At 39.7% G+C, this 288,358-nt stretch overlaps 9 protein-coding genes and 3 long non-coding RNA genes across 18 annotated transcripts in view; 9 read left to right on the top strand and 3 right to left on the bottom strand.

Moving 5' to 3' along the window:
* Window positions 1–12,500: 12,500 nt before the first annotated feature.
* Window positions 12,501–19,056, top strand: chchd1 (coiled-coil-helix-coiled-coil-helix domain containing 1). The gene is made up of 3 exons (XM_044373663.1): window positions 12,501–12,833; window positions 16,067–16,185; window positions 18,701–19,056. The coding sequence occupies exons 1-3, from the start codon at window positions 12,695–12,697 to the stop codon at window positions 18,809–18,811; spliced, it is 369 nt and encodes a 122-aa protein (XP_044229598.1). The 5' UTR covers window positions 12,501–12,694; the 3' UTR covers window positions 18,812–19,056.
* On the bottom strand, window positions 14,350–16,017 carry LOC122997498. Its single transcript, XR_006407222.1, has 3 exons — window positions 15,441–16,017; window positions 14,996–15,145; window positions 14,350–14,897 (listed from the first exon to the last, which is right to left on the bottom strand). It is a non-coding gene; the product is annotated as an uncharacterized LOC122997498 (long non-coding RNA).
* Window positions 19,057–29,638: 10,582 nt separating the features above from the next.
* LOC122997260 lies at window positions 29,639–33,973 on the bottom strand. Its single transcript, XR_006407192.1, has 4 exons — window positions 32,022–33,973; window positions 31,257–31,883; window positions 30,609–30,732; window positions 29,639–29,904 (listed from the first exon to the last, which is right to left on the bottom strand). It is a non-coding gene; the product is annotated as an uncharacterized LOC122997260 (long non-coding RNA).
* A 2,249-nt stretch (window positions 33,974–36,222) lies between these two features.
* On the top strand, window positions 36,223–69,194 carry LOC122997590 (neurotrypsin-like). Its single transcript, XM_044373842.1, has 14 exons — window positions 36,223–36,478; window positions 40,816–40,858; window positions 45,379–45,621; window positions 47,170–47,308; window positions 48,168–48,343; window positions 49,512–49,659; window positions 50,426–50,604; window positions 54,499–54,640; window positions 57,455–57,669; window positions 62,703–62,844; window positions 63,450–63,728; window positions 64,030–64,152; window positions 64,998–65,278; window positions 67,150–69,194. The coding sequence occupies exons 1-14, from the start codon at window positions 36,407–36,409 to the stop codon at window positions 67,467–67,469; spliced, it is 2,502 nt and encodes an 833-aa protein (XP_044229777.1). The 5' UTR covers window positions 36,223–36,406; the 3' UTR covers window positions 67,470–69,194.
* A 9,003-nt stretch (window positions 69,195–78,197) lies between these two features.
* On the top strand, window positions 78,198–84,448 carry LOC122997334 (neurotrypsin-like). Its single transcript, XM_044373415.1, has 6 exons — window positions 78,198–78,231; window positions 79,667–79,808; window positions 80,414–80,692; window positions 80,958–81,080; window positions 81,925–82,205; window positions 84,084–84,448. The coding sequence occupies exons 1-6, from the start codon at window positions 78,198–78,200 to the stop codon at window positions 84,401–84,403; spliced, it is 1,179 nt and encodes a 392-aa protein (XP_044229350.1). The 3' UTR covers window positions 84,404–84,448.
* An 8,857-nt stretch (window positions 84,449–93,305) lies between these two features.
* zswim8 (zinc finger, SWIM-type containing 8) lies at window positions 93,306–152,611 on the top strand. Of its 4 annotated transcripts, none has more exons than XM_044373857.1 (26): window positions 93,306–95,249; window positions 111,650–111,803; window positions 114,407–114,501; window positions 114,767–114,939; window positions 115,429–115,536; window positions 115,668–115,749; window positions 116,053–116,173; window positions 123,925–124,126; window positions 124,778–124,953; window positions 125,450–126,764; window positions 128,579–128,710; window positions 129,004–129,183; window positions 130,020–130,203; window positions 135,505–135,603; window positions 135,803–135,927; window positions 141,599–141,902; window positions 142,089–142,244; window positions 142,539–142,761; window positions 144,531–144,820; window positions 145,073–145,311; window positions 146,374–146,871; window positions 149,506–149,683; window positions 149,858–150,031; window positions 150,153–150,272; window positions 151,250–151,428; window positions 152,074–152,611. In XM_044373857.1, exons 1-26 carry the CDS (start codon window positions 95,072–95,074, stop codon window positions 152,275–152,277), a joined length of 5,889 nt encoding a protein of 1,962 aa, XP_044229792.1. In that variant the 5' UTR covers window positions 93,306–95,071; the 3' UTR covers window positions 152,278–152,611. The 4 variants fall into 4 exon arrangements, with proteins under 4 accessions (XP_044229792.1, XP_044229791.1, XP_044229794.1 ...); XM_044373856.1 differs by having other exon boundaries at window positions 135,496–135,603; XM_044373859.1 differs by having other exon boundaries at window positions 93,307–95,249; window positions 145,073–145,296.
* Window positions 152,612–165,146: 12,535 nt separating this feature from the next.
* ndst2a (N-deacetylase/N-sulfotransferase (heparan glucosaminyl) 2a) lies at window positions 165,147–208,991 on the top strand. Of its 4 annotated transcripts, none has more exons than XM_044372438.1 (18): window positions 165,147–165,312; window positions 179,711–179,771; window positions 182,893–182,959; window positions 186,266–186,327; window positions 191,573–191,622; window positions 191,874–193,538; window positions 195,157–195,244; window positions 196,141–196,295; window positions 196,660–196,845; window positions 199,121–199,249; window positions 199,700–199,882; window positions 201,176–201,272; window positions 201,351–201,474; window positions 203,052–203,226; window positions 203,368–203,538; window positions 205,148–205,257; window positions 205,436–205,538; window positions 206,845–208,991. In XM_044372438.1, exons 6-18 carry the CDS (start codon window positions 192,465–192,467, stop codon window positions 206,968–206,970), a joined length of 2,721 nt encoding a protein of 906 aa, XP_044228373.1. In that variant the 5' UTR covers window positions 165,147–165,312; window positions 179,711–179,771; window positions 182,893–182,959; window positions 186,266–186,327; window positions 191,573–191,622; window positions 191,874–192,464; the 3' UTR covers window positions 206,971–208,991. The 4 variants fall into 4 exon arrangements, with proteins under 4 accessions (XP_044228373.1, XP_044228371.1, XP_044228372.1 ...); XM_044372436.1 differs by having other exon boundaries at window positions 182,893–183,070; XM_044372437.1 differs by lacking the exon at window positions 179,711–179,771.
* An 8,597-nt stretch (window positions 208,992–217,588) lies between these two features.
* Window positions 217,589–224,367, top strand: si:dkey-191g9.7. Its single transcript, XM_044373239.1, has 2 exons — window positions 217,589–217,675; window positions 221,154–224,367. The coding sequence occupies exon 2, from the start codon at window positions 221,161–221,163 to the stop codon at window positions 222,730–222,732; it is 1,572 nt and encodes a 523-aa protein (XP_044229174.1). The 5' UTR covers window positions 217,589–217,675; window positions 221,154–221,160; the 3' UTR covers window positions 222,733–224,367.
* A 14,569-nt stretch (window positions 224,368–238,936) lies between these two features.
* polr1c (RNA polymerase I and III subunit C) lies at window positions 238,937–247,977 on the top strand. Its single transcript, XM_044373580.1, has 9 exons — window positions 238,937–239,047; window positions 239,377–239,448; window positions 240,089–240,196; window positions 240,432–240,564; window positions 241,647–241,778; window positions 241,987–242,139; window positions 242,611–242,760; window positions 244,610–244,726; window positions 246,639–247,977. Exons 1-9 carry the CDS (start codon window positions 238,976–238,978, stop codon window positions 246,755–246,757), a joined length of 1,056 nt encoding a protein of 351 aa, XP_044229515.1. The 5' UTR covers window positions 238,937–238,975; the 3' UTR covers window positions 246,758–247,977.
* A 1,751-nt stretch (window positions 247,978–249,728) lies between these two features.
* fbxo28 (F-box protein 28) lies at window positions 249,729–272,444 on the top strand. The gene is made up of 5 exons (XM_044372732.1): window positions 249,729–249,943; window positions 255,408–255,517; window positions 258,895–259,033; window positions 260,166–260,361; window positions 268,217–272,444. The coding sequence occupies exons 1-5, from the start codon at window positions 249,755–249,757 to the stop codon at window positions 268,726–268,728; spliced, it is 1,146 nt and encodes a 381-aa protein (XP_044228667.1). The 5' UTR covers window positions 249,729–249,754; the 3' UTR covers window positions 268,729–272,444.
* Window positions 269,882–276,450, bottom strand: LOC122996929. The gene is made up of 2 exons (XR_006407115.1): window positions 276,284–276,450; window positions 269,882–269,948 (listed from the first exon to the last, which is right to left on the bottom strand). It is a non-coding gene; the product is annotated as an uncharacterized LOC122996929 (long non-coding RNA).
* A 2,471-nt stretch (window positions 276,451–278,921) lies between these two features.
* degs1 (delta(4)-desaturase, sphingolipid 1) overlaps window positions 278,922–288,358 on the top strand; it is a 13,189-nt gene continuing 3,752 nt past the window's right edge. The window contains exons 1-2 of the mRNA XM_044372358.1: window positions 278,922–279,201; window positions 287,131–287,873. Coding sequence (XP_044228293.1) covers window positions 279,120–279,201; window positions 287,131–287,873 — 825 coding nt within the window. The 5' untranslated portion in view covers window positions 278,922–279,119. The remainder of the gene's footprint in view (window positions 279,202–287,130; window positions 287,874–288,358) is intronic.

Raw genomic sequence — 288,358 nt, 5'->3', positions numbered from 1 at the left:
ATAAACTTCAACGTGTCAACTAGTGAAACAATGCATTTAAGTGGTTTTATGAAATAGGTACAGGTTACAAAATTGATTTAAATACAGTCACTCCACTGTTACAATTGTCCCAGTGTACAGGGACAGTTGTAACATATGCCAGGGACGGTTGTAACATGTCAAAAATATACATAATTAATCAATCAAATACTCAAAATGAAAAAGATTATTTAACATTCATGTTATTGTGACCATTCATTTCTTTTTTAAAATAATGAATACCTTTTTTCACACTACATGACAAAAAAGAGCCATCAAATTAAAATGCAAGAAAATTATTTAATGGGTAGAACACACATCCTCAAAAAGTTTAAACATGAAATCAAAATGGATTACTTTGAGGACAACATTCAGTACAGGGTCACATGGCAAATGCCATATGATTTGGCCACTGTCCTGACTGATTTGTCCTGTTTTATGCCATCTGAAGCCCTCTCCAGCAAAGGAAGTGGGACTCCCCTGTTTATCTTCCTCTTTCTGATATTTAGCGTGCTATAAGCAAACACATTTGTTTCCACTGACTGTAAGCATGCAACTGATTATCATTAACTTAGCATTTAATTTTATGACATTTTATATTTAATGTGCTATCTTTCTATTGAACTATCTATCTATCCTTCCATCCATCCATCTGTCTAGTTTTTGTAGGCCTTATATAAATGTTGTAACAAGGTGTTACAACCGTCCCAGTATCACCAGCTATGTTTTCACTTCATGTGAACTAGCTTGACTGCTAGTTTGACACATGTTAGCCATTTCTATTTTTAGTTAACAAAACAGTGATTCTAATAATACTTGTTTGGATTCCTAGACATTTGATCTCAGGACAGTATCCAAAAAAAAATACATCTGATAAAAAAGTTTAATTTTCACCTCAAAAAAAGATTTTTGCTGGTTACTTTCTCTGGGAGTTTCAAATGTGGCTCCTTTTTTGTAAGCAAGAAGACACTCTAAGTGAGCACATGCAGAGTGAGTGTAATCACTGTAGCTTGTTTCTGATTGGAGGAATTCAACTGTCCCATGTTACAACTGTCCCTGGTCTCCCCTAGTTAAACAATAACTACAGTATAAGTAATTTGTAAGTTCCTAAATTGTTACCCCTTATTCCATAACTTAACATCTTGTTCCTCTGTACCTACATATATGTATTGGTACGTACTATACTGGTACACCGTTAGTACAAGAGATTACACCGTAATGTGGAGTAATTACACTGTACATTGCGGACTGTAATCTAAAGCGTTACCAAATAAATTCACATTCAGTCAGTAGTCAAGTATTTAGCAGTGCTTTACAGAGGAGGCCAAAATCTCAGCTGGGAAAACTAAAAGGGACGGATCCCAGTGGCAGGATTTCTGGTGTCTCTGCTCTCTAAACAGCAGGGGGAGTGCTCGTACCATTATCTTCTCTTGAAAGGCAGTCAACAGGATTGCTCCTCCACATGGTGGTCACCACAAGCCCCCACCCCACCCCAGGACTGGGCTTACATCCAGTTTCATCATCTGGAGATCAGCCTGATTCTATGGCATGACGTAACCCTGCAGGCCCTTTTAAATGGCCTGAGGAGGCTCCATGAGAGGTAGTGTATCAACAGATCAGCTGGTGAAGTCATCCAATGAAGTAATCCAACACATCTGATCTATTTCTAGATGCTGTGAACTGGTCATTTTAAAAGACTTTAAGCAGAAACAGCTTACAAGGCAAAAAAGTACTACTACAAGAAGGGTACAATAGAACTTCACTGGAGTAAAAAAAAAACAATTTATAAGTTTGGGTCATAATGTGACTTAATGACCTTTTAGAATCTCCTTGATTAACTTGGATGTCCTTAAATATTCTTAAACGTTTTATGTTAAAAATTATGCAGTGTTCATGTCATATTGGAATAATCATAATTATGGGTTTCCGACTTGTAAATAATGTTCATATCAACATCCTCAACCTGACTTTCTGAAAGCTCCAATATATCCGATGTGGCATGTAATAATACAAAAGTGCCTGAAAACCAAGCAAATATGGACACCTCCCACCAACCAAAGACTGTCGTTCAATTTCATTAAATCCTAATCCAAATTCAATTGTTATATTGTCAATGCACAGGATTTTAATCCTCACACAAACAACTCTGTAATCATACAACCCTCTTGCTATGAACACTCGCAAGTTGTGAACACTGGAATATATCCCATCCCTACCATCCATCCTATATGACGTGAAAGCAGCATAGACATCTGTTCAGGTTAAAGTTGGGTGGAGTTATGCTAGAATTATATCAAACCAAAAAGAATTGTGTGTCTGTAAATGTGTAAGGGTCTCAATCCCCATTCATTTTGTTCAGAAAGTAACAAATTCCATCTTTGATGTACAATGGGATAGCAGGCAAAGGTGAAGAAAAGTGGCACATTAACCAATCATACCTGACATCCATCAGACATTTATTGTAATAAACTATGACGCGTGACAAAGGAAAAACCAGTACAGGCGTGAATGCTTGACCCCTACAGTGAGGGGATCTGGTGGCTCTGTTATGCTGTGGGGGGCATTTTGCGGGCATGGTTTGCTGCACACTAAATTACAACATGTAGCAGTAGCAGTTGTCCACTTACCCATAGGCCTCACTCCAGAATTACACATTCAAGAATTTCTAAACAGTTTCAGTGTTTCTGGATGAAGAGCGTAGCACTAGAGTAGCAGTACAGTTGGCTTGTAAAAAGTGAACTTGGGTTGTGACTAACTATGTGCAGAGATGGATAATGTCATTAAATATTTAGTTGACAGTTAAGAACACTGTCTGATAACCTGATGCAACACAGTTGAGACATTTGTTCTATACCAAAGGGAGTTCACTCCCCTCAGGCTAACTCAATTACTGCCACAGACAATCTAATTGTGCTCACTTTCCATAAGTGGACTCCACTGGGTGAAGAGCTCCTTTGGCATATTACTTTACATTCCAGGTTGAGTAATCTAAAGCATATGATTTATTTTGTGGGGATGGTAGCAACTTTTGATCAATTTATCGAAACCTACTGAGACTTAAGTTGTCGTGATTCCTAGAGGAAGCAGTGTTGATTGGACACACCCCACAATAGAAGTCTGAGAACTTACAAGTAGCGGCTCCAAAGCAGAAAACATCAGGGGGTCATTAAAATGACCCTTTTAGGAGCATGAATGTGCCTAAAAAACCTCAACGCAATCAGTCTGGAAGATTTTGTAATTTATGTTCATTATGTAAGATAAATTGTTGTCCTTATGGTATCTAAATTAAAGCTAAGGGGGTCACCAACATCAGTAATAATGATCCTCTGGGAACCATAAATATCTACTGCACATTTCATGGCAGTCTGGTTGTATCTGTCTCTGGGTGAAATTGTTGCATGGAATAACACAATGATTTTTCATAATATCTCAAGTATTAAAAGCTGGAAAGTAGTAAAAAAGCAGGATGTCCCCCTAAAAGCACAAAATGTTTTTTTATGTACAAATTAACCAAATGAGACACAGTATGTTGATTAGAGAGCTTTAGATGTGGTAGGTGTTTTTGTTTTGTTTTTTGGACAGAGCCAAACAGACAGAGCCCCAAGTCTTGCTCTTATGCTAAGCTAGGCTAACCACATATTCCTATGACTCCCATATTCTATGACTCCAGATCCATACTTAACATGCAGATATGTGATTGAGACTGATCTTCTCATCTCACTCAAGAGTTTTTTTTTAAACAAAGCCAAAATGTTTTTCTCAGTGCCCGAGAAAAGCAATTTGACACATTACCTCCTACTGTGGTTCATCCAGTGTGCGTGCAAGGACTCATTTTAACAGGTAGTACATTAGTATTCAAGCAGTACTTGTCATACAGGAACATAATTCACACTAATGCACTGGTGCAACAGCTTTGCCATTCATTAACTGGACATCAAGGCAGATGTGAGAGTGAAATTGTTTTATTCTATGCACAATCACTCCATCTGTCTAAGAACATGTATTCCCTCATGACTGCTTATTCTCACTTCTGTCTACACATGAATGTGTATGGCTAATTTTGTCGCTCCTGTAAAAAACAGCAGTCATGCAGCAGTGTATTGGTGTGAGGAGGGAGGATGGTGATTTCTCTGAGGAAAACACCAGTATTCTCCAGACAGACCAGCGCTTCATTAGCTAATGGTCTTGTCAGGATAATCTATACAGTCTGTCAGACAGCCACAGACAGTCTGCTGCTTTCCCACCATGCTGTCCTTCACCTCCCTTTGGCTCCAACTCACTTCCCCAAAAGCACTGGCTGTGATTGTCTTTCCCTCTCTGTTTCTTGGCTTTTTTTTTCTTCTTCTTTCATTTGTGGTCTTTTTGTCATTCCTTGTTCTCAATTCAATTCAATTCAGGTCAGTTCCAGTCAATTTACTGAAAATTCATTTCAATTCACTGAAACTGCAGTAGAAGCAATATGCATTCCTGTTGAGTGTATAAGTTCATTCTTGACCTCGGAAGTAAAATTGTACTTGAGGTCAACTTACAAGCTTTTTCAGCCTCTTTCAACCACATCTTCATCAGCAGGTGGAGCTAACCACTATACTCCAGATGTGGTTGAAAGCTCCAGATAAATAATAAATGTTTGTTATTACTGCATATATGAACAGGCAGCTAGTTTGGCTAGCCAGAAACATGCAGATCCCTATGCAGTTAGCTGCAATAGTTAATCTAGAAGACTACTTCCTGTGTTTATGTTTGGTTAGACTCAGAATGAATATTTGAAATGATTTATGTAAAACTGAGGTCTATTTGGAAAGCTTTAAAAGATTCGTCCTGCTTGCCCTGATGATGTTTTACCACAACTGATTGTGATAAACTCAGACACTTATAAATTAACACACACTTTACACACAACTCCATTCACTCTGTCTGTAACTGACAGCTGTGGTTGTGGACCAGCAGTCAGCAGGGGGGAAGGGCAAGGTGAATCCCCCCCACCCCCCCAAGCCCCATATTGCATGCACACACACACACACACACACACACACACACACACACACACACACACACACACACACACACACACACACACACACACACACTTCCTCTTTGCCCTCTCCACACTATACCAGCTGTTGCTTTCCCCAGACCCTGTGCCCCCATCTATTATGCAATGCTAAAAGACAAGAACCCCTGCACACACACACAGGGACTTTTCTCATCATGCAGCATAGCTGAATCATAATGGAGAGAAGAAGACTGTGTGACGGTGTGTAGCATTAGAAGATGTTTGACAGCTCATATGCGTTGTTAACTGAAGTCAGTGTTAGGTGGCTGTAGATGTAGCCAGGTGCTGTTTGAACAAAAGCACATGCAGTATAAATAGAAATTGTCCAGAAATGTGTACCAGTTTACAAAATCTGTATATGTAGACCCTTTATACAGGGGTGTTAACACAATTACTATAACACAGTACAGTACATAGAAACACAGTAGAAACAAAGTACAGGGAAACTACATAGGCCTGGCAGTATGGTAACCCTAGCAGATCAAGATACCCACCACTCCATTTCTTATGCCAGAATAATAGTGTTCTCCTTATTTTGTAGAAGAGAAGCAATCCTCCCCAGATGTGTACTAACTTCTGTTATCACAGCAAACAATAATATACAATAGACACTTTTCATCAAAAGGATACAAACATACAAAGTAACCCTAAGGGAGCCCATCACCAAACAAAACTAAAACAGGAAAAATAACTTGGTATACAGTAAGAGACTGGAATAAAAGCCTTAATAATGATTTAAAGGGATATAAAAAGAAACTATGGTGTGATCCCATGGACACTACACCGCTCCTGCTTGCATGACTTGGTGATCTCATGCTGTCCATTCTGCCTTCTCCAGAAAGTCAGCTTGGTCATCATCTCATCAAGTGGACACAGAGCCCCCACCATGGTGAGTGTGGATGCCTCTCTGGTAAAAAAAAATCTGAACTCATTCTATGTACACTTTGACGTTAACACTGCCAACATTAGCATTAACTCATCTGCTGGTGCAGTTGGAATGAGTTCTGTGTTCTCACTGGAGGGTTCTGAAGCAGGTGAACATTAGGAAGGCAGGCGCGGATAACATTTCTAAGCATGTTCTTCTGATCTGCACTGACCTTCTACCTCCACTATTTTACCTGTACCCAAGAACTCTTCACCAGTCTGTCTGAATGACTACTGCCCATTAGCCCTCTAGGTGAGCACCCAGGACCCACAGTTTGCTTATCGAGCAAACAGACAGCTCTGGTATATCACACAACCCTCACCCACTTAGAAAACATGAGGGTGGAATGTGTGAGATGGCTGTCAGAGTTCAGTTTTTAATACCATAATCCCCACCAGACTGGCTGCTAAACTGGAGGACCTGGGACCAAACACCTTCCTCTATGCCTGGATCCTGGACTTGCTGACTGCCAGAGCCCAGTTGGTCAGGGTGGACAGTCACACATCAACCCCCCTTATCCTCAGCCCCAAGGTTGTGTACTTAGCCTCCTTCTGTACTTCCTGTACATGCATACCTGTGTGATCAGCTCCAATTCCATTGTCAATTTTGCTGATGACATCGATGTGATAGGCCACTGACAATGATGAGTAGGTCTACTTGGAAGAGATGAGGATTTGTCACTATGGTGCAAGCCTAATAACCTCTTACTAAGAGCCAGCAAAATCAATGAGCTCGTTGTTGATTTTGGGAGGAGGCAGCAGAGGACCTACTGTACACAATCCTGAGAATCGACAGGACACTTGTGGAGGGGATGAGTATCTTCAGGTACCTGTAGTCCACATCACCAAGGATCTGACATGGTCCACAAACACACACACACAGACATCATGGCCAGAAAGTCAAGAAAACAGTTTTATGACCCTAAACAGTTAAAGAAATTCAAATATCTCTGGGTCCTAAAGACCTTGTACTCTGGTGCCGTGCAGTCTTTTAATCTGGGAGCTTTTCTATAAGCAAAGAGAGGATGATTTAACATTGACTCTTTTAGCATACTATTAGAAGAACTATCCAATGTCTCAATATGATTTATTTAATTTGACTGGAACAATGATTGTAATTTGATGAAGCATACAGCACATCAAACTACTTTATAGTTTATTGTTTTGCTTCACTGCAGTATTGTGATACTTTATTATTCAATAATCTTGTTTTTACATCTTTATTTTTGCTGCACAGTTTGGCTGTGTGTTGTATTCACATTTTAGCCTAATAGGGAGACACTTTCTCCTCTTCACAAACATTAAGAGGGCCTGGACATCTTGATTTGTCCAACAAGCTTCTTTCTTAAAGTACTGGTCGTCCTGCTCCATACAGATACCGTAGTAAAATGGTGGTTACTGGTGCTGTGTTTGTTGTAGTCGTCCTTGTTATGATGTGATGTCACATCTGCTTGATCAATTATGATCTACTGCACTGCTTGCAATCTTTGAAAGTACGCGGAACTTGTATATAATATCTCCTGAGCAGTGCCCATATTTATTTCTAGGAATAAATTTGGAGGCAGAGAACAGGGGCAGACAGATCTTTTCTTCCGTCTGTAGTAGCTGAAGCTTTTCTAGCGTCTATAGGAGAAGTCAGTGCTAATAAAGAAGGAGTCACCCAGCCTGACCTCCCACACACAGCACTGGTAAATACATAGATCTGCTGAAAGCTTTCAGGGCTGAGTTATTCTGCAGCACTGAGAGCAAACAAGACAGAAAGGGTCAAAGGTCATGCTACAGCTTGAGAAGCAGAAACATAAACAAGACAAAGCTGAAATGCTGAAAGGCATCCTTCAATCTCCCAGCTCGGTCTGTTCTAAACATTAAACTGTTCCTGATCCAGAAGGTCTGGAGAAACATTTGGGGAGATAAGCTTGCATGATGTAAGCATGGGAAAATGTTCAAGAAATTGTTGGAAAAATGCTTTAATTAGACAGCAAGCTGTTACTACACTCTGTGTATCATTGTCATTTTACATTTTTATACTGATAGTACTATACCTCCAAATTAGTAAGTCTGCAAATATATGCATAGCCAATAAGAAATTGCTGCATATTGTGACCTCTTACTCACCATTTTATCCTGTTACCTTCCTCTAACTCTTTCTACATCACTAAGCTAATCACAGTTGTTTCCACACAGGTTCCCTGACTGGGACTTGAATCCTAGTCTCCCAGCTGCCAAACAGAGGTGTTTACAATTCCACTATCCTGACTAATTGTTGCACACAGTTGGCAGTATTAACATTTTATGCTAATTAACTTCATCTGTGTACAAAAGAAGCTACAAAATCTAAAGTGAGGTTTTAAAATTACTTCTAGCAGACAGGTTAACAGAGTAGTATGGAGTAGAGTTAAACTGAAGACTGAAGTCTTGTAAGCAAATACAGTGTAAAGCAACTGCATAATCAAACTCTTTGCATAAGTTTGCTGTATGTGTGTGCAGCATATGCCCTGATATAAATGTGCCTATCAGTCAACTGACAAAAATGTCCCTACCACAATGGATAATATAACAAGCTTTTGAAATACAATATATTGTTAAAGATGAAACCAGTGGTTTCCAACCTTTTTGGCTTTTGACATCTTTGACAAAAAGCAGTGTGTAGTCAGGTCACATTTCAGATGTCTATGGGTTGTTAACAGCTCCACCAAATAGTGATTTTTCCCTCTAAACTTCTCACATGCTTTCATTTCAACAAATGTTCAAATGATCCAATATTTCACCAAAAATAAAAGATCAGAGAAAAAGTCCAAAAACTGTAAACAGATTTGCGTATCAGAACTTTGTTTTTTCTTATTTCCTCTCCCATTAATCAGATTTATCTGGTGACCCTTTGGAGGGGCCCAATCCTTAGGTTGGCAACCACTTGACTAAACTAGCTAACTGTACATAAAGTAGTTCAAACTAGCTCCACCTCCAGCAGCTACAACAGTAACATGCTGCTCTAACACTGATGCTTCAGTATTAATGATGTAATGATCTCATATGACCAAACCGGTCTCATACAACTCAACCGGTCAAGGCAGATGGCGCCCACCCAGACCCAGGTTCTGCTTGAGGTTTCTTCCCATTCAAGGGGAGTTTTTCCTTGCTGCTGTCGCTAAGTGCTGCTCATGGGGGAATTGTTGGGTCTCTGTAAATTAGAGAGTATGGTCTCGACCTGCTCTATGTGAAAAGTGCCCAGAGATAACAGATATATACAGTATAATAATATATCAGTTATTGCAGAATGAGTACTTTTACTTTAATACTTTGAGTACATACTTTTACTTAAGTAGGATTTTTCATGCAGGACTTTTACTTGTAATGGAATATTTTTACATTGCTGTATTGGTACTTTCACTTAAACAAAGGATCTAAACACTTCTTCCACCACTAGCGGTAAGAGAGGAAGAATAGTTCTGTAGTGCAGGCACAATCATTTCCCCTGTTTACATGAAGATTATCAAAACTATGCCATAATTATACAGACATATCTGGACTGTGTTGGAACCTGACTCGGGAGCAACTCATTCAGTGTCTCAGTTCATAGCTGTGGAATGATAACCTTATATATAATGGTTTGGGGAAGATATGATATATTGATCATAAGGGCTGAAGTTGGATTTTTCAAAAGCTTTATTTGAGAGGACACTTAGATTTTTTGGGGGGGCATGTGAAAACTATAAATTGAACTAAAAAAATATGCTTGATATAGAAAAAAACCTCTGTACGCTATGGAGATGATTAAAAAAACCTAATGGTTTGACTTTGCACTGCATCTTTGCACTGTAATGTGTAAAACACAACTGTGTATTTGTCTGCTGCAGGTTTACAGGAAAGGGTCAACTGCTTTGTCAGCACATCGGAAAGAATGCTCAAACACTGTCACCATGATTTATCAGTCCACTTGACTCCTCACAAAAGAGTTTTCAGATCTTTTAGACTGCCCATTATTCTTATTTGTGTGTTTCTGTGTGTGTGTTAGTGTTTGAGGTCATGAAAGTTCAAAGTTCATCCCTGGTGTCTGTCCTCCCTTTTCCCCCATGGTTTCAAGCACAAGTTTTGGCTCAACTTGTAGCCTTGCTACATGCTTGTCCTTACCATGAGCTACATGAGCACCTCATGGTAAGGAAAAGCACATGGTAAAGAAAAGAAAAATTATAAGAAATGAAATTTGTGCGCTGGTTACAGGGTGTGAGGACTGAGACAGATCACTGTGGATGATCCTGGCACAGAATCAAGCCCATATTTCTCCCAGCACAGACAGCTGTGTGCAGCACATTTCCTGCAGGTGAAGAACGTGCAGAGACACAGAGAATACCAGACAGCTTCCAGTCAGAGAGGCGCAGGAATGTATCAGTGTGTTCACCTCTGGAAACCTGAGGAAAGAAGGTGAACACAAACAGTTTCCAAATGAGAGATATTATTCAAATTAGCATGTGTGTCTGTGTTTTGCTTCAGAGCACTTCTGAAAAATTAAATTTTTAATTTATTAATTACAATTGTAACTTTTTATCGTTGTAATTTCGCTGATGAATGTTTTGCATGTTACTTTTTGTTTTTTGTCAAAAACGGCAGAGTTTTTACATCTGAATATGGTATTGTGAGGTGTCTATCTGCTGCTCTGCAGGGGAAATTGCCGTGGACATCGTAGTGTCTGCTACAACAACAAAAAATCAATTACAATAAAATATATCAATTGCACATGCCCATCTACATTAGAAAAGTGCACTCATAGAGTATGATATCTAACAGTGATCAATGACAAGAAAGATAGCTATGGCATACACATATTTCATAGACATATTTGAGCTGATACTCAGGGTTGAGGACATGAGTTGGATCTGAGATTATTTTCAGGCCTGTCTGATCATGGTTTCTTCGAAAATACCCTGCAGACTGGGATGTTGTGGGACTCTGATGATTTTCATGGCTGACAGTATGAGTTAGATGATCTGGACCTCTAACTGTACTGTCAGGTTTGGTTAAAAGTGTGTCAGTTGTCAGGGAGATGAAAAGTTGGTTTGTTGCACACTTTTATTACGTTATTCTTAATTTTTGGGCCTTGGGAGGATATCAAGTCATTCCAAAAGGCTAAAGTCATTTTTGATTCAGTTAAGTCAAGTGTAACGTTATCAGCTTCATGAATATACTGTAGAGTCCTCTTCCACTAAAGGTAAGTTAGGGAAGGTAAGAAGTTCTGTGTGGTTACAAGAGTATATTTGATAGTCAATATAGTCTACGAGTCATGTGTAGCCGTTATTTTAAGTCGTCACACAATAAAAAAAAGTTGGGAAACACTGCTCCACAGTACTCAGCGTAAGAGAGGTTGTTTTTTTTTTTTACTCATTTGTGTACAACCAGACCTAAAACTAAGCTGACTTAATATTTAATCAATCCAGGTGTTCATTGCCTCTTCTCATGAGGTGAGTTTTTTACTTTGCATATTTGTTGGGAGAAGTTTGAAACGTGGGTAACACAGTGGCAGTGTGTGGGTGTGATGTTTCATCTGAAGGCTGGTGTTATAGAGTTGAACTTGATCTCATTTGACATGGTACCAACTGTAATAGCTGCTGACGCTGCATCCACTCTGAACATGCCCTCAGAAATAAGCTGATGTTAAGACTTGCCCTGCATTCTCCCTGAATGTCATGTAGCCATAGGCCAGGTGCCAGACGAACACAATGCAGAGGACTTTTACACTGGAAACTGTAGACAACCTGTCTTCATCAGTGAGCTGGCATCACAGACTAACACCATGCAACAACAGGAGTGATCTGAAACACATAATCAATGAGAACTGTTACCATCAGATGTTTATACATCTTCCTACTTCCGTTAATTTCATATTTAAGCAAACCTGGTTATATAGGCTATTTACTTTGCACTCCCATTTTTAAAAATTATTAGTTCATGTATATTTAAAGGCAAAAACAATAGCTTCTTCCTTTCTTTCTTTCACTCAGACTCTTGACTTGACTTGCTGGATTTCTATATTTAAAACCCATTTCTTATGCCATGTATGTGTTGTCAAATTGCTGAATGTGTTATTTTTTTTAAAAATTTGCAGTGTTTTTTTCCCCCTAAATTCTGCCAATGTTTTTATTTTCTTCCAATGTACAAAACAAAATAAAATTAAGGAAGGAGAGGGAATGCATTTCTTCTATTCTGTTGTTCACGTGGTATTCAAGAGAAAAAATGAATGCAAATGAAAACTAATAATAGTTTAGTTTGAACTGAGGTTAAAAAAAGGATAGCTAATAAATAGAATGTATAATGAATTCAATAGTGGAAGACTCGGTAGCGGTAGAAACAGTAGTAGAGAGGATAATAATAGCAGTAGTATACCCTGCTTTAATATGATATGATTTAATATTTATAAGTGCTTTTACCCTAGGATTTTCCATGCCGCGCACAACTAACACTGAGAGTTACGATAGCACGTGAATCTGGCATGGGTTGTATGCTTGCCTCGCCATGTGTTTTACGACATTACCTACCGTTTCACGGCAAAACATGGCGGTACACTGAGCAACGCGGTTAAGGAATAGGGCATTGAACGGAAGATAGTTTGTTTTTCCATCTCTTCTCGTTCACAGACAGTTCCGTACATCAGCGCACTGTGCTGGTGGTGACTGCTGACTTCCAGCAGAGTCAGTGGGCAGGTGAGCCATGGCAGCGCAAGGAGGCGTCCTGTTCCAGGAGAAGGTCAGCAGGCTGCTCAGCAAACACAACGGAAAACCTGTCATCAAACCCAACAGGACTCTGGCTCTGAGAGATGCGGTGGCCAACCGCAAACCCAAGAAAGGAGGTAAAAATAAAGACTGTTGGACTGCATGGTCTCGTGCACCTTTAGCATTTTCTCCTGAGTGACGTCATGACCACAAACTAAGTTAGTAGTGGTTCATAGATAAAATCATCAGATGGGAATATGTGTTGGTTGATCCAAAGAATATAAGAATACATATGAAGGTACTTTATCACATGAATGTAACCATCCTGTGAACAAAGCAACAGTGGCCTAATATTAACAGATACTGCGGTACATAAATGGCATGCCTACATCTCTAACTTGTCTTGCAGTTTATACCGTCATATTACAAAGCCCTGTTAGTTTACTTGAAAAGCTTAGGCCAATTCATCTCTTTACTAAGTCAGATTGACCTATGAATGAATGAATGAATGACCTACATTGCAGGCTGTATAAATGACGTTGGTCTGTTAGCAGGGCTGGGTGATAATTCAACATTAACAGAGGGGTACAAGTGTAGGACAACAAACAGCATACAAAGGAGAGAAGAGATTTTCTGACTTTTGAATGTCAGAAAACTCCCAAAATGTGTTTTTCACATGATACAGAAAATGTGGAACACATGAAAAACAAATTATTATTATATTGTATTTAGGCTTCAGCCTATGATAATTGTGACATAGATCGCCTTGAGGATGGCATTATCTGTATCATTGGACCCACATATTGGGTCTGTTCAGTCTGTTTCATTAAAGGTTCTGTACGTAGGAATCAGAAATTCCTTCTCATTAGCGACACTGCTGCTGGCTCCCCCAGCAGACAGTTGCGGAGGGAAAGACCTCGTCCAGCGGGCCAGTATCGCTGTTACCTACCCTGGGCATACACAAAATAAGGCATAGTAGTAATTTGGGTGAACTGCTCCTTTAAAGATCCAAAGAAAATCAGTATGTCCACCAGTTTTTGCATCCTGGAGAATAATCCTTCTGTTCTGAATCCTGGAGATTGCATAGGTCCACATACAAGCTCCCAAAATGTGCTGCATCATCCTGGCTAAAGGAAATGTTAACTGCTTATTATGTTTGTCAGTGGCAGTTAAAATAAGGACACGGGCTTATGATGATTTCATGTAGACAGCCCAATAGAGAGCTTGTATGAGCTAGTCAGTTATAAACAGTGCTGAGAGCTGTTTGAGCCCTGCAGTATAACAACCAGAGTTCATTTCCTCTGACTGGAGTTGTGTTGATTAGAAAAGGTAAATAGAGAGTCAAGCTGTGTGTTTAGAGCCACTTACTCATCTGACAGGCAGCACATAGTGATGGGAGATTTATTTGGGCTGAAGGTTGGTTTGAATTGATTATATATTTCTGTCTTGTTCCTTCTGAAGCTGAAAAGTTGAGAGTGGGAAGATTATTTTCCCCACTTTAAATTCCCATTTCAAAGTTTTCTTTTAATAATATCTAGGACCGAACCATCCATGGACAAAATCACATTTTTTGGATTAAATTGAGATTATTTTCTATAAACTCCAGACCTGTGCTCATAGTCTATGTAGTATGGAACAAGATACGATTGTATCAAGCATTAGAACACATTTATCTCTGTTATACTGTATGTTTACATGAATAGAATCACATGAAATAATATAGTCGCCTGTTGTTGGTTTGAGGTCCACATGACATGGAAGTAGGTGAAGTTATGTTAGAAATCCTCATTCTGTTGTTGAGGTCCTCCCACAGTTCCAATCAGTCAGTCAGAGAAAAGTAAAGTCAACTTGTTTTCTGTGGTGCAACTAACCAGTTTAGAAAGAAGTGAGGTTACCAGACCTATGTAGTTGTCACACGATAATGTGAGGTTCTTGGTGTACCAGCAATAAAAAGTGTTTTCACTGTTAAAAAATTCAACGCCACAAGAGAACTTTAAATGATTGAATAAAATACTATGGTAAAATACTGGATAAAATGATACAAAAGTAAAAAACAGAATTAACAACTTTTGTTTAAAATGGTGATGCCAAAGTCCAATACCACTAATGGGCAATAACAAATCAGAAAGTGGAGTCTACTTAAATTCCCAGGTGCAGCACGGTCCCACTGTCCCTCTTCCTTGTTGAAGCTGCTGCAGCTGCTGCAGAAAGTAAAAAAAAACACCTTCAGTTGTGGGTTTGCACAAACAGCGGCTCACACAACACACAGGAAGAGTTCACTTGGTTCACGTTTCTTTACTTATTGTGTAGTGGGCGTTGAACCAAGTCTTTCCACCTCCGCCCTGCTCGTCCACGGCTATCCGTCCAGTACCTTGTCTCGGGCCTTACTCTTGCTCCATCGCTCTGTATTTGGGCTGGTTGTGGCTCAGGAGGTAGAGCGGGTCATACACTAATCAGAAGATCAGAGGTTCAATTCCTGGCTCCTCCAGTCCACATGTTGAAGTGTGCTTGGGTAAGATACTGAACCCCAAATTGCTCCTGATGGCTGCGCCTCGTTTTGTGAACATGTGTGTGAATGATTAGTTTCTACTGATGCACAGGTTGGCAACTTGCATGGCAGCGCCTACCATCAGCGTATGAATGTGTTAGTGAAAGGGTAAATGTGGCTTGTACTGTAAAAGCACTTTGAGTGGTCAGAAGACTAGAAAGGCGCTAACTAAAAGTGCAGTCCATTTACCATTTACCATTTATTCCATCAGCAGACTTTCCCGGTGGAACACCTCAACTCTGTGGTCCAAACTCTGTCATGGGTGAAACTCTCCACTTCTCTGGACACACTTGTGTCTCACTCCTCTCTCCCTTGCTGTGCTCCTCTCACCTGTCCCAGATCAACTTAAAAAGCACACTGTCCTGTGTCAGCCAATCCTGTGCTATGGGGCTGTGGTTCAGTTAGTCACAGCTGTTTCTCATCACCTTTATCCTCACCTTTATCCTCAGTCCCAAACAACATCTATCTCTCTATATAAAGTAAGGATGCCTGAGACATCCAGCAAAAATCAGTTACAGTAAAAATATACAATATACAATACAGTCATTTACATATGACAATTCTTCTGAACCACATTAATGTTAACTTCACAGACTGACAGGACAGGACTGAATCCTGGACATCTCAATTCAATTCAGGGCTTTTAAGGTGATGATTTTGAAATGATGATTAACTTGAACAGTTGAGTAACAGAGGCAGTTATCATAATAGCAACATCTATGTTTCACCTTCCACAGCTTGTTCAGACAACTGTAACTTCTGAAATTGTTACATAAAATAAAATCAGTATTAAAGGGTAAACGTGAAGCTTTCTCTCCACAGAGGCTACCTGTATCACAGAGATGTCAGTCATGATGGCCTGTTGGAAGCAGAACAACTTTGTGGACGGTCTGTGCTCGAATGAGATTAACTCCTTCTACACCTGTGTTGAGAAGGCTCAGGTACGTTCACATATTTACATACAGACAACACAACTGACACCAGGATTTAGCAAACTGTTTTTTATCATCAACTCATCAGTGTTAATGAAGGCAGCTGTGTGCTATCAGATGATGTGCATGTCCAATTTAAAACAGGCTGAGTAGAGGAATGCACAAATATACAGAGCACAAAAACAAGTGAACACTGGGAAATAAGTTCATAGGAAGTACCAGATTATAAAATACACCAAATTATTTTTGTACACACTAAGGTAGGGCAATATGGTTGAAAGCAGTATTATTAATTATTATTTCTGATATTTGGCCATATGACAAATGCATACACAAAGGATAAGGATGATGATTTTCCATATTTTTCTTATTGTCAGTCACGCAGGAAAGCGGTTCTGTTTATAGCTTCGCTAGCTTGTTGTGCTACGTATCATGACCTTGTGCTACATGATAAATTTCCCAAAGAACTTCAACACAAAGTCATGTGATATGTAGCACAAAAAACTAGTGAAGGTCTGTAAATGGAACCACATTTCTACACATGAAATGTGGCATCTGCTGTACAGGAAAACTCTCTCCTGAGAGTGAAAATGTGATTGCCTCTTTGGAGCCATCTCTAAACAAACTTATGGTAAGCACTCTCTTCAGGGACAAAGCAACATGTCACCCAGTGCAGCAGTGTAACTCACTGACTTGTTTTTAATTGTTTTTGGACAACAATGAAGGTCTACAACACGGAGGAATACAATATATCATCAGTCATCATCAACATCAGTCTAGCTTAGATCCTTAGATCCTGAGGTCACATACTTGAATACACACTGGTTGTGATCACAGTGGCACAGCAGAATCCTTGTTTCCAGTTCAGCTGGCTGCAGCAGACTATAGAAAAAGATAATAATGGCAGCTCACAGACAGCAGGCTCTAGCTGTTTCCTGGGAGGAGGCACAACAAAATCTCCCCCTCTTCCTCTCTCACCCACAAGTGTACGATGCTGTTTGCTGCAGAATCTTACTTTTCCATCTCCACATCAAGTAATATGTCCATGTCAGAAAGTTGTGAAGTGAATCAGAACAACAGTTTTGATTTTGTCAATTCAAAGTTGCCCGCAGCTGTTCTGGAAACCAGGAAATGTTCATCAATCAGAGTGCACCATGCTCAAAAGACCACTCTATCCCTAAGCAGTGCACATCATGGTTGCAGAGAGCATTACAGTGATAGGGCCCATTTCCTGTTTGTGTCTTCAATATCAATTTTGTCAAATCCTCTGCAAATAATGACATTGAAATGACAAAAGTTCTATGTACCATAGATTGTGTTGAACTATGAACTAATACATTTTTGTGTTTTTGTTTGTTCTTAATATTTTTTGTTTAGGTTTACTTTTTACTTATTTTACTTTTTACTTTATTTCATCTGGATAAGTGTGGAAATCAACAAATGTATTTAAGACTCAAATTAATATGAACATAATCATGTTCTCCTGGCTGAATGTCAGATATCTCAGCTTCATTACAATGCTAATGTTTAGAAGGTGTTCACACAGTGCATTTCACAGTGCACAAAAACAATTTTTCCCTGCATGGAGGGAACATCAGATAACATGAAGTGTAGTTGAAATAGTTGAAGGGAGAATTGAACAGTGGAAAAGAAAGATGCCACAGAGTGCACACAGAGGGTATACAATATGTGCCTGTGTAGCAATATTATAGGAACTGTAAAATAATGTGGTCAGATGAGGCTGATTTTACACAGCTGAGTCATTACCTTTTATATTAATTCACATAATGGACTACATTTTATTTAGTTAAGTCATGTGAGTGGCTTTGTTTAAAGACTTTAGGCTAAAACTGTATTTGTAAATATAATTTTATGAGCTAATTTTGGCGTAATTGGCAAGTTTTTTACCTATACACATAAAACCTACACTTAAAAATTGTGCTATTATTCACTCTTTTCACTCACTTTTTTTTTTACCACAGTGTAATATTTCAAACCAGGACTGTCAGAGAACAACATCATGTCACCAGAGTTTCTACTTTATGGTTCCAACTGTCGTAAAACAGCAAAGTCACACTCTCCTTCTCTTTACTGAAAGTCAGTGTAGGACGCTTCATAAATGAGTCTCAGGTCCTACTCTGAGTTAGGAGTATTTTTAGTCCTAAACTTTCAGCAAGATTCCTGTTAGGGATTTTGAGAGGCCTGATAAATACGAGCCCTGGTTTCCCTGTTGCCATGTGCTAATCTTGGGAGGTCTTTCTACTGAGGAAGTGACAAAGTATGTTCTCAGTACAGAGAACGCTGGACACACCAAGAATGTCTACCTCTCCCTTAATCATTCACATCAGTCAAGAATGTCTACCTCTCCCTTAATCATTCACATCAGTCACTTTGACCTTAAGTTACAGAGTTTCTGTACACTACCAGTTTAGACTGCTAATGTGCTAAATGTACCTAGTTACACTTTATTAAACACATTACTTATTAAATAGCACTGGTAACAAATCATCTTCCACCCTCACAGGCTGCTATGAAGAACAAATCAGAACAGACCAGAATGCAAGGAGGACATCTGCACCCAAAACAAGCCACAACACTGCTGAAGAGATATCCCAACCTGCGTTCTGAGATCTAGAATGGATTTTTCAACGCACATTTTATATGGACTTGAGATGTGCAGGTTAAAAACAGGCCATTTGACTGAGTCTTGGGACTGGGTTTCATAATGTTAAGGTATTTTCCAGAGTGGTCTGATTTTAAGAAAGATCATCTCTTTAATAGTTAGATACAGTCATTACTTCATCTGTGTCAATTGTGTCAAATATTTCAGCAATGGTATATAATATACATTTGTGAAATAAATGACTTAAGGCAACATCACTGATGTGAGTGATTTCAACACAAACACACATTTTTTCAATATGTAACTTGTATGTAACTGGCTTCCAACGTTTATTCAATCATTTCATATAGCTAGGCAGTACTCTCTAATGTCCTAGGCTTTGTGTACACAACACACTGTGTTTAATGCTTCGAAAATATAATGTGACTCTCCCCTTGTGTCCTGAATTGGCTCTAATGGAAATGACTCAGTTTTTTCTCAATCCAATTTAGCAGAGTGGTCTCAGTGCAGAGATGTTATTAGCAGATGTGATGGAATTATTCTTCTTGGATTTCATGGCCTCTGGCCCAGAGCTTACGGTTATCACTGAATACTTAAATGCCTCATCATTCCTATGGAGGCTGAGATTGATGGTCAGTGGCACAGATGTTGGAATAAAATCAGTTTATCAGACTGATAGGGTTACATAGATAAACAAAGCTCAGTGTGGTTGACATTGATATTCCTGAATGGGTTGCATTTGATCAATTCATTTATCTGTTAAAGTAGTCATCATTTTCTGTCTTTCTCTGACTATATCCCAATTCCAAACTACACACTTATTCTTCAATGTTTGAGTCTGTTGTGTGTTCACACTGAAGAAGTGACACAATAAAGTGTACTTAAAACAACACTTAGTATGCAGACTAAAAAACTTAGATTTTTTGGGTGTGCTGTTCTCTCAGTGCATGAAGGAAATAGAGGAGCTGCAAAAAAGTAACTATTAAGCCTTTGGAAACATGTTTTGTTTTCTCTGTGTGACAATTAACTGACTGTGGCATTTCAAAGCACATTGAAAACAGTATCATGACAATACACTGAATATGCACTGAATACAATAAGTCTGTAGTATGGAAATGCGGCAAATGCATGGACATCTACCTATCACATTACATATCAACCATTTTCTAGTAAAAATTATGAATACTTAGTTGCAACAAGTAATCCATCACAGTCTGATAATATTTTTATCAAAGGTATGTAACAATACTGTATGTCTACCAATGTTAGATTATTTTGATAATGGGAAGCTCTGACATAGACCTGACACCAGAGCCAGACAGCAGACTTTACAAAGCAAGAAGCTTCCAATTTCACATCATCTTTATGTTTGCTTATAGTCTTGTCCTCTGGGTGTGACTAACATGACAGCTCTTTGAATAAAGAGCTGTCTTTAAAGGGGTACTCCACCAATTTAGTATGCCACGTCAATATGGTGGGAGACTTAACAACAGACTGATTAAACCAATGGACTAAATCAAAGCTGCAGAGGCTGAGGTTTCCATACTCTAGTATGGGTCAAACTCCATAAACACTGGACCTTATATTTCCCATAACGCAACTCATTAGTTTGTTTTGTTAGACAACTCTGCCTGCTGCCCATTTCTTTCAAACTTCAAAAAGTCCATGTTTACAGTTTGTAACTCAGGCCTTTGGTTAAAAATGAAGTTTCCAAGCCCAAGCAGAGATATAACTGATGACATCACATGACATCATCATGGTTATTTTCTCAGACCTGACAGCTGTCCTCGAGAGGCACGGAAGACTTTATACAATTGTTTTCACAGGCTGCATACTCCTCTCCTCATGACTTGTAAACTGATTAGGATATGTAAAATTGGTGGAGTGACCATTAAATTCAAAAAGCTTTTATAGTTCACTTTATCATTATTACAAGCATCAATCATGTTTGCCATGGAAATCAATAACCACTACTCCTTATTAATGACTACTACTTTTATGTGGAAATTTTACATTACATCCAGTCATCTTATAAAATATGTTGCACTATTATAGAATAAACTAATGAACAGTATATAAAATAGTTAGCATCAGCTCCACCTTGATGGGCTGCAATATTAAATCACTGCTTAAACCAGTAATTATAAGTGCCAGTCACATCCTAGCTGAATAGATTTGGCCTATTCTCATGTATTATAAGTCAGGAGTCTTTTCATTCACAAAAACTATATTTCAGAAGAGTTACACACTGTCTCAGGTGAATGTGATTCTGGAAACAGCAGCAACAAAGGTGCATCATTTCATTTAATCAGTCGTTTAGTTTATTATTTTATTAAGCTAACAGTATTATTCACCTTATTTATTACATAAGTTTCCTTATCACATGACAAAATGTAATATCCAGTGTAAACCACACAGCTTTGAAGTTGTTGGAAAGTGTTTTGTTTTTTATAAAGTTTTTGAAAGAGCCAGGCTATCATTTTCCCCGCTTCCAGTGTTTGTGCTAAGCAAGGCTAAACATAGCCTTGACATAAATTTACTGGACATAGCATACAGAAAAGTCATATCATTCCTCTCATTTGACGAGAAAAGCAAGCATGCAAAGCAAACATGTTAAATGCTGGACTGTTCCTTAAATGCGACATCCTTTTTTAACAAGCTCCCTCCCTTTTTCATTCTTTCCCACATTTCCTGATTTCTCTCTAATTTTCTGTTGTAATTAGTTAATTTCAGGCAGAAATATTCAATGATGTTGTAAGTGTGGATTTGGTTTCATGTTTTGTCTGAGGCACAGGAAGGATTTTGTGCTATGTTTGCACCCACCATTGTCAGGATGTGGTATTTTTGCTGTGTCCCTGTTTATCTGCCTGTTATTATACAGAACCATTTCCCCACCCTGCTTATCACTTCCTCCCAACTGTATGACTGCAGACAAAACTCCATCAGCCTTCAGCAACCCCTCACTCACTGTTACTCATGTCTTCAGGCTTCATATTCACTCCATACCAAATTGAACAGTTATTGATTTCTCCTAATTATCTTTGTAAACAATAAATTAGTAAAAGGTGGTCATTCAACTGATGTTCACCTCTCACGAAGCTAGAATTCTACCCACTCTAGCAGCCCCATGAAATGTGCTTTACACACCAGACAACAAAATTAGCTATTTTTAGATCCTTACCACTAGTGGGGCAAAAATGTACAATTTGGCCTGAGGTTGGTGCCATAGAGAATGCCATGTTCACCACAATCTTATCTTAAAACATTTGCTTTTTTGTACAAATTAACAACAAAACACATACTGTGCAAAAGTCTCCTATGCAACTTACAGTAATAAACCCTCCATCCCTCCATCCCATACACACACCACACCACTAAATAGCATACGGTACAAATCTTAGACAGCAAGAGTGGAAGTAAGAATGAGCGAAAGGGAGTTGTTAGAGTGCTGATATTGAGGAAGTACTTACTGTGGATTTAGCCACTTTGAGACATAACTAGCAAACAGTTTTAAAGCTGAAATTGTAACTTTGAGTGCAACAAAAATGTGTTTCTACAGTGAGCGCATGTACATGCACACTAGTATCCTGGTATTGATCATGTCAGATCCATATCCCAAATGTGTCTCCCTCCACCAAAATGATTTAAAACCTCACTGAAATCTGATGTTTTCTCTTATAAGCCTTCATCAAAACAACAGAAATATAAAACCCAAAGATTCTGACATGAAGTGCATCTACTAATCAGTTCCCCCATGTGAAGAGCAGACTGATACTGTGAGACTATATAACAGTTTAGACCATGGACAGCTCCTGGTGCTGAAAGGAGCTCTAATTAGTAAAACCACTTCCTCTCAATTAAAGAATGCTGTATGTCTTCAACTCAAACACACATCTAATTCCTCAGTAGTGTTTAACCAAAAGCCTCTTTCCAACACAAATGACCTGATTAAATGCCCTGAAAATCAGATTAGTGTTTTTGTGCCAAATAAACTATAGTTAGGGTTAGGCAACTAAAACACATGATTAAGGCTAGGTCAAGATCGTAGGTACAGTTTATAAAAACATGAATGTTAATTGCATGGCTGTAACTGAATGCAAACAGCATGAAAGTCGACTCCCTATCTCGCCTATCTACCACACCAACCTCTGCACCATTACTGTCCACCTCTTTGAAGGGCAAACTATTTCCTGCACTGGCACATGATGTATAGAATTGTCCAATATGTATACAATTCTTAGATATTGGCTGGATATGCTTCTCTTGTTCATTGTTCTCGTTTTTCACAAGTGTGACAGAGACATGCTGTCTTTTACTCTACTAAGAGTAGAGAAGAATGACAGAAAACCTAACTAATTTATCATTAGTTAGTTAATTAGTTAGAATACCTGAATGTTGTTAAAATACATCTGATCCCTCTGTGTATTAATGGGGCTCTCAACCAATTTGCAAGTCAATATCTTAGTCATGTGGTGTACTATTCAGCCTACGAAAGCAGTCTTCTGTGGCTGTGGAGCCACTTTGTCAACTTTGAGAAAATTGAGAAAAGTGACATCACTTTAGTCATTTCAGCTAGAGTTTTTTTTATAAATTATAAGAATTTGAAACCACTGGTCTGTTCTGTCCAACACTTTCATACAATAGGTTGTAATAAACGTTTTCAGGACTGTAGACATCTACTCCAAATGTTAACCTATGGAGCAGCACAAGATAGCAATCTATACCTGATGATTTACTACACCTGAATCTACATATCATATCTCTGCAGCTCAATTTTGACATTGCACTGAGGTACAGTCTCTGGATCATCAACTTGTTGTTCAGTATGAGTTTATTTGATTTCCTTGATAAAGACCTGCCAAACCAATCAGTGAACAAGACATGGAGGCCCTCCGTGACTGGATGCCTGGAGGTCCTTTCTGTTTTTGTTAGGCCTCCTGTTGATGCCTTATTGGAATTCAGTCACAGAAAATCCTCAGCTGTTTCAGTAGGATCTGTGAAAATGTTATCTTCTACATCCATCTCCTGGGACAAACAAACATCTCAGGGCCTTGCTCCAAAAGAGTTTTGATGATAGTATCAAGATCAAGCTTTATAATCATCTGCGTTTGTGAGAGGTTGCCAGGAAAAACAATCAGTGCCTTGAAAGTCGCCCATTGAAATCCAGCCTATCAGGCCTTTTTATTTGGGGACAAATCAAAGCCTTGCTCTGCTTATCTCCATCTGATCTTCTGAGTTCTTTGGCCAATGTTACAGTGACAGGATGTTGACTTCAGAGCCTCCATTGTTTCCCAGGTGTCAGATTGCCACTATTAGTGGGTGTAATTTCAGGTTGAACCTGTCCTGACAAAATATTACTTACCAAATTAGGACCAACCCCTACTTGATAAGAAACATCAGATTTTTAAAGGTCTCAATGTCCTTAAGCAGCAGTGAAAAGCAACTCCATCCTCTGAAATAATGAAAGTTACTTTATTTTGCAAACTGGTTCTTTATGGTTTTGGTAACTTTATACTTTACTGCTTTCTTCTAAAGAAATTGTCCCCAAAAACTGTCTCCAGTGTGTTCTGTGGATTATCCAGACTGACTGGGACACTGTTTCTGGAAAGAGATATTTTTAAAATGCTCTATAAATGCTTTCAGCACCACAAACTGCATTCTCCTCCATAGTATCAAAAGGAGGCTTTCTGTCTCCCGAATAAAAAAAACTAACCAAAACCGTCTGCAGTGAGAGGAAACACCAGACAGAAGTGGGGCACTGAGTCAGGTCCCAAGGTAAGACCAACAGGTCCCAAGTCAAGACCAACAGGTCCCAAGTCAAGTGTCAAGTCAAGACCAACCAGTCCCAAGTCAAGTCTCAGGTCAGGACCAACCAGACCCAAGTCTAGACCAACAGGTTCCAAGTCAAGTCTCAAGTCAAGACTAACCAGTACCAAGTCAAGTCTGTAGTCAAGACCAACCAGTCCCAAGTCAAGACCAACAGGTCCCAAGTCAAGTGTCAAGTCAAGACCAACCAGTCCCAAGTCAAGTGTCAAGTCAAGACCAACCAGTCCCAAGTCAAGCGTCAGGTCAAGACCAACCAGTCCCAAGTCAAGTGTCAAGTCAAGACCAACCAGTCGCAAGTCAAGTCTCAGGTCAAGACCAACCAGGCCCAAGTCTAGACCAACAGGTTCCAAGTCAAGTCTCAAGTCAAGACTAACCAGTACCAAGTCAAGTCTGTAGTCAAGACCAACCAGTCCCGAGTCAAGACCAACAGGTTCCAAGTCAAGTCTCAAGTCAAGACTAACCAGTACCAAGTCAAGTCTGTAGTCAAGACCAACCAGTCCCGAGTCAAGACCAACAGGTCCCAAGTCAAGTCTCAAGTCAAGACTAACCAGTACCAAGTCAAGTCTCAAGTTAAGACCAACAGGTTCCAAGTCAAGTCCCAAGTCAGGATCAACAAATACCAAGTCAAGACGAACAAGGCCCAAGTCAAGGCCAAGTGAAGACCAACAAGTCTCAAGTGAAGATCAACCAGTCCTAAGTCAAGGCCAAGTGACGTGCTGACATGCTACGGTAAGCGTATTGTGTCATTGCCGTTTGCCGACTGTGGTTACTGATAGTGTTTTTGCTGCTCCCAGCTCAGTTAACTTTGCTGTATTTCTCACTACTGTGGATAAATACCTGCTGTATATTTAAACCTGCGCTAGTTCTGCTCAAGCACTATTAGCTATCTCCTTCTTTTACCGACTTTTCTCGCTAATCCCACAGTTGTTAGTTATTTTTAGCTCAGCAGTTAGTTTAGCAGCTAAACCTAGCGAAACAGTTAGCGATGGCTTCTCTCTCTCCCTCTCGCTCTCCTGCTCTCTCTTGCTCAGTGTGTCAAATATTTAGTTATTCCTCTGCCTCCATTAGTGAAAACGGTACAGGTAATAAATGTAGTTTATTTGCAGTGTTGGAGGTGAGGCTCAGTGAATTCGAAGTGCGGCTCTGCACCATGGAAAACCAATCAGCAGCTAATGTGGTTAGCCAGCCCCCAGTATCTGGTGCAGGCCGACTTAGTGTAGCTCCTACTCCCCCGGTAGTTCCCAAGCAGCCAGGAAGCCAGGGTGGCTGGGTGACTATCTGACGGAAGTATGGCCCTAAGCAGAAGCCCATGGTTCACCACTAATCAGTTCATGTTTCTAACAGGTTCGCCCCACTCAGCAACACACCTGCTGAGAAACCAACTCTGATTTTTGGCAGCTCCATAGTCAGAAACGTGAAGTTAGCGACACCAGCAGCCATAGTTAAATGTATTCCTGGGGCCAGAGTGGGTGACATAGAATCAAACTGAAAACTGCTGGCTAAGGATAAATGTAAATATGGGACGATTGTTATTCACATCGGCGGGAATGACTCTCGATTATGCCAACCGGAAGTAACTAGAATTAATGTTGAGTCGGTGTGTACATATGCAAAAACAATGTCAGACTCTGTAGTTTTCTCTGGGCCCCTGTCAAACTTGACCAGTGATGACACGTATAGTCGCATGTCACAATTCAACCGCTGGCTGTCAAGGTGGTGTCCAGCAAACGATGGGGGCTTCATAGATAATTGGCAGACTTTCTGGGGAAGACCTGGTCTGATTAGGAGAGACGGCATACATCTCACTTTGGATGGAGCTGCTCTCATATCTAGAAATATGGCTGAGTTTATTAGTAGACCAAAATCATGACAACCCGGAGTTGAGACCAGGAGGAAGAGCTGCAGTCTTACATGCTTCTCTGCGCTTCCATCAGAGCAGTTACCCACTCAAAACCACATAGAAACTGTCTGTCCCCCGACCACTTAAATCAATTAAATCCAAGGTAAACAGAAGAGGATTCATTCGTAAAAATCTAATAAAAATTAAAACCACTACTGCAAGAAGTAGTACAACAAAATAAGAGAATTGAATGTGGACTCTTGAACGTTAGATCTCTGTCATCTAAAGCCGTAATAGTAAACGATTTAATCTCAGATCATCATATTGATTTATATTATCTAACTGAAACCTGGCTGTGTCATGAAGAATATGTCAGCCTAAATGAATCCACTCCCCCAGTCATATTAATACTCATATTCCTCGAGACACTGGCCGAGGAGGAGGAGTTTCAGCCATTTTCAACTCGAGCCTAATCATCAACCCTAGACCTAAATTTAATCATAACCCATTTGAAAGCCTTGTTCTTAGTCTCTCTCACCCAACCTGGAAAACTTTACAGCCAGTTATATTTGTTATAGTGTACTGTCCTCCTGGTCCATATTCTGAATTCCTATCTGAAGTCTCAGAGTTTTTATCAAACGTAGTCCTTAGTACAGATAAAATAATTATAGTAGGTAATTTTAACATTTATGTTGACGTCTATAATGATAGTCTTGGCACTGTGTTTATCTCATTATTAGATTCAAATGGCTTCTCTCAGTGTGTAAATAAACCCACTCACTGTCTTAACCACACCCTCGACCTTGTTCTAATTTATGGGATTGAAATTGAACATTTAATAATTTTTCCACAAAATCCTATTTTATCAGACCATTACTTAATAACTTTTGAATTCCTATTACTGGATTGCACGCCATTAGACAAAAACGTCTTCACTAGATGTCTATCTGATGGTGCTGTAGTTAAATTTAAGGAAGCAATTCCATCAGTACTGAATTCAATGTCATGTCTCAATACTACAGAGGACTCTTATGCTTATTTAGTCCCTCTCAAATTGATAATCTTGGTGATAGTGCCGTAGGGTCATTGCGAATAACACTTGACTCCATCGCCCCTTTAAAAAGGAAGATAATAAAACACAAGAGGTTAGCTCCATGGTATAACTCCCAAATCCGCAAATTAAAGCAAACATTGTGAAAATTTGAAAGGATCTGGCGTTCCACCAAAGTGGAAGAATCTTGCTTAGTCTGGCAAGATAGACTTAAAACATATAGGAAGGCCCTTTGTAATGCCAGAGCTGCCTATTACTCAGCATTAATAGAGGAAAATAAAAACAGCCCTAGGTTCCTTTTCAGCACTTTGGCCAGGCTGACAAAGAGTCATAACTCTATTGATCCATGTATTCCTATAGCTCTCAGTAGTAACAACTTTATGAGCTTCTTTAATGAAAAAAATCTAACTATTAGAGACAAAATTCACCACCTCCTGCCCTCAACAGGCACTGATTTATCCCCAAACACAGGAACCTTAGAAAAAGCTGTAAAACCTGACATATATTTGGACTGTTTTTCTCCAGTCGACTTTCCTGAACTAACTTCAATGATTTGTTCAGCTAAACCATCAACCTGTCTCTTAGACCCTATCCCAACTAAGTTGCTTAAGGAAGCCTTACCCTTAGTTTGCGCTTCTTTACTAGATATGATCAATCTGTCTTTAGTAACAGGCTATGTACAACAGTCTTTTAAAGTAGTTGTAATTAAACCTCTTAAGAAGCCTTCTCTTGATTCAGGCATTTTAGCCAACTATAGACCTATATCTAACCTTCCATTTCTCTCTAAGATCCTTGAGAAAGCAGTCTCTAATCAGTTATGTGACTTTCTACATAACAATAGTTTATTTGAGAATTTTCAGTGAGGATTTAGTGCACATCATAGCACAGAGACAGCACTGGTGAAAGTCACAAACAACCTCCTAACTGCATCGGAAAAAGGATTTCTCTCTATACTTGTCTTGTTAGATCTTAGTGCCACATTCGACACAACTGATCATCACATCTTATTATAGAGACTGGAACATTTAATTGGCATTAAAGGAACTGCATTAAGCTGGTTTAAATCTTATTTATCATTAGACACAGAGTTCCACAAGGTTCTGGGCATGTATATGCTTCCTTTAGGTAATATTATCAGGAAACACTCCATAAATTTTCATTGTTATGCAGATGATACCCAATTATATTAATCAATGAAGCCTGATGAAACCAATCAGTTAAACAAACTCCAAGCATGCCTTGTGGACATAAAGACCTGGATGACCTGCAATTTTCTACTACTAAACTCAAATAAAACTGAAGTTATTGTGCTTGGCCCTAAACACCTTAGAAACACATTATCTAATGATATAACTACTCTGGATGGCATTACCCTGGCCCCCAGCACCACCGTAAGGAATCTGGTAGTTATCTTTGATCAGGATATGTCCTTTAACTCCCACATAAATCAAATTTCAAGGACTGCCTTTTTTCACTTATATAATATTGCAAAAATCAGGCACATCCTGTCCCTAAAAGATGCAGAAAAATTAGTCCACACATTTGTTACTTTTAGGCTGGATTATTGCAATTCCTTATTATCAGGCTGCCCTAACAAGTCTCTAAAGATTTTCCAGCTGGTCCAGAATGCAGCTGCACAAAAACTAGAAAAAGAGATCATATTTCTCCCATTTTAGCTTTGCTACATTGGCTTCCTGTAAAATCTAGAATAGACTTTAAAATCCTTCTCCTAACTTACAAAGTCCTTAATGGTCAGGCACCATCATATCTTAAAGAGCTCATAGTACCCTACCACCCCACTAGAACACTGCACTCCCAGAATGTAGGCTTATTGGTGGTTCCTACAGTCTTTAAAAGTAGAATGGGAGACAGAGCCTTCAGCTATCAGGCTCCTCTCCTGCGGAACCATCTTCCAGATTCGGGCCGGGGGGCAGACACCCTCTCAACATTTAAGAGTAGGCTTAAAACTTTCCTTTTTGATAAAGCTTATAGTTAGGGCTGGCCAGGCTCGCCTTGGATCAGCCCTTAGTTATGCTGCTATAGGCCTAGACTGCCGGGAACTTCCCATGATGCACTGAGCTCCTCTCTCTCTGTATGTATTCATATACCATCAATGCATGTTACTAACTTGGCAAAACATGAAACTGTAACAAAACAGAAACAACTCCAGGCAATTATTAAAGGCTCCATTTTATACAAAAATGGGACATGGGAAAACATACTAAGACCTTTTTCCCCTGTGAATGCCTGAATGTTGTTAAAACTCAACACACTAACACCAACACCTAAAAGAGACAAATAAACCCTTTAAAAAACTTGTGTGTGACAGTGTGACAAGTTTTGGATCTCACATATCAGTTTCTGGTACTCCAGGTATGATGATCATTCCTGCGGAGAGGGAGGGAGATTTTGAAAAAAAAAAGTGAATAATGACATAGAATTGAATCCAGGAAACAGTGTTTTGTGGTCATATTTCAGACCTGTGAATGAAATGTGTGAGTGAATTTCATATTCAACCTATCTCCAGCAGACTCTCCTTCCCATAGTGCTGGGCTTTGAAGCCAATTTTGGTGGCCAAACTGTGTAATTACAACTTCCATCACGCTATTGGGCCCAAAAAGATTTTTTCCCATAGACTTACAACCAACCCCTGGGACTCGTTTCACTATCAGAATTTGATCCATTTGGTCCGATCACGCTTCGAAAGTCTAGAGGAGCTGCACAATTGAACCGTTTTATCACCATTCAAGTTAGCCGGAGGGCTAGACCAGAAGTTAGCAGTCATGGCTGTCAGAAGTCTCTAGTGACTATGCTCTATGGGCACACTGGGCCCATGGAGTGTGTGCAGTATATTTTCAGGAAGTGGCTTTTTTTGCTTCATGCACCACTGAACAACTTTCATAGGAATGAATGGGGCCACACCTCCAATGCTGTATTCAGTTCTTTTTATACATCCATGATCTGCATTCACACAAGCACACATACCCCAAACATTAATGCAAAATGTATAACATAAGGAATGGCAGCTGCCATGAGTACAAATAAGTCTTTTTGCTTGCCCTAACTGCTCTCACAAATAACAAACATGGTACCTTGATACTCAAGTCTGCAGCCTGCAGGGAGTCCTGATCCTTCTTGTTGCCACTGTCCATCTTTTTCACTTCTACCTGCTTGGTCCTCAGCTCAGTCTGGGTGTGCTTCAGGGTCATTTTGGGCCTAGGCAGAAAGAAGAAGGACAGAGACAAGATAAGACATATAAACTCTATTAGAAATCTATGATAAGACTATTACAAGACTATTATAATGACAGAGATCAAGTCTGTTAAAAGGAAACTCATCATTTCAGGTCTAAGTGACTAATGGGCATAGCTTCTCTGCACTGGCTTACTGTAAAATCCAGAATAGAATTTAAAATCGTTCTCCTCACCTACAAAGGCACCATCATATCTTAAAGAGCCCTTCTTTCTCTCTTAACCCAGCTGGTCAAGGCAGAAGGCTGCCCACCTAGAGCCTAGTGCTGCTTGAGGTCTCTTCTCATTTAAAGGGAGTTTTTCCTTGCTGCTGTCTCCAAGTGCTTGCTCATGGGGGAATCATTGGGTCTATCTAAATTAAAGAGTACGGTCTAGACCTGCTCTATGTGAAAAGTGCCCTGAGATAACTTTTGTTATGATTTGGTACTATATATATAAAATTGAATTGAATTGAATTACACTGTACTGACTCATTTCTTGAGTCAGTACCTGTACTACAGTGGTTGTCTGTTGAGTCTCCCATGTCATGGCTGTGGGCAAATAGGTTATCTTCTTCACTGTTGACTTTACTTGAGCTGTCTGCACTTCCATGACTCAAACGGTCAGTAGGGTTTCCACCAGTGTATTGCAAGACCAGTGGGCCGCTGGACCCCCCCCCGGGCCTAAACATTGGGGAATTAAAAAAAAAAAGCATTTTAAGATGTTTTCTAAACTAAAATGTGTTATACAAGTAGCGTAGCTCCTTTAAGGAATAGCTTAGTGCATAGCAAGTGTCAGTCGACAGAGAGAGTGCGTGTGTGACGGTGGCACACACAGACATGGGGACGAGCCAGAGGACGACCATTGCTTAGAATCAGATCCGGAGCAAGCTGCCTGCCATCCAGAGAGAGACACACAGAAAGCAGGCTGAGCAGGCAGAGAGCCGGAGAGTTTCTGCCAAAAACAAACACCGACACCTGGGGAGACATAAGAGCAGCTGCTCGCTAACAGCTACATGTGTTTACAGCAGAGAGCGTTGGGATGAACTCCAGCTTTCTTCATCTCAACTTGGACTCACACAGCCATAACAGGAAAGCCCCAAACACCACAGAGCTGCCTCACCACTCGGTAACACACCTGAAAGTCACAGAGAAGAAGAAAACATTGAACATTAATTAGTCTTGGATTTGAATATTAATAGTTCATTAAAAAAAGTACCATAAAGCCTGTACATGAAAATTATAATAAACCTTATATTTTTTAGTGTGACTGTACCTCATCCAGCACCTCCACCTCAGTGGTCCTCATCTTTTAGAGGACATTGTACACCTGTTGCATGGCTTGACTTTTAAATTCGGCCAGTTGCAAAGCTGCTGGCAGGCAGATGAACCACAGGCTGTAGCAGTGACTGAATAGGCAACAGGCCCACAGCATAGGATTGAAATAGAAACGCTTAGCCATCTTTTACGCTAGCTTGATTTCCCATCAGATAAAGCAGACATTTAAAGCAGTTTTACATAAGATGAAGAGAGTGATAAGTTCATTTTTGACACAGGTCTGGGTTCCAGCAACATCAAGTGTTCATTGTGTGTGAAACATGAGATCACACACACACACCACACACAAACATACCTGTAACTCCATGTCAACAAACAGAAAGGTGTGATGCAACCCAACAAAGAAACATTACATTTTCTGGCTGTCTCAACAACCATTCCATATGCCCTGCTTGATTAACTAACTTAGGTTTGATCTATCAAGTTATCCTAAGTGTGACTATTAGTTTACTCTAAGCCATAGTCAAAGTCTATCTTCGTAAAACCAACTCCAAATGGCAGTATGTGCAAAGCCGGCAGCAACAAGACAAAAGGTGGGGCAAATTAAGAATGAGCTATGCGGGTGGTTCCTTAACAAGCCATCTCAGTGTACTGATATCATGAACATCACAGTTTTACATAACGTAATCTATAAAATTTCAGTTCATTAGAGAGCCATCAGCCTCTAGAGAAACAAATATTTCCCTGCAGCTCATGACAGACATGTGAGGGGAAACGCTTGGTAATAAAAGGCTCAAACATGAAATTTATTATTTGTTATAAGCTCCATTCAAATTTCAATATACACACTAATGCACCTTAAGCTAAAGAGAATCCCTAACACATTCACATCAGAATCACCACACACAGGTTACCGCTGTGAAATCAGTGGCCATTAAGTTAAAGTTTTGTTAAGTCTGCACGAGGGCAATTCAACACAGCACAACACCACTACAAGTAAGGTAATGGTGAATGAACCTCTTTCTTAGCTAGTCACAATAACTACATGAATGACCAAATAAAATATGCTTTTCAATGGTAACACTTATTGCAGTGCATTACAACGTGAAGGAGGTTTTAGTATTTGTCACCCACAACACTGAATTTTGGTCATGATTACACATATTTCTAACTTTTATACAGTAATTAGACAATGAATTACAATTCATTTTTGATGAAAATTTTAACTTCTTTAGATGGCTTTGATTTACTTATCCAATAAGACTCAAAACCGTTAACAATGATCAGGATTCGAAAATGTATTGTAATGATGGGAGGATTAAAGCAGGGGGAAAAAAACTTAAAGTTACCCTACTAATCTGTGGCACTCTGGGGGAGAGATTTGTCTGTCATGAGGTAAAAAACAGAGCTGACTGAACCTGAAAGAGAGACAAGTTGTGCCGTCAAATGGTGCTGTTTCAGGCTAACAACAGTTAGCCTTAATGTTGGCCATTAGCTTTAATGTTACTGGCTACATTCCTGTGAGCTGCTAGCGTAACATTAGCAGATAGTAAGATGATGATGATAGTAAGATAAAAGGCAAATTGTGGGTAATGTTTGTTCTAAGATCTCTAACAACAAACACAGAGTTGTTTATGAATTATTCATGCTAGCTAACTTAGCTATCTAATCAGTTAGCTGACATTAGCACGGCTAAAAATTTAGCAGATGCCTATTTGATGGTATTAGCAAACTTAAATTGGGAAGTTAAAACCTTCTGAAATTATGTTAACAAGCATAAAACCACATTAACCACTGCTTGACCACAACATTGTCAGCTTTACTGTTATAAATTCTTTCCAAGGGCTGGATGAGAAGCTATCATCTAACTGCTGCGTCTGCCTGGTGCTTATCCCTGGTCTGGTCTAAACCTGAACAAAAAAAAAAGAAAAACAATTCGCACGCAAGATTAAATTGGGATTACATCCCCTATACATCAATTTTATGTCATTGTGACGTATAGGTTTTTATGTAAGGGATAATGTTCAGTGAGTGGGTCATTATTGCGAAATGAACCCCAAAATCCTGTCGGGGTCCATTTTGTCGTCATTTTTGTCTCTGACTGAACATTATCCCGCTTATTACAAGGCTATTTACTCATTAAACCAATAATCTGACACAAAATATTGATTTAAAAATGATAGTACGTTAGATCTTAAGATTAGCCTATTTAGCGTTATAATTCACATTAAACTGAACGTTTCCATTGATGGTGAAGTGAGACAAGGTTAATGGGTATTTAGGAATATTGATGTTGACGTTTCCTCATTCGTCTTTATGTTTCCTTTTTGTTGGGGCTTTGAAGTTGACACACCTGGAAATAATTGCTACTAACACTACAACTGGTAACGATATTACTGCTATCACTACTTATCACTTCAGTTAGTATGTAGCAATAGGCAACTAGGTGAGGCGCTCAACAGACCTGCTGCCGTTGCCTGGATTGGTGGACAGGATATTGCTCTATTTTTCCCTATCTGTAATGATTGGAGCCCAGTAGCTCCTCAGGCTGCCCTTACATCTGTGCCCAGTCACAGACATTATCTCCCTACTCTCAAGACCAGCCTGAGAGACACAGGCATTGTATTACGGTCACAGTGATAATGTCTAAGCCTACTCTAAGGTGTTGGACTTTTAAAACCAACCATAATCAAAACACAAAGGACCGTGGGTAACCTATTATGGCTTCTAATTCAGACTAGCCGTAATTTTTGTAATAGTGCAACGACCAACACAAGCAGCACACAGAGTTTTTTTCCTGACCTTGAAATTTGCTTTGCCTGTCTGTGTGGTATTGTGGTATCCAGCACTGCATGCACAGTGAACTGTCAGAAGGAGACACGCAAATAGGCAGCGTAAAGCGAGTTGTTGGTGTTTTTGTGGAACACGGGTCTTAGACATCTCAGAACCACATCACTCTGCTGCCACTTGGTAATTTTATCAACAAATACTGGAAACTAAATACTTGCTGTAAATGTGCTGCAATAACCGATTAATGCTTGAAATAATTAAGTAAGGGATAATCAATGAGTATGTGTGCAATAAATGGTTTTAAGGCACTTCATGTCATGCCTTAAAACCATTTAACACACACTTACTTGTAGATTATCTTTTACATAATACGTTCAGACTCTCAATAGATGACACTTCAAAATGGAGCACGATCAACTGTAGATGTCGCAATCTTGTGTGGACATTGCGGTGACGTACAGACAAATTAAAAGAAAAACTGGTACAGGTCTGAATGCTTGACCCCTACAGTGAGGGGATCTGGTGGTTCTGTTATGCTGTGGGCGACATTTTTCTGGGATGGTTTGGGTCCACTCATCCCCTTAGAGGGAAGGGTCACTGCAAATCAATACAAAGTTGTTCTGAGTCATCACTTTTATCCTATGATGAAACATTTCTATCCTGATGAGAGTGGTCTCCTCCAGGATGACAACGCCCCAATTCACAGGACATGAGGGGTCACTGAATGGTTTGATGAGTATTAAAATGATGGGAATCATATGCTATGGCCTTCACAGTCACCAGATCTCAACCTAATTAAACACCTATGGGAGATTTTGGATTGATGTGTTAGACAGTGCTCTCCACCAACATTATCAAAACACCAAATGAGGAAATATCTTTTTGAAGAATGGTGTTCCTCAGCCTTGGCATTGATTCTACAAGTCACTGGAACTCTTCTGGAGGGATGAACACCGTTCTTCAAAAAGATATTCCCTCATTTGGTGTTTTGATGATGGTGGTGGAGAGCTTCAAGTCTCAGGAGTTTCAAGTCTTTTTTGAATTTGTCAAGTCTGGTCTAAAGTCATCAGATTCATGACCACTTGAACTCCTTTCCTCTGGCTGTTTACAGCTCTACTCTGCTCTGCTGCTCTTCATGTGGTCTTCCTTTGCTGGTACCATAACCTGGACTGTTATGAAGCGTAAAGAAGAATTATTTACAGATGCTTTACGTCAGTCAGTGATATGAAGGCTAAGTATTGGGGCTTCACACCTTTGATTTCAAAAGGAATCATCTTGGAAATGTCGGAGCAACGCCTGAGTGAGTGAGTGTGTGTGTGTGTGTGTGTGTGTGTGAGAGAGAGAGAGAGAGAGAGAGAGAGAGAGAGAGAGAGGGAGAGGGAGAGGTATGTCTTTTCCTCGCCAACAGCGCGTCATTTTTAGCTCAAGAGAGGGTTGGATGTCTGGAGTTGAGTTCAGAGCAGACCACAGCCGGTGTGTGTCAGTGTGTTTTTCCGTCCATTTCTGATCAGTCGAAGAGCAGTGACTCTCAGAGGGCGGGTAGGTCTGTGACGGTGTGTGTGGAGGTGTGGAGGAGATGGTTCTTTCTGCAGGATGGACCGCAGGAAAATCGTGCCCGGGTTCGTCCCCTGTTGTCTGTTATTGGCCCTGTCTGTCTCTGCAGAGGTAAGCAAGCTGCTTCCAAAGACTCTCCACTTATATAAAGCTGATATTTATGATTTGCCATTCAGCCCGGACCAGGCTTTGTAACGTTTTTATGTCACGGAGCCCAGACAGACACTGCAGACGTCATCTGAGTTAGCTATTCATAATGAAATTTATTGTATGTGTCTGTCATTTACAAATCCTTTATGAAGACGTCTCTTGGAAATAACTTTGTAATCTCATCATTCGGAAAACAGAAATAAGCAGAGACAATTACTTTATTGTAGTTAACTGTGTTGAGGAATTTCCTTAAAAGTTTTTCTAAAATCATAATGACAGGAAAAACTGTCTGGGATCCCGTTAAATTCAAATAAATATTCATTTAGTCTGTCATTGGAAACTTTATTTTCCACACATGTAGAATTGCAAGCTCGCACCTTAAACCAAGTCTTCATCTCTAATAATGGCTCTAATTAGGCTACGTTATGGGGACTTGCTGTTTTGTACTCAAAAGAGAGGCGAGTCCCCACATGCGACAGTGTGAACATAATTTATGTCCCCGCAACATCCGCGATACCCACACACACTCATATATATAGCCTATACGAAAGCTGTAAACATACTGACTTCAGGGTAGGGGACAGTATGCATATATATATGTACACATGCGCACACACACACACACACACACAAACACACACACACACACACACACACACATATATATATATATATATATATATATATATATATATATATATATACACACACACACAAGTATAGGAAAAAACAGCACAGGTCTGAATGCTTGACCCCTACAGTGAGGGGATCTGGTGGCTCTGTTCTCTGTTATAGCGTGGGCAGTATTTTGCTGGCATGGTTTGGGTTCACTTGTCCCCTTGGAGGGAAGGGTCACTGCAAATCAATACAAAGTTGTTCTGAGTGATCACGTTTATACTATGATGAAACATTTCTATCCTGATGGAAGTGGTCTCTTCCAGAATGACAATGTCCCAATTCACAGGGCACAAGGGGTCACTGAATGGTTTGATGAGTATGAAAATGATGTGAATCATATGCTATGGCCTTCGCAGTCACCAGATCTAAACCCAGTTAAACATCTATGGGGGATTTTGGACTGATGTGTTAGACTGACTGATGTGTTTTTGAAGAATGATGTTCATCCCTCCACAAGAGTTTGAGAGACTTCTAGAATCAATGCTAAAGCTGTGAAGCTTCCTTTCATTTGTCACTGGTCTGTATACATACATATATATATATATATATATATATGTGTGTGTGTGTGTGTGTGTGTGTGTGTGTGTGTGTGTGTGTGTGTGTATACAGTACTGTGCAAAAGGTTTAGGCACCCTAGATATTTAGATTCTTATCCATTATGCAATACCATCAGGGAGGTGTCTGATCAGTCCCAAATTTATTCATGACATGACAATGACCCCAACCATGAAGCTAGAGTCATAAAGAACTATTTTCAGCATCAAGGAGAATGATGAGTCCTGAAACAGATAGTATGGTTTGGCCCCCACAGAGCCCTGATCTCAACATCATGGAATCAATCTTTGATTACATGAAGAAGCACCTGAGATGGCCTAAATAATAAATCCACAGAAGAACATTCTTTCTCCAGGATGGTTACAACAACCTACCCGCAAGTTATCATGAAAAACTGTGCTAACGTGTACCAAGGAGAAATGCTCCTGTTTTAAAGGCAAAGCTGCACACAGCAAATATTGATTTCATTTAAGTTTTAGGTTTCTGCTGTTTACTCAACTTTGTAAGAAGTTAATTGATAAATTAAAACAATCTATAGCAATATTTTTGTAAGCATTCTCACTTTACTTTTAGTGCCTAAAACTTGTGTACAGTACTGTATATATGCATGTATGTATATATATGTATATATATGTGTGTGTGTGTGTGTGTGTGTATTTTATATTCACAGTTGACATGACAGTAAAAAAAAAAAAACCTGCACTGTGTATAAACAAATAAAAATTTTAAATAAAGTTAGTGACACCCATACCCTGTATTCCCTGTATTAAGAATATAGAAAGAAGAACAGTAGACAATAGAAGAAAGGTGACACAATGAAATCAGTAAGGGGATGTAAACTAAGAGGATATTGTGCACTTTATTAAGTTAAATAGAATGTGTATAAATATATTCACTGGAAATACTACACATACAATGCAATTGCAGGAGTGATAAGTAAATATAAATGAATGACCTATAGTGCAAAAGTAAGATGTGTATAGTAGGTTTGTTAAGTTCTGTGTGTGTATAGACACAACATTAATGCATCAATTAGAGAATATGTTTTCCAGTTTGTGTGTGTTCAGTGCAGTCTATTAGTATTTTGAAGGGCTGACCTTTGGCTATAAGGTGTTTGACAGTGTTCACATCTATACTGATAATCTATAATATAATATATAATTATAATAGTACAGAGAAAACAGAACAAGAAATACGTATAGACTGTGTTGTATTTGTATATGTATATCTATATATCAGTCTATCTATTCTTTCAATTACTTTTTTCTCATTCTTTAATTGGTGGTTGGCCTGTTTGCTTCATATTATCAGAAGGTCAAAGTCTACTCCCTTTTTCATTTATATCACTTCACTGCAGATAAGTGTGAAAGTTACATGTCACAGTTTAACAGCCCTTTCCAATCAAGGTCAGTTCAAGTATTTCAGAGGGATTTAAAATGATTTTACAGTCTTTTTTTTAACAGATTATGAGGCATTACCTGTCAGCATTGTTCTCTGTATATGGAAGATGCAATTTTAGCCCCAAGAACACAAAATAGGCTAGTTAAATATTTAGAACAAAAATGAACAGAGGATTTTAATTTTCTGGTTTGGGGGCCATCTAGTAACTCTGGGGCCCCAAGCAGCTTCTTAGTTTGCTTATGCCCCAATCAGACCACCTAGTAATCTATCAGCATATGAAAGGCAGAATGTGTGCCAATAAAGTCATTGGAAGGAGACATATGGGCTTTTATTGCACTTAACACGCTGATACTAATCTGTACTTACTGATAAATTTGTAGTTGTTCCCATTTACTGAAACTGAACTTTAACAGCTCATGTATGCCATACTGTGTGTCATACGACATACTTAAGTGAATTCATCCATTCTTAAAAAGATATTCATGTCCATGCAGTCAACGTGTCCATGCTCTTGCAATTAAATGCATTATATCAACGTGAAGAAATTTTAATATCCTACTGAACTTTAGGTTTAATTTTGAGCAACATTCTGAAAACCCTGTCCAATCATGAATAGTTTATTCCATTTAACCCAGTTCTAAATTTAGGTTTAAGGGACACCGTCAAAATCAATTGGATACTAAATTTAAGTGATACAGTAGGTTATAGATATGTTAATTTCATTTCACTGTGACTTATGTCATTGTTGTTTTAATCTTATCTTGTCCACCTGAAGCCCACACTCCTTAGCTATCTGTAGTCAATCACAACAGTGTCTATACTGTTCTGTGTGATGTGGTCATTCACCGGAAGCCAAACATATTACAACAAACCCAAAGCAGCAACCAAAATACATCTTGGAGGAGAGAGAACAATGAGCCTCAGCAAAACTCTAGTGCTGCTGTAAGCAAAACTTAATTTTACAAGAAGACTCCACCAACAACATTAAATACTCATTCCCTGCCAGCTTGAAAGGCGGCTCCGGACAGTTTGTAGCTTGCTCCTGTGTGGAGGATGTCAACTATAGTCAGCTTAGTTTCACCTCAGTTATGGATTTCAGTGGAGACCAGTTTCCCAGCAAAATGTATCAAAACATATGAAAACCATCAAAAGAAACTTCTCAAACAGCATAATTAATTGTTTCTCTGTCTGTTTTATGCTCAGTAGCTTCCAAACAATTATATAAATAAATATAAACTCCATCTCCATCTTTGTATTGTCTTCATCACATGCACAGGCATGGACAGTGAAAAGCATTGAGAACAGGAAACTGTGAGTTGTGAATGAACCCATCGTTCAGGGTTATTAAGTGGCAATCCACTCCCAGCGTCACTGGCTACCCAATCTAGCTCATGACCACAGTTGAGTAAAAGCAGACATGTACATTTCTAAAGTTCTTTTTTTTAAAAAAAAAAACCAATTCAACAACAAGAAAAATCTTTCCACATGGTTCCAGGATCTACCTATGATCACAGTTTCTTCTGTGGCATTAAAATAGTGTAAAGGCTTTGCAATTGAATAGACAAACACATGCAGGTTGTGCTACAGTTTCTGTTTGAATACGCCTCTACATTCTGCTTTTCAGTTATGGCTGTAAACTCATGACTATAGTTTTTCCTTCACAGGTCTCTGAAGATGGATACTTGAATATTCTGCAGTCCAGTCCAGGTACATATGGTTTTGTATGTTTCTGTTTTTGGGGAATGTGAACAGTTACATAAAATTGAATGAAATATGTAGTGCAAGGGCTGCAACTAATGAATATTTTTACTTGATTATTTACTTTAACAACAATAGTGAAAAATGTCGATCATAACATCCTTTAGCCCAAGATCTTTGAATTGCTTATTTAGTCCAACCAAATCCATCAATATTCAATTCAAAATAACAGAAAATGCAGAAAGGCAGCACATCTTTACACGTGCAAATGTTTTGCTTAATTGATGACTAAAACATTTAGGCAGTTTTTTTACGATTGGTTCGATGCATGGTTCAATACTGAGTCCAGGTGTTTAACTTTACCAACATACTGCTGGGCACAGCAGATCATTTTACACACAAAAGCAAATCTCACCAACAACTCATATGTCAATCAGATCACACTGAGATAAAAACACTAACAACAGGCAACACTTGATGATCTTTTTATGTAATTTTTTATTTTTATGTATCTCTTTTTTTATTGTGTATATTTTGTTTTTTAATTGTTGATAGTGTAGGAAATGTCTATATTGTGTAAACAAACTTTTCATTACAAAATACAGTAAGATTTGTAGCTCTCTATAGAATGTACTACAGTGTATTCTACAGGAACTAGTCATAGAAATGCAGCAGGAAAGTTTTCAGTGTGTGTAAACGGTAAAATGGTTGCCAATCAATGAAACAATATATGTTATGGATCTTAAACAAAACATCGGCATTTAGTTGAACAGGAACATGTAGAGAGATTTTGAAGTGTTTTAATCATTGGGTTTGATTGAAACCTTGGATTTTCTACTCCTTGTGACATCAAAGTGATATCACTCTCATCTCATACATCCAAAGACGCACTGCATGAGGAGACTGTGACAGTAGGAATATATCTAAGGGAATAAGACACAAATAGGGGTATTTGCCTGAGATGGTTTACATTTCGCTCATAAAGTTAAGAGGGTACTTTTAGGGTGCGGCTCCTCTTTGTATTGCTATTGGTTGCCATTTGACTGATAATAATGACTGATGAAGATCTAAATTGCACTGCTGGGTAACACCTGATGTTTACATCCTTTGAAGTGTTGATGATAGAAGTTCAAGTTAAGTCAGATTTATATCTTTGTTAGTTATTGTTTATGGGATTGTGCTGTATTGAAGACTTTTTAGTAAATGCATGTTGTCTATTTTTCCTCAAGTTTTCAAAAAGACATGTTGGTTAGTGAGAGATATGAGTGACAAGATTCAAGATTCTTTATTGTTACATCTCATTACACATGAGAGTGAAGATCTTAGGTTTTGGCTCCTTGACAATACTCCTTGTCAATCTCCCTTCTCACATTTTTTTTCACCGTGTTACCTATTTTCACACAATTGAGGAACATAAAGACACTGACATAGCCTTCACTTATAATTCAAGCAAGTTCTCTCACTACAGTATATTGGCAGTGAACTCAGGAGCAAGATTTTCTTTTTTTTATCATTTGACTGACTTTAGGGGCCCAACCCACAGTTTGGGTACTACTGTTCTAGACAACAGAGCACTTCTAACTTTGTGTTTGGTCCTTTACACATTGCATGTATTCTCACCCTAGGGCCAGGTCAAACTGTTTCTGGTCTTATCCTGCCATAATTACTAATATCCCTTACTCTAATCAGACTAGAGTCTAACTCAGTTTGCATCCTACAGTATAGCCTTTATGCTGTCTCTCCTTTTTTCTTTCCAGCCCCCCTATCTCATCACCTCAGGTCTTTGCTCTCTTCCTTCCAGTCACGGCATGTCTATATACTGTAAACCACTGTGGTTTACAATTCTACCCCCACCACCAGCAGGAGACTGTGTATCCATTCTGTGCCTATCGTTTACAGTCACAGTTAAAGTGGCAGAGTCGCTGTAGATTACTAATTTTCATGCTTCATGATTTGTGGTAAGAGGCTTCACCACTAATGGGAACAAATCTTCACTGACTTCATACCTGTCAGATACACCCACTGTAAAATGGATGAGTTGACTGTTGAGTATTTTATGCTTGGCAGCTGTGTTAGCAGAAAATCTACATGCCTATATGATGAGTAATTGACTGCAAGATTCTGAGTAAATCAGGATTGTTCTTGTTCCTCTCTCTCTCTCTCTCTCTCTCTCTCTCTCTCTCTCTCTCTCTCTCTCTCTCTCTCTCTCTCTCTCTCTGTGTGTGTGTGTGTGTGTGTGTGTGTGTGTGTGTATGTGTGTGTAAACCAGTCACATAGAGTCTCCCCAGGAAGCAGTTATATAGATCAGTTTTACAGATGGCAGTGCTTCTGGTTGCTATTAAGTGTCCACCATCTGCCGACCAGATGAATGTGTGTCTACTCATGTTTGATGTGTACTCCAGCGTCATATAATTTGTATTTACCAATCATTCCCCATCCTCATAACCTGAAGATCAGTTAAGTACGTGCTTGTGATATCACTGATCAAGTGTGAAAGCAGTCAGCCAGAGGGTCCAGTAGTAATAATAAAGATCTTAATGCAGAAATAGTCAGAGAGTGAGCCCCTGGCTAACTTATGGAACTGTCAACAACATGATCAACCCTGATCAAAACATTCCTCTAGTGTAAAATTAATGTTGTTAAAAAGGCAGGTTTTAAAGATCACCTCCAACCAGACGCCCATAAAACTAGTCTATTATAAGTCAAACTCTTACACTACAAACTTTACTTAAGTGAAAGGACAGAAGAATCATCACCAAAATGTACTTAAAGTATCAAAAGTACAAATAGTCATTACTGCATGCAGAATGACCCCATTTGGAATGTTTATGTTGTATATTATATCCTCACATTATTATTATTGATTATTGACACATTAATATATAGCCAGCCTTGAAATGTGGCAGTTTGTAAGTAAGTAGGTAAAGTTTATTTATATAGCACCTTTCTAGATCAGATGTCATAAGTGCTTCATAATAAAAGATAAGGGAAAGACAAAGCAAATAGAGACACAATATAAATATAGATAGAAATAGAAATAGATAAAAAGAACACTACTCAAAGCAAGTCTAAAAAGGTTGGTCTTGAGCTGCATTTCAACGGTATCCATAGTTACCACTGATCTTAAGTCCAATGTCCAAAGTTTAGTAGCCATGACTTAAAAGGCACAGCCTCCTTTAGTTTAGAGTCTGGAGTGAGGAACACCAAACCCTGATCAGAGGACCTTAGAGACAAAGTGGTGATATAAGGCTGCAGTAGGGTTCTAATGTAGGCAGGTGCCTGACCATGCAGAGCTCTACAAGTGATCATAAGAGTTAAATTGTGAATGTGACAAGAAGTGTAAAGAAATCAGGATTGGAGTTATATGAGACCTCTTTGGAGACCTGGTCAAGAGCAGCTGCATTCTGGAACTCTTGTAAATGATCCAGACATGTTTTGCGAAGACAAGTAAACAGGGGAATTAAAATAGTCTAGACAGGATGAAATAAAAGCATGAATAATCATCTCCATCTCGACCTGAGAGACAATAGGCCTGAATTTAGCTATATTCCTCACCTGGAAAAAAATTGAACAAATCAAACATATCACATGCTGGCTCAGAGACAGTGCCTGGTCTAAACTGACAGCAAGATTTCTGACTGAAGATTCCCTGCATCTTAGAGAGAAGACTGACAGGGGTTATAAATAAAGACCTCTGCTATATCAGCATTAAGCTGTAGCATCATCATCCATCCGATTGGAATTGCATTTAGACAGTTCTGAAAAGTAGACAATTTTGTCATATTTTGACAGTTTAAAGAGATTTATAATTGTATGTCATGTGCATAGCAGTGATAACATATACCTTTAAAAGCCCTCTTTATGTGTCCAAGCAGAAACATACATAACACAAAGCTAACCTTAAACTACTTCATAAACTGTTAGGTAGTTTAATCTACTGTATGTGGGCCTACTGCATCTGTCTCTGTATGTAAAATCTTAATCTGCCATGTTAAAAGATAAACATAATAAAGGTATAAAGTAGCTACATATGAAAATCCTCAATTAAGTACAAGTAACTCAGAGAATTGTACTTACTAATTGTTGATACTTGAGTAAATGTATTTGACAGTTTCAGTAATTGACAATTGAATAAGTGTTCGTAATTACTTTTCATCACTGCAGAGAGCAGCGTTATGAGACACAAAATTGTGAATCGTTACTAAGGAACAAATAAGAAACAATCAGGAACAACCTGATAATTTATAATTGATTGATGAATCATTGATTAGTAGTTCCTGAATAACTCAGAATCAATGACTATATAGTCGACATTATGACTAGTTATTAGAGAACATACTGGAAGATATTGCATTAATTAATATTATGTAATTACCAATTCATAATTATCTGTGAATTGAAATACTGGTTATTTTTTAGGAGTTGTTCCTGATTAACATGTTATAGTAGAATAAACCTTTTTTTTGCGAGTACAGTTCAAACCAGAGGTAGATTACAGTATGACTGACTGACTTGTTCTGTGTCTGCAGCTCTGCTCTCCTGTTCAGAAGGCTTTACAGAGCTGGGCTACTATAATGGCTCAGTTTCCCACACGGATTCAGGCTCCCCCTGCCTGAAGTGGACTGACTTCCCAGACTACATGCGGCAGTACCCAGGCCGAGGCCTGGGAGACCACAGCTTCTGCCGAAATCCAGACAGAGAGGCCAACCCCTGGTGCTTCTTCAGGCAGAGCTCTGGTGCCATTGGCTGGGCCTCCTGCGATTGCCACCAGGGTGAGCTGAGGGACGGCCTTAGGCATTGACTAACCCTCATTCCTCCCAGCTTGTGCAGTGTGGCCCCAGATTTGCTGTGTTTTAATTTAATTTAACACTAATTTAAGAATATGCAACATAAAGCACAAACCTGAAATGATCAAGATCTTTCCACTTGATTTTTACACAGGGGCCCCCTTCAAGATTGGGCCTCATGGTCAGGTAACAAAGCTGAACACACCTTAAGACCCCTTATCATGTTGGTAGATATTGTGCTTCAATGGTGCATACTCCCATATTCTTAAATATATTTTCAGTTGAATTCACATAAACAATTGATACACAGTAAGTATTTCTGGGGATTTTCAAGTTTTCGGGGCGCCTTGTGTTCTAGGGTCCTTGGGCAGTTGCTCACTTTTCCAGGTTATTGATCCAGCAGCCATGTATTCAGTGGGATGTGTTGACTCATTAAACAGGAACTCCATAAAAATGTATTTATTTGTTTATTTTGTGCTGTTATTATAGTGCCATGGATTCTTGTTGGCATATTATGTTGAAACACACAATAACTGCATTGTGTGTGAAAAACATTTTAGGATCATTGCAGGTGGTCAGACCTGTTTCAATGACAGCGGTGTGGCCAGTTACCCATAATGAGACAGAATCTGTTGTCTGTGACAGGGGGCGTGGCCTATGGTTCAGGAGTGGCCAAATGACCCTTACAGGGGCCAATGCTCTGTAATCATGGATGAATGACAATGTCAATTATGACTCTTTCTGTTATGAACTTTTGATCCATGGAGGTTTTATGTTTGTAAAACTTTCCTCAAGCCAAGAAAAGCGATTTAAAAATCCGTGACATCATCACAATGTAAAGTCTATGGGCCAAGCGGGAGCTCGTGGGCGGGGCTGGGGGGGGGGGGGACACTACTGCGCATATTCAATGGGCTGGACAATGCGGAAGCAAACCTGGAAGCTGGAAACTTTTTTTTGGTGTATGCACCATACTCTACTTCTGACTGGCTAGTACTCGTTGCCTTCAGTGGTTAGGTTGGTTAGGTTTAGGCATGAGGAGTGAGATGGTTAGGGTTAGGGTAAGATGTCAGGGTCAGAGCCAATCAGAGGCAGAGTAGGGGCAGGTCTTCTCAGAATGTGGGTAGGAAAAAAATAACTCAGCCATGGTGCTGCCTGCCACAGAATGTTGGATTGGTACAGCCTCCACTGGTTGGGAAGGGCCTGTGGAGCTCCTAATGCAAGGTGAAATGACAAATGACAACCTGTGACAGTGACATGAAAAACACTTTGCATACATACAGTAATCTTCATTGACACCCACTGTTGCAACTTACAGTTTTAAAATCTAAGAGCTTTAACCTCCAGTGTCCCCCTGGCATGGCTACATTGTGTTCTATCTCTGTCATAGCTCTCTGGAGACAACATGCCACCATTTTAGCCATTATGTCATTGACAAATGCACTGATTATTGAAGGTACCAAACTGAAAAAGGATCTTTATTTTTATTTATTGTAAGAGGTTTACCCATGGGAATTCTTACTTTATCATTTGCAGGTGCAGCCAGATTGGTCGGGGGGCCATCAGGCAACAGCGGGCTTCTGGAGGTGTACCTGAATGGCCAGTGGGGGGCAGTATGTGACACACACTGGACCGACCGTGATGCCAGCGTCATATGCAGACAGCTGGGACTGGGGTGAGAGCAGTCTCACAGACCTAGACATGTTTCTAATTAAAGTACACATTTGGAGATGACTGTGAAACTGTGGTTGTCAACAGCAGTGAAATTCAATCAAAGCAATCCATATTACTTCCAATTTTTGCAGATTGTAGTTTGACTTACTGCTTCTTCTCTGTGGTCTTCATGGGAATTGTTTTGAAATTCAAACCTGGTTTGCAGTTTCATTGTTCCCCTCCACATTAAAACAAAAACTAGCATGGACCTGGTATACAGATATACAGCAGACCCTGCAAAACCAGTGACTAGCTGTATCAAGGTCACTAATTGCTTGCTTGTTACTGTATCTGTTATACGTTATTTCTACATTTAGCATGTTTAGGAATTGACCAAATGAGACATCATTCGCAAAAGTTCCTTCTTTTCTTTAATTGGGTAACAATGAAATGAAATTTATTTAGCTTATTTTGTGCATTTGTCCTTTGGGTTTTTTCTGTAGCAGCATTTTTGTAGTCATGTTTTTCTGTTGATAAGTCAATTTATTTTTTGAGTTAGCTGTAAATACTACCATAAAACTATCAACCATGAGGTTGCAGTTTGCATTAAAGCTGTCAAGTAAAGCATTCTGAAATGTTACAGACAACAGCGTAAGTCAGAGTCTGAAAATACTACTAAGTAGTAAATACTACTAAGTCTGACTGTGTAGCTTCAATCAGAACTGTAATTTAATTACTTTAAAGTTGAAGTTCTCTTGTGGGATGTCCTCATGTGGGATTTCCATTGTCCTTGCATGATGTTGTGTGGCTAGGAGCCTGCATGTGTGTTTAAAGAGAATGGCCCTTATCATCTCATCAATGTATCTGTACTGTCCATACAGTGAGATTGGTACAGCCCTGCAGCATTCCTACTTCGGTCCAGGTTCCGTTTTCCACTATGAGCGTCTGGGTTGCCGTGGTAATGAGAATTCCCTGCTGGAGTGCCAGAACAGGAAATTTGTAACTGGTGACTGTCACCGTGGCAACGAAGCAGGGCTAGTTTGTGCTGAGCCTGAAGGTGAGACCGGGGTGTCAGGTTGTCACGTGTATGTATTGTGGAAAAATGACATCTGTATATAATTCTAGATACATTAAAACATAAAATGCAATAAATTATATATTATTGGTTCTTGTTCTCATTAACATTGGTTGTGTCTTTCAGAATAGTTTCAAGCCTCTTGTTGTCACACACAATGACATTCCCTCACCACATAGCAACATAATCCAACCAAAAATAATGAGTCACTGCTCATAATGAATGGGTTATATTGGTTACCACTGCTGTCTCCCAGTGGCTAATCCTGACTGCATCCACTAAGCAGCAACACAAACAAGTCATCTGTATTGACACCGCTTCACTTTGTCACACTTCGGTCACACATTCAAAAGCTTCTGATGAAGCCCAGTACAAATTCCCAAAGTACATGCAGAAATAAACAGATGCAAGACAGCAAAATTATGCTTCATCTCAAAGTGACAAACATGACAGAGCTGGAACATAGGCCTCTATGGAGTCTGTGAAGATTGTGGTAATAGATATAGTGAGACTGTCCCTGTTCCGACGTACAGCTGAGATGTACACAGGTCTGCCCACAGGTGGCAGTTAAAAGCACCTGCCCACCAGCACAGAGACCTGGGTTCAGTCCCTGGAAAAATAAAGAACCACTGCAGCAGTGGTTCTGTCTTTTGAACACAACTGGCAATGTTCACAAGGGGAGCTGGTAAATGTTATATAACACTGATCTGTCTGTTGGTATTTGAAGACCTGGGATAAGAATGAGTTGGGTCCTCATAGTCTTAATTCTGCCTTGGCAACACTTTCAATAAAGATAACTTTTGAACATCTATATTTAGAAAATCAGAACTTAGCTAAATTGAGTTTAATTATCTGATCAAACAGAATCCAGTCCAGGAAAATTTCGTCTGTCTTTCCCACTTTCACTGGGACGTCTGGTCACCTTGCCAATAGGAATAAGAAAGCAATAGAGCACTGAGCTGCTTTGCCTTTAGGCTTAATGCTACCTACTAACCTAACTACATCAGCATCAATGGATTTTTTACAGTGATGTGGGCTCTCCAGGTATTTCAGTGTATTTGAATGGATCTACTGAAATCTCTCAAAAAACAACACAAACAATAATTTGTGTATTGTTGGCTCTTTCGTTGTGTTACCTTTTGTTTGCTAGGCACTGGAATCCCTGTAAGGCTGGTGGGAGGCCTTGAGAACTTTGAAGGCCGTGTCGAGGTGTACCATGATGGCAGGTGGGGAACCATTTGTGATGACCAGTGGGATGACACCAATGCTGAGGTGGTGTGCCGACAGTTGGGCCTGGGGTAAGAAATAACTGCTGCTACACAAAGACTGTCAGGAAAAACCTGTGTAAAATAAGTTTACAAATAAAACATCCAAAAAGGTAACACAAGTGAAACTATTAAAATTAAAATGTTAAACTTAATATATGCCATGATTGCCATTTTGTGGCTGTCATAAAAGCAAATAAGATCATGTGTTAATTTATGGCTGGAAACAACAGGGTTGATTTATTTATGAGTTTCACTGATTTTGTTAATTATCAATTAATACATATGTGGTCACAGGCTTGGTTGGAGGAGTTACATATTTATAATGTATCTAACATTATTAAGATGCATTTCCTCCAACCAGTGTTACTAAAATATGGTGATTTTTCTGCTTGATGCATGGCAGTATATGTTTGTGCATGAGTCACAGAACTTTATAATTCTTATAACTCTAACCCTAACCCAACTTACAATACAAGTAGAGTCATTTTTGCACTATATGTGACTTAACCAAGCAATAACACAATTCTGTGCCACAGAGTGTGCGTCTCTTGCTGTCTGTAAACTATTCATCCCCAAATTGTGACACATTTATGTTGAGACACACGTAAGTGTTATGCTTTTACATTGAATGATGTGTGATTTTCCCACTGGGTGCCTGGTTTCATGATGATTTCATAAAACTTTCCTCACAATGCAGACTCAATACAAACATCAAGTGCACCAACATACAATATACTGTTGTAAATTGGCTTTGTGTTCTCTATAAAAGATGGTGTTTCTTTGTCCTGACTATCAGGGGTGTGGCCAAGGCGTGGACATGGGCCCACTTTGGCCAGGGTTCTGGTCCCATCTTTCTGGATGGGGTTCAGTGTACAGGCAATGAGCTCTCTCTGGAGGAGTGTCCTCACAACAACTGGGAGCAACACAACTGTGACCACGTGGAAGACGCAGGGGTCTCCTGCAACCCATACACAGGTCAGAGCCAGGGAAGGAAACACATTAACTCACACACACGCATACATATACCATGGGAAGCAACTGGCCTTTAGTAAAACTAACACAACAAGCCAAACAAAAAAAGGATATAAATCAGAAAAATTACTCATGTGGTTATATGGGCAGAAATCCTCTTCTATCAATCATCACTGTCAACTGTAGAAGTGCTGAGTGAAAGGCAATTGTATTTACTGTAGACTCTTGAAAAATGACATTTAAGGGCACTTAAGGGTTCAATATGCTTGAAACAAACTAGTTAGTAGAAATGCTTGTTGTTATACGCTTGGGTCACACTGGATGCGTGAGCAGCGCGTGTGCGTCATGGAACCTCTTGCTTTTCATTTCGGCGCCCATGTTAACAGGTTAGAGCAGCCACACAGCCCACATGAGACGCGTGTCTCACGTGTGGCTGCTGCATAGCGTCATCTAGAGATTCGAGGTCTCGCCTATTTTCTCTGCGTGACGCATGTGGTTCTCAGCAGAAATAGACAGGGAAAATGAGAAAGATAGGGCTGCCAGTGGCAGAAGCGATGCAACAGACACGCTGTCTGTGTGGTCGCTGCAAGTGTGCCAGACGCAGCAGTTCAGCGACACACATGCACACGCACTGCTCACTCATCCAGTGTGTCCCAGGCGATAGCCTCCTCCTGGCTGCATCCGCCTGCCTCCCTAATTTTTTTCAGAAAGTTACAAAAATTGTTTGATGCAGCCAACACATTTTTTGAGGCACATTTTCTTTAAACTGTTATTTATTCAGGGTTCACTGAGACAAAGCCTCTCTTTTGCAAAAATGCTCTTATCACAATCACAGTTACACAAATTCACACCTGGAGGCTGCCCAGTCTGAACTGCTGGCCACTGAGCAGCTCCACTGGAGCAGTTGGGGTTAAGGGCCTTGCTCAAGATATTCTGATTCAGAATATCCAAAGTGCATGTTTGCTGCCTTGAACTACATTTCTCTGTAAACTGTAGATTGTTTGAACAGTATTGGAGAGTCTGTATTACAGTATTGTCAAAATCATGAAACATTTCCAGTAGTGAGCAGTTTTTTCCATTAAGTGACAGTGTGACATAACACCACATTCGTATATTTTGTTTTCTCTCGAAGGGATTAAACAAATCAGAAATGATTGCGCTACATCCCATATTGTGTTCTCCACTAGGCTGCGTCCTCTAATTCAGGAGAGAATCAAGCAGTGGGCTGGTTTGAAGGTACGGAGCAGACACAGAGCAGGACCAACAGGTGCAGATGTGTCCTTTGGGGCAGCTGACTTGTCCAGAGGTACACACCTGGTACAAGAGCTAGTCAATGGGGCGGGAGCTGGTCTGGTGCCGGTCTGGTGCCGGTCTTCTGTACTCTTTGCTCCACTCTGTCAACTTCATTTAAATGTCTTTATGTTTAAACATGAAAGGTAATCAGTATTAGTGCCATGTGTTCCATTGTTGTTTGTTCCACAACTGCACTCGCCCACCAAACATGTACACCAAGTGCATAAAAATGAAGGCATTTGTCCTGGTGTTGACTTTTTAATGGTGTATATCCAAAACTATCCGGTATGTAAAACACAGTGCAAACACATTGCAAAACCTACAACCAAAGCTTCAGGTTATGGGTTGTTAAAAGGTCCAGTGTGTAGAATTTAGTGGTATCAAACAGTGAGGTTGCAGATTTCAACCAACTGAATACCCTTCCTCCTCCCCCTCCCTTCCAAGCACGTAGGAGAACCTATGGTGGCCACAAAACTCTAGAGCCAGTGTTTGGTTTGTCTGTTTAGGCTACTGTAGAAACATGGCGGTGCAACATGGTGGCCTCCGTAGAAGGGGACCAGTTCCCTCTGTAGATATAAAGGTTCATTCTAAGGTAATGAAAACATAACAATTCTTATTTTCATGGGATTATACACTAATTAAAACATACTTATGAATATTATATTCCATTTCTGCCAAGTCCGTTCTGCTAGGTCCACTCAATTCTACACACTGGACCTTTAAGTTCCCTAATGTAAAAGGACTTGTAAGTGGCTGATAAGTGGTGGATAGTTGTTCTATTTTGACATAGATGGCCTCCTTCACTCCTCTTTCAAAACACCTGTCTTCTCTGTGCAATATATGTACACTGCTGTCCTCAAAGGACAGTCCTTTGTCCCTTGTTCTTAAATAGTAGGTAGTAGACACCCACCAGCCTGACAGTGTCTTCAAGACTCTACAGCTAGTTCAGCTGTCCTTGACATAGAACCTCTAGATATCCTATGACTGAGATCTTCCCAGACATACAGTGGGGTCCAAAAGCCTGAGACCACTAGTCAAGATACTTCTATTTTGCATTTGTTTTGAATGTAATACTATTTTTTCATTACAAATGATAATATTAGCTTGACAATTTGAGTGAAAAGTTGAATCTTTGAAAAATGTACATGAAATTCAAGGAATTGGCATGTCCCCCTTTTGCTTTAATGATAGCATGCACTTGAGCTGGCATGGGCTCCACAAGTTTGTGCAAAACCTGATGACCCATGTTGTTGTTCTTGTGATGCCACAGAATACTTGGCTTTCTCAGTCTTCAAGTGCCCCCACAAAAGTTCAATGGGGTTGAGGTCAGGTGAATATGAATGTGAAAGAAAGTCTATGACAGTCAAGACTCCTTGGTCTTCTTTGGTCTTCAAGTAGTTCTTGCAAAGCTTTGACGTGTGTTTGCGGTCATTATCCTGCTGTATGAATCCTTCTCCACACAGATGCAAACCATAGGGTACAGCATGTCTCTGAAGAATGGAGTGGTACTTCTCCTTGGTCAGGCTGCAGTCAATTTGCTGCATTGCTTGGTGTCCAACTCCAGAGTAGGCAAAGCACCCGCAGACTTGAATATTCCCAACACCATGTTTCACTGTAGGTATGATTCACTGCGGATTCATTCTCTCTCCTTTTTGTCTCCTTACATACACCCCTCTGTTACTGCCATACATCTCAAACTTGGATTCATCAGTAACTAGAACTTTTTTCCAGTCATCCTCTGTGAAATTCTGGTCATTCTTAGCCCACCCTGAGCCTTTGGTCTTGTTTCATCTCCTGAGAAGTGGTTTAGAAACTGCTACTTGTCCTCTGAGACCACTACAAGACAGCCTTCTTTTGACAGTACTTTTGCTGTTTGGAGTCTTGCATTCTGTATTTAGCAAATTCTGTATATGTGATGCAGTTGCTGTTCTATCTCTCAGGGACTAAGCTTGATGTATTGATATTCTAATCATGTGGTCACTTTTGGTCTACACTGATCTGGCTATGGAACTTTTAGTCTAGCCATGATTTGATGCTGAGAAAGCCCCTCTTTGCTTAGAATAACAATTTGACTTCTGACACTTTCACTTAGTTCTGATGCCATGTTTCCCACTATCACAATGCTACTTAGTAAGCAATGATCTGCTGGAAATTTGAGGCACAGCCATATTTATAACAGATGAACACTGGCTGCAAGTTGAGTTACTTGAACAAGCCTCTGATGAGTAGATCAAATCCACCTAAGTGTCATCTGAACGCATGCTTCAATGGAAGAGATACAACTCAAGGAAAGCTGACCTTTTGTTCAAAGGAGTTAAGTTGGTCAATGTCACAAATTTGTTTAAATTTGATTGCTGACCTAGAAATAGTGCAGAATCTTAAATATTTCTTCTTCATTTTACATGTCATAACTTCTTGTGTTTTTAAATGTTTCTGAATCCTCAAAATTTCTGATTATTTCCAGGTTTATGTGAAAATATTAGAGATGCAATGTGGATCCCATTGTATATGACCATAAACACAGACATTGAAACAGAAGAGATTTGTCATGCACTCCCCTGAGTATGTGGTTTATTATCACTGTTTCCTTGTGTGTGGCTACAGATGGTGCAGTTCGTCTGGTGGGGGCAGACGGTCCGTGGGAGGGCCGTGTGGAGATTTACCACCAGGGAGAATGGGGCACTGTGTGTGATGACAACTGGACCGAGCTCAACGCCCAGGTAGTGTGTAGACAACTGGGATTCAGGTCAGTGCATCACTATATCTGAGTCACTACAGAACACCTCTGTGCTTTAGGCGCTTACCCTTTGATGTTATACGAATCTGAAATACAACCATGTGCCATCATGTTTGAAGATGTTCAATCTTGTTCAGTTTTGTTTATTGAGCCATTATTGGCTGAATGGCCATTCTCGAAGGTGAAGTGAAAAGCGTTTTGGTACACACAAAATGTGACGCAAAAAAGAGCTGAAAGGATTATGGACATTCAAAACCATACACATTCATGCTCTGGAGAGCATGAATGTGTTCAACAGATGTCATGCCAATCAGCCTATAATATTAAGCATTATCTTGTGTTCAAGTGGAAATTTTGATAAGGCAGTATTAAATGAAGGGCCTCAGGATTACCACAGTCAATAGGGTAAATCTTCTAGGGACCATGCATATGCATGCACAGGAAATTCCATAGCAAATTGACAGGCCTGAATCATCAAGTTAGAGACCCCTGGGCACAAATGTTTGATGGGCCCTTAGCCAACTTGATTTGGTATGATAATCATAATACTGTGTTTAATGTAGGTTACCTTAAACACACACACACACCTGTTGCTGTCTCTTTCCTGTCTGACTGTCTTTCCTTTGTTCTCCTGCTCTGCTCTCTAGGGCCTGTCTCTGTCTGTCGATCTCTTCCTCTCCATCTCTCCTCTCTCTGGTTGCTGTTTTGATCTTTTTGTCCTCCTCTGCTCTCCAGGGGCTGTCTCTGTGTCTTCTCTGTCTGTCTGTTTGACAATCTCCTCCACTTTCCTCTACTCTCTTCCATTCTATCTAGTGATAAAAAAAGGATGCAAATGGCATAGATCAACCAAAATCTAACCCAATCTCCCATTTTGTTTTTTTTCTTTCTTTAATAAATCAGACATAGCATACAGGATGTGTATGGAATAGTTCTAATTCATTATGGAGAGCACCGTACTTTATTTTAAATTTTTAAATGGAAAATAAAGCAGCCAGAGCTTTTTTTATAATGATAACACTATATTTCATGTAGGTTGTTCTCTCACACACAGAAACACCTGTTGCTGTCTTTCCTGTCTGACTGTCTCTCTCCTGTTCTCCTCCTCTGCTCTTCAGGGTCTGTCTGTCTGTCTGTCTGTCTGTCTGTCTGTCAGTCTGTCTGTCTGATGATCTCCTCCTCTCCTCTCTCCAGTTGCTCTTCGCCACGGAAAGGCAGCCCTCTTTATCTTAAAAACTGAATGACAGTTACAACCTATTTTAGCACCTCTCGCCAGTACCGCTTCTCTCCATCCAGCTGTTGCACTAGCTTAGCTTTCACAATCCCGCTTCCAGTGCCAGATGAGCACTGAAGCAATGCTAACATGCAAGTAGGGTGTTCAGAGCTTTTCTCATGATCACACACACATTCGTTGTGCTTTCAGTCAGAAAAGCCAATAACAAATTGATTTTTCTTTGTTGAACAAACATGCAGACAAAGCAAAAAAAAATTACCTGTGGAGGTTGAATATATAATCCAGTCTCATGAAACAGTAGATCATTAGGGTGGGTGCGTACTTTACCTCTCAAGCCCCTATCAAAGGTTGAGGCTGGATACTTGCTTCCTCGGTTGTGAAAAGCAACAGGCCCTCAATTGATAAGGACAGTGCGGGCCTCTTTGTTGATTTCCCCTCACAACGCTGGCTTGGATGCCTCGTAAATCCGCTGCGATTGTGAGCTGCTGCTGTTACAGCTAGCCTCAGCTTGTTGTGGGCTGCTGCAAGTGCTAAAGGCAGTCCTGGATTAGCTTGCATGTCATCTTACTGCTGAACATTTTCCTCAACGACGTTGTTAATGTTAACAACAACAATGTTTCGTTCCTGATTTCGTTTAATGAAAAATGCAGTAGATGGCACATTTTTTAACAGTGATGCCTCCCTCTCCTCTTTTTGTCCTTTTCTCATTTGCTGCACCCACTTCTGCTTGTTTCATTCATTTTTGAACTACTAACGGTCGGTTTGGGAGAGACAGCAGCATAGGGGAGAGCGGGATGAGGTGTAAATATTTGTTTCCACACCTGACCAATTATATCATTCTGTTTAGGTAAAAAAATATATGAGTTTGCTTTTGATTGGTTATATATAGTGTCATGACTTGAAATTTAGATTTAAGAAAAAAACATTTCTTGTAAAAAAAAAAAATTTGTGCTGCTTGGCCCCCCAAGTGCGTGTGGCCCCCTGGGCCCGATAATGTGGCTAAGGGTGGTGCAGACCAACCGTCAGACGTCACAATCATTAAATCTGAATGATGGTTACATTTCTGTACCCACAAATAAATCAGCTAGTCATGCATATGACCTGCAGAGGCACATGGTTGCATATCTGTGATCAAATGGGTAAAAGACAAAAAATATTTGATGCCTTAATAAAAATAATCAAAACTGATGACTCATGATTACACAAATTTTTGCCTGATTCAGATACTTCACTTAAACAAGCATTAAATATGTCATTATTTATCATCTCCTGTAAAGAGATAATGTTGTGGTGTAGGTTTTTTAAAAACACTCAGAACCACCAGCATGCATAACACTTGCAGTCCGTAGAAAACTGGCTTTGCATCCCTCAGATTTGGGAGAAAATCAGGACAAATTGAATTAAATTTTTCATTGATCTGCAGTTAATACAAAATTCAGCTATTTCTTTCCTTTTTTCTCTTTCCGTGGAAATTAATTTTGTTTGCACAGAAGTGTTCTTTACATTTAACAATGTTGTGGTAGTGATGGTTAGATAATTTTAACAACTGTCCATACAGAGATAGAGGTTCTGAGCTCATGCCTTGTCAACAGGGGCCGAGCAGAAGTGGCTCCTGATGGGATATATGAAGAAGGTCATGGACTAATCCTGCTGGACGAGGTGCAGTGCCTGGGGACAGAGGCCTCTCTACTGGCCTGCACCCATTCTGAGTGGGGCCAACACGACTGCTCCCACAGTGAGGATGTAGGTGTCCGCTGTGAGAGGGAAGATGATACCAATGAGGTACCAGGCCTGTTGCCTCCTATAGGTAAGTGCACATGGTTGGCATTTGACGAGAAAAGGCAAATCATTGTTTTTCCTGCTTGTGAGATTTGTGTGCATCAGTGGTGTGCCAAAATACAAATATGTTTTTCGGCAAAGCACAAAGAGTGGGTTTTTTATGAATATTTATTTTGTACAAATATTTAAAAAATGTTTTGTTTTCAGGAAAAAAAAAAAAGTCAAATACCAGCATGCAGTTCCGTAACGTCGCTATCTCAGTCTGTCTCCTCTGCTCCGCTGTTACGTCTATCAGCAGATCTCAACAAGGGGAATCACATCAACCTGCTACATGACGCACATTTCCTAATTTGGACATCATTCCCAGAGTTGGGGGTCCTCCCTGTTTTTCCCCTTCTCCTCTCCACAAAGTTAGGTTGTAAAAAATAGGCAATAAATGAAAAGTTCAAAGCAATAATTGCCTTTGAAGTTCTTCCCTACACATTACACAGTGTGCTGTATCTGTGTTATGGGTGTTTAAATAGGTAGAGGTCTGTCTGCAATGAGGCAATGAGTAAAGTTTTAGCTCAGTAGTCAGCACAGTGTATGATCTATGATCAGAGAGACTCCAGTTTGAGACCCGGTGTGGGGACCTCCTTCATAAAGTGGTTTATTCATGAACACTTAATGTAACACTTTAATTTTCTAAAATTAAAAGTGTAATAAAAAACAAAAAGGATTTTTAAGCCTCTTTCCAATTTTATTCAAATACAAATACGAATACAAATATTTTTTCTGCCTCAACAAATAGATACAAATACAAGTACTGGGCTCTCTGCACATCCCTAGCGTGCATTACCCATCTTAAAGACCGACACTCCTCTGACCCTGACCAAGATGGCAGCTTAACTCAGAGACTCTAGTTAACCATGCACAAAACGTTTTAATTTCCCTGATTGTGGTTTGGAATACAAGATTCTCACTTAGTGTCAATTAGGTCAACATCTAATGCAGTTAAAGAGTGTAAAATTTTCACCAGGGCTTGCGAACCAACTACACACAAGATAAAAAGAACCTCACTGCCTGAATATAAAGACATGAGCAAGATGACGGATATAGCAGACAAGCAAGCAGAGTTTAAGTCACTCCATTCTGAGTTTGGGCTGAAGTTGGACAGTATAGATCATCATCTTGGAGATATGACAAATACTGTTGCAGCACTAGAAGGCAAGCTGTGTGAAGTTAAACAGGATGTGTTGGCACATACTAAACGCATTGAAAAGGTGGAGGGCCGAGTTGCCATGGCAGAAGATGACCTTGAAAGAACACAGGCCAAATTAGCCTCAGCTACCGTACTTTGAGATGAGGACTGACGACTCAAAGAATCGAAGTAGGAAGAAGAATCTGTATCTGTTTGATCTCCGAGAAGGTGCTGAGGGTACCCGACCACTGCTGGATTTTGTCGAGGACATGTTGCCAAAGTGGTTAGAGCTTAGTGCTGATCAGTCTCTGGTATTGGAAAGAGTCCATCACACTGTAGCACCGCCGAAACCTAACCATCACAGAGTGGTCCTCATTCACCTCTGGAAATTCCAAGACTGGGAGACTGTTTACCATCTCTCATCACAAAGAAACATCCTGCATGAGGGAGCAAAACTTGCATTTGTGCAGGATTTCTCGGCCGAAACAATGCGGCTCTGCCATGAGTTCTCTGCTCCTCTTTTCTTCACTGCAGGAGACAGAGGAATTTCATTGTGAAATACAAGCTGAAGGATGAATTTGTTTTGTAAACTACTGTCTTCTGTCTATGGTTGACCACCGGAAACAAAGACGGACTAACAGGACAGGCAATGTGAGTGTTTAAAAGTTTTAAAGCTTTAAAAGCTTTAAAAGTAAAAAGTAAAGAAAATGTAATTTTCTTGAACTGGTATGAACAGGGTCTTGTTTTGTTTTTCATTACATACACTAACCAAGACCACGCCAACAACAATATGAATTTGTAATAGTTTAACTGAGATAATGAAAGAGAGCTGAGATGTTGAATGATGGTTTGGTTGGAGAACCAGAGGAAGAGATTGGGGATGGAGGGATGAGGGGATGGAGGGAGGAAGGGGTGAGGGTTGAGGGATGAGGCATGAGGGTCAAGGAACATGGGATTGAGGGTTGGGGGGATGCGGGTTGAGGGATGAGGGGAGGGTCGACGATGGATGCATGGTAGTCTGTCAATGGCGGCGACACCTGATGGTGGGAAAGTAGGAGGGAACAAGGGGGGAGGTCGACACTGAGTGGGGGAGCTGTCTCATTGGTCCATTGGCTGGATAGAGCCCCCAAAAGAACTTCACATGGAGAGGTGTTCATGGGAGTTTCTAATGTTGTCCAGGTTGTGGCAGATGTAGGTTAGGTAAGCAGGGAAAGACCAGCGGTCGAGAAATTTTATGTTTGATCTGGGATTCCTTGTCTGGAAGCGACTGAAGCGGCTCCAATGCAGAAGGAGTGGCTAGAGTATGGTTCTGGAGAAATTGCTGACTTGTGCAACCAGGAACGCATTGCGACTCTGCCTGATTCAGTGGTGAGGAGCGGGTCTTGTGGAGAAGCGTGGTGGGCTAGTCATTGGTTATGTAGGTTTGAATGGGTTCCAAAGGGCTCAAATACGAATTTAAACGAAGAGAAATGTGGGGTGAGAGAGGCTAAGCTGGTCACTTTGCTTTGCTTAAGGTTAAATCTGAGGGTGCCTGGGAGTGGTGTCTTTGCCTCAGAAGAATGTATGGAAATATTGGATGTTGTTGCATGTCGAGATGGATCATAGTTGAGGGAAGAAGCTGTGAACTCATTGAAAATAAAGGACTTACAAATTATTAGAGCCAAATATAATAAATTATCAATAGACAAAGTTGCTAGAAGTTTAATGTGGCTTAAACAATCTTACTATGATCAAGGAGAAAAATGTGGAAAATTGTTGGTGGTCTGACAGGGCAATCAATAATATCATGACAGTTTGTATACAGAATTCCCAAATGACTTAGAGATTCAAAATTAATTCTTGGATCAGTTGCAATTTCAGACTTTATCAGAAAGTGGAAAACAGGAACTGAACAGTTGTCTAACAACAGAAGAAATATCTTAGGCCATTTGCAGTATGCAGAGTGGGAAAATGCCAGGACCAGATGGCTTTCCTATTGAATTTTCGAAGAAGTTCAGGAAAAATTTCTTGGCCCACTTTTGGCCATGTATGAGGAGTCCTATACTTCCATCATCCTTGAGACGTGCAGTGATAATTTTAATCCTTAAGGCAGGCAAACCCCCAACTGAGTGCTCTTCTTTTAGACTTATTAATTTACTGGGATGTGATACTAAAATCTTTTGTAAGGCCATGGCCAGAAGACTAGAGTCATATCTTCCACATCTTGTTTGAAATGATCAAAGTGGCTTTGTCAAAAACTGACAAAGATTTCATAATATTCGACCCGTCTTGAATATATTTTATGAAAACTATAACGCTAAAGATACAGCTGTGTTATCCATAGATGCATGCCAAGCCTTTCATAGGATAGAGTGGGGCTATCTTTTCAATGTGCTCCCAATGTTTGGGATTGGTACAAATTTGTGGATCAAAATTTTATACACAGACGCAATTGCTGAGATACTAACCAATAATAATGTTTCTCAACCATTTCATCTCCAATGTTAGACCAGACAAGGGTGTCCCTTATTGCCATTGTTATTTGTATTAGCCATTGAACCTTTAGCTATGGCCATAAGTGTTCCTGAAGGCATCTCAGGTATAACTATTTGTGGTCATGAACATCATGTATCTTTGTATGGAGATGACGTCATACTGTTTCTAGCTTATTTAAAATAAAAAGCTCTATATTCAGCAAGGGTTAAAAAGTTAAAAACAGACAAAGAATCTTTTCTTAGAAATAACATATTAGTTTGGTACTCTGCAGATCAGCATGTTTGCAACACACCCATGCTGTCACAGTTCTGCCTGATATATGATAATAGTTGTTTTACACCTGGGAGGGCAGATGGTGTATTTAAGGTGTGGTTTAACAGAGGTGTGGAGAAATTTTATTTATTTATTATATGTAGAAGGTCATTTATTGACATATATTCAGCTGTGTGAAACATAAATATATTCAGAAAAAACATTTCTTTAAATACTTATAGCTGAAACTTTTTATCCTATCCACACCCTTCACCAGTCATTCATATGACTGGTAAAGATCAGGTCTCTTTGTTTTATGGTTTATTGTTAACAAATTCAAAAGATTCGTCTACCAAAATGCTAGCTTCATGAAGCAGAAAATGGCATGTTCTTACACCTGCCAGGTTAAGTCATATATAGTATGTCCCAGTGTTCTAGATACTTGTGTGAAGTGCAAGGGGGAAAAAGGTACATTAATTCATTGTTTATGGGAGTGTACAAACCTACAGCAATTCTGGAAGAGTGTGGTTGAATGTATAAGCCTTATATTCGGAAAGGATGTTCTTTTTCAAGCCAAACTCTTTGTTCTTGGGATATACCCTGAAGACTTTGTTGTGGCTCTGCAACAGTGGCTGCTTGTTGACTTTGGACTTTTACAAGTCAGAAGGATAATTTCCACTATTTCCACTAGCATGGACATACATGCTATGGGAATGTGGACAAAGGAACTGGCAGCTTGTCTAGCTTTGGAGAAACTTACTTATATCATAAAAAGGAAAAACAAGAACTTTGCTTGGTGATGGAGCCCTTATATGAGTTTTTGGGAACTCATAATTTTGAATAATTTTGAACTGTAGGGAAACTATGCACTGCTGTAATTCTTTATTTTATTTGTTTGTTTTTGGTTTTGTTTTTTTGCAGGGTTGGGAATGGGTGCAAATATAAACACTTTTGTTCTTGTATCATGTTGATGTTTACATTTAATGTGGTAAAACTCAAAAAAAAAAGATCAACACTCCTCAGGATATATTGGCAAAGCATTAGAAAATCTCACAGCATGAACAACTGTCCTCCAAAACACAATATGCACTATGTAATCCAAAATGATATTGCCAGAAATGACATAAAATGTATTCTATAATGTCTGTTTGCAGGCCCACTGGTGCGTTTGGTTTCTGGAGAGAGCAGGAAGGAGGGCAGAGTGGAGGTTTTCATAAATGGCCAGTGGGGAAGCGTATGTGATGATGGCTGGAATGATGTAAATGCAGCTGTAGTGTGCAGACAGCTGGGATTCACGTTAGTATGATTACACCTTCTCTTATAGTTTGTCCTAAGAAAGCTAGACAAAACCTCATGGACTGTCCAAAATGGAAAGGAAGCATCATCCTCTTGGAAGCATGAAGCATGAAGCATTTTTTAGCCATGCTAGTAGCATTTACATGTTTATAACCATGTAGAAATCTTAACTAACAACCCAATTGAAAGGGAATAGAAATAACATACAGTAAGTTTAAACACACATGCTGTAAGTCTTGGTAGTCTTAAGGTGCTTCTGACAAATAATCAGTTAGTCACAGAAAAGGAGCATCAGGCAAAGTAACACTGCCTGGATTCCACCTCAGTTCTTTTCACAATCAAAATAGATGACAAGCAAAACCAGAGCCAAGTAATGTTTCAACACCAAAGTGTGTTTTGTAAAAAATATATCATTTAAAACATGTGAGGGCTTGAATTATGGAATTATGCATGTGTACTATCACAGTAGAAAGAAAGAAAGAAAGAAAGAAAGAAAGAAAGAAAGAAAATGGGAATCTGAAAATAATAAAAATTTAAAGTACATAATACAGAAAATCATTTAACAAATGCTGCAGCAATGATGCATGTCTTTGTTGTCCCACCAGTGGTGTGGCTAAAGCTCGATCCATGGCGTACTTTGGTGAGGGTCAAGGTCCCATTCATCTGGACAACGTTCAATGCTCGGGCAATGAGTCATCTTTAGGCCAGTGTGCAGCTGAGGGTAGAGATGGCCATGATTGTCGCCACAGTGAGGATGCTGGTGTTATCTGTGATTACACTCTGGATCCTATGGGAGAAGGCACCCTGGCAATGTATACCTGTGGCCTGAGACTCAATAACCAGCGTCGGCGACGCAGGATCATAGGAGGAGATAAGTCACTGAGGTTAGTATACATGTACCCATACAGCACTCTGACTCCAATGAAATCTTAATAGATTCACATACACTCACAATTATCTAAACTGGGTAAAACAGGTGCTATTAATTATCCTGTCTGACTTAAAAATGTGGGATAAGAGTCTGAATCTAATGGTGGAAAAAGAGAATAACTACCATAGTACAGTTTGGTATATGTGTATAATATAATATAATGAATGTGTGTGTGTGTGTATGTGTGTGTGTGTGTGTGTGTGTGTGTGTGTGTGTGTGTGTGTGTGTGTGTGTGTGTGTGTGTGTGATTTCAGGGGTGAGTGGCCCTGGCAGGTGTCTCTGTGGCTCAGGTCTCAGTCTAAAGGCAATCATCCTCTGTGTGGAGCATCCCTTATAAACCCATGTTGGGTTGTGACTGCTGCCCACTGCTTCAAGAGGTAGTAGACAGCACCCTCTGATGGTCACTTGTTTCCATTACAGACATTACATAGATAAAAATAGGATGCGTCCCTCTCCAGCTATGCATTAATAAAGGATATCTCCAGAGGATATCTCCAATGAGGAAAAGTATATTAAGGTATATTTTTGGAAGCATTTTAGTATACTTTCATGCACTGAAAATAAGCACACTTACTTTGTGTTAAATTTAAATCGCTTATGTTGAACTTCGTCATTATTGTGCATAACAAAAATACACTAATAGTTAATTTTTAATGGATTTTCAACATAATGCAAACACACTGAGACTTGAATGTACACATACAATTGTTTTTTGTTTGCTTATACTGTATTAACAATGCTCTCAAATTATGTCATACTAAAAGCACTACTTAAAGTTCATGTATTATAAATTGTTCTGAAGTTGAGTTTAAATATATCAACACCATACAAAGAATATTTTTAGTAGTAGTAATTTTAAATATAACAATTTTTACATATAAACAGAGTACAAGCACATAAGTAAATCAAATAATAATGGGCCACATAATCTTCACTAAAACGGACAAATATTTTGGCAGGATATGTAAAATGTAGGCGCTCTGTAAACTGTAAACCTTATTTGGTTGCATTGTTTACCCAATACATATTTTGAAACTTATTATTTCACCCACACAAGATCAATATGAAAAGTCTAAACCACATTTTTTAATTGAGTCACTCAAATGTATAAGTAATTAGAAATCCAATCTGCTAACTAGTATTAACCTTGTAATTTTGACAGCATATTAAATGGTGGGCATTTCTGAAGAATATTATTTCAGTTTTTTCTTTGCTCTTCCAGGTTTGGCAGAGACCCAACTCGCTATGTGTTGCGCTTGGGTGACTACCACACTGAGGAGCAGGACGACTTTGAACGGACCTTGTCCCCCGAACGCATTGTTATCCACAGAAAGTACCACAGTCAGGGGTGGGAGTACGACATCGCTTTGCTGCGACTCAAAGGCACAGAGGGCAACTGTGTGGCATTCAACCCTCACACTGGTGCAGTATGTCTGCCAGAGCCAGGCAACAAGTGGGAGAAGAGGCCTGCTGCCTGTGTGATCACTGGCTGGGGCATCACAGGTACATCACTGCTCTGACTGTCATATGTTGATCACTGCCCTCAAATGGGTCAAGTGTTTCATTACACTCTTGTTACAAATTGGAGAAAAATATATTACCTTTGGTATCTTAATCAACTAATGACGGCAACTTAAAGCTATGTAACTATTCTGCAATGAAATGTTGAAAAATGACCAGACCTATGTTATATATTTCGTTGAGTTGTGTACTTAAATTATCCCAAATGGCACTGGCACTGTGGTGGTCTGCCACATTGCATCTACCAAAGAGTATACGCAAACAAGATAATACATCGGCGTTGTGGTTGCCTGCCAGAAACTGTCATAAATTGACTTTTATTCAGTTTTAAACCACAGTTTACAATAAACTCTTTAGCTCTCTTAGATCTTTAACCATATATTTTAACTGAATGAAGGATTTTAGTCATTGGACATCTGGATCTTAAGTTATCAAAGAAACAAGCTGAGCAAACGTTAGCAACAGCTTGGCTAGCAGCCCCTCCCAGATGTCCTCTTTCCGCCGAACAGCGTTGGACAAACACCGATTTTCAACATGAAACTGCTTTACTCACTGTTTTTACAGTTTTATTCCCCGTGTTTTGGAGAGGAGGAGACCTCTGCGAATTTGGCTAATGGTAAAAACCTGCTGAACGTCTGTATCTTAAGTTAGAGAAACAAGCTGAGCAAATGCTAGCAGCTGCTCAGCTAGCAGCCCCTCCTTACGTCCTGTGCCCACTGAACAGTGCCAGAGAAACACAGATTTTTTAAGTGAAACTGCTTTATTCATTGTATTCACCTGTTTTAATCACTGGATCTGTTTGTTCTGGAGTGGAGAAGACCTCTGTGGATAATTCGGCTCCCAGTAAAAACATCCTCAGTAGCTGGTTGTTTAACAATAAAGACAATAATTCCTATGATCCCACACTACTTCACACCGTCATCAAACTCTGTCTTTTGTTATTGTTTTGATTGAGAGAACCCTAGCAGCAGAGGTTACATATTGTGCATTTAAAAGAACATTATATCCATCTGGTATACATGCCTGTAGGCTGTGAAGCTTGACATCAGTTTGAGCTCTGGCAAAACAATTCAGTGTGATGTCAATCTGGCAAGGCCCTGCATTGGTCAGTCACATACATGGAAACGCACATTCTTGGTGGATTACTTTGTAACGTGAACAGATTATTACAGATATTTCTATTGTTTACCTTGCGATCATTGGGACAAAAGATAAAGTAGTTGCCAATGTGATAAGTTTCCATAGTTGCAAAATCCTGTATGTAAGTATTATAAAGGGCTTCTGAAAAACCTTCAGATTTACAGACCTGTTACTCAAACTGGACTGCCTGGATCGTATTTTATATCTCACCAGTACAGAAAGCAACATACCCCCACCAATGCAGCCCTCTGTGTTGATTTAACACAGGGGTGTTTTTGGTCTGAAACCCCGCTAATCCACAGAACACAACATTTTTCATAGGGACTATTTCGTCAGTAGAAATAGTTCCAATGGAAGGTCTATGGATTATTTAGAGTAATCAGGATATTGTTTCTGCAAAGTGCTGTTGAATTTTTTAAAATACACTTTTAATTGTTGTGAGCAGCACAGATAAGAGAAATATAATAATCTCACAGAAAATGTGAGATAAGGGCTTTAATAAGGGCTTTTGTCACCATAAACATACATTTTAGAAATTTTAGTAATTGGAAAAAGTAGGAACCACTTACATACATACATACTCAGTTTTATTCCCTACAGTCTTCCCACATTTTTCAATCCAACATTTGCATTGGTATTGCATACATCATAGCTAATACTTTGGTATTACTCTCCTGGTAATCAATTTTTTTCCTGTCTGCCTCTGCTTTCAGACTCAGAGTACTCCCGCACGCTGCTACAAGCCTGGGTTCCCCTGCTCCCTGCTTGGAAGTGTAAAAAGAGATATGGTGATCGCTTCACCAGCCGCATGCTGTGTGCCGGGAGCCTATCAGAGCACCACCGTGTGGACAGTTGTCAGGGTGACAGTGGGGGTCCACTGGTTTGCCAGGGGGAGGGGGGCCGATGGATGCTGACAGGAGTCATCTCCTGGGGTCATGGCTGCGGTAACCCCTCCTTCCCTGGGGTGTACACACGGGTTAGCAGGTTCCTGCGATGGATTGACAAAGTCATCAACAAACCCTACAAGAACTGATGATGGGGAAGAACACTTTGGATTACCAGTGTCATTAATGTCATTAAGTGGCTTCAGGGCTGGTAGCAGTAGGTGTATGCCTAATGGCCTTTGTGTCTGTGTCGTGCCTCCTGGACTCCTACACCAAGCACTTCAGTCTTCTGTTTCTTTATCCCCCATCACTTCAAAAAGCATGTAAATGGCATTATGCTCTATATTATTTCCATGGTGTGGACTAATGTCAGATTGCTATACACTAGGAACACTTGTGTTGTGCCATATTGTGATGCAGATTTTACATGAGTAAAAGGGTGCTTATTGATGATGAGTTGTACTTGATGCTCCCCTAAACTGCAATATATGCCTTTGTCTTGCTCCTCTTCATCTAACCAGTTGGTTATTTGAAACAGCTGCTTATTTAATTGCTTGCTTGCAATAGGTAAGCACTGAATAATGTCAGTCTCTTCCTGTGTAGACAATGTTTTTATTGAACAAGAAGTTTAGGGTTCTGTATGCTTCAAACAAACAAGTTTGTGCAAGTTTCGTCTAAACATGTCTGCAGGCAAAAGTGTGTATAACTGTTCCGAATGGCCACACTTGAAGGAGGGGTGAAAAGCCTGGCATCATAGTGAGGGCTAAGAAGTGATGAAAAGTGCACACTTTCAAACAATCATCTGCATACGTGGCCAATCACTTTATGAGGGTCACATGATTGTCCAACTGTCAGTGTCAGAGAGCTACAAATATGGTCAGATGTGCCCTCTCCTCCCCAATTCCAACATTGCTAAGATATAGGCGGAGGGGTTTCAGATGCTGTTCAACAATCTGACAAGCACTTTGTTTGAAGCATACTTTCAAACTTTAGTAGTGCTACCCTCCTGTCCCTACTGACAAATAAGGTTGCACTGCTTCACAATAATAGCCTTCGTGTGGTTTGTCGGTGGAAAGCTTTTCATGTGGAGCAGCAGCAGCATCAGTTTTACTCAATAATTACAGCTCTAGTACAGCTATAGGAGAGTGACCAATGAGTAACCAATGAGGCTGCTGTTTGTTGGATGAAAGGATCATCAGGAACATAGGAGTGAAACACAACTTGCAACCAACTTGAGTCCTCTGCTGTGAGGCTGAGTGGAAATGCATATGATCATGGCTAGCTACTAAAGGTCTTCATGGGTCCAACTCTGATGTTCACGATGAACATGATGTTCCACCAATTAAGCTCAAATTAGACTTTAAACCTGCCATGTTCCTTTTCATTTGGTGCAAAATGTTTGACCCAAGGACCATATGTGGACTGGACATTTGTGAACACGTCTGGCACTTGGTGCCACCATAGGCACCCAGTGCCCAGTAGTATCACTAAAACCCCAGGTGCTTCCACTATTAACATATAGACGTTTTTGCAATATAGCGGGACCCTGCCCCACCTTATTACATTGATTTTAATTTGGACCCAGTCTGAGTGGAGTCTCAGATAATAGTAACCCCAGTGGACTCATGAAGACCTCTACTTAAATAGTGCTATAATAAGCTAGTCATGTGAAAAGCTCAATGAAATTGCACTAAAATGCATGCCTTACAATCACATTTGGTCACCTGTAAATAAGAACTTCATGCAGGCAGGCAGAATGACAGTGATGGGGAAAAAACAAAAATCTTTGAAGAATGATATGTTTCAATAATGAATTTGTTTTTTATTTGTTATTTGCTTAATCAACATTCCAAGTGTGCATCTCTTAACCAAAACCACAGGTCAAATCATTATTCATTATTATTCTAACCATGATTGTTGACACATTTCTTTTTGCTAAGATTTAACTTATTACAGGTCTACAGTTACTGTCAACTACTTGACAGTTAAAAATGTAAAAAGTTTTTTAATGTTTTAATGTTGATTTTGTTAAACTGTATTTATTTAAGTAGTGTTAATTCTCACATGGCCACATTCCACTTTATGACTGGAGAAATGTAAACATTGATGTAAGCAGCCATGCTTCTGGGACATTTATGTGCCTCAGCTACAGAACATGTATTCAACCATAAAACTCTTAACAGAGACTAGCTGGCTAGTCTCTGTAAAGCTAAATTTAAAAAAAGAAGCTTTTTGTTCATTTTGGAGGTGCCATTCAATAAATGTTTCAAAACAAATTATTAGTTTCTCTACAATTCTAAACAAATTCCCCCACAATGTATGACCCATACTCTGTAAAACTGTAAAATTCTCAAAAGAATCCTACAAAAATACCTGCACTAATGGCTTACATGGTCAATTCACTTTAATGTACATTTCCACAACACTAATTCCGTTTCTCTGTTGCTCTCACCTTTTCTTTTTAACACAAATACTGTTCTCACTAGTTAATTTATGCTGATCATTGTACTTTGTTCTTTCTCAATGTTCAATTGCTCTTAATGACACTCAGAATTTCCTGCTAGTGTTTAATGTGAAACAGATTGAGGAAGGATTAAGTTTGCAGACAGCCAATTAACACAACAGAATACAGGGATAAAAAAAAAAACAAAACAGTATATGTATTATTTGTTGCCTTATGCACACATAGAAATACAGAAACAAAACAAAGCAAAATTAAGCACACACTAAGGCACTTAAAAAATAACAACATAGAACACATAGAACCAATTGCTACTCAAATACAAAACAATATTTTTATACATTGGTAATCCTGAGTAGAATACATGTAAATTGAAAATAAATGATCAAATAACATTTCACTGATTAACTTCATATAGTTGTGTGAGAGCTCATGCTGTACAAAACAGTCTGCAGGGTTTACACCAAGGAGGATTAATTCCTCCTCTTCATCATCATCATCAAGTCCACACACTTCACAAAAGTAATAAATGATCCCCAAACTTTTCTCTAACACAAAAGACTGAATAGCATCTGCCTAGCCCATTGTGTAATTGCTCTGTTAGTCTTTTTCTAAAACAGTGCAATCAATTATTTAGCATTTAGAAAAAAAGATCTATCATTATTCATCTTCCTATGAATAAAATTGTGTTCTTCTGGATACAACCCTAAAATAAAAAACTTAGGATGCATTGGAATGCTTTTAGAAATAATCTTTTCCACTTCATTTCTTACCTCCTTCCAGAGGAGTTCTATTTTTCTGCATTGCCAAATACAGTTTAACAATGTCCCATTCACTTCGGTGCATTTAGTGCAGAAATCTGAAATGTTTTTTATTATATTTATCCAGTTTTACCAGAGTGACATATGTTTGCATTTACAAATTATACTGTATTAATCTGAGTCGAGTACTTATTGACTGAGCATGAATCTCAGTGCAAGCCAATGACAAGAGTTATCTATGGAACTGGATAACAATAAGTTATAAAATTCTGATATAACAGCTTCAACTAGACTGTCCATAATCACCATTTTTTCCTAAATAGATTTGGGGGTGTTTAGTTAGTTAGCACCCTATTTCAGCTTACACTAATAAAATTTAGATTTTTTTTTTTTTTTCCAAATGACGTCATGTTATCTGTGTTACATAAATACAAATCTTGGATTTTTTTCCTGTCCGTTTGAACAGGGAGAATTGTTACTAGGATATAATTAAAATGCAGAGAACCTGTGTCTGATCAGAGCCTGGTTCTCACTTTAACTCAGGTACATAAAGAACATACCCACTATTTGAAAAATTAGGATAAACAAGAAATCTTGAACGTCTGGCCAGCACTTGTTGTTGGATCTTGTATACTTGAGAAAAACTTCTAGTTTTCATTTGAACTAGCGCATGGGCTGTTAATAAGCTAAATGGTGTTGAAGCTGAGATACCTCAGACCTGGACCTGCAACATTTTATTGAATTTTCAATTGTCACTGTACAGTAAAAGTGTGAGAAAATGCTCATGACTCCTTATTTTACACTCATATGCTCCCCAGCTGGAGACTGTATACTGATAGCTTTACCCGCTGATATAAATTACTTTCTATCATTTATGTCTGTCATCTTTAGTGGATGAAATTTATCTAATGTGCCATGAATAATTGCCACTGACACCAATGAGACAAAGCATACACACGTCCTTGTTTATACATGCCTTCTATAGTTCAAGTCCTAATTATTAGTGAATATAATGGTCATACTTTACTTGTATTGCACAGTTTGGTCAGCAGTGTACTGTAGTATCAAATTACTTCAGAATTTCAGTAAAAAACTCTGCAGAGTTACCAGAGATTATAAATGGTTTAGTTTCACGAATGCATTCTTTTAAAAAGTGGCTCTAAACAATCAGTTTTTACATATAAGTCTGAAGACTGGGCCCTGTTCTTCGTACGTGAATAAGCGGGTTATTCAGATTAAAATGTTGACAATTTGACATGAATCTGGATTCTTTGGTTCTTCGAAACTGTCATGTTCATCTGGAACATGTAAGAGTGACAAGTCCTTAAAACCACACCTGCTAAAGTGCAGCTTATTGACAGTTGGCTGGATCATGATCATGACTTTAGGATGAACCCCAAACATGAACTAATTTTCAGATAGAAATGAGTTTTCGGTTCTGGAACAGCTGATCAGACTTGTTCAATCAGCAGAGGAGCGCCCAATCCCAATGTCCACACTCATGGACTCACAATATTATGTTTTATTCAGTGTTGTTATCAGCTGTGGTTATTTTTATTTGTTTGTTTGTTTGTTTGTTTTGTTCTGTTTGTTTGTTGTTGTTGTTGTTTTTTTACCAGACTTACATTTCCTTAATGATGATGCAACTGCAACTGAAGATGATAAATATAGGAAGAGATTTATAAACAATATATAGATCAAGACAAAGAGACATGACTATAAGCTCACAGTCTGATCCAGTAATAATGTATTTGGTGATTTGCACTTGAAAAGACGTTAAGGTTAAAATACAGATTTACAATCCTGCTCACTTAGAAATATTAACAGATAATGTCCAATATTATTGTATTTTTATTGTATTTATTTATTGGGACAGTGTACAGTTTTTAATATAAAAGATGCACTGCACTAGAGTTAGCTCAAAGCCAATTTACATCCACAGTCCCCCACGATCAAAACATACAACAGCACAACAATAAACAGTACAAAGCAAAAAACACACAGAACACACCATACAAAATACAAAATACAGAGCTACACACAACAGCATATCACATACACCCACAATGTCAATTAGAAATTAATAATGTAAACTTGTAAAATTAAAAGGAAGACTACCTACGCTAATGAGAAGACCATAGATGGAGTTTGGACACAGTGGTCACAGAGCTGATTGGTCTTTTGTAGATTTTTTCAATTTGGCCTTGAATGTATTGATTGAACTGCAGTTCTTCATATCATCAGGTAGGGCATTCCACTGAGTTGTGGCTTTCACAGAGAAAGCTGACTGTCCAAATGCAGTGCGACAAAATGGTATGGTACAATCTTGTATGGAGGATATTCTGGAGGATCTAATAGAACTTACTGAGCGAGTGTACACAAAGTCACATAGTGGAGGAGGGGCCAAACCATTTAAAATTCAAGCTAAAATCAATCTAATTCAATCTAAAATCCAATCTAAAATTAAAAAGCTTAGTAAACTGTATTTCTCCAGTACCCTACAGTGATGGAAAGGCTGTTTCTCCAGCCTGCCCCCAACATGTGATGCAATAAGACATATGGGAAAGAACTCAGACTTATAGTTTAGACATCAGAACCATTTGTTTGACACAAAGTCCATGCCTAGAGATTGCCTCCCCATTGGTTTACATTGTAAGGTGTGATGTGGCACTACAACTTTCAGGGCTTACAATATCTAAACCGTTCGAGTTATTACAAAGTTTTTAACAACTTTTGTTCAGCACAGTGTCATAAGTCATGTATTCAAGTTTGAAGCCAATACCATTAATGCCCTAGGAGGAGATAGCGTTTCTTGGGGGTCCAAAATTGGCACAAAGTCATACTTTCATATTGCAGACTTCCTGTTGGATTTAGGTCAGGGGTGTTGGCATATGATTTGTAGGTCTTGATGAGACGAATAATTGAGTTTTGGTTCGATCTCTCTACGACATTCCTACGGGCCGTGGCAGCCATATTAGATACATAGGTGACGCTATAGAGCACATTTTGGCACTTTGGGGATTAATTATTACATTTTATCAAATTTTTCACCAGACCTGATGTGTGTGCCAAATTTGGTGAGTTTTAGAGCATGTTTAGGGGGTCAAATTAAGGGTTTAAGTGGCGTAATAATAAAGAAAGAAAAAGAACAAGAACAAGAAGAAAGAAACAAACACACGAAATACAATAGGGTCTTCGCCCCTTTGGGGCTCAGGCCCTAACAAACACACAAAATACAATAGAGTCTTCACCCCTTTGGGGCTCAGGCCCTAAATAGTGAAATAATGTTGTGGAAATTTTCTCTCGAGAAAGAAGGCACATGGAGACATAAAGAAAGCATTAAACATTGTTACTTGTTGAAGCAGTTGTAAACACTGTACAATCCATCACATCATCAGTAACAATTATACAAATGTCCAAACACAAACAAAAATACAATCTTCTTGTATTTTTGGAGAGAAAGCATGTTGTTCAGCTGGCCCTTTCCCTAAAGCCAGCCCTTTCTCTAAAGATTGTGAACTCAAACTAGACAGCTTTATACCTCTCCAGAAGCAAAGCTAAAAACAGTCTGGTCCCTAAATGGACACTTCCACAAACCATTACACCTTCTTACAAACAAGTATGGTCTCTAAAACAGTAGGCTTAAGACAAAGATATCTCTAGCTAACCCCAGAGGTCAGCAAGCAATCCTCAGATAGAAACAGGTTCAAGAGTTCAACTAGCCTTAGTTTGAAAACATTTGTAACATATATACAAAAGATTTATAAAATGATAACCTACTATTCAATTTGCTTTCACAATAACCATTTGGACTGTCACCAGAGTAACTTGCTACAACTTTGCATAGTCAAGTCAAATCTTTGTGAACACCAACTTCATAGGCTATTTTTGAGAGCTGAATGCATTTTCAAGTGTGTGTTGAAATACATATACATAGATAGATACAGGGGGAAACCACATTCATTAGGGCCTGAGCCCCAAAGGGCGAAGGCACTATTGTCTTTCGTGTGTTTGTTTCTTTCTTTCTTTATTATTATGGGACATCAGACCTAAATTTGACCCCCTAAACATGCTCAAAGACTCACCAAATTTGGCACGCACATCAGGTCTGGTAAAAAATGTGATAAAATGTAAAAATTAACCCCCAAAGTGCCAAAATGTGCTCTCTAGTGCCATCTATGTAACTAAATGCTGACACCCCTGACCTAAATCCAACATAAAGTCCACAATTAGCATTTCAAAATAAGACTTGGCCTCAATTTAGGCCTCCAAACATACGCTATCTCCTCTGAGGGCGTTAATGGTATCGCCTTCAAACTTTGATACATGACTTATGACACTGTGCTGAAAAAAAGTTGTTAAAAACTTTGTAATAACTTGAACAGTTTGGATTTTATAAGCCCCAAAAGTTGTAGTGCCACATCACCCTTACAATGTAAAGCAATCGGGAGGCATGACCTTTGTGTCAAACAGAGGCTTCTGACATCTAAACTAAGTCTGACCACTTTCAAACCTGCATCAATGGATTCGCAATGAAATTTCCTACAAAAAATATGATTTTTAATGTAAGATTTAGCCAAACTCATGGGATTTATGAGGAGATTTCACAAGAAGTGCACTTTAACATTCTCCTCTCCAACTGAGAGGGAGAGAGAAGAGGGAAGAAAGGGGGGGAGGGGTGTGTGCCACACACAGTGGAGGCTGGTCCATAGAGGCAGAGGAGCTTGATCCTCCTCTATTTTTTGAGAGGCAAGAGGGAGATCAAAATATAAAAAAGAATATTTGGTTGAAATAAACCATTACCAAATCTCAGTATTATTAGGGCCTGAGCCCCAAGGGGGCAAAGACCCTATTGTATTTCATGTGTTTGTTTCTTTCTTCTTGTTCTTCTTTCCTTATTATTATACCACTTAAACCCTTATTTTGACCCCTTAAACATGCTCAAAAACTCACCAAATTTGGCACACATATCAGGTCAGGTGAAAAATTTGATAAAATGTAAAAATTATCCCCCAAAGTGCCAAAATGTGCTCTATAGCGCCACCTATGTATCTAATATGGCTGCCACGGCCCGTAGGAATGTCGTAGAGAGATCGAACCAAAACTCAATTATTCGTCTCATCAAGACCTACAAATCATATGCTGACACCCCTGACCTAAATCCAACAGGCCGACTTATGACACTGTGCTGAACAAAAGTTGTTAAAAACTTTGTAATAACTCGAACGGTTTAGATATTGTAAGCCCTGAAAGTTGTAGTGCCACATCATACCTTACAATGTAAACCAATGGGGAGGCAATCTCTGGGCATGGACTTTGTGCCAAACTGAGGCGTCTGATGTCTAAACTATAAGTCAGACCACTTTCAAACCTGTATCAGAAAATTCCTACTAAAATGTGGTTTTTAATGTAAGATTTGGCCAAAGTCATGGGACGTATGAAGATATTTCCATTAGAAGAGTGCTCTGAAATCCTGCTCTCAATCTGACAGGGAGAAGGAGAGGAGAAAGGTGGGGGATGGGTGTGACAGTTGTAGCTCAGTTTTATAGGATATAGCAGAAAGGTCTATATACTTACAGTACATTATATACAAACTTTGAATGAAGTTTGGTGTTATTATCATTTATTTTACAATAATTGTAACCCTAACCCTAACCCCATCAGTAGTGGGGATGACCTATGAGGGGAAGGGAACAAATGGAGTGAGGGTGACTGTTAAGTCAGTAGAAAAATAAAATCATAATTAAAGCTGCAAGCAGCGTTGAACGGGCCTTCGCACCCTTGTGCACGTCGGGCCACGGCGCAGTCGAAGGGCTTCTATCACAGGCATGGGTGCCATTGGCTGGGCCTCCTGCAATTGCCACCAGGGTGAGCTGAGGGACGGCCTAAGGCATCGATGGATGGATGGATGGATGGATGGATGGATGGATGGATGGATTGATGGATGGATGGATGGATTAATGGATGGATGGATGGATGGATAGATGGATGGATGGATGGATGGATGGATGGTTCCAGGTACTTATCTTTTCAGAATCAGCCTTTTCTTTTAACACTTTCTAGTGGACCTCTGGTCAAACATGAACTAATGAGCCCCTACTAACCCTCATTCCTCCCAGCCTGTGCAGTGTGGCCCCAGATTTGCTGTGTTTTCATTTAATTTAACACTAATTTAAGAATGTGCAACATAAAGCACAAACCTGAAATGATCAAGATCTTTCCACTTGATTTTTACACAGGGGTCCCCTTCAAGATTGGGCCTCATGGTCAGGTAACAAAGCTGAACACACCTTAAGACCCCTTATCATGTTAGATGGTAGATGGTAGATATTGTGCTTCAATGGTGCATACTCCCATATTCCTAAACATATTTTCAGTTGAATTCACATAAACAATTGATACACAGGATAATTGCAGGTGGTCAGACCTGTTTCAATGACAGCGGTGTGGCCAGTTACCCATAATGAGACAGAACCTGTTGTCTGTGACAGGGGGCATGGCCTATGGTTCAGGAGTGGCCAAATGACCCTTACAGGGGCCAATACGCTGTAACCATGGATGTATAATAAGAGCCGGATAGGGCACCGTCGCTCAGCCTTGCAGCCAATTTTTCCCATTGGCCACTCACAGTATTGCAGCAAAAAATCCCTCTGCGGCCCAAAAAGGATTTTCCCCATAAACCACCATTGTAAAAGAGACGTCTGTAAAACTGTTGACAGGACACCTCGAACTGCAAACAATGTCAATTATGACTCTTTCTGTTATGGACTTTTGATCCATGGAGGTTTTATGTTTGTAAAACTTTCCTCAAGCCGAGAAAAGCGATTTAAAAATCTGTGACATCATCACAATGTAAAGTCTATGGGCCGAGCTGGAACTTGCAGCCAGGGCTAGTGGGGGAAACACTACTGTGCATATTCAGTGGGCCACACAACGCGGAAGCAAACCCGGAAGCTGGAAACTTTTTTTTGGTGTATGCACCATACTCTGCTTCTGACTGGCTAGTACTCGTTGCCTTCAGTGGTTAGGTTGGTTAGGTTTAGGCATGAGGAGTAAGATGGTTAGGGTTAGGGTAAGATGTCAGGGTCAGAGCCGATCAGAGGCAGAGTAGGGGCAGGTCTTTGCAGAATGGGGGTGGGAAAAAAATAACTCAGCCATGGTGCTGCCTGCCACAGAATGTTGGATTGGTACAGCCTCCACTGGTTGGAAAGGGCCTGTGGAGCTCCTAATGCAAGGTGAAATGACAAATGACAACCTGTGACAGTGACATGAAAAACACTTTGCATACATACAGTAAACTTTATTGACGCCCACTGTTGCAACTTACAGTTTTAAAATCTAAGAGCTTTAACCTCCAGTGTCCCCCTGGCATGGCTACATTGTGTTCTATCTCTGTCACAGCTCTCTGGAGACAACATGCCACCATTTTAGCCATTATGTGAATGACAAATGCACTGATAATTAAAAGTACCAAACTGAAGAAGGATCTTTATTTTTATTTATTGTAAGAGGTTTACTCATGGGAATTCTTACTTTATCATTTGCAGGTGCAGCCAGATTGGTTGGGGGGCCATCAGGCAACAGCGGGCTTCTGGAGGTGTACCTGAATGGCCAGTGGGCAGGGGCAGTATGTGACACACACAGGACCAACCGTGATGCCAGCGTCATATGCAGACAGCTGGGACTGGGGTGAGAGCAGTCTCACAGACCTAGACATGTTTCTAATTAAAGTACACATCTGGAGATGACTGTGAAACTGTGGTTGTCAACAGCAGTGAAATTCAATCAAAGCAATCCATATTACTTCCAATTTTTGCAGATTGTAGTTTGACTTACTGCTTCTTCTCTGTGGTCTTCATAGGAATTGTTTTGAAATTCAAACCTGGTTTGCAGTTTCATTGTTCCCTTCCACATTAAAACAAAAACTAGCATGGACCTGATATACAGATATACAGCAGACCCTGCAAAACCAGTGACTAGCTGTATCAAGGTCACTAATTGCTTGCTTGTTACTGCTTGCTTGTTGTTATCTGTTATACATTATTTCTACATTTAGCATGTTTAGGAATTTACCAAATGAGACATCATTCACAAAAGTTCCTTCTTTTCTTTAACTGGGTAACAATGAAATTAATTAAATGAAATTTATTTAGCTTATTTTGTGTATTTGCATTTGTCCTTTTAAATACTTATTGCTGAAACTTTTTATCCTATCCACACCCTTCACCAGTCATTCATATGACTGGTAAAGATCAGGTCTCTTTGTTTTATGGTTTATTGTTAACAAATTCAAAAGATTCGTCTACCAAAATGCTAGAGGTATGAAGGACAATATTCATGAAGCAGAAAATGGCATGTTTTAGGGCTAGACCCAGTCTATTAATGCAAAAATTAAGTTATTACAATACAAATGGTTAATGCAAATTATCTTACACCTGCCAGGTTGAGTCATATACAGTCATATACATGTCCCAGTGTTCTAGATACTTATGTGAAGTGCAGGAGGGAAAAAGGTACATTAATTCATTGTTTATGGAAGAGTAATTCTGGAAGAGTGTGGTTGAATGTATAAGCCTTATATTCGGAAAGGATGTTCTTTTTCAAGCCAAACTCTTTGTTCTTGGGATATACCCTGAAGACTTTGTTGTAGCTCTGCAACAGTGGCTGCTTATTGACTTTGGACTTTTACAAGCCAGAAGGATAATTTCCACTATTATGGAAGAGCATGGACATACATGCTATGGGAATGTGGACAAAGGAACTGGCAGCTTGTCTAGCTTTGGAGAAACTTACTTATATCATAAAAAGGAAAAACAAGAACTTTGCTTGATGATGGAGCCCTTATATGAGTTTTTTGGAACTCATAATTTTGAATAATTTTGAACTGTAGGGAAACTATGCACTGCTGTAATTCTTTATCTATTTTATTTTATTTGTTTGTTTTTGGTTTTGGTTTTTTTTGCAGGGGTGGGAATATAAACATTTGTAAACATCAACATTTGTATCATGTTGATGTTTACATTTAATGTGGTAAAACTCAAAAAAAAAAAAAAAAAAAGATCAACACTCCTCAAGATATGTTTTTTTTTATGCATAAAGTGTATTCTATAATGTCTGTTTGCAGGCCCACTGGTGCGTTTGGTTTCTGGAGAGAGCAGGAAGGAGGGCAGAGTGGAGGTTTTCATAAATGACCAGTGGGGAAGCGTATGTGATGATGGTTGGAATGATGTAAATGCAGCTGTAGTGTGCAGACAGCTGGGATTCACGTTAGTATGATTACACCTTCTCTTATAGTTTGTCCTAAGAAAGCTAGACAAAACCTCATGGACTGTCCAAAATGGAAAGGAAGCATCATCCTCTTGGAAGCATGAAGCATGAAGCATTTTTTAGCCATGCTAGTAGCATTTACATGTTTATAACCATGTAGAAATCTTAACTAACAACCCAATTGAAAGGGAATAGAAATAACATACAGTAAGTTTAAACACACATGCTGTAAGTCTTGGTAGTCTTAAGGTGCTTCTGACAAATAATCAGTTAGTCACAGAAAAGGAGCATCAGGCAAAGTAACACTGCCTGGATTCCACCTCAGTTCTTTTCACAATCAAAATAGATGACAAGCAAAACCAGAGCCAAGTAATGTTTCAACACCAAAGTGTGTTTTGTAAAAAATATATCATTTAAAACATGTGAGGGCTTGAATTATGGAATTATGCATGTGTACTATCACAGTAGAAAGAAAGAAAGAAAGAAAGAAAGAAAGAAAGAAAGAAAATGGGAATCTGAAAATAATAAAAATTTAAAGTACATAATACAGAAAATCATTTAACAAATGCTGCAGCAATGATGCATGTCTTTGTTGTCCCACCAGTGGTGTGGCTAAAGCTCGATCCATGGCGTACTTTGGTGAGGGTCAAGGTCCCATTCATCTGGACAACGTTCAATGCTCGGGCAATGAGTCATCTTTAGGCCAGTGTGCAGCTGAGGGTAGAGATGGCCATGATTGTCGCCACAGTGAGGATGCTGGTGTTATCTGTGATTACACTCTGGATCCTATGGGAGAAGGCACCCTGGCAATGCATACCTGTGGCCTGAGACTCAATAACCAGCGTCGGCGACGCAGGATCATAGGAGGAGATAAGTCACTGAGGTTAGTATACATGTACCCATACAGCACTCTGACTCCAATGAAATCTTAATAGATTCACATACACTCGCAATTATCTAAACTGGGTAAAACAGGTGCTATTAATTATCCTGTCTGACTTAAAAATGTGGGATAAGAGTCTGAATCTAATGGTGGAAAAAGAGAATAACTACCATAGTACAGTTTGGTATATGTGTATAATAAAATATAATGAATGTGTGTGTGTATGTGTGTGTGTGTGTGTGTGTGTGTGTGTGTGTGATTTCAGGGGTGAGTGGCCCTGGCAGGTGTCTCTGTGGCTCAGGTCTCAGTCTAAAGGCAATCATCCTCTGTGTGGAGCATCCCTTATAAACCCATGTTGGGTTGTGACTGCTGCCCACTGCTTCAAGAGGTAGTAGACAGCACCCTCTGATGGTCACTTGTTTCCATTACAGACATTACATAGATAAAAATAGGATGCGTCCCTCTCCAGCTATGCATTAATAAAGGATATCTCCAGAGGATATCTCCAATGAGGAAAAGTATATTAAGGTATATTTTTGGAAGCATTTTAGTATACTTTCATGCACTGAAAATAAGCACACTTACTTTGTGTTAAATTTAAATCGCTTATGTTGAACTTCGTCATTATTGTGCATAACAAAAATACACTAATAGTTAATTTTTAATGGATTTTCAACATAATGCAAACACACTGAGACTTGAATGTACACATACAATTGTTTTTTGTTTGCTTATACTGTATTAACAATGCTCTCAAATTATGTCATACTAAAAGCACTACTTAAAGTTCATGTATTATAAATTGTTCTGAAGTTGAGTTTAAATATATCAACACCATACAAAGAATATTTTTAGTAGTAGTAATTTTAAATATAACAATTTTTACATATAAACAGAGTACAAGCACATAAGTAAATCAAATAATAATGGGCCACATAATCTTCACTAAAACGGACAAATATTTTGGCAGGATATGTAAAATGTAGGCGCTCTGTAAACTGTAAACCTTATTTGGTTGCATTGTTTACCCAATACATATTTTGAAACTTAGTATTTCACCCACACAAGATCAATATGAAAAGTCTAAACCACATTTTTAATTGAGTCACTCAAATGTATAAGTAATTAGAAATCCAATCTGCTAACTAGTATTAACCTTGTAATTTTGACAGCGTATTAAATGGTGAGCATTTCTGAGGAATATTATTTCAGTTTTTTCTTTGCTCTTCCAGGTTTGGCAGAGACCCAACTCGCTATGTGTTGCGCCTGGGTGACTACCACACTGAGGAGCAGGACGACTTTGAGCGTACCTTGTCCCCCGAACGCATTGTTATCCACAGAAAGTACCACAGTCAGGGGTGGGAGTACGACATCGCTTTGCTGCGACTCAAAGGCACAGAGGGCAACTGTGTGGCATTCAACCCTCACACTGGTGCAGTATGTCTGCCAGAGCCAGGCAACAAGTGGGAGAAGAGGCCTGCTGCCTGTGTGATCACTGGCTGGGGCATCACAGGTACATCACTGCTCTGACTGTCATATGTTGATCACTGCCCTCAAATGGGTCAAGTGTTTCATTACACTCTTGTTACAAATTGGAGAAAAATATATTACCTTTGGTATCTTAATCAACTAATGACGGCAACTTAAAGCTATGTAACTATTCTGCAATGAAATGTTGAAAAATGACCAGACCTATGTTATATATTTCGTTGAGTTGTGTACTTAAATTATCCCAAATGGCACTGGCACTGTGGTGGTCTGCCACATTGCATCTACCAAAGAGTATACGCAAACAAGATAATACATCGGCGTTGTGGTTGTCTGCCAGAAACTGTCATAAATTGACTTTTATTCAGTTTTAAACCACAGTTTACAATAAACTCTTTAGATCTCTTAGATCTTTAACCATATATTTTAACTGAATGAAGGATTTTAGTCATTGGACATCTGGATCTTAAGTTATCAAAGAAACAAGCTGAGCAAACGTTAGCAACAGCTTGGCTAGCAGCCCCTCCCAGACGTCCTCTTTCCACCGAACAGCGTTGGACAAACACCGATTTTCAACATGAAACTGCTTTACTCACTGTTTTTACAGTTTTATTCCCCGTGTTTTGGAGAGGAGGAGACCTCTGCGAATTTGGCTAATGGTAAAAACCTGCTGAACGTCTGTATCTTAAGTTAGAGAAACAAGCTGAGCAAATGTTAGCAGCTGCTCAGCTAGCAGCCCCTCCTTACATCCTGTGCCCACTGAACAGCGCCAGAGAAACACAGATTTTTTAAGTGAAACTGCTTTATTCACTGTTTTCACCTGTTTTAATCACCGGGTCTGTTTGTTCTGGAGTGGAGGAGACCTCTGCGGATAATTCGGCTCCCAGTAAAAACATCCTCAGTAGCTGGTTGTTTAACAATAAAGACAATAATTCCTATGATCCCACACTACTTCACACCGTCATCAAACTCTGTCTTTTGTTATTGTTTTGATTGAGAGAACCCTAGCAGCAGAGGTTACATATTGTGCATTTAAAAGAACATTATATCCATCTGGTATACATGCCTGTAGGCTGTGAAGCTTGACATCAGTTTGAGCTCTGGCAAAACAATTCAGTGTGATGTCAATCTGGCAAGGCCCTGCATTGGTCAGTCACTTACATGGAAACGCACATTCCTGGTGGATTACTTTGAAACGTGAACAGATTATTTCTATTGTTTACCTTGCGATCATTGGGACGAAAGATAAAGTAGTTGCCACTGTGATAAGTTTCCATAGTTGCAAAATCCTGTATGTAAGTATTATAAAGGGCTATGCAGCATTTTGGCTTCTGAAAAACCTTCAGATTTACAGACCTGTTACTCAAACTGGACTGCCTGGATCGTATTTTATATCTCACCAGTACAGAAAGCAACACACCCCCACCGATGTAGCCCCCTGTGTTGATTTAACACAGGGGTGTTTTTGGTCTGAAACCCTGCTAATCCACAGAACACAACATTTTTCATAGGGACTATTTCGTCAGTAGAAATAGTTCCAATGGAAGGTCTATGGATTATTTAGAGTAATCAGGATATTGTTTCTGCAAAGCGCTGTTGAATTTTTAAAAATACACTTTTAATTGTTGTGAGCAGCACAGATAAGAGAAATATAATAATCTCACAGAAAATGTGAGATAAGGGCTTTAATAAGGGCTTTTGTCACCATAAACATACATTTTAGAAATTTTAGTAATTGGAAAAAGTAGGAACCACTTACATACATACATACTCAGTTTTATTCCCTACAGTCTTCCCACATTTTTCAATCCAACATTTGCATTGGTATTGCATACATCATAGCTAATACTTTGGTATTACTCTCCTGGTAATCAATTTTTTTCCTGTCTGCCTCTGCTTTCAGACTCAGAGTACTCCCGCACGCTGCTACAAGCCTGGGTTCCCCTGCTCCCTGCTTGGAAGTGTAAAAAGAGATATGGTGATTGCCTCACCAGCCGCATGCTGTGTGCCGGGAGCCTATCAGAGCACCACCGTGTGGACAGTTGTCAGGGTGACAGTGGGGGTCCACTGGTTTGCCAGGGGGAGTTGGGCCGATGGATGCTGACAGGAGTCATCTCCTGGGGTCATGGCTGCGGTAACCCCTCCTTCCCTGGGGTGTACACACGGGTTAGCAGGTTCCTGCGATGGATTGACAAAGTCATCAACAAACCCTACAAGAACTGATGATGGGGAAGAACACTTTGGATTACCAGTGTCATTGATGTCATTAAGTGGCTTCAGGGCTGGTAGCAGTAGGTGTATGCCTAATGGCCTTTGTGTCTGTGTCGTGCCTCCTGGACTCCTACACCAAGCACTTCAGTCTTCTGTTTCTTTATCCCGCATCACTTCAAAAAGCATGTAAATGGCATTATGCTCTATATTATTTCCATGGTGTGGACTAATGTCAGATTGCTATACACTAGGAACACTTGTGTTGTGCCATATTGTGATGCAGATTTTACATGAGTAAAAGGGTGCTTATTGATGATGAGTTGTACTTGATGCTCCCCTAAACTGCAATATATGCCTTTGTCTTGCTCCTCTTCATCTAACCAGTTGGTTATTTGAAACAGCTGCTTATTTAATTGCTTGCTTGCAATAGGTAAGCACTGAATAATGTCAGTCTCTTCCTGTGTAGACAATGTTTTTATTGAACAAGAAGTTTAGGGTTCTGTATGCTTCAAACAAACAAGTTTGTGCAAGTTTCGTCTAAACATGTCTGCAGGCAAAAGTGTGTATAACTGTTCCGAATGGCCACACTTGAAGGAGGGGTGAAAAGCCTGGCATCATAGTGAGGGCTAAGAAGTGATGAAAAGTGCACACTTTCAAACAATCATCTGCATACGTGGCCAATCACTTTATGAGGGTCACATGATTGTCCAACTGTCAGTGTCAGAGAGCTACAAATATGGTCAGATGTGCCCTCTCCTCCCCAATTCCAACATTGCTAAGATATAGGCGGAGGGGTTTCAGATGCTGTTCAACAATCTGACAAGCACTTTGTTTGAAGCATACTTTCAAACTTTAGTAGTGCTACCCTCCTGTCCCTACTGACAAATAAGGTTGCACTGCTTCACAATAATAGCCTTCGTGTGGTTTGTCGGTGGAAAGCTTTTCATGTGGAGCAGCAGCAGCATCAGTTTTACTCAATAATTACAGCTCTAGTACAGCTATAGAGAATGACCAATGAGTAACCAATGAGGCTGCTGTTTGTTGGATGAAAGGATCATCAGGAACATAGGAGTGAAACACAACTTGCAACCAACTTGAGTCCTCTGCTGTGAGGCTGAGTGGAAATGCATATGATCATGGCTAGCTACTAAAGGTCTTCATGGGTCCAACTCTGATGTTCACGATGAACATGATGTTCCACCAATTAAGCTCAAATTAGACTTTAAACCTGCCATGTTCCTTTTCATTTGGTGCAAAATGTTTGACCCAAGGACCATATGTGGACTGGACATTTGTGAACACGTCTGGCACTGGGTGCCACCATAGGCACCCAGTGCCTAGTAGTATCACTAAAACCCCAGGTGCTTCCACTATTAACATACAGACGTTTTTGCAATATAGCGGGACCCTGCCCCACCTTATTACATTGATTTTAATTTGGACCCAGTCTGAGTGGAGTCTCAGATAATAGTAACCCCAGTGGACTCATGAAGACCTCTACTTAAATAGTGCTATAATAAGCTAGTCATGTGAAAAGCTCAATGAAATTGCACTAAAATGCATGCCTTACAATCACATTTGGTCACCTGTAAATAAGAACTTCATGCAGGCAGGCAGAATGACAGTGATGGGGAAAAAACAAAAATCTTTGAAGAATGATATGTTTCAATAATGAATTTGTTTTTTATTTGTTATTTGCTTAATCAACATTCCAAGTGTGCATCTCTTAACCAAAACCACAGGTCAAATCATTATTCATTATTATTCTAACCATGATTGTTGACACATTTCTTTTTGCTAAGATTTAACTTATTACAGGTCTACAGTTACTGTCAACTACTTGACAGTTAAAAATGTAAAAAGTTTTTTAATGTTTTAATGTTGATTTTGTTAAACTGTATTTATTTAAGTAGTGTTAATTCTCACATGGTCACATTCCACTTTACGACTAGAGAAATGTAAACATTGATGTAAGCAGCCATGCTCCTGGGACATTTATGTGCCTCAGCTACAGAACATGTATTCAACCATAAAACTCATCTTCCTATGAATAAAATTGTGTTCTTCTGGATACAACCCTAAAATAAAAAACTAAGAATGCATTGGAATGCTTTTAGAAATAATCTTTTCCACTTCATTTCTTACCTCCTTCCAGAGGAGTTCTATTTTTCTGCATTGCCAAATACAGTTTAACAATGTCCCATTCACTTCGGTGCATTTAGTGCAGAAATCTGAAATGTTTTTTATTATATTTATCCAGTTTTACCAGAGTGACATGTGTTTGCATTTACAAATTATACTGTATTAATCTGAGTCGAGTACTTATTGACTGAGCATGAGTCTCAGTGCAAGCCAATGACAAGAGTTATCTATGGAACTGGATAACAATAAGGTGTAAAATTCTGATATAACAGCTTCAACTAGACTGTCCATAATCACCATTTTTTCCTAAATAGATTTGGGCTTACACTAATAAAATTTAGATTTTTTTTTTTTTTTTTCCAAATGACGTCATGTTATCTGTGTTACATAAATACAAATCTTGGATTTTTTTCCTGTCCGTTTGAACAGGGAGAATTGTTACTAGAATATAATTAAAATGCAGAGAACCTGTGTCTGATCAGAGCCTGGTTCTCACTTTAACTCAGGTACATAAAGAACATACCCACTATTTGAAAATTTAGGATAAACAAGAAATCTTGAACGTCTGGCCAGCACTTGTTGTTGGATCTTGTATACTTGAGAAAAACTTCTAGTTTTCATTTGAACTAGCGCATGGGCTGTTAATAAGCTAAATGGTGTTGAAGCTGAGATACCTCAGACCTGGACCTGCAACATTTTATTGAATTTTCAATTGTCACTGTACAGTAAAAGTGTGAGAAAATGCTCATGACTCCTTATTTTACACTCATATGCTCCCCAGCTGGAGACTGTATACTGATAGCTTTACCTGCTGATATAAATTACTTTCTATCATTTATGTCTGTCATCTTTAGTGGATGAAATATATCTAATGTGCCATGAATTATTGCCACTGAAACCAATGAGACAAAGCATACACACGTCCTTGTTTATATATGCCTTCTATAGTTTAAGTCCTAATTATTAGTGAATATAATGGTCGTACTTTACTTGTATTGCACAGTTTGGTCAGCAGTGTACTGTAGTATCAAATTACTTCAGAATTTCAGTAAAAACTCTGCAGAGTTACCAGAGATTATAAATGGTTTAGTTTCAAGAATGCATTCCTTTAAAAAGTGGCTCTAAACAATCAGTTTTTACATATAAGTCTGAAGACTGGGCCCTGTTCTTCGTACGTGAATAAGCGGGTTATTCAGATTAAAATGTTGACAATTTGACATGAATCTGGATTCTTTGGTTCTTCGAAACTGTCATGTTCATCTGGAACTGTTGTAAGAGTGACAAGTCCTTAAGACCACACCTGCTAAAGTGATTTTAGGGTGAACCCCAAACATGAACTAATTTTCAGATAGAAATGTCTTGGTTTTTCATATTTATAGGCCTAATAAAAGAATTTTGATATAATTATGATTGTACGTAAGAACATGCAGGTTAAGAAAATAAAAGTTTGGACACTAAAAAGGAATCAATCCAAATTAAGTTTGGGATACTGAGCAAAAGCCATAAACTCAACTAAAAGATTCTGACTTTTGTGAGACTGGTGGAGCCAGAACATATGACATTTAATTTGACATTTGAAACACTAAAATATATTAAGTCATTAACAGCAGAACTCGCTTTGCTGAAAATGTTGAAGCAATTTAAGCTACTTCTGGGGATGTTTAAATAATGTTTCACATGTGATTATTCCCTGAAAGTTTCTTATGTGTACAGTGAGGGGAACCGTACCAATCCTGCACCCAACTTCACTGGCAGTGTGACCACATTCATTGATAATATCTAACTGTTTAATAGTGATGAAAGTGTTGAAACAATGTAGAGCAAAATGTAGAATCAAATAACAGCAGTAACAATGCAAGAACACACTTAAAATGAGACATGTCTGCAAATCTATTGCCCAGTGCATGCTGGGAGGGTTCCCAACACGCCAATCATATGAATGCTGATCATTGCTTCAACTCTCTATGCATTTTCCCTTTGTTATTCAAAATGACCTCAACCAGGATTAACAAATCAATCCTCAAGTTGCATTCAAAGAACCAAATTAGCAAAATGAGTATTCACAGGATAATTTTAGGGTGATAACAGCATGTTAGGCTGAATAAGTCAGGCCACATTTGAAGAGCAGGGCCCTGGACTACAAACAGGGCAAACAGAAAGTGAAGAAGGAATATTTATCATCTTTTAAATATCAGTTCATATTCATGAAGACCACACACACACACACACACTGTTGTGGATGTATTAAAGTCATCGTGTTAAAAATTGAAATTTGTCCAATAGACTCTGGATTTAGAACAACATAAACAAGATAGCATTAACTTACTTGTGTAGGCTTATGAAGTTAGCACAATCTTTTTAACCATGAAATGTTTTTACACTAAAAAGTCATTTAAAATGATAGTAAGTTAATATAATTCTATAATAACTCACTTTTAGAGTGTACAAGCACAGAGATTCTTGACCTTCTCATAAATTAAAAACTTGAGTCCTTGAATGAGAAAATACTGTCAGGTCAGAGTTACTTTTGTAACTTCTTCTTCCTCAGCCTTTAAATTCCCCCAGGTGGTCTGTGATTGGCTGCAGTTTCTAAGATTTACCAGCCAATACTATGAGGGGAGGAGGAGAACCTAAAGTTGAGGCCCAGAGATCCTGGGAAGGTTCAGCACATTTTAGAGGGATGTATAAGTCACAATAAAAAAAATCTTATAATTTCATGTGTTTAATTGGGAACATACCACAATGTAATTTTAAAACAGCCATTCTACAAAATAGGCTCTTTTTTGCATTTTGTGCCTTTGAATCTATATTTGCAATGGCCACTTCATTATGCTCTGTAGGCATGAACCATGGGGGTGAAGGGTCTTTAAACCATGATTACAAATGGAGGACTTGTACTTGTAACAGAATATTTTTACATTGTGGCTTTGCTACCTCTACAGGATCTGACAAGTTCTTCTATTTTTTACCCCCTTAGAGGGGTTTTTCCTTACCCGAATCAAGGGTCTAAGGATAGGGAGTGTTGTAGTTGTTGTACAGATTGTAAAGCCCCTTATGATTTTGGGTTATCGGGCTATATAAATAAAATGTAGTTGACCTGACCTGACACTCAGAATGGCCTGTAAGAACAAGGTACATTCATGCAGTGCCTCACGTAAATAATATTGCCAGAAACTCCTTTTATACAGGCGCTGTACTTTGGAGCAGCCATCCTTTAAATATCAATTTGTCAAAATCAAGAGGGACTTAGAGATTAGATTAGAGTTTAATTATTATGTAAGGGAACAGATTTTACATGAGCCACAATTGTTTTGTTGTTTTTTTATGTGTTTTTTCGTTATGTGTACTTTGTTCCAATGTAGGCATACTTTTGTTTAAAAAGTTTATATTATTTTATGTTAATGTTTTGTGTTTGTCGTTGAACATCTTGTGGCCGTGTTAGAAATACATATTGTATTTTTGTTTGTTTTGTTCTGTTTCCGTTTTTTTTTTAACCAGACTTACATTTCCTTAATGACGATGCAACTGCAACTGAAGATGATAAATATAAGAAGAGGTTTATAAACAATATATAGATCAAGACAAAGAGACATGACTATAAGCTCACAGTCTGATCCAGTAATAATGTATTTGATGATTTGCACTTGAAAAGACATCAAGGTTAAAATACAGATTTTCAAATTGTAGACACTGCAGCTGCACTACAATCCTGCTCACTTAGAAATATTAACACATAATGTCCAATATTATTGTATTTATTTATTGGGACAGTGTACAGTTTTTAATATAAAAGATGCACTGCCCCGGAGTTAGCTCAAAGCCAATTTACATCCGCAGTCCCCCACGATCAAAACATACAACAGCACAACAACAAACAGTACAAAGCAAAAAACACACAGAACACACCATAGAAAATACAAAGCTACACACAACAGCACATCACATACACCCACAATGTCAATTAGAAATTGATAATGTAAACATGTCAAATTAAAAGCAAGACTAATGCGCTAATGTCAGGTTGGGGAAACAGGAGTGGACCCAAATGCAGAGGCCAGAATGCAGATTTGACGAAAATCTCCTTTAATTATGGATGGTCAAGTACAGGCAAACAGAACTTGCAGACGAGACAAAACAATGATCCAACAAAGACTTTACTCAAAACCAGACCTTAAATACAGACTAAACTAATCAGGGAATGGGGAACAGGTGACGAGACACAAGGGCAGGCTGGGAGTGATTGGCTGAGGGAAACACAAGAAGCAGGGCAGGGCTAACAAGACTGATACAGGGCAGGTGTGGGGAAGACACAGCGCAGAGCTGGGCTAACGAGGGTGAAGCAGGGCAGGTGAGGAGGAGAACATGAACACACAAGGGAAACAAAGTAACAAAACCAAAACCCAGAAAACACAATAATCTAAATACAACCCACACCAACCTGTCCAAGAACCATCATGAACCTAAACTAAAGTATACAACACATCAGGCTAAACAACAAAAGGCAGTCCAAACCCACAACCCAAATATAACAAGACCCATATGACCAGAAGGACTAAACAGAACTGCAAACCAGGAGACCCCAAAGAACACAAGAACATAAAAAGACCAAAAAACACACAAAGTCCAGGCAGGGTGTGACAGCTAATGAGAAGATCATAGATGGAGTTTGGACTCAGTGGTCGCAGAGCTGATTGGTCTTTAGTAGATTTTTTAATTTGGCCTTGAATGTATTGCTTGAACTGCAGTTCTTCATATCATCAGGTAGCTGATTGCCCAAATGCAGTGTGATGAAATGGTATGGTACAATCTTAGAGGACATTCTAGAGGATCTAATAGAACTTACTGAGCGAGTGTACACAAAGTCACATAGTGGAGGAGAGGCCAAACCATTTAAAATTCAATCTAAAATCAATCTAATTCAATCTAAAATCCAATCTAAAATTCAAAAGCTCAGTAAAGTGTATTTCTCCAGTACCCTACAGTGATGGCAATGCATTGTTTTTTTGTCCAGAATTTTTAGAGTTTGTTTGTATAAGGACTCAAGAGGTTTTATGGCTGTTTCTCCAGCCTGCCCCCAACATGTGATGCAATAAGACATCTGGGGAAAGAATCATAGCATGCATAAATAGGCTGCGTCCAAAGAGAGACAGTTTCTAATGTGTCTAAAATTTGCTAAGTTGTACTTTATGGTTTTAACTGTTTTTTTAACATGTTTCTTAAAGTTCAAATTTGGATCGAGTGTCACACCAAGATATTTAAAATCAGTAACTGTCAATCTTTTCACCTTTGATGAAAATAACAGCATTAGGAGGTTGTACCATGGTTTTAGAGAAAAACATACCTTTTGTCTTGTTTACATTTAGACTCAGACATGACTGATCAAGCTAATGTGTGGTCCTTTCCAATACAATTGTTAGCTTAGCAGCAGCTAACTCAGCTACATTTGTAGTTCTGTATCATGACACTGTTGAGGGAGATCATTAATATATAGGTTAAATCATAGGGGACCTAACACTGACCCTTGTGGAGCACTTATTGTGCACTTCGTGTTACTGGACAGTGTGTCACCCACTTTAACACATTGTATCCTACAGGATAAATATGAAGACATCCATGCCAGTGCTCTACATGAGAAGGTAAATTGAGAGAGCTTTGATATTAAAACATCATGATTGACTGTGTTGAATGCTTTACGCATATCTAAAAATATAGCACCAACTACTCCTCCTTTGTCAAGTCTTGATTTAATTTGCTCTACTAAGTGCAAGGTAGCAGTTTCAGTGGAATGATTTGCTCTAAAACCAAATTGCATAAAATGTAGACCAAAATTGCTTGTATAAAGAAATGTTCTCAGTTGTTTAATGACAACTTTCTCAGCAACCTTTGAGAGTACTGGCAGTATACTTACTGATCTGTAGTTACTGGCTTCAAGGTGGTCTCCAGATTTAAAAATAGATGTGACAATAACACATTTCCAGTCATCAGGAAAGGAGCTGTGTTTAAAAGACAATTTAATTAAACATTAAATTATTTTAAAAATATATATATATATTATTATTGGAAAGCATCTCTACTTTTGGTGCTTTTTGATTTTGTTTACAAGTTGACAAAATCATCAGTTTACTCAGACTATGGCTGTGAGTACAAGTATCACAGCCATAGTCCAGATCATCAGAGGACAGTACATCATCCCAGGAAGGAATGATGTTCCATCAGTGTAACCAATCACATCATGAGTTATAGAAATAATCATTCATTGATCCTACCTACGTGTCTAAAGCTTAATACTGATTTTGTGAATTTAAACTGAGATAACACATTATGTGCAATAAACATATCAGTGCAGGAGCTGCTCTAACAAACTGACAGCTGTCTTATGTGCACAGAGTCAGTGTTGTAAAAGAGGGACATGCAGAGGTTTTATTCACGCTATGTAATATTTGAATGTGAGAGCACCAACCGATGTTCAAAGAAATTAATGATGTACATAAAAGCGGTGACTTAGACAGTCCTGAGTAACAAACTGCTATCCAACCAGGTTTTTGATTCTGACATACAGTCACCCGTCGCTAATGAATTCGCTTCGAAACGCGCTTCGATACGAGCTAGATGAATGAGGAAATGAAACAGCGTGCCTCACTCTGTAAGAGGGAGGAGATAGAGTGAAACTCAGGGTTTGTTGAAGAAAACCTACCAGTGGGCAGGTTAGCTTCATAGAGTCAGTTACCATGGTAACTGACCCGGAGTTTAAGTTACCTCTCTTCCTGGAACTGAAAACCCAGAGTTTCCTTCATCTCAGGGTGAACAACCAGAGTTTTCACTATATCCGCTTTCTAGAATATCACCCAGGTGTTTTCATCTTGTTGACACCTCGCCTGTCTGCACTATTTTCCAACCGAGCTCAAGCCATCTGCTCTGCAGCCGGAAGCTGTGATCAGCTGATGGAGGAGGAGCAGCTGGAGAGGTGAGCCATCTTCCCCCGGCCCCGGCAGACTGATACGCTGATAGAATCTGATAGAGCCTGGACGAGAGGAATACGGGAAATCATCTGGGGATCCCGGTGTCATTTGGAGGCAGAGACGATTACAGGACGCCAGGACAACCAGTGTCAGCCGGGAAGGACGATATCTGAAGGACTGATCAGAATTTCTTTACCAGAGCTTACTGAGGAATATACCCGCTTTTAACGTTAGAGAGAAGGCTCTTTTACTAATACAAAGAACGGAAAACATTGAGCTAAGACCGAGGATTAATAACAAAATATCTACCGCATGTAAACTAGGAAAATGCAGAAGTCCAGACAATTTTAAGATAGGCGATATATATAAGCATGTAGTCCTTACATGACAAAAGGCGTATAACAACTCCAGTAAATGTAAACAAACAGCTATTCAAGCTAGCTGAAGTTAGCCGATTGGGGGTTAGCTTCCTTGCTAGTAACATATAGCTAACCTAAGGTAGTAGGACCGAGGCACAACGGAGGTAAAGCGAACTGAACAAGGCTGTTGTCTGGTTTAAAACCAATTTTAACCTCAACATAGTCGTCCTCAGTGGATGACAGCTGTCGCACTGTTTGTGTTATCTCAGTATGAAGTTATTAGCATAATTAGCCTTTCATCTAACGTCGGCTAACTGATATTTGCGTTAGCAGACCAGCTTAATAACATTAACACTCGCAAGCTAAATGTAGAACAAAGAGGACATTTTGACAATACTACGTGTGTTTTTGACATAGACCCGTTTAAAATATTTTGCTGTGAGAGAGAAACACTTCCAGGGTTGGTGTAATGCTACAATAGACAATCCAGATATTCCGAGTAGTCCAGTTGATTGGCTGAAAGAGTAGGACGTCGGGATGAAGGAAAACAACTTCATGACTTCTTAAAGATTTAGTCATATCGCTCCCCTTGCCTGCGTTGTTGCAAGGCTATTGGTGTATTCGCGTTCTTATCTGTATAGTGAGTGGACATCTCTTCGTTCTGTTTGACAGTAACCGTACTGGGCTGGTAAGTTTGGCTCGTTTGCCCTCTCAGCGGCAGCAGTCGAAAACAGTGCAGTCAAATGGACGAGAGGACCTTCAGTTCAACGTAACGGGCTGTAAAAGGAGCCACAACTCAGCCAGGCAGTATGGAGCAGATTGTTAAATCGATCTAAATTACCAATAATTTCATTTGAAAAGATAAGAAAACACCCTTTAAACACAGGAGAAGTTACGTACAGACACTTTGTAATAATAGTTAGTTTTGTTGTGTATATATTTCCTAGAGTCTATTCGAAGGAGACCGTCGCCTTGTCAGAGTTTGTATTATGTAGCTGTGTTTGAGGGCCCAGCAGTAAGCCTCTCAGCTGTGTTTTGGTTGCAAGTGGCCTCCCCTCCCCCAGTCTTGAGACTCTAGATTCTCTGGTGTGGAGTGTTGGACACTGTTCGCCGGGTTTCGCCTTGTTTTTTTTGTTTTGTTTTGTTTTTTTAGACCGAAGAGAGGCCGTGGCCTCAAGTCGCAGTCCTCTGGACTTCGAGGCAATTAAAAAGTGGATGTAATGGAACTGATGTTCGCCGAGTGGGAGGATGGGGAGAGGTTCTCCTTCGAAGACTCGGACCGGTTCGAGGAAGACTCTCTGTGCTCCTTCATCTCAGAGGCCGAGAGCCTCTGTCAGAACTGGAGGGGATGGAGGAAGCAGTCTGCTGGACCCAACTCCCCTACTGTCAAGATTAAAGGTTAGAGAAAGACACACATACAGATACATTTTCATTCATTCTGTTGGTTTGAAATAATCCATGAATGTGAAAGCTTTACTGAAGGTAATACAGGGTTAAAGGGCATAATGTATTACCTGTTGCTGGCAAACCTATTATATATTATTATAAAAATATACTATTAGGTACTTTAATATATGAATTGTTTTGTTGTGACGCAACAGATAAACTTGTTAGTTTGGTAATTGTCTAAACTGTAGCTGATATCATTGCAGCACATCATCTGCTCCTCTTAGCCTTGACAGTTGATTGTTGCATATGTTTCAAAGCAGAACTGAGATGCTAGTCAGTTAACTTTTTGGGACTTAAGCAAGAGTATTTATTACAAGTAAGTTAAAACACTACAACACTAATCACAATCTCAAACCTGGAGCACATGCACATTTCAATTATTATATGGCCTGTACTGCTATGGAGGTGTTGTGGGAATGTGGAAACCCCTGGCTTCAGGTGGATGTGTTTCCTAACCAGTCAGTCAGTCAGCATACATTCTGTGTGTGTGTGTGTGTGTGTGTGTGTGTGTGTGTGTGTGTGTGTATGTGTCTGTGTGTGTGTGATGCTTCACAGCAACCTTATGCTCTTCTCTGGTTATTCTCCAGAGAGTCCTCCATGTTCTTGTTTACTAAACCCATCAACAAGCAGAAAGCCCTGTTCCTGTAGGAACAGCAAGTAGTGCTGGTGAATGACATTAGATGCTTTTATATGCATCCATTTACTCTACTATTTGTCAAAGTAAGAGCTCAGTCAGAAAAAAATTTTACCCTGACATTCAATTAGTTCTATTTAAACCATTGGTTGTTCTACAGATGAAAATTTGTCTTGTATATGCTAGTCTTAATTACTCCCTATTTCTATACTCACTCACATGATGTAGTAGTAGTAGTTTTCAGGAGATTCCATATTGTGACATGCTGCAAATAACTTGCCTTTAGTCATTTCCTAACGAAGAGTAATCAAAGAGTTTCTTCAGTAGAAGACAGTATTCCATCAATACTGCCAAGTGCTCGAATTAACTCCATCTTTGTTAAAGGTTTTGCTCTTAGTTGAGAGCTGGGTATAGTCTTGAGTAGGACAGACTGCTCTGTCTACTGACTGTGGAGAATGAAAATGGGACGATCTTTTTATTAAGCAAACTGGTTGGCCAGTCATTCCAAACCCAATGCAGTTAGCAAACATTGTTTAAACCCACAAAATAAGTTTAAAAGTTTCCAAACGTATCAAATAAGTCAGGCTAAATTTCAGTCAAATGTGTCTAAAATGTTGCAAGATAGGGCACCATGTGGCAAGACATGTCACAAGGGGTTGTTTCTCTGGCTGATCCTAGCCAATCACCTTAATACGCGAAAGTCATGAAAATAACATGTTAATACAACTCTTGTTGACTTTTAAAATATACAGTATATTGGACCCTAGTGGTTCAAAGGGTTAAAATATAATTTTTGCATGGATGTAAATGTTGCTTTTTGTAATGAATGTGTGTCCCTGTGTGTCATGTGACCTGCAGTTCTGACTGTGTCCACTGCACCAAAATTCTGACACAGCCATTGATGTTCCTGAGGTTTGCCAACCACTCATTCATTGGTCCAGTGTTTCACTGATTTGGTGTTTGTTATGCTGGTATTCCATATGGTTGAGACACCTGCTCTATGCCATGCACAAGTATCAGAGCCCAAGCTGCAGTAAGAGCCTGTCACACACAGCTCTTCACTGAACCAGCTCACCATGGCTGCCTCTTGGTTTAACCTTCCTCCCTGCAATATTTCAAACTAATCCACTGACAAAAAAGTGCAGAGAACATCCATATCTTGCTGTGTACACCATGGACTTATCTGTCAGTTGCTAACCTCTTTGGCAGATAAGGACGCACTTTCAATTTTCTTTGGTTTTGAGATGGCTGCATGTGTGAATGTGGTGGGTTTGAGGACATGGAAACACTGTGAAAAGCGGCAGAAGGAACTTATTTCAGTTACTTTGAGTGAAAATGCGAAATAAGTGCTGCCTTGATGAAGTGTGTGTGTGTGTGTGTTTGTTTTATCTCATGTGTTGGGTTGAACTTGTGTTGGGGGAGGGAGCTTTGAATTGTAAAGAGGGCTTTATCCTACACAGGTCACTAGCTAGGCTGCACTAATGCCAGCAGATGTGACTGTTCCAAGGCAACACAGCCCTCCTACTCTATCAAAGATTTACCTGAGAATTAAACTGTAGATCTTTTTAACTGCCCACCAGGGAAGATCTTCACAACAAGATATGCAGAGTATGATGCATAATTTCTTAATGGCTTCTCATTGAAGTACAAAGGAAGGGAAGATAGAGCCCAACATTCACAACATCTGACATGTTTATAGCCTCATAGATCCTGTTTCCATCTGGTATTAACATGTTATGTGAATATGTACTGAGGCATTGGGCCGATCAGGGCATATTTTAATGGATCAGTATCAGCTAAAACAAACCCATCAAATGCCAGTTTACCCTACTGTGTTACTTCACCTAAGCCTGTCTTTATGACAGCCAGTTTTTCCAGTGTGAGCTTTGCGTTGCGATTGAAAATTAAGGACACACAAATGCAATTGAAAAATACACAAATTTGCTAAGCTTTGATGCTAACGAAACTTATCAAATATTTCTATTTCCCATTGACAAAGAGTAGTGTACAAAACATTAAGGTAGCAGCTTCTCATTGCTTTCACTGGTTAAAATGACAAACGCTGCTCATTTCAGCTGTTGCTAATTAATTTTACCTCTGTGAGTAACTTTCCAATGACAGGCCAAAATTAAATTAGTCTGTGTTGTCTGGTTATGTAGCTGGTGTATGTACTTGACCAGAGATTGTTTGTGAGGGAAAAAACTCCACTCTGTAATACTGCTCACACAATCTCTCACTACAAACATGAGTGGACTGTGTGTGTGTGTGTTTTTTTTTTTTGTTTCTATTAGTTCCCACAACACCAGAGTGATACGTCTTCTCTCTAGCTGGTCGTGTCAGTTTCAGGTGTTGCATGTTAAATTATACATGTGATATGAAAATTTAAGCTTACGAACCTAATAGTTTTGAACTATTCTTCTCATTTAGCTCCAGCAGTGAACACACAAATTTTTTTAATAAAATGTGATTGCAGTAATAATTTAAGGGAATTTCCATGTGTGGATTGCAGTGACTGGACTTTCCCAGTAGCCTGAGTTTACATGAATGTTTTTGATACCTTAGTTAATGTATAGAAATGAGTATATATCTGTCCTACCATATGCAATATTTTTAATTCTTCTAAAAGAAAAGGAGCATATCCACATGTTGAGGGGACAGGTGTGTGCAGAGCCTGTTGACCACCTGTCGAGCAGCTGGAAAACTCTTTGGGAAGTGGAACAATAACAGCATGGGATGGGTAGGTGTATGCAGTGGGTTTTCTTCCGATGAAGTGCACAGCATATTGAAGGAAAGGTTGAAATGAATGGCTTGCTGAGAAAAAGCCCTAACTGCGCTTTCACAAAGAAAACTGAAGCTGTTGTACAACTACATGCGGGTCAGGGATGTATTTTTACAGTGGGCAATTGGTGTGAAGAATAGTGACTAATATGTACTGAGCGGGACACTTTACAGTAGAAAATGAACATGCTGCTGTTTCTACACATGATGCTGTTTCATATCATTGGCTTTTCTTTACCAACTTTTCTATATCAAACGACAAGTCAATTATTTTTTTCAATGGTTCATTATGTTCTTAATCGTTAAATTCAGGCCCTCTAATAAGTGGGCTGGTGATCATTTTGGAAATTATTGCTCCGTTAATAAGATTTGAAGACTTATAGTACTTTCAGTTGTTTCACCTGCTGCTCTCCCTGGCTCCGGGACTCACACTGAGTTGGACTATTGTTGCAATGCCTAAGTAAGTTTAAAATTACTTCCCTCTTAGCACAATTTAGCTGAAGTAGCTAACATTAGTGTGCAGCACTCGGTGTTCCCAGTAAGCTAGCGTTAACTTTAGTCCAAGACGGAAAAAATGGCGTCGTCCATAAGCTGCAACTCTGGGCTTCAAACCAGCTCCAATGCAAACTAACTGGTGTCGTCACACCTCGCTACCTCCATCTTTATATACAGTCTATGACTGATACTGATGTACACTATCTGCAACAAGCAAACATATGATATGATAGGAATGATGCACAAAACTAAAACGAAGACTTGAGGTTTTAGATGAGAACATTAGAATTTTCCTTAAAGTCACACCTCCATGACCAAAATTCAAAAGGTGGCCTTAACACCCGATCCCCTTATTTTTCAAACAAACTCTTCCCTTGAAAAGAGTGGGTTAACTCCATTTCCTCCCACCAGACTGAGTGTGTGTGTTTGAAATGGATGAAGAAACAAAGACAGCATGGCACAGCCAGCATCACTGTCACACCAATCCTATGAGCTACTCATGGCAATAATTGTTCATTGGTTGCTCCACAACAGAAGTAGATATTGCAGATTTATTCATTTATTTCAACGTACAGACCAAAATAAAAATCAATCAATTATTCATCAACTAAATGTGTCTCTCTTGACTTGTTTTTTTTTTTTTTTGTATCAGCTGAGTGGTTGAAGTAAACCTACTCACCACTTAAACAGAGCAGAGAATCTGGTGTGTATAACAGCAGATGCAGCTTTTAAATAGTGGGCAATAGTGTAATGCACCACCCGGTGCATAACAGGTGTAGATCAGTGTACTAATGGAGTGCACCGTGTGGAGGGAAAGGAGGAAATGAGGAAGGCAGTGAGAGAGCTAGTGATCCAGTGAAAAGAATGAATGAGTCCTCAGCTCTTCATGGCCAGCTATAAAGGAACATCTGTTGGAGTGGCTTCCCTCTGTGCTGGAAGCTGATTGGTGGACAGTTTGCTGTCATTCACCTGCAACAGCCAGTCATAGGCTGGCAACATGAACTCTGTTACTACCCAGCTCTCCCTCTCTCCTCAGGTTCTAGCTCTTTACTGTCAGAATGTCCCAATTTCTTACTATAGTTAAACTGTCAAGTATACTACATTTAAATGTGAATAGCGCACAAATTGTGACTCAGTCCTAAAGATTTAGTAGTTTACTTTTTATTCTTGAGCTGTTGTACAAAATGAAATCATTTTACTGTGTAACACTTTACTTTTTCCCTGCCTGAGTGGGAATAGAGCAGTCATTAGAAGACTTATTAGTAATACAGTAACAACAGTAGAGGTAGTAATAGTCAATGGTAGCTGTAGACCTGACTTGGTTTATATGGTCACTGACATATATTTCTTGAATTTTCAGTCATCCTGGTCATGGCAACTGGACTTGTTTTAGTTTCTTGAAGATGTTTCACTGACTACCTGCTTAAATTTGTGGGACAGGGGACACTTGGACAGAGAAGACAGGTGGTGTGAGTGAAGGAGGGCATCTATGTTAAACTTAAACAGCCATCACTCATCAGGGGAGGTGGACAATGACACCCCTTATCTTAAACTACTTCACACCAACACAGTGACATGGGTCAAAACAGCGCTGGGGGTTTATCCCTATATATGAAATGATTTTTTTTACATGGTCCCTGACAAATAAATGTAATGAGCTAAACTAAGCTAAATCTGTATGGATCAACCTGCATCAGTTAAATGCACAATATGTCATTTCTGCTGCTCAGGGTCTCTCAATCAAAACAATAACTAAAGACGGAGTGTGATGACGGCGTGAAGTAGCGTAGGATCATGAGAGTTGTTGTCTTCATTGTTGAACAACCAGCTTCTCTGGGATAGGATTACTTCAGTGTTTATCGTTCAGGATGTTTTTACCAGGAGCCGAATTATCCACAGAGGTCTCCTCCTCCCCAGAACAAACAGATCCGGTGATTAAAATGGGTAAAAACACTAAATAAAGCAGTTCCATGTTAAAAATCAGTGCTTATCCAACGCTGTTCAGCGGGCACAAGACGTTGAGCCAGCTAGCCGAGCTGCTGTTAACGTTTACTTAGCTTGATTCTCTGATAACCTAAGATACAGATGTTCAGCAGGTTTTTACCATGAGCTGAATTATCTGTAGAGTTCTCCTCCTCTCCAAGACAAACATACATGGGGAATAAAACTGTAAAAACAGTGGGTAAAGCAGTTTCACATTAAAAATCGGTGTTTCTCCGGCACTGTTCGGCGGAAAGAGGACATCTCGGAGGGGCTACTTGTCGAGTTGCTGCTAACGTTTGCTCAGCTTGTTTCTCTGATAACTTAAGATCCAGACGTCCAACAACTAAAATCCTTCATTCAGTTAAAAGATACAGTTAAAAATGACCAAGATCTAAAAAGTTTATCATAAAAATTTGGCTTAAAACTGAATAAAAGTCCATTTATGACAGTTTCTGGCAGGCAACCACAACGCTGATGTATTATCTTGTATGCATATACTCTTTTACCCTTTTGTTCTTTCTTTTTTCTGTACTTTATTTCTCCTTGTTTTGGGTCTTGATTATTTATGTATTACTGTTTTCTAGTATCATAACTTGATTGCACTGTTGCCTTGTCTCTACATTGCTCTCGATTTCAGCAGTAAAATTATGAGAAAAGTATTGTAAGAACTGGCGGGAGACGAAAGCTTCAGATCTGTGTGGAGTGATGAGGAGACTGTAACATTCCTCAAATTAGGCAAATTCATGAGACAAACAGAAATGTTATATGTCCATCACATTTTCTTTTGAGCTTTGATTGCCGCTCTTTTAATGATGTCATCTTGTTGTGTCACCTTCTTCTGAAATGGTTTAATGGCACCAGGCTGAAACATTAGCACCACCAGCCGTTTAACTTGATGCACCCAACTCCTAATATTTACAAAACATTAATACATTTGCATTCATTTGTATTTTCTCTTTCTTTTTCTGTTCAAATTTGTGCTACATTTAGATGGAAAACTTGTAACATAGGAGGTATCATTTAAGTCAGTCGTGTGCCATTTTTGCAACCTAATGAAAATAATGTCCATCATGTTTTTCACTTGCACTTGAAGCACCTGGTCTTAAACTTGTATGTGCTTTATGTAACATTAAACTTTAGCTCACTGATTAACTCCCACATAACATATGAGTGAAGCTAGTCTGCTTGTTTTAATGGGTTTTCCATGTCCTGTAACCATGAGCCCCTGAGCCTTTACACCAAGGATGGCATTATATGAATGCAGTGCTTTCCTCCATATATGGTAAACAGCAGCACAAGTAGTGGCTTGGAAATGAGGCCTGTAATATGAGACCCATCACTTTTTCTTCTCTCAGTGGCAGACCACTGTGTTCTCAATAAGACTCCTGTCACAGTGCTTATACTGCTCGTTCTTTACCACACACACACACACACACACACACACACACACACACACATACCTTTCTTCATTTGTTAGTTTTTGTATCATCAACATCTTATAGCCTAACTTAACAAAACTTAAATCCGAAAGATGTACTTGTTGCCTCCAGAGGCTGCTAGGTTCTTCAAGCAACGCAATAGTGAAATGATGGACAAAAAGAACACTGTGCTGATGATTTTGCTGTTCTTAGAGCATTGCCAGTATAGGACTAGTGTCTCAGAACCAGATATCATTCTGTCAGTCACTACAAAAGTGAATCCTGGTGATATCTATCATTGACAAAGCTCTATCAACAGGCTTTTATTCTAGTTTTGTTGCATTTTCTGCTTTGAATCACTCCCCCTACCAGCTTTACAAGGGGTTAGATTGGTGTAGAAATACTTCAAACTTTTAAACTTGGTTTGCCAAATCATTATTCCCACTCACATTCAGTGTTTACCCTAGGACTTTTCTCAGCAGCGGTGCTGTTGTGCACGTGCAGAAGCCACAATGCCAGGACCTGTATTTGTGCACACCAGCACTGATTACATACAATGAATTTGAATCGGTGATTGTTAGGATGCGTAGCAGTCAAAAATATACAGTCAAAATATACACAAAAATAAGAGATTCTAAATAAAATAAAAAGAAGAATTTACAATAGAAGAAAAATGTAAGATTTAAAATAAAAATATAAAATATATTCTGGTGAGAGGAGCAGCTACAGACTACAGTTTTAAATATTACATTTTAAATATAGAAGAATGGAATGAATGTACAGGGCATTGACCAGGAGTAAACAATGTATGCATTGACCAGAACTTAACAGTAGGCATAATTTATAATGAGATATATATATATATTTATAATGAATACATTTGCGTTAATGTAATGCGCTATGTAGCGTCAAGATCACTGATGTGCAAATAAGAGATTGTGGTGTGTTATGTTAATATAACATGTATTGTCCATGAGGCCGACTGCAATTGGGAAGAAACTTTTTTTGTAGTGGGAGTTTTAGGTCCTGACAGCCCTCAGCCTCTTGCCAGAAGGGAACGTTTTGAAAAGTTTATGTCCAGGGTGGGAGGGGTCGGCCATGATCTTTCTTGCCCTCTTCAGCGTCTTGGAGGCATGCAGGTCCTGGGTTGATGGCAGATTGCATCCAATCACCTTTTCGGCACAGTGGATAATACGTTAAATAGTCTATTTTTGTCCTTGACAGCAGCAGCAGCATATCAGAAAGTGACAGAGGAGATGACGATGAAGTCAATGGTGGTGGTGTGGAAGTGTACCATCATTGCCTTTGGGAGTTTGAATTTCTTCAGCAGCCGCCGGAAGTACATCATCTGCTGAACCTTCTCGGTGAGGCCACTGATGTTCATTTCCTACTTGAGGTCGCGGCTGATGGCGGTTCCCAGGAAGCAGAGAGACTCCACTGTGTCGACTGGGAAGTCACACTGGGCGATGGAGGCAGGTGGGGCTGTGTTCCCTCTGAAGTCCACAACCATCCCCACTGTCTTTAAATCATTGAGCTCCAAGTTGTTTTGTCCACACCAAGTCACCAGGTGCTCAATCTCCCACTTGTAGGCGGTCTCATCTCCACCAGAGTTGAGCCCGGTGAGGGTGGTGTCATCCGCAAACTTCAGGAGCTTGATGGACTGATAACTGGAGGTGCAGCTGTTGGTCTACAGGGAGAAGAGAAGTGGAGAAAGGAAGCAGCCTTGAGGGGAACTGGTGCTGATGGTCAGGGAGTCGGATACGTGCCTCCCCAACTTCACGTGTTCACAGACAGGAAGTCGGTTATCTACTTACAGGTTAAGTCAGGCACGTGTAGCTGGGAGGGCTTGTCCTGTAGCAGAGCCGGGATGACTGTGTTAAAGGCGGAGCTGAAGTCCACAAACAGGATCCTGGCATTGGTTCCTGCAATGTCCAGATGCTGGAGGATGAAGTGGAGGGCCATGTTTACAGCATCGTCCACAGACTTGTTGGCTCTGTAGGCAAACTGCAGGGGAACCAGGAGTGGGTCTGTGATGGATTTAAGGTGGGACTGTACAAGGCGCTCAAAAGACTTAATGTCGGTCAGGCCGATGGGTCTGTAGTGTTTAAGATCTGTGGGCCTTGTTTTTTTGGGGACTGGGATGATAGTCAAGGTCTTGAAGCAGGTTGGTACATGGCATGTTTCCAGTGAGATGTTAAAAATGTCTGTGAACAGTGGAGACAGCTGGTCAGCATAGTGCTTCAGGGTGGAGGGAGAGACTTAGGCCCTGTTTACACATGGTATTAACATCCGTCTTGGGTGATCCGATCACAAGTGGACAGCTCTAAATACAGGTGTAAACACACCCAAGATGCATTGAAGATGGATTGAGATCCTATCACTCAGACCACATTCGGAGATGGTCTTGGCCACATGTGACTACATTCATTTAGCAGTGTAAACGCAATGCATCCTGGGCCACATTGAAGGACCACCTTCTCAACTGACATCCCCTATTTTCCGGCAGACTAGGCACAAGACCCTCCATCCAAAGCTGTTCAACTTGTTTGATAAGAGGATAAAGAAATTATTTTGTGTTTCATGTGAATTAAGAACGTAATCCACCTCCCGTTTCTTCCTGTTTTTCCCGTTCCCCCAACCGGTTTCCCTCTTCAAATCGACAATTAGAAACAAAATTAAACCATTAATTTTTTGCTTGTCTGTCTAAAAAAATATTTCAGAAGCTAAACATAGCTGCATAGTTTCCTCTGTCCTGTTAAGTTGATAACGACAGTTTTTAGTTTTACTGCGCTGCTCGACATAATGGAGCTCAGGATCTATCAGGAGGACAGCTGCTTTACTCCAAATCACTGTATGAACCTGGACTGCATGTGTGTAACAGCTGACCTGTTGGATGTGTAGAACACAGAACATTAATTAACATTAGATCCTGACCGCTGCTGTCGGCGTGTCGGAGATTTAAATAATCAATGAAGTTATGCTGCTGTGTCTTGTGCCTAAATGTCTCTGAATGGAGAGATGCAGCTGCGGGGAGATCGCTGCATAACTCTCTCTCTCTCTATTCCAACGCGGAATATTTTTATTTATATATATATATATATGTGTGTATATATCGATATATATATATCGATATATATATATATATATATATATATATATATATATATATATATATATACTGAATATTTATCCTGTTATCAAACAAGTTGAGTCCAGTCCTCCCGTCGATTAATAGCGAACGGATTTGGTCTTTGAAAACGGAAATGATGTTAGTGTTCATTTGCATGTAGAGCGGGGAAGTGAGATCCGATCACAAGTGGTCACTCAGGACGCATGTGGATACGCATGTCAATGCCAGGTGTAAACAGACATACTTAAAGCTGTCCACTTGTGATTGGATCACCCGAGACGCATGTTAATAGCAGGTGTAAACAGGGCCATTGTTGCCACCTGCAAGTCTAATGCAAACCCTGCTCTGATAACAGCAAGCAGGAAAGAACTGAGACAGCAGCAGCAGTTATGGGAAACGCAGAGCAGAACATCCCTACATCTCCTTTAAACTGAAGTCAGTTCCTGTTGAGGGACAGACAAGAACTGAAGATGGTCAACCATGTCCCACTGAAAACAAACCTAAAGTGAAAAAGCAGGCCATGCTAAAACTGTCTCACACAATATAGGCCCATTTTACTACAAGTCATTAATAAATAATTAATAAACACATCAAGCCTTTTATGTGGAAACACATTTAGACACTCCCACTGGAGTATCTCTATTCCATAGAGGGCATGTGAACATACTGAAAACATGTTTATCCTTTATTTCTGCCCTGGAAGCCATCCATAAGCACCTGCAAGAACTCCTTCAAGCTGGGGTGATCTGCAAGTCTGAATCTCCACTCTCTTCGCCTATAGTAGTGGTGAGGAAGAAGAATGGATAAGTCCACCTCTGTATTGATTACAGAAAGCGCAACCTCCAGATTGTAAAGATGTTTAAGCACTCCCAAACCTGGAAGAGGCATTCTCTACCCTCACTGGATCCAAATGGTTTTCAGTCCCCGACTTAAAGTCTGGTTACTGTCAGATCGAAGTTGAAGAATCAGACAAAGCCAAGACGCTTCTGTCTTCCCCATGGGCTTTTGGGAGTTTAACTGCATACCATAAGGCTTGACAAATGATCTAAGTACGTTTCATAGAAAAGTGTATGGGTTCTTGTGCTCCTTAAGGACATCGTTTTTCCAAGACGTTGGAAGAACATGAGACAAGATTGATGCTACTCGCCCCTGAGAAATACAAATTCTTTCAAAGGTCAATCAAGCACCTGGGACATAAAGTATCTCAGAATGGAGTGGAGACCGACCCTGAAAAGGTAGGAGCTCTGAAAACATGGCAGAAACCCCAGGGCTTGAAAGAGCTGAGATCTTTCTGTGGGTTTTCAGGGTGCCACAGATGATTTATAAAAGACTATTCCAGCATAATTAATCCCCTCACTGACTTAACCTCTGGTTACCTGCCACTGCACAAGAAGCACAAGACAAAGACTCACCAGTACCATGATCCAAAAAAAACTTGAGTGTGATGAAGAGCAGATTTTTAATTTTTTTTATTTGTTTGTTTGTTTAACAGGGACAGTGCACATTAATAAACATTGCTGTAAATGCACCAGAGTTAGCCAAGAGGCAACTGCCAGAAACGTCATTTTGGTGCAATGAATTCTAATGGACATTGGAGCCCTACAGTGTACAAGCTGTTTCTTTGTTTTTTATGATCCGAAAAAGCCCATTCAATACCATCATGGAAAAGCTTACTACGGCCCCTGTTCTTGGTTGTGCTGACCCTAAGACTGTATTCAGACCAAATCAGGTGGTGTGGCGTTCAGCCGCAGGGTCGAGTGGAGGTGTGTGGGGGTGTGGGCATGTTTATTTGTGCTCCAGAACGTAACCGCTGTGAAACAACCAGAAAACAACGTTTTATTGATCTGATTCACTGGCTTTCTTCCTACGAGCGCTCTCTCTCTTCATTCACTCTCTAGCTCACTCAACCACTGCTGCTGTCTCTCTCTCTCTCTTCCTCTCGTCCTTTTTAAAATGAGTCGGGAAGCCGACAGCAAAGTCTAACTTTACTTTTAACGTTATCAAAAGAAGAGAAATGTCCTCCCTTCGTCCTAGTAACGTCTTTATCCGCTGTCATGGCAGAGTTTACAGCTCTGATCAGTCTGATCTCCGGCTGTGATTGGCCACCACAGCCTTCAGCCGCAGTGACGTTGCGTTGCGTTTCTCCAAAAGTTGACTCTGGCTCAACTTTCCGGCCGCAGTCTGGTGCGGTGCCGCTGTGGCCAGAATGCCTGCAGACGAAACGCACTACGCATTTTCGCTGCACCACATGATTTGGTCTGAATACGGCCTAAGTTGTCTTATGTCCTCCATACTGATGCCAGTACCATGGGGCTTAGGGCAGCCCTATACCAAGAGCAAGAGGGTAGTATGAGAGTGATTGCATATGCCAGTAGGGGGTTGTCTCATAGCAAATCATGGTACCCAGCCCATAAACTAGAATTTCTGGCTCTAAAGTGGGCAGTAGCAGAAAAGTTTGGTGATTACCTGTATGGAAGCCATTTCACTGTCATAACTGACAGTAACCTCCTGACATAGATTCTTACTATTGCAAAACTGGATGCCACCAGTTACAGATAGCTAGCAGCCCTGTCCACTTTTACCTTCATGCTCCAATATCAGTCAGGCAAACAGAGCGCTGATGCAATGGTTTTTCTAGAAAACCTCATGGAGAGCTGTCGAATGATCTGATGTCCCAGAAAGAACAAGACCATATACGTCAGTTTACCCAAACACATTTGACTGACTCTGGAATTAGTGTAAGTCAAGACATTGTACATGCTGTCTGTAGGAAGCACCTGGTTTGTAGTACAGCAGATGGATACAGAGATAGGGATGGTGCTGACGCTGTTACAGTTACTAGCAATCTCTCCCGAGGCTTAATCAAACAGCTTTGTGAATTAAGTAAAGTATGGTGGTAGGGCTGTGTGATATGACGATATACATTGTGTGACGAAAGAAAAACATCAGTCATTTGATATTATTCTCTATCATTTATTTCGTTGTGATGCAAATCACTCTTTACCGCTATATTTTTTGCCATTTGGAGTCTGTCCATCTTTTGCACAGATTACATTGAAAAGTTACTCTTCTGGGCTTTTTACTTGTGAAACTTTTATTGCACTTACAGTGACATAATGAGTTCAGTTGTTGTCAACTCTCCAACTCTCCACTGCTGTCTGCCTCTGCTCTGCTGCGCTGCAACATACATGGAGGGCGCAGTCCCACCTGCACCAAGAAAGAGCAGAGAAGAGGAGAGAAGCAGCGAGATGGCAGCCATAAATGACAGCAAAACGTGGTGAAGACTTGTTATTTACCAAATTTATGTGCACTCGTTTAATATCAGCTCAGTGTGAGAGACTCTGCTGTGTTTTGCTGTCCTTTATGGTCGCGCTACTCTCCTCTTTCTCTGCTCTCTATAGTTCACCAAAGACAGGGCTGAGGCCTCTGTGTGTGTGCTGCACACACAGGAGAGACAGTGAACCAGGTGAAATACTTGTGTTGATGACAACTACACTCATTACATTACTGTAAGTGCAATTAACGCTTTGGGAATAAAAAGCAAAGGGGTGGGGGAGTTGCACGGACCAACTATTTATTCATTGGATTAAAATGTGTTATATCGAGAGAGGTATTGTTATGGGGACATGAAATGATCTATATTGGGATATGAGATTTTGGTCATATAGCCCAGCCCTACATGGTGGCTTACTTGTCCTTCCCCACCTGCCTGAAAGAGAGATCAGAGACAAACAACAAGCTGAGCCCTGTCTCGAGGTTATAGCCCAAATTGAGAGTGGAGAAAAGCTACCCCTAACAGTCAGAAAAGAGCTCCCTGATGTTCCCTTCCTACTAAGGGAGTGGAGTCACCTCGAATGGTACAACCAAGTTCTATATCAGAGATGCCAAGACAGTGGCAGTGTCACATATCAGCTTGTCCTACCTGAAGAGCTCCAAGCTGTTGTTCTGCAAAGCCTTCACAATATGGGTCACCTATGAATTGAGTGTACCATAGATTTGATGAGAACCAGATGTGGGGAAAAAAAAGTTAACGCCCAGCCAGGAAAAGCTGCACCATCAGTGAACACAAAACCCACCAGGCCCCTAGAGCATTTCTGTATGGACTTCTTGTCTCTAGAGCCCAACAGAAGTAATACCAAAGATATCCTGGTGATCACAGATCATTTTATGAAATACACAGTCGCCATCCCAATGCCAAACCAGAAGGACCAGACTGTCCCAAAATGTCTTTGGGACAATTTCATGGTCCATTATGGAATCCCAGAACACTTGCATAGCGACCAAGGACCTGACTTTGAGTCACGTACTATCAAAGAATTATGCAGGTATTCATAAAATTCGTACTACTCCGTATCATCCCGGAGGGAATCCAGACAAACCTTTTAATAGGACATTGCTAAACATGCTAGGAACACTGGAAAATAAAGACAAATCACAATGGCGAAATATGTGAAACCCCTGGTTCATGTGTACAACTGTACGAAGAATGTCGTAACAGGATTCATGCCCTACGAACTAATGTTCAGTTGTCAACTATGTCTCAGACTCTGAGGATGATATTCCATGAGTGGTACAGAGAGCAGTATGCTATGGAAAATATAAACATTTATTTTCCCTTATTAGTGTTAAATTCTAGCTAACTCAGTCAGCCAATCACGTATCATTTTCCATCTTGTGAGCCACAGCAAGAAAGCAAGTAGTCATTGTGACAAGTGATAACCATTAACCTTGGATAAAAGCTATGAAAGTTGATTAAAGTTAGCTAAAGCAGCTAAGCAGCTAGTAGATAACTCCTTAAACATAATTATCCTGTGTGAGTACAACCAGCGGGTCCTGTTGTTGGTTGCTAAGAAATACTGCCACTGGTTTTTGGACCTACCTGGAGTTTGAGCCTGGATACTGTTGAATGTTTGATGGTGAACTACAACCCAACAGAGTGGAACTAGAAACTCAAGCAGAAGGTTGAAACCCCTTAAAGGACTTTTGCTGTGTCTGGAATCACATACTATGCACTGCATACTCAGTATGTATACTATGCATCATTCAGCATACTTTTGTGTGATTAAATAATAGTATATATCTTTTCAGATGCACTGATCTGTAACTATCATGTCACTTCCCGAGAGCCTCCTTGGAGATGTGTAACCATGGTAACCCATGTCATCCATAAAGTCTAAACTAATTTAAAAAATATATTACACCTAGCAAAGTGAAACCTTTGTTGAATTGAAGAGTTACTGACATTACGCCAGAGCTGCCCTTATTGCTGTATGCCATTGTCTGCTATGTTATTGTTGTCATCATCACTATTGCATTGCATTTTGGGATTTTTATGCTGGCATAGTGTCTGGTGCTTGCATACTGTAATATTTCCCCAGAAATAGTAAGCAATTCACGTACTGTTGGTTTCATACTAAGGTTTGGACATACTAAAAAATCTAATGTACTAAACAGCATGTTAGTATGAAGTTTTAGATGCAGCCAACACATTCTACAATGCGGTAGGACAAACAATGTCATTTCCACAATGGTACAAACAAAACTATCAGCTGGTTGTGGATGATAGGTGTTGGATACAAGGACTAAGTTCACAACAGTGACTAAAGTGACTGAAATCCAATCCATCCAATCTAATTTCATCCTGAATCTCGAGACTTATTGATGAAATAGAATTTTGTTTTTTTGCTTTTTCAATTACCCAGGTAATAATTGTGTTTTATATACATTTTTATTTTTCTACTTTTCCTCACAATTTTTCATTAAAAGAGTTTTTCTTCCAAAAGGAGATATTGTGTTGAGTGTTGATTCTGGCGTATTGTTTGGTCCATTCTGGCTCTGTAGTCAATTTAGTAATTTCTAATTTTCTATAGCAATAGTTTTCATGGTTCCTTTCTTCTGTGGTCTTCCTCAGATGGTCAGGTGATACCACTGGTGGAGTTGTCAGCCAAGCAGGTAGCGTTCCACATCCCGTTTGAGGTGGTGGAGAAGGTCTACCCCCCTGTTCCAGAGCAACTCCAGCTCCGTATCGCCTACTGGAGCTTCCCTGAGAATGAGGAGGACATCAGGTGAGCCCACAAATCCCTAACTTTTTTTACATTTGCAATTAGGGTTGTCTTGATTGACAATCATATTTACTGAAAGTTGAAGAAGTGCAATTTGCTGATACTCTGCTAATTATAAGATATTTTCACATTTACCAACAGAGAAGGACCCTTTTAAACTGTTGAAATGAACTGTTCATTCATTCATTGCACTGTAAAATCCAGTTAGTCTCCTGTGGTAATCCACAACAACTTCTAAGTGCATAAAACATTTTACATTGTTAGAACTAAAAAGAGAAAGCAGCCTAAGCTCTTCTCTCCATTCAGTGCATTAGTTCAGTTCGCCAGTCCATTCATACATTTTAGAGAGTTTTCCCACTACTCAGCTTTGTGTGCTTACACACAGAAACATAAAACAGGACAGAAAAATCAATCTCTTGGGTTAATAAGGAAACTAGGTTATTGACTCAACATAGTGATAATGGTGATGTTAATCAGCCTGAACCATTCTGCTCCTAACCAGTCCTGTCATGTGTGCTATGCACTGTGCATAGGGAAATGTGTCTTTACTACCTCCGTTGACAAAGGTGTCTCGCAAAAGGTTTAAATAAGAAAAGTTGGTGTTTCCAGTTGCACTGACGTTGATGTTTTTTTGAAGCTGACAGCAGCTCTACCTCAGCAAGCAATCTGTTGAGTCACCTCATCAGAAAACATGCCCCAGTCAAACACGTGGAAAAAGAAATTTGTTCTGTCACAAATGGTTGTAAGAATGCCTCAATCCATTGTGAGAAGATTAAGACCATTTTCCAACCAGGTGTCCTGCAAGTCACATTTGGAGAAATGAAGAGACTTGGATCAGGCTATATCATGAAGGAAATGCTGCCCATGTCTGTCCTTAAAAAAATTGTCATGGTGACAATGACGAACATACATAAACGGAATGAGAGTCAAAAAGTCATGAACTCTGTAAACATAAAGCAGTTAAACTGGTTAAACTGGTTTAGCATGCACACATTAATTTTACACATTGTCCAATGACTTTATCCGGTAACATGACATTTGGTCTTAAATAAGTGTAACCATCACCTCTTTTTAATAAATTCAATACCCTCACAAACCTTGACGCATCAGCCTCTAGTATTGGTGGTTAACTGGTGACACAGCAGTGTCAGCATAATCCTGAAAAATATAATACACTCACTTAGTAGTGACAACAGAATGTACTGCATGTTATATTGCTGTATGTTATTCTATGATAAAACTGAGAATAAAGTCACAAGGCATACATTACAGTACAATACTAATGACAGAGAAATATTGTAATATTTTGAAATATAACAATGTTACAATTTAGAATATAAAATAAGATGAGCTCTTTGTTAAGTCACTAAATGTACCAGAAACATTCCTATAGGTATATTAAAGGGATATTATACAGGGTTTGACCTGATAAACTAAATGAACTAGAGCTCCAGATCTCTTTTTCATGACTCACTACTTGTTGATAGTGTTTCATGCAGTCCAGCTGAATAATACACATATGCTGCTGCCATAATTTAATATATCAAGCATAGTCAATAATAAATTTCACATTTGAAGTACATGGAAGTGGAATAAGGCATTTAAAGAAATGAAATACTTAAACGTATTCCCTCATTCTCAGCTGATAGAGTGAGTGTTACTTCTCAGATTTGTGTCAGCAGCTGGAGCTAAATATTAGTTTGTCTGGAGGCTGGTGGACCTCGGTAGTGAACTAAAATGTTACAGACAAAAGCTCTGTTAAACTGTGTTGAGGTTCTTGATATCAGTTTTAGACAGCTGAGATGATTGTTGTCATAGCTCTGGGCAAGCATGTCCTTTGTTCTGAAACTCCCTAATTAAGTGACACTTGTAGCCTAATAAGTTTATATTTTTTGATATTATGACGGTCTTGAAGGATACATGGGAAGCTTCCATCTTTGGGACAGTTTTTAATGGAAGCAGGGGCGTCATGCAGTCAAGTTTTTTGAGGTTTCAAAGTTTCACAATGCATATGTTAATGTTTACACCCATCCAAGTTGTTAGTTAACCAATAATTATCTGCTTTGGCTTCTATGTTTTTGAACAAGCCGCCCCCTATCAGTAACTATCTGCAACTATAATTAAATAACTCTTATTAACACTATTGCCTTTAATAATGCAAAACAATTAAATGTTAACTAAAAGGCTTTAAACTCAGATCTAATGTCAGCTGGTTAGCTAGCAGCACTGTTGATTATTTAATGTTAAGTAAAGAAAGCTCACAAACATCTAGCTGCTGTGTTTACTGACACTATTAAGCTCTTGATCCCCTGTTTAGTAGGACACGTTTTATTATTATTATTATTATTATTATTATTATTATTATTATTATTATTATTATTATTATTATTAAGGATAATTAAAAACACTTACTGTGAAAATGGAATTTAACAATTTCTAAAGCCATCCAATCTCAAATATTTGAGGGAGCATGTGTTATGTCTTTGAGAATAAGTTTTCTCCTATCTTTCTCTTCCTGTCTCTCTTACCTCTCCTCTCCCACTCTGCCGCTCGGCTGTGCCTTCTCTGTCTCTCCATCTGTCTTTACCCTACTCCTGCTGCTGCAGGTTGTATTCCTGCCTGGCTAATGGGAGTCCAGATGAATTCCAACGTGGAGAGCAGCTGTATCGGATCAGAGCAGTCAAAGATCCTCTGCAGATTGGTGGGTTGAGTTGTCACTTTTACTATACATGGGTTCGTAGAGACTCCTACTGTAAACTATAACCGTACAGTAGATTGTATTTTCAGAAGAGGTACCAGTACATTACAAATACCTTTTAATAGCAGCACCTTTCAGTAATATAAAAATTCAGTGAGTGGAATAAAGTATGGTTGTAGTTTTGTTACTTTGTGTTTTTGTTTCTTTTGTTTCCCTGCTGTCTAATTCCATGTTTGTCCTTCTGTCTGTGATTCCCGCTATGCACCAGGTTTCCATCTCAGTGCTACAGTTGTGTCCAGCCAAGCTGGTCAGTCTAAAGGAGCCTACAATGTGGCGGTCATGTTTGATCGCTGCCGCATCACTTCCTGCAGCTGCACCTGCGGTGCTGGAGCCAAATGGTGTGCACATGTGGTGGCACTCTGCCTCTTCAGGATCCACAATGTGAGTTTGTATCTAAACGAAGGAATGCTATCAAACTGAATCAAATTTTTATCAAATCAACCTATCAGTGACCCTATCAGCCAATGGACAAGATATTAGTTGATAGTCCTTTTAGGGGAAAAGTACCAAATACTTCCCAGTTGCAGTTTCTTGGCTCAAGTTTTCTTAATTTCACTGTACATGGGATTGCACTGGATTTTTGGATACTTTGGACACTTGGAATTTATGATGGACATTTTTATATTATTTAGAAACCTCTTTTTAGAATACGTAATTAATTATTTGAAAAATAATCAATACAATAATGAAAAGTGAACAAAAGGGTTTATTGCAGTAATAGAGGGCATTGTTTGAGGCTCCTCTGACTTACCAATGTATCTGAGAATGTGAATAGTCTTGTATTTTAAAGACTGTGCACAGAGCAGAGTCACTGAAAATGCCAGTTTAGTTAAACAGTGTGTGTGTGTGTGTGTTTGTGCATGTCTATAGGCATCAGCAGTGTGCCTGAGGGCTCCCGTCTCTGAGTCTTTGTCCAGGCTGCAGAGGGACCAGCTCCAAAAGTTCGCCCAGTACCTCATTAGTGAGCTGCCTCAGCAGGTAACATCCTCACCCTGAACCAGTTGTTCTCTTAATAAATCAAACTTTTGAACAAAATGCAAGTATAATTTCAATGATTTGTATGTCATATACAAAGCAGGCTCAGTATTCATTCAGTTTTGTGTGTCCAGATTCTACCCACTGCTCAGCGACTGCTTGATGAGCTGCTGTCCTCTCAGTCTACTGCCATCAACACTGTCTGTGGCGCTCCAGGTACAGTAGCACTAATGAAAACACTTGTATGTTCCTAACCTACACCAAGTAAGTAAACCTGATGTAAAAATAAACTGTAAACTGTCTGATAACACAACCAGATCATTTCATTTTATTTAAAGATTGTCTCTGTGTGACAGGTTCAGAAAAAGTACAAATTATCTTTGTATATATTCATGGTGTGTGTGTCTCTGTGTGTGTGTGTGTGTGTGTGTGTGTGTGTGTGTGTGTGTGTGTGTGTGTGTGTGTGTGTGTGTGTGTGTGTGTGTGTGTGTGTGTGTGTGTGTGTGTATGTGTGTGTAGACCCAACAGCTGGCCCTTCAGCCTCTGACCAGAGCACCTGGTATTTGGATGAGTCGACCCTCAGCGACAACATCAAAAAGACACTGCACAAGTTCTGTGGGCCTTCACCTGTCGTCTTCAGGTACACAATACTTGTCTCACATACTGATCCTCAAACACATTTCTTAAAGGCTTTAGTAGAAATATTCTAAACGTCAGGGATATGCCAGCATCAAGTGAAGTGAAGTGCTGGTCATTATAGAGGAGGAGGAAGGTGGGGGGTGGGACACAAAATCATTTAAATATGGGGATAAAGTTGCACATTTTCAGACCAGGGTATCTGCAGATCTTTTAAAGTCTTAAAAAGCATTTAATTCATACCCTCAAAAAAGGTCTTAGAAGTTATTAAAAAGTCTTGCATTTCATTCACAAAAGTCTTGTGAAATGTTTTTTCTTTCCTGTTGTAGACAGAAACATTAGTTTTGTTTTGTTTTTTTTGTATGTGGTTGCAGGCCCTCAGAATGTGATTGTTTTGACTAAATTGTGCTGCAGAAAGTAGGAAACTTAAATGAACTTATATTAATTAATGAATTTGTATTTGGTTAACACACCCATCATTTTCTGCCACTTATTTGGATCCAGGTCACATTAATTGATATTACTATGAGTTATTGTTATATACAGCTGGGAAGTATTGACAAAAATGCCATATAAGTGATAAACTCATGTACTGCAGAAACCATGTGAGAGAGTCTCTCCTGGGAGACATTCATTGGGTGAAAAAAATGATTCACATAAGAATCGCGATTCTTATCTTCTAAGATCCTGAATTGATTCACAAATGCCAAAAATCGATTTTCTAAATGTTAATTAATGGCATTATCAGTGTTGGCCTGGGAGTGGGGGGTAGGAGGGTTGCTTATATATAGTCAATGGCAGCCACACATTTCTCCGTTCTCTGTTTAGCATTATCAGGTTAGGTTAACTCATTGTTGCTAACTTCAGGGCTAACCCCCTTCACTTTTCCAGCAGATGGGGAAAGAATAGATGATTGAAGAACAGATAGACACACTGTAGTCTGTACTGTACATTTACTGCCAGACTGACAATTTACTGTTAATCATTTTCTCTGCTCCACTCGCATTCACTGTCACTTTCCTGCCGCTCGCTCTCTCATTTAACCACTCGCTTGCTTACACACTGCCGTATTCCTTAAAAGGAGATAAGCTAACAGGAGTTTCCCAGGCAATGAAACAGACGTTGAGTCACGTTTCGAAACAGCGCTGCTCAGAGGATCCCAAACGCTATTGTTTTCTGATGAATGGGTAATTGGCATTATTTCTGGCATTTAAAAAAAATATTTTTTGGCCTTGCAGGGCTTCTCATTGGCCTGGCAGCCCGCCATAGGGGGAACACTGATTGTGTTGATGAAACAAAAAAGGTGGTACTCAACTGTGAGGCACCTGGACGGTGTGCAGTGTGCACAAGCTAGAATTGTCTTGTAATTCATCTTCATCTTATCTTTATCTTTGGGAGACAAACATTAACTATATTGTGAATACTTTATACACCATCACCCAGAGACTCATGTAAGTGGGGTGGAGCAGCAAACTCCAGCAGTAACAAATAAGACCAGCAGACCAACACACACTGCAGCATTTAACAACTTAAACCAACTCTGGTGGAGTGAAGAAAAGAACTCTGTGCTCCATCTGTTTCATCTCAAAAACCCTGCATCTGTGTAGCCTCTTGGACAGTGATGGCTTTCCTCAGAGCTAACAGTGCTATAGAGAGGCTGCTCTCCACTGCTGGAAACATAACGCTAATAACAACATAGCACTGCACTCCACCTCCCCCTCCCCTCACTCCAGATCCAAACACACCAACTTCGGTTTTTACTAAAGACATTTAACCAGTGATGTTGGTCAGTAAATTACATTTTAATTTTGTTATTCTCATACAGGGAGAAGACTGTAAGATGCTTCCAATTGAATGCAGTTAACTTCTTAACATCAAAAAGCTGCATATTCTCACACACTTGTCTCTCCTGACAGTGAACTTCATCAAGACCATTTATCTTAACTGCCAGTTATGTTTCATATTGCATATCAATGGACTAAGGACACCAGTGAATGGTTTGGGACATGGTGTACAGGCTTTATGAGCAAGTCAGGCAGTGTGGTGCTCCTCCACAGAGTTGTGCAGAGGTATGGGGTGGGGGAGGGGGTGTGGGCGTGTGTATTTGTAACCGCTGTGAAACAATCAGAAATAACGTTTTGTTTCTCTCTCTCTCTCTCTCACACACACATTTACAGATGAATAATATTTCCATAGTATCAAGGATAATACAATTTGAGATTAATTAAAGAGCAAGAAAATGGCAGAGAACATTAAACACGTTTGGTTAAATAATCACATTTATATATGAATAATATTGAGTGTCGAGGATAATACAGTTCAATAATGAGAAGAAAAAAATACAATTCATTAAATAAAATAAGATAAACAAATACATAAATAAAAAGAACAAGAATATTGCAAAGAACATTAAACACGTTTTGTGTGTGTTACTCCACTATATAGTCACATTTACTGTACAGTGCTTGCATTGGTAGGACTGTATAAAGTCACAATGTTGCCAAAGCATAGAAACACTGTTGAATTAAGGTAAAACAACAATAACATGACATTCACAATATTAAATAATGGAACAGATAAAAATAACCATATGTATAATAGACATCAAGATAATTGTTTGTCACATTCAGAGATGTTTTAATTATCCCTTAGTTTGTGACATGCAGTCATGTATTGTGCAGCAAAGTTTGCTGCATGTCCCTATCTGTTGCTTTTTACATTTTCATCTAGCTTTGTATCAAATTTCTTAAAGTATTCCACTCTGATATTATTATATTTGTCACATTTTAAGAGGAAGTGCATCTCTGTCTTTACCTCACCTGTTGTGCAAGTGACCACAGACTCTTTTCTCTTGTGTCGTCCTGTCTCTATGGCTGACTGTGGTCACTCAGTCTGTATTTGGTCAGGATTTGTCTCTGCTTAGTATCTCTGACAGTGGAGAGATACTCTGTCAATTTATTTTCATGGTTTAGGGTCAGATAGCAATTGAGTTTGTTTTGAGTTTTGGTTCGATTGGCCCAATGTTCCAGATAGGCATCTTTTGTTAGTTTGATAATTTGATTGACTCTGATTCATGGTTGGAAAGCAGTGCTGGTCTGAGGTTGAGCAGAGTTTTTTTTAATGTTAATAATCAGTGGGGTAACGGCTTAATTCTGCCCTGCATGCATTGGTTGGTGTTTTTCTTTGGACCTACAGAATTCTGCATGCAGGGTCTCTATGGGATGCTTGTCCCATCTAGTGTAGTCCTGATGACTGAGTAGACTCCAAACTTCACTACCATAAAGGGCGATTGGTTGGATTAATTTATCAAATATTTTTGTCCAAATTCTCATTGATATGTCTATTTTGTAAAATGTTCTTCTAATTGCATAAAACGCTCCACATGCTTTTTGTTTCAGTGCATTCACTGCCAAACTAATGTTACCTGAGGCACTGATTTTGAGCCCTAGGTAATCATAGTATAGGCTGTGATCTAGATGGATGTTTCCTAGTTTGAATTGATATTTGGTTTCCTGAGATTTGGGCCTCTTTTGGAAGATCATAATTTTAGATTTTTTAAAGTTCACTGTCAGGGCCCAGTTCTGACAGTACTGCTCCAGGAGGTCCAGGTGCTGCTATAGTCCTTGTGTGGGTGACAGCAACACCAGGTAATCAGCATAGAGCAGGAATTTAATTTCCTTATTGTTAAGGGCCAGGGGTTCCAGACTGCTCCAACAGTACAGTACTTAAGTCATTAATGTAGATGTTAAATAGAGTTGGAGACAAGCTGCTACCCTGAAAGACGCCGCTCTGGTTTCCTGTTGACTGAGTGGACTAAAGGAACATAAATCTTACTCAGGGTAGATATTGAGTAGTAAATGTTTACATTTGATTCAGAGTGATTTGTTGATCTTTGAGACCTATAAAAGTATCTACTGCAGTGAAATGGAAAGAGTAACCAAATCAAATCTATGAATGTATTGAATTGAGAATTGATTTTGAATTGCAAATCAAATCGATTTTGACTCATGAATCGTTTTGAATCGCAAATCGATTGTGAATCGAATCGTGACCCCAAGAATTGGAATCAAATCGAATCGTGAGATTTCCTGAATTGTGAACCTTTAGAAATAAGTCCCGAGCTCCAGATCTCAGGATAGCGACCTGATTTGAAGGATGAGATTGAACAACTGAAGCAGGGCCTGTTTCAGCTCAGGGCTGCTGTGTTTCACCATCTCTGTCCTGATGCCATCAGCTCCACATGCTTTCCCAGACTTTAGTTTTTATATGCTGTTTTCAAATTCTTCATTGTAATTAGGTAATCAAGGGGGGTTCTGATTATTTTTGATTGTTGATTCAAAATTGTCAATTTTCCTCTAATTTGTTTCTGTTCATGATTGAGATTGTTAGGTGAAATTTGCTCATGTAGCTTTTCAAAATGTTCTCTCCAAATGTCTCCTGAAGAGGAGGCGTATAGAGGACTGTCCAAAGATGTGGCTGTCACCAGCATGATCCACTATGTCAGGCTCACATCCTGTTTTGGCATTTAAATATCCCACCAACAGGACATTACCCTGGGCTGGTAATGTCCAATCTCTTTATGGAGATTTGCAAAAAAGTGTTCATCATAATAGAGCGACTTAAGGGGGGAAGTAGTACAGATCATTATCACATTTGGCAGTATTTTTGTTTAACTTAAGCCAGAGGTGTGTTGTTGCTTTTTTAATTATTTTTAGATGGGATGATAAGTCCTCTTAATACCACACAATAACCTCACCTGAATCTCTACCGTGATGTATGTGTTTCTGTTTGAGGGAAAGTAGTAATATCTCTCTGTAGTTTGAGGGACAGTGGGTGTCTGTGTCATCTCGACACCATGTTTCTAATATGACAATATCTTAACTTCTAATGCTAGAGATAAATGCTGGGTCTGTGCTCTTCAGTCCAAAAGCCGAAGAGAACAGACCCTGAATTTTCCATGAACTAATAGAGATTTCGTTAAGAGAGAACAGTATGTTCACATTTAAATTCAATTCAATGGTGATTCAAAACAGAAAGAACAGAATATAATCGAGAACTAAGGAGCAGGCAGCAGCCTGATTTTTTTAATGTTTTTTTTGTCCTTTTTTCCTAACCAAGAATCTTAAAGATGGTGAGAGGAGAGGTGTAGCAGTTGCTTCACCTCTCTAATGTCTGAGTGGTTGGCCACTACCTGTACTAAGGAAGGCTGCATCCCAGGGAGTGGCATGGCTTGAACCATGTCAGGCTGTGCTTCTGTATAGTATGCTGCTCCAGATATGAGCAGTTTGTCTCAGTTCTGGTACCACTCCTTACCTGATTTACAGTGGGTGGGGTTCTGCCAGGTTGGGCTCCAGTTGGCTGGACTCCCGTGGCCAGTGTGTTGTGTGCTGGTGTCCATGGCTGAGCTGTGGTGGTTCTGTGGTGGTGTGTGGGTCTGAAGGCTCTCTGTCGGTTGTTGTCCTTTTTAGGTCTTCAGCAAACATCCAGACATGATCCCAGTCCAGGTGGACGTGGTCATACAGGTGTTCATATGTCAGAGTGGGGTGATGGACGATGTTGACATTGTTTAGTGTTGCACACTCTGAACTGATCACCCTGTTTATGTTGTGGATCAGGTTCCAGGGGAAGTCGGTCCATGGCAGCACTGCGGAGATGGTGATGTTAGCCCTAAGAAACTCCCTGTGTGCTTTCTGAGCCACCTTGATGATGGCCTCTGACACCTTCTCTCCCTTACGGCGCAAGTCATTAGTTCCCATGTCGATGATGATGTTGTCAGGGTCACCCAGGTGGTCATGACAGAGGAGTTGGAGAGCTTTGTCAATGTGAGGACACCAAAACTTCCCCACACTGTGACAAGGGAACAGCTTTCTGTGTTCCAGGAATTTGCCATTAGATTCAGTAAGGATTGCAGTTTTAGGGTGCTGGTAATGGAGTGGACCCTGTTCCTTTATGATTGGTTCTGGGCAAGGGACTGTGTGTAAGGCTGGAGGGGCAGTGTTGTCTTTTTATTTCATCTTTTTTAAAATGAATCAGGAAGCCATCAGCAAAGCCTAACTTTACTTTTAACAGTATCAAACGAAGAGAAATGTCTTCCCGTCTTCCTAGTAACGTCTTCATCCTGCCTCATGGCAGGGTTGTACAGCTTTGTTCAAGCTGATCTCTGTTGTGATTGGCCACTACAGCATTATGTCAGTTTGTGTTTCACCAAAAGTTGATTCTGGTTCAACTTTCTCCCTGCGGGCCACTGCAGTGCCCCTGTGGCCCCCACCCCCGCAAACACAGTCCTCCCATTCAAATGAATGGGAGGACTGGCATTTTTGCCGCAACGCCAGATTTGGTGTGAATTCAGCCTAAGAGACTTAAATAGCGCCTCCTATTCTGTTTATTCAACCGAAAATTCAATTTAAATCGAGAATTGGTTCGCAACGTGAGATTCCCTAAGATTCCCTCCGCTGTTCATAGTGTTTCACTTGGTTGTTCATATGAAAACTGACAGAAATATTTCTGTCAAGAATGAAAAAAGAGAGAAGTTGAAACCCTGCTTACTCTCTCACCCCCACACAGCTGGCCAATCACTGCAGGAAGTGGGTGTGAAAGTTGGATGGTCAGTTTTAAAAGTTTCAGAAATTATCAGACACCGCCCCTCCAGTTCCACAGTTGGATAGGTGTGGGGGGAGGGGGTTTCTAAGGCTCCAAAGCTGTTTGAGCATCCATCAAGCACTTACGTATATTGGTGCCTTAGAGGAATACTCTAGTATTAGTAAAGGCCCCTTTACACGGTGGTGTTTTGTGCTATCTAAGATGAACATTGACAAACATTCATTTTCAAATCACGTTGAAATCAAGAAACATGTTGAAATCTTGGGACATCAAACTGTGGTCTTAGATCACACAGTGAGAAATGTCCACCAGCTGCTGATTTGGAGCTTCGGCAACCAAAGACAGACTACAGCAAAATTCTGACAGTGTTAAAAATGTAGGACCAAATTCTCACAATGTGTCTGTTGCTACAACCCACGTCTACAAACAATCCAGTCAGAATACGACCTGAAATGACACCCAATACGTTGCCCGGCCCAACATTCCATTTTCCACAAGCGCCATTTTTGGATAAAGTTTTGGAAAAAAAACAAATGCACACACTGCACACACCACACAAACCAAAATGATTCAGGCAGAATGAAAAAGAGGTTTGTGGGACTTTGTGGGGCAAAGGAGAAAGCCTTCCTAGCTTTGCTGCATTTTCAAAACATCAGAGCAGTGCAGGTGGATGACATGGGCTGATGACGTTTCTGTGCTCTTATATACTTATTTCTATTCATATTGTAGCAGTATAAGTCACCATACAGTCATTCAATTGATATTGTACAGTCTGGCACAGATTGCCACCAAGATTTTCTGTAATCCATTTTGCACAGTGTGACGTATACAATAGTTGTTGTTGCACAGTCTAAAGGTTGGCTTTACAAGTACTGTCTGTGTATCCAAAGCCCGGTATAGCTCACACCTTTGTGCCACAGAGCTCCAGTGTTGTCCAGACACTATTAAAAATTCAAGAAATAGCTCAACCTCTGTATTGGTGACATATTTCCTCATTTTGATCAACACAATGACTTTAGTTTATTCTTACTTTATTTTTTACTCTGTTTTACTTTCACCCCCTCTTTCCTCCTGACTGATATAGCTCAATGTTAGTCCACTAACTTTAGTGTGTGTGTGTGTGTGTGTGTGTGTGTGTGTGTGTGTTATCCATAGTGATGTAAACTCCATGTACTTGTCGTCCACGGAGCCACCAGCTGCTGCTGAGTGGGCTTGTCTGCTGCGACCTTTGAGAGGCAGGGAGCCAGAGGGAATCTGGAACCTTCTGTCCATCGTCAGGGAGATGTTCAAGAGACGAGACAGTAACGCTGCCCCCCTGCTGGAGATCCTCACTGAGCAGTGCCTCACCTACGAACAGGTACATTCTTAACATGACAGGGGCTCCTGTTGCATTTAGGACTTTCTTCATGTTGCTTATTGACTCTGCTGACCACCATCTTTTTGCAGCATACAGGCATTATGGCAGTGCCCCCAGGATCTAGTGTTTTTGGGTATTATTGTGGCCCAAAATTGCAGAATTTGCAGCAGTTTGTCTCAAAAATTGCATTGCATTTTGCTGTCTTTAATTTATTTTAGATAAATGAAGAGAATACCTAAAGATTTCAAGGCTGATAGGCTAACATTGCAAATTGCAAGAGATAATGATAACTAGGAACTTTTTTTGTCCCTTATCCTGATATGAGTGATTACGTTTATTATATCTTTGTTTATTTTTCCTTAAATATTCATGAGGCAGCTTACAGTGCATACATGCCCGTGGCAGGCCTGCTTAAAATTACTAAAGCTGTTTGAATATGTTTGACATCTCAATAGCTCTGCATTAAGAAAATATGACCTGCATTTCCTTTGATGGTGTCCTATAACATATTCATGAAAGTGTTTTGTATCGTTTCCATGGAGAGAGGCGTGTCGATATATAGCTCTGTTGTGGCAGGAGGATGGCAGTTTTGTTTCAGTGATTACGCACAAACACTGAACCTCTCTGTGATGTCTGACTGTGTGTTCTCAGATCATCAGCTGGTGGTACAGCGTTCGGACATCAGCATCCCACAGCAGTGCCAGCGGCCACACTGGGCGGGGCAATGGCCAGTCAGAGGTGGCAGCTCATGCCTGTGCCAGCATGTGTGATGAGATGGTAGTGCTGTGGAGGCTGGCAGTGCTTGACCCCACTATGAGCCCCTGCAGGTCAGACACTGCTCTCTGCTTCTTAAACTGTCGCTGGGAAAGTTATGTAATATCAGCACATTTATCACTTAATTGTAGCAATAGATAATATATTTAAGAATAGGACTGCAACTAACAAATCTGTCGATTATTATGACCAATTTGTCTATAAATTGTTAAAAATTTGTGAAAAAATATCATTCACAATTGCTACGAGCCCACAGTAATGCTTTTGGTTTGCCTGTTTTGTTCTTACAGATATTATGAAACAAAGATATTTACTTTACTCTCAAATATGACAAAGTCACACACCAAATCCTCATATGTGAGACACTGAAACTAGAGAATGTTAGAAGTTTTTGCTGTAAAAAATTAATCGATTAATAAAATAGTTGCTTAATTTCTGTTCATCAACTAAGTGATTAATCAACTACTCATTGAAGCTCTATTTAGTATAACAGTACATATTAAGTAGGGGGTGAAGTTCAAAACACAGACTTTGTATGCTCTCTTCCAGGCGTCTAGAACTGGCAGGCCAGCTGAAGCAATGGCATCTTAAAGTTATAGAGATAGTGAAGCGGGGACAACACCGCAAGTCCCTGGATAAGCTTTTCCAGGGATTCAAGCCTGCTGTGGAGTCCTGCTATTTCAACTGGGAGGTGGCCTACCCTCTGGAAGGCATCACCTACTGCAGTGCTGATAAGAAGAGCGCCACCTTCTGCTGGTCCAGGGCAGTGCAGAACCAGAGAGGAATGAAAGCTGCTGCAGCAGGTGGAGGAGAACCTCTTGAACCAGGGGGAGGATGTAGAGTTGATGGTGGAGCTGCTGGAGATTTTAAAGGAAGAGGAAGTGGTCACTCACCTCACCAGGAGATGGCAGTGCGACCCAAAGAGACCATTTTGACCAAGAGGAAGGGTTTGTCAGTGAGTGGTGGGGGAGGGATGCTAGTCCGTCTGGGAGGGAGTGTCTCTCTGTCTCTAGAAGACGGAGGAGGGAAGTGCATGTATAAAGGACCGGGCTCCTCCTCTGGAGGGAAGCTGAAACTGACACAGGGAGGTGGCAAGGGCACGTCTGTTGGAGGTCCGGGTGGAGGTGGAGGGCTAGGAGGTGGTAAGCATGCCAGTGCCAAGCGGAGAACCAGCAGTGAGGATAGCTCTCTAGAACCGGACCTGGCTGAGCTCAGCCTGGACGACGGCTGCAGTCTGGCTTTGGGGGCTGAGGCCAGCAACACTTTTGAGTTTCTCCCCCCACCACCTGAGATGCTGCCCTCCCCGAGCCCACTACTCCGAGACTCACGCAAGTACAGCGTCAGCAGTGGAGGGAGCAAGATGTTTGAAACCAAACGTGTCAGCCATGCCTCGCCTGTACTCCCTGCTGCAGAGCCTGTTCCACCCTCCTTCCCTTCCAAAGAGGCAGTGGTGGTTGTAATGGACATGCCCAGTACTTCAGAGAAGGAGGCAGAGGTGGAGGTGGAGTCAGTCCAGAACAGAGATGAAGATGTAGACTCAGCTTGCAGTAACCAGCCTTCCACCTCCGCTGCTACAGCCAGATTAGGTAACACTCCTGCCTCTACCAAGCCACCACGGGGCCGCAGGGAGGCGACGTCTGCTGGGAGCGGGGCAGCAGCTGTGGGTGGAGCAGCTAACCAAGGAGCAGAGGCAGCAGGTGGAGCTGCAGGAGGAGAGGTTGTGGGTGAGGATGACTATCAAGCCTACTACCTGAGTGCTGCCTCAGAGGAGGGAGCAGACAGACAGCTTGCTGACAACCACCAGGAGGAGGAACCAGACATCTTCGCAGGGATCAAACCGCTGGAGCAGGAGGGACGCATGGAGGTGAGGGATAGCTCATATACATTATAAACCCTCTAGTTTCTATTTTTCTTACTATTAACTAATCCCATGTGTGGATTAGTTTTTATCTACTGACAAGTATTATGTGTGTATCAAAGCCTGATATATCTTCCTCCTCTGTACAGTAGACCTCCATTGTTGTCCAAAAACTATTAAAAACACATCAATGAGCCACACTGTTGCACTGGATGACTTCACACACACTAGTTTATTTTGACTCAGTCACACATACACTATCCTGCTGCCAGAAATACTTACTAGAACACATGTGGCCTCCAAAGTAAAATGGGACCTTAAAAGCTATAATTTTTTTGCATGATATTTAGATAAAAGATACAATTATGTTACTATTGTAACCCATTCGCACCTGGCAAAAAAGTACAAAACTCCCTCAAAGGGCTTCTTTCGTGGTTGCCATTGTGCCCCCCCTTGTGCATTACATAATGGACTTTTCCATCACTAGACGAGCCACTGTGACTGCTGCACACCTTAACTCTCTGCAAATATTTTGCAAAGGGTGCTGAATTCAACACAACATCAAACAGTGAAACAGTTATAACAATGGGCATTCTAAAAACAAAAAACGAGAGGAAAAGTATCACATTCATTCTAAAACTCCTGAGGGTATACTTCCCTGCTGCCCTTGAAATATCTTGCAGGATGAGTTACTGACGTTTTCCTGCTGCACTGAATCACTTGTAATATGATGGGAGCACCAACTTCCTGTCTTCCTCACCCTCATAAAAATATTGAAAGATCATGATTAAAATACAAGAAAGGGATGCTTTATTCAAGAAAGAGCAAGAGGCAACTATTATAAAAGAAAGCTCTCATCTCAGGACAGAGGGAGAGAGAGGAAGAAGAATGTGCAGCAGAATGGAACATGGATAAAGTATTCAGATCCTTAAAGCAGCAATACTGCCATATAGAAAAATTCCATTACAAGCGTTATGTTTTAAACTTGTACTCCCCTTCTAAAAGTAGGGATGCACAATGTTATCGGCACGTCATCGTTATCATCCGATAAAAGCTCTAAAACGAAATATCGGCATCAACAAACTCTGCCGATTATGAGAGGCCGATATGTCACCTTCCCCTCCGCCGCCTGACTGTGCTTCCCTCGATGGACTGCGTCACCCCAACGGTCCCGCTGCTTCCTCCCACTTAAACCTGAATAACAAGCGTTAGCCGCAGCATGACCGGAGGGAAGCATAGCCAGCAAGCCTCCTAGCTAACGTTAGCCTTGGCTCTGTATGTGGATCCAACTGGAGTATCGAGCCCGGGTTTGTTATTCAGGTTTAAGTGGGAAGAAGCAGCGGGTCTGACGGGCAGCTTGAGGAAACACTTCGGGGCTTATTTGGGTCACAAACAACATACTGTCAGTAAGAGAACACGTCATTAATGTTGACTTTTTTGTTTTCTCCTCCAAATAAATGGTTTAGTAGTGTCTCTACGGTTAAGCAGGTGACTAAAATAACATTTTAAGTGATAGGAATAATGTCCAAAACTTAAGATATAGGTTGCGTTACCTAAGATATAAGTTGTTTGCCAAAATCATTTAGTGGAGTGATAAGTTTGCCAGAGTAAACAGTGTGTGACTCACTAATGGCACTGATGAAAATAACATGGCGGTGGAGACTCAACGACTTTCCTCATTTTACATCTACTAGTGCATCTTTGATTTTCACCTGTTTTGTTCTCAGCTAACATTGGACAGAGATGCCTCCAGGCATAGCACACAGGTAAAAATCATAATAGTCTTCTTTGTGACCTGAATACTGTTGCTGTGTGTATAGGTGCTATTTGCGTGTGCTGAGGCCCTCCATGCTCATGGCTACAGTAATGAGGCATGCCGGCTGGCTGTGGAGCTGGCCAGAGACCTGTTGGCTAACCCTCCAGACCTGAAAGTGGAGCAGCCACAGACCAAGGTAAATACAGTCAGAGGCCACAGCAGCCTGGAACACATTCTCCTATGTCCGTTGACTTTTCTTCTCTCCTTCTGTTGTACAGTCTCAATCATCCAAACTCATCAGTCAGCATCTTGAACTGTGTAGTGGGATATTGAGCATTTCTTCATGAAGGAAAGCCACCAGACTCCTCTAATATCTGCTTCATATTGGAATCAGAGCATTGTGACTGCGCCAATTTGTAACTGGAAGTGTAAATCTACTTTTGTTTCATTTCCTGACTGCATTTTTATTTCCTGGGTTGTTGGATTCAGGGTAAGAAGAGCAAGGTGTCCACCAGCCGTCAGACGCAGGTTGCCACTAACACGCTGTCAAAAGCCGCCTTCCTCCTCACTGTCCTCAGTGAAAGACTGGAGCTCCACAACCTGGCCTTCAGCACTGGCATGTTCTCCCTGGAACTCCAGAGACCACCGGCATCCACTAAAGCTCTGGAGGTCTCTCTCTCTCTTTCACGAACACATACTCTGTATTTAAGCTTTTGGAATTATATTTTACTGTATGCATAGGTACTTAAAATAATAGTCATTATAATCTTAATTTAGTTGTACTTTTCAAAAACAAAGTCACAAAGTGCTTCACACATGGAAGCAAATTTAAAGCGGTTAATAAATATATATAGGTTAATTAGAAGACATTTAACATGACTGCACTTAAAATAAAAGAAGGTAAAACTCTCCTAATCCAGCAAGAAGAAAAAAAAGTTAAAAGAACAAAAAGACAACTTAGATCAAATCAAGATAAGCTCTCAGATAAAGGTATGTTTAAAAAGACATTTAAATATAATAATGCATACATTTCTGTTGTTTTCACTGCTTTGTGTGAGTACATAATTGTCCTGCAATTCTGCAGTAAAGAAAGTCTGTAGCTCACTGTATGTAAGTTGTTAGTCAGCACACTAGTTAGCTGGAGCAGCACTTGTCAGCTAAACACTGGGATAGTTTGATTACTTGAGCTAATGAAGTGTGAGCAGCACCCTGTGCAGCTCTAGTTAATAGGCCTTTCAATTCAATTGTAACCTTGCACTAGAGCCACATTGCTTTGGATAAAAGCATCTGCCAAGTTACATTTTAACATTGTGGAACCAACCACTTTAGCCCTTTAAGTTCCAGTAGGTTTAGAGTATGGGAAGCTCCAGGTTGTTTAGTTTGCTGTTTGTTGTTTAGTTGTGAATTTAGGATGAACTAAATTAGGCCTTCTTGTTCCTGTATAAACTATGTGCTGTATGTTTAAAACATGTGCCACATGCACTGACTGTGTGTGGGTCAACCAGGTGAAGCTGGCTTACCAGGAGTCGGAGGTGGTGGCTCTATTGAAGAAGATTCCTCTGGGCCTTGTGGAGATGTCGGCCATCAGAGAGAGAGCTGAACAGCTCAGAGACGGAAACTTCTGTGATTACAGACCTGTGCTGCCTCTCATGTTGGCCAGCTTTATCTTTGATGTGCTGTGTACCCCAGGTAAGCACCAAATATTGTTTGATTGTTTGAGTTCAGCTAGACTTTAGATCTCAGTGTAAGACTGTCCTGCTTACTTAAATATATAGTTTTTACGGAGAAGTGGACCTTATTTTCTTAGGGGTGCAAGTATCTCTTCTTCAGTTTGGAATTTCCCTGACCTTGAAACTGGCTTTGCCCATCTGTGTGGTATTTTGGGGACCAGCACATGGTGCACACGTGGGAGGAGAGGTGCAAACAGATGGGAGGTTCATTCAAATGAAGCAGCAAAAAACCAGTTGTTGTATTTTGGTGGAAATTGGGTCTTTGACTTTGTGCTGCAGAGATATCTCAGAACCACATCTGTCTCTGGCACAACACTCCTCTGACACTTTGGTGATTTCATCAACAAGAGCAAACTAAATACTGGCTGCAAATGTGCAGCAGATAAATGCTTAACAGATTAATAAACTATTAACAATGAAACACTCTCCAACCAGTAGGTGCGTTTACACGCAGCGTCAAAAGCAACAGGAAAGAAAATAATGTGCAGTCAATAAATCATTCTGCATTGTCTGCATTGATTTATGAATAAATGTGGGTTCTTATAGTATCTTGTCAACAGCTGATTTATACTGTATGAAAAGCCTCTCCTTCAGTTCGTTAAATTCCTGCAGCATATGAAGGCAGCAGGACAGATATGTTGATCTATCTGCAGCCTCTGATAACAGAAGTGCAGCACCAAAGCACAGTGCCATTAGGCACCGTCATTCTCCATCTTTACCTTCATTAAAGGTCCACTGTGTAGAATTTAGTGGCATCTAGCAGGGCAGACTTGGCAGAAATGAAATATAATATTCATAAGTATGTTTTAATTAGTGTATAATGAAAATAAGAATTGTGTTTTCGTTACCTTAGAATTAGCTCTTTATATCTACATAGGGAGCAGGTCCCCTTCCACAGAGGCCACCATGTAGCACCGCCATATTTCTACAGTAGCCCAGAACGGACAAACCAAACGCTGGTTCTACAGAGGGCCTTTCATGTTTTTGGCGAGTTTCACAACTACTGTAGGTTCTCCTACACGTTGAGAAGGGGAGGAGGAGGGGTATTCAGTTGGTTGCAGTCTGCAACCTCACTGTTTGATGCCACTAAATTCTACACGGTGCACCTTTAAATCACCAATGACACCAGGCTGCTACAGAATAAACACACACACCTTTATACACATCAGACTGGTATTCTGCCTGTGTCAGTGGGAGATGTCGGATTACAGGGGTTAATTATTCCTGTGCAACATCAGCCTCCCTTCCCACTTTTTTTTTTCTTTTTGATCAAAGTGTTGTTTTTTTAATAAACAAGGATTTCAGACAGAATACAATGAATATAATTTACTATATACAAAGAATAATAACAGCCCTATCCACCCCTCAACACAGACAAACCTGAATAACAACCAGACTGATCCAAAAAAACAAAATCAAAAACAAACAGAGAAAAAAAAAACATATTCCATGTTGATAGATAAACAAGGAGTGCAGTGTAGTGCAGTGCCTAGCTCCCATATTTTCTACAAAACATAATAACAGTTGCCAAGTATCAGTGAATTTCTTTGCAAATCCCTTCGTAGAATTTCGAATATTCTCAAATTGTACATGATACATAATGTCCCTAATCCAAGGGATTAGGCGCAGAGTCTTTCCATTTAGATAAAATAAGCCTTCTGGTAAGAAATGAGCAAAAAGCTACCACCTCAGTTTGACATCTCTTAATATTAACCCCTTTAGGGGGAACTCCAAATATTTTAATATACTGTGATGGAGCAATGGATTTTCCAGAAGTTTTGGAGAAGGTTTCAAAGGCCAAACCCAAGAAGCTGGGATAATTTCAGACATGTCCAAAACGGAGTAATTGGACAATTGTGTAATTGTGGAGTAATCTGGTCGAGGATTGCTTACATTGATTATACGTAGGGTCTAGATCTCTTTTCAATTTAGCCAGTTTGACTTTGGACCAGTGAAGACGATGAACAACTTTAAAGTGAATAATAACTGATGACGTGTATATTCTTTGAATTAGACCATATATCATCTAGAATTGGTTCCGCAATAGCCCCCTCCCATTTGATTTTCAAAGTGTCCAAGTGTGCCTGCAATTAAGCACTATATACAGAAGAATTTGGGAAGGGCAGGCAGGGAAGGAATCAGAAAGGGAGGCCATAAACCTTCCGAGCTGCAAACATAAATATAAAGAAATGTGTATTAGGAATACCAAACCATTTAACTATCTGTTCAAACTCAGTATATCTATATCAAAATCAACATAGAGATCATATAATGAGGTAAGGCCAAACTTTAACCATATATCAAAGGCATCATCTATTGTTGAAGGGGTGAATATTTAGTTCTTTGATAATAGTGGAGCAAGTGAAACGTCATTAAGAGAGAAATTACTTCTGAACAAGGTTTGATGTGAAATTCGACACAGACTGTGACACTGGCAGTTTGGTACATAATAATACAGTGAGAGAGGTAGAGTGGATGGACTCCTTTTCCACAGTTACCCAGCTGGGGGTAGCCAGATCGTCCCCTAACCAGTATAACACTGACCTCCTGCTTTACAAGGTCGTTGTAGCGTTCTCTCCCCCACCCTGGACCACTCCAAATATAAGTTGAAATTTGACTGTGTAAGTTAATAAAAAAAAAAAGACTTTGCAAGGAAGAATGGGAGGCCTTGGAAAAAGTATGAAAATTTAGGAGAAACAATCATTTTTATTATATGAATCCTTCTACCAAGAGAGAGAGAGATAATGAATCTTAATTTTCAAAGTCTTGTTGCAGAGACAGTAACGGTTGATAGTTGGCTTTACAAGTCCTTGAAGTCGTGTGATCCAGACCACCAGATATTTAAATTTCTTTTAGCTAACCCTAAAGGGGGTTGAAGAGAGATAGTCACCTGGAGTCACATTGCCAATTAGCATTAATTTACTTTTCTGACAGTTGACTTTATAACTGGAGATTTTACCAAACTCTGTAAGTAGTTCTAGCAGATGTGGAAGGCTTGAGGCTGGGTTAGATATATACTTAACTATATATATATTTTTTTATATAAAGCCTGTTTAGTGGGTGAAATGACTGATGTGATGATTGACTCCATTCAAAGAGCCAGGATTTTTGCTAGGATTTTGGTGTCAGTGTTGAAAAGAAAAATTGGGTGATGAGCCACATTCCAGTGGATTTTTGTCTTTTTTAAAGATCAATGTAATAACTGCCTGATGCATAGTGGGAGGAGGGGAGGACGATACCAGATAAGAGTCTTCAAAGACAGATAATATTAATGGGGAGTGTTGGGAAGAAAACTAAAAAATTCTGTGGGATATATGTCTGGATGCAGAGATTTGCCACTCCGCATTCTCCTGATCGCCCTAGCGATCTAGCGTTAGCGTTGTGACTTGCTTCTCTAAATCATTGGCCATATCAAGATCTATGGATGGCATGGTAATTTCTTTAAAGAAATTCTCTAAATCTGCTGAATTAGTAGATGGATTTGAGGCATATGGTGACTGATAAAAACTATGAAAGCATGAGTTGATTTCCGCATTGTCTGTGAGCTTTATGCCCTGGGAATCGCAAATTTCAGGGAAACACTGACTAGCTATTTCATGACGTAGCTGGTGAGCCAGGAGTTTACCAGATTTTCCACTGTTATGAAAGTCGCACCGCATTTTAGAAACCAAGTATTCAGCTTGTTGGGTTGTTCAGAGATTATATTCAGTTTGTAATAATAAACAAACTTTAAGCAGCACTGACGAAGGAGTTTGACTGTGTGATATGTCCAACTTCAATATCTGATGTGTCAGTTGTTTGCAACATTTCATTTGTCACTATCTTCTGGGATATGTAGTATGAAATAATTTGGTCTCTTAAATATGCCTTAAGTACTTCCCATACAGTTGAAGGTGACATCTCTGGAGTTTGATTGAGTTTAAGAAAATACTCAATCTGAAATGCAATATAATTCGCAAACCCTTCATTTGAGAGAAGAGTAGGATTGAACCTCCATGGCCGGTAATTAGGCTCTTTAATGGGGATGCATAGTGTTAAGGTCAGTGGGCTATGATCAGATATGACTATGGCTTCATAGTCACAGACTGTTCCTAAGGATAGGAGTCCTGTATCTATAAAAAAGTAATCTATATGTGAACAGGAGTTGTGTATGGGGTAGAAGACTGAGAATCTTCAAGAGGTGGGATTAGGAAACTGCAGGGCAGGAGAAAGAACACAGTTGAATTGTCCCCCAGAATGAAATTATGTTTTACTGTATTTGGCATTTCAGAAAAAAAGTTGCTAAAGAACATGTGGTCATCCTAGTTGGGTGCGTATAAATTAGAATAACAAGAACTCCATATAATGACCCAACTACAATTACAAAGCATCCAACAGAGTCAGATTCAACACTTGTTGCCATAAACGGTATATGCTTACTAACAATTATGGCTAGACACTTCCAAAAATGCAGAGATTGCAACATCAGTAAACGTACACATGAAACATGAAAGACCAGTCTAGTGTTTCCCCACCCCCTATCCCCTACAAGAACATGCTGAAATGTAAACCCCTTATAGAAAAATCCATTAGGGCCATTAGTGCTTATTTGTGTAATTCTTAAGCTAAACCAGGTTGAGCCCCTGCCCATCCCTTTCAGCTTTTTTAAACCAAAAGTAGCGTTTCATGTTTTATTCTTGAAATGCAAACACTGTTGTGGAACACAAATTGCTAAACGATGTTACTATTTACAAGGTGAGATACAGTAGCATTTATGTCTATTGTAGCATTTGTCTTTTATACTAATCAATTGTTAACAAACCCACTCTATAATCTGGCTGCAGACAGATATATGCTGCTGTGTGTTCACTCTCGACGCTCTGCACCTTTCAGACAACAATATGATTTCCTGGAGAAGCTCTTTGTATTTGTTGAGTTAATGTTGTATTGCTTCACTGTGATTGGCTAAGCTGTTTCAGAGCCACACTCTCCTATGTAAAGTCACCTTCATCAAGCCCTTTTGCACTATGCACTGCTGTGCATACATGACTCAAAATATGAGGCGCGCATGGAGACCTATACAGACCTACCAGGTCTGTGTAGGCGTAGAAATAAGCAAAGGTAGATACCTTTGCTTATTTCAAGGATCAAAACTTAGAACTAGATAGTTCTAAGTTAGAAAGTGAAAGTGCTGTTTTGTTAAGACCTAAATTGAGACAATTTTAAATGGGAACTTCAAGAATTAACATTTCTTTTACTTTTCTCCATATTGTTTGTGCAGTTGTGTCCCCAACTGGCTCCCGTCCACCAAGCCGCAACCGCAACAACGAGATGCCTGGCGATGAGGAGCTGGGCTTTGAGGCTGCTGTCGCTGCACTTGGTAAAATGATTCTTGTCCTGTTCCTTAGTTTCTGTCTCTGTAGGTTCTGTCACTCTTTCTGCATCTCAATATGTTTTTTTCTCTCCTCACTACTTCTCTCACCTCCCCTGTCTTTGTCATTACTGTACACTGTACCTTATTCTTATGCTCCTTCCTACTATAATCCTTCCTGTTGTCTCCACCCTCTGTGTGTCTGCAGGGATGAAGACAACAGTCAGTGAGGCGGAGCATCCTCTGCTGTGTGAAGGAACCAGAAGGGTGAAAGGAGACCTGGCTCTGGCTCTCATGATCACATATAAGGATGACCAAAGCAAGCTCAAGAAGGTAACCATCACTAGTGTAACCGTTCTTACCATTTGGTAAGGAAATTCAATTCAATTCAATTCAATTCAGTTCAATTTATATAGCGCCAAATCGAAATAAAAAGTCATCTCACTGCACTTTTCACATAGTGCAGGTCTAGACCATACTCTTTCATTTTAAAGACCCAACAATTCCCCCATGAGCAAGCACTTGGCGACAGCAGTAAGGAAAAACTCCCCTTTAACGGATAGAAACCTCAAGCAGAACCCGGCTCTTGGTGGGCGGTCATCTGCCTTGACCGGTTTGGTTGAGAGAGAGAGAAAGAAAGAGGGATGATGGGGAGGGGGAGGAGGGAGTGGGACAGAATAACAACAATCATCACAATAACAGCAGCAATAGGAAAAGCCAGGGAAGGATGCCAACAGGACTGCGAAGGACCGGGAAGGCTCGGCCTGCAACCCAGGGTTTCCTGCGAGATGAGAAAGCACAAAAAACTCAGAGGAAGAAGCCAAGTTAGTAACATGCATCAATGGTACATGAATGCATACAGATGGAGAGGAGGAGGAGGAGAGAGGGGCTCAGTGCATCATGGGAAGTCCCCCAGCAGTCTAGGCCTATAGCAGCATAACTAAGGGCTGATCCAAGGCGAGCCTGGTCAGCCCTAACTATAAGCTTTATCGAAAAGGAAAGTTTTAAGCCTACTCTTAAATGTAGAGAGGGTGTCTGCTCCTGCTAATGTGTTTCTAAGGTGTTTGGGGCCAAGCACAATAACTTCAGTTTTATTTGAGTTTAGTAGTAGAAAATTGCAGGTCATCCAGGTCTCTATGTCCTTAAGGCATGCTTGGAGTTTGATGAACTGAATGGTTTCATCAAGCTTCATTGGTAAATATAATTGGGTATCATCTGCATAACAATGAAAATTTATGGAGTGTTTCCTAATAATATTACCTAAATGAAGCATATACAAGGTGAATAGTATTGGTCCAGGCACAGAACCATGTGGAACTCCGTGTCTAACTTTTGCCTTCATGGAGGATTCAGCATTAACGTGTACAAACTGAAATCGGTCTGATATATAGGATTTAAACCAGCTTAATGCAGTTCCTTTAATGCCAATTAAATGTTCCAGTCTCTGTAATAGGATTTGATGGTCAATTGTGTCGAATGAAGCTCTAAGATCTAACAGGACAAGTATGGAGAGAAATCCTTTGTCCAATGCAGTTAGGAGGTCGTTTGTGACTTTCACCAGTGCTGTCTCTGTGCTATGATGTGCACTAAATCCTGACTGAAAATCCTCAAATAAACTATTGTTAAGTAGAAAGTCACATAACTGATTAGAGACTGCTTTCTCAAGGATCTTAGAGAGAAATGGAAGGTTAGATATAGGTCTATAATTAGCTAAAACACCTGAATCAAGAGTAGGCTTCTTAAGAGGTTTAATTACAGCTACTTTAAAAGACTGTGGTACATAGCCTGTTACTAAAGACAGATTGATCATATCTAGTAAAGAAGTGCTCACTAAGGGTAAGGCTTCCTTAAGCAGCCTAGTTGGGTTGGGATCTAAGAGACAGGTTGATGGTTTAGCTGAACAAATCATTGAAGTTAGTTCAGGAAAGTCGACTGGAGAAAAACAGTCCAAATATATGTCAGATTTTACAGCTGTTTCTAAGGTTCCTGTGTTTGGGGATAAATCAGTGCCTGTTGAGGACAGGAGGTGGTGAATTTTGTCTCTAATAGTTAGAATTTTATCATTAAAGAAGCTCATTAAGTCGTTACTACTGAGACCTATAGGAATACATGGATCAGTAGAGTTATGACTGTTTGTCAGCCTGGCCAACGTGCTGAAAAGGAACCTAGGGCTGTTTTTATTCTCTTCTATTAATGCTGAGTAATAGGTAGCTCTGGCATAACAGAGGGCCTTCCTATATGTTTTAAGACTATCTTGCCAGACTAAGCGAGATTCTTCCAGTTAGGTAGAATGCCAGATCCTTTCAAATTTTCACGATGTTTGCTTTAATTTGCGGGTTTCGGAGTTATACCATGGAGTTAACCTCTTATGTTTTATTATCTTCCTTTTTAAAGGGGTGATGGAGTTGAGTGTTATTCACAATGAGCCTGCAGCACTATCAACAAGATTATCTAAGGGACTAAATTTAACATAAGAGTCCTCTGTAGTATTGAGACATGGCATTGAATTCAGTACTGATGGAATTGCTTCCTTAAATTTAGCTACAGCACTATCAGATAGACATCTAGTGAAGACGTTTTTGTCTAATGATGTGTAATCCAGTAATAGGAATTCAAAAGCGATTAAGTAATGATAAAATAGGATTTTGTGGAAAAATTATTAAATGCTCACTTTCAGTCCCATAAATCAGAACAAGGTCCAGGGTGTGGTTCAGACAGTGAGTGGGATTATTTACACACTGAGAGAAGCCTAATAAATCTATGAGTCTAATAATGAGATAAAGGCAGTGCTGAGACTATCATTATCAACGTCCACATGAATATTAAAATCACCTACTATAATTATTTTATCTGTACTAAGGACTAAGTTTGATAAAAACTCACTAGATGATCTGAGATTTAATTGTTTACTAATACGGCTTTAGATGACAGAGATCTAATGTTCAAGAGTCCACATTTAATTCTCTTATTTTGTTGTACTATTGCAGTAGTGGTTTTAATTTTTATTAGATTTGAAATGGCAACTACAATGAGTTAGTTGTAAGATGTGTTCTTCCAGTAAGCCTGGCAGGTAAACAAACCTGTTTTGCATGTTGTGGCAGAGGTTTCCTGTAACTCCCCCAAATTTTAAAATGGGATAAGAGAAAGGCTGAACCTGGAGTAGAGTGCACTGTCTAATGCTTTGGTATTAACCCATTAATGACAGTTATGTTTCTGAAATTGCACTTGTTATGCTGCTTGAGGGCCTGTTAAATCTCTGGGTGAAGCTGAGAAGCTAAGCTACAGCTAGTAGCCATGGAGCTAACCCTAATGGAAGCAAAAAGCTGATGGTTGTCTGTTGGCCAGTGCACAAATACTTACAAAAACATTACACACAAATAACGTGATTAGTGTAACACTGCCGTCTCAACCTGTAGCTAAGTTTACAAGAATTTGAGTAGTTTTTTAATATACATGGCAAACTAAACTAAAGCTTGTTCATTACAGTTTACTATTAGCTTAACCAGTGCATTGTGGTTGTGTAAAACATACCAGTGGTGGATGGGACACTGCGGTCAAAGCAGCTGAAAATCGGTTTTCTACATGTTCATGTTTGTTGAACAGGTGTATTGATAAAATACTTATTGGTTTTTTACTTGCAAAGGTTTTATTGCATTTTCAGTAACGAGTGTAGTTGTCGCCAGTTCTTTCACTTCATCTGGTGCACTGGTCTTCAGTGGTGTTTACTTTAAAACTGTACGTGGAAACACAAGAACAACTGAACTTGTTTCAGTAAAAGATTAAAATATGCATATACTTGATCACAAAACAAAGAAAAGAGATGTCTTAATAAGAAGTTTCTTGGCTCATGAGTTTTGGAGACCGGCTCAAAGAAAAATCTCTTTGAGGTTATCTTTATAAGTTTGGATGAAATGGGTTAGGGTTAGGGTTAGTGTTAGTTAGATAGTGTGTTTTAAACATTTTCGCCCTGAATTACAGATGAATATTCAATGTCTTTTTTTCAGAGACATCCAGCCTTAATTGATTCAACTTTCTCAAACCATCTGCAGATCTCAAACCATCTACACTGAAAACAAAAAGTTTTAATACTATAGTGAAATTAAATAAAGTTTAAGCAACGACTATGTGACTAAATTAAACTTTCAGAAACAATTTAAAATATAAATTCAACATAACACTTACTTCATAATGTAAAACATTCAATGAGACTATTATTTCCAAAATAAAAACTGAATTCAATACAACTACTACTTATCTAATGTAACTATTAAAATATTATTGTCTATGAAATGAATAGATCAAAAGTTAAATACTTGGGTGATTTTAGAATACCATTGCATATTACCAAACATTCATTAACTCTTAACATAAGGAACTTCAAAATCTTATCACTAGAGGGCAGTAGTGTCACATGTAGTAAAAATTGAAACATAATCTAAAATTAATATCTCCTCAGCAGATAATCACACAGCTATCAAAATTGTGTCATTCTGCTTCTTCTTTTTTTTTTTTTTTTTAACTTTTTTTTATTTTATATGAAAACAGGCAACATATGACAGAGCATAACACTATGGGGAAAACTACACTTAAACAAACCAAAAACGGAAAACAATAAATAAATGGATAAATAAAAGAATAAATAAATAAGTAAATAAAAGATAATGTAGCAACAATACTACTGGAGGGCAACTCTGGCTGGGCACCAAGGCCAAAGAGGCGCTGGGGTGGATTCAGAGCGGGCCAGGCCAGGATGGCAGGGTCAGGGGAGAATTTTATGTATTTATTTTGATTTCCCCTTCCTTTTAATGTTAGTTTGTTTGCTTGTGCAGATGTTATACACGAAGAATGCTTATGCCATTCTTCGTGCATTTACATGGCAAATAACATTACATAACTTACATAATGATTAGACATTTAATTTATATGAAATTCAAATTTGGCTCAGATTTTCAGGGAGACTGTATAAATGTCCTCCAGAAATGTGAGTTAGAATTTATGATGCTGGTCTGTTTAGATAAGAGAAGGGGGTTTTCTGTCCATGTGTTGTTGTTATCAGTCCTGGTCCTGGTTCAAATGACCCCAAAGGTCATTTATGCTTTTACTTCAGGCCCTAATTTAGTTATTGGTCAGAAATGTAACACCTCACCTTCCTAACATACAGCGAGTGAGTCAACTCTAGCAGGTGGAGCGCAAAACACTGTCCAGATATACTGCGAGCGATGTCGCAGCGCTGAGTGTGTGTGGAGGACCGGATGTATCAGAGGAACAAAGCCACTGCTCGCTGACAGAGTGTTGCGTAGTTCTGGAGGAGACAGACAGGGACAGAGCTGGAGCTTCTCGAGGAATAACACCCAGAGTCACACCAAATTCTGCTCTGACCAGGAGCCATTTAGCAGAGCTCAGAGGAGAACTTTTGGGATTAAAAAGTGGATTTATCTTCACTCTCGCTTTCTCTTCATACATGTTGACTGCTGACTGAAGGGGAAAAGGAAACATCAGGTATATCACTGTTGATTTTGATCAATGAAAATACGGTTAGATGCGCAAAACTTCGCAAAATTAGACGCATGGAGACATCTTCCTTGGGAAACACTGAAACAATCTAATGTTTGCTTGCTCGCTCATTCGCATCGTGTCCAATTAGAAGTCGGTGTTAGTCTGAATGATTTTCTCAAATCAGTGTTGCTCAGGGGTGGAGTCCTCCTTTCCTGTTGTTAAACAGGGGGGTAGATGCACTGTGTTCAGACAACTTTGATTACGGCATTGCCACTTATCTAAACAAACTATGTCCAGTGTCTCAACAATACAGAGGTCAATTCAGATACTCTAAAGGTTTGTTTCAAAAGGTTTACCAAGAATTGAAGCTGGACATGGGAATTTAAGAATTGAAGTTTTCTTCTCCTCCTCAGTTTCTTTTTCCACACTTCTTTCTTCTCCGTGCCTTTTTGTTCATCCCCCTCTCTCCCTTCCCATGTTGTCTCTCTCCCCCTCCTCCTATCCTCAGATACTGGATAAGTTGTTGGACAGGGAGAGTCAGACCCACAAGCCTCAGACTCTCAGCTCCTTCTACTCCAGCAAGCCAGCAGCTGGCAGCCAGCGGAGCCCGTCCAAACACATCACTGCTGGGGCCACTGGGGGGGTCTCCAAACATGCCCCATCATCTTCCTCTGCAGCCACTGTGGCAGCCTCTTCCTCCAGCTCTTCCTCTGCTGTGACAATGGCTGGTGAGGAGGTGGCACACCAGTCTGAACTGAACCCTGTGCAGAACAGCACAGCTGGGGAGAGCACTGCTGAGACCAGGGAGCACGGTGAGAACCCCCCCCATCCCTGCTTTTTTTCAATATCACTTAATGAAAGCAATAGTAAGCACTATTGTGCTGCCATACAATAGATAATCACTACATGGTAACACAGTATCCTTTGACAGAGATAGACCTAAAAGGTTGTTTTTTCTGTAGTGATGATAGAAATTTCCCATTTTGTTTCCCTTGCAGTGTCGGAGGGCCCTGCTTCATCAAGTGACCAGCAGAACGAATCAGCTCCATTTAAGCTGGAGGCCACAGTGCCCAGCCGGCTGGCGCTGGGGGCACGCTGTGGATATAACCAGCGCTGCTGGGGTTCACCTGTCCGGCAGAAGAAGAAACACACTGGTAAATGTGGCAGGAAATGATGTGTACATTTTTTATTGACCTGGCTGGTAGAATGTAATAGAAAACAGTTTACACTGCCACTGCATCCATCTTTTGGGAGAATCAACTTAACTTGTATCCACGCTGTCAGACAGTGAGTGCTACTTTTTGCCTGGGTCATTATAGTGGTATTTCTAATAGGATCCAGTTAAATTGTTAAGGTGGATAATAGGATAAGATGTATCAGCTTCACATCAAAAGTGAACCAGCACACATGAAAGTGATTTGAAACATGATGTGATGGTGTTTGAATAGGCATGGCGAGCATTGACAGTAGCGCTCCAGAGACGACTTCAGACAGTTCCCCCACGCTCAGTAGGCGGCCACTTCGAGGGGGCTGGGCAGCAACATCCTGGGGTCGGGGTCAGGACAGTGACAGCATCAGCAGTTCATCATCTGATTCGCTGGGCTCCTCCTCTTCCAGTGGTTCTCGCAGGGCAGGGGGCGGGGCCAGGGCCAAGAGCACCGACACCAGCAGGTAAAAACACACACTTCCTCCTTATCAGGTTACTGAGACAAGTAAAAGTACACTAGCTGTGTTACTGGGATGACCAACAACAATAATAGATTGAATAAAAAAAGCTGAGTTCAAGGCTGTGGCTCAGGAAGTAGAGCGGGTCGTCCACTAATCGGAAGATCGGCGGTTCGATTCCCAGCTCCTCCAGTCCACATGCCAATGTGTCCTTGGGCAAGATACTTAACCCCAAATTGCTCCTGATGGCTGTGCCATCAGTGTATGAATGTGTGTGAATGGTTAGTTTCCTCTGATGGGTCGGTTGGGACCTTGCATGGTAGCCCCTGTACCCATTCAGCGTATAAATGTGTGTGAATGGGTGAATGTGATTTGTAGTGTAAAAGCGCTTTGAGTGGTCGGAAGACTAGAAAGGCGCTATACAAGTACAGTCCATTTACCATTTACCATTTAAACAAAGGCTGCCAGTTAACAGAAGTCTGCTTGTGACTGGTGCCTCATCAGTTGGAATCTGTTAACTTGCAGGCAGTCGACCGCCAGCAGCCGCTGTCCACCAGCAGGGTGTTTAATAAAGGAAGCTGACACTAGGTTTATACTTAAGACAAAAATTATCGGATTTCACCCAGTGATGGCACCACTGCAACATAAGACATATGTATCGTACATGCAAAGGCAGAATCATGCTTTGATTATATTTTTCACCATATTTCCTTCATTTTTTGTTTTATAGATCAACAGCAGGCTACACCTTTTTATATAGTGATAGTTACATCCACTACATGCTTCAGATTCAGAGTGTATGTATTTTATATACATTTTTTAGAAATATGACATTACATTCATGGTCTCATGGTGCCTCTCGTGGAGTTTATGTGTATGACATGTCAGATGTGCTGACATAAGTGGTTAAGAGCAAGCAGCCTGCCTCAGATCCACCTCTTTGCCCATTTTGGATTAGCCAGGAGTTAGGCGGAGTCCAGCACTGCCAAGATGATGACGGCTGGAGCCGACCACTTTGAGCTTCAAAACCGCTCTTCAGAAACCAATGGGTGACATCACGGTGGCTACATCCATATTTTTTACAGTTTATGGTTAAGAGGCGTCCGTCAAAGGCAGAAAAAGCCCCCCACAACCTGATTTTATTTTTTAATTTTAATTTATATTTGTATTTTTTCTCTCAATGGACTCAATAGTTTTCTTTCTTTCATAACTTTCATTTCAATTTTGTTTTTTTGTTGTTTTTTTTTTTTATCACTCCCCCTTACTATAGCATACATACTGACATTTAAGCACACACTTGTGATACACAACAGACCTCCCTGCTCCTTCTCTAATACACACTTCACATCAACACAAGAACTACCTTTGTCACATCAGTTTTAATTTGATATCAACCCAACTTTCTTTGCTGTTGCTTATTGCAAAGACTTAATGCAGGCATGTTTTCTTCTGTCAGGTCAACCTTGTCAAGTCACCCATTGTGTTACTTCTGTCTTGTTTTACTTGTTAGGTCTTGACTCACTAAAAATATTAATACAAAATAGAAAAGTCAAGTTTTCATGATAGGTCTGTTCTAACTCCATAGCTGTTATTATGGAAAGGGTGGTTTTGTTCTTAACTCACTAACCTTACATTGCACAGTCAGATACTTTAAATCCATGCATTCCTCACTTAGAGCTACATCTTCTGGTATAAGCCAGAAAATGATCATTTGTAACCGTTCTTTCTAAACAACTCAGATATGTGCTGACAAATGAATGTTTTCCTGTGTCCAGGTACAAAGGGCGTCGTCCAGAGTGCCATGCCCCCCATGTGCCCAACCAGCCATCAGAGGCAGCAGCTCATTTTTACTTTGAGTTGGCCAAGACGGTGCTGATCAAAGCCGGAGGAAACTCCTCGACCTCCATTTTCACCCAGCCCTCAGCCAGCGGGGGGCATCAGGGGCCCCACAGAAACCTGCACCTATGTGCCTTTGAGATTGGCCTGTATGCTCTCGGCCTCCACAACTTTGTCTCGCCCAACTGGCTGTCCAGGACCTACTCCTCCCATGTGTCCTGGATCACTGGTGAGGAGTGTGTGTGTGTGTGTGTGTGTGTGTGTGTGTGTGTGTGTGTGTGTGTGTGTGTGTCTGCGCGCGTGCGTGCGTGTGTGCACTTGTGTGCATGTGAGTGTGGGCGTGTGTGAGAGAGAGAGACAGAGAGAGTGAGAAAAAGAGTTTGACAGAAACATGAAGAAGCAGATTTTCAAATGTTTTCTTTCTTCACTCTCACCCGCTCTCCTCCCTGCCCTCAAACTGTACTCTTTCTACCCTTCTCAGGCCAAGCTATGGAGATTGGCAGTGCTGCCCTCAACATTTTGGTGGAGTGTTGGGATGGTCACCTCACACCACCAGAGGTGGCATCCCTGGCAGACCGAGCATCGCGTGCCAGGGACCCCAACATGGTCCGGGCAGCAGCAGAGCTGGCCCTGAGCTGCCTGCCTCATGCTCACGCTCTGAATCCTAATGAAATCCAGAGAGCTCTGGTGCAGTGCAAAGAACAGGTACTAGCAATCAAGGTAGCGTGAACCTCTGGCCATGTTAGTTTCGATGATTGCAATGTTTTTTTAGTCTAATTTGTGGTCGTTTTCCTTGCCTTACATTTTGATTTTTTTTTAATCATATGTGGATATTGGAATATCTACAGGTAACATCTGAAATTGGTAGAGCAGCCATGGTAGCACAAGTATACAGTACACACCCTGTTAGATAAAGAGGGAGTGTTGACCAGCGATCCAGATCTTTACTAATGTATCTAAATATTGTCTTCAAATTAACATGCTACATGCTATTTTTGCTCAGAGAAGATACTGAAATATGTAGTAGTGTTAACTTTATATACTGAATAATATCCATACTGGAAACTAAGATCTTTTAAATTAGGTATTGTTGTTTCATGTTCCATTAAGAATAGCACCTCATGATAAGCACCCCATTCGTCTCTGATGGTGATACCTTGAACATTACTTACTTTTAATACTGTCATCCTAAATAAGCAGAGTACTTTCAGTAAACAATAGGGGTGGTAGTGAACATCCCTGCACACAACCACACTCTAATGCAAAACTCTCTCCTTAACTGAAGCCAATGCGCTTGAATAGTGTTTGTGTTCCCTTTGTGAAATTAGGATAAAAGTCAGAACCATCCAAGAATTTGATGCAATGGTGAAAGTAAATTTGTGTTTTAAACTGAATTGTATTTGATCAGGTTTGATTCCAAAAGATTCAGATTAATAAAAGTCAATAAAAAGAAGCCTCTTTAAATTCAGATTCAGCTTTCTGAGACACCACATACAGAGACTTCATGAAAGCATGATGTGATAGGCATGGAATGTCACCATTTACTGACTGAAATGGCTAAAATTTAAATGGTTGACCTGATTGAATCTGTGCATGTTTGCTCTTGAGTTCCTGAAATTACTGAGTTGTGCTACCACATTTTGAACTTGGATCTAATATAGCTAATGAAAAAATACAGAAACAAATATAGACACATGCTTATTTAGTTTTTGTTTTTAAAATAGTCAAAACTCATTTAAAGTCTAATGAAGTCATTCATGTCTGTCCCATCTGTGCTTTCAGGACAATGTGATGTTGGAGAAGGCCTGCATGGCAGTAGAGGAAGCAGCCAAGGGTGGAGGTGTGTATCCTGAGGTTCTGTTTGAGGTGGCTCACCAGTGGTACTGGCTGTATGAGCAGTCAGTGGGTGGGGGCTCGGGCCAGCAGCGAGAGACCTCTGGACGCTGTGGGGCCAACGGGGGTTCAGGCAGGAGGCCCCCAGAGTCCAGCTGTGGCATCCTTGACAGCGGAGCCAACATGGAGTCAGCAGGGGTGGCAACAGTCACAGCCTCAGTCACAGCAGCAGCTGTTGTACCCGTCATCTCTGTGGGCTCCACCATCTACCAGTCCCACGCCATACCCGGGCAGGCCATTGCTCACCCCCATACCCAGGGCCTCCACCCCTACACCACCATCCAGGCCCATCTCCCCACTGTCTGCACCCCGCAGTACCTGGGACACCCTCTGCAGCACGTTCCCCGACCCACCGTCTTCCCTGTGTCTGGGGCTGCATACCCACAGGTCAGAGCCCCTGTTCACACAATCATTAGGCTTTTTATGGAAGTTTATTCTCACTAAGAAATGGCCACAACTGGAATTTGAAAGATGGATACATAGAAACTGTACATACAAAGACTGAAAACTACATGAATGGCTGCCAGGCAGTTACTTTGCTTAAGCTGTTTTTTTAGACCACAGTTCAAAATGCTAAACTCACTGTACGCCTGTTCCTAAATGAAATTATAGGGAAAATATTGAGTACTTTTCAATCATTTGCTGTTTGCACATTTTGAATTTGTGTTTAAACCTGAGCGGAAACTCCAGAAATGTACAAAAGAAAAAAGAAACAATGTTTTATTCATTTATTTACAATATGATGTATAACATATAACATCTAGTCAAAACAATACACCAATTTATTTTATCAGAATGTACAGTGCATTCAGAAAGTATTCAGACCCCTTCACTTTTTTCACATTTTGTTATGTTGCAACCTTATGCTAAAATCGTTTAATTTGTTCCCCCATCAAACAACACTCAATACCCCATAATGACAAAGGGAAAACAGAATAGATTTTTTTGCAAATTTATTGAAAAGGAAAAACTGAAATATCACATTAACATAAGTATTCAGACCCTTTACTCAGAATTTAGTTGAAGCACATTTGGTAGCGATTACAGCCTCAAGACTTCTTGGGTATGACAAGCTTTGCACACCTGGCTTTTGGGATTTTCTGCCATTCTCTGCCGATTCTTTCAAGCTTTGTCAGGTGGGATGGGGACCATCGGTGGACAGCCATTTTCAGGTCTCTCCAGAGATGTTCAATTGGGTTCATGTCAGGGCTCTGGCTGGGCTACACAGAGTTATTCCAAAGCCGCTTGGCTATGTGCTTAGAGTCATTGGGCCTCATTCACAAACAGTCCGTGTGCACAAATCTGTGTTTAAACGAATGTTTTCAGCACAAATCTGGAATTCATCAATATGTTCTTACCTGAATTTGTTCTTACTCTGCGAACCTGTTCACACTTTTAGATGACAGTAGCTTATCAGAATTACCATATTGGAATGTGACACCAATTAATTTCCCCCATCAGATTTGGCTGTGATATATGCAGCTGGTTAACCAACTGCCTGTTCAGTGTTACAGTGCGCATGTGTCATGCTTATTATGTACACAAAGTAAGAACATTTCTATGTACATATTAGTGAATCAGGCCCATTGTCTGTTGGAAAGTGAACCTTCAGTCCAGTCTGGGGTCTTGAGCGCTCTGGACTAGGTTCTCATTAAGGATATAGCTGTACTTTACTCCGTTCCCTGCTACTGAAAAACCCCCACATCATGATGCTGCCACCACCATGCTTCACTGTTTGGATGGTATTTGGCAGGTGATGAGTAATGCCTGGTTTCCTCCAGAAATTACATTTATAATTGAGGTTAAAACAGTTCAATCTTGGTTTCATCAGACCAGAGAATCTTGTTTCTCACAGTCTGAGTCCTTTAGGTGCTTTTTTGCAAATTCCAAGCAGGCTTTCCTGTATCTTTGGAGAGGAGATGCTTCCGTCTGGCCATTCTGCCATAAAGCCCAGATCGTATTAGTGTTACAGTGATGGTTGTGCTTCTGGAAGTTTCTCCCATCTCCACACAGGATCTCTGGAGCTCAGCCAAAGTGACCATTAGGTTCTTGGTCACCTCTCCTATCAAGGCCCTTTTTTCTCAGTTTGGCTGGGAAGCCAGCTCTAGAAAGAGTCCTGGTTATTCCAAACTTCTTCCATTTAAGAATTATGGAGACCATTGTGCTCTTGGGAACCTTCAATGCAGCAGAATTTTTTCCCCCAGATCTGTGCCTCGACACAATCCTGTCTCTGAGGTCTGCAGGCAGTTCATTAGACCTCATGGCTTGGTTTTTCCTCTGATATGCATTGTCAGCTTTAAGACCTTACATAGACAGGTGTGTTCCTTTCCAAACCATGTCCAATCAATTTAATTTACCACAGGTGGACTCCATGATCATGAGAAATGAGAGGCACCTGAGCTAAATTTCAAGTGGCATAGCGAAGGGTCGTATGTCAATGTGATACTTCACTTTTTCCTTTTTAATAAAATTGCAAAAAGTTCGTAAATTTAAAATCTAAAAAAGGGGTCTGAATACTTTCTGAATGCATTGTACATTAGAATATATCTTACATGCATAAACAAAAATGTCTGCTTTTCAAATGCTATTTTTTTTACACAGACTGCTGGTCTGACAAAACAAGAAATCTGAATATGTCTACTTGTCAGGAGTGTATATAACACCAGCACCAGGCAGGGGCCTTTTTCTGTCACCATTACAACTGATAAAAACACCACAGGGTACACATGGATCACAAGAAACAAATGAATATATAAAAAACAAGAGAAAACATCAGGTGAATAGCAGAAATGACATGTGATGTATCAGAGTGACAGATGCTTCATTAATGATGTCACTTACTCTTAAATATGTTTGCTAATAGTAGTTGATGGATGTACACACTGATTAACGTTTTATTTAGCTAACATTTCAGGTGTTTATTTAAAACCCATTCATAACTATAGATAATGGTTTTATCGCCCCTATCAGGTATATACAGGTGTAGATATGTATGTTTTGTATGTGTGTCCTCCTTCTCAGGGAATGCACCCAGCTTTCATCGGTGCCCAGTACCCGTTCTCAGTGGCCACCGGTCCCCAGCCGCCCATGGCAGCCACTGCTGTGACCTTCCCTGGCGTTCCTGTACCGTCCATGACTCAAATTGCCGTCCATCCCTACCACACGGAGACTGGCCTGCCGCTCAGCACCACTGTAGCAGGTCAGGACTACAGGCTGTGTGTGTGTATGTGTGTTTTAAATCAAGCAATTGTTCATGTTCTTCCAAATTCAGCTTGTTATAGATAGTGTACAGTGATAATGTAAATATACCACGAATGGGTTCATATGTGTTGGCCAATGCTTAACAGTATAGTGTTCCTGTCATGTTTTTCAGTAGGCAGCGTCCACTCTGGCCCCACCATCCAGGCCATACAGGGAGCCTCTATGCCCTCCCTCTCCTCCCAGCCGGGCTCATTGGTCAGTACTCCCTTCCCAGTGGAGGACGAGCAGCACAGTCAGCCAATCAGCCAACAGGGCCTGCACTACCTGCATTCTGCCTACAGAGTTGGTGAGGAGTTTGTGTCCTATGATTATATTTTACTGTAATAAATGTGCATGTGTAGATTAGGCTGACATGTGAACCAGTGTTGCTTCCATATAAGATGAGCTCCTCCACTCTTTGTGTGAAGGTATGCTGGCCTTGGAGATGCTGGGAAGAAGAGCTCACAATGATCACCCCAACAACTTCTCCAGGAGCCCACCCTACACTGAGGACGTCAAATGGTTGCTGGGACTGGCTGCAAGGCTAGGTGAGTGCACACATGAAGGAACTGATAGTAATGGGATAAGTGCATGATATGAGTGGCTGATGCAACAATTCATTAGATAGTTAACTGCTTAAGCCATGGGACTACAAGATCAGTTCCTTGTGGGGGAATTATTTGGGTATTTGGGTAATTCTCCGGTTATTTTCTATCCTAAGAGCAGTAGGTCATGACTTGTCTCTTTCAGAGCAGTTCATCTCTGAGGTTGGCTGGGACAAGCAGCTGTCTTGATAAGGCAGGCTGTGTCTTATGGCAACCAAGGTCAAGTGGAGATATGCTGTGCTTTGTGCAGACAGTTAGTCTGTCTCTACTCCTCGTAGAATGGATAGCATGTTACCTGTGTACAGACTACGTGACTTCAGTTAACTTTAATCAGCATAGTGTCTTGTTTATAGTTCAATACCCAGTAGAGGCATAGATGAGTGAAGAATAACCTTTTTTGGAGATAGTAAGGGTAAGGATTTGGTGAAGAGTTTAAATACTCTTGTCTGGAAGTAGACCACAGAATTGAGTGGCATTGCAAAGTGTTTTCACTTTACTGTAACTCTATTCTCCTCAATCAAGCTTCAGTAAATGTTCCTGCGTAAGACATCCCAGTCTCCTGACAGGTTCTTTACTGGGTTTACCAGCCCTCCGTCAGGTCCTTCACATTCCTGATAGATCAGACCAAACAATAAACAACAGAAATAGAATAGTTCCACTGTCTTATTTTCACAATAACTGACCATGAACAAAGATGGAAGGCCCTTCTGCACCACACACTGTGGACTGAACATTTGTCATATCAGAGGGTGGAGAAAGTAACAGTTGAATGGTGGAGACAGGGTTCCCTGCAGCTACCTTCACTGAATCAAGGACCACACAGCAAAGCTGTTATCTGATATCTCTATACTCCAACACATCGGATAAGTTAGGTAACAATGACTAATAATGTCACTCTTTCTGCCTGTCTACCCTGTCAGGAGTCAACTATGTGTACCAGTTCTGTGTCGGAGCAGCAAAAGGTGTCCTCAGTCCGTTCGTCCTGCAAGAGATCATAATGGAAGCTCTTCAGAGGCTGAACCCTGCCCACATCCACGCCCACCTCCGAACACCTGCTTTCCACCAGCTTGTCCAGCGCTGCCAACAAGCCTACCTGCAGGTACAACATATCCACGCTGCAGTTATAGTGAGTTAGATGGACAAACTCCAGTGCAGCTTGATCTGCAGAAGAATGCTGGTGTATACAGCATATAGTTGGTCTGAATAGGTGCTGAGTCGAACTTTGCTTTCTATAACAAATACAGCAAAAAAGAAAGACTGTCCTTTACTTGACACCAGAAAAGAAAAGAACATTGCATTGTTGATTTTCTACTGGTTTGGAAATGGAATATTCCCAGGTTGTCAATAAACCAGAATTGTCATTTAATCAGGTAGAAAGTATCAGATAGGGAAGGTATTGTAGAGCTGTTGTGAGTAGTCAGCATCATGTATTTGTATTTGTATTGTCTGTAAATCAACTTACAGCTGTAAACATCTCTTTCTGGCTCTGGCACAGTAAGATGATGTCCACATTTTTAATCCCACCTACAAAGCTCTGATTTTCCAAACAAATCCACTTCACAATAAAATGGCTGTACAATTAAGAACAGAATTAGTGTCACACACATCCAAAACCTGCTTTTTTAATGATGATGATAATATTAATAAAGACTCTAATACTCATAAATTCTAGGAAGTGCATGAGTGAGAGAAACCTCTACAGGCTGCCTTTAGAATCATACCTCCTTCTCCCTTCTCTCTACAGTACATCCACCACCGGCTCATCCACCTGACACCTGCTGACTACGACGACTTCGTCAACATCATCCGCAGTGCTCGAGGTGCTTTCTGCCTGACGCCTGTGGGCATGATGCAGTTCAACGATGTGTTGCAGAACCTGAAGAGAGGCAAGCAGACCAAGGAGCTGTGGCAGCGCATCTCCCTGGAGATGGCAACCTTCTCTCCCTGAACAGCATGGTCTGGGTGTGGGCCTGGAGGAATCCATCCAGTGCCCCCTTAGCCTCCAGCATTGCTACTGCCACTGCACTGAGCCAGCCATGTTCCTGTTGTCTGGTTCTGTCAGGGATCCTACTCCCTGCTATGTACACTCAGCAAACACAGCACACAGGCAGTACAATCAGCTCCCATACCCCTCAACCTATAAAGACTTCCTTTTTTATGTGTTTGTCCACCCAGAGGAGAAGGCGGGTCACCCTTCTGCTCTCCTCTGTTCGACTGACTCCTCTCACTCCTGTTTTATCATGGTTCATGTTTGTGTAACTGTAATTAAAGTGTACGCCTTCCTTTGTTCATCTAACTCGTCTCTTCCATTTCCCCTAAACTGAAGACATTGAAGGGGATCTCTCACCCTCCACCCTCACTTTATTTCCAGTGTTTTGTAGTTTTGTTTAGTTGTTTTGAATGAAACCACTGAGCGAGTCATCTTCATGCTGCAACATTCCTGTCCAGAGTAGTAGGTGCTGTGAGGCCTCAGTCACCAAAAACTTCTCACTATGGATCTGAATCTTAGCAGTGTGGGAGAAAAGGAAAAAAAAAAAGTTTAATATGAGAAATTACAGTATATTGTCAGTACGGGTGAGGATTTTTCAGTATTTTGTTTAATCTTTTTTGATACTTTGTATAGAATATGACATGTATGCAGAGAAGAATGGGAAGAGAATGTGAGAATGTTAAAGGTGCTGTTGTTGTTGTGTGGGATCCATATTTACATTTAAGCCTGCCTGAAGAGTGACATGAACACAGCCCCAGAGCAAAATCAGAGGGCCACCTAACCACTGCTGGGCCAAGCAGGGCCAGCCAGCCTCCACTCTTGAGTCCAACACTTCCAACATTTGGATCAGACTTTTGTCATGGCTCGTCAGTAGGGCTTGGTATCATCTGAACTTCTTTGTTGATATCTGATTTTTACAGAGCCAGTAAGGGACATGAGCCTTTTTCAAGTCTCTAAACTATCTGGTGCTAACCAGAAATGTATAGGAAAAAGTTTGTGCTCATGTCTCCTGAAGGACTCCATAGATTTTCAGTACCAATTTCAAAAATGTATTCAATACTTTTTTGGCTGAGTACAACTGTGTGTTTTTCTACAAAAGATTTAATTTAACAACATACTGCAAGCCATCTGTACTGCTGTCCTTACACAACAACTATACAGAAGTTTCAGCAAATGAAATGCAGAAAAAAAGTTTTACAGGTGATCAAAGGTTAACAGGATGAGAAACCAGTTTTTGATCTGCAGTGCGATGAACACAAATTAGTATATACTCAATGTCAAATATTGACGTTACATACCCAGCCCTACTTTTTAGCTAGACAGATTCCAACCAAATCACTGACTTGTAAAAATGCATAGACAGTAGTAGCCCAATTTGGAACTGTCTCATCCCAGATGCTTCCCATAGAAACGTTCAGAGAAGCAGCTGTGTGCTGCTCTTTATCAGACATAGTCAAGTTATCAAGATGTACATTTGATAAAGTAATCAGTGGGTCGTCATTCTTGTTTTTCCTCTTGGAAAACCAAAACATTTTTTTTCCTTATGTGGCTAAGAACGTTTTTGAGTGTGATGTCTTTGCTTCATTCTGATGCAAATAGGAACAAGTTTAAATGCTAAAACCCCAACTACAGTTGGTTGTTTTGTTTGTCTTTTGTCACTCACAAGGTGCAGGAATGAAACCATTCCAGCCACCCTGGAAAAACGAATTCAAAGGTGATATTTATATCTCAAGTCTTTTTCAAACAGTATGTCTGTTTTTTATAAGAGTAAAAATAATAGAAGGTTGAGGTCTAAGTAGTTGGTCTTTGGCAACTGTATGTTAACTATTCCATCTTGGATAAAGTGCAGCCCACAGCTGTTTCCTTAAAGTTTCAATAGCAAACAACCAGGACTCCCTCCCAAGCAGTGGACTAGACAGTCTCATTTTTTGGGCCATCTTTTTCAAAGTTCACACTTGAAATCTGAATAGGTCCCAATGTATTCAGAGAAGCTGAGAAATGCATCTTCCTGAATTTGGAGGTTTTGCAGCATCTTATTCCCTGAATATCCTAAAATTCATTGCATGTGCTAAACTGTCTCTGTGAGGCTGCGTACCACTACAATGAATCCTCTATAGACTATTTCACACAGGGACAGTACAGGTACAGCTCATTAGTCTCAACGGCTCCAAAGACCACGGCCTCATAGATTACGACTCTCTAACAGAGTGACCCCTGGAAAGGGACACAGCTGTGGTTTGGTTCTGGAAAGCCCTGCTTCGCTGAGCTGTGTGTGTGTGTGTGTGTGTGTGTGTGTGTGTGTGTGTGTGTGTGTGTGTGTGTGTGTGTGTGTGTGTGTGTGTGTGTGTGTGTGTGTGAGAGAGAGAGAATCTTCTGCACATCAGTTCAACACTCACCTGGACCTGTCAGAAATCTGACAGTGAGTGTGTTTGAGTGGCCCATTCCCTCTGTGTGGTTAGCTCATAGACCATGGTGCTGTAACTTTAAGACATGTTGACGGTCCATTTCTGTCCAGGCAGCTGCTGTGATTCTGAACCCACCTCTCTGATTGGCTCTGGACCTCACAGGTGAAGGTGACTTAGTAGAAAATGTACTGTGATATTTTTGTATTCCTCAAAAAGTGTAGCTTGATTGAAAAGTTCTATATGTGCTGATTGCAAAAGGTTCTAATTTAGAGTGAAAAGAATAAAAAAAAGATAAAAAGCAATACTACAAGTGTAGAGTTTACTTAATAAAGATAATTCAAAACACTAACTCTCTGTGACTGATATGTGGGGGTTTGGAGGAAGTTCTTCATTTTTCCTGTAGAGGTCAAACCACATTCTGCTCTCAGTAATTGCCACAAGAGGGTACACTAGGATCATTTGTCAGTTCATCAAGCCTAGATCAAACCATACTTCTCAGCAGTACACTGTACACACGGTATTTAGAATGTTTGGTTTTCAAAGTCACCATTAATCTCAAAAATATGTTTTTATTAAAGCAATTGTAACAAGCATTAGGGTAGATTATGCCTGTGCTATATGTATATTGCAGCTTTACTATAAATATGTGTGGTGGGTTTTTTATGAATATCCAAATGATACACAACTGTATTTTACAAGAAAAATATTTGGATTACAATGTTTTTACACAAAAAACTAATGTTTGAAAGCACCCACAAACAAATAAATGCAAGCGATTTCACACATGATCACAAAATACAAAAACCCATCATGATGACAAGTGAGCCAACTACATGACATATTTTGTCAAACATTTTAATGTGTAAAGCACAAAAGCTTAAGACACACTCTCACACTTTTACTGACAATTGTGGGCAAAGTTAGGACAGGTGTGTCTTTTCACACTGATGGATTTAAGGGCATGTGGTTGTGGGTGTGTTCTATGTCCCCACTAGTCCAGAAAAGCTTGATATAAGACACTTAAAAGTATCTTGTAACTCTCATGCAACTTTTTCACCACAAGTAGTGGATTGCTTTGGATTACAGTTTGCTCTTATTTTGGAAAAAAGGGACACCCTGCATGAGCTAATAATGAACAGAAGGTTAAAGAGACTCAAAACAAAAGATAAAGTGTGATGAATGTCCATTAAATAACAATGTATTAATAAATGTTAAATAAACAGTAAAATAAAAAATAAGGGGAAAATGTATTAATAAGAAATTCAACTAATATGAAATAAAAAAACTATAAACAACTCATATACCCAAAATTTAAAAAAAAATAATCTTTCAGGACTTCGGCAGGCTCACACTCCTCCCTTCTCACAGTCTCTCATATTATAAACAGAGCACAACAACTAAACCAGGGCACAAAATGGGAAGAAAGTGTTTTGTTGCAATCCCAAAATGATTATTTTGACATCTCATTAAACAAGTGTGTTATGTTTTCACCACAAGAAAGCAAAATTTGAAAAATCATCTTCAGCCATGTCCAGGCCAGTAAATGTTGTGTTTCCTGGACCATAAGCAGGGAGCAGGCAGTCATAGCTGGCAGAGGAGTCAATAAACAGCTGTGAGGTTGTTTGTTTGCTGTTGTGATCTTCCAGAACACATCCTCAGCAGATATCATGTTCACATTCTTTGTTGGTGATGGAGTGAATGTAACAGAAATCCCCATGATGTTATATGATGATGATAGAATGCACGGTTATTAAATTATTAGTGTGGTTAAAAAGCTTACATAATATATATATTTTTTCAATATATGCACATCAACCCACCCATGTAAACAGAGTCACTTGTTATCCGTACAGTATTCATTCCAGCATTGTTGTTAATATAAGGAATCATTGATTGGTGGATATGAAAGTCTTTCAGACTCTTCAAGGAAGGCTTATAGAGCATGCAAGGACCAAATAACATCCTCCTCTTTGCCTTGCTCTTCAGGATATTAAAACCATCTCCTGTATGAATAAAGCACACACCAAGCTGCCATGGACAAACCCTGACCTTGGCTGTCTATGTGTATAGACACTGTCCACTGGGATATTTTGCAATCTATTCCTCTGTTCTTTGGCACGGATGAGCCCAGGTACTAGAGTGAATCACCGATCCAGTGGACCGGTCATCTGCCACCCCATTTTGGAGAATAGCAGGTGTCCTCTTCATGCTGCTCCTGCTCTCCAGAGATGTTCAGCTAAATCCTGGAACAATGACCCTTGGAGCGCTGCAGAACTTCGGTGCTGATTTGCGCCCGAGTGTGTCTGGGATGTTCTGGTGATGAATGAGCATCAACTTTCTAAGCCGGTCTTCCCCCTTAACAAACTCAAGTTTGTTAACACTAGGCATGATGTCTAAATAAATAACTTTTCGCCACTGGACTGTGGAGACCTTGATAGGTCCAGTGTCTCTCTCACAAAACCTGCTGCTGACACCACTGTGTGTCGAAACCCTGCAGTGAGGAGGCAGAGGTTAATCAAAACCTTCCAAACTGTCAATCATGCAAAAGTCTTATGGGACCCGAAGCTGAAACCGAGGGGGCTATTCAGTGGACATTTTAACATCAGAAGCATTACTACAAAGAGAAATTAGCTAACTCATCTTGTGTCTGACTCAAATCTGGACTTTCTCTGTCTGACTGAAACATGGTTGAAATAAACAACTCCTGCAAGTGTGTTCACAGTGCCCGGATACCAATGTTTTAGAAGAGATAGACCTGATGGAAGAGGAGATAGAGGTGCTTTTTTATGCGAGACAAGATCAAATGTGAACGTGTGGTTTATAATGCGGGTAACACGTTAGAATATGTTGGGATAAAAATAATGTTATCCCAACAAATGTCTTTTAACATCATAGGTATCTATAGGCCCCCTTCTGCAGATGACACTGTCTATGATCAACTCACAGAAGTCTTGAAAGAGTGCAATCTCAACAAAGAATGATTACTTATGGGTGATTTTAACGTGAACTGGGAGGAAAAAACTAAAAATGATCACAGAGAAATTCCAACTAGAACAACTAGTAAAAGGCCCAACTAGGATTGCAAAATGCTCCAGTACACAAACTGATCTGATATTTACTCACAAACCAGAAAGAATAACTAAAAGTTATAATTTAATCACTGGCTTATCAGATCATAACCTAACACGTGTGCGAGAAAACTGACTAGAAATAGATTTCCGACCACAGCAACTAAGACAACGATCTGATCCTTCAGTGCATACCCGGAGCTCAGCAAGAAGAATTTATCAATGAAATTAACAGCTTGAACTGGGATGATGTACTGTCCTATGATGATCTGGACTATGGCTGTGATACTTTTACTCACAGAATCAACTCTGTGAGGGAAAGATTTAATGTGAGGATACAGATAAAATCTAAAAATAAAAACAATTTACCGTGGTTTAATGAAAATTTGTGGAAACTAATGAAATCTAGAGATGCTGCACTAAGGAAGGCAATTAAAACTAGAAGAGACACTGACATGCTGATTTATAAAGGTTTAAGGAACAAAGTTATCCAAGAGCTAAGAGAAGCTAAATCTTGTTTTTATCTCAATATTTTGAATGAGGCAAAAGGCAACAGTAAATTGATCTGGAAAAACATTGATAATCTGCTGAGAAAGTTGTCATTAAACAACTGACAACATTTCTTAATATAAGCAATTTTGGTCTACATTTTATGCAATTTGGCTTTAGAGCAAATCATTCCACCGAAACTGCTACCTTGCACTTAATAGAGCAAATTACATCAAGACTTGACAAAGGAGGAGTAGTTGGTGCTGTATTTTTAGATCTGCATAAAGCATTCAATACAGTCAATCGTGATGTTTTAATATCGCAACTCTCTAAATTTAACTTCTAATCTAGAGCACTGGCATGCATTTATCCAATAGGATACAATTTGTTAAAGTTGGTGACACACTGTCCAGTAACACAAAGTGCACAATGGGTGTTCAACAAGGGTCAGTGTTAGTTCCCCTGTTATTTAGCCTATATATTAATGATCTCCCTCAACAGTGTCATGATGTAGAACTACAAATGCATGCAGATGACACCGTTGTGTACACACATGCAAAAACAGCTGAGTTAGCTGCTGCTAAGCTAACAATTGCATTGGAAAGGATCACACATCGGCTTGATCAATCATGTCTGAGTCTAAATGAAAACAAGACAAAGGGTATGTTTTTCTCTAAAACCACGGTACAACCTCCTAACGCTTATATTTTCATCAAAGGTGAAAGGATTGACATAGTCACTGATTTTAAATATCTTGGTGTGACACTGGATCCAAATTTGAACTTTAAGAAATGGTTAAAACCATAAGGTACAACTTGGCAAATTTTAGACATATTAGAAACTGTCTCTGTTTGGACGCAGCCAAGATATTTATGCATGCTATGATTCTTTCCCATATGTCTTATTGCAGCATATGTTGGGGACAGGCTGGAGAAACAGCCATAAAACTTTGAGTCCAGGGATGTCGCAGGTGGGTCCGGTGGGTGTTACGGGTGTTGTGACAACCACACTTTCACAGAAACACAATTCCATCCCCCCAACTTTTTCCTGAGGTAGTCATTGATGAAACGAAACTGAGTTTCCCATACATGAAAAACCTATTGGTTAGATTAATTGAACAGCCATCCAGCCAACCACAGCCATTTGACCAACTCATCAGGCCAGGGAAGAGTAAACAGTTGAAATACAAGTTTCGTTTGTGCATTCAGCAACGATGCTTCTGTTACTCGCTGTTGGCTGTGATAACAGATTAGGGAATAACAGATCAGAGGTATGACACAGCTATTTAACTAGTTAGTAATGTAGAATTTTCTTTTGTAACTTTGTCTTGTTATGTGATGTGTCAGCTCAGCTAACACCATTGAACATACATGAAATAGGCTATCCTAAATGTAAGCCAGGTGGCAAATTTAGTTTTTAAAGTCACTGCTATTGTCGTTTTTAAAGAGTCATAGACAAAGGTGAGCATTCATATTTTGTCTATCTTATGGAAATGTGTTGCCTGCCTTATGTTAAAGTCTTAACAACCAAATTAATGTTTAAGTATACTAATCACTAATCGTGAGTTAAGCTAATCTAATTAGCCACCATGCTTGGCGGACTTTGGCAAGAATATGTACAAGTTACCTGTGTGTCCAGAGTGTAAACTCACATAGTTCATGCTATTTTAAGCTATATGTCAAAGGGATATATTGCTTTAGACATCATAGTTTTACTCCTCATGTCAGGGAGTAATGTGTGTTTTGCATTAAATATAAGTTAGAATGAGCTATAGTTATTATTGTGTATTAAAGCTAGACCACAGTAATATTACTATTTATTATTGAGCTTAAAAAGGGTTCAGATGGTTGTAGGTGTCGCAGTTAGCCTTTGAGAGCTAGTTGCTCACTCTCTGCACTCACTAGCCTCAAATCACCTGCTTATGTAATATTCTCCTGTTAGCTTTGAGGTGGACTTTGGATGAAGAGGGACTACTTGTTCCCTGTGGCTATTGGAGAGGAACTGACACCTACTGATACAAAACCTCCTGGACAACTTTTGGTATTTAATTTCCCAATTAAACACAATTAAAGGTCCCCTTTGGATTCCTACTAAAAGAGACACTTTTTTCTTTAAATTGAACACAGAAATGACTCTTTACTGATTTGACTCTTTACTGATACTGATTTGTGACCAAGGTTCAATTTGTTATGCATCTGTAACTATCCATTTCATTTTAATGGAAGTGTAAGTTTCCTTTAATTTCATGTCTATAAGGTATGTAATGAAGTAGGATAAAGATACTCTGTGATTATCTTAAGTATAATAAGGATAGCTATGCTCCAGTACAGCAATCCATACAAATAACTGGATGTAAGTAGTAAACTACTACCAGACCCTAAATAAATTCTGCTGAGTTGTTACACTCATATGGTCTCAGTAATTATTTTATGGTAAGCTGAAGCAGTGGTTACAACTACAGTAGTAGAAAAAAAAATTTAAAAAAATGCATGGCATTCATTTTGATTTGGCATGTTGAGACTGGAACGGGGCTGGAAGGGGGGGGGGGGGGGTTGCCGTGCTCATGTTCCACCTCTAGAACCCCCACACTTTTAAAATCACTGCTTGAGTCCTTAGACAACTCTAAAAACTCTGGACAAAAAGCCAATGCATTTCCATCACTGTAGGGTACTGGAGAAATACACTTTACTGAGCTTTGAAAATTTCAGATTATTCTCAAATTTGGGCCTAGTTTATAAAATTTTAAATGGTTTGGCCTCTCCTCTACTACGTGACTTTGTGTATACTCATTCAGTAAGTTCTATTAGATCCTCCAGAATATCCTCTAAACAAGATTGTACCATACCATTTCATCACACTGCATTTGGTCAGTCAGCTTTCTCTGTGAAAGCACAACTCAGTGGAATGCCCTATCTGATGATATGGAGAACTGCAGTTCTATCAGTGCGTTCAAAACCAAATTTAGGTTTTCCTCGCTGTTATCATTCCCCCTGTTGATACTGGCTATTAAAAGATCTCCTTCAAATGCGCTTTCTGTATAAATGATGGGGGCCAAAATCCACAGTGCATCCACACAGTCATTTTAGTGCAAAAATGCATTTAAAAGTTGATCTGAAGCTGATATGAGGCTTCAGCAGTCTGAGTTAGACATATCAAGTAGATATCTGCTACGTTTACAGTCTTTTTAGTAGGGATGTGCAGAGGGCCCAGTATTTGTATTGGTGTCTGTGTTTGTTGAGGCAGCAAAATTATTTGTATATGTATTCGAATAAAAGTGGAAAGAGGCTTAAAAATCCTGTTTTTGTTTTTATTACGCTTTTAAATTTGGAAAACTGTTACAATAAGTGTTCATGAATAAACTATACACACTCGAACTAGAGTCTCTCAGATCATAGACAACTGTGCTGACTACTGAGCTAAAACTTTACCCATCACCTTGCTGCAGACAGACCTCTACCTATTTGTTCACCCATAACACAGAGACAGCACACCATGTAACATGTAGGGAAGAACTTCAAAGGTGATTCTTGCTTTGCCCTTTTAATTTATTGCCTATTTTGTACAACCTAACTTTGTGGAAAGGAGAAGGGGAACAACAGGTTATGGAGAGTCCCTTGGGAGCACTTCGCATGTCAGTAGCTCAGCTTTATCTCTGGGGAACACCCCCAACTCCGGGATTGATGTCCAAATTAGGAAATGTGCGTCATGTAGCAGGTGGATGTGACTCCCCTCGTTGAGACCTGCTGATAGACATAACAGCGGAGCAGAGGAGAGAGACTGAGATAGTGATGTAACTGACCTGCACACTGGTATTTGACGTGTTTGTTTTTTTTCTTCCTGAAAACGAATAATTTTTAAAATATTTGTATGAAACAAATATTGGTAAAAATCCCACTATTTGTGCTTTGCTGAATAACATATTTGTATTTGGGCACACACCTACTTTTCAGCATTAAATTCCCTCTTTGTGTTTTCTCAAACAATGTTTCCCTGTTGAGCTGTGGTGGACATATAGTAACAAAAAGAGGCACTTTGGCACTAAAAAGAATGTAACATTGAAAGATATCTACTTGATTTGACTCATTTGGATGCTGAAGCTTCATATTAGCTTCAGATAAACTTTTAAATACATTTTGCACAGAAGGAGGACTGTGGATTTTGCCCCCCATCACTTACATTGCAAATGCATTATGAAGGGATCTTCTGATGGTCAGTATGAACAAGAGGAATGATTACAGCAAGAAAAACACATTTCAGTGTTCATTTGGGCACCTAACTGATGTTTAAAGAAAGACTTGAAAAATTGAGAACCCGTCCTTTAATGAGGAAGAGCAGACTGAAGTGGACATTGATGAGTCAAACCCACTGCAACTGCATTTCATGGTAGAGAAGCGATCTCATCTCAGCATAATCCACCAGTGTCAGCTCATGGATGCTGAGTGATTAGACCCCAGAATCAATCCAAGATGTGACTGTGACATAAAATCAAAATCGAAGCAGCAGAGATTGAAATACAACCCAACAGAATCTTTTGGACCTTCAACTGACCTACTCACACTCAATCTGAACTCTAACTGCCACTTCCAACATAAAAGATCAGTGGTGAGGAGAGGGAGGTGCAGCAGGTCCAAGAATGCACACAGGAAACAGACAACATAAGCTGTCTGTGAATACCACACCCAAACCAGTCACAGCATCCACTGGAAAGAGGTTAAAGGTCATGGACCAGGAGCTGGTGGAACAGGAGTCATCTGTAACAGTGAGGGGTTACCTTCTCCCCAGTATACAGTACTGTGCAAACATTTTAATTCACTAAAAGTGAAGTGAGGACACTTTCAATTTATTTATTTATTTGTTTATTTATTCATCAAATCAACCCACTTCAGACAAAGTTCAGTAAACAGCAGAAACCTATATGAAATCAATATTTGGTGTGAGCAGCTTTGCCTTTAAAACAGCAACAGTTCTCCTTGGTACACCTGCACACAGTTTTACATGTACTTGGCAGGTCAGCTGTTCCTGCATCTTGGAGAAGTTGACACAGTTCCTCATGTGATCCCAGACTGGCGCCATAATGTTGAGATCAGGGCTCTGTGGGGGCCACACCATCTGTTGCAGGACTCCTTGTTCTTCTTGTTGCTGAAGATAGCTCTTTATGATTCTGGGTGGATGTTTGGGCTCATTGTAGTGCTGCAGAATACATTTGGGACCAATCAGATGCCTCTCTGGTGGTTTTGCATTATGGATGAGAATCTAAACATCTTAAGTGCCTACAACCACCTGTAATCACATGACCAAACATGACCCCTGATCCAGTTCCAGTATCCAATGAAGACAGTGAAATGTGGTGAGAGCACCATCAGAGCTGGTGAGTGGACCCTGAGTTAAGACTCACTCAATTTGTAACTCAGGCTTTCTGTCCAATTAGTCTGTCATCTCCAAATTGACATCACCAGGGTTATTTCAAAATTATATTCTGATAATAAAATGATACTCTGTTAAATTGAATTCTGTTAGTTTTTTATCCATTAACAGATGAAGTTTTGACAGGTTAATTCACTTTCTTTAGTTTATAGCAGTTTTGCAATTTTTCCACAGTGCAAAGTTGTTTTGGGGATAACAACAGTTTTTTTGTATTATTTTTATTGACACATTACTCATAGCAACATATAAACCACATAGAAATCAATACCCCAAACCCAACTTAAACCTGTACACACACGCTTACACACATACACACACGCACACACACACACACAAAGAATAGTGGAATTGGTGTCTTACAGTCTTTGAGAATACGTTTTTTTGCTATTACCATGACCATCAATAGAGCTGTTTGAATGTGTAAAGGGAGAGTCAACAAGTCCTCTGAACATCCAAAGAGGTCTTATGATGAACCCCAGAAAAAAAGGAAAAAATTCTTGACCAAAATTGATAAATTAGTGGACAGTCCCAAAATAAATTCAACAATTTACCATCATTCAACTTACATTTATCACAGATTGGGGGCACAGAGAGGTCAAATGTATGTAACATGACCTTAGAGTAATGGAAACAGTGAATCACTTTGAACTGAATTAACCTGTGTCTGCTGTTTATTGAATAACTATGAATGCAGGAAAGTGCAGTCCTCCATATTTTATCAGGCAACACAGCATTGATTTCCCTTTCCCAAGCCCTCTTGATACAGTTGACAGACACAGAGTCCTTAGGAAAAAAACCACACAAGTCTAGTGATAAGCTTCTTATTCCGGTGAAAGAGAGAGAGAAAGAGAGAGTGAAAGCAATTCCGAAAGAGTATGTCTCCTACAAATGGACTCAAAATGAGGGATATTTTACCTCACAAAATTTCTGAGTTGCATGTAATGAAAAAAATAGTTAGACTTATGTTAGAATATCACCTAACAATATTGTACAATATGTATAGTTCTTTAATTTTTTGGCCATTGCAGAGCGGAACATGTTTATACCATCTGAGACATACATTATACACATTTCATTTTTATGGCACTAAAATTCTATAATGCTCACAAGAACTGATTTTTCTCAAAACATGTTTTGATCACCAAATTTGTTTTCTGATAATAAACTGATAAGACTGGTGAAGTAAGTCATCTGCGATTGTTCTCGTGACACCTAATAGTGCATTTGTCATGTCAATTTATTTTTCTGCTCACAAATCTTTCCCAAGTGTTTAAACTGCACATCTGTGTTTCTGTAGGTTTTAAGAAACTTTACTGTGGCTTCAGGGACTGGCACTTAGCCAATGCTTTAAATCTGTCCCGAAGAGAGGAGAGTACCCTGTCTTCCTTTAGACTTTGGTCGGTGAAAACAAACTGTAGATAACTCATTTTGGGGGTTACGTTTAAACCCTCCCCCGGTCTGCCAGATTTGGTTGAGTCCAGGGTTCCACCAGAACCAAGATGGCGGACTTAGCAGCGACGCGCTGAACTTCAGTTTACACTTTAAACGCTTACGCTTTTTCTCCCCCTTACTCTGGTCGGATTGTTGTCTTTTAAGAACGAATACTGGTAAGTCAGAAATCATTGACAGATTTCGTATTTATGACATTGTCTGAAAGTTGAAGGCCGTTTTCGCTGCGGAGTCTGTGAGCAGCTGTCGTATCCTCAGCAGCTAGCTGACGGTGTTCCAGGTCCCAGTTATCCCAGTCACAGTACTGCGCTTTGTAATGGGAACCTATCCTACCGGCTGGACAGCATATGTAATTACATGACAACACCTTACTGGGAATACGGCATGAAAAAGAGGAGGTTCGGGTCACAGGTTCAGGATGCAGTATCTACCCGGAGCCACTGAGAGCTGGCGCTAACTATGCTAACATTAGCGACAGTCTAGTCTAATGAAACTGAATTAGCTGTTAGCATGCTAGCAGGCATTCACGACGGACTACTGACTGCAGAAATAAAGTTTTCCCGTGTTTGTTTTATGCTGCTTTTCAGATCTTTTTCTTCATGTTATGACAGTTTGGTAGGATGACACCGAGATGTACTTTAATGATGCCTACATTTCATTTAGTGTGGACCTGATATGTTCTTCAGTGTAATGGTAAATGCGAGGCAGTGTTTTAGTATCTGAGTTACTCAGACAGGGGGCTGTGTCTGGGGCTCCAGGTTGGATGTTTTGGTCGCTGGTTGCCCGCTTCAGTCAAAGACACTTGTAGTATTCTGCTAATAGGAGCAGTGTTGGTCTCCAACACAGCATTTTACAAGTTCTCTTGACTGCTGTAGCTCAAAGCTCCTTGAGTTTGATTATCTGCCTGTGGTTTACAAGCAGTGTATGACCACCGAGTGTGTGTGTGTGCGTTGATTATAGTGAATTGTTCTGAATAGTGACTTGTTGAATGAGGCCTGGGGAAAAAAGCTGTCATCTGGATCAGACCAGACTACACTAGTGTGTTCAAATTCTCCACTTCCAGGCAACATCATCTCTGATGGCTGAGTTAAATTGCAGTTATATTATTGATACAAGAAAAATAACTATGTTCACCTTTACAGAATGTCACAATTAATCGACAACAATTAATGATGTGATAACTTTTGCATGTGGAACCCCAAATTGCTCCCAATGGCTGTGCCATTGGTGTGTGTGTGTGAGAGAGTGAGTGTGTGAGTGAGTGAGTGAGAGAGAATGATTAGATCTTACTGATGTGCATGTTGGCAACTTGCATGGTGAATGGGTGAATGTGGCTTGTAGTGTAAAAGTGCTTTGAGTGGTCAGAGGACTAGAAAGGCGCCAAATCAGTGCAGTTCATTTACCATTTAACTCAGACCATAGCTAGACCATAGACCATTGATAAAGAATTGAAAGTTCTAAAAGGTAACACTGTTTGCTTGATCAGATTCTGTGTCTTGTTTACCTAGCCTTTGATTAAGTATTAACTGATTTAAATAATAGTATTGGTAATGATTTATGTATGTTGTGCCCTATAGTTCATGAAATTTGGTTTGACTTTAGGATTAGTCATGATAACAGGATAACATGATAACTGCAGTTCAAAGTGAGCTGAGTGCTGCTCGGAATTCAGAGTGAAAAGGACTGGGGCACCCTGATAGACTGATAGACCTACAGCCTTTAATAGTGCAAATGTTTCAGCACTACTGTGTCTTTATCAGAGTCTAGTCAGAATTGTTTGTCTTCATCAGTCGACCATCCTTTGCAACCAGAGTTGAATTTGTGTTGGGCGCTGGCTGGCTTTGGTGAACTGGTGTGTCTATTAGGGATGGAAACTCAATTTGGTAAAGTCATTTCACTGAGCAGTCAGAGGAAGAGCAACAGATCATGCATGTGTGTGTATATGGAGAGAAGGGAAGAAGTTCAACTTTATTTGGTAACTAGAATATGCATTTCCTGAAAAAAATGCATGATTACAACTAGCTGATTAGACTGCTAACTACTGCTGCTGCCATCAGCCTCAGCTCCAGCAGCAAATTCTTTTCATATTGTAGTGCCATCTATGAAGGCTGTCCTGAGACGGTATTGAACTGTATAAAGCACTAAACCACTAGATGACAGTATAACATAATGATCTTGAGATCATGACAATATTTAATTGGTTTGATCTAATTAAATTGACCAAAAGTTCTGGTTGGGGGGATAATGTCATATTCAGACCTCCTACAAGTCAAAGCCAGTCTACTGTTGTCATTGTGGGTCTGATGCGTTGTATGCCACAGTTTTACAGTATTACAGACTAGTAGCTACAAGTACTGTCAAAAAAGCCAAAACGAGTGTAATATTCCTTCTTTATTGATGCAGTTCTGGAAATGCCTTCAGCTGAAGTTTTTTTCAGCATTCTTTATTTCATCTCCAAATTTATCCTTGCTGAGGTTTTGACCAGGATGACATGATGAAAATAACATAATAGACTCGATTATCCAGCGCTGCCTCATTGGTTAGTAAAAAATATGTTCTAGATTTGGGAATAAAAGCTCATTTCACTCGATGCACTGAGCCAATTAATGTTAGTTGCTGCCCTATTTACACAGCCTGTGTGACACAGCATTAGCGTTAATATTACTTATCATAAGCAAATCAATTATGTTTGCTGGCTTGGTGCCGATGAGCCGAACACTTTTTTGACCTGTTCGCTACCTTTGATAAAGTTGTGATTACTTTTTCGAGGTTCCAGGCTGTTTTTGGGTGGGTGAGCCCTGCATGCCTTGCAGTAGAGGAGAGTCGTCTTATTCATTTATTCGACACCAAGCCAGTCTATTTTCCATTTTTCAATAGTTGAAGCCGCAACTTTCTTTGCCGTTTGTCTTTATTTTGCTTGCTGGTGGTGGTGTTGGTGACGGCCCGGGACTTAGGTTGCTTTTATCGGGTGGAGCAGTGAGAGTTTTTGTGAGGTAGCGCTCCATCCTGGCAGCGAACTTCACTGCAGGTGCAGCAGGAGTGCAACACCTCTGTCAGGTATCGTAGTGCGTAGTGTGAACAACAGCGCTGTTTGTGTGTTGAAATTGAAATTAAATGAATTGGATGAAAATAAAATGATAGCATCATGTAGAAGTAGGATATTGACCTAAACTGGTAAAGATAAAATTATTTTTTTCGAATTTTTGGGGGCAATTTCTGCCCCTCTATCATGGTTTTTAGGGGCATTCTGAGATTTGTTGCCCTTGCCCCCCGCTAATTTCCGATGCTGACGCTAAGTCTAGCCAGGCTGGAAGAAGCTTGCAGTGTTTGCACATTGTTTACATAAGCAGCCCAGAAAAGTTGATCGTCGAAAAGATGATACTATGTCGCAAAAAGAAGAGAAAAATGGAGCGATGTTCTTCTCTGCAGCAGGACAAACCTGCTGATGAAACTATATGAAGAATACAAAGGAGTTTTCACCAAAAAGGGCAAAATTGCCGCAATTAACAAGGTGAAGGAGATGGCTTAGCACAAGTGATAGCCTAAAGGTTAGAGGAGTGAATTTATTACTAGAAGTTGGCGATTCAATCCCCACATCCAGCTTGATGAGTCTGTGTGAGGAAAAGTGAAGAGTAGCTCTCGTCCCTGTTCATGGTTTTCTCTTTATTTGTTAATAAATGAGCATTCAAATCACTGACTGTGGTTATATTATCACTAGACTAGATAATATCAGATGTATGTTTAAATTATGGTGTAGGCAACTTAAGAGAACCAACTTTCTAACATTATCATACTCTTTGACACATTTTCTCTTTCACTTTCACTTCCATTAACAAGTGTTAGTTAACTTGTGAAAGTTAAAAATTAACTGGAAACTGGAGGAGGATATAAGTATAGTGGAAACCACTTATAATGATCACGTCTGTCCAGGTCAAATATCACTATAAGCAGATGATTATCATAACATTTTCTTTTTCTTTATTTCTCATGCAGAATACCATCTAATTGACATTTGTATATTTATTAGCCTATATGAATATAAAGTTACTGAATTTTATTGATTGTTTCAAAATACAGTACAGCTGTTTCAAACGCAGTGTGCACACATTTTTGAAGCAGCGGATTCTGACTTTTGCCAGTGACAAGTTCCTTATTTTCCCCAGCAGCAGAACAGGCGAAGATAACGGTGAATGTTGCTTAAATTTCTTCTTCCCTTTTAATTGTCATTAGCTTCGAGGAGACAACGTTTGTCATTGAGAGAAAAAGACTTTCTGCCTCTGTCATGATGTCAGTGTGCACGCAGCAGTAGCTGCTTCTCATAGGAGTAAAGTACAAAAATAGATCTAGGTAGTTTGAAATGTTTTTCCATATGTTGTCATGTATGAAAAGACTAAAAATGAAAACTGTAGACGCACTTCTTGATTTCTATAGACGACTTATTTAAACAGCATAAATGTTGTATATGAATGATTCTGTCTCAGAGCTTTTTGAACCATATAAACAGCTGATCATAGTAACTGTGATCACTATAAGCAGTTAACCACTGTATACGTTTAAACACAGCAGAAGGTCAAGGTTTGGACTTCATTTAACTTTCTTTTTGTCCTCACAACTTGAACAAAATGAGTGAAATGAATAGATAAATAACTTCAAAATAATGCTGGCACACTTTTATTTCTTAAATTACAAGTGCTAAGCTTTTAAATAAAAGGGTTCACTTCAACACAGAAGTGACCACGAATAAAATGTGGATTTACTTAAGTATTTTTGTAAAAGTCCCTCACAGTTCTATTTTGTGTTTCCAAACACGGACAAGTGATGTGAATACCAAAAGACACTCGATGGAAGCGTCTTCATAGAGTCTGTTTCTGTCCGTCAGACATTCTTTGACATGCAGCTGAGGTAAGCTTGACCATCAGTCTGCCATGGGGCAGCCTAGTTCTGCTGACTAAGTGATGGAACGGAACTCTCACTTAAATTAGCGAGGCTTATCAAAGGCTATCCCATTAGCCAGCTTGATCAAACATCCCTCAGATAACTGCTAAAGTATAAGTTTGTCTGATGTTGACTGCTGTTAGTTATTGGTTTCATTAATGGTTTACAGCCTAATAATGTGCAGGGGTTCCCAGACATTCATTTATTTGTGGCGGGCCACCACAATATCAACAATGAACGCCATATTTTCTTACTTTTTTTTTACTATTTAAAATCTTATTTCATAGTAGACCTGCATACAGGGCATTGATTCCGCTCTCGCTCTCTCACTCGCTCTCTCACAACACATTGACAACGGACCTGTCTGTGAACAGCCCCACCCCTCTTAATCAAAACACGATCATGTGCGGGAGGAAGGATTGCTGTTGGCTTTTCCCCGCAGAGAAGATGGCTGGCCGAATTCCTGAGTAGAATCAGACTGGAGTTCACGAATAGTTAGTATCATGAACACCAACACAAATATTCCACCAGAAAAGTTGGTGGGGGGGTGTTAACATATGTAGAGGTGTTATCAATACTTAGACAGATGACTGATGCTACAATTTTAAACTAAAGTGCCTGCTCCGCGAGTCTGCGGCAGCAGTAGCAGAGTCGCAGCACAGAGTATCAGAGTCTCCCAGGTCTTGGTGCTTGTTTTCGGCAGAAACAACTTAAACTACTTCCCTAATTAAACATGATGTGCTTGATGTTGTTATTAATGGCTCCTGATGAAACTTAAAAGCTCAGCATTCTCGTTGCCCTTTAGCTTCCTTTTTATGAGTCAGATGAAGCTAATATTTCTCTGTATGATATGACCTCCTCTTTCACTCAGCTGTTGTGTGTCTGAAGTGCATTTACAGATGGCATTTTTTGTTTAATTTTCAGTTATATTTTCAACATCCGTGAATATAACCATAATTATAACCATAAATATAACACCAAACATTAGTTTAACACTACAATTAGTCAAAAAACACATTTTATTGGGGACCCACTCAATTTCCCTGGGAACCACTCAAATGATCACCTGTGGGTCCCGGGGACTCACCACATTGAAAACCTGTCAACATCACTGCTGTACATAGTGTTTGAAGGAAGAGAGAATCTGTAAGTTTAAGAAACAAGAGAGACCACCTGGAGTTTGTAAAGTGACAGCACTCTCCCTTTAATTAAAGTTTAGATGTCAAAAACTATAAGTCCTATGGGAAATGTATTTACATTGTGAGAGAGAGGAGGCTTGTGGCAACATTTTAAGGTATGATATGCAGGACTGGAATTAAGTCATTTTTAGGGCAAGGCCACTTTGGCCATTGATAAATATAAATTTATCTGGGCATCAAGACCAAAACCAATGGTGCAATAACAGTAAGTGATAATTACATTGTATGAAGACATAACAATACAATACAATCAACAATTAGGAGTCAGTGTATTGAAAAACAGTAGTAAGTTTATTAAAACTGTACACTGAATGTTTGACTTTTTCACAAAATTATTCTGATTTTTTTTTTTTTTTTAAATGTGAACAATTCATTATATTAATTGTTATTGTTATATTTTAATGATAAAGTAAAGTTTATAAATGGACTAAGGGTGATCAACATTAATCTAAATAAGTCTCAACACCCATGCAACTATTAGCATTTGAGTCTGAGATCATAGGAGCAGTCACAAAAATGCCTTAAAACACTTTTTTACATGTTTAACATTAAACACATTGATGAGAAACTTGTCAAGGAGAGACTCGGATGAGAGCTGCGAGTAACAGCCGACAGACTCTCCTGATCTGTCGTAACTGAGAAGTGTTTGTGTGCTTACAGAGAAATGTGTGTGTGTGTGTGTGTGTGTGTGTGTGTGTGTGTGTGTGTTAATGTTGCATCGTGCTGAAAAAGTAGTAACCCATCAGATCTCACAGCAAGTTATAAACTCTTATGTACATTCATACTTAGCTAACACTATGCAGCAATATCCTGGTTAGGATGTCAACAGTTAACCACCAAGAATATTTTTGACCGGTTATGTATGTCGGTCTATAGGTTAGTTTGCATTAAAGAAAAGATTTTTTTTGGCCTGGTGGCCCACCAGGCCTGTACAATTATAGGGTAAACACTGTACTTTTCTATGCTGTCACTCAGAGAGTAACATTAGTGGAATGGAGCAGCGAACTCCAGCAGTAACAATCGAGACCGGCTGACCAACTCACACTGCAGCATTAAACAACTTAAACCAACTCTGAAGTGAAGAAAATAACTGTGCTCAGTCTATTTCACCTCAAAGACCCTGCGTCATCGCTGTCCAAGACGCTGGACAGTTTTCCGATTGTGAAAATTAATATTCAATTGTAAAAAAACTACTGTGGCTGTCCGCCTTGCGAGTTGCATTAATTACTATTGTGAATGTCATGTTATTGTTGTATTACCTTAATTCAACAGTGTTTCTATGCTTTGGCAACATTGCGACTTTATATACTCCTGCCAATGCAAGCACTGTACAGTAAATGTGACTATTTAGTAAACATTAAACACACAAAACATGTGTTTAATGTTCTCTAACATTTTCTTGCTCTTTTTATTTCTATATTTAATTTCCTTTTAATAAATAGTATTTTCTTCATCTTGAATTGTATTATACTTGAATGTGTAGGTATGCAGATCTTTTAAAAGGTATGTTTATGTTGAAATAAATACAAGTATCTCTCATTGTATTGGTTTGCCCTCTTATGGACATAATGCGCAAAAATAGATATTCAAATGGTTTGAAACTATAGGGGTTTTTTGTTTGGTTTTTTTTTTTCTTTTCTTTTTTTAATGAATATTCAAATGTAATTTTTGGCCAACTTTGATAGCCCTTCAGTTTACCTGGTGATCTTGAGACAGAGGATGAAATGAATGTCACTGTGAAAACTTTGAGTTGCAAAATCCTTCCTCATAATAATATATACCACTGTGCTGTTTTTTGGTTTGGTTCTGCAAAAGCCTTAAAACTCTGGACTTCTAGATTGTATTTCAAAGTCTCACTAGTACCTGAAACACACACACCAAATCAGCTGTTTGTTTGTTTGATTTTTTATATTGTATTGCTGTTTTTGATCTGAACTTCTTACATGTTTATTTCTCTTTTGCTGTGGAACCTGAGTGTGCATGATGGTGCGTTTCAAGATACCTTGGCATGCAGTGTTTGCCCTGTATTATATCATTCTGTGGCAGTGCGCCGCTGCAGAATTATGAGCACCGCTGTTAAAATTTCACACAATCATTATTATCAACGGGCTACTAATGATTTTCACTCACACACTGTGCGAGCACGATAACACCCTATGTTATCATGGAATTGTTTTGAGTCATCGACTAGTGCATCAAATCCCACAATCCCCCCTCTCATCATTCTTCAAAGTACATCTGAGTGAAAGGTACTGTTATAAGTGTAGCGTGGCTCCTTTAAGGAATAGGACACATTGTGTGTGTGTGTAGCCAGTGTGTAGTTGAGCGAGTGGCAGAAAAGTGATTGTGAATGCGAGTGGAGCAGAGCAAAAGGTTAGCAGTGAGTTGTCAGTCTGGCAGTAAATGTACAGTACAGACTACAGTGTGTCAGTTAATAAATGCTGCAGCTTCTCAAGACCAAGAAAAGTCTCGTCTGTTGTTTCCCCAACTGTTGGAAAAGTGAAGGGGGTTAGCTCCAAAGTTAGCAATAATGGGTTAGCCTAACCTGACCAGGCTCACAAACTGAGCAGGAAAAAGCAAATGTATTTAATGTTGTATTCAGTGTTGTTGCAGGAAGAATCAGCTATCAGTGAGGAGGCCTGTGATTCCATGTGTAGGAAATATTGTCCTGGATCATTAGGCCACACTAACAGAATGTAACATAACAATGAACACTCGGTTACATCAGCCACAGTCTTTCTTCTCAAGCCTGCATATTTTGAGTTGCTCCTTTTCATCCTAATAATTGGTTTCCTGGTAGAATTCAAATGATGAGTGAGGCTCTGAAGTGGCACATTGAGAAAGAGGTGGCTATTAAAAGCTGATTTCCATTTGTGACATTCCCCTCTCTGACAACTGACTTGTTCATTTGTGCTCTTGAGTGGAGGCCCAATTAGAGCTGTATGCCCAGGACCACTTCTGTCCTAAGAGCATATTACTGATGTCTGAGATAACACCTTATAATTAAGAGGAAGGCCCTGGGATGGCTTTCACAGGGAGATTGTGTTTGTGTATGAGGCCAAGGCTATTAGAACCAGAGATACACCAATCCACTTTTTCAGTTCTGATCCTATTCCAATACCTGAATTTGGATATCTGCTCTTTTTTCTTGAATGTTGTTATTACAAGCAGTCTAAGTTCGAGCAGCGAAGCTGCTGGAACCCTATTATATTTGTTAGGATTCTTATTCTTATTCTTATTCTTATTCTTATTCTTATTATTCTGCCTTAAAAGTATCTGGGTCTCAATAACCGCCGTAATAGCTTCAGTTCCCAAACTTGGCACATAGGTTGGAAATCTCACCCACTACTGAGACAAAAAAAAATTGTACCAATTGGCTAGATGGTGGTGCTATAACAACAAACTTTAGGTTTTGGCCTATAATTTTTGAACTGTTAAGTCCCAGAAACAAAGTTCTTTTTTTCCTGTAATGTGTGGGTCCAGACGAATCAGTCCATATAAGCCAACATCCATTTGCGGCTAGATAGATTTTGGATCTTTTTTTTCGCTACTCCTCCTACTAAGTTTGAGCAATCAGCGTCAAATTTGGCACATAGCATATCTGGACCAAGCCAGAAAAGAGTGCTTTTTCTGATTTTTGATATTCCATACCATTTTTAAACCTGTGTCTTTAAATTCAATTTTACATAACCATTCATAAATTAAAATTGGCTTAAGCTATTAACCAAACTCGGTGCATGTGTTTGGATCCTAGGTTCGAGCTTCGCTGCACAGTCCTTGTATATTCTGCCATTAGGGGCTGCCACAAATGTAAAAAGTTTATATCTCGTAATCGGCTGCATGGATTCATATGAAATTCAGTTTGCACGGTCTAGGGTTAACTTAGACTCTACAACAAATCTAAAATTCTAAACATTGGACATTCCAACTTCAAAAAATTAAAATAAAGGTAAGCGGACAGTTTTGTGGCATCGGCACAATAATGGCTTTTTTCTGGCAACTTGACCACGCAGCCCATTTTTGTTCAAGTACCTCCTTATTGTTCATCTTGAAACAGCACATGCAACTTTCAGCTGAAGTTGCATGTGGGTTTTTCTTTACAACCTGAACAATTTTCCTGAAAATTGTGGCTGAAATCTTTGTTGGTCTACCTGACCGTGGCTTGGTATCAACAGAACCCTTAATTTTCCACTTGTTTATCAGAGCTTGAACACTACTGATTGGCATTTTCAAATCTTTGGATATCTTTTTATATCCTTTTCCTGATTTATACTTATAATTTTAATTCAACTCCCTTTTCTCACAAGTCCCTTGAGAGTTCTTTTGCCTTCCCCATGGCTCAATATCGAGTGAAGTCAGAACAGCCCTGGATGAAATGTGCAGGGGTTTCTCAAGAACTAAGAAACTCATTGACTATTTATAGCCAGACTCTAATTACAATCAAACAAGTCACAGGTGTGGAAACGTACCCTTCACAGCTATTTAAACCTTTCTACTTGTGTGTATATTATCAGGTCAAACAAGGGTATGTAAACTTTTGATCAGGGCCATCCAGATCTGTCAATGATAACACAAGGGATGCACTGATCCGACTTTTTCAGTCCCTATACCGATACCTGGGCTTTGGGAATTGGATGATACCAAGTACCGATCCGATACCATTGTTTAATTAAGCTGTATGCCTCACTGTGTGGAAGACAGTGGGATCATTCTTTTATGTGTAAGGCAAAATCAGGCTTGACTTAAACATTGCTTTCCTAACTTTATTATTTACTTAAATACTATTAAAATAACGATACCAGATCAGCCCATTGTGGCCCATTGAGTCAGTATCGGACTGATATCTGATATCCGATATAGTATTGGTATCAGTGCATCTCTATATAACACCTGTCTCATGTGATTGTCATCACAGCAGAGGTTCACAACTAGAGCAACATTATCCCATTTTCAACACACTACTTTAGCTGAGAATACACATAAAGATGCAAGTACAGTTAGCTGTGAGGCAGGATCAGATGATTATGTGTTAATGATTTGGTTAGATCTTACAAACACTAGCTTTGATCCAAATGGAAACCAAATTGACTATTAATTATTGAGGAGACAATCGCTGATAGTTTTATTTCCTGACGCACACTTTTTTTGCACTGTACACACAATAACATAGCTTCATAAATACAACATAGCTATAATCACAGCTTAACAAGATATTCAGCGCTGAATAAGTGCAATAGATGACAGGGCTACAGCTACGTACTGACACTAACCCACAGACACACACCCACACCGGAGAGCCTCACATAGTAGAGCCGCTAGCCCAGCTAAAACGCAGTCACCCACACAGAAACTCTCTCAAAGGTCTAAGTGTTCTTCTAGTGACAAACAGAAGACAAACTTGTGCGTTACACACTATGTAGCCATGAGGTCACACCTCCTACAGACATTGCCCCCTGCTCCTCTGTTGCATTTTAAATACGCTGGGAAGGAATTTGAATGTGTAGTTACCCTTTAGAGAACTAAACTGTCATAGAAAATAAAATCTGACATGTCTGTCTATCAGCATAAGTGACTCGGCTCCTAAATTTAGTACAATTGTGTGCAATCCTTACTATCTGCCAATCCTGACAAGTGCACTGTGCAATCTGACAAAACCCCATATCTCTGTTCTTTATGTGCGTGCTCACCAAAGTTTTGTTCTGTGCATCATCGCGCAGAAAACAATCCACTGCCATTCCACAGCGTCCAGTTACAATCTCAAGTGTCCAATTACATTTGAACCCCTAAACTTTGGGCACCATGTGTTTTAAAAGGGCTATATCTCCCACACAGTTCTTTCTATATTGATGTGAATCTACTCAAATTCAAGTTGACTGTCCCAGGAACAGCTGGAACCAGGGCGCTAGTTCAGAAAACTAGTGCATTCCTCTCTGCCAGTCAGAACACAGATTTCTCAATTGATGTAGGCCAATCAGTATGTGATAACGTAATTTTTAGGTGTAGCTGTGGTAGGACCACAACCTAATGGTAGCTGCATATAACAATGTTGCTACATCAAAGAAATATTGGGAAGGTGGGTGTTACAAATGAGTTGAGTGAATATGACCACAGTGCAGTTTGTCAGTAGGCTGTTGGTGTTTGTTTCTACAGAAGCAGTGGTTTCAGGGCATTACTGGGGTTTCTAGCGGAAAGTGTGTACCTAGAGGGTGTGTACCTAGAGTTGGAACGTGTGTTAGAACATGTTAAGACACGACAGGTAGGCTGTAATGAATAGTTTGTGCTGTAAGCTTTGCTCAGCCCTGTTCCTCCACCCTTTGCTTCCCCAGCATTACTGTCCTGGCTTCCCTCAGACATCTGTTCACAGAAACTCGCTTTGAGAAGGTGTTATACTCAATACTTCATTTAGTGGTATTATTTGTTTTAGCATTAAAATGTTTGGAAGAATGTTTTCTCTAATTTCATGTAACTGCTGTGTTGGGTTGTGAGGTTGCAGTTTGAGCTAAAAATGGCTAAAAATGTGTGTTTTGTCTTTAAAAATGGGTGATTACTTATGAAACATTTGGCTACAGTTGTTGATTGGTTTTAGATTATATTTTTTATACGTTTAAATACTGTTTCTAATTTTAGTCTCATATTCAGACAGATGACAGCGGGTGGGGGTGACACGGAGCAGAAACTGTATTCATTGAATTTACAGAAAATGTGCTATATTGTGATATCTATCGTTTTCGGGATATGAAATGACGTATATAGGGATATGAGATTTTGGTCATATTGCACAGCCCTAGTCCCAGTCAAGTTTTTTTGGCCCCAGATAAGAGTTTTTTAATAATGGATATCTGCTCACATTGAGTCTGAAATAACACAGCTGTACTAATAAATTAAGCACACCTTATTTTACATGAGCTATTAGATCCAAATACTGAAGGTCCTGGTTCAAAACTATTAAGTTGAATTGATATGATATGAAGAGAAGTTAAACTGGGAGGATATGACTCCTGACATTGACATGATGTGATCAGTTAGACAGAAGATGTCTTACTCTGTTAGAGGAGCTGAGTCTACAGAAACACTCAGTCCACCTGTGATTCAACAGTTTTGCTCTTTGTCTTTGGTCGAGTACAGAAACCAGGCCTCAGAGAGTACATTAATTAGCGACAGCTGATATGATCTGCTGCCAGTGACATTTGGACATCCGAGCATCTCCAGAAACAAGGGCTGTTAAGTGACAGACTGGTGTGCATGTTCGGCAGATATTGATGACGTGTCTTCTCAGTGGTCTGTTGATGTATACTGGACTGCAAGCATTGAGCAAAGCCAAGGCTAGCAGGTAATGTTATTTAGAAGAATAGTTTGTGTGGTGGTGAGTGTGCATGTACATTTGTATTTAAGCCAAATAGTCTGTTGTGCTGGACAGACAGCCTTTCCCATAAATAAGTGACTTGCCAGGGCCAAGCGATCCCTCTGTGCTCTTTTGCCCAGACAAGTGGTGAGCATCAGTCAAGCCTAGCTGAATCCTCTGGAATTATGTAACAGTCTGTCCTTTCCACCAGCTCTACACAAAGCACTGCTGGTAGAGAATCCCTCAACTACAGAGTGTTAGTGAGCAGTAGGGCTGGATATCGGCACTGATCTCTTGTTTCGATTCTTGATCCACTTACATCAGATAAATACTCATATTAAATAGAGTGCTTAATTCATCTGGGAGCTTAAATTTCTTACATACACTCTGACAAGTAAGCTACACTGTTTTTTTTATATTATATTATATTATATTATATTATATTATATTATATTATATTATATTATATTATATTATAGGCTGAATTGTAAACACATTTCCTGGTTATTTAACTATAGACCAAGGACCTTTTTCTTGGGCAAATGCAAAAAGACTAAAACATGACACATCTATATTTTTTAAGGTCTACATGTGCAAAACAGTTGAGCAAGTTTTAGTATTGATTACTCTCCACACAACATGCATCTTAACAATAACTACAATAACATGATCTCAATTATTTTGGTCTAATTTATTTTATTATTTTATTTATTTTTATATAGGCTATTATATGTTTAGTAGTTTTCAGTAGGTTATGGAAGTGCACTACAACATAGTTGATCTTATTTATTTTGATCTAATTTATATATAATTTATTTATCTCTTTTTTACATATTTGCTTTTCAGTTGAATTATATTTAAAGTTCAAAGAAATCTACTGTTAAAAAGACAAGTTTTTTTAAAAAAAAAAAAAGTTCAATAAATACATGATGTTACCAAGGTCAATGAGTAATTGTGTTAAATAACCGTGATCTCAATATTGACCAAAATAATCGTGATTATGATTTTTGCCATAATCTAGCAGCCCTAGCCTCTACTATGTTCTGCTGTCATGTGCTCTCTGTGTTTGATCACGGGCAGGGCTGAGCTGTTGGTGTGAGTGTGCTGTACACAGCGCAGCAGAGGAGAGACAGTGAACCAGGTGAAGTAGCCTTCTCGAGTTGGCGACAAATACACTCGTTTACTGTAAGTCAACAAAAGCTTTGCGAGTAAAAATCCAAGAATAGTAATTTATTAATATAATCCATGCAAAAGATGGACAGAATCCAAATAACAAAGAACATTGCTGTAAAGACTGTGATTTGCAACACAAAAACATAAACGATAGAGCATAATATGAAACGGGAGACGTTTTTCTATCATCATACGATATATATTGTCATATCACTCAGCCCTAGTACCAGCTACTACAACGAAGGCCGTATTCCCACCAAATCAGGTGGTGCAGTGAAACGCAATCCTCTCATTCATTAGAATAGGGGTAGTGTGTTGGCTGTGGGGGTTTTGGCCATTCATCCCGAGTCAACTTTCGCAGAAATGCAACCCAACGTCACGCTGTAGTGGCCAATCACAGCCAGCGATCAGAGTGATCAGAGCTGTAAGGCCGTATTCATACTGCAGGGTTGAGCGGAGGTGTGGGCGTTTTAATTTGTGCTCTAGAACGTAACCACTGTGAAACAATCAGAAAATAATGTTTCATTGATACGATTCAGCGGCTTTCTCACTACCACCACTCCCACTCTTCATTCACTCTCCAGCTTTCTCGACCACAGCTGCTCTCTCTCTCTCTCTCGCTATGAGCTATGATCAGTCTGATCTCCGATTGTGTGTGGTCACCGCAGGCTTCAGCTGCAGTGACGTTGGGTTGCGTTTCTCCAAAAGTTGACCCTGGCTCAACTTTCCAGCCACGGGCCATTGTAGCACCGCTGCGGCCAAAAACTCCTGCAACTGAAACACACTACCCCCATTTAAATGAATGGGAGGACTGGTGTTTTCGCCGCACCGCCTGATTTGTCCAGCACATTCACTTTAATGATCAGGGTGACAATAGACAGCAGAAACTGAAAGCTTATTCCTGAATTCATATACACTGTTTGTTTTTGCATTTCTATTTACAAGACATCAGTCTGATATCTGCAGACAGTGTTAACTCCCTTTAGCGTTGTCAGTTTAGGCAACTCGTTGTTGCTAACTTTGGAGATAATCCACTTTTCCAACAGTTGGGGAAACACCAGACTTGACTTTTCTTGGTCTTGACAAGCTGCAGCATTTTTTAATTGACACAATGTGGCCTATACTGTACATTTACTGCCAGACTGACAACATACTGCTAACCTTTTCCTGTGCTCCGCTCGCATTCACCGTCACTTTTCTGCCGCTCGCTCTCTCACTCAACCACTCACTCACCCGCTACACACACATGTTACGTGCTGCCCTATTCCTTAAAAGGAGCTGCGCTACCAAGAGTGTCCCAGGCAATGACACAGAGGTTATCTCCCGTTTTGGATCAGCACTGCACAGAGGCTCCCAAATGCTATTGATTTCTGAATGAATGGATATTTAGCATTATTTTTGGCATTAAAAAAAATAGCTTTTGGCCTGGCAGGGGTTCTCATTGGCCTGGCGGCCCGCAGGGCCTGTACAGTTATAGGGGAAACACTGGTTGTGGACAAATCAAGACATTGAGGACAACATTTGGGCTTTGGGAAACATTGATAGATATTTTTCACCATTTTCTGACATTTTATGGACCAAACAACTAATTAATTAACCCAATTAATTGAGAAAATAATTTACAGATTAATCCATAATGAAACATATGGTTAGTTGCAGCCCTAGAGCAAATAGTTATTATTAGCAGCACGAGGCTGTCCATGTCACAAAGCTGAAGTGGCTTGCTGATGAACAGTGTGCAGTGTGTAGATGAGTGTTAATCAGTGTTGAGCTGGAGGTGAGCAGCTGAGGGTGAAGTGTTTCCATGCAGGCTGATGAAGTGCCGGATTGATTGTCTTTGCTCAAAATGAGACACCAAAGTGAAGAGAGAGAAGGAGACAAAACAATAGGGGTTGTGCATTGACGTAATGTTTTCACGAGGTGCCACACCCCTCCCTACCGGAGTAGCAAGACTAAGAGGTGACAGCTATGAATTTGCATAACTGCGATATAAAGATTAATTAATATCAAATTAATCAATTAATATCTTGGATAAGGTCACTGAAATCAACAATAATCTCTATGACTTACTGATGCCCAGACTTCAAAGGAAATTCTGGTTGTTTTAATTTTGCTTTCATTCAGAAAACAGTGTGCCTCGTTAGTTAGCATTATACAATGTGGTCAGATGTTCTTGGTGTCATTTGACCACATCTAAAGGCACTAGTGGCATTAAAGGTTAGAGAAGTGAGCTTGTGACCGGAAAGTTGTTGGTTCAGTCCCCAGGCTGGCAGGATGAATCTTTGGGAAAAGTGAAAAAGCAGTGCTTGCCCCTTCCTCATTACCACCAATAAAGTGCTCTTGAGCAAGTTGGCAAAGTGGCGGTCGGATCAGACTTGTGGTTGTACTAGGCAGCTTCCAGGTGTGAATGTGTATAACTGTGCAAATGTGATAAGGATTTTCCTGCAAAAGAGTGAAAAAAGGGAACCTTCAGTAAAACTTCCCTGAATGAATGAAGATTTTTTAAAAAAAAGTGTTTAAACAGCTCCACACATCTAGCCAATCACTGCATAAAGGGGGTGGGGTTGTCAGATTGTCTGTTTCGGAAAGTTACTAAAATTGTGGTTACAGACACTGTTAGACGATCCGAGAAGGGAATATTTGAAGCGTACTGAGACCTTTAGCCTTCACCAGTCTGTAAAAATGTTTCTAGTCATTAACATAACAGTTCAGTACATTGTTAGCAGTATAATGTATTTTCCTGTGTAAATGTAGTTGCTCACTGTTGTGTAATTGTGGCTCAGGGTTGGAACTGGGTAATATTTGAAATTTTTGTGATATTTGTGCCAAGACAATACCTGACATTCAGACAAAGTAAATCCCCACACCTGAGAAGATGGAACTATGGAATATAAGACCAAGAAACTGACCAAGCATTCTGTGTCATCTTTGTGACAGTTTTGGACACTTCATTCTAGGACTGTACCAAATGCTTTGGAGCTTTGTTTGTTCCCATGGTATTTGAACGGCAAAACAGTGTTTGAATATTCATACCTGTTCATCAGCATATATAATATTAATATCAGTTTTCATTTTTTTCCCCATGGCAGCGGTCGTCCAATAAGAAGAGGCGAAGAGAGAGAGAGAGGGAGAGAAAGACGGAGGCAGCGGGGCAGAGTGAGTCACGGTGCAGGTGTATGGCGGGGTGGATAGTGCCACAGATTACCTACCAAGGGAGACTGTCATGTGACATTTACGTGAGAAGAAAGGATTTGTACGCTGTCATCAGTGAGTCAACTCAACTGTCATTCATAAGTGTACAATCACCTGTACACAATTACAATTGTGATTTTTTTTCCCAACTTAATTGAGCAAATTCAATTCATTCAATACATGGAGTATACCTGTTCCAGACAGTTTTTCATTATAACAGTTGCTGTAAATATACTTCACAGTATAAAAATAACATAAAAATAAATTGAATTGTACAACAAATAACTAAATGTAGGAAAATGAAAGAATCATAACGAAAACAAAAACCTTCATGAAATCCAAAATGGCTGACTTCCTGTCCAGTAAAAAAATTCAAAAAATGTTTTATTAACAGAATGATGAGAGCAGTGAACCCACCGAATTTCATGAACATCCAAGCAACTTTATCTCAACATGGCCCTGTGTTTGGTAGTGCTATGGAGCCCGGTGGTCACGCCCGAGCCCAATCACTACAGAAATTTCCACCACTTCTTATGTGTGTGCCAATTTTCATGAGTTTCTGAGCAACCCAAGGCCTTTAAAAATGCAATGGCGTGTTGGAATAACAATAATGATAATAATGATAATAATAATCTTTACAAAAACAATAGGTTCCTCGCACTTTCAGTCCCAGGGACCGTTGAGCCCTAAAAAATAAAGCGCCGAGAGTATTGCCACCACCAGTAAAGAGATGCACCATCACATTACAATTTGAACAATTTGTACTTGTACAGAATAGATTTGAAATAACATACAGTAACATACAATAACATAAGGTAAACTGAAAGCAACAACTAAATTCACTGCCATTTTCACCAGTGCAGCTGTTAAATTAGGCACTATTGCACCCCTCTTTGCACTTCACTTTTATTTCTGCTGCACTAAGAAAAAGCGAGTAAATAAAAGGAGGCAAACTGCTACAGAGGCAGGAACAAGCCCTGAGGAAACATGTCAGTGGCTGTGAGAGATTTATAGTTTGCTCTGACTGTGACGCAAATAACTCTAGTGGTATAAAAAAATGTCACAGTGAATGCATCGGAACGTGAATCATTGACTGATCCCTGATAAGGGAATCCAGTAGTGATAGGACATTATACATCCCGTGATTGTGTATCTACTGTATGTAAAGACACAGACGCCATCTAAACTCGCAAACTAGTGAGACTGTTTCAGGGCATGATGAATATAATGTAGTATACAGTATATTATAGACTTGCAGCATGTAATGCCAAGCTGCAAACATTTCACTCCCCCCAAAAAATCATACCACAACTGTTCTGAGTTAAGCAAATAGCTCTAGTCTAGAGTACATACATGCGCCTGAGCCTAGCAGTGCAATAAGCTCTTAGCTTCCACCATGAAAGTTTACAATAAGTGTTGTAAACTGTAATAAGAGTTGAATATGAAAGTTCATTCACAATCTTGGAAACAGTAGTAGACAAAATATAAATACAATAAAAAAATATATAAATATAATGAAATAAATATAAATAAATATAAATAATTTATATAAAAAAAACAAAAACTCTACACCTAAGATCCAACTACTAGCTTTTTCCAGAGCTTTCAACTGCAGCTGGAGTGTCTTGTTATCATGTGATCGAAGTTCCATGCTTAGAGGTCAAATAATGACTGAGCATCCCCACCTGCTGAAGAAAGATGTGGTTGAAATCTCTAGGAAAAGCTAGTAAGTGGACCTAGAGTTAAAATTGTTCTGTCAAACTAATATTAATAGTTTATTGATAATAACTTCAGGGAATAATCACTTACCAGAGTCTTGTGCTGCTTTTAAACCAGACTCTATTGACACTTGAGGGAACAATTACATACTGTATTATATACTGCACACATACCATTACTGTCTTGTATTAAAAATATATTGTGATCATTTTTTGGGTCATACTGACCAACAATTAGTCACAAAAGTGATGAGTGTGTATGTTCTGCAGCCCTCTGTGTGTCATCAGTCAGTTCTCTGCTAATGCTTATATGAAAGTAGAAAGATAAAGAAACAGCTGTTGGTATCAGAGCCCAAGAAGGCAGGGCCAAACTAAATAACATTGTTATGAGGTTCAGCTGTTTGTTTTCTGGAGACATTCTTTGTAATGGGACTACAAAAAATATTGAGAACCATCAGAACATTTATCATAATTTTGCCAATAATAAATGTCACTTCTTCTAAGGTGTGTCATAGTGGACATTTCGAGAATCATTGTTCTATTCAGATGATACTAAAGCTTACACACAACGATAATGTTTTGGGGTTGATTGTCAGGTGTCTTGGCCCACTACAACCAGCTGTGTTAGTTGGATTTCAACATCTTAGTCCGTATTCAAATTTGCAAACATAGCCCTTCAGTCTCTTAAATGTTAGCACTGTGTCCTCAAAAGTCCTGGGTTACAGCCTTGGTCCAGGTCTTGTCTGTGTAGACCTAATTATTGTGTCCTTTTAATTTTTGTGTGAATTTCCTTCAGATACAGCAGTTTATTCTATAGTTTTCTCCTGGAGTGATGATGAGACAGAAGCAATAGTATATCTTGTACAGCCTGAGGAGATGTGTAACAGTCCCATTAATTGTTAGGTTGCCTCTGTGCCTTAAAGTCGAAGGCGTGCTGGTTCTTTCATTACTGCAATCAGATGTGTTGTTTTACCTGTAATTTTGTTAACTTTTATCCAACTTTTTCATCTTAATTTCTAGCCCAAGATGCACACCGTTGGTTTTAAAAGAACACAAAAAGCAAACCTGCCTTACATTTTTACCTTGTTACTGTGTGAGTATGCTCTCAACTCCACATCCTTTAGTAGTTCTGTCCAGCCCAACATGTGGAGCAGAAGATTGTTCACCAGACAGAGTTGTTTGTACAAAGTGCAGAAATGTATGAGTGCATACCCTTTTGACACTTGTATGAGTTAGTGGGGAGAAAAATCAATACACGGGCAAAGTTTCACAATGCTCATGTTAATGTTCTCAACAAACCAAGTTGTTACCAGTTATTATCTGCTTTGGCTTCTATGATAACTGATGCTCATGATAGAGGGAAGGTCAGAAGGTCACAAAATCATTAAGAACAACTCCCAGAAGACCATGACATTTTTTAAGGAAAAGACAATATCTCACCCCATTTTCTGTATTTTGAATACTGTTTTCTCCTGGCTGGTTCTTCAGTATTTTATGTCCACTATTTGTCTTAGTCACAGCCTTTTCCCTGTTTATCCTTTTCTTTTTGCAGATATTCCCAGAAATGTTGAGTCAAAGGCATTTTCCCCGTGGAAGGAAAGTCAGTCCAAGCAAGTCAGTACACTTTGCTCTTTATTTTAATTTAGATAAGCCGGGTACACATGCAGGTCCAAAGGCTACAATGTGACTCTAATGTACCAATGTTAACACACAGTAGAACTGTGTAAATTAACATTTGCATACTGATTAGAAAAAAATGTTTAGATCACATTCAGTGATATCATTTTTGATACATGCACTGACTCAAATAATAAATCATGTTTAGAGACTGACTGAAATTGCTAACTGTACAATGGCTTCTCCTTGATGGCGCAGACAACCCAGCCACCTTTGCAGAACCTTGTGTAGCAAACCACCTAACGTACCTCAACTTCACTGGTGCTTGCTACCTCTCAGGTATCATTATGGTTGCAATGCAGCACTGCCAGAAGAAGCCTGTAGAAGAAGCAGATGATGCAGTTAATAAGTTGTAAATGTATATATTGTATTGTAAAACTTAACTTTTCTTGTGTTGTTTCAAGTGTTGAGGCTACCCTGCCACCCTGTGGCTAAAAGGTGCATTTTTGGCATTGTCAGAAAGGAATAATTCAAATACAATATGCAGTATAATAAATGAAAAATCAGTTTTAAATTTTTAATAAATTTGCAAAAATTTCTAAAAACATGTTTTCACTTTGTCATTATGGGTTATTGAGTATAGATTGAAAATTTGGGAAAAATTGCAATTTATCCATTTAAAATGATTAACTTTTAACATGATATATTCCATGATACATGAACTAGAAATCCAGTAAGACATTCAACCTATAAGTTGCTCTTCAAGTGCTTATACTATGAATGCAATGGTTGTCACATAAGTGAATCTGGAAGCTGTTATATATTTGCTCCTTTTTCAATAGCAGAAGCCAGTGTTACACCGGTCGTTTAATGAATAACTCATTCAAATGACCAAACAAAAAGCAGACTCATCTCACATGAAGAGATCACAACCAAGTTGCTGTGCGAAGTGCAAACACTAGGGGAGCAAGCTGTAAAGAGGCACCCTAACCCCTACCTGCCTACCGAGATGGCTAACTAACCTAGCTAGTCTTCAGTGGCTTGCCAAGCTCAAGGCAACTTGAAACGCTGAACTCAGTGCATCACAGAAGACCAGAGATATAGCCAACTGCAATACACTGAAGTGTGTCCCCACTCAGGATTACTATCAAAAATAAGAAGGGCAAAACAACAAAGTGGCAAGCTCCAAACTACTGAAACAGTAACCCAGTCAAAGCACAACTAAAAAGCACAACAAAAGAGATGATCACTACACACAGACACAGTTACCATGGATGACTTTTTTTGTTTGACCTCAAATTAGGGCTGAGAGATATGAACAAAAACCAAATATCACAATATTTTTGACCAAATACCCCTATCGATATTGCAACAATACTGCAGGGATGACAATAGGTGCTTTCACAAAATATTTACACAATGAGATTTTTGATAAATAATCATCAGTAATGTGGATATAATGACTAAGTGGGTAAAGGCAAATAATAGAACAGCAGACATTACTTTACCATATGACAACACTTATGCCATATCATAATATTACAGTATCCAAAATCCAAGACAATATCTAGTCTCATATCACGATATTGACGTAATATCAATATATTGCCCAGCCCTACATCAATCTACATAGTTTTCTATCGTTTGTGACTGGTGCAACGACAGCCCAGACAAGTTGCTCTATTGGTATTTGGTCAACAAAACTTTATAGCAGTTCACAGCAGAATGTCAGTGAATTTTATGTTGCAGAATGAATTTAAACACAGGGACACACTTGTAAAAAAGCCGATATTAGCTTGCTAATAATACTTGCTGATATATCAGTATCTGCGTATATATCAGCCATCTGGTGTTTGAACCACTTTCTTATAGGTCATGGTTTTATTATGGTGTTTTTATTTTATTTTACCAGGGTTTTCCCTGCCTATCTAACTCAAAGGCGGGCTACCTTTGTATTACTGACCGCCACCTTTGTTGAAAATTCAGGCACGTGATGTTGATCGAACAAGAAAGTTGGAACTCAACTGTGTGCAATGCAGCACCTGGACAGTCTACAGCATGCATACGCTAGAGTTGTCTGCTCTCCACTGCTTAAGACATGACGTTAATAACAACACAGGAGAGCACTCTGCCTCCCTCTCAGTTTCTTATTCTCATAGATGATGCGTTATTTGATTTAATTCATAAATTAATGCAGTTAACTTTTTAAAATAAAAAGACTGCGGACCATTTATCTTATCTGCCAGTTATGTTTCATATTGTATTTCAGTCGACTAAGGACACCAGTGAATGGTTTGGCACACAGTACACTGGAGCAAGAGACTGAAAATAGTCCCCCCCTTTTCTATTTGTGCAATCAAGAATCATTTCAGAATCGAATCAGCACCCAGATATTTTGATAAGGAGATAAGTATGTTGTCCCAGGCTTACAAAATAGACACTGTAATTTGTCACAACCTTAATTGTTCATCAGGTTTGTTTTTTAATAAATATACAGTACCAGTCAACGTTTGGACACACCTACTCCTTCTAGGGTTTTTCTTTATTTTTTATTATTTTCTGCATTGTAGAACAATACTGAAGACATCAAAACTATGAAATAACACATATTGAATCATGTAGTTAACAAATATTCCTCAAAGTAGCCACCTTTTGCTCTGATGACAGCTTTGCACACTATTCGTACTATCTTAACCAGCTTCATGAGGTAGTAACCTGGAATGGTTTTTAATGAACAGGTGGAATTTCTTGTCTTCTTACTGCATTTGAGACCATCAGTTGTGTTGTGTTGAGGTAGTGTCGGTACACATTAAATATCCCTATTCCACTACTGTAGTAATCCACATTATGACAAGAACCACTCAACGAGGTAAAGAGAAATGACAGTCCATCATTACTTTCAGACATGAAGGTGAGTCAATCCGGACAACTTCAAGAAATTTGAAAGTTTCTTTAAGTGCAGTCACAAAAACATCAAAGTTACGATGAAACTTGCTCTCATGAGAACTGCTCCAGGAAGGGAAGACCAAGAGTTACCTTTGCTGCAGAGGAGTCCCATCTGGTTTGTGCTTAGTAGGACCATCATTTGTTTTCCAACAAGACAGTGACTCAAAACTCACCTCCAGGTGTAAGTGCTATCAGACCAAGAAGGAGAATGATGGAGTGCTGGATCAGATGACCTGGCCTTCACAATAACCAGATCTAAACCTGATTGAGATGGTTTGGGATGAGTTGGACCACAGAGTGAAGGAAAAGCAGCCGACAAGTGCTCAGCATATGTGGCAACTGTGTAAGACAGTTGGAAAACCATTCCAGGTGACTACCTCATGAGGCTGGTTTAGATATTGCCAATAGTGTGCAAAGCTGTCATAAAGGCAAACAATGACTACTTTGAGGAATCTATATTGTGGAAGATATTTTGTTTTGTTTAACACTTTTTGTTTACTACATAATTCAATATGTGTTATATCATAGTTTTGATGTCTTCAGTATTGTTCGACAATGTAGAAAATAGTAAAAACAAAGAAAAACCCTTCATTGAGTAGATGGGTCCTAACTTTTGACTGGTACTGTACCTCTTCATAGCGTCGCTTCTGGTAGTAGGCACTCAAAACTCACATGTTGAAATCATCTTGAAGGCTCTTCCAAACCGATTTTTCAAACATCCTCTGTTCTCAACTGCCTCTGTTCCCAAGCAAGTTTTAGTGGATTTTCACATAATGCAGAAATGACTGGAAACCTGTTAATTTAGGAAGAAGTTTGTTTTTAGCTATCACTAACATCACCTCCCTTGTCACAAGCAAAAAGTGTTTTTAAGAGAGGTGACGAGATGTACTTTAAATGGTTCGAATGGTTTACTTAATGGCCTCTTTAGCCTGACATTGACACTGTTTACAGCTGTTGTTTGTGTGTCTCCATTCTTAAAGTTTTATCCATCACCTCAGTCTTTTGGGAGTATCATCCATTCATTCCACTGTCAGTTCACATTCACACATGCAGTGAGTTGTCACCACCACAGAACATTAACTGAGGCCCCAACAGTAGCTGATTCATTGCGAGGGTCTTCTGCATGTTGTGTGTGTTAAGCCTCACACTACTCAGAGCTTCTCAATGCTGTGGGAAGCTCCTTTAATTAGCACTGTGAGCCAAAAGAATCGAAGTGACATGTATGTGTACATGCTCATGCACATGGTTCCTATACTCCTACAAAGGCAGCACAGTCTTTATCTCTGTCATACCAGATAGCAGTGATGGAGGAAGGACCACGCATTCAGAGTACTAACTCAGGGTCGGTATGAAAGCAACTGTGTTGCGAAACTTTGATAAATTGTATTGGAGTTTGAGTGTCTGGCTTCTTTATCCTAAGCTAAGCTATAATGATCCCGTAAGCAAGTCGATTATTACATCCACTAGTAGATCATTCTCCAGCCAACTGACTCATTTAGAGTGTCTGTAATTAAGGTCTCCTTAGATTGTGGCACAAAGGAATGTTAGATCACATTGTTTGTGTTGGTACATTGTTTCATTACATATTTTTTTAAAGATCCCCTCTAGACATAAATATACTGTTTTGAATAATAATTTGTCTAATATGGTTTTTTCATAAAAAAGTTTAATTACCTGGTTAGAAATTCTTATACTTACCTGTACTTATTCTCCCTCATTGAAATATCCAGAATCAATGAATATGCAAATATTGTGCATTTTAAATGTTAAAAGATGTCATGTACTTCACTGTAAAGTCCATTCTAAATGTATGTGCTGTGGAGGCCTCAAGTTTCCACATCACAAGTTGCATACTGGACCACGATTGGCTCCAAACTAGATCAGAGAAACTTTCCTCCTTCAACGTGAAAATAGCGTTTTTCAAATGTGAAAATAGCCTTCTAGTATCACATGCATCATTCAAATCAAGTCAAATCTTTATTGTCATAATCACAGAATAGAGAATTAAACATTAATTCTGCTATGCTGGTGGCTAAACTGTACAGAATTACTGCTTCTAAAAACTTAATGTGAGTGTAAGTATAAAAGGAACAAGGCCACGCTTGTCTTCACTTCATGTTGAAAGTTTGTGTTTTGCTCAAACTGTAAGAAGCCTCTGCAAATCTCCACCATGTTATTTAACATAAACATAGCTAATTGTGGTACTAGTTGTTATTGTACTTACAATGGAATTTGTTGGAGTCTTACCAACACACTCTTTCTTTCTTGCTCCCCCCTTTCTGTCTCTCTCTTGCAGGGGTCTTCAAATTTGGATCAGAGGGGTTTAAGATCTGCAGTGTTTTCCAGGTGATACATACAGAGCTTTCTCATTCTACAAAAGACTCAGTCCATTCTCCTTAGAGTTTTTGGTGGAAGATTACTTAAACTGAATATGTTCTCAACATTTAGCATTACCTCTTTCTGCCATTTAGGGCTGCAGACATGTCAGAATTGTACACAACAGCTAGAAGAAGTGAATGTTGACTGAGAACTTTCACTTTGGTCTTCTCTCCCCTTCTTCTTTCCTCCTCTCACCCCTCTCTGTCCTCATCCTCTAGGTGTCTTTATCTGGGATGTGCAGGCTAGGTGGCAGGAGGGGTTTCAGCCCCGAAGCACAGACCACCAGCAAAGACACTACCACTGCTGAGAGACTACACAAGCATCTACAGATGGACACGTATACTTGTAGCTACACCTGCATACAAGCTGCTTGAAAGACAGACGTGACCAAGCAGCAGACAACTGAGGCTGAACACTGTCTGAGGACCAGTTGGGTCCTGAATATCAGGTCCAGAGATCACTTGTGGTAGCTTTTACTCTTCCAGCTCCCCTTTCTCCCTCTTCAGTCCACTGGTATTTGACATTCCATCCATCAAAAAATCATCTACCCTTCCCTCCCTCTCTCCATTCTGTCAACTGAGAGTGGTATTTACGCTGCAAAGCTAAAAGTGGAGAGCAGGTAATGGATGATGCTGGCCATGGTGACCTAGTGTAAATGGCTATTCCTCAGCACAGCTCAGTGCCAGTATCTACTGTTTGGTTTTCCTCCTCCACTCCCCCTTCCTCTCACCCCTCCTCCACCTCTCTGCTCTCCTTTCCTGCTCACCGCTGCTGCTTGCTGCCCCATCCTGCCTCTCCCCTCCAACACCATGGTAGGTGCAGGCTTGGGTGTGTGGAAGCTAATGCGAGGTGTCCGCCAGCTGGAGCTTCACCGCCTCATCCTGGCACTTATCATCTTCTGCTTGTTGTCCATGGCCTTCCTAGCTTACTATGTCTCCAACAGCCCCAAAATTAAGGAGGCCCCCCCTCTACCCTTCAGTGACTGTGGTGGAGGAGGAGGTATGTCGCAGGGAGCAAGTACCGGGGCTGCCGGCGGAGGGCCAGGTGTCCAGAGGGCACCGCTTTTCCTTCCCCCACGCCAGGGCCGACTGCGGCAGGTGAAGGCAGTAGACAATTCCAGGACAGAGCCCGTAGTTCTGGTGTTTGTAGAGAGCATATACTCCCAGCTGGGCCAGGAGATTGTAGCTATATTAGAGTCTAGCCGCTTCCGCTACCGGACGGAAATAGCTCCAGGTAAAGGTGACATGCCCACATTGACAGAGCGTAACCGCGGACGCTACACACTGATCATCTATGAGAATGTGTTGAAATATGTTAATCTGGACGCATGGAACCGTGACTTGCTGGACAAATACTGTGCTGAGTATGGAGTAGGTGTCATTGGCTTTTTCAAAGCTAATGAAAACTCTCTTCTCAGCGCACAGCTCAAAGGTTTTCCCCTCTTTCTACACTCACACCTGGGACTCAGGGACTACCGCATCAACCCCAATGCTCCCCTCCTCTATATCACCAAGCCCAACCAGGTGGAGCAGGGCTCTTTACCAGGGGATGACTGGACGATTTTCCAGTCCAACCACTCTACCTATGAACCAGTACTTCTGGCCAGCACCAAGTCCTCTGAGGCACTGGCACATGTTGGATCCAGCCCCCAGCGGGCGCTCCACGCCACAGTGGTCCAGGACTTGGGGCTCCACGATGGCATTCAGAGAGTTCTGTTTGGGAACAATCTCAACTACTGGCTTCACAAGCTTGTATTTGTAGACGCCATCGCCTACCTGACAGGGAAGAGACTGTGTCTGTCCTTGGACCGCCACATCCTGGTGGACGTGGATGATATATTTGTTGGCAAGGAGGGAACTCGTATGAAGGTGTCGGACGTGGAGGTGAGTGAGACCTGTTAGACCTAAATGATCAGACACAGGCTTTAGTTGCCTCTCACATTATGTAGCGGTGGATTTCTGGATGTGGACATAAATTCATAATAAGTTGTGTTCAGATTGAATACTGAGTAAAGTATTGTGTCTTGCACTAGAAAAGCAATTAACAATGTGGTTTACCACATTACAAAGTATAGTTTGCTTCCAAGTATCCTTGCTTGTATAGACTTGACCTTTGCTTCCTGGTTGAAACTTTCATTGAAAGTTAATACCACTTGTTCCTTATTTTATTATTGTTCTACTTTCTGTATTGCTGAAATGGCAGAAAATTGGTATCAGCAACTTTTTTAGATTGCAGTGACCTGCTCTTCACGAAAGCCCCTGTCTTGTGTCAGATACAATGAGCTGAAGTTTTATTACTGACTGTGGTTATCTTATACACCACTGTACTATGCCATCACTTTATGTGCCAGACGTACCCATTGGTTGACTTTTATATAGAAATCTTTCCTGTAGAAATCAAACCAATATGGCCTGCGTTCTTACAATGTTATACAGATATTGGTTCCCAAGGCAGTATGGAATTGGGAAGAAAAGCTTTAAAATATGCTGCCCCTTGTTCCTGGATCATTGTATGTCTGTCATGCCACTTAAACCAGACAGTCTGTAAATGAACATGGGTTTGTATTCTTGCAACTGGAGACAACTGGAGTAGAAGTCTTCAGTAGTTCAACGTTTTGGACCCAAAGTTCAAGGACAGTCACAACTAGTGTCAACAGATCCAAGGATAATTAGATCTAATTATTTCTGTGTATTAATGAAATGCAGTCCTACAGGTTCACAATGGGCACAAAGTATTCAGTGAAGTTCAAACGTTATTGCAAGTTGATGCCATTTACAAATTATGTGCAACTTTTTGGGATGCTAAGGTGAAATGGTTATTGTTGAGCAATTACTGTGATATAAGAAAGTACGTACTTATATTCTTCTTATATCATAGTACACAAGTATGTGTGTGGAAGTGGTGGTGTTGGGATTAATGAGTCATGTTGTATGTTGTGAGGATAATTAGGTGTGTCAGCTGTCTGTTGAAGTAAAAAGCAAGCGTTAGCACTCATAGAGACATATATTAATGGCACTATTGCAGTTTTATGTTGTTAATTGCTCCACTTAGGAAAGGTCTCATAAATTGTCACCATATAGGGTATGATGCCTACATTATATGGTGTAACAAGTCTGTAAAGCAGCAGCTGGATATGGCCAGGTTAATCAAGGGAATAGCTACATTGAATTTGAGTTCTCCCTCTAAGCTGCTGAATGTAAAGAAGGTAGTATTTATGTGTAGGAAATGCTGCCTTTGAGTACATTTTAACCTGTGCTTGGCTTAGTTTAAAATAGCTCTCTAAAATATCTCTCTCTCTGTATCAAAAAGTGTTAGTGTAATTCCAGTGTATTGGTTTATTTTCATTCAGTACTATAAAAATGTGTCACACAAGTCAAAATGTCAGTTGTTGGCCTTGTTTGATCATTGAGGTTAAGCAACAATGGTTAATCATTTTCTGGATTCACTGAAATAGAATAATTTGTCATTGAATATGTTAATGTATTTGTCATCCTTTCACAGGCGTTGCTCAACACTCAAAACAAGCTGAGAGCACTGGTCCCTAATTTCACCTTCAACTTGGGATTTTCTGGAAAGTTCTATCACACAGGTACAGAAGATCTTACATTACTGAACTAGCACAGCTTTCTGTTTGACACATTCTCCTATAGATTTGGACATTGCATTTGTATCTGTAAAGAGGAACATTTCAAAAACTCAGCACTAGTGTCATGAATGAGAGCCTTCATCTCTAACACAACTAGGTATTTCCCAGGAATGATTGTTTTGATTGTAAGAATTAATTCAGTTTATTTATTAAGCTTTATTTATCCAGGGAGACTTTGCTGAGAGCCAGGCTCTCTCTTTCAGGAAGGCCCCGTTTACACTCACCCAGTTCCAAACATTCACACCTGGAGCTGTCCAGTACAACCAGTCTCCTCTGTTGTTGGGATTGATTCACCACTAGCTCACATTTACCACTGATTCACCACTAGTTTACATTTACTTACCCAATTAAACCTTTCACTAATAAAACTATAAAGGAGTTAGCTTAACTAACAACAAATGATGGTTATGGTGTGATTGCAACTCATTGGGAATCATTTAATGTAAGGTAGCATGAAGCCAAAGAGTGTTGCAGCTGTAAAAATTTGCAGCAAGTCATGACTGAATGAATGTAACAGACAGTGTAAATATTTAGTGTTGTACTAACGTTGACATACAAACAGTATTTAACATAGATGTGTCAGGTCTGGTTGACACCCAGTCTGCTTAATAAGGTCAATATCACTCTTGATACACACCTGCTGGATCACATACAAGCATACCTAGAGGTCACAATTAATTAATTTTGGGCCACATTAATTATGTCAAAACGAAGTATGTGTGACCGTGTGTGTGTGTGTGTGTGTGTGTGTGTGTGTGTGTGTGTGTGTGTGTGTGTGTGTGTGTGTGTGTGTGTGTGTGTGTGTGTGTGTGTGTGTGTGTGTGTGTGTGTGTGTACAGGTACTGATGAGGAGGATCGGGGAGATGACATGTTGCTGCAACATAGGATGGACTTTTGGTGGTTCCCTCACATGTGGAGCCACATGCAGCCTCACCTCTTTCACAATGTCAGTGTCCTGGCTGAGCAGATGAGGCTCAACAAGATCTTTGCTCAGGTTAGCACCACTTATACACTGGGGACATGGCCTGCATCACAGTGTGTGGCTACATGGAAGGTGAAAGCACTATGTAACTACGTGGCTACATGATCAGCTGAAGGTGTTTGTAGTAAGAGGATCTGTGTGTGTGGTCACAAAAATAGTGGCACTACATGGCTTGTGTAAAGTCTATATAGCTATATGAGTAGGGCTGGTAGTATTGGCAGAATTTAAACTTTTTAGAGATGTTAGGTGGATGGTATCTGCTTCCTTGTGTCATTCCTCTTTTCTCTCCTGAACTTTGTCTTTACCTTCTTGCCTGTCCCCCCGTTCCCTCTTCATTGGCCTCATCCTATCATCTCTCCACATTCCCCCTCTCCAGGAGCACGGCATCCCAACTGATATGGGCTATGCAGTGGCTCCACACCACTCTGGGGTTTACCCAGTTCACAGCCAGCTCTATGAGGCCTGGAAGTCTGTGTGGAGCATCAAGGTGACCAGCACTGAGGAATACCCTCATTTGCGGCCAGCTCGATACCGCCGTGGCTTCATACACAATGGGATCCAGGTCAGTCCGCAGTTTTTTATCAATACATGCATTGCAATAATGTTCCCATGGATATACTTTTCTCCACACTGACACAATTTTTGGTTCAAAAGTAAGGTAGATGTGGACGTGATAATAAAATGTAGTCTTTTTCTGTGCAACTGTGTGGTTTGGCAGAAATAAATTGTGCGCAGCAGGATTTGTGATTAACCTGATTAACTGCGACATTTTTGAATTTTTCAAATGTAAACTTGAGATGCTCTCAGGACAATAAATGGAAATTCCATTGACCTCCATTCTTTGAATCTCTTTATTAAGTCTCAGCAGATAGTGACAGAAAATAAAACATAAAATAACATAACAGCTCAGATTCACACAACGCAAAGACAATGATTCAAACAATATGTAGCCACGTGGTTTTCAGTGATGGCAGCGTCCATAGCAACTAACAATAGAGAGCCTGCAAAAATCGTCATAATAACCGACAAACTAAACATCATATGCATTCAATGAACAAAGATTTTGAAAATAAAATGCACATTTCTCATTAGATATGTTATCAAAACGCATTTTAATGCCAAAAAATATTGCATTTTCCACTGAGAATAAAAGAAATGTCAGACATTTTTTGGTTGTTTTCGCCGAAAGAAACTTGACAGTCATGTGACATGGACTGCCATGATACTGGGTTGTGATACAGTATGGGGACTAAATGACAAATTAAATGAAAAACGTCTGACATTTTATTTTCATGATCTTTTTCAAAGGGAACAGATGAAAAAGAAATTATTGACATTGTTAAAGGATTTCAGAGCAAGAAGTCTACAGACTGGAATGACATTGATATGTCGATGGTCAAAAGTATAATTGATTGTGTGATGATACCCATTACATGTATATACAATCAATCTCTGAAAACTGGTGTTTTTCCTAGTAAAATGAAAACGGCTAAAGTCATACCCATATATAAGGCTGGAGATAGACACATACTCTGAAATTACAGACCTATTTCTTTGCTTTCACAATTCTCTAAAATACTGGAAAAAATATTTATTTGAGATTAGATGACTTTATCACAAAACATAATATGCTGTGTGATCAACAATATGGATTTAGAAACAATAGGACTACTTCAGTCCCCAGCTCCTCCTATTGACATGTCAAAGCGTCCTTGAGCAAGATACTGAATCTCATTTTCTCCCTATGAGTGTGTTGTGAGTGTGTGTGAATGGGTGAATGAGAGGCAAATTGTAAAGCACTTTGCCTGTTAAGGTAGAAAAGCCCTCTATAAATAGTCCATTTACTATCATTAAAGGTGTAATGTGTACGATTTGGCCAGAATTTTAGTTTAAACATTACAAAATTAACTAAAATTATCAATAGAATGTGAAGAAATAACAGTTTTGATGTTATGTCAAAGACCAAAGTTAGCATGCTAACCAGCTGGCTCCAGCCCGCCCAGCCTGTACTGTCTTGTAATACCACTTTGTACCTCAGGGGTGACAATGAGTCACTGTAGTGTCCAGTCTGCCCTCAGTCCAACATGAGAGGAAGAATAAGTAGCACTACCCATAGCAACCAGGAGCAATGGCAGTCAGGCTGAACATAGTTGAAATTTTCGCTGTAGGACTGTTAATATGCAACTTAATAAAGTTTTAATATTTTTTCAAGTGAGAAAGTAACTATGTAGATTCCCAATATGTGGTCAGTTTATCCAAATAACTCCTATTTGGAAAGTTGCACCGATGTTGTCAGAGCAGCCGGCAGCTGCTGCAGACGCTAGCCAGGAAGACATCAGCTGTTCATCTCAACTGATCCGACAAACTGCACTGGGTTGCACCAGGTGTGTGTAAGTTGGCATGAGCCATTTGGCATCGTAGCACATCGTAGTAAGCTGGATCGATATTGAAATACCATAACAATAAATTAGGTAGGTGATATGCTGCCCCCTATTTGTTTGGATCATGTAGTCAATTCTTACACATTAAACCTTTAATTGAAAGTGCTGGTTCCTGTTCATTTATTTTGAACACAGAGCTGTTTCATGTGCAATGAGGTATTTGACAGCTGGAATATCTAGAGCAAACAATGGATCGGATATGGATCTTCCTTTACCCATTGATCAAAAAATGTCTGGATCAGCTTGGGACATACTCTCAATCAAAGTCCTATTCCTAAAGAAGACTTGACAACAGCTAAAATGTCATCAGTTGTAAAAATGTTCACAAAGATAGAAATCGAAGAACACAAATACAAATACACAGCTAACAACTAATGATCTCCGTGTGTGTTTCAGGTGTTGCCCAGGCAGACCTGTGGTCTGTTCACACACACAATCTTCTATAATGAATACCCAGGAGGCTCAAAGGAGCTGGACAAGAGCATCAGAGGAGGAGAACTCTTTCTCACTGTCCTCCTAAACCCTGTAAGGACCAACACCCCACCCGCCCACCACACACACACACACACACACACACACACACACATATATACACAGAAAATCAAATAAAATAAGTTGAACTGATCTCTTTTGCCTGTGGTATATTTTAGATAAAATACAAATGTTTTGTTGTATTGTTGAGCATGTTTATATATGTAACTAATTTTGTAGGAATGAAACTGTGATCATTGTTGGGCTAAATGTATGTCTTTGAAACACTAAAAGATCTTGGTGATTCCAACATGTTATAGGCAACATGTTTTTATCTGATAAACCAATACCGCTTTTGTGAGATGATAGTTGGGGTAAATTTAACAGCTGTTGGTCATTATCTTGCTAACTTTGAATCTGCACTTTTTCTGGTTTGAACCTAAGATTTGACTCCAGGCGAACTATAAACCAACTTGTAAAGTACATTGTGCCCTCTCAATTCAGATCAGTATCTTCATGACCCACCTGTCTAACTATGGCAATGATCGTCTGGGTCTGTACACCTTTGAGTCTTTGGTTAAGTTTGTCCAGTGTTGGACCAACCTCAGGCTGCAGACCCTGCCCCCTGTCCACCTCGCTGAGAAATACTTTCAGATTTTCCCTGAGGAGAGAGACCCACTCTGGCAGGTTAGTATATATTTTTTGTGTGTGTGTGTGTGTATATATTCACTTTTTTTTTTTTTTTTTTTTTTTTTTTTTTTTAAGCTGATAGATGTTGGAGATGTTTTTGGGTTTTTTGTAAAAAGAAAAATATTTTCTGAGAATAAAATGTTCTGTCTTTTCAATCACTGAACTGCTTACACATACATTTTCATTATTTTAACTTTACTAGTATGCAGTGTAGGGTGCACAATAGCCAGCAGTAAATTTCGAGAAGGCTTACCCTTCTCTAGCCTACATTACCTGCCACCCATAATTACACATTTTTGAGAGGAACAGCTAAGTTGAACTTGTCTAAAACTCTTTCATGCGGATTTAATGTTAACAATTTCTGTCTTAAAAAAGTCAGGTGCCCAAATGTACATTGAAACAGGTTTTGCTCACTGTAATCATTCCTTTGGTTCATACTGACCATTAGAGGATCCCTTCATTATATGCTTCCAATGGAAATGATGGGGACAAAATGCACAGTGCATTGTGGCTACATGATCAACTTCAGTGGTCTGGGTTATACAAACCAAATGGATATCTTCTGAAGTTACAGTGTTTTTGGCACCAAAGTCCCTCTTTTTGTTCCCCTAGACAGTGTTTCTGTAATAAGCTATGGTGGAAGGACAGTAACACAGTTTTTTACTAAAAAGATGAAGAATAAGAAGGCAACAAATGCCACTCTGATGCCCCTTTTGTTTCAAAACTGTAGCTTTGGAAAATATCCACTTGATTTGTCTAACCCAGACTGTTCAGCCTCATATAAGCTTAAATAAATAAAAATCCAACCTTTAGCTTATTTATTTTGCACAGAACAAGAACTTTGTCCCCTATCATTTACTTACTTACTTAAATTGGGTATCTCTTAATGGCCAATATGAACATAAGTTGGTTAGATAAGATGGTTAAAGCAAGCAAAACCTGTTTCAACCTTCACATGGGGACCTAATTATTATTTTAAGACAGATTGTCTGTTAATTTACATCAGTCAATAGATCTTTAGATTTATTTCCCTGGTGAAAGCAAAAGCAACGGCCTCTATTCTATCTTCACCAAACTCTTTTAAAAGACAAAAAAGCAGAGATGTGACAATCATGTGGCCATTTGACTGACAGAATTCAAATACTGATAAAGGAGGCAATATTGTGCACAGGCTATGGCCATGATACTCAAAATGAATGTAGCAGGTACATTGGAATTTATGCACTGCTTTAAGTCTATTTATTTCTTGATCACTTCAGTAATAATGAATTGAACCACGTCATTTTTCAGAACCCTTGTCATGACAAAAGACACAAAGATATCTGGTCTAAAGAAAAGACCTGTGACCGACTCCCAAAGTTCCTTGTCATTGGACCCCAGAAAACAGGTACAAACTCTGTCTGTCTCTGTTTTTATCTGTATCCTTGTCTAAATCTTTTTTCATAATAAATGTCTTTTCTTAAAGGCACTACAGCGCTTCATTCATTCCTGAGCCTCCACCCAGCCATCACCAGCTCCTTCCCCAGCCCCACCACCTTTGAGGAGATCCAGTTCTTCAGTGGAGCAAACTATGACAATGGGATTGACTGGTAAACTCCCCTCAGAAAGTCCTTAATACACAGCCTCTGAACACAGCATCAAGAGTTATTCACACTTATTTACACAAAATAACCCATAATGCAAAAGGGTTTTTTTTTGTTTTGTCCCTATAGTGGAACCTGAGTCAATTTTATGTCTTTGAGCTGTAACCCGGGTTCAGTTCAGTTAAACAAGTACTTACAGAGGCTTTAGTCTGTTAATGTAACACTCCTATGCTACATGTACTATTGAAGTTACTGGTTGTTGTAATCATTCTTCCTATTTGAAATGATCATTAAATGTTCTATTACCAATACACCTACAATGTAAGAGATGGGGGATACATTCCACAGTCCTCAATTGATGCATTCTAAAGTTGAGCTAAGCTGATATGAGGCTTCAGCAGTCTGACTCACAGGGTGCTAAGATAGAAAACATTCTATTAGACAAGATTTTACCACTCTGGAAAGATATTACAGCAACAATCATTGTATCCTCTGTCTCAACAGTCCCAGGTACATTTACCCCACTCATTAGTTGGATTACTCACAAAGTAATCCACCAGGAATGTGGTTTTCCATGTATTTTACAGGCAAGCACAGTGTGACGCGGTGTGATAGTATTACAGCAAATGTTGAGCCAGGTTTACATTTTTTGCTGGATGGTCCTGGGTTTTTCAGGACCATCCAGTGCTGCATCGGTGCTGCGTCAACACAGTGGTCTCATTGAAATGAATGACGGAGCTGTGTGGACTGTCATTGTCCTGGTCATTGTGTGAAGGTTTATTTCCAGTGTTCTGTCCCGGCAACAAACCTACATAGGAATAGTAGGATGTATCCAGCCTGTCACGGCTCAGCAAGAAAACACTGTCCAGAGAAGCACAAAGAAGGATTCCAAAGTTACAATCTAAAAAGATTGTAACTTTGGAAGATACCTTCAAAGATGCAGTGACTGATAACCCTTTCAGCATCCTTACTGCATGTGGATATTCTATTAAAAAGGACTTGAAAAATGATCCTTTAATATGGAGAGTGCAGTTCATTCACAGCAACACCACATAAAATGTCCATGTAGAGTTAATGCCATAAGTTTTATTTTTATTTCCCTCCACAAATGCCAAAAAAGCAGAAAATTGGTCTCAGTTTTTCAGCTATTTTCTTTCAATTTATTATTTTACTAATTGCTAAGGAACATCCAAAAATGCATCAGGTAGAAATATGGGACGTCTGTTAGCAAGGCCTACATAGGGCACAAAAGCTACAAGCTAAAGACCCAATCAGTAACTGATTAATCAACAAAACTATGACCCTGTATATAAAGCCAATACAAAACAACAACGTTAAGGTCCTGGCCAGGTTGTTGACCTTTATCCAATCCGTAATCTCTGTAAGAACTCAAAAACTTGTGTTCACCAACAGAGCCTGAGCAGGTTAGTACAGACAAATGGGCTGCCAGCTTGTATCATGTAATCAAATATTTGATTATTCCACTGTGATTCAAAGTGTTAAAACAGTAAAACAAATTGAGATGGCCTGGGACTATGAATACACTATGTAACTGCTACTTTTCCTCTTTGTGTTCTCCTCAGGTACATGGATTTCTTCCCATTCCCTTCCAATGTCAGCACAGATTTCATGTTTGAGAAGAGTGCCAACTACTTTGACACAGAAGTAGCTCCTAAGAGAGCTGCTGCCCTGCTACCTAGAGCCAAAATCCTTGCAGTGCTCATCAACCCGTCTGACAGGGCCTACTCCTGGTACCAGGTGAGGATCATCACACACTCTGCAAGATCATCCACTGTGCTGGAAAAACTGTAGGACTGTGCAGGTTCCTTGCAGCACCTCAAACTCTCTACTGTTTAACTTCACTGATTTATGTGTTTGTCTATTTGTAAATCACCACAGCACCAGAGGGCCCACCAGGACCCTGCAGCCCTCAACAACACTTTCCATGCAGTGGTGACAGCAGGCCCCTCGGCCCCCAGGGACATGCTGGCCCTACAGAGACGCTGCCTTAGCCCCGGGTCATATGCTGCTCACCTTGAACGATGGCTGCAACACTACCAGCCTAGCCAGGTAACACACTACAGCAAGTGACATGTAGAATGGTGGAGCATACTCTGAAACAGTCCATTTCATTGTCATAGTCAGCAGTTGATTTCCATCCAAGTGTTTTTACAAAACAGATGTCAAGAATTAGAAAAATGTGTAGAAATGGCATATTAACACTTCACCTTCAAGGTGATACTGATACACTGTGGGCTTGGTATGATTGCAGCTTGGTTGCAAAATGATTTAAAGTGTCATATTGAACTAATTGAAATACTTGGAAGACTTAGTTTAGTCAATAAATGAGATCAAGCTAAATCTACACACAAATGGTGATCAATTAGATGATCTAGTTTCTAAGGTTAATCTTTTCTAATAGTAAAATTAAAACCAACCATCTTCACTTAGACTTTCCTGGAGGAAACCTGGCTGGTAGTAACATCGAGTTCCTCTACATCTTGCATTAAAATGCGTCTCATATCCTTATATGCCAGTTTCATTTGTTTAATTTTTTGTTGACATTGCAGCCAGGATTGGTTGGTTATGACACTAGGTCTCGTCTTGAATCCATCCACAAATGTCTTGAATATCCAGAGCTTTCTTGCTGCCTTCTTGCTTGTAGCTTAGCTCACTAACTGGCTAATGGCTGCTACCTTACTGGTTTGGAGCAGTCGTGTGCAATTACGTATTTCCGCCCACATAGTTGTGGTATGTGGACTGACAGTGCAATTGCATTTACACTTGTGTACAATGTGGTCACAATGTGTCCCTGACCACCTCCAGACCTGATTGTTGGTGTAGTAATAATACTTTCTATAGTAGCTGTTACTTAAGTTAGACTGTGCTTACTTAGACTTAGAACTCAAATTGATATCTTCGATGGAAATTGGTCAAAATGACTGGGTTGATATGAATGTGTAGGTCACTGTGACCTCACAAAACACGTTTTTGGCTGTAACTCAAGACACTCTATACCTTTTTATTAAATTCCTTCAAAGTCTTTACTACAAATATTATATGGATGTACACTGCAACTAGAGTAGTTGGCAGAGGCGGTATTTCTAGTTTTATTTATTCATGTGTGTGTATGTGTGTTTTGTGTCCCGTTGGCACATACGTGTTTATATGTGTTCTTTAAAAGAAAACCTAATAAAAAAGTAAATAACAACAAAAAAAGGTTACCCTTTCTCACAGCAGGTCCCACCTCTCTGTAGTGTCTCTTGAGCCAGCGGTAGCATTACACCTACAGGTCATAATTAGCTAATGTTAGCTCATTAGTCAGACCAGTGGATGCAATTAGGTAAATATGATGTCACTGGTCAGGTGCTATTTATATATCCGCTATGTTTCTGTTGGATGGTATTTGCCTGAGCAGGATCAGTTTGGTCCGAAAAAAGAACAATAATCTCATCTTACAGAAGGATACTTTTCAACCTTTTTATGTGCATGGACACAGCTGTAAGTTCTTCTCTTAGCAAAATATCATTCACCACTGTCCAGATACAAGATGATACTGTGTGTGTTTGTGTGTGTGTGTGTTTGTGTGTGTGTGTGTTTGTGTTTGTGTTTGTGTTTGTGTTTGTGTGTGTGTGTGTGTGTGTGTGTGTGTGTGTGTGTGTGTGTTTTTGTGTTCTAGTTGCACATCGTGGACGGGGCCCTGTTGCGGTCCAACCCAGCGCTGGTGATGGAGGGAATCCAGAGATTCCTTGGTGTCACTCCGATCTTCAACTACACCCAGGCTCTAATGTTTGTAACACACTCACAATGACCAGTGATCCCCACACTGTTAATCTAGAGAAACTGTATCCTTAAAGGAACATTTTGTCTCTTTACTTAACAGAGATATGAACCCAGCAGTGTTTCCATATACCATGTGTGAAAGGTGTTTTATTGCATAGTGAAATAACATACCGTATGTCTGCAGGTACGATGACAGCAAAGGTTTCTGGTGTCAGCGGGTGGAAGGAGGTCGAGCCAAGTGTCTAGGGAAGAGTAAAGGCAGGAAGTACCCAGAGATGAGTCCTGAGGTACATCTACACCTCACATTGTTGTTACCTTACGTCACTCATTAGCCCCTTTAAGTAATCTGATAGCAGTTTAACAAGTCGGACTCATGTCTGACTAAGCATCCTGGTCACTTGTAGGTAAAAGTCACAACGGCAATCTTACAAGGTCAGACCTGTAACACTTTTAACACAACACAAGTCTGAACTGAATGCTGTCAGATTAACTTAAAGGCTGCAGCAGCATGGGGTCAAACATGCAGAGAGAGAGATGCATGTCTTGTTTTGCTTTATAACATTGTAATACATTTAATATCTCAATCATCTCTTAAGCACAAAATCAGTTTAATAAACTAGGAAACACTGTGAAAGAGACGATTTTAAGGCGTTGAGATTGATCTTTCACGCCAGATGAGTCTCTAAAAACAATTTTCCACTCGTGACGGACTGATGGAGTAGAAGAGTTTAAAAATCTTTTTTCAACCACAGTAAAAATCTGACTTTTTTTCATGCCAACTGTTGATGGATACTGTTGATTGCAATGAATATCAAGTGTAGTTTTGTGTCATGTGACATGTATGCGCTAACTTCAGTATGAAGTGAAATAATATAGGCCAATTCTCACACATTCAAGAAAAAAGTCAGTAGTTTTAGGCTCAGGAGCCGTGTGCATTTACATAGAAACGTTCAACTTATTTAAATAAACAATAAATACATTTAGGTATGCTGACTGGTTAAATTATTTATTTAATTTTCCTCTCCTTTTCTGAAAAGTAAAATTTTTAGGTGTATGATGACATAAAAAGACATATTTACCGGCGTTCTAATGGAACATGTGAGCAGGCTCAGGAGCTACAAAGCATGTTATGTTTCTATGACAACCCTGGCAACTGTGAGCTGTAATCTGATTTGCTGCAGCATAACAACCTATTAAACAAGGTTTTCAGTGTGGTGGTTCTAGTTCATTTCTTATGACTGTTGTTTTTATATATTTGAAAACATGATATAAAAATGTAGTTCAAGTAAATGTCGGCACTTTTTTTAATAAAGTGAAACATTATTCAAATGCACCATAACAAAAATGGAAATCAATGCATCTTGCAGCATCTTGGCCTGTTCTAAGGCATGCTAGGGGGCTGCAGCACCCACTTTAGGAAGCACTGCAGTAGAGCACCAAATGTGTAGTAATGCGCTGCAGAAAATGGTCCCCAGTAAATGCATTTCCTGTTTGTTAAAAATGACAGTGACACTTTTAACTTTTGTATATCATTTCAAAGGATTTTGCCTCTCCTGATCTTTGATTTTTCTCAATGTGTGTCTGTGTGTGTAGTCTCGTGCCTTTCTGGCTGAGTATTACCATGAGCACAACATGGAGCTGCTGCACCTGCTGAACCGGTTGGGACAACCGCTGCCGTCCTGGCTCCGCCAAGAACTCCAGAGCACCAGCTGGAGCTGAGGCCACAACCGCACACACAGACACAGCACAGAAAAGCCGGAACTGTAGTCTGTGGGTGAGCCAACACTTGGCTCTGGATTAGACTGGACTACCCTGATCTAGAATGAACAGCACCACGAAAAGAGCTTCAAAGTTTTAGCTGTAGTGACTGGTGCTCCTGTTCCGTGGCAAACAGAAGACGACAGTGCAACATGAGATCTTTCTCAATGTTGCTCACTGTTGGAGGAGGATCCCAGAGGACTCTCCCTCCTACTCCTGATTTGTTGCACTGGACAGCCTCAGTCTGTGTGTGGACGGATCGCTGACACTGTATACATCAGTTTGCTGTGGATCCAGAGGTTCAGACAGCCTTAATGTGAGGAGAGAAACTCTTAGGATGAGACCCTGTGGATGTAGAGTGTATGACTGGAGACAGTACAGGTCTAACATGCACAAACACACATGCACGTCTCGTGATGATGATTATAAAGCAGTCCATCTTAAAAAGTGGTTGTATATGACAGGGTTGGGGAGCAGGTGGGAAACAGAATGGACAGCAGCCTAAACTAGACAGACACATAGTCCATATCCTGGTCACACACACACACACACACACACACATCTACCTGCAGGTCAAGCTAACAGCCAGGGTGCTGCTTTTATCCTCAGTTTTCCAGTCTTACTGTAGTGACATATAATGGATTTAGCTGATACAGTATGAAGACAGGTCAGTGTAAATATCATGTGCTTAGATTTGGTACACAGCTAAAACCAAACTCTGGTCCAGGCTGCATCTCACACCTCGACCCTGTGAGGGACACAGTCAGCAGCTTTATTACACAGTGTTTATTCACTGAGGTAAAGACAGTTTTCAAATGATGACTCCATTCTCCAGCATTTATCCAAGATTATATACTTACTTTTAACCACATGGCATTGTTTTTTGGAAAAATAAATGGAGCGAACCACACAACATAAAAGATTCAATTGTAGGTATTTTTAGTTAAATGTCATGTGTGTGATTTTGAATAGAGTTCTCCTACTCGTGGGCCAAACCTGGAAGTTCAGGTTTCACTTCAGCTCTTTATAATACGGTGAGTGGGATTGGCTGTATTTGGTAGCCAGTGTTCTTCCTGCTAAAACAGTTAGCAGTGTTCATGGCTCTGACTGGAGGCTTCTCCCCTGCAACAACTACCGACTACAACACTTCCCATAAATCAGTTTGGTTACATCTTTCAATTAGACCTTCCCTGCTGGGTAAAAACCACATCAATCAAACATCGCTTCTACAGTTTGTAATGTCCAGTCCCAAATGGAAATATTCCTGATGGTGTCATTATGACATCATCAGGGTTATTTTCTCAGACTCAACTCGTTCAGAAACACAGAAATTTTACAACTGAGTAATACTAACCATGACTACTAAATAGACTTTGACATGTAGAATTGGTGGAGTGCCCTTTTAAAAGAAACAAATACAGCACATGCTCAAATGAACAGAGTGAACTTTACCAACTTTGATAGTAGTGACAGTATTAGTAAGTCTAAAATTTGTATTTTATTTATTTTGTCATCAGTCAAAAACTGTTTTCACCGTGTAAATAGTTATAAATAGTTCAGCAGCTGTTTACTCTGACCCTGACATACTGTGATCGCGAGGTGCAGCTCTGGACCAGGGCTATTTAAAACTTAGTGTGGGATGTGTTTGACTGAAGGGGGGGGGGGCACATCAGTCAGTAACAGCACCACACCCTCTGAAAAGAAAAAAAAGCTCAGAAAGAAAGCTCATCAAGTGTCAGATATCTTCCTGAAAGCCCAACACAGAATTCTAAACACACGTCACCCCACGCACTCACACTCTTGTCTCCATCTGAGGACAGTAACCCACAGATGTCACCGGATAAGAGAGCAGACAACAGAGCTTGTATGGAGACAAATCAGAAGCTGCTGTCTTGTTGTTTTCTGTTTGTTTTGTATAAATGTCAAAAAGGCCAACACTGTATCATCTCTAATAAACACATAGAGAGGTTGGAAATAATGGACACTTCGTCTTTTTTTTTTTTTTACCTCATGTTATGTTCTGATGGTAGAAATACTCAGTCATAAGGCTTTACAATAGAGAGCCAGCAGCCTCATCAAAATCAAATGCAGGAAGAGGACAGAATAATAATGATGATGTGAAAGATAATAATGATAAGACAAATAATTGAATAAATAAAATCATTAATATTATGGTTCATAGATAATCAGTAAGGGAAGTAACATTTCATGCTGTACAGCCACATGCTGAGTTGTGTTTCTATTTGAATATTTCATATCTACTTGAGGTTACATTGTGATGTTCCCAACATGTGGTATATGTAAGACCTCAAACACACATGGAAGACAGCAGATATAAAAAAAAATCTATAATAAAAAAAAAAATCTGTAAAATCATCACATCTTCACCGGCATGTTTACACTTCTTCTGTTGTCTCTCCTTCGTAACAGGTGTCTCAGGTCAGTGTTTGTCAAACTGGTCTGACACTAACTGAACAGCTCCCCTCTGTGGACAGCCTGCTAAATGTGAATGTGTGGCTTTGTGAGATGGAGTGACTTCTGATGCAGCTTCACTGGGTGTTGTGCATTAAAAAAGGAGCAGCATGATGGTCTCTAACTTGACACACTGTGAAGTTGGTTGATGGATGCATCAAGTTGTCACAGCGTGCAGCCTACAAGCCTGTAGAACTCCACACTGATGATGGAGTTGGCAGACAGCAGTGATCTCACAACACTGTAGAGATTAGCACACAGTGAGAAACAATTGGATTACCACTCCATAACAACTGCACACATGTACTGCAAACACATAGAAATGTACTTTTATATTTAGAACACACATGAATCGTATGCAAACAGCATTATACAGAAACACACACAGAGCTGCTCCAAGACAATCTTAGCCTTAATCTGTGCACAGCTGTCACCAACCCCCCACCCAACACACACACACACACACACACACTTACAGGGACAATAAGATGAATTTATATCCCTACACAAACACACACACAGTACAACACAACTCCAATCTGCTGGTGTCACTGAGGTCATGAATAATATTTCAAAAGTTTCAAAGATAATTCACATTGGCAAGTGTTCTAAACATTCATGTTTAGAACATTAATAACAGACATCTAAAACACCTTTGAGCAGTCTGCACACTACAAAACTGGCAACTCTGATTATGTACAGTATCTGTCTAAATGGCATGTTGAAGACTTACCAGCCATAAAGCTTTTTTTTTTAGAATTTTGGATTGCAGCAGTAATGTATACAATTTTGACTCATAACCAGAGGACAGTGGTGATCAGCTTGTACATTTTCCTTTAGTGTTCCATTGCTTCCTCTGCAAACATCTTGCAGAAATAAAGAAAACAGTGGTGTGGATTCAATATGTAAGTGGCAGGGATGAAATCACCAGCATAGGAGCAAAGATGTGTACCTCGTAAACTGCAATATCCCTGCTTCAGTTATGGCTGAGGACCTCATGATTTAAATGAACTTTCCTTCAGTGCCACCCTCGGAAAAAACTTTACATTTTAAAGCCCAATAATGGATAGGCTGCAAGAATTTAATTTGCAAGTATGTTGTTTGGTCATACTGTTGGGTATAATAGACCTCTGGTTGCCACTAGTGGAGTTCCAAACTTCTAGATTGGTTTTAGAGGAGGATATACACAAGCAGCCTTAAAATATAAAGGATATGTTCATAACAGTCTGTCTTAAAACAACATTTAGGTGCCCAAATAAGCACAGAAAGAGGTTTTCCTCACTGTAATCATTCCTCCTGTTCATAGTAGAATTAAAAGATCCCTTTGCTAATGTGCTTTCAATGTAAACGATTGAGGACAACAATTCTGTTTGTATGAAGCTTCAGCAGTCTGAGACAGTCAAATCATGTGGATAGCTTCCAAAGTCTTTGCAATAGAAAATGAAATGGATTTCTGGCACAACTTCACCTACTACTACGACACGCAGCACCTGTAATATAAAGAGACCAATGTGTCAGCTATTTGTTTCCTTGGACAGTGTTTCCCTGTTGAGCTGCAGCAGAAGGATAGTAACAAAAGAGGGAAATTTGTCCTAAAAATACTGTAACTTGGAAGATATCCACATGATTTGACCAGTTTGGATGACTGAAGCTTCAGCTTTTTGACAGAATAAGGACTCTGGATTTTGATCCCCATCATTTATATTGAAATCATTTTGGGAAAGGGTCTTCTAATGGTCAGTATGAACAGGAGGAATGATTACAGTTAAACTAATTTTATTGATTTTGTTTGGGCACAACTTAAAATTGCACTGCTGATCAGTGTGGGTGTTCAACACAAGCTGCAGAGCGGGGGATTTACGGTCTGGGAATGACTGTGACATTACAATATAGAATCTTGGATGTTCTCATTGATTTTCACTTATGTTCACATTTAAAGAAGAAAAGAAATACAAAAAAGCCCACATATTTTCACCGAATAGTAAAAAGGAGGGCAGACACACATCTGATTCCACCAACAGGAAAAATAAAGTGAAAATGCTTCTTGCTAACTATCCTGCAGATCAGCTGTAGTCCCTCCAAGTGAACATGTAAATGTTTGAACTACTGAATATGAGGTGCAGATTGTGTGGGTGTTAAGTGGTTGAGAGGCCATTTTAAGTGAGTCATGACCCAGAGTGCTGAAACAAAAGAAAACTTTATTTGTAAATGTAAATGTTTCAGTGCTCGGCGGTATGTGGGCCTCACTGCAGACAATGAAGAGGAGAGGGGTGAAAGGTAGGTTAGAAGTGTCAGAAGCTATAAATAGTGAAAATAACCCTGTATAACTTATCAACATTAAACAGTATGCAGATTATGATGTTGAGTATATTTTAGGAGGCAATGGTAACTTGAAAAAGAAAATCCATATTGTTTAAAATCTGTGCTGATTTGTATTTACCCTGTTTATCAGGCTGCCCCAACAAGTCTCTAAAGACTCTCTAGCTCGTCCAGAATGTAGCTGCACGTGTACTGACAATAACTAGAAAAAAAAATCATATTTCTCTCATTTTAGCTTCTCTTCACTGGCTCCCTGTAAAATTCAGAATAGAATTTAAATCCTTCTCCTCACCTACAAAGCCCATAATGGTCTGCCACCATCATATCTTGAAGAGCTCATAGTACCCTATTATCCCACTAGAAACTCCCAGTATGCAGGCTTACTGGTGGTTCCTACAGTCTCCAAAAGTAGAATGGGAGGCAGAGCCTTCAGCTATCAGGTCCCTCTCCTGTGGAACCATCTTCCAGTTTGGGTCTGTGAGGCAGACACCTTCTAGACGTTTAAGTGTAGACTTAAAACTTTCTCCTCTTTGATAAAGCTTAGAGTTAGGGCCGACCAGGCTTGCCTTGAATAAGCCCTTAGTTATGCGGCTATAGGCCTAGACTGCCAGGGGACTTCCCATGATGCACTGAGCTCCTCTCTTCTTCTCTTCCTCTCTATCTGTATGCATTCATATACCATTAATGCATGTTACTAATTTGACTTCTGTCCCAGAGTTTTTTATGCTTTCTAATCTCGCAGGCACTATATACATTTTTAAAAAATTGAATTGACTTTATATTAAAAGCAGCGTTTTCTATAGTGAAATACTTTTTGGAGAAGGTTTGGAAATGATTTGTTTGATTTAAGCAGCTGCTGGTGTTTTACCATTCTAATTGCAGTTGGCTGTGTTTTATCAGAGGATAGAGTTTTAACAATTGTGTCTGTGAGTTTGTGTTGGCCTGTGTGAGCACACTTCATATTTAATTTGGATTCACTCATTACTGAACTCCAATCCGTAGTAGCTTCTACTATCATGGATCAGAACTAGATACTATGGATCAGATATATAGTAATCCAAGCTTTTAAACTCACATTTTTTCAGGTCTGTCTGAAAACAACAGTCAGGAGCTCAAATTAACACTTAAACATGTTTTTCTTGCTGTAATCATTCCTCCTGTTCATACTGAATATTAGAAGATCCCTTCATAATGCACTTACAATGTAAGTGATGGAGGACAAAATCCACAGTCGTCCTCCTGTGCAAAAATGTATTTAAAAGTTTATCTCAAGCTAATATGAAACTTCAGCGTCCAAATGAGTCAAATCAAGAAGATATCTTTCAACATCTCTCTTTTTGTTACTATCCTCCCACCACAGCTCAACAGGGAAACACTGTCCAAATAAACACAAAGAGGGAATTTGATGCTAAAAAGACTGTAAATATGGCAAATATCCACTTAATATGACTAACTCGGAAATGCATTTTTACACAAAATGACTGTGTGGAGACACTGTGGATTTTGGCCCACATCACTTACATTGAAAGCATATTTGAAGGTGATCTTTTAGTAGCCAGTATAGGGAAACCAAGGAAAACATCTTCCACTGTTCATATGGACACCTGACTGATGTTTTAAGACACACTTGAAAAATTGTGAAGTTATCCTTTAAGGTCAATGAATTTTAATTTAATTTAATTTCAATTTTATTACTTTATTTGACGGGGACAGTGCATATTAATAACATTTCTGAGAATATGCCAGAGTTAGCCAGAAAGGCTCATTTTCATCTGTTGTCCCTTGGCAGACAAAAAGTTGGAAGCACAAATATTACGAATAAAAGCATTGAAAATACAATCAACAATAAAAGCGGTGAAAATATGCCGATACAAACAAGCCTGCACCGCATAGAGACAAGAAAGACAGCTCTTAAGACACACAAATTCAACAATAGCATTTTCATATGATTATAAGGTCATCAATGCACACAGCAATTACATGCATCAGCTGCCTCATTCCTTTCTTTCACTGTTTGGATGGCTGCAAAATTACTGTGTAAGTTACAAAGGAGAGGAGGAGGTAGGGAAGGAAAGAAGAGGAGAGAGAGGGGAGGAAGCTTCCACTCACATGCATCCATTCCACCAGTCACTCTGGGGACCTCATATGTTAATGATTTGATCTAACTGTGAGTGCTGCAGTCAGATAAGATAATTAACCGACTAGACAGTTGATGTGAGTGGTGCTGCCATCATCAGCTCTGCCTGTAACCTTGACAACACAATCGCCACTGAGAGGAAAGGTAAACATCTCCTACCCTGAGAAATCTGATCTGTCAGGCAGCTTGTTGTGTCTGGATCCTAACACACAACATCATCTCTCAACAGTCTCTCCTCATTCATCTCCCATCTGGTGTCAAACCCTTCGTTTTAGCTAATGACCCCTCGATTCTAACATCTACATGATGAATGGAACCAAGTAGGGGTAATTATAGACAGGGAGTCTGCTTTCTGAGACCTTGAACTGTATTTAAAGTGTATTTGAAACAAAAACTTTTTTTTCTGTTTTTTATTTGTTGCTAGGCAGTCATATCATTTTATTTTGCTTCTGTTTATTTTGTCTCTTTTATTGATATGGAAGTCTTGTGAATTCAGGTGTTCAAAATGTGAATCTAATGAGGTCTCCATCTTGACACTTGCAAACAGAATGGTAGAATTGTGATAATGCTACATGGTACATGCTTCAATGTATTCAAACTGCTATGGATGCGTGCATATAAAGTGTTTGATTCAACAAATGAATTGTGTGTTGCCTGATGATGCTGAACTGAGCTGCCAAAAATGATTGAACATCCATCTAAATCTGTTTGAAATCTGTCTTCTGTCTGATGAAGGAACATTGTTGCACAATGAGTTTTTATAAAATAGTCTATGTAACAATTGCAGACTCTTGTCTTGAAAACTCTTTGGTTATTGAACTCTCTTTAAAAAGCCCTAAATATAAAATGAATATTTAATCACACAAAGAGTTAATATGAGTCTTAGTGGGGATTTTAATTGTCATTGATGTGATGATGAGTGTAATTGAACATGTTATCTTGGGGTTTCTAGGGAGTTTTGTGAAAGGACTACAGATGTGGCCGAAATTGTGAAAATAACTGAATTTATGCTTATTATACAAAGACATTCTAAAATAGCCTGGACAAAATTATTAGTACCCTTTACAATTTGTAAGAAATAATTGATTTGTAGTGATACTTTAAGCAGAGTATTGTGTTTTAATTAGTATTACAGGTGTTTTCAATCTTATAAGCATTCATGCAGCCAGTTTAAAAGGAGAAAATTACTCACTCTGCTGTTTTGTGCCACTGTGTGTAGGAAAACTAGAGAGTGGTCTGAAGACATTAGAAAAAAGGTAATAGTCAAGCATGTTACATCTTGCATAAAGTTACAAGACCATTTCCAAAGAGCTTGATGTTCCTGTGACAACTGTTACCAATATTACGAAGAAGTTTAAGACCCATGGAACTGTAGCCAACATCTCTGGACATGGTGGAGGAAAACTGGCCCGAGATTGAAGAGAATGATCGCTCGAATGTAGGAGGATGTGTGTCAGCTCTCCCAGATGGCGTGTCAGCCTCCTGTCTGAAAGTCTGCGCTGACCTGCTAGCCCCCATCTTCGCACACATCTTCTACAGATCACTGGAGCTGTGTGAAGTCCCCTCCTGCTTCAAATGCTCCACTATTATCCTGGTCCCTAAGACACCCTCCATCACAGGACTGAATGACTACAAGTCTGTTGCCCTGATATCTGTGGTCATGAAGTCCTTTGAGAGACTGATGTTGATCTACCTGAAGGACATCACAGGCAGTGGACATGACAGTGGACTTCAGGAGGAGCCTCCCAACACTGCCCCCCCTCACCATACTCAACAGCGTTGTGTCAGCTATGGAATCCTTAAGATTTCTGGGATCTACAATCTTCCAGGCACTGAAGTGGGAGTCCAACATCAACACAGTCATCAAAAAGGCCAAGCAGAGGATATACATCCTGCGCTAGAAAGCTAATGATCCAGTTTTACACCACAGTCATCAAGTCTGTTCTCTGCACATCTATCACTGTCTGGTTTGGATCAGCCACCAAACAGGATAGGAACAGACTACATCAGATAGTCAAGATGGCAGAGAAAGTCAGTTGTGCTGACTTACCTACCATCCAGGTCTTTACACCTCCAGAGTCAGGAAATGGGCGGGGAAATAATTGCAGAGCCCTCACACCTGGGACATAACCTGCTCCAACTTCTCCCCTCTCGTTGGAGCTACATAACACTGTACGACAAAACTACCAGACCCAAGAACAGCCTCTTTCCACATGCAATCACACTTATGAACAGTTAAATCAGACATGTGATAACAGTTAAACCCTGAGCAATAACCGTGTATTATTAATACATCGACTAATCATACATACAAATCACATTCAGTTTATATTGAAATTGTGCAATAAACATCTACAAACTGTTGGAAATGACAGTACATACCAGACAAAAATGTGTATATATCTACATGCATGTACTGTACATAACCCACTGTATGCACCTAAAGTAAGTTATTACATTAACCACACTATTTGCACTACTATATACATAGTTTACAGTGACAGTTTGACCTAGACATTGTATGTATGTTGTTGTTGTTGTTCATTGTTGTGTGTGTGTGTATATGTGTATATATTTACTGTATACCGTGTATATGTTTTGTTATATTTATTTTATATAGGTATTTATATACAGTATGTATTCTTTTTTCTTTGTCCACCCATGTGCCTGTACATATTATGTTGTATAATAATATGTCTGATTCTGATTCTGATTTTCTGGCTCCAATAAGGCAGCAAGTTGTGAACCCAAACTCCAGGTTTCATAACACTCCATCAGAAATGTGTGGATGACGTAACAGTTGCTATGTCCATGTTCTCAACAGTATGCATGTGCCACAACATTTGTTAACATGTCATCATCATGGTCATTTGCATCGTCCATGTTTTCTGCCATATATGGAAAATGAAAAGCAATGAGCTGATGTATGAAACTGGCTTCAGTTGAGTCAACCACAAACATGAGCAGTTCCCAGTTGATTTATTTTGGCTGTCTGTTGTCTCATTGCCACCTGAAAAAAAAAACCTAAACACAAGCCCAATGAGTATTGCAGTTTCCATAGCAACAGGAATAGTGATGGAGAGTGAGTGGGTGTTTGTGGGGGGGTGGCAGGGAGAGATAATGACAGAGAGTGCGAAAGTAAAGCAGTAACTGTGGTCAGAATGGAAATTAGTCTGTGTAAGTGAAGATGAAGAGTGGAGGGCAAAGAAAAAGATACTGAGACGGGGGCTGTTTTCTTTATTTTCTCTCTGGTGCACACATTCATTCATGCATCACCCCCTGCTCCCTTCTTCCCAGGTGGAGGGACAATGACGCTTGCTGCCTGACTATCTCCTCTCATTATCATTCCCCCTCCCCCTTCATCCGTCTTCCACTACAGCTGGATAAGCCAACCACTAACCAGCTCCTCTCTACGTTACAGAGCAGGGATTTGAAGATTGCATCCTCACATTTGTAATCAGATGCAGGGCAGGATTATCTCAAGGTCTCCTCCATCTTGTGCACAGCTGGGGGCTGCTGAGACAAAGGAGGGAGAGAAGAGCAGAGCAGAGACATATCACAGGCAGCTCAGTGAATGAGTTAAAGATAGAGAGAGAGGGAGACGTCACCTGTGGATGTGAGGAGGAGGTGGAGGAAGATGAAGACTTTCTAAGAAACTGCAGCCATCACCCGACACATTTGAAAAGGGAGAGGAAAGACAGGAGGATAACCTCAGTGGCAAGCATTTCACTGTGAAAGGTAAACTGGTGGATTAAAAATGTTCACATTCTCTTTTCTCTTGGGGAATATGCCGATCTTATATATGTGTGCATGCGTGCATTACTGCATGTGTTCATGGGTGTGAGTCTGACTGTGAGAAGGGTGTGCAGAAGGCTGTGTGTGTGTGATGTAGAAGTCTATGGTTCTAGTTCAAGTGGGTCCACCCTACTCCCTGAGATAATTTTAGCACCCAGAGAGACGCTGCACATTGTTTCCTCTTAAGGAGTCAGTACCTGCAGATTTCCCACGCCTGTTATCTTTGAGCTCACATGTGCCAGAATTGGGTAAGTCTAGATAAATCTAGAAAATTGTACATCAGGTTTTGAAGTTTAATTTGATCAAAGTAGTATGTGAAAAAGCTTAAATTATGATGGCTCATTCTTAAATTTCAGAATTAACCCTCCGAGGCACTACATGCAGGGTCTTACACTGTTAGTACACACTGACTTGTTCCTGTCCAGATCCTGTGACTCGCTTCATGATGCTTTAAAACACCACACATATTAATAGACATAATGTGAATCCAGTCTCATGATCAGAATTGCCTGCCTCCCACTGTTTTTTAAAATAATCGTTCAACATTCTGGGAAATACACATATTTGCTTTCTCTCTAAGAGTGAGATGAGAAAATGGATATCAATCTCATATTTTTACTAAGTACAGAGCTGGAGTCAGGGTGTGGTTAGCCTAGCTTAGCATAATGACTGGAATCAGGGGGAAACTGCTAGCGTGGCTCTGTCCAAAGTTGTATCTCATTTGTTTAATCTGTACACCAACAGAAATGCAAGTTTTTGGTTTTAGGGGGAGTTACATGTTGGAACTATTTCTTGGTGAACAACAGCATTACGTAGTGACTGTGTGCAGCTTCCTGGAGTCTTGTCACCACACTGAAGTTGCTATCCTGCCTATACAGAGACCAAAACCGAAATCTGTGCTCGCCAACTATATTTGGCAACCCACACCATAACTAGCAACGTAACGTGCTCGGCAAATGGATAAACTGTTTTTAATTAAGAAATTGTTCAAGTAACCACAAACTGTCATTTTTACAATTCTGTTTGGGTTAGATAAATGAGACACAACATGTTAATCGGTGATTAGTGGTGGTGGTAGGTGTATCTTTGAATTTAAGACAGAGCCAGGTTAGCTAGTTTTTTTTAGGGAGTTTTTCCTTATTCTAATTGAGGGTCTGAAGACAGAAGATGTTGTATTGCTGTACAGATTGAAAAGCCCCCTGAGGCAAATTTGTTATTTGTAATATTGGACCATTTAAATAAAATTTGACTTGACTGTTTTTTCCTTCCGCTCTTTATGCAATGTTAGGCTAACCACATCAAAAATGATGTAGCTTATTTTCCAAAATGTTTCTTTAAATTGGATTAAAATCCAGCAGATGTAGACAAAGAGCATGTGAAAATGAAACTAGGATTGATGTGTGTAGCCATTTTACAACTCTTGGCTGAGACTGAAATCGAGATGGATGAATGAATTTAGTCTGTTTTATTTTCCTCATCCGTGATTGTAGTGTGTCACAAAGGTGAATCCGAATTAAGGTTGAAGATTTTCCCGTTTGTATGAAATCATTACTTTGCATGTTGTAAATTATTTTAACTATTTCGACAGTGGAGAGATAACAGAAAATGAGGGGGGAGTGAAATGGAGAAGGGCATGTGACAACCCCTTAGCCACAATGGGCATCCCCTAATACTATTTTTAAATGAAAAAAACAATGTACAGAATCCATTAATCTTTTATTTTGGCAAATCCTCTGACCAGTTTAACATCTCAGAGTGGTTGTATAACCATTGGTGTAGTTCTGATCTGAGGTCAGTACTATGTGCAAAGATTTTGTCCTATTTGTTTGCAGTATGGGAGTGTTGTTCCCAGTAATAAGCAGGATCTCAATTCCCATACAGGCTTCAACCCTAATCTGAATTTGACTCTGAAGTGACCATGCCATCACAACTTTAACCTATTAATCAATGAACTCATCTTTTATCTTTAGGTTGGTGTAATTAGATCAGTTTGTCTGCTTCAGTTAGGTCAGCTGAAATTGCCTACTGCTCCCATTCAGAACTGTTTAAGAATTTATAATCATGTATTCAGTCTTGTTAAGTCCAACTGATTTTTCATATAACATATGAATGTTAGCATACTTCCCAGCATGCATTGTATTAGGGTTAAAATTTTGCAGAAAGCCTACTTTTTGCTAAATTTACATGACGGAGGCTTGTGTCCCAATGCCATTCTACATACTAATTGCATATGGTATATACTACATACTATTTGTTATAGTACATATATTATCAGTTTTTGTATACAACAAAATCTAACATACTTAACCTTTTTATACTAATAGGGAAGAAAGACTTTTGCCTTTCGCAGACAGACATCAGTCAAACTGTGACTTTAGAATGTCACTGCCAATTAACATTTCAGAGAGAAGGAAACCGCCAATAGCAGATGGACCTGCCTTCACTAGTCAGGCTTCTTCACACAGACTTGTGCTTGAGGTTTGGTTACATGATATAAACTTCACCCAGTCTAATAATCAGATTTGCCCAGCCAACTAGTGGTGACAACATGTTTCAGCCATGCCCTGTAGCAGCAACATAGTACCATGCTACACCACAGCTCGGTGCAGTCACAATTCTCATAGAGGTCAGTGATGTTTCTTCTAAAATCTACTGTGGAGTTACTCTATAAAAACACTTATGCTTGTTTCACAGCAAGGCTGGATTACCAACAAAGAGGGAAACTGCCTCATGGCCCTAGACACCAAGGGTACCACCAAAGCCCTAGGTTCATTGTATGGAAATTGGTCATTTAAAAAAATAATAATAGTTTTGCTTGTGTCTGTGGGGATGTGAGCACAATATCAAGACATTATAAGGTCTCAAGGAGGTTTCTTCATTACTACCTAATCTTCAGGCCATTTCAGTTGATATTGTGCTTACATGGGACATATTCATTTGTGTTTCAACGAACTACCACACAGCAAGGCTGGGGCTATATAATATTCCAGAAAATAAATACTGTACACAGTTCAGAGGCAGGAGGAGGAGGGGCCAAGCCGCTCATTTTTATCCCGGGGCCCCCTATCCCGGCCAGCTTCCACAGGCCAGCTTCTACAGACCAGTATGGGCGTTTATAGGGTTTGCAGAAGAGCAGCCTTCTTTGAGTGGGGGGGCACATGATGGCATATATAGAATATGATTGGCGGTCAGAGAGAAAATCATGTCTGGTCTGGATTGACAGCCAGGGTAGCAAATAAAGAATTAGTGTTATTTTAGGAGTCTACCTGCCAGAGTTTAAATGTGTTGTTAATTATTGGTCAGTAATTTCTGTAGAAAGAATATATAGGAATTTCAGCTTGTCAGGTGGATAAAATACACCAAATTATAAAATGTCAGTTTTAATTTTTTATTTATTATAATGTTTTATTTGTTCTTAAAGGTCTTCCATGGCAGATACTGGGCATCCTGTGTCAGAGCTGTACCCACTGGGGGGAGCTGTTTCTTTGGAATCTACCCTCTCTGCTAAGCCCCTCTTTGACACCTCCAAGTGCTCTACGGAGGCAATAACATCTTCCAGGCTGGCAGAAGGACCAGGTTACACCTGCCTGGAGGACCCAAAAGAGGCTTTCAGTGAGATCTATAAAGAACTTTCAGTATTTTGTCCTGCCAGAGAAACTAACAGTGGCAGTCTGAGGGTCGGTCGAGAGCCTGGTGAACAGGAACAAAGCGCATCTGAACAAAGGGCTTCAAGCCACCCCCATAGTCTGGCAGAGATGCATACACCCTCACACCCGCACCAGGGGAAAGTGGTGAATACAACCAATGACAACCCACAGACTGACAGGACAGTGCAGAGTATAAAACCAGCCTCCCTGCCTGTCCACAGGAGTCACTCAGACACTTTGCCTCTGGTTAACCAGGCAGCAGCCCCCCAGGCTCCAGAGAGCAAGACTTGTAGATTTGCTTACCATGCAGGAGATAAGAGTATCCAAGAAGATGAGAGTCACTCCATACTAGCCTGCAAACAGCCCATGCAGATGCAGCAGTGCAACATTATCACTACTATTTGCAGAGGGGTGAACAATGGAGAAAGTGGACTACCCCTGCAGCCTCAGGACAGGTGTATCTGTATCTCTTCCCCCAAGACAGCAACCAAAGTGGAGGGTGTTGAAGAAAAGGGCCATCTTCCCCCTAATTGTGACAAGGCACTCTGCTATGGCTCTTATATCCATCATGCCAATTTTGAGGACACATTTGCCGCCTATTGCCACCCCCAGTCCATCCTGGCCCCCTCCCAGCTGCTGCCACACCTGGCAGATGTGGAGCCAAGCTGCAACATCCAGCATGCAGTGCCACCTCCTTCAGCCACAAACCACCTCATGCTGCCTCGCCTCATGTCCTCTGTCAGTGAGACAGGCCTGGATGCCAAACACCTGTTGCGGTGCTGCAACCTCAACTGCTCTTGGATCAGCTCGCTGCCCCCTGGCTCTGGGCCACAGTCCCTAAAACACCTTGATGGACAGGAGTGCTGCAGCATCAGCCATGTCAGAGCCACAACCCGAGACACAGGGACTATGACAGCCTGTAAAGAGCTGAGGGATGTTGGGGTGCAGACAGGACAGTCCGTCACACCACATGTGTTCCCCCAAATCTGTGTGGCAGAGGAGAGCAGGAGTGAGACCTCCTGCTGCCAGACTCTACCCACTGATACTAATGGAGGAAAGAAACCAGGAGGTGCTCCCACGTCCCCTGTGAAAGAGGTGAAGTGGGATGCAGAAGGGATGACATGGGAGGTTTATGGGGCCTCTGTGGACCCTGAGGAGCTGGGTCTGGCCATCCAGAGACATCTGGAGCTGCAGATCAAGGAGACAGCAAGCCGTGCTGCCAAGCTTTCGCGCCAGAACACCAACACCTCCCGCCACAGTGGGAACACTGGCTGTCAGAGAAAGAGGAGCAGGATGATGGGCTCCATCCGAACCCCATCCTGCTGTGCTTGCAACACTACAGTTGTCGACTGACTTGTCGTTGTCTGTTGACTGATGGACAGGAGAGAACCTGAACACTGTGTTCAGTAGCCAATATGGCTACTCATAGCCTCAGCCTCAAATGTCACCCAACTGACCACAAGGTCAGCTGAAGGTAGAATAATTTGCATTCTTCAAGAATGGCCTGCATACCAGAATCAATGGACAGCTTTTACGCGAAATCATGTATACATATTATAATAGAAGATTTATGCTATTATTATAAAAAGGGAAATCAAAAGAAAAAGTGCTGAGAGGGAAACTAATGATATAATGAACATATTTGTTCCTCTCTTGTCTATGGCTTAATATTGGTTTAATATTTCAACTACTGAATATATGATTCCTGCAGCTGTACACTGCCAGTGTTCTCAGAGGGCCATAGAAAAAGGGGGCCACATACAGGTGTGTCTTCATAATAATCTACCTACAGGACATTAAAACCCTGTAAAGTGTGAAGCAATCTGATACAGTCTGAACAGTCCTGTAATAAATACTACTCTTGTAAAATTTACATTGAATGTGTGGGATGGGGAATAAAAAGTAACCTAACCCATATCCCAATCCAATCCTAACCCTATCCTTTGACCAGTGGCTGGCCCTAATCCCAGACACCCCAGTCTACAGCCTCAAACACTGCCACAAAGCCAAATAATCAACACCCCTCTAATACAGTCACAACAAAAGTGGAACATTATGAGCACACAATGGCACATACATGGAGAAAGGGAATGAGTACCATGATAATATTGTAAGAAAAGTAACCATAACAGACAAATGAACTTGCATTTTACAACAATGGTGATAGATTGATCATGCAATTTGGAAAGGAGTTCTGTATCTTGTGGCCTCCAAAATCAATAATACTGTACTCATTGTATGTGTTTAGAGAATTCTTAAACTATGGAAATAAGATTGAGTGAAAGATTGTCTATAATGGGTAGTGCACGTGAGTGACTTGTTCACCCTACATTTATTCCAGAAAGTCTGCAGAGAATCTGCAGATTCAGTAAGCATCATCTTATTCCCCTATGTATCCATTGTGTCATACTTTCCACTGTTCTGTATTTTTGTTTTTATTTAACCTTAAATAAATTATGTAGTCAGGCTTATGATAGGGTAATTTGGCTTTGTTATTTGAATTGTAGGTTATTTTCTTCAAGGTCAGTTATTTAATGTGTTAAAATGTGCTCAATTCAACATCTAAATATTTGATGCCTATTGGGTGTCCTAAAAAATGAAAAAAAACTTCAATTCTAATTCATGTGTATTCATTTAAGTTTTCAAGGACATTTGAGTTTGATTTGAAATTGAGTACAATGGAAAAATGGGTTTCAGAATCAACTTCTTTGAAAATAGTTGGTTGCGTAATTTCTGTGGCACAATGTTCTGTTGTATCTCCTCTTTGTTATTTATTGCCACACTTTTTGTATTTCCTTGGTCCAAGCACAAATCTATTGTCATTTTTCCCATACAGCATTCCCATCATTTTATCATTTTAAACGTGTTGTTTAATAATAGTAATAATAATAATAACAATAATAATAGTTAACAATAACAGTTCATACCTGTCACTTTTAAGACTCCATAAAAATGAATAATAAAGATAAAGAAAAAATGTACCAGAAAGGGCAGATGTTTTATACTGAACACTTTCAAACACCATGGTTGTCTAGAAAACTGAACCAACCAATAGTTCCACCTCTAAACAACATGAAACCTTTTGTGGATCAATATGGAATCTGTAACTATTTACTAGGAAAATGCAAGGGTAACTGTTAAATGTGTCAGTGGTAGATATTTCATCCTGTGAAATGGCACATTTCTATTTTCCATTCTACAATCATAGACAGATTAAAAATGGGAAAATGGTCTAAATAGAGGATTTATGGTTTCATCTGGTCTGAGTATGAATATTCAATGCTAATTCATCTGTTTGTGCTTTGTCATACGGGTGGCTGGTTTGCGATTTTAGGCCCTGTCATATAAATCAGGAGTTGAAAGCAATATAAATCAATTATTTTTGAAGATCGACTGTATCAGATTGCTTTTCAATTAATATATACTCAGTATAATGTTAATATTGAAATGTCCCATGAAGTTCCTTTTTTCTTATACTAGCATAATGATGGCAGGGCTAGATGGACAGCCTATCATCCATCCATGCTACACTTTCTTGCAATGTATCTCAGTAGCTGCTAGACAGATGATCATGAACCTAATAGGTGATCAACTTACCCTGTGTCTAGTACCAGCATTAGACCATAATTTCAACTTTTGCACAAGAAATATCAAAATCTAATGGATAGATTACCATGAAATTTGCTAAACACACTGATGCTCCCATAGGGGATAAACTATTTGTGTTTGAGCAGTGATATCAAGGGTGAAACCTGGCTGATGGTATGTCACTCTTGTTTTTTTAAGCTGATTCTCAGTGGTATTTCACTGCTGACTATGTGTACGTCACACAACTTTTCACCAACAGGTACAGTGTGAAACTGGTAGCTTATGCCATAACATGGCACTGGCCTACCAGTAGTATGGCTGTGGACAGTGGTATCTGTGGAACATGAGTGACATGCTGTTTTTATGTGGGACACAGCAGTGACATACCATAAAATCAGCAGTGGCATATGCCAGTAGGAAGCAGTATATGCTGGTGGAGAGTTGTACATACAAGTAGAACATGAGTAGTATATACCAGTATAACAGCATACCATTAGTCACTTTTCAGCCATTGCTGAATTTTAATGGCCGCATGGTCTTTCCTCTAGTGCCACACACAGGTTTAACATAGCAAAATCATGATCTACAGTATCAGTCCAACACTCCAATATTTATTGTGTTGTGAAATGAACATTGCAACCTCTAGGGGCACTAGCAGGGCTTTAATGTTATTCTTGAGTATAATATTTAATACACAAGTGAAAGTAATTGATGATGAAAGTATAGGTGACCTATGAATAGATCCAATAGTAATATTGCATTCTTCATTGAAAACAAAACATTTTTCAGTATCAGGTTTTTATAATCTAGATAAGAAGTAACAAACTCCACCATCTCACATGTCATGCAGCATACATCAGCTTAGGAGTTGCTTAGTCAGGTATCAGAAACACCATGGAAATGCGAAAACATAATTTAGGTGGTAAGTAAATCAACTTGTTTGGTATACTTTGGTAGTTACACAGAGACAGAGGTGAAAGATTCATACAGGAAAGACAATGCTGATCCTGATGTGTCTAAAATATTATATTTCCACTGTGAAACACAGGCTGATAGTTTAATGAAGAATAAGACAGCAGATTGTCAGGCATTCTTGTTACTTGGTGAAAATCCAGGTTTTGAGGCTTTATGCTTTAACTTCAATTACTGTAAATGATTCCATGCTTCTTTTTAATAGAAAAAACATACAACTGTGTGATAAATTAAACCTTTACAAAAACATTTAAACATATAGAGGTTAAGTTATCAAGTGGTTTCTAGTGGTTTCAGTATGCCTTAAGAACAGAAATTTGATTTCTTTCCTGTGAAATGTTAACATTTCTGGTGTTCTGTGTCTCACAAAAGCAACTATACTACATAATAATCATTTACAGATATTGCAATTTCAGACGGACTTATGAAATGGACACTGAATGTATTCTTCAGTAATTCTCACTTCTATTATTCATATTCTCTTTTTATCTGTTTCATCATGCATGGAGTTCAATTCATTGCCAAAGAATATGTGAAGTCAACAACTCTGTTGTTTTAGTTCAGTGCTAGGTCATTGACAACTAGTGGACTCACACACAGATTGTTTGCCTGAAGTTTAAATGGACCTTGTGAGATTTTGGGAAATCTGTTGACATTTTGAACAATATTTTACCATATTCCCCAGAGTAAGAAGAGAAGATCGATGTCAGTTTCAGTTCTGTGTGTACAGAACAGAGATAGATAGGTCTAGGGTGTGTTTAGCCTAGCTAAACATAAAGAGACTGGAAGCAAGGGGAAACTACTGGCCTGTCCATCAAAAGAGAAAACAGTATGCCATATTGGGGTTGAAGTTGTGTCCTCTGTGGTACTCTCAACAAAACCTAAGTTGGTGGACCTATCCGTGTACAAGATACATAGATGAAAGTGACATTGATTGTAGGGAGAGGCTGATATATAATGTGCTCTATTTTGTGTAAACTCAAACTTGTATTAAATTACTTTATGAGTTTGTTATGTTATGTCATTAGGAAATATAGTCTGTGTCCACCAGTTGAGATGAAGGACGTGTATGAAATATGAGCAGTTTGGTGGAATCAAGCAAGAAGGCACTTCTATTCTGTATGCTCTTTTATTTCTGTTTCTCTGTATTGTGCTTTATACATTAAGGCTGGATTTGAAATGCAGCAGTACTTGATGTTGTTTTGTTTGTGTACGCCCTCCATAATCAGATTTCAGGTTTCACACAGTATTTTATGCCAAATGTAGACTTTGTTAATTGAAAGTGTTGTTAAAATATTGTTGTGTATCAAAGAGGAATTTGCCCAAATCTTGATGCCAGCAATAAAATTACAGAACCTTTATGGTGATTCTGTCTTTGGTCAATTTTGAAGTGACTGTAAAGGTTAAAGTTTCTCAAACACTAAATTCAAACTATATAACTTGAAGGGGCAACAAAGTTCCTAAATTAGTTGACATGAACAGTTAAATGCCATGATGACAGTCTTAATATGGGTAAGATACAAAGTTCATCTTTAACCTTGGACCTTTGGACCTTGGAAAAAGCTGTTGAAAAAATGAGCTCACCTCAAGGTCCATTTAATACCTGTTCTGGAACTTTTGATGATATCACATGATCTTCATCACCACATGGAGTTTGCCTAGTCGTCATGGAATTGAAGATGTTCAAAATACCCTTTTTTTCTGGAAAATGAAGGGAGTTACTGCTTATTTGGCCTAAAGGTTTAGGTTCAATGTTAAATTGACTAACTTACTAACTATCTTGAGGTTGTTAATTCTAAATATTACAAAAACCTAATTGAGATTACATAACATTTTGAATACAATAGCTTCTTCTAAGTCCATGGATGTTTGATTTGATTTAATGTATTGATTGGGACAGTGTGCAGTTTTAAACATAAATGATGCACTGCAGCAGAGTTAGCTTGAAGCTAATTTGCATCCGTAATACCCCACAATCAAAACATACAACAGCACAACAACAAACTGTACAAAGCAAAAACAAAAAAAACAAAACAAAACAAAAAACACACAGAACACACCATACCAAATAAAAAGCTATACACAACAGCACATCACATACACCCACAATGTCAATTAAAAATTAATAATGTAAACTAGGCTAAGTGGTCACACAGCCGATTCGTCGTTAGTTGATTTTTTAATTTGGCCTTGAATGTATTGATAGAACTACAGTTCTTCATATCATCAAGTAGGGCATTCCACTGAGTTGTGGTTTTCACAGAGAAAGCTGACTGCCCAAATGTAGTGTGGTGAAATGGTATGGTACAATCTTGTATAAAGGATATTCTGGAGGATCTAATAGAACTTACTGAGTGAGTGTACACAAAGTCATAGTGGAGGAGAGGCCAAACCATTTAAAATTTTATAAACTAGGCACAAATTTGAGAATAATCTGAAATTGTCAAAGCTCAGTAAATTGTATTTCTCCAGTACCCTACAGTGATGGAAATGCATTGGCTTTTTGTCCATAGTTTTTAGAGTTTGTTTGTATAAGGACTCAAGAGGGTTTATGGCTGTTTCTCCAGCCTGCCCCCAACATGTGATGCAATAAGACATATGGGAAAGAATCATAGCATGCATAAATAGGCTGCATCCAAAGAGAGACAGTTTCTAATGTGTCTAAAATTTGCTAAGTTGTACTTTATGGTTTTAACTGTTTCTTAAAGTTCAAATTTGGATCCAGTGTCACACCAAGATATTTAAAATCAGTAACTATGTCAATTTTTTCACCTTTGATGAAAATATCAGCATTAGGAGGTTGTACCATAGTTTTAGAGAAAAACATACATTTTGTCTTGTCTACATTTAGACACAGACATGATTGATCAAGCCAATGTGTGATCCTTTCCAATGCAACTGTTAGCTTAGCAGCAGCTAACTCAGCTGTTTTTGCATGTGTGTACACAACGGTGTCATCAACATACATTTGTAGTTCTACATCATGACACTGTTGAGGGAGATCATTAATATATAGGCTAAAGAATAAGGGACCTAACACTGACCCTTGTGGAACACCGATTGTCCACTTCATGTTACCGGACAGTGTGTCACCAACTTTAACACATTGTATCCTATTGGATAAATATGAGGACATCCATGCCAGTGCTCTAGATGAGAAGTTAAATTTAGAGAGCTTCAATATTAAAACATCATGATTGACTGTGTAGAATGCTGTATGCAGATCTAAAAATACAGCACCAACTACTCCTCCTTTGTCAAGTCTTGATTTAATTTGCTCTACTAAGTGCAAGGTAGCAGTTTCAGTGGAATTATTTGCTCTAAAGCCAAATTGCATAAAATGTAGACCAAAATTGCTTGTTTTAAGAAATGTTGTCAGTTGTTTAATGACAACTTTCTCAGTAACCTTTGAGAGTACTGGCAGTATACTTATTGGTCTGTAGTTAATGGCGTCAAGGTGGTCTCCAGATCGCCTAAAATAGGCGTGACAATGGCACATTTCCAGTCATCAGGAAAGGAGCTGTGTTTAAAAGACAAGTTAATTAAATGAGCAATAGGGGGAGTTAAAATATCTTTGTGTGATTTGACAAACATAGTGTCAAATTGGAAAGCATCTGTACTTTTGGAGCTTTTTAAGGAGCTGATGATTTTGTTTACTTGTAACTTTCCTTTTCGTAAATGTTTTTCCTAACTCACATGCAGACTCAAAAAAAAAATATTAAAGACAGAAGCAACAGTAAGATGATCTTCAGTTAACTTTCCCTGTACTTTGAGTTTAAAATCTCCTAAAAAATTTGGATCTCTCCTTGTGAGATTATCAATGTTTTTCCAGATCAATTTACTGTTGCCTTTTGCCTCATTCAAAATATTGAGATAAAAACAAGATTTAGCTTCCCTTAGCTCCTGGATAACTTTGTTCCTTAAACCTTTATAAATCAGCATGTCAGTGTCTCTTCTAGTTTTAATTGCCTTCCTTAGTGCAGCATCTCTAGATTTCATTAGTTTCCACAAATTTTCATTAAACCACGGTAAATTGTTTTTATTTTTAGATTTTATCTGTATCCTCACATTAAATCTTTCCCTCACAGAGTTGATTTTGTGAGTAAAAGTATCACAGCCATAGTCCAGATCATCAGAGGATAGTACATCATCCCAGTTCAAGCTGTTAATTTCATTGATAAATTCTTCTTGCTTAACTCTGGGTATGAATTGAAGGATCATTGTCTTAGTTGTTGTGGTCTTAAATCAACTTTTAGACAGTTTTCTCGCTCATAGGGTTAGGTTATGATCTGATAAGCCAGTGATTAAATTATAACTTTTAGTTATTCTTTCTGGTTTGTTAGTAAATATCAGAACAATTTGTGTACTGGAGCAATTTGCATTTCCTAGTCGGGCCTTTTACCAGTTGTTCTAGTTGGAGTTTCTCTGTAATCATTTTTAGTTTTTTCCTCTTAGTTTTGTCCTCCCAGTTCACATTAAAATCACCAATAATTAATAATTCTTTGTTGAGATTGCACTCTTTCAAGACTTCTGTGTGTTGATCGTAGAACGTGTCATCTGCAGAAGGGGGCCTATAGTTAAAAGACATTTGTTGGGATAACATTATTTTTTCCCAACATATTCTAACACGTTACCCGCATTATAAACCAATATCTATCCATAAATTTCTCCACAGTGGTCCCATTTCCATCTTTCATTCTGCTAACCACATGATAGACAGTGAATTAACAGTGTTATGAGCCTGTGTTTAATTCGGCGTGTATCTGATCCACCAACCTGTGCGTATTTTAGTGAGAAATTTAATTCTTGAAACAGTTTGCCTCTCATTCCCATCTTCTCCCACTAAAATAGCGCAGCTCCACTGGGGGCTGGGAGCGAGTTAAGGCAAAAAAAAATCCAAAATGTAAAGTTTATACACAAATACACTTTATCTTTTTGGATTGTATTGATGCCAAATTGACAAGGAGACTGTCGACACATGACACCCTCTTCTTAAAGGGAGTTTGGCATAGTATTTTCCCCAGAGAGTGCAGGGAGCTTCAGTTTATCCTCACTTAAACCGAAGTTGTTCTGGTCCGCCATTTTGAAGGCTGTCCCAAGCATGGATGTATAAACAGAACTGGATACAGCGTCGGAGGCGGGGCTCTGTTCATTCCTATGAAAGTTGCTCAGTGGCACATGAAGCAAAAAAAAATCGACTTCCTGGTATGAAAGTACCCGGATCTTCCACATTGTGCGGCCCATAGAGCATGAGCACTAGTGAGTTTCGCTGGCCGAGCGGGCTACTTCCGGTTTAGCCCTCCGGCTAACTTGAATGGGGATAAAACAATTCAATCATGCGGCTCTCTAGGCTTTTGAAATGTGATCGCACCGAATGGATTTAATTCTGATAGTGAGACAAGTCATTTCACGGGGGTTGTGACGTTCAAAAAAATATATCCGCTGATTTACAGGTGTCTCTTTCACAATGTAAGTCTATGGTCTTTTTGGGCCAGTGTGCATCACGTGACGTAATTACATGGTTTGGCCGCTATGTCAAATTTGCTTCAAAGCCTCGCGCTCTTCCTGTATGCAGTTCTCTTTATACAGCCATGGTCCCAAGTCTCTTATTTCTGCTCCTAGGAGCTAGGAGCGAGGAGGGATCTCTGAGGAGCCATGAGTGAGGATACATGAGAGCAGCCTTCACGAAAGCTTCAAGGAAAGTTTTAAGCCTATTCTTAAACATAGAGAGGTTGTCTGCACCCGGACTGAATCTGGAAGATGGTTCCACAAGAGAGGAGCCTGATAGCTGAAGGCTCTGCCTCCCATTCTACTTTTAAAGACTGTAGGAACCACCAGTAAGCCTGCATTCTGGGAGCACAGTGTTCTAGTGGGGTAATACGGTACTATGAGCTCTTCAAGATATGATGATGCCTGACCATTGAGGGCTTTGTAAGTTGGGAGAAGGATTTTAAATTCTAGTCTAGATTTTACAGGAAGCCAATGTAGCAAAGCTAAAATGGGAGAAATGTGATCTCTTTTTCTTGTTTTTGTTAGTACACGTGCAGCTGCATTCTGGACCAGCTGGAGAGTCTTTAGAGACTTGTTAGGGCAGCCTGATAATAAGGAATTGCAATAATCCAGCCTAGAAGTAACAAATGCGTGGACTAGTTTTTCTGCATCTTTTTGGGACAGGATGTGCCTGATTTTTGCGATATTACGTAAGTGAAAAAAGGCAGTCCTCGAAATTTGATTTATGTGGGAGTTAAAGGACATATCCTGATCAAAGATAACTCCCAGATTCCTTACGGTGGTGCTGGAGGCCAGGGTAATGCCTTCCAGAGTTGCTATATCATTAGATAATGTGTTGAAACGTATATATTCAACGTTTCTGTGGTTTGCAGAAATGTTCAATGCCAACGTTTTCTTCTGGAAATAGGGTTGATTCAGTTGCATGTGAGGCTGAAAATTCCTGAGCGTCGAGTTTTATGTGAGTTACATAATTTCAATTTTCCCTGAAACATTTAGCCTAATAAATAATTTCCAGTGTCAAAAGACACTCTAATCATATTCGGGGTTATTAAATAATTAATTCACAATCAGAATAAATACAGACTCAAATAATTAAGAAATTATATAAATGCATTCTTTGTACCCAATGTGTTTACAGACATAAGTTTAGGTAAACTGTATTCTAAATCAACACAGATGTTATCTGGTACACAGTGATTAGTGCTACTGTTCTTCACACTAACTCCACAATGTTTCTAGTAGTTTACAATTTTCTGTTATGGAATAAGGCATTTTACACCATGAGTGAAGTTATGTGCACGGTTAGTTGCCTCCCTCCATTATGAGTACGAGGGGGGTGCGCAGTGTTGATGGTGTGTTATGTTACTAATAAACAGCATTTTCATGTACCTGTGCGTTGTATGGGGCGCGGGGATTGCTAAAAACCTGAGACCATTTCTCCACTTCAATTCTTGTCACTGTCAGTTTGCTACAGTAGAAGGTTGTTTGATGTTGGCTGCTGTAAGTTATTTGTTTGATTAATGGTTTACAGCCTAATAATATGTGATTGTATTTATCACTGCCATTGATTGTGCTCAGTTTCTAATGGCAGTATGCAGTAAATGGTTGCCCTTTGGGTGTGTCTTTAAACTTCTTTCCTAACACGATGTGCTTGATGGTGTTATTAATGACTCTTGATGAAACTTGAAAGCTCAGCATTCTGGCTGCCCTTTAGCTTCCCATTTTTATGAGTCACATTAACATTTATTCACCCAGAAAAAAACGAATGTTTCTCTGTATAATTTGATCTCCTCTTTCTGTCAGCTGCGGTGTCTGCAGTGTACTTACTGTTTTTTCAAACATGATTTCAGGCCAGCTGGAGAAGTTAAACCTGTGACTTTCTGCCTTGGTATAATTATCCAGGCTGCTGCTGTTTCTACTGTATTTCATGCAGTAAGCAGGGTTTCCAAACAAATACTCCAACATCCAGCACTTGTAAACTTGTAAAAATACAAGTACAGGATGACACCTTAGTCATGTCTTAGTTGATATGATCTAAGAAATGTTAACCCAAGGATATTTTTATTTGTAAAAAAAAAGAAGTTTTTGAAAATTAGTTAATAACAGCAACAATCAGCATGTCGTGTCCAATGTTTCTCTTCACAGTTGATGTTCAGTTATGACCGCATTAATTAATTATTTAATTAATTAATTTACATTTTCTTTTGGCTGTGTTATGTTCAACAGTTTTTCGTCTTGTAAATTTCCACCAGGAGCAGGGTGGGAAATAATCTCAAAAGGAATCTAATTGTAGTCTTGCAAATAGTGACCATGCAAGATCCCCAGTCTTTGCAAAATCTAAGTCTGTGACCAAAAACTCAGTTACTTATGACACATTGTCTTTAGATGTGACAGGGTGTCAAACTTTAGTCTTTTCAAAGTCTCTACTGTACGGTAGGCATGAATCACCTACCCAAAGGACTGGTGTCCCTTTGTGATAACCTTCTCCTCCTAACTGATACCAATTTGCAAACAGTGATTATACAAATTCACTATGTTCCCCCATCTATACTTTCACCATATCCTTACTACTTCACACTCTAGCAGAGACTTAAATTTTCACCTCACATCTTACAAATGTTGCACAGCCTCCTCCTGCTTTCTCATTATGATCCTGTCTTATGCTTTCAAAGCCTGGAACCACCAAGTCTAAACATGGTTTACGCCAAGTTTTCTGAATACACAATGCCTCTGGTCCACAAACCTTTTAAATTCCTGCCCATTTGCAACCTAGCTCCTTGCATTCCATTGCAAGATATAAAACATCAACAGCTTAATAATCACCTTTGTTTATTTCCATGCTTCCCTCTTCAGTGTAATCCTGACTCCTGTCTGTACACTTCCTTTCTCCTACCTTTCCATTTCTAATGCATTTCCAGCTTCTGCCTCATGTGCTTGTGCAGCTCCTCCAGGCCTAGATGCACCTCCTCAAGAAATCTTTCATTTGCATCTACTGCAACTTTAATGTCTGACCTTTTGGTTTGGTTTATAGCTGCCCATAGAACATCTGCCATGAATGCAAAAAATTAAGGTTTTTCCATAATGTGTCTTTTTGTATCCTTAACCATAGGCAATGAAGATGGAGCACTTGATAACACAGACCTGGTAGGTTCCACTAGTGCCCTCACTTTTCTCTAGTCATCCATATGTGGCACTGTGTAGATATTTCCTACCTGACAGAATGAGCCACCCTATTTTAAACCACATTTAGCGGTAATAGTACATTCTGATAAATATTTCCTATCTGACAGAATGAGCTACTCTACTTACAATTACATTTATAGACGTAGTAGTCCATTCCAATAGATATTTCCTGCCTGACAGAATGAGGTACTCTACTTATAATTACATTTATGGCAGTAGTAGTCCATTCTGATAGATATTTCCTACCTGACAGAATGCCTGCTTCTCACACATATCTAACCTGGGTAGCTACTAAAGAATGTTTTTTGTCTGGGTAGGTCGTTATGAGAGAGAGGCTTAGTTCATCACACTAGTCTGAGTTGGTAGCACAAACAGTCAGAACAGTCATCAAGTTTTTGGCACGGTCTCTAATGTGACCCTACCAGCCCGCGAACCATATTTATTTAAGGGGTTTCCACGCCCCCGCCGCTAAATAGGCATGGACAAAAGAAATGCAGCTTGAACAGCTACTTGAACCAAAGAGTATAGAGGCGCAAGAGACGAAACTCTAGTGCTTTTTTTGACAACCGCCACTAGATGGCGTTTCTGTAGTGCTGACGCGATTTTGGACTGAAAACACCATACATTCATTCAAATTCATCACATTTTATGCGCCCAAAATCGGCGTATCTCACATCCAAACCAGAAGCGCTACATAAAATTTCTCAAAATAAATCATCAGTAAATTGTATGACACTTACAATATTTACTAGTGATGTCACCACACAACAGTTACCTCTGAAGCTACTCTCAATATCTGATTTGATACCATTGCAAAACCAGCAATCCTATTAAGAACACATTCCTTTATTTAAAAACTTGGTAACACTTTATAATGCAGCCTGCGTTTTACGGGGTAACTTCCCATCACTTTTTTTTACTAAAATTAATCATTTTATAGCTACATTTTGATAGATTAGTTAAGAGTTGTTTTGTTATTTAAGTTTTATATATAGTTTTATATATAGTTATTGTTTTATATAGTACAATTTGTATGAATATTTATGTTGTAGAATAGTAGTTTATATAGTTAAGAAGTTATAAATGAAACATATTCTATTTAATCATGTTCAATGTTTTCTCATTGTCTGTTCAAAATGTTGGTCCGGTGTGTTGTTAATGATGGGTACATGTTGTTAGATTGTGACATGAAAGGTAACAGAACCAAACAGCTAAGTAAGGACGGGAGAACATAATCCAGCCCGCTCCCTGTTGTTACCATGTACTTATAGAGTAAGTAGTCTGTATTTACAGAGTAAGGACTGGGGAACAGTGTGAATTTAATAATCCAGCCCGCTCCCTGCTGTTACCATGTACTTATAGAGTAAGTAGTCTGTACTTACAGAGTAAGGACTGGGGAACAGTGTGAATTTAATAATCCAGCCCGCTCCCTGTTGTACCATGTACTTATGGGGTAAGTAGTCTGTATTTACAGAGTAAGGACTGGGGAACAGTGTGAATTTAATAATACAGCCCGCTCCCTGTTGTTACCATGTACTTATAGAGTAAGTAGTTGGTACTTACAGAGTAAGGACTGGGGAACAGTGTGAACTTAATAATACAGCCCGCTCCCTGTTGTTACCATGTACTTATAGGGTAAGTAGTCTGTACTTACAGAGTAAGGACTGGGGAACAGTGTGAATTTAATAATCCAGCCCGCTCCCTGTTGTTACCATGTACTTATAGGGTAAGTAGTAAGTAGTAAGTAGTCTGTATTTACAGAGTAAGGACTGGGGAACAGTGTGAATTTAATAATACAGCCCACTCCCTGTTGTTACCATGTACTTATAGAGTAAGTAGTCTGTACTTACAGAGTAAGGACTGGGGAACAGTGTGAATTTAATAATCCAGCCCGCTCCCTGTTGTTACCATGTACTTATAGAGTAAGTAGTCTGTACTTACAGAGTAAGGACTGGGGAACAGTGTGAACTTAATAATCCAACCCGCTCCCTGTTGTTACCATGTACTTATAGGGTAAGTAGTCTGTACTTACAGAGTAAGGACTGGGGAACAGTGTGAATTTAATAATCCAGCCCACTCCCTGTTGTTACCATATACTTATAGGGTAAGTAGTAAGTAGTAAGTAGTCTGTATTTACAGAGTAAGGACTGGGGAACAGTGTGAACTTAATACAGCCCACTCCCTGTTGTTACCATGTACTTATAGGGTAAGTAGTCTGTACTTACAGAGTACGGACTGGGGAACAGTGTGAACTTAATAATACAACCCACTCCCTGTTGTTATCATGTACTTATAGGGTGAGTAGTCTGTACTTACAGAGTAAGACTGGGAGGGCAGCACATACCTTGTGGTTTCTGTGTAATTAAAGAATAAAATAATTTTTCATAACTTCCTGCGTACCTTATTATTGTGTAATTAAAGATATACTATGTATATTATTACATTACTGTATTGTTATTTTTTCATCCTCGGATGACAATACAAGTCTTTCATAGCTGTGCACTTGAGAGAGGTAAGTAAGTTTGCCTGTTATGAGCTGCTGCAGTGCTGGACCAACATGTCTGCTAGGAGCTAATTTTCAAAAGTGTAGACCCATTTCTCGACTTTTTCTATTCAAATTCATACAATGAAGTAGAAGACATAAGCATTATAAATCTCTGGAGTGGGTGAAGATTGCCTGTCAAACACACATGCATAAAAAAATGATTGTCATAACTGCCATGAACAAAAACATTTGATTTTACACATATACATATGTAATGTACTGATTTATGCAAGGAAGTTACACCATAAGTTTCGGGAAGTTACGTGGTAAATGTCGAGAAGTTACACTTTAAAACGTCATTTGTTACTCCTTTGTTTCTCGTTTTTTTGTTTTCTTCCGCTGTACCTACATTTAAGTACCAGTAAGAACTGGTAAGTATTATATATATACGGATTCATATGAGGAAGTTACACCATCAGTTCTGGGAAATTACATGGTAAGTGATGGGAAGTTACCCCATAAAACACGGGTTGTATTAAGTGTTACCAAAAACTTTTTTATAAACATTAACAATTGAACAGAAACTTTGTGTGGTTCATTATTTAAGCACACAGCCTGCATTAGAATACGAGTTACAAATTGAATATTGGCTTGTAGTCTTCAAGTAGAAAGCAAAGCAGCCCAAAAACATCATTTCAAATTAGAGAAACTGTATGAAATGTCATGCTGTAACAACAAATGCAACTGTGTGATTATGTGCTTTCATTTTGGTTTGCAATCTTGTAGGTATGACTGAAACTTTAAAGTGTTTCAGCATTTAAACAAACACACTCTGGCTATATTAGAATAATAACACTGAGTTATAGAGTGAGGTGTTGATACGAATGATGAACTAAAAACACAGGTAGTAGTATCATTTTCTAAATGCTGATATTGATTTGGTATCTATGTGTCTATTGTATCCATGTATTGGTTCTTGTGACATCCCTAATATATCCACTATGTATCTACTTTGTTATGTGGTTATCAAGTTGTTTAGGAGAATGATTCCCGAACTGGAATCCAAAGGCCATCAGGAGTCCTTGAGAGGGCTGCAGGGGTTCTCAGAAAAAGCACAAATAGATTGATTTTACTTACATTATATTTACTTCCAGGGAATGTATCTTCTTAGAGGGGATTTTTTTCAGACAAAATCCTCTCAAACATGGGTCTGTGGTCTATTGTGCATCTATTTTGGAGGTCCCTTAACATGAAAAAGTTTCAGATTGCCTGATTTCTCAAAATGCCAACAGTGCTATATTTTTATAACTTCCATTTATGTCCATTGCTCACTTTTTGCTCCTCTGAAGCAGGGCAAAAAGTTATTGTATGTCATGTCATGTTTTTCTATTTGGAACACTCAGAATTTGTAAATCTGAATCCATATATTTGAAAGTTTTGTTTTTTAATAAATGAAATTCTGAATGAGTGTTTCACGAATTTCTGCTTTGATTCTTTCATACATTTAATACGTGAGTAAGTAAATAGTTATAGTAGTGTGCATAATTACAATTTTTTGTCATTGTTCAACACAGGCCATTTCGGGAGAGGCATTAAATATATGACAACAGAAGAGAGAGAATTTTGTTTTACTTTTGTACGGCACTTTGTAGGCGGGACGTTTTACGGTGTCATCAGGGTTTTGATAGCAGGTTACTCGCCTTCAGTCCAACATGGCGGAGGCGGAGCTCTGCTGCTGCCGCTGCGTGCTGATGTTGCAATGGAACGACCAATTAGCTTTCACTTCCTATCAATGTAAGTTTCTTTGCTTGAACTACAGCGGAAGAGTGGGCGGGGCATTGCCGACTACGAGTCAACATGGCGGCGACCACGACAAACGTTGAAGAAATTCGGAATAGAGTTATTTTAGGGGAATTTGGTGTGAAGAATGTAAGTCCGTTTTAACGCTGGTTTTATGACAACACTGTTCGCTAACTCTGACATCCAGGGTTCCTGTGAGCTGCTGGACTGACCCGCATGTAGCGGTCATCTCATGTGTTTCACATGAACACATGTCTATATCGCTCAATCAATACTCGTTCAACAACAAAACTTCAATAATACTCCATGAAAAATATCAACGTCAATTGAATACATTATGTGTGACGAATGTAATACATACATTTATAAAATAACAGGGAAAGTAACCTTTGTAAAGTCACATTGTTGTAAAGTTCCTGCTTTTTATTTATTTATGTTTGTTGATTGATTGCCTTTAGGTGCACACAACAGATTTTCCTGGAAACTACCCCGGCTATGATGACACTTGGGATATGCAGAAATTTCAAAAGGTGCATTTCTGTCCTTTAAGACCTATATGTAGCTGCTGGTGACAGGTGAAGAGTGGATCCCTTTTGGAAATCATGCATTTTGTCAAACTGACTAAATTATGAACCTCAAAGGAAGCCTGATTCTATTATTTCCCTGCTTTCTGCTCCTGTTCACAATCTTTATTTTGGAAAATGTGGGTTTGTGACTAAAGTGTTTGGAGAATGATAGTCCAACCAATTTTTAAAACATTCTCTCTATCTTCATGAGGACATTTTTATCTTAAAGTTAATCTTCACTGACCTGCTCTATGTGAAAAGTGCCCTGAGATAACTTTTGTTATGATTTGGCACTGTATAAATAACATTGAATTGAATTGAATTGTTTCAACCACTGTCTTCATTAGGATCAAACCATACTCATGAGTTACTTAACATTTTCAGTGCATCCTTTTAGAAACTACCTATTTTCAAACTAAAACTGAAATCAAGTTATTTCACATGTTATGGCCTACAATAAATGATAAATTGATTAGATTCAGCTTATTTTCAGTCACGATTTGTTAAAAGGATAGTCAGCATTTGAACTCTGAGTATTAAACTGATCTATGAACTGACTATCATTACTATCCTTTTTAAATGGAGATCTCCTCTCTTTTTGCAGAACTTCAGAATTGATGTGGTGCATCTAGATGAGAGCAGTATGGAGTTTGACATGGTGGGGATTGATGCAGCCATTGCCAATGCCTTCAGAAGGATCTTACTAGCAGAGGTCTGTGTTTCATATCCATACAACAACATAATGTTGACATAGAAGGTTTTTGCTTCAGACAGGTGTATGTACTACTTTTCCTAACTAATGTTTTGTAAATGACATAACTCTATAAAACCTAATGTGAAGAAATTGTAGATTTTGTGCATTTTGACAGTTTTAAGAGAAAAGAGCCTTAAAGTTTTTAATTTCTTGTAAATTCATTCTGAGAACTTTGTATTACTTGTGGTTCTAGGTGCCTACGATGGCTATAGAGAAGGTGTTTATATATAACAACACATCCATCGTCCAGGATGAAGTCCTATCCCACAGATTAGGCCTCATCCCCATCAAAGCTGACCCCCGCTTGTTTGAGTACAGGAACATAGGTAAAACAACACACTGAACCACACATACATATGAGTACATGATATGAGTAGAACACCATGCTCCCATTTCAATCTTCTGCAACATGTCACCTAAAGCCGCATTTCGACCACAAGAACTTTCTCCAGGGACTAAAAGCTAGGCTTAGGCAGAATTATGGTATACCAAGATATTAAGAAATCCCAAAGGTATGATTTTCAATCCATCAAAAATACAAACTCAGAGTAAACCTGGAGTACACCAGAAGTTTATGAGGAGCACTTGAAGGCAGCATGTAGTCCCCGACTCTGACTACAAAGTGGGTTGCAATGGTAGTGGTGTTGTCTTCCTTTCTGCTCCTTGACTTCACAGGAAGTGAAGACTGCAGAAGCAGTGATTCAAAGTTTTTATATAAACTTAGCACAAAAAGTAAGGACATTTGTGTTTGGTAGATTATTTCTTTGTTGTAACAATGCTTCTTGGCAATGTAGGTTGTGCCCATGAAAAATTTGCCAAATCTTCTCTGCCAATGCCAAACAGCTTATAGCTGTTGCTATTGAGTTTACAAGGTGTACTTGAATGTACCATGAAGTCCCACATGCTTTGCTTTGCAAAAAGATGTAGATTTTAGAGTTTATGAGGTGCACCTGAATGCACCATGAAGTCCCTGTCAGTGCTCCTAAGCTTTAAAGCAACATAGTCTTCTCTACATCAAGACAACTCATGAAGAGTTGTGTTTTGATTCAGAGTATGCATGGAGAGGAGGGGCTATTCACAGATGGGTCCATTGTCAATGTTTGAGCATGCAGCTCTACAGTGATATACGATTTAACCCATTTAAAATGGTTAAAAATAAAATAAATTGATGTATGGGAAAGACTGAAATAAAGACACAAGCTAAGAAAGCAGGTAACAAAACAGTATTTCACAATCATTACAACAAAGAATTTAAATCATACATGTCTTTCTTTTTTTTGGTTTCTGATTTTTTTTCTTAAAGGTGAACACAGGACAAGTGATTTACAGAGCAGATATGTATGCTGTGGTGAAAATACAATTTAATTTCAGTCGCAGTTTAACATGTTCTGTTATACTTGTATTCCAGGTGAAGATTCTCCAGAGGAGGAAGGTTCAGAAATAGACACAATTCAACTGCAGCTGAAAATTAAATGCAGTAGGAACCCTAGAGCCAGCAAAGACTCCTCTGATCCACGGGAACTGTATCTAAACCACATGGGTAGGTTTTAACGCCCAATGAATGAAGGATTGCTGGTACTCTTTGCAGATACAGACCTTACAAACAGTAGCTATGACTAGTGCATACAAACATGATGAGTGGGAGGAAGGTAAATTGGCACTGATATCTAAGTAAGAAAGAATATTCCTGGATAAGATCAAACATTAATGTGATTTTCATCTCCTCTGTCCCTGTTGTCTTGTCTCAGTTTATTCCAGGGACATAAAGTGGGTCCCCATTGGGAACCAGGCGGACGTGTTTGCAGACTCAAGCATTGGACCAGTACATGATGACATCCTGATAGCTCAGTTACGACCAGGACAGGAGCTAGACATAATTATGCACTGTGTCAAAGGAATTGGTGAGAGCATTTGAGTGTCTGGGTCAGAGTTATAGCCAGCTCAGTGCAGATGTTACACATATGGGAAAGGAAAAAGGGCATTTTCTATTTACATTTTTAATTAGTACGTAGTTTATTGTCCTGGCCTCTGTGTTTCCAAATCTAAAAAGTTACTTAAGCATGGAAGTTCATTCTTGACCTGAGATCAAGAATCTCAACACATGGTTTATTCCAGAGCTTTCAACAAGAATATATTATTTCGGTGGAATACTCCATTGATAAAGTAGTTTGACCTTAATGTTTCTATAGGTCAAATATCTGAAAGTTCCACAACTCATCTCAGCGGGAAATCTTGCAACTTCATAGGCTGCATGCTCCAGCACAGCGTACATACTACATGCACTTTGATCATGTTATCAGTCCACCCTAATACTTTGCAGTCAGTACCTTCTGCTGCCTGATACTGAAGCATGTTCTCTGTTCCCTGTACAGGTAAGGACCATGCTAAGTTCTCTCCAGTGGCCACAGCCAGTTACCGCCTCCTTCCAGAGATCACCCTGCTGGAGCCGGTGCAGGGAGAGAAGGCAGAGCGCCTAAAACGCTGCTTCTCACGAGGAGTTATAGACCTGGAAGATGTTAATGGTAAGAATGAACATGACTGATCTGAGATCAAATAGAAATCAGGAAGTCCACTCTACAGAGGGTATGATGAAACAAGTAAATAAGTGAACTGAGGACAGTACTCTGCTAGGGCTGCAACTAACATTTTTTCCATATTATAATCTGCCCATTATTTTCTTGGTTAATCGATTAACTGCTTGGTTTGTAAAATGTTAGAAAAAAGTGAAAAATGCCAGTCACATTTCTTAAAGTGCAATGTGAGGTTTTCATATGTCTTGTTTGACAAAAAAAAACCCCAAAGACATTGAGTTTACAAGGATATATAAAACAAAAGTAACAATGATCAAAATAGTTGCAGATTATTCTTTTTGTGTAATTGATTAATTGATTCAGCTCTATACACTGCAAGCATCCAGCACATTTCCATTTTAGCAACTGGAAGATTTGTCTTTTTCTTTTATGGAAAGGCTTAAAGCTGGAGTGCAGGACTTTTGTCTTTCCCTTCTGGCAGTGATAGTAATTACAAAAACACTGTTGTCTGATAAAATTTGGAAAGTCTAGAAGAGCCGCATGATTATTATATACCCATTCAAGTGAGCAGAGAGCTAACCAGAAGTTAGCCGCTCGGCCGGTGGAAGTCTCTAGCGCGCATGCACATTATGTATTCATCCAGCCAGCACTCTGTATACTGTGAAATACAGAGAGATTTAGATTCAAATATGCGACAGAAACACAGAAACATGAATTTGCAAAAGAATTTGTGACAGCTGATTCTGCTGTCAGTCAGGCTGGTGAAGGCAGTGTGTCCTCTCAGCTCTCCAGGAGCTGTAGCTGACAGGCGGCTACTTCTGTAACGCTGGAGGCAGGACAGAGTCGGTGTGGATTGAACAGATACAATGCTCTCCCCTTTTTTGTCAAGTGAGGAGAAGAAGGAGATGATGATCTCTGACCCGCGTTCAGTGTCTCTGTCTACAGAAGCAGCCATCTGTCAGCTGCAGCTCCTAGGGAGCTGAGAGGACAGCAGCCGGTCAACCTGCCTTCACCAGGCTGACTGACAGCAGAAACTTACTGAATCAAAACAGTTTGCATGTCAGCTCCACAGGAAGAAATCCACAGTGTTTGTATTTATAAATACATGCTGATGATTCATATGATACATGATACATCAATGTATTGATTCACGGGCTTTTCTCCGCCCTCTGTAGTGTGTGAGCCTACCTGCCTGCCTGCAGTGAAACAGACAAGCTCACAGACAGACTGGGAGCTGATCAATCAATATAGATACAGTAAATAAGTTCAAAACACATACAGCAGGATATTCAACACCCATGTTGGCCTTCACAATAAACAGCTATTTGTGCAGATTACACTTCGTGATTGGTTGATGCTTTTATTCGCTGTGTGAAAACTCGAAAAATCGACATTGTTCTAAAAAAAATTACATCGCTTTTTCACCTTGTAATATTCGCGTTCTGTGTGAAAAAACATATTAACGTGCAAATTAATCGCACGAAAAAAAACACCCTTATGGTGTAAAGGCCTTTAATCAGCATTGTTTGGACTCGTTTGGCAAGGGCTTGAATGTAATGGATGTTCATTTATATGTAGAAGTTCCACACTGCATGTTTAATATAACAATTTAAGGAAGGTTTCAATGTCTTGGGAAACATGGAAAAAACAGGAAAACCTTCTAGTTAAAATAATTCTTATGGGTTTCACCATTTATGACATCTGCTGTCTGTTTAATACAGTCCAACTGTGCAAGAGCAAGAATAGAGACGTTAGAATGGCAGAGGAGTTTCTTTGCCAGTCTACCGTTAGTCCCTAAATTCTCTAAATGTAATCATCCGTCTTGTGTTTTCCACCTCAGGGAAAAAGGTTGCCAAAGTAGTCAACAGTCGCCTGGATACGTGCAGCAGGGAAGTCCTCCGACATGATGACCTGAAGGATGTGGTGAAGCTCGGAAGAGTGAGAGATCATTTCATCTGTACGTTACTATTTATACCTGTGCAAACTGCTTAAAATCCCCTGAAAAATTGGTTTCCAATGTTGAGCATTTTTCGATAACATTAAATATTTATGATTTAATAAGCAACATGGTAAGCTTAAAGTTTGGAATAATACCCTAGATATTATTTATTTAACAACTAAACAACCCAGGAGCTGTCATCAGATTCTGATTCAGATGTCCCTTAATCCTGACTGGCACACAGAGATGCGTAACATCAACTTTTTCCAAATGAGACCTGCCCATTTTAAAAGAGTAAGATGAACACAGTGAAAATAGAAATACAGAAATCTTTAATGTGAAATAATCAAAACTGTTCCAACTTTGGTAGAAACCTTTGTGTTTATGTAAGACCTCATTGCTCATAGTAAAAGGCTGATTGAGAAAATGGGTTTTCAGTGCCTTTTTAAAGACAGCATTCAGACTCTGCAACACTAAAAATTCCCATTAAATGAAAACAAGATCAACAATATCAAGAAGGATCATATACAGGTGGATCCAAGGTGTGGATCCCAGGTCGAGCAAAAATAATCACATCAATATGTCGGCCAAGCATCAAATTATTTATAACATATACAAGGCCACACTCAAAGTCATCGACTCCATATCCACACAGCTAAATTAAGCTTGACAGCTCGCCTGCCATGGTGCAGCGTAGTTCTGCAGTATAAGTTGCCTTGGTTACTGAGCAGGGAATCATATAAGCCACAGTAATGGAATGGAACTCTCACTTAAATTAGCAAGGCTTATCGAAATAACCCAGGCTTTTCCTTTATCCAGCATGATGGTATACCCATGGATGTGCAAGAGCTGGATAAAGTGCCGCCTTGCAGACAATATTTCCCAGTGGCCGATTGCGGTATTGCAACAAAAACTCCTACTGCAGCCCAAAAATCATTTACCCCATAGACCACCATTGTAAAAGAGAAGTCAGTAAGACTGTGGACAGGACACCTCGAACTTCAAACAAGGTCAATTACGACTCTTTCTATTATGAATTTTTGATCCACAGAGGTTGTATACTTGTAAAACTTTCCTTTCCGAGCCGAGCCGAGAAAAGCGATTTAAAAAAATCTGTGGCGTCACCACAATGGTAAGTCTATGGGCCAAGCGAGAACTGGCAAGCGAGGCGAGCGGGAGAAACACTATTGCACATATTCAGTGGGCCGCATACCCCCAGAAGTAAACCTGGAAGCTAGAAACCTTTTGGCGTAGGCGCTAGACAAGCAATTCTTATTGGACTAAATAGGTGCCAGTTTCGGTCTGGTATCCAGCTTTAATAATACATCCATGGGAATACACCTCAGGTTTTTAACATCCCCTTGTCTAATGCTGGATTTGTGTTCACTGATGTGTGTGCGTGGGAGAGTGGGAGGCTTTACTAATAAAGGCAATATTACATGGACATCTGATGAGATATACTCTGAGTAGTACTACAAGTAATCGCACCTCTGATCTTAAAGTCCTGGCCAATGTGGGTGATTGAATGTCCTACAGCAAGTATAAATGGATTGAGCACAGCTGCCACATTTGTAATTCCCATCCCTGACTGTAGGTAAAGATGGGGGGATCAGGTAGACACATATCTCAGATTCAACCAGGATGTCACAAAAAAATTAATTTGTAGTCTTCAAGCCCAAGCTGACATAAACATGATGACATCACTGTGACATCATCAGGATCCTTTTCTCAGACTTGACAAACCCCTGCAGAGCAACAGAAGACATTACACAACAGCTTTCACAGGCTGAGTAGTACTCTTCATGATGACTTAACTGATCTTTATGTCTAGAATTGGTGGAGTGCCCCTTTGAAATCTGTGTCCATACAGCTGTTTGTTTTATTATAGTTATATTATATTCCTTTTCATTGATCTCTTCTTTTCATACAGTTACTGTGGAGTCTACAGGCATCCTGCATCCAGATGTCCTTGTCACAGAAGCCATTAAAGTCCTCATGGCCAAGTGTCAGAGATTTGTCAATGAACTGGACTCTACTGACATGGAATGAAAGAATGACTGAGCGCACTCAGGCCTACCATACAGGACCGGCTGTTGAAATGTGCTACAGCCTATCAGGGCTTGGATTGTTGATACAGTGGTTTCAGTGGAATGGCTCTGTTGAAACTTGCTGTATTTATTAAAATGATTCAGAATTTCCAAAAAGACAGATTTAGTTAGGGTTGTAGACTTAATGTAAGTATGTGCAGTATTTTTTGTATACCACTCTGGGGAAGCATGCCCCCAGTGATTTTTCAAGGAGCTCAGTTTTCCTGAAATAAACATGCTGAACAAATGAAACTCTTAGAAACATCATATCAACAGGTTTTGATATGTTTGATATTTCAGTTCAATTTCCTTATGGATTTTTCCTCATGTGATAGTCATATGTTCATCTGAACCTGATTAATCAGTTTATTTCAGTATGATCTCTCTATCTGTTGCCAGCATCTATGTGAACACTTAAATGCATCAGTCCAAGACCAAGATATTCTGGCTTTCAACAGAGAGCATGACAGAAAACCATAAGCTAATGGTGTGATGTAGACTTTGCAAGCCCGATTCTGAGTGTTAGGAGGGCAAGTTGAGGATCACTGAGACTGCACTGGAGAGTTGGTGGTCTCAAGCCCAAACACAACACACCTTGTGCAAAGTAACCATGCTTAACTTTTTTCTGTCTTACTTTTTTAATTGTCCCAAAATGTTTCCTACAAAGCCCCTGAGCCAATTCTTCACTGGTACTAGATATCAGCTGAGGTAGAAGCCATTGTCAAGGAAATCTGTTCAAAATGTTCCATCTACAAGTTGGCTACATTGGGGGAGATGTGTGATCCCATTGCTGTTGTCTTTGCTTGCAAATAATTCCCTTTTAACAAGTGAAATGTGTTCAAAGCCAATTTCATTTCTAGTTAAACTAAGTAATTGGTCCTTGAGTTAAGATTATCTTGTCAAACAACTAATTCATTCTAATTCATAAGGTCAAGAATGAACTGCAATGCTAAAAAAAAAAAAAAGTAAAGACCCCCCCCTCCCCAGACATGTTTTAAAAAATATAAAGTAATACTCTGTTTTTGAAGAATAATTTGTGTCTGGTATGGTTTTTCCACAAGAAAATCTGAATCTGAATATGCAAACATTGTTCATTGCAAAAGCTCAGCTGCTGGATGCAAGATGTCTCCTATTTTACCATTCTCAGTGTATGTACATTAAAGGTTTCAAGTTTTCACATCACACTTGTGTAAATTGCATGTTGAACCAGGATTGGCTTACGAACTAGTTGTGATGTCACAAGTCATGCCCAAAGGCTCACACCTTAAAGGGGACCAGTTATACTCATTTCTAGCTCTATTTTTTTTTGTGTACTAGAGTAGCTTTTTTTTTAACTCACAGTTTTAAAAACTTCTTATTCATATTATACTGGCCCTTTATGCAGCCCTTTAGTTCAGCCTCTGTCTCTAATAGGCAGTCTTAGCTCTCCCTCCCTATGCACCCACTTTAATTGGATTGGCCATTTTTCTGGAAGCTGCCAGGGGCAGCAGTATCAGAGTCGTGTTAAGTTGCAGCTGATGCAAACTCAACATTACCTGCTCCACTGCTTCAAATTAAAAGCTTTTAAATGACTAAATAATGGGAGACTTTTATTGTGAAGAATTTACAGGAAGTGAAATTTGTCCCCCACTGACTTAGCAGGGTTTCATTAGCAGTGCTAAGAACTGGTTGAAATGACAAGATATGGAGATATTTGGAGCTCTCCGTTCAGTGGATCAGTCAGAAATAATGCCAGAAGCAATAGTACAATCAGAAACAGCCACAGTGATATTTGATGAAGAGCTGCAGACAACCAGCACACCTCCAACAGGTAAATTTATTTTACTTTGCCCTGCTCTGTAATGGAAAAACACTCTCAGCATGCCAGCTTGACTGGAGTCAAGGCTCAGTGTGACAACCCCCAAAACAATGTAAAATTGTCATAATGTTAGTGGAGCAGTGAACTTACACGCTCTGGGTGGAGCAGTTGACCATATAAAGAAATCTGTCACGAGCCAACGTCAGCTCAGGCTGAAAGTATAAAAAAAATGTTGGAAACCTAGCGTTCAGATCACTCTGAAGCCAGAGCTTTTTGCTCACAGGGATTACTTAAACATACGTTTACTTCAGTATTTGACACTTTGGCCACATTTAATATGAATATCTGACATTGTGTTATATATATATGACTGTAAGTAACGAAAAGCATAATAGGTCCCCTTTAAACTTACATTTAAAATGAGCACTAAGAAACGTTTCCCGTTCAGCAGATAAATGTGAAAACAACCTTCTAGTGTCAGTCTCTACACATACATCATTCTGCACAGTGGAACCTCAACATCCAACTGAAGGAAGAAGATCAAAAACATATTTTTGAGTGGAGGAGGATTTATAGTTTCATTTTCTTGTGTTTCACACCAATGCAAATTCTTTGTATGTATAAACCTACTTGGCAATAAATCTGATTCTGAGGAATTCTTTTGTAGTAAAAACAATTAAACCCTTGTGTTTTCAGTGGGTACATAACATTTTCCAAATAGATAATGTTCCTCCTAATGTATATTGCTAGTAATTTGTTTTGATCAACGTTAGATAACCATTTTTAGTAAGTGCCCTGTTCATAAATGCAAGTGGAAAGCAGATGGCCCTATTTTGATTTATTCTATCGCAAGACTAGTTTTTGGGGAATATCACATTTGTAAACATGCACAGAAAGCGCAACAATCTTAAGTTTGAACTGTCTGTTTTGTATTTTCTGTTTCCATTCGGCCACTTCAGCTTTTTCTTGCTCCTGTTCTGTTTTCTAATTTTCGAATCATAAGCTGATATTTTGTGCCTGGGTTTGGTGTCTTTTAGATCAGTTAGTAAAAAATGGGTTCGTCTCTTGTTCCGTAAACAATTGTTTTACATCGCAAGGGGAAAAACTGCACGCTAGCTTCCCAATTTAACGTCACTTCCGCCTCCTCCTTAGCAAACCAAGATGGCGGCCGTCGTGGAGAGAGTTGATGGATGTGTTGGGTCCTTGGACGCAGACGCGGTGTCACCGAGACAGTCCACCCCTCCACCGGACCAGCCGCACCAGAACAACCCGCTGTTAGGGCTGCCCATCGTGGCCATTGAGACTATTCTCAATTTTCTGTCTTACGACGAAATCAGCTTGCTGCGCTCGGTAAGGAGAACAAAAACAAGCCAGCTGAAGGGAAACAAAACTAACGTTTAATGGTAGTCACATGTACTGCTTATCTTTGGTTGTTGGTTCTGTAAACTCTTCGTAGAAATATCTGTGCAGAGTATTTAAAGCCTGTGTTTCATGTCTGTGCAGCCGTCTGATTGCAGCCATGGCCCGCAGTGCTCATTGTGCTGTTATCTAATTAGCCTAGCTGAGCAGAGCCTGGAATACACGACACTCCACAAACACACACCACTAACACTCCACAAACACACACTACTAACTTTCCACTAACATTCCACAAACACACACCATTAACTCACCACTAACACACCACTGACACATCAAGAGATGAATGTTGATCAGAGAAGGGACGAGGAGTCTCAAACTAGACTCTGGATGTATATTACACCTGTAAATTACAGATATTCCTGCACTGCAGAGTAGACACTGCTTGCCCTTTTTGGATCCTTCTCTGGTCTGTTTGCACATTGCAGCTCTCCCAACAGTCCCTTCTCTTACTTCTGCTACATGCCTTGTTGGGATGTTTTGATTAGGAGTCATAAAAGGGCACATGGACTTTGTTAGCAGTTGTGTACCTCATTGCAATACTTTTCTTCGCAAAATTTTCAGCTTCAGTCTGTGCCTTTCATGTAATCCTTGTCCTGCATGGATGGATTAAAGGCAAATGAGCCCCTAGCCACAGACAGGTAATGGGCCCCCTCCTAACCACCAGGCCACCCTTCCACATTGTTTTAAAATTATTAAAAGAAGTCTGTGAAGCAGATTCTCTTTTCATCACACAGAATAGCACCATGTGAAGAAAACCTTATGCTGAGGGTCTAAGGATAGAGAGTGTATGCTGTTCAGATTGTAAAGCCCCTTGAGGAAAATTTGTGATTATTGGGCTATATAAATGAAATTGACTTCACCTGACTATTCTGCTGTCAAACAATGATATAGCGTTGCTAGTGTTAATGTAGGCTTAAGTATATATTGTGCAGTGGGACATCCCTATTTTTTTCAATTTAATTTTATTTATATAATGCCAAATCTCAGGGCACTTCTCACACAGAGTCTATACCGGACTCTTTATTTTACAGAGAGCCAACATTCCCCCATGAGCAAGCACTTGGTGACAGTGGCAAGGACAAACGCCCCTTTTTAACGGGAGGAAACCTCCAGCAGAACCAGGCCCTAGGTGGGCAGCTGTCTTTCTGTACCGGTTGGGTTGAGAGGGGGAGGGGGGAAAGAGACACAGAGGCATAATAAAAACAACAACAATAACAATAACAACAATAATAATTAAAGCTGCAAGCAGTGATGATCAGGCCCTCGCACCTTTGCCAACATTGTGCGCACTGCAGGCGAAGGGCTTTTATTGCAGGTATGCAGATGTGTTCAGGACAGGCTCCTATCAGACGTTGCAGGAAGGAATTAAATATCACTTCCTCTGTCCACTATGTGATGCTAGAGAACACCCACTAATCATACATCATGTTGCTGTATAACATGTGTAGACTGAAACCATGTAAATTCCATGTGAATCAGATGATGTTCGTCATATAAGGCTGACTTCCTATTGTCAGTAGGTGGCGCTATGACTACGACTCAATATTGACATGTAAATGTGTTCAAGCTAGGACTCTTATCAGGCATGAGACATTTGGTGAAGGGTGGACAATGTACATTCAAGTTACAACATCAAAGTTTGCCGCAACGCCACAGCAACATTGTATAATGAAGAGTCAAGATTCTGATGACTTTTCATCGTGAAGGTCTTTCGATGACACTGACCAAATTTGAAGTCGGTCGAGTTAAATCTCTAGGAGGAGTTTGTTTAAAAAAAAAAATCCTTGTAAATTGCAAAAACAGCGCTAAAATTGCAGCTTTAATTTAAAATGGCCGACTTCCTGTTGGACTTCGGGTATGGCTCTAAGATGCTTTTTTGTATATCTGGACATGATACATGTCCCTACCAAATTTCGTTCATGTACGTCAATTTTGAAGGAAGGGCTTTTAATTTGAAATTTTCTAGGAGGTGCCCTTGAGCCATTTTCCCACACCAGGAGCCATATCACAACTAAATGCATCCCTTCTGACAGGTGTGCTAAGTTTTGTGAGTTTTCAAGCATCCCTAGCCCCTCAAAAACAGCTTCCTGTTTCATGGAGAATAATGCGTCACCATGGCAACAGCTTTTGATGAAAACTCAAAAGCTTCACCATTTAGCATCATTAACATTTTACACCTTAGCTGACCAAATTTTAGGTGGATCTGGTTGACCTGCTAGGAGTAGTTAGTAAGAGTATGGGGCCTATAACTTCCTGTTGCCATTAGGTGGCACTATTAATATGATTCAATATTGGCCTGTACATGTCTTTAGACCGGGACTCTTATCAAACATGAAATTTAAGAAAGATGTGACCATGTGGAGTGGAGTTACAACAATTTATTTTGCAATGGCGAAACATCAAAATTCGCCATGTCACCACAGCAACGGCGTTCAATGAAAACTCACAATCTTCACAATGTAGCATCATCAAGGTCTTAAGGCTTTTCTGACCAAATTTGAAGTAGATGTGTTCAAACTGCTAGGTAGAGGTTGCAAAAGTTCAGCACCTGTAACTTACCGTTACCACTAGGTGACGCTATGACTATGATTCAATATTGACATTTATTTGTTCAGGACCCTTATGAAGCATGAGAAATTTGTGGCAGATTGGACGATGTTCGTTAAAGTTACAACAACTTCCTGTTTCACAGTGAAATATCAAAGGTTGCCTCGTCGCACAGCAAGGGCATTCAGTGAAAACTCCTGGAACAACCCCTGGAAATGGCAAAAACTGTGACAAAATTGCACATTAAATTCAAAATGGCCAACTTCCTGTTCAACTTGGGGCATGGCTCCAAGAGGCTTTTTTGTGAGTCTGGACATGATACATGTGCTTACCACATTTGGTTCACCTACGTGAAATTTAACATGTACAAATTGAAAGTGCTCTGATAAATGGGACTTAAACCAGCTTAATGCAGTTCCTTTAATGGCAATTAAATGTTCCAGTCTCTGTAATAGGATGTGATGGTCAATGGTGTCAAATGTGGCACTAAGATCTAACAAGAGAAGTACGGAGAGAAATCTTTTGTCTGATGCAATTAGATCATTTGTAACTTTCACCAGTGCTGTTTCTGTGCTATGATGCGCTCTAAATCCTGACTGAAAATCCTCAACTATTGTTATGTAGAAGGTCACACAACTGATTGGCGACTGCTTCTCGCTGAATCAAGAGTAGGATTTTTAAGAAGAGGTTTAATTACAGCTACTTTAGAGGACTGTGGTACATAGCCTGTTACTAAAGACAGATTGATCATATCTAGTAAAGAAGTGCTCACTAAGGGTAAGGCTTCCTTAAGCAACTTAGTTGAGATGGGGTCTAAGAGACAGGTTGATGGTTTAGATGATGAAATCATTGAAGTTAGTTCAGGAAGGTCGACTGGAGAAAAACAGTCCAAATATATGTCAGATTTTACAGCTGTTTCTAAAGTTTCCTGTGTTTGGGGAGAGAACGGTGCCTGTTGAGGGCAGGAGGTGGTGAATTTTGTCTCTAATAGTTAGAATTTTATCATTAAAGAAGCTCATAAAGTCATTACTACTGAGAGCTATAGGAATACATGGATCAATAGAGTTATGACTCTTTGTCAGCCTGGCCAACGTGCTGAAAAAGAACCTAGGGCTGTTTTTATTTTCTTCTATTAATGCTGAGTAATAGGCGGCTCTGGCATTACAGAGGGCCTTCCTATATGTTTTAAGACTATCTTGCCAGACTAAGCGAGATTCTTCCACTTTGGTGGAACGCCAAATCCTTTCAAATTTTTGCCATGTTTGCTTTAATTTACAGGTTTGGGAGTTATACCATGGAGCTAACCTCTTATGTTTTATTATCTTCCTTTTTAAAGGGGTGTTGGAGTTGAGTGTCATTCACAGTGAGCCTGCAGCACTATCAACAAGATTGCTTCCTTAAATTCAGCTACAGCAACATCAGATAGACATCTAGTGAAGACATTGTTGTCTAATGGCGTGCAATCCAGTAATAGGAATTCAAAAGTTATTAAGTAATGATCTGATAAAATAGGATTCTGTGGAAAAACTATTAAATATTCAATTTTGATGCCATATGTCAGAACAAGGTCTAAGGTGTGGTTAAGACAGTGAGTGGGGTTATTTATGCTCTGAGAGAAGCCATTTGAGTCTAATAATGAGATAAATGCAGTGTTAAGACTATCATTATCGACGTCCACATGAATGTTAAAATAACCTACTATAATTACTTTATCTGTACTAAGGATTAAGTTTGATTAAAAACTCTGAAAATTCAGATAAAAGGTAGAATATGGACCAGGAGGACAGTACACTATAACAAATAGAACTGGCTGTAAAGTTTTCCAGGTTGGCTGAGAGAGACTAAGAACAAGGCTTTCAAATGAGTTATGATTAAATTTAGGTCTAGGGTTGATGATTAGGCTCGAGTTGAAAATGGCTGCAACTCCACCTCCTCAGCCAGTGTCTCGAGGTATGTGAGTATTAATATGACTGGGGGAGTGGATTCATTTAGGCTGACATATTCTTCATGACACAGCCAGGTTTCAGTTAGATAATATAAATCAATATGATGATCTGAGATTAAATCGTTTACTATTACGGCTTTAGATGCCAGAGATCTAATGTTCAAGATTTTCCTATTTTTTTGTACTATTGCAGTGGTAGTGTTAATTTTTATTAGATTTTTATGAATAACTGCTCTTCTGTTTAATTGATTTAGGTGGTTGGGGGACAGACACAGTTTCTATGTGGTTTTGGGTGGGTAACTGCTGAAATGGAAGTGCAGAGAAACATGTAGGACTGCAACTCTGACTCCTGGTGTCAACTTCTGACTGAGCCAACTTTCCTCTCACCTCAAACAGAGAGTCTTGCTGAACTCTTTGGGTCTGAAAGGCATGTGATTTTGGTTGTGACACTTTTGCATTGATGTTTGAGTCACAGAAATAATTCACTAACGAGTAAAAGAAGAACTTTGAAAAATGACGCTGGTTAAAAAAAAAAAAACGTACTGTGTTTTTAATCCTCAAAGAGCCTTTTATTGTCCTTTGGTGGTGGTACTTGATCCAAACAAACATGGCAAGTGAGTGGGTCAAGGAATGCATGTGCACCTTGTGAAATGGAGTAAACTTCCTGTTCACTGTACACTGGAGGGAATCATTTTGCTGTGGCAGGTCAGGAGAGTTTGTGTTGAAGACCTTAGAAAGGTTTGTTAAAACATCAGTCCCCAAATTGAATCATAAATGTTAAGATGTCAATTGTAAAAATGATGATACTAGAAACTAGAGGCACTGTCCTCTATCCTTATACTCATGTGTTTCTCTCGTGTACATACTCATAAAACATATCCTCTTGTCTGGCATCTCCAGGTGTGTAAGCGCATGGACATGATCTGCCAGCGTGTCCTGAATCAGGGCTTCCTGAAGGTGGAGCGTTATCACAGCCTGTGTCAGAGGCAGGTCAAGGCCCAGTTGCCCAGGTCAGTATCATACCAGCACACATTCTGCAGGAGGAAATATGTTCACTACTGTTGAGGTTTAGACACACACTGTTGAATAACACAGACAAAATTACATCACACATACGTTTCTTTTGGGTTGCGTCAGTAATGTCAGGGCTAACCCCCTTCACTTTTCCAGCAGTTGGGGAAACAACAGACAAGACCTTTTTTGGTTTTGAGAAGCAGCAGCATTCATTAACTGACACACTGTAGTCTGTACCGTACATTTACTGCCAGATTGACAATTTACTGCTAACCTTTTTCTCTAAGGAGCTACGCTACCAAGAGTTTCTCAGGCAATGACACAGATGTTGACTCACGTTTCAGAACAGCACTGCATAGAGACTCCCAAATGTTATAGATTTCCAATTGAATAGATATTCGGTGTTATTTTTGGCATTAAAAAACAGAATTTTTTTGGCCTGGTGGGCGTTGTCTTTGGCCTGCCGGCCTGCTACGCCTGTTTGCCTGTTATAGGCAAACACTGCTGAGAATGGACTTTTCAGTGAAGTAAGTTCAGTAAGTAAGTAATCTTGTGTCCAGCAGGAAAAGTTTATTCCTTTTACAAGGTAATTGAACATTTTTGTGGAAAATCCACATCTGACAAAAATTATTACACAAAGCAGGGTATTGGGTGTCTGAAGAGGATCTTTAAAATGATCATTATTATATTACAAAAAGAACATAATGTTTATCTACTATTAATTCCTCAAGACTGAATAGACTTTCATAGACTGAAAGTGCTTACAGCCCGATACAACAGTCAGAAGAAAATAGACTGGAAGTCTAAAAAATGCAACTGAAATGCAGTTGGTGTCCACCGGACATGGTTACATTGTGTTGAAGTTGCACACCTCTGTTCCAGTGCGCACTGGAGGTGTGCACATAGAGGATGGGTTCATTCCAATACCCAACTACAGTATTTGCAAGTAGTCAAGTGGCTAGTTGTGTGACGTATTTCCAGTTACTGCCACAGTGCCTAAGTACCTTTTTTAAGACCTCAATGTGGAGGTTTATCAGCACTCACTTGGACACTCTTGATTAATAAGGATGTCCCATCATTCACGTAAATGCAAATACTGTATATGGCACAATCAAACTTAGATGATTTGTTGAAGCAGGAGTTGGATCATCTGAACAGTAATACAGTCACAGTCAGATGATTGTGACTGTAATGTGTAAAAAAACACATTCAGGAGAGGACAAAGCAATTAAATAGTTATCTAGAAGCATGTAGGTTTAGTGTAGGCTATATTAAAGAGACTTGATACAATATTATTTTGAATGGTTTCCATCTTACATTTTTTACAAATGGAACATATTTCTCAAAATCCTTGATAATGGATATGATATTTAGTATTTATCTTGACAGTGTCAGATATGCAATATTAGTCTAATCAGTCCCATGAAGAAGAATAGATTGTTAATATTACATGATAACCACCTGTGGAGTTTCTGCTCCAAGTAAAAATATTTACACTGAATCCAACTTTCATAAACTTCAACTTCTTGTCTGTGGGTTATTGTCGGTTCTAAAACCAGCCTGTAGGCACACCACAGCCAATAGCTGGACTAGTGTTGTGCGATAGACTATTGTGAACTGTACGATACACTTGGCTCTCAATACCATTTTGAAGTATTGTCAAGAAAAGTGTTCTTCCAATGTGGATTAAGTGGACTGTGTGTTGGTACATTTCAGACTTGGTACACACTTTCCTAGTACCTGGTGATGCGTGAATGCATGGGTGTTGGAACAGACCCGAGGTGTCTCTCCTGACTGCCTCCTCTTACAGCAGTGAAGAACCATAACTGGCTGCTTGCTTAGTTAATAGTAGGGCTGCTCAATTTTGGCAAAAATCATAAACACAATTATTTTGGTCAATATTGAGATCACAATTATTTAACACGATTACTCATTGACCTTGGTAACATCATGCATTTATTGAACTTTTTTTAAAAACTATAAATAAATATAAAAGATAAATATATAAAATATAAATTAGATCAAAATAAATAAGATCAACTATGTTGAAGTGCGTTTCCAAAACCTACTACTAAAAAAACTACTAAACATATAATATATAAAAATAATTAAAATAATAAAATAAATTAGACCAAAATAATTGAGGTCATGTTATTTTAGTGATAGTTAAGATGCATGTTGTGTGGAGAGTGATCAATACTAAAATGATCATTCATCATGGTGCTTTGAGAAACAAGAGGTCTGACAGAAATCATTGTGTAACCAGGTTTCTAATCAGCTCTATACAAGTAAGCATATGCACAATAACAGACTGCAGAGAAAGCGCAGCTCCGAGCAGCTGGATGAAAGGAGAGATCATTACACAGAGGGAAGCATCCGTGTATCTACAGAAATAGCCTCCGAAGTCTGACTGAAACTAAAACAAAGTAGCTGTAGATGTCTAAATAAGTCCGTTTCCACCGCTTAACGTTTAACTGTTAAATTCAGACACGTTCTGGTTGTGAAGAGCTCTGGCTGTCTGTCTGTCTGTCACTGTGCTGTCCGGCTGCACCGACATATGATCCTCTGGATTTATAATACAAAACAAAACCAGAGCATCATTGCAGAACAAAATTCAGCACAATAATCGTCTCACCTCAATTATCTTGTTTTCATGACGTTGGAAGCCAAAATCGTAATTGAAAATAAAATCTGATTACATAATATGCATATCCATATGCATACACAAATGAGTAAGTAATAGTAAAACATAAAACTTTCAGGACACTCAAAGGCCTGAGAGAACATGTGGGTCTTAAGTTTAATCTTAAAACTGTCTACAGAAGGGGAACACTTCATTTCAAAAGAAACTGTTCCAAAGTTTTGGAGCAGCTACGGCAAATGCACGGTTGCCCTTACTCAGCCTCGATCGAAGGACAGCCAGGAGCAGCTGGTCTGAGGATCTCAGAGATCTGGGGTTAAACTCAGTCCTATACTTGACTGGTAGCCAATGCAGGGACACCAGTACAGGTGTGATGCAGTCTCTCTTCCTGGTACCAGTTAGTAACCTAGCAGCAGCATTCTGCACTAGCTGTAAGCCAGACAAGGATGACTGGCTAATACCCAAATATAGAGCATTGCAATAGTCCAGTTGCGAGGAAATTACTATCCCCCAGTATACTATCCCCCAGTATACTACCCCCCAGTATACTACCCCCCAGTATACTATCCCCCAGAAAACTCTACTTTAGAAACTTCAAGTTTCTCAAAAACTAAAGCTATCAGGGAAGTAGTGATGCAGAGTTATAAATGATGGGAAATGGGAAACATGTTAAATAAAAGATCTTCTAAAAGAAGATGGCCTGCTGTCTGCTGTGTTTATCATTGTTTCCAGGCGAGAGTCGGAGAGGAGAAACCATTCGCTGGCTCGTCACGCTGACATTCTGGCTGCCGTGGAGACGCGCCTTTCTCTGCTCAACATGACCTTCATGAAATATGTTGACTCCAACCTCTGCTGCTTCATCCCTGGAAAGGTTAGCTCTACTGCCACTGGTCTATAAAACAGTGGTAACAGCAGTCTTACCGTGGAAAGGCTTCTTTTCAGTAACAGCAAACTCACATTCCTCAGTTGTATTTTATGCCATGATGTGATGTCTTAGTTGTCCTCATAGATTCTACACAAAGTTTTGGCTCTTGGACAATAATCTGTCCCCATCCTTTAAAGAAGATATGAGTGTCTATAAAGAGATGTTTGAAGAAGGAAAGTTATTTTTCTCCAGCTCTTATCTGAATCAGGAATATGCCAGCGTCTCCTTTTCTTTTTTTATTATTTGTTCAGAACAATTTGAGTATTTAGTTGTGAAAACAACTGGATACCTATTGAAATTTATTCAATAGCAAAATGAATATGATTTTGTTAGTTTCTCACCATAGAAGTTTCATGTTTCTTTTATAATCTTAAGCAAATGCGCTCAATTCTATCGAACTGACTGTGAGGAATTCTATATTTTTTAGGAAAGTCAGGTCTTGGTTAATTATTTTGGTCAGTTGTTAAAGGTTGTTAATAACAAATATTGAATAAAACAACGACACTAAATATTTTTTTCAACAGACAAGTGATGTTATGTTGAAGGCTGGTCATTTGATTTATTACAACTGATTATGAATGAGGTTTTCTTACTCCTGAAGTTTCACTTCAGCTCCTAGTTTAATTAGTTATTATACAAACCTATGTTCTCCTTTGGGTCAAACACAGGTTGAAGTTGTGTAATCCTGCATCAGGTTTTATGTATGAAAGTGACATGACAGGTGGATAAGTTTGATACATGTAGTTTCACTGCCATCTGCACTGATTCTGTGCTAGCTGAACTGAACTTGTCCCCTAAGTGCACACATTTTAAATTCTGCCTGTTTGAAGGTAGACAAATATGTGTTGTCTCAATCAAAAAGCTATTCAGCTGCCCCTGCTTTTCTACAAAATGGGGCTGACTTAGAAAAAGTTGGACTCACTGGCTGTAGTTGTCAGACCTGGCCAGCAGAGGGCCCACTGAGATTACCAGGGGTGTAAAAAAGCCATCAGTGTTTTAGTCATATCTATTGTGTATTTTCTGGTTTTGTGTCTTATTTATGATGTCCCCCTGATCATGTGCTGTTGTATGTTGTCAGGTGATAGATGAAATTTACCGCGTGCTGCGCTACGTGAACTCTACTCGAGCACCCCAGCGAGCTCACGAGGTTCTCCAAGAGTTGAGGGATATTTCCTCCATGGCCATGGAGTACTTTGATGAGAAAATCGTCCCCATCCTGAAGAAGAAGCTGCCAGGTGCTGACCTGTCCGGCCGCCTTATTGGCTCTGCACCAGGTATTGGACATGTTTTTCTTCTGGCTCTGAAAAGTCAGAGGTCAAAAAAATTCACCCAAAGGAATACCTGTTCAGACAATAACATATACTGTCATTAAAACGGCAGTTCTTGCAGTTTAAAATGACAATTTAGAGTTGCACAACATTGTCAAACATGGACGCTCTTAAGCTTTTTTAGCTATTTAGATAATTAGATATGTAAATATAGGTGTTTATGGCCATAATATCTGAAAATGCAATATTGTACCTTGGTTCAACACATCTGGCAATACAAATAACTTATGCAGTTAATACTAGACTGCAAAATAGTTGCAAAGTAAGAGGAGAAGCTGGTTTGGGAGATATTTCTCCTCACTGTAAATTCCCACTTCAGAGTATTCTTTCAATGATCTCTTCAGTGTTTCTCAACATAAAAACACAAGACTCTCCTGGATAATTGAACCATATTATAGGTTTGTGTTCTGACCATCAGTTTGAATAATTTCAACTTTGTTTATGAGAAATCACCTATTTTCTGTCAGTATGGTGTGGCAGGTGGCTCTAAATACCATGATACCCATGGGCCTTTACCACCGTTACCATGGTATTGATCATATGCAAAGTTACCCCTACTGACACATTGATGTGCCTCAGCTGCCATATTGCAGCGGGGATGTGTCCGCTTTACACAGTAGAGAATGTCAGAGTTTTGTGCTGCGTTTGGATGTGCTGAGACAAATGCCAAAACCAAGGAATGATAGGTAAGTAGTTATCTTACATTATACTGTCACAAACATGTTCAATTTAATATACGGTGGAAACTTTACTTCACTTCACTTTAGCCTTATATTTTTGATTGTGAGCAGCTTTCTTAAACTGAGACAGCACCACATAGCAAAAGTCCAAACTCCTCAGCTGCAGTTTAGAAAAAACAGCTCTGTGAAGTTGTGTTGTTCCAGGGGTATTGATATTTAAAAGAGGACTTTCTTGTTGTGAAGTTGTGAATAAAGTGAAATTGTGGCTTTGCTGCCCTAATTGATCACCGAACAATGCAGCCAGTTAGATTTATGTCTGACTTGACCCCACTTGATGTCATGCACACAGAGGCGACAATAATCTCAAAAGATGAAGGTGGCTGCAGTTTTAAGAGTCAAAGGCAGCAGTTGCTCTCCACTGACTGCAAGACTTCAGGGCATGATGGGAAACGCCTGGCTGTCACCTGATCAAAGAGCTAATTGGCTCAGGTGTTTGATCAACAACATGACATTTTATAGAAAGAAACAATGAGACATTTTTGATTAATTGTAGAGTCTGATATTGTATTATAAAGTTTAATTTAACTGAGTGAATGTTGTGTAGTTGATGGCAGGTTCAATCAGTCAGAGAGAATGAATACAGTAGTTTATACATAGCTATTACAGATTACAATGTTCCTTCATTCTTGTGTTATGAAGCAACATAAACCTTTTGGTAACAAGTGGGATGTGAGGATTCTTAAAGAAACACCTGCAGTTTACATATGTGAAGCCCCAACAGTCTAAATATCTGACAGATCAATAAAGTAAATTGCCTTGTATTTCTGCTTTTCCTCTCCCTGTGTATTTTGACTTTTGATTGATGCTTTGAATATCAGGATGTGAATGAGTTTGTGGTTCAAGTTGGCAGCTGATTTATGGTTGGCATGCTGAGGAGCAGATAGTGGTCCGTGTGCTACAGCGGCTACAGTTCTGTGTAAAATCATTTAATAATATTGGGGATTACAAAATAAACACTTTTCACAAGGTACCAAGGGCTTCATGGAGATGGATGCTAAGAAGCGCATTGCTGCACACATTTAGGGTATGGACAAGTGGAGGCATGGGGACACCAATGCTTATCGCTTGATATTTTTGAGCATCTACTGTATATAGACACATACATGACTGATGAGACGACACTCAATATCTAAAATACAATAAACATTGTATTCATTTATATTTACTCAAAAATCCAGCATACAGGTGTTTCTCTAATTTACACGGTCTATGTATGAGTGCAGGTGGTGAAGATGTGTGTGTGTGGCAGCCACTGCCGAGTCTCCAGTGCGCTCTGTGTGCCTTACAGCACAGTCCTGTTCACTGTAGCAATTTTACACACAAAAACTATATGAGAACTAAAATTGTACTTGGTGATAAATGCATAGTATTAGAAAATATTATTAAAAATCTATTACCACTCTGTTCTGCAAATCTTTAAAGTTATTTGATGTCTCCTTGGATTTCTACAATTGATGATGATGATTTCATCAGCTAGTTAACGTGGTTGAGGTGAATAGGAGTCAGCGGCACTGTGCTGCTCCATAACTGACCACGAGTATGAGCATAACACAGCCTGGCCCTCTGCACTCTGGGGGTTGGGAATGTGATGGTGAGACAGAGCATTGTGCTCAATATTTCATTCATATTTCAATAATTATATTCAATAAATCACAGACGTAATTGGTTAAGATTTGAGTTGGCTTATATCTTTTAAAATTAAAAGGAGCTTAAAATGAAATATCTGAGAGGAATCATTATACTATCTGGCTTCAATTCACCACCTCACCGTCTGCGTCGTCAATTTCCCCTGTCTCTATAATGTTCCTACATTCTCCCATCAAGTTTCTTTTTATAAATTCTAACTTTTTTTTATGGGAAGTGATGTACGTTATTTGTCAAGCCCCGTTTTGTGCGTACGCAACAGTTATAAATGTGGCCCCAGATCATTTTAATAGGCTATACCCTGTCATACAGAACATCATTAAAAAACCAGTTGTTAGTGATTGATCTGATAACATTTTATTAAATGGGGATCAGATCCAACAGGATGTAAATATTTCTGTGACTTCCTGTATATTCTTGGAAGGCTGCTGGTCACTTGCCCCCTGCTGCTGCTGCTGCTGCTCGATCTCGTTGACTCTCAAGGTGAGGCGCAGTTCATCTTAAATGAGCCTGTTGTTACATGACTCACAATTTGAGCTCTTCTACAGCTTAGATCACCATGAAACTCTCCCGGTTAAATGATCAGTACACAAGATGAATAACTGTGTAAGAAAATATCTGGTTCTTTGATTAAAAAAGTACAAGACTGTATACATAAAGATTTAGGGGTAAAAGTTAACTGCAACTCCCAAGGTGTAGGCTATTTCAGCAGCAGTCAATAACAAGCTTAAAATGTGGTCATGTGCACCACTAATGGCAGATGAAAGTCAAAGATTATGGAGTTGAGAAACAGGTTTTACAATCTGCAGCGTGAATCAGTTCACCTTCTGTTTCTGGGACACTTTTGAGTAAATAAGCAACTATGGTGCTGCATTTTGTTTACAGCTTCAAAGATAGAGCATTTTGAAATGCATTATTCCATCCATGGCTTCTTCTCCATAGCAACAACAGCAGCAGAGGCCCATGGATATTGTTGTATTCTTAGCTGTCCACCAAAATCAGACAAAATGTCATTTCTCAGAAACAAAGTTGAAATAATGTAAACTGGTGGTCAGAATATAAACATATAGGGTTGTTGCATTATCCACAAGAGTCCTGAGTTCCTATGTCCAGTACATCAAGGACATTGTTTAAAGAAAATTTTGAAATGGGAAGTCAGAATGGGGAAATACACTTCTGGAACCAGCGGCTCTCCCACTTCACAGCTGGGTGTGTGTATGTATCTGTGTTCTACCAAACTGATATCAGATTATTTGTGAGTGCCCACAAACGGCCGTCTGTTCTGTAGCCTTTGTTAAGGTTGTTCCACGGGCTTTCATGTCACATGTTGAAGTTTCATATTCGCGCTCAAACAGTGTGATGACCCCTGAGTCATCTTGCATTGCTGTGCGGTTCACCTGCCTCTCTGTTCACCCTGCAGGTGGATCATTACGGTAACCTGGGTACCTGGGGGCCTCAGTGTTCCCAGGTTATTTAAGCCTGGCTGCAGTGCATATATCTCTCTCTGCCACTGTGCCCCATGGCTGCTGCAGCTCTCTCTCCTTTTCCCCTTCAGGCACCCATTTGTTTGATTTAGTATGTTGTTTTAAGTTATTCTTATGCCTTTGTTTTGCACCTTACAACACACACACACACACACACACATCTTACACTCATGCACACCATACATCACTGACGCTACTGATATCTACTTCCCATGCTTTAACTTTAGTTCTCTTAATTAGGGCCTGAGCACAAAAGTGCCAGAGGCCCAACAGTCCCTGGCACTAAAAGTGCAAGGAACCTATTGTTTTTGTAGAGATCATTTGGACTGAAGCAAAAAAGTGCAAGGCACCCAATGGTCCCTGTAACCACCGGGCCCCTGTAGTGATGTTTTTCCTTGGAGTTGCATCTGTTTGTTTGTTTGTTTGTTTTTGTAGTGTTGTGGCGACATAGTTAATGTCAGTTGTTTTCAGACAACTGTCTCAGGGGCACATCTGTGTGATTTTGCCACTTATGTCAATGAGCAGACGCCTTCCCCCACACTTACAACAGATGAATTAGCGGATGATTTTGTGTTGACACATAAAGGTAGTTTTTTTTTTTTTTTAGAGATGTGCTCATGGGATGATTGGAGAAGTAGAGAAGGTAATTGTGGTAACTTCCGTGGTGGTGCAAAATTTTCCCCTAGTTCCTTACGTAAGTCTGCATTTATGGGGTGACCTGAGAGTGCCAGTGTGTGTAATTACTGGCATGGGGAGGGTCACTGGAAGGACAAGTGTCAGCTGTTGAAGTCAAGAACTAAGCGTCATTCACTGTCACCTCCATGTCACTCACCTTTGCATTGGTGTTGTTTGCCATCACATGCTCCACCTATGCTATGCTCTACAGTTTTGGAGCAGAAACCGTCGTGTGGATTTGAGTACTGGTTCTGGCCTGAGTCTCAAAACTGGTTATGGTTTTGAGCTGTTGGTTAGCGATGCTGTTGTGTCCTTGGTTAGTGGTGACAAGTGTGCTCCAATTAAGGTATTGCATGACACAGGTGCTAAACACTCATTTATTGTGGAGTCGGTGCTGCCTTTTTCACCCGCTTCAGGAAGGAGGGATTTTGTACTGATGAAGGGTATGGAGCTGAGCTTAATTCCTTTACCATGTCATTATATTGTGCTGGATTGTGAGCTGGTACAGGGCATGGGTCTGTTGGGGTGCGCCCCAGGTTGCCCATGTGGTTATTTTTTTTTTGGGCAACAACCTGGCTGGTAGTGCTGTGTGGGCCGATGTGCTGTCATCTCCTGTGATTATTTCCAAATCACTAGCGTCTGGGGAGCCGGAGTAGAGTGATTAGAGTGATCCAGGGGTTTTTTCAGCCTGCCGCCGTGACGCATGCACTGAGCTCTAGCATGTCTGCTCCAGACCTGCCTGATCCAGGTGTTTGCTCAGCCTGCACTGTGATGTGCACAAAGAGTTGTGACATCTGATCCAGACCTGCCTGTTTTGGGGTGCAGTAAAAGTATAGTGCCTGCAGACCATGTGGTTTCACTGCCTGATCTTCCTCCACCGGTTTCGAGGGAGGATTGGGTGTCAGAAAGCTGATTCATCTCTGTCCGATTTGTGGGTTGAGGCTTGGCTGGTTGAAAAAGTAAGAGACGTTGCTCATGGTTACTTTGTCCAGGGAGACCTACTGGTGAGAAAGTGGGTGCTCTGTGATGGTGAGTTTGTTGATGAAGCGATTTTTCAGGTTGTGCTGAGTAACTTAAGTGATGTGGTGTTGCAAACCGTTCATGATGGCTGTGGACATTTGAAGGTAAAGAAAATGTATCAACGTGTCCTGCGGTGTTTCTTTTGGCTTCGGTTAAAGCACCATGTATCCGAGTTTGTCAGGACATGCCGTGCTCACTGGGACACTGAGTCAAGTTGTCGAGCCTGTTCCTCATCGTCCCATTTCAGCCGTTAGTCAGCTGTTTGGGCATTTGATCTTCGAGTGTGAAGTGGTTTTGGAAGTTACACAGGCTGATGTGAAAAATCTGTCTGCTGCACATGTGATTGATTCTGTGTTTGCAGATCTTGAGGTTCCTGCTGTGTGTTTGGACGGTGAGAGGGACCTTAAAGCTCCTGATCCTGATGTTCCTGTTAAGTGCGGTAGGATAAAGCACACTTGCATAGCTTTGCAGAATGGGACATCCTTCAGCTAAGACTAAAGCTTTTTGAACCTGCCAGGGTGGGTTAAATAGCCCAGGGGGTTCATGGAGGGCTTGTGTGTTTTTTCTTTCTGCTTTGTAAGTTGTTTTTGTTTTGCTCTGGGTTTATTTAGTCAGTTAGTGATATAGTGTAGTTGGCCGTTTCATCCTGCCTTTTGGATTGCTCTTGCCTCACCTGTTTTCTTAATTTGCTTCTGAGGATCTGAGGTTGCTGAGGATGGGTGGGGTGACAGGGGTCCGATACTTATTATTACTTATTTTCTTTATTGCTTTGTCGTTATTGGTTGTTTTTCTTTGTTTTGGTAATTTGTTTTGGTTTAGTTTGGTGGTGGACCCCATATTAGGGGGGGCGAGGGGTGGGGGGGTTGTGATGACCCCTGAGTCATCTTGCATTGCTGTGTGGTTCAACTGTCTCTCTGTTCACCCTGCAGGTGGATCATTAGTGTAACCTGGAACACCTGGGGGCCCTGGTGTTCCCAGGTTATTTAAGCCTGGCTGCAGTGCATATATCTCTCTCTGCCACTGTGCCCCATGGCTGCTGCAGCTCTCTCTCCCTTTCCTGTTCAGACATCCGTTTGTTTGACTTAGTATGTTTGCACCTTTGCACCTTACCACACACACACACACACACACACAATATACTCATGCATACCATACACCACTGAAGCTACTGATATCCATATCCCATGCTATACCTTTAGTTCTCTAATTTGGATTGAATAAAATATATTTTTTTTTATCTTTTCCCTTTTGTTGTGGCCACTTGAACTGGGTCATAGCAACATGTACAGATCAATTAGATTATTTAAAGAAGGAAACTACTTCTACTGTTTGTTTATGTAGCCTCCAGAGCTGGGGGAAGTCTTCCTAAGGGCATCTTCCAGAAACTCAGCAATCAGAATAGAGTGGGCTCATCGGGGGGGGGGGGGGGGGGGGGGCCTTAAAGAGACAGGAGCTAAAACAGCATGTTTCAGACAGAGGCTGAACTAATGGGCTGTATAAAGGATGAGTATAAGTAGCATGTGAAATCCTGCACCTTCCTCACCGTTGGTTTTGTAATTTGAACACTCGGTCATGACACAGCATGTTATTCCTGTCTGTTACCATCCTCTAGTATACACATATACACCAAATCTACACACACACACAGCAGACAACAGACTGATATCCATTACTGAAAGAGGATCACAGAATTGCAGCCGTGATTAATTACTATACTTGAAGGCTTCTAGTTACTCAAGTCAGATTCCAGTGTTTGATCACCCAAGCCTAGTATTTTAGTGTGACTCATAGATGACAAATTCTGTTGGTTTCTGCTTTATTACTGTGTCAGCTACAGTTGTTGGGGAGAGCTTGACAGATAATTGAATGGCATGTATCATTGACCCATATAGGTTAAAACATGGGTGCACACAGATATGTACAGATAAGTAACAGACCTGGAAAAAGGAGTGGTGAAACAGGGAATGCAGATGCTTCTATACAGGTCGATAAATTTGTTTGTTGATCAAAAGGAAACACTCTGAAATACAGCATTCTGTTCTCTTCTCACAGTACGATTTGCTGCTTTTCTCTGTTTTATGTCATGATGAATTGAATATCTTTGGGTTTTGAATGGGAGGACAAGACAAGACATTTAAAGATGCCACCTTTTGGCTCTTGAAAACATTTATCATTGATTTTCAATTCATTATACATTGAACTCCTGAAGTGATCTGACCCACTTTCCTGTTCCCTCAGTGGCAGGTCCATCTACCTCCTTGACTACCATGTCCCTGCTGGCCAAGAACACTCCGTCACGCTCTGAGATGACCAAGGTGCAGCAGCAGGTGAAGGTGAATGGGGCATCGATGACGGTCCTGCGGAGGGAGATGCAGGAAATTCGTGTCAAGCAGTTGGAGCAGCAGAAGCAGCTGCAGGACCAGGAGCAGAAGCTGCTGGAACAGACACAGGTGATTGGAGAGCAGAACGCTCGCCTCGCTGAGCTGGAACATAAGCTCCGCGAACTGATGGACAGTAGTTCTGCTGCTATGGGGGGACCAAGGCCCAGCACAGCTGTCCCCTCCACATCCAGCACCACTGCTGTGTCTTCCACTGCTGCCAGCACATCCGTGAGTGTGTTGGCAAGTGGCAGCATGGTTGCAGCCTCTCTACCCAGAGAGCCAGAGGGTGAGGGAGGGTCATCGCTCAAACGCAGCAGAAAGAGCTCAGACCTTCCACGACAGTCCAAACGGCTGCGCAGCAAGAAATAAGAGACTCAGTGTGTCATTTAGTTTTTGGTTTCAAGGTCTGACTCTGACACCTTATCCCCCCCCCCAGCAACACTCATGACCTGTACTGTCTGTGAGATGAGTCAGTAGTATCCCTGTATGCTTTGCCAGTGTCACCCCTCCCCCCCCCCCAAACACACACATAATGTACTGCAAACACTTCTGTGGGTGCTGAATTTGACAATAGTGTTAAATGACTGACTGTTGTCCACAGTTAAAACACTGAGCCCAGAACGTCCACTCTGACAGGGTCAACTTCTATTTTCTTTCTTTTTGTCAGCAAATCTGTGAGGTGACAGGAAACAGCTGGAGAGAGAGAGACAAGGAATGACACGTTGCCAGAATCAAAGATTGTGGTTATGTGGTATGCGTCTTAACCAGTAGGCTACCATGGCAAGCCACAAATATTTGAATAAGTTGCATTTAATAAAAAGGCTATTAAATAGTAATTTCCTAAAGTTTTTAGTAAACATCACTCAAATAGGAAGAAAGCAGTGTGGCTTATTGACATGTTTTTAATCATTTTTGGACAACAATGGAGCTCTCTGGCACAGAGGAATAAGATATATCAGACTTTGATATACACATTATACTTGAAAGTAGATCATTGTTGGTTTGCCTCTCCACATGAGATTTGTTGACAATAAGAAAAAAATAGATTATATTCATGCCTATCCTATCATGTCTTAGCCACTTAACTAAATCAAAGTATAGGCAGGTGGTCGGCCGTTTGTAGCTAAGAAGACTATTTAATGAAGGTTAGATTAAAATGACTTTTTAATGTAGATGCTTTTCTAAGAGGCTCATATGTTTGCAAAAATTTGGAATTACAAAACAGAAATTCTGATGGCCCATGAGTAGACTCTTTTCACAGACATTTTGACTTTTCAAAGCAGGAAAAGCACAGATGGAATTAATAACATTAATGATGGCTGCATTCCATTTAGGTGGGCCAGTTCCAGGCTATGGTATTGTGCATGTTCACTCACTGAAGTGACTTATTTGGACAATTAATGGAATGGAGCCATCATTAATGTTATTATTTACAGCTGTGCTTTTCCTGATTTAACAAGTCCAAATGTTAGCTGTGAAAAGGGTGTTTTTGGTTAACAGAAGTCACATGGTTTTGCCTCACCTGTTTTCTTAATTTGCTTCTCAGGATGTATATGTGGTCAATGCAGTTCCTCTTCCTGAAATAAAATCTACAAAGAAATTTTATCTCAGAAACATGCACAACTAAAAGGATATCAGGTAAAAAAAATATGGTGTCTCAATGGTCCTTAAATTACAAGTTCAAGTAACTGGACCTTTATTGAAGCTGCATGTTAGGGGTAATCTGTGATCTCCTCTCCATTTTCACATGGGTTGGAAGTCAAAATCCATAAGCATTTATTTCATTCACACTTGCTTCTTCCTAATTTTGGCTAAGTGCAATAAAAATAATCTCAAAAGTAATAAGCAATTTATATTTCTCGACAGTAGCTTGGTTGTTCTATCCAAAACTGCACCTCAAATCAGGTCAGTTGGATCTGATGACTTATTGAACCACCATAAATAGGAAGAATTGGGTCTTAAAAAAGAAAAACGGCAGTGTTCAGGCAGCATTAGTCGAAGTGTCACCCTCTTAATGTTGACTCTTTCCTTCTCTGCCTGGCAGAGGACCTGACATGGAGGTAGATGTTGTTTATGAAGGGACTTTGCTTTCCATTGTGCCTCAGTAACCAACTGACAGATATCATTGTTCTCTGATCCTTAGAAATGCAACAGTGATAATGGAAGTCATGGTTCTGCTGTGTATGAAAATAATTTCTTTAAAAGGTTTCCATTGAGAGAAAACCGTTCTTTAGCTCTAGTGTGCATGAAAGCACCTGATGCTAATGCACCACTTTTACATGAGAAGTTACTGTATGTGTTGTGCTAAAGAGGAAAAATATAACTGCTCTCCAATGACAAAACTATGTTTGGCATCAGTCATTTAAGGATCATACCAGTGTTTTTAAATATTTCAGCCTATTATGTATAGCTCCATACAACCAAACATTTTACAAAGTGCACTGTGTTACATTTTTTATGTGTTGTTTTGAGAGCCACTGAGTGCCATTTGTTTCACTGCAGAAACTTGCATGTCATGACTTTGCTTCAGTTTTCAAATTGAAAAAACATGGCAGCTGATCTTGAAAACATGTTCAAATTGCTCCTCATCTCTCCTCTGAAATCACTTTATCAAAATCTGAGAAATACACCATGCAATTACACAATCATGCTTTGTTTAATGCCAACAGTTTCTGGTTGAAGCCATTGTTCTTGAGGCTGGTCAAATATATTAACTTAAGGTCACTTGCTAGCTTTTTCTGGCACTTTCAACCATATCTCACAGTCTTCATCAGTTCATTACATGAAAACTCCATCCACTGATGAAGACCTGTTGAAAGCTCTGGAAAAAGCTAGAAGTGACTTTGGTTTAAGAGTATTTTGTCACATTGGACATAGTAGTTTGAAAACTGTAAGATGTGGTTGAAAGTTCTTGAAAAAAGCTAGTAATTGGGCCTTGATTTTTATTTTTTCATGAAACTTCTGTTTCCAATTTCACAGCTCAAAGGTCCACTTCTTAGCTTTTCTTCAGAGCTTTCAACTTCATCTCAAAGCCTTCGTCAACTGACGGAGTTTGGTCTATTTCCAAGGTCACGAGGGAGCTTTCATGTCCAGTTCTTGAAATTTTGGAGCTCAGATCATCATGTTAACAGGTCTCAAGTTTCTGATTACTCCAACAGATACCCAGTGTTTGAAAGTGGGTGAAAACAGAGGAAAAACACTTGTATGGTCCTTAAAAGTCAAAGTATGTAAAATAGTAGTAATTTATACTATACATGTAATGATATTTAAAGGGTCTAGTCACCAAAAACATGTCTCACTTCCTCTCTAGTGGTATCTCTCCATGCAGATCATTTTTTGATTTACTTGTCCACATCGCTGAGACTTGAGACCAGAGGAAGACATTTTTGACCCTTTTTAAATAATGTCACCTTTTTAAAAAAATGTTGCAACACCAACTTTGAAATAGAAGTTTGAGCCCATTGCAATTAGTGTAAGGGAACTACCAGAACTTGTGACTGGTTTGCAGTGACAGTAGAGGGCTACTGGAAATGTTGTTTTATATTTGTGCTCAACAGAATGGCTCAGAGTAAGATGAAATAGTTTCCCCAGCTGCAGTTCAAAAAGATTTGTCTCAGCTCACATGTGCAGTAGCACTGTTCCCCTCTCCTGTGCAAACTTGTCTCTTGCCTTGTGAGGCTAGGTTAGCTGTGAGCCCATATTGTGGCTGCACTTTTGTTTGTTTTTTGTTTTTAAGCTTTTCTGTTGTTTGGATGACCTTAACCACTCATGGCATGAACTTTTGGTAAAGAAACCTTGGAAATGCAGTTCACATCTTGGTGAACACTGGCATGTATTATAAAGACACTGGGCAGCAAATCACAAGAAGATGTATAATCTAGTGGCTTAATTTGAGACTGCGTCTCAGTTTAGAAAATTGTACTGTAATCTTCATGTACTTTAAAGTGTAGATTGTGAATTATTTCATGTATGTATACCAAGGAAACTATCTTTTTGAGTTGGCCAACTTGGGGCTGTACGATTTTGTTGCACACATTACTGTTACAAATGTACAAATCAAACCTATTAAAATTCAACTTAACTTATCCACATACCTCTGCATTTTTACACCTATTACCACCTCCATTTTTCATGTAATTTTCAGAGTCTTCACTTTGCTGGTTAATTTCTATCAGTTTATGTAACTTCAGGAGACAATACAAATTTTTAACATTTTAGGCATGTGACTTAAGTTTTGCACTTTCATAAAGTTGGTGGACTTGTGAGAGACACATTAAATCGGGACTAACAGTCTACAGCCATGCTAGCAGCTCTTTGAGGATGCTAACATGCTGATGCAAAACAGGTACAATGTTTACCACATTCACCATCTTGTGTGTGTGTTAACATTAGCAGTAAACAAATTACAGGTTAGGATGCTGAGAATGTCATTAGTTTTGCAAGTATTTTGTCACAAACCAAAGTATTGTAAGTACAAATTGAAACTTTGACTGGATGATGATTAAGATGCTAGATGAAAAGTCAGAGGATCACCAAAGTTATTACAGTTCATCCTGAATTGGGGGGTATGAATGTGTGATAATCCATCCAATAGTTGAAATATTTCAGTCTGGATGAAAGTGGTGGCCCAATTGACCGACATTCACATCCATAAAGCTTCATTGCCAGCATGGCAAAAAAGAATGGTCCAAATAAAAGTAACAGGGTGAGGTGTCTTGACTTTGTGGCTCACGCTCCAAAATACGGGATCCTACATCTCCCATAAAGCAATGCATTAGGATCTTTTGTTATGCCGCATTCATGTCATGTCAGAGTAACTATATGTGCCATTTTCCATCTTATAAATAAGTGTTACATCAACATCCATGTTGTAATTATGACAGGAAAACATTGCTCAAGGCAATTAAACCCTTATTTCTTGGATATAGTGGATATAGTGTCATATTGTCAATGAACAGTATTTTTAACCCTCTCACAAACATCTGCAATTATACAGAAGTCTTTTGTTATCATGTGACATAAACAGTCACAAGTCATAAACATGGTAAACTTTCCCATCTCTATCATCAATCATATGTGATGTGCATTAGACCCTCCCTGCCAGGTAAACACCCACATCTTCCAAACTCCATACACCTAATTTTGCAACACGGGCTTTCTGTAAATAAAAAAAAATGATTTTGACATTTTTTGTGAGCTACACTTTCCTCTGTAAGTGTCCTTGCTCACACCGCCATCTATAACTGTCCTTCATTCTTACATGGTTTTAAGCAGCTATGACAAAGTGGCACAAATAAATTGTATTACAACTTCACATCAGTATTCCAAGTTAAGGTCACATAGAATGTTCCACAACATACATCTAGTGTTTCAGGAACAGTGATGATGGATGAAAGACAGTGTTGCTTGTTCATGTGAAAGACCTCGGACCCATTGCCATGCCATCATTTTCTCATTCCCTCAACTTCCTGTGGGTCAAAACAGGAAATGTTCCATTGTTTTATGTTCTACTGCAGCAGTGGCCCTGCAGTTAGATAAGCTGAAGGGGAACAGCAGGATTATTTAACGGCATTACAGCCATGGTGTATCTAGAACATTTACTGTGTTGCAGTAGGGGCAGACAGTTACATAAATTCATACAAACTAAAATGCACTAAATGTCCAAATATTTGTCACATTAAAGTCCTTGTCAGGGCTTAGCTGGTATCCATAAAACATTTATGAGTTGCATCTTTATTTGTTTTGTCAATTTATATTTTCAGAATACACATAATTTTTTTTATATAAAAGGGAAATAAAGAAAGCGTAAAAATAAATGGGAATATAGCCTCAAGCAGCAGTGATCGGGGTCCAAGCATCTGACTTAATATGACTTCAATAAGCACTTGAAAGCATACCACATATATGAATTTCTACATTGTTGGCAAGTAGGCCACCTGGGGATTTGCATCCCCAGAGAAGGTGACTTAATGACTGCGCCACTGGGGAGACATGGTCTTCATACACCATCTCACAAGATGAGGCAATGACATCACATGCAAAACTGGAGTAATTTTGTCTGTTTAAATTTAAAACGCTTACAACAGTCAAGATGTTGGTGATAAAATTCCGAAAATATCACATATTTGCTGGTTTCAGGTGTATTGTCAAATATTTTGGTGAAATTTGTTTCAAAAGTATATGAAATAGAAAATGTTGTACATACTAGGGATGTGCAGAGAGCCCAGTATTTGTATTTGTTTCTGTATTTGTTGAGGCAGCAAAATTATTTGTATTTGTATTCGAATAGAAGTGGAAAGAGGCTTAAAAATCCTGTTTTTGTTTTTATGATGCTTTTAATTTTAGAAAATTAAAGTGTTACAATAAGTGTTCATGAATAAACTACCTTACGAAGGAGGTCCCCACACGAACTGGAGTCTCCCGGATCATAGACAACTGCGCTGACTACAGAGCTAAAATTTCAATCGCCTCATTGCAGACAGACCTCTACCTATTCATACACCCATAACACAGAGACAGCACAGCACGTAACATGTAGGGAAGAGCTTCAAAGGCGACTATTGCTTTGCACTTTTCATTTATTGCCTAATTTTTACAACCTAACTTTGTGGAAAGGGGAAGGGGAACAACAGGTTATGTAGAGTCCCTTGGGAGCACTTCACGTGTGTCAGTAGATTATCTCTGTAACACCCCCAAATCCAGGAGTGATGTCCAAATAAGGAAATATCCATCAGCAGTTGGATGTGACTCCCCTTGTTGAGACCTGCTAATAGACGTAACAACGGAGCCAAGGACAGAGACTGAGATAGTGATGTAACCGACCTGCGCACTGGTATTTGACTTTTTTTTTTTCTTCCTGAAAACAAATCATTTTGAAAATATTTGTATGAAACAAATATTCGTAATAAACCCACTATTTGTGCTTTGCTGAATAACATTTGTATTCAGGCACACCTAGTACATACAGTACAAATTACAGCAAGATATTAAATATCACTGCAGACTCACTGTTTGACCAATCGAAACAACATTTGAAACGCTTGATATCTAGTATCCATAGAATGTCTGTGTCAGTTCTGGTAGCATATGAATGAATACTTGTGGAGATATAGATGTTAATCGATTTTTCATATTTTGAAAAATATATAGCAACGGACTTCTGAATTGACCATATGTTGTAGTGACTGAAAGTGCGAGGAACCAGTTGTTTTTTAGAGATTATTAGGGCCCGAGTATGAAAGTTCCAGGACCCCAACAGTCCCTGGCACTGAAAGTACGAGGACCTATTGTTTTTGTAAATGCAATTATCTCATTCCTTCATAACTTCAGTCAAACAACAGCTACATTAACGATATATCTCTCATCCATCCTCTCTATCTACATGTGACGTATTACAACCTACAACCCGTGAGCTGCCTGGTTGCCTTGGCAACGGCAAACAACTGCGCTGCTAATCAGCTGTTCGGGACAGTTAACTGTCTACATTCTACAACTGTTACAAACAAACTGCAAAAAAGTTATTAACCGTTATGAATTGGAACTGAAAATAAACGTTATTAACTGTTATAAACAAACCGAAAATAGACGTTACCAACCGTTACAAAAATACTGAAAATAAACGTTATTAACTGTTAGAAGAAAACGAACAAAACAAAGAAAATATAAACAACAAAACACTATAACATTAAATCTTACACATACATACGTATCAGTAGAGTCAGACAAACTTTACACCTGATTCCCTTTGGCGTTCTGACAAGTTTAATTTAAAGATAACCATAATCGTAACCGGCAAGCTAGTGCAAATACCACTGATAACCTACAAACTACACGCTACAATAAATAAAACAGTACAATAACAATACAAACAACAATAAAAACAGAACAATAAATAGAAAAACCGAAAAACTGTTTACACGCTTACATGATATTTACCCATCTGAAAGAGCAAATCAAAACAGTTGGAGTCGGCTGATCTTCCCTGGCTTCACTGTTTGTACGTAACTGCCAACTGAAGAATGCAGCAGGCTCGTACCTTATATACCCCCAGGTGGTCTCGTGCCTTTTCACTCCAAATACCAAAATAAAGGTTCAAAATAAAGTTTATACATATAAAAATAACACATTTAAATCAGTGGCAATTCCCTATGCGCAGCATTAGCATGGCTAGCATTGTTAGCATAATCGTGCTGAGCTGTGTTTAGCCCATAGGCTGTAAAAAAAAAGGTATAGCCCGCGGTGTTTCCAGTTTAACAGCACCGTGCAGGGCAGGTGACAAGTGTTTACGGTGTTTGTGTGCTCTGAAAGACGCCATGGCACAGATATAGTCACACAGCTGACGGACTGTTAGCGTAGTATGCTAATCTTACATAAACATATTGATACGGCCATATGTTTACAGACATACGCAAGATCTTTAAAAAATCAGATTTTTGTTGAACTTCTTCAAATGATGTTCTCATTTTAAAAAATCCAAATATCTGAAGACCCCTTTGAACCACAAACAGGAAATAGGTAAGGGGAGAGTGATGGGCATCACATGCAACACATCAGCTGGAATCAAACCAGGGATGCTGCTGTTACATAATATGTGAAAAGCTACTAGTCGGACAGGAGTAGGGTAATGTAAGGTTATGAAGTTGTATTCTGACAGTGATAGAATTATGCTCCCCCTTAATGAGGATTTTTGCTCTGTGGTTCTTCACAACTTTTTGAGACTTTGTAGTGTATAAATAGCCTATAAATATGATTATGACATCAGGTTATAGTGCTGACATAAGTCAAATGGACCTACTTACCAACATCTTGTGGGACCCCTTCAATACCACAGGATGTTACTTCAAGAGGTGTGAAGATTATGAATTACTGCGTGGAAAATAACACTGTGAATTCCTTTGATGGTAACTGTGTTTGCTTTCCACACGCTTACACTCTCCCAGTCGTGTCAGTTAGGCTTGATGAGATCCCTCTGGGCTTTATTTGAAGGGACAGTACTCCTTTGTTGAACATACAGCTCTGGTGTTGTTGGTGAGGAATATTCTCAGGCTGTTGCGTATCACTGTCACTTGGCTATGGGGGCTTGTGACTGACACTGTTGCAGCTGCAGTGTATTACAAAACATGTATATTAGTGTCACTGTCACTTTTGAAATGCATTTAGAAATTATGTTTAGGAATTGACACTGTGCTTTTAAGGTTTACATGGGGAAATTAGTTGAATTCCTTAATTCCCAAAAAGGAAATGGTGTAGGTTAACTCAGCAGCAGAAGTTAAATATTCCTATACCCATGCCTGTAACTACCACGTAGACACCAAAGTCACATCCTCTGTATTGTTTCTGAACATTTGTGAATTTACGGCCTGAGAAGGACTTCACATTCTGTTGCTATATGGTGGGTTTGATGGCAGATTCATGTTTTTAAAATATATTTAAATTGTGAGTGCTTCTAGAAAACACATTTAATGGATACGTTTCAAGTCTGTCTTAAAACAACAGTCAGGTGCCCATATGAATAGTGAAAGAGGTTTTCCTGGCTGTAATTATTCCTCTTGCTCCTACTGACTATTAAAAGATCCCCTTCAAATTTGCTTTCAACGTAAGTGATGGGGGCCAAACTCCACAGTGTGTTTACACACTCATGTTTGCAAAAATGCATTTAAAAGTTAATCTGAAGCTTATAAGAGGCTTCAACAGTCTGAGTTAGTCATATCAAGTGGTTATCTGCCACATTTACAGTCTTTTTAGCATCAAATTCCTTCTTTGTGTTTCCTTGGACAGTGTTTCCCTGTTGAAAAACCTGTTTCAATGCTCCTGTGGGCACCTGACTGTTGTTTTAAGACAGATTTGAAAAATTGTGAACCCATCCTTTGATGAAAATATAATACAGGGATTTAATATTTCTCCATGAGTATTATATCATCATCAGACCACCATGCAGGGAAATAAGATTTACAGAAAATACAATTGAAACAGTGATAATAAAATCAGAACATCTCACACGCTTTTTGATGACTAGTGAATTTTGTTAGGTGGGCGAGGTTGCATGGGGGGGGGGGGGGGTTTTGGACTCCCAGTATTTCAAAAACCCTGGCTATGGCCCTGTTGTACCAGAGTTTTAACAATGTCATGTATTCATCTAACACTAAACACTTTCATTTCGAGTAAAAATGTAAAAATTTGTTAAAATGTCAGTAGGGCCAAGTTTCACCATCAGAGCTGAGAGGCATTGGTGGATAAAGCAGTTACTATTAAACAGACATTGTATTTCATTTTCATTGTGATATTTCCACTCCAAGTTAAGTAGTTTTTAGGTTTTTGAGGAAGACACTGAAAAAATAGCACTATAAGCTGAAACTGAATTTCTTTATTGCCATTAAAAGCAGAACTTCAATAAAGCTCTTATTCTGTTCAGAGGAATCGGACCTGGTTTGGAGCAGTGGTAGGTGGTAACTGCAATAGCAAATAGCAAAATAATACGACGAGGATGGAAATCAGTAAGCACAACAGACAGTAAGAGTTTTATAAGCCTAATTTTAAAAAGGCAACACGTTATGTAGTGCGAGGCCTGCTGGGGGAGGAGCTGCAGAATGGGCAGAGCTGACTGATGTTCGGGCAGGTCAGCCGGGCGGGTCGATAGACTGAAGAAAGGAGGGGGGAACCATAGAGGAGAGGGGAAGAAACCGAGAAGTTTTTTAAATCGCCCTTGGGATTTTTTGATAATTGTTTGTTCAAGAAACTTGTTTAAAACATTAACCAAAAAGATGGGGAACCGGGTCGCCCGTGAGGACTACGAGTGGGTGTATACGGACCAGCCGCATGCCGACAGGAGAAAAGAGATCCTGGGTGAGCTAGCTTATCCGTTAGCAAGTTTTGGATAAACCTATAGTCATCTTAACTTGGATGTAGCCATGTTAACTCAGCTGGGTGGCTATTTTGGTGACTTGTTAAACGTGTAATTGCACATCAATACTAACGTACCAGTGCAGCTGACTCGGTTTGCTAACGTAAGCTAACGGTTCCATGTCCGTCGGTATATTTGCCACAAGTGCTAGCTAACTGACATAGATTAGGTTGAACGGTAGTTAGTGAATAGTCCTTAATGGCTGACACCCATCACCGTAGGTGTTATAAAGATCTAGATTTGTTACAAATAAATTTAATGTACAAGCTAGTTGAAGCTAGTTAGCTTAATGTAACATATAAACGTTAGCAATGTAGAACAACAGTAGTCATTACGCCACTCCCTGAGATGACATAATTCACTGTTGAGCTTCTCACAGGAAAGTTGTACTAACGGTTTAGACACTACCACAGGACACACATTAACCGAGGACCAACCAAAGTCTTAGACCTTTATGCCATATGTTGAATTTGTGTCCCTTAGAAGGTGTTTTGTCGGCTTTTAAGATATATTCAAAGTAGCCAGCGTTAAATGAACACGAGGAGAAAATGACCAAATTCTTTCTGCGAAACCTGCAATTCATACTAAAGCTATATAAACAATTAATTTAAATATGTATATTTACATGAGCAAGCTTAGCAAGGTATGTATTGTGAACAAACAGTGTAAAAATGTTTCTGTCATGCACAACACAGAAGTAGGGTGTAATTGAACTAATACTGTATGAGAGTATTCCAGATACAGTATGTTCTGGACCTGCTTTTTCCAATACTTCATTGTTACACGAATTCAAATTAATTGAGTCAGTGATTGCCAACTCAAAATGACTGATTAAAAGTAACTCTTAAATGTGAAAATGTTCTGCTTTTCTTAATCTTACATTATAGAAAATTAAATATTTTAGGGGTTTAGATTGACATTTCCTGGGTCTGTAGCAAATTGTGATGAGCATTTTTATTTTTTTTACTGTTTATTGATGTTTTGTAGACTAGGGCTGATCAATTAATCAAAATTTTATCAATCACAATATGGTCTACTGCAATTTTCAAATTCACAGGAAGTGCAATTTTAGTGAGAGGCAAAATGTGTCAAAATACCATTCTAAATGAGATATTGTCATCCTAGAGATGTCTACACATCATAATCAACAGACTTAAGAAAACATCTTTGTTTGGTACAGATCCCCACAAAAATCACATCATAATCATATTTATATGTATTTCAATGAAAATGAGAATGATGTAAAAATGATCATTCCCTCTAATATTGCAAATCATATCGCAATTGAATTATCAGTCAAAATGATTGCAAATAGATATTTTTCAAAATCAATCAGCGCTATTGTAGACCAAACCATTTATTGAAGAAAATAAACAGCAAATTTATTGATAAGAATTATGAAAAGAAAATGAAAAGAATTGTTAGTCGCAGCCCTAAAATTTATACTGCTTTATGTAAAATTCAGCCAAACATCTTTGGTATCTTTGGATACCTTGGAATGTCCACTAGACTCCACTAAAAAGTCCTCACCAGAGAGGGTTCAAGAGGTCATGACTTTTTATTCATGGAACTTTTATCACATGATCCCTTTCATTATCATGAGAGGGGAATGGTAGTGAAGTCTGATAACTGAACAAACTTGAGAATGCAAGACACCCAGCTGAATCTAAACCCTTTCTCTACCTAACTACTTTAAACACAGCTTGTCTGTCTCACTTGACAGTGAGAAAGATTTCCTGCCACGCTGCAGATGCGTTGTTATAACAAATTAGATGTGATATTTCCCAAAGCATACCATAGGTGTTGAGAAAAAGACACCAACAATTGAGAGTTCCAAACAGTCCCTGTGTCAGTTGCGTTACTATACATGCAACATAAACAAAACTTTGACTCACTTATTGTGATGGATTGTCGGTGTCAAGCATTGCTGGAATGCCACCAGCTGCCTGGCATGAAGGAAGATGAAAAAAAAACCTCACATTTACTTTTTAGAATAGAATAAAAAATAACTTTGTATCCTAAACCCTACAACACATGGTGAGTGCATGCTCCTCGCTGTAAGCCGTTATTGTTAATGTTGTATGAACATAAAGAAGGAATGGAAAAATTTGAAATTTGATGATTGAACTGAGACACTGACAATCTGACTTGGGGCTCTGTGACGAATGATTCTGATCCTGTTGGATGTTCCGTTTTATTGCGGCAAACACAAAAGGCCTTCTGTTTGTCAAAGTGCCCTTTTATGAAAATCAGGTGGCCTGCTGACCAGGGCTCAGTTTTGGATGATCAAGGATTGATATGTTTTCGGTACAGGCTTTGTATCTATCATGTATTTTCACTGTGAACATAAGAGACACTCAAGTTAATTGGTCAACACAAAGTACTGCCATTGTGTTGAGAACAGAGCCATGGATAAAGATACTCATTGACAGCAGGGCTGTCTCCTAGGTTGAATTATTCATGTTAGTACAGATGGAATGCAGCAGTATCAGGAGATTCTCAGGCACTGCTACGCTACAGATTAGTTAGGTTGCTGTGACTGCCTTTCCACAGAGGTAGCAGACATAGTATCTGAAGAGCAGGAAATTTATTCAAATTATTTAGAGCTGGGTATGAAACCTCCAAACTTTTTGAATTGTGTCCACACTGTAATTTGTCAACAAATCAACAAATTCTTGGTCAGATTCTTGTAAACTTGTTCATAAATAATCAAGATTTTATATCAATATCAAGATTTTGTTTATTTGGTAGGGGTTATTTCCTGTGGTGGAAGGGACAGACTAACAAATTGCCTGTGAAACAGGGGTGTATTCAAAACACCTCCGTTGTTTTCACAACTTTGAACTCGTCTTACCTAATGGAGACTGCTGGTTCTAACTGTACCCAATGTTTACTGAGCATTTACTGAACATACTGAACGTTTACTGAATCAGTGTTTCTCCTATAATTATCACAACAAGAACCCCTGCCAATCAATAGCTTTTGGGAGTCTCTGTGCAGCGCTGTTAGGTACGTGAGTCAACCTCTGTGTTGTTGCCTGGGAAACTATTGGTAGCGCAACTCCGTTAAGGAATACAGCATTGTGTAATATGTTTGCGTAGTGAGTGGGAAAGAGCAAGCGGCAGAGAAGTGACGGTGGATGCGAGCGGAGCAGAGGTTAACAGTAAGTTGTCAGTCTGGCAGTAAATGTACAGTACAGACTACAGTGTGTCAGTTAAGAAATGCTAAAAAGTCACGTCTGTTGTTCCCTCAAGTGCTGGAAACGTGAAGGGGGTTAGCTCCAAAGTTAGCAACAATGGGTTGGTCTAACCCGAAGACGTTAAACAGAGAAATAGAGAACAGAGAAATGTGTGGCTGCTGAGTTCACTGTGCACTCTGTCCTGTTACATCCCTAACCCGTGCAGGGCTCTAAAAGGGAGCACTATATTTAGAATCTTACTCCAGATGATTGTGTGCCAAATCATTTACCCATGTCAATGTCACTGGCAGTTAAGTGATCTTGATGAAGGTCACTGTCTGACCAACAGGAAAACAGCAGAGAAAAGTGTGTAAGAGTAGCTTTTTTGATCCAGAAAAGTAGACTGCATTCATTTGGAAGCATCCTCCAGTCTTCTGCCTGTAAGAGAATAATGAAATCCAAGTGACATTTGCTGACCAACATCACTGTTAGTTGTAAAAAGAGAAGTAGGTGTGTGTGTGTGTGTGTAATGGAATAAGAGGCAGTGTAGAGCAGCCTCTCTGCTGTGCCATTATTACCGGAGAAAGCCATCATTATACAAATGCTGTACAGATTGTGGAAAGAGTTCTTTTCTTTTCCCTAGCAGAGTTAGTGTAAGTTTTGTTAAGTGTTGCAGTGTGAGTTGGTCAGCTGGTCTTAATTGTTAGTGCTGGAGTTTGGTGCTCCACCAACAGTCTGTGTGTGATGGGGTACAACATATTCATTCAGCCCAAATGCTGCCTTTTTTTTAAGATGAATGCAGTGTCTCCCCTAGGTTGACTGCTTTGGTGCGACAACATAACTCGGGAGAGACTCCGCAGTTCAGCACTTCTTTGTTAAGAAGCGGCTGAGATTGCTAACTTTGGAGCTAACCCCCTTCACTTTTCCAGCAGTTGGGGAAACAACAGACGAGACTTTTTTTGGTTTTGAGAAGCTTCAGCATTTATTAACTGACACACTGTAGTCTGTACTGTACATTTAGCTACTGTCAGATTGACAACTTACTACTAACCTTTTCCTCTGCTCCTTGCATTCACCGTCTCTTTTCTGCCACTCGCTCTCTTGGTTAACCACACACTTGCTACACACACATTATGCTCTGCCCTATTCCTTCAAAGAGCTACGCTACTCTTTTAACAGTATCTTTCACACAGATCTCCTTTGAAGAACAAGGAGAGGGCATGTTCTGGCACTATTCCATGACTCAAAACAATTCCATGATAACATAGGGTGTTATCGTGCTCGCACAGTGTGCGAGTGAAAATCATTAGTAGCCCGTTGATATTAATGATTGTGTGAAATTTTAGCGGTGGCACTCATAATTCGGCACTGCAGAATGAATATAGGGGAAAAACTGTGAACTGCAAAAAATTCTAGCATGTGGGCGCTGTAGACCGCCCTCGCAGTAGAGGTACACCTTTTTTGTTCTGTTCATATAATGTTATTAACGACATAGAAAAATCAAAATTTGAAATCTGTGAATCAATTCAGAATCATAGGAGATAAGAATCACAATTCTTATGTGAATTTTTGTATAAAAATAGGGGTGTAATTATGTAATTTTTGTATGGCTATTGGTGTTTTAACAACATTAAACACAGATTGTGCTTATATTGATAAACCTATGGCTTTTGTAGAGAACTTAATACTTTGTAAAGTAAAGGTTTACTTTAAACAGCAGTATTTCTTAATGGTTGACTTGAAAGACAATACAAACTCAACAACATGAACAATAGGTGGTTTTATAAGGCTCTAACTCTATCTTAGTTTGTAATTTCTGCTCATGTTGGAGTTCTGAGTTTCTGTGTATCTGTCTTCCTGCAGTTTTTGACCCTCTCAGAGGTGTATTGAGGCATTGTTATTGCCTTGCAAAGAGCTTTGCTATGGACAGTCACATGCCTGAGGCCCAGCTCAGCTTTGTAAGGGGGGAGGCAGCGGCACATTGTGGTGATGACTCAGAATGTGGTGTTTGCTGAGACTTGTCTTTCTGCAGTACCCTCCCTGTTGTTATGCAAATAAAACACATACATGTAGCCTGGAGGCCAACTTTACATCTCTTAAAAGCAAAGGAATTTTAAATGGCTGAGCAGGTAAACTTGTGTGACTTGGGTTTTTATTATGGACATCAATTTTAATCACTATTCACCATGATGTTTCACTGTATTATATCTGGCCTTTTATTGTTATGCTTTAACTAAGTCAGTACAGGTTTGAGCAGTTGGACAGTGAAGTCACTGGACTGAATCCACGGTCAGTGTAAAAATATGTTGTAGAAGTTTGCCGTGGGGGGGTCAGAGATAGGGCTTTGAGGTGATGAAAAAGGAGTACTGAAGCATGAAACAAGAAAATTGAGATCTAGTATTGATTAAAAAACAGTAATAAATAAAATACTATATTCAGTAACAGTATGTAATTATATATAGAGTATTTATAGTGACATTGTGCTGTTTTATTATAACTGATGTACAGACTAAAGAGACCTTACCCTACATGTTAAACAAAAGCAGCAGATAGAAAACAATAAGTGTTCATCCTCTATTTCTAGATCAATGTTATTGCTGGAAATACAACTAAAACAGTGCTGCTTTATTTTCACATGCAATTATTGGTATGATAAAACATAAACAGTAGTATCAGGATGTGCAGGATTTGTTCCATTCAAGTGTCTATGCCATATTGGCTCCTACTGGGAATCAATTGATGGGCAGTTAGGAAGTTGTTCAGCAGTTTACTTTTAAATGAAGGAGTTTCAAAATGAACCTTCCTTGTGCTGCCCTCTCCCTCCTACAGCTGACTTGATGATAGATTAACTTTAGTTCAGTGTAAAGGTCAAAAAAGTGGTCATGTTCAGCAAGTTCTTAAACACATCAATTGCCTTATCAACACCTGGCTGTTTGCACTGCAAACCACAGTTAGCACAGCTTGACAGGACTTAACATTAATTCAAGTCTAGCTGGGGCCTCACAATACCTTTCAGTCTTTGTCTTAGACATAGACATTTGTAAACGTTCTGGCAGAGGAACGCACATGGAAATGATTATCAATCCTGGCTTAATCTGGTACATTGGTATTTGAATGTTGATTGATGTGTAGATAAATAGTCACATAAAAAGAGGTGGAACACATTGACTACATAATGAAAAGCTATATACAGATTTCCTCTGTAATCACTACAGGTTTTATAGGTTTTACAGGTTTTATTCAAACTGAAATAAGAATAGAGATGGACGGTAAATATAGCCAGTAAGACTGTCTGCCTGTGACAGGACACTGATGTCACCACTTTGTGTAAAGATTTGATGTATGTATGAAAACAAGGTCTTCATCTGTGTTGGAGAACCATCAAATTAATATAAAATAGGTGGTGCCATCATGAAACAAAAAATCTAAGTTAGAAGAACACAGGTTCCTTATCTAATAGAACAGATATGTGCAGTATGCTGTAGCAGGAAAAAACATTTTAATTTAAGTTAGACTTAAGTCAGCTGTTTACTACCAATTTCTGAGTCGTGTCAGCTTCCACAGTGTGTTTTGTGGTGGCTGGTAATCGATGGAGTTACTTGCTACCGCCACTCACTACTTTTTACATCAGGACCTTTGTTTACACCTTGCTGCACACAGATATGATGGAAGACATGGTCGTACCTGACAACTTTCGAAAAAGTGGGATTTAGTGGCAAAAATGGATGAAATGGCCAGTTTGGTACATTATTTTTAACTAATTATTGGTATGATAATTTTTGTATTTATGATTAAGATATTACTTTTTTTTACATTTCAAAGTTAAATAGTTTCGCTTTACGGTGTGACATTCTGTAAAGATTCTTACGAATTTTTGGTAAGTCCTACATATGGAAACCTATTCTTCAAAGCTGTTAGTGACTGCACACACAGACACTCCTAGTGTGAAGTGAAGTATAACCTTATGTTCACCCGAAGTGCTTGTACATCACAATGTGGTTATGCAGGGTACTAATGTACAGTTCCTTTTGCCTTGGCATGTACTGTACGTGATTTCTTTTGCTGCTGCCTTCTTACGGGCGGCTGTGGCTCAGGAAGTAGAGCGGGTCGTCCACTAATCGGAAGATCGGCGGTTCGATTCCCGGCTCCTCCAGTCCACATGCCGATGTGTCCTTGGGCAAGATACTTAACCCCAAATTGCTCCTGATGGCTGTACCATCAGTGTATGAATGTGTGTGAATGGTTAGCTTCCTCTGATGGGCAGGTTGGGACCTTGCATGGTAGCCCCTGTACCCATTCAGCGTATGAATGTGTGAATGGGTGAATGTGATTTGTAGTGTAAAAAGCGCTTTGAGTGGTCGGAAGACTAGAAAGGCGCTATACAAGTACAGTCCATTTACTAATCAAAGAATAGCGGAATTTAAAAATACATTTCACAAGTTAACAATCAGTAGTTGACTCGGTCACATTTGTGTCCAGTCTACTACTTTTTCTTCTATTAATCTAAATAATGCAGATGTACCAAACTTTTCCTTGATCTTTTTGAGGCTTTTTGACAAAGTATAAGTAGTTTTGAGTGGAAACATAAGTTGAATTCCTTCATTTAAATGTTAGGTCATGTCATGTAAATCAAATACAAAGTTTTATTTTCAGTACATTCATTTAATTTGATTCTCTTGTTTTTCTCTTGCAGCAAAATACCCAGAAATCAAGTCGTTGATGGGTCCTGACCCAAGGCTGAAATGGATTGTGTGCATGATGGTGGCTATACAGTTTTTAGCTTTCTACCTGGTCAAAGACTTGGACTGGAAATGGGTTTTGTTTTGGACTTATGCCTTCGGCAGCTGTATCAACCACTCAATGACCCTCGCTATTCACGAGATTTCCCACAACACGGCCTTTGGAAACAACAAGGCCATGTGGAACCGCTACTTTGCCATGTTTGCCAACCTGCCCATCGGTCTGCCCTACTCGGCCTCCTTCAAACGGTATCACCTGGACCATCACCGCTACCTGGGCGGAGACGGTGTAGATGTAGACATCCCCACTGAGTTTGAAGGCTGGTTCTTCTGCACACGCTTCCGCAAATTCATCTGGATTATTCTGCAGCCTCTGTTCTATGCCATCCGGCCTCTCTGCATCAACCCCAAACCCATCACTCAGTTGGAGGTGACCAACGTGGCCTTCCAGCTCACCTTTGACATTCTGCTGTATTGGCTGTGGGGGGCTAAGCCTGTGGTCTACATGCTGGCTGGCTCCATGCTGGGGATGGGACTGCACCCCATTTCTGGCCACTTCATAGCTGAGCACTACATGTTCCTCAAGGGCCATGAGACCTACTCCTACTATGGCTCCCTCAACCTGCTCACCTTCAATGTGGGCTACCACAACGAGCACCATGACTTCCCCAGCATCCCAGGACGCAGGCTGCCCATGGTTAGTACATCTGGAGATGGAGATCAGTGTTACCCACAGGGGGCACACTTTTCAATCAAACCACACTGTCAGCTGCATTTCCATGATGTTAGAAAGGAGGAAATAATTTTGGTGAATACAAATCTGTGTGTGTGCTTGTAGTTTATCCTCGCTCTGTGACAAAGGGTTGTTATAACCAGAAAGTGTTAGATATGGAGATAACACAAATTCAATCAGTAACTTGTGAGAATAGTTCAGTTTTAAAAATCCGATGTGTAACATTTGTTATCTAAAGATAATGAGATAATTAGGTCAAGATTTCACATAATGGGTGCAAAAATAATGTATTTATCATGGCCCTTCTTTTTTAAAAAAATTTGTAGATAATGTTGTAAAGAGTTGTGAACAATACTTTGTTCTTACAGTCAGGTTTTTTTAATAAATGTGTATCAGGACTGTAAAGGTACTCTCCCTGATTATTAGATTAGACTCATTTTGCCATTACA

The sequence above is a fragment of the Thunnus albacares genome, chromosome 14, assembly GCF_914725855.1.
Source record: "Thunnus albacares chromosome 14, fThuAlb1.1, whole genome shotgun sequence".
NCBI classification, from domain to species: Eukaryota; Metazoa; Chordata; class Actinopteri; order Scombriformes; family Scombridae; genus Thunnus; species Thunnus albacares.
Note: the sequence above shows the minus strand (reverse complement) of the source record. Positions and strands in the feature narration are given on the sequence as shown.

Coding starts and splice junctions, on each gene's coding strand:
- chchd1 (XM_044373663.1), top strand. CDS start 12,695: ATGGCAGCGCAAGGAGGCGTCCTGTTCCAGGAGAAGGTCAGCAGGCTG. Junction 12,834..16,066: donor CCGCAAACCCAAGAAAGGAG/GTAAAAATAAAG, acceptor TTCTCTCCACAG/AGGCTACCTGTATCACAGAG. Junction 16,186..18,700: donor CCTGTGTTGAGAAGGCTCAG/GTACGTTCACAT, acceptor CCACCCTCACAG/GCTGCTATGAAGAACAAATC.
- LOC122997590 (XM_044373842.1), top strand. CDS start 36,407: ATGGACCGCAGGAAAATCGTGCCCGGGTTCGTCCCCTGTTGTCTGTTA. Junction 63,729..64,029: donor GGAGGAGATAAGTCACTGAG/GTTAGTATACAT, acceptor GTGTGATTTCAG/GGGTGAGTGGCCCTGGCAGG. Junction 64,153..64,997: donor GCTGCCCACTGCTTCAAGAG/GTAGTAGACAGC, acceptor TTGCTCTTCCAG/GTTTGGCAGAGACCCAACTC.
- LOC122997334 (XM_044373415.1), top strand. CDS start 78,198: ATGCCAGCGTCATATGCAGACAGCTGGGACTGGG. Junction 79,809..80,413: donor TGCAGACAGCTGGGATTCAC/GTTAGTATGATT, acceptor TTGTCCCACCAG/TGGTGTGGCTAAAGCTCGAT. Junction 82,206..84,083: donor CACTGGCTGGGGCATCACAG/GTACATCACTGC, acceptor CTCTGCTTTCAG/ACTCAGAGTACTCCCGCACG.
- zswim8 (XM_044373856.1), top strand. CDS start 95,072: ATGGAACTGATGTTCGCCGAGTGGGAGGATGGGGAGAGGTTCTCCTTC. Junction 126,765..128,578: donor AGCAGGAGGGACGCATGGAG/GTGAGGGATAGC, acceptor CTGTGTGTATAG/GTGCTATTTGCGTGTGCTGA. Junction 141,903..142,088: donor TGCTGAGACCAGGGAGCACG/GTGAGAACCCCC, acceptor TTTCCCTTGCAG/TGTCGGAGGGCCCTGCTTCA.
- ndst2a (XM_044372437.1), top strand. CDS start 192,465: ATGGTAGGTGCAGGCTTGGGTGTGTGGAAGCTAATGCGAGGTGTCCGC. Junction 195,245..196,140: donor TGGAAAGTTCTATCACACAG/GTACAGAAGATC, acceptor GTGTGTGTACAG/GTACTGATGAGGAGGATCGG. Junction 199,250..199,699: donor TCACTGTCCTCCTAAACCCT/GTAAGGACCAAC, acceptor CTCTCAATTCAG/ATCAGTATCTTCATGACCCA.
- si:dkey-191g9.7 (XM_044373239.1), top strand. CDS start 221,161: ATGGCAGATACTGGGCATCCTGTGTCAGAGCTGTACCCACTGGGGGGA.
- polr1c (XM_044373580.1), top strand. CDS start 238,976: ATGGCGGCGACCACGACAAACGTTGAAGAAATTCGGAATAGAGTTATT. Junction 240,565..241,646: donor GTTTGAGTACAGGAACATAG/GTAAAACAACAC, acceptor CTTGTATTCCAG/GTGAAGATTCTCCAGAGGAG. Junction 241,779..241,986: donor ACTGTATCTAAACCACATGG/GTAGGTTTTAAC, acceptor GTCTTGTCTCAG/TTTATTCCAGGGACATAAAG.
- fbxo28 (XM_044372732.1), top strand. CDS start 249,755: ATGGCGGCCGTCGTGGAGAGAGTTGATGGATGTGTTGGGTCCTTGGAC. Junction 259,034..260,165: donor GCTGCTTCATCCCTGGAAAG/GTTAGCTCTACT, acceptor GTATGTTGTCAG/GTGATAGATGAAATTTACCG. Junction 260,362..268,216: donor CCTTATTGGCTCTGCACCAG/GTATTGGACATG, acceptor CTGTTCCCTCAG/TGGCAGGTCCATCTACCTCC.